Source organism: Rhinoderma darwinii, chromosome 2 (genome assembly GCF_050947455.1).
Source record: "Rhinoderma darwinii isolate aRhiDar2 chromosome 2, aRhiDar2.hap1, whole genome shotgun sequence".
Taxonomy (NCBI): domain Eukaryota; kingdom Metazoa; phylum Chordata; class Amphibia; order Anura; family Rhinodermatidae; genus Rhinoderma; species Rhinoderma darwinii.
This window is the reverse complement of record NC_134688.1, coordinates 379,922,734-380,211,091: the sequence shown is the minus strand read 5'-3', so window position 1 is coordinate 380,211,091 and position 288,358 is coordinate 379,922,734. Positions and strand designations below refer to the sequence as shown.

Sequence of the window (288,358 nt, the reverse complement as noted above, 5' to 3'; positions counted from 1 at the left end):
ACTGTATGGGGCAGCTTTGGGGATATTATACTGTGTGGGGGCAGCTATGGGGCATTATTCTGTGTGGGGGCACTATGGGCATTATACTGTGTGGGGCAGCTATTAGGCATTATCCTGTATAAGGGCAGCTGTGGGGGCATTATCTTGTGTGGAGGAAACTATGGGGCATTATACTGTGTGCGGGGCAGCTATAGGGGCATTTTACTGTGTGGGGTCCACTAAGGGGTCATTATACTGTGTGGGGTCCAGTATAGAAGCATTATACAGTTTGGGGGCCACTATGGAAACATTTTACTGTGTAGAGGGCACTATAGGGAATTTTTCTATGTGGGGGCCACTATGGAAGCATTATACTGTGTGGGAAGGCACTATATGGGGCATTATTCTGCGTGGGGGGCACTATGGGGGCATTATACTGTGGGGTAGGCCCTATAGTATAGCTCACTATGCTATGCTGTTTCCGTTACACCTATTCCCTATTCACTTCTACGGAAGCTGTTAAAGGAGAATATTGTTCCCATTCAGACACTCTGTCTTATAACCACATAAAATATATCTGGTAAATAGATATAGTATATACTGATATTATTCAGTGGTGTTTACCCATTGAGGTGTGAGTATGCTCAGAAGCCATTTGGTCATAGATTCTTATCTACTGCCTAATTAGCATTACAATGGACCTCAGTACAGGAAGGAGCCATTGTAAACTGGATGTAGAAACAGCTGGCAACAGATTTACCTATAATGTACAGATGCACCTTGGAAAGTATATTGGTGGTCTTAAAGCGGCTCTGTCACCAGATTTTGCAACCCCTATCTGCTATTGCAGCAGATCGGCGCTGCAATGTAGAGAACAGTAACATTTTTATTTTTAAAAAATGAGCATTTTTGGCCAAGTTATGACCATTTTTGTATTTATGCAAATGAGGTTTGCAAAAGTACAACTGGGCGTGTTTAAAAGTAAAAGTCCAAGTGGGCGTGTATTATGTGCGTACATCGGGGCGTTTTTACTACTTTTACTAGCTGGGCGTTCTGACGAGAAGTATCATCCACTTCTCTTCAGAACGCCCAGCTTCTGGCAGTGCACAGACACACAGCGTGTTCTCGAGAGATCACGCTGTGACATCACTTACAGGTCCTGCATCGTGTCAGACGAGCGAGGACACATCGGCACCAGAGGCTACAGTTGATTCTGCAGCAGCATCAGCGTTTGCAGGTAAGTAGCTACATCGACTTACCTGCAAATGCCGATGCTGCTGCAGAATCAAATGTAGCCTCTGGTGCCGATGTGTCCTCGCTCGTCTGACACGATGCAGGACCTGTGAGTGACGTCACAGCGTGATCTCTCGAGAACACGGCTGTGTCTGCACTGCCAGAAGCTGGGCGTTCTGAAGAGAAGTGGATGATACTTCTCGTCAGAACGCCCAGCTAGTAAAAGTAGTAAAAACGCCCCGATGTACGCACATAATACACGCCCAGTTGTACTTTTACTTTTAAACACGCCCAGTTGTACTTTTGCAAGCCTCATTTGCATAAATACAAAAATGGTCATTGGGTCTCGCTCTCTTTTCCTGCCAGCCCTGGATCATCAGCACTTAACATCAGGATCAGGCTAAGTTATATTATAAGTTTGCTTTCTGTGTACTGTATGTATATCAATATAAGTTTAACCCCTTAATGACCTGCCTATTTTAGACCTTCGTGACCAAGCCTTTGTTACGTTTTTCCATCGTCTCATTCAAAGAGCTATAGCTTTTTATTTTTGCATCAACATAGCTGTGTAAGGTCTTGTTTTTTGCGGGACAAGTTGTCATTTTTAATAGCACCATTTTGGGGTACATAGAATTTATTGATTAACTTTTATTAACTTTTTTTGGGGAGGAATAGAAAAAAAACAGCAATTTCGCACACTTTTTTGCGTCCTAAATTTACACCATTTACCGTGTGGTATAAATAAAACAATAACTTTATTCAGTGGGTTGTTGTGATTGCAACGATACCAAATTTGTATAGTTTTTGTATGTTTTACTACTTTTACACAGTGAAAACACTTTTTTTTCAAAATTATTTGTTTTTGTGTCTCCATATTTGAAGAGCCGTAACGTTTTTATTTTTTCGCCGATGCAATTGTAGGTGGGCTTTTTTTTTGCGGGACGACTTGTAGTTTTTATCGGTACCATTTTGGAGTAGATGCGACTTTTTAATCACTTTTTATCACATTTTTTTTAAGGCTGGATTCAAAGAAAACAGCAATTTTTGCATGTTTTTTTTTTTTATTTTTTAAGACGTTCACTGTGCAGGTCAAATGATGTAATAAGTTTATAGTTGGGGTCGTTACGGATGCGGCGATACCAAATATGTGTAACTTTTTTACTTTATTTTGTTTGTTAATAATAAAGCAGTTTGTAAGGGGAAAAAGTGGGTTTTTCATTTTTTTTTTCACTTTTTATTAAACTTTTTTTTTTACTTTTTTACTAGTCCCACTAGGGGACTTCACTATGCGATTATCCAATCGCATTTATAATACACTGCAATACTTCTGTATTGCAGTGTATTATGCCAGTCCATGTAAAACGGACAGGCATCTGCTAGGTCATGCCAGAGGTATGATCTAGCAGGCATTCACTACAGGCAGACCTGGGGGCCTTTATTAGCCCCCCGGCTGCCATCGGAGACACAGACACTCGGCGATCTTATTGCCGGGTGTCAGTGAGATGAGAGGGAGCTCCCTCCCTCTCTCCAAAACCACTCAGATGCGGTGCACGCTATTGAGCACCGCATCTGAAGGGTTAAACAGGTGAGATCGATACTAATATCGATCTCACACGTTCGAGCAGGGACGCCCCCAGCCCTCCGCTACCTCTGGCAGCTGAGAGCAGGGAGATTTGACAGCTCCTTGCTCTGTTTACTTATTCCGATGCAGCGACGTAAAAAGTCTATTGCATCGGAATAAGGCCGTTAGTGACCGAAGTAAAAACACTATGGGCTGGTCACTAACGGGATAATACCATTACAGCAGACTTTATATGTGTATATAGAGATATTCTAGGAATTTTATGTGGATTATAGATGAGTAGATTACATATGTGCTGTTTATGCATGAGTCTCTATATGTACATGTACTAAGACCGTATATGGTTGGGACCTGGATTTATATTATATATACATACAGATTACAAGTCACATGTGCAAAGTACCCAGAGAAGGTAGAAAAAGGATGCAGCTGCGTGTGGTTGTGTTGTCTATGTAATGTATTGTATCTTGATGTAATGTATATTGCTTTGTCACTTCTATGTAATGAGTAAAGTATTTTTATACATTTACGTTTCTGCGAGGGTTGTATGTGTCCTGTGGTGTGTGTGAAGGACTGGAGTGTGTGTATATTGCAGCAATACAAAGTAAGCTGGCTGTATAGGAAACAGAGGTAACAAACTAGGAACGGAGTAAAGGGAGATAATACAGATAGTCAAGTCTCCTATTTCAGAAGCTTACAGAAACAGAGTAGCACAGCAAACTAAGTTGTTTACATAAGCCTGACCCTGCCGGATGCGCCTCTGCAGTTGTAAAAATGCCTTGCGGGGCCCACTGTGTTGGGGCCCACTCAGATGTGTTTTTCCCCCTGTGCTAAACCCCTAGCTACGCCTCTGATGTGATCTTTAGATTGCTGATACCCTACACTGCACTACTTATGTCCCGCTAGAATGAATTTTTACGTCCATTTGCGGAAAGGGGTAAATAAATGCAGTAATAATTCTAAATAATTCAGTGTGACAAATATGCAATCATAAAATAACTGTTTTTCGCATTGAAATACAATTGTGACGAGATTATTTGGACAGGAAAATGCGCTCTGCCACGATGCCAAGATTTTGCAGGCACCGTGCCAGTAACAACTGTGACCTTATCTTAATGCAGTGGCCAGTCTAGGCACTTGATCACAAACCAGTATAACCAATGTCTCAGAATTCATGCATCTGAGACTTTGATAATAGAACCTAACATTCCTGTTGTCATTGTAAGACATTATTGTAGACTATAAGCCATTTTAAGTAATATTAATATATCTGTAATCGCTGTTGCTTGTCTTTATTTCATCAATCGGCATTTGTCCAAAAATGTATGTAGTGTAAGTCAATTTAGTTTTCCCTTATAAGCGAATGCATTTCATAGAGACAATATAAAAATGTTTATTGCGGTGTCAGCAGCTTACCACTTACACACCGCCTGTATAAAGTGCTTTCTTCACAATGTATGCCAAGACCTCTCTCTGCTCTCTTGCAGACAGACAATCAATAGACAATTCATGGAGAGAAGCAAATATCTCAAATCCTACAGAAAACCAATACGTATTAATAGAACTGATATCAAATGATGAAATTGATATTTTCCTTACTATCCACATAGTTTTCAAAACCTCTGCTTGCCGTCATTCAATAGAAACCTTTATTTTTTATTTCCAGGAGATAAAAATCTGTCCTGCTCATGTGATGGACACGAAGGTGCCGGACTGATTACAGTTACAGTATGTGTATCAGAGCTGTGTCTTGTAACAAGCCGTGCACCTGTGTGTCCATCACGTGACTAGAACAGTTTTTATTTAATTGGAAGTAAACAATGAAGAGTTCAATTGAATTACAGCAAGCAGAGATCTTAAAAACTGTGAGGAATTGATAAGACAGTAAATAGGAAAATTGAATAAATTTTCATTATACAGTGAATAACCTTTATTTGCTGAAACCGGAATGCCCCTTTAATGTTACACCACATAGAACAGACTTATTCAACACAACTATAAAACATGACCTACTATACCATTATTAAGGAGATTCCAGATTCTATCAACTATAACAAAACTATATTTTCGTCTGTACTTGAAACAAGTAATTTTTTGGAAGAGCAAACATTTTTTGTTAATTGCGTGATTGATAAGAAACTATTAGAAACTTCATCGATGTCTTACGGTTTATTGGCCAACAGCTAAGAGCTCACAGTGCCCAAAATGACAGGACCTGCAGTTAATTTCCGTTTTTTTAAATATTGCCACTTCTGCCATAGCGTAAAATCAAAATACCAACAATTGCCACATTCATTGAGTTGTCTGTGTGCCATGGTTTTGGAAAAAAGCTATAGCCCCTTTGTAAGACATCGGGGGTGTTCCACCGTTTGGCCACTCACTTTTTAGACATTGGTGGTATAGCTAATCAATATATCATCTATGCATATTATGGGAAAGCCCCTTTAATTGCAACCCCTGTCCATACACCCAGGGGCGTAGCTAAAGGCTCATGGGCACCGATGCACAAGTTCTTATTGGGCCCCCCCCCCCCCCCGCAAACTTCTCATGGCTGACACTTAAAATGTCAGGGGAAATAGCCCCCAATACATATGTGTCCGCCCCAAAAAAAATTATGTGTGTATAGGAGACAGCATATCTATAGCACTACGACCCTATCAACTATGGATAGGATTAGATACATTGGCTCAGCAGACAGTATCACACATGATAGGATTAGATATAAGGCCCAGCAGACAGTATCACACATGATGGGATTAGATACACAGCTCAGCAGACATTATCACACATGATAGGATTAGGTACAACGGCTCAGCAGTCAGTATCACACATGATAGGATTAGATATAAGGCCCAGCAGACAGTATCACACATGATAGGATTAAATACAGAGGCTCAGCAGACTGTAACACACATGATAGGATTAGATATAAGGCCCAGCAGACAGTTTCACACATGATGGGATTAGATACACAGCTCAGCAGACAGTATCACACATTATAGGATTAGATACAGTGGCTCAGCAGTCAGTATTACACATGATAGTATTAGAGATAGGGCCCAGCAGACAGTATCACACATGATGGGATTAGATACAGTAGCTCAGCAGACAGTATCACACATGATTGGATTAGATATAGGGTCCAGCAGACAGTATCACACATTATTGGATTAGATACATTGGCTCAGCAGACAGTATCACACATGATAGGATTAGATACGGTGGCTCAGCAGACAGTATCACACATGATTGGATAAGATATAGGGCCCAATTCACTGACATTGCGACTCCAGCGCTGGACCCAGGAAAAGTAAGAATAATAATTTTGCTTCTTTATGTGTTACTAATTATATTTGTGTGTCTGTGTTTTTTTACAAGTTCGGTTGTTGGACTACTTCAATGACAGCGTTTTTGTATTTTCAATAAAATGGTTAATGGGGGTTGTGTTTTTTTTATTTCAATAAAATATTTTTTCTATGTGCTAGTATTTTTTTAAACTTTGTTATTACCGCCTTAGTAATGGCCGCTGGCTGATTGACAACCTCCATTACTAAGGCGGGGCTTAATCTTAGAAGGTGCAGAGGCTATCACTAACCCCCATTATTACCCCGGTACCCACCGCCACCAGGGGTACTGGGAAGAGCCGGGTACGAACCATTACCCGACGATCTGTAGTGACGGTCAGGCACCGGGGCGGCCGCAGGCTGGTAGTATTAGGCTTGGGAAGGCCAAAAACAGTGGCCCTTCCCACCCTGGTAATGCTAGGCTACTGCTGCTGTGTTGTATCTGGCTGGTTATAAAAATTGGGGGGGACCCCACATCGTTCCTTCCAATTATTTTTTATTTTTTTTTTTTTAAATGACGTGGGGTCCCCCCCATTTTTCCTAACCAGCCAGATACAATAAAGCAGCAGCAGCCTAGCATCACCAGGGTGGGAAAGGCCACTGTTTCTGGCCTGTCCCTGCCTGATAATACCAGCCTGCGGCCGCCCCGGTGGCCGACAGTCACTACAGATGGTCAGGTACTGGATCGTACCCGGCTCTTCCCAGCACCACTGGTGGCGGTGGGTACCGTGGTAATAATGGGGGGTAGTGTTAGCCTCTGCACCGGCTAACACTAAGCCCCGCCTTAGCAATGGATGCTGTCAATCAGCCGGTGGCCATTACTAAGGCGGTAGTAATATAGTTTAAAAAAAAACACAAAGGCATAGAAAAAATATTTTATTGAAATTAAAAAAAAAACATACAACCCTCATTAACCATTTTATTGATAATAAAAAAAGCTGTCATCAAAGTAGTCCTCGAATCCGACGTAGTCCAACGACCGAACCTGTAAGAAAACACACAAAAAACGGTTAGTAACACATGTGTTAGGTTTAGATAAAGGGCTCATGTGTGATACTGTCTGTGGGACCCTGTATCAAAGCCTACCACAAGGTAGGCTTAGATACAGGGTCCTGCAGACAGTAATCTTATACAGTATAAGATTACTGTGTGCTGGGGCCTTGTATCTAAACCTTCCGTGTGGTAGGCTTATATACGGGGCCCATCAGACAGGATCACACATGGGCCATGTATCTAAGCCTACCATGTGATTGGCTTAGATACAGGGCCCAGCAGACAGCATCACACAATCTGTGATCCTGTCTCATGGGCCCTCTAAGCCTGCTACATCGTAGGCTTAAAGGGATTGTCCAGTCCCTAAACATTGATGGCCTATCCTCAGGATAGGCCATCAATAGCTGATGTGTAGGGGTCCGTCTCCCGGGAGCCGGCCAATCAGCTGTTTTGAAGGGGCCGCAGAACTCGTACGACAGCTGCTTCCCCTTCATTTCTCTTACTTGCTCACACTGTGAATCGCCGACACGGATTCACAGTGTGAGCAAGTGACCGGAATGGAGGGGAAGCAGCTCTCGTAAGAGTGCTGCGGCCCCTTCAAAACAGCTGATTGGCCGACTCCCGGGAGTCGGACCCCGCCAATCAGCTTCAGCAGACAGGGATATTAATCTTACCCTCCTCTTCTGCCGCGGCGGAAGTTCTGTCCTGACTATCTCGGATCACGTTGTTGTGCGCGGCGCATAGCGTCGGCCCGCGGTCCGAGTTACTATAGTAACTTTTTATTGATGTGGTGCGGGGGGCCGTGAGAGGGCAGATGCAACTACCCCTGGCAATAACAGCTGACCATCAGGGGTTAGAGTAGCCAAATTCACTTTCAAAAGGGGTTGTCTTGTGAGACACTGCCTTTAATGTTGTATTTAGTGATAACACTTAAAGGGTTATTCCCAAGTTGAGTAAATTTTTTTTTTTTTAGACATTCTAAGCAGGAAATAATTTTTAAAACATTTGCTGTTTACATTTTTTAAAAATTAATTTCCTAAGTACCTTTTTTTTACACTTCATAACTCAGCAAGTGCTGGTTATCTTTTCTAAAAAGGGGCGTGAGCGGCTAGATGTCAATCAAGCCGCTCCGCTCTGCAGTGTGCGCGCTCCCGACGTTGCTAGATACTGTAGTTCTAGCAACATCGGGAGAATGTTCGTCTCAAGCGGGCATGGTAAGCCCGGTTGAGACGAACTTACCGTGAATATAAACTACACTACACTACATTCACCCCGTTTCGGCAAGCCACTTTTCCATCACCCACCCTGTCACTACATGTAATGTTTGTATCCGCCGCACCGGTGCTGCATCAGCACCCGGCGAACAACTAAAAATATATTTAAAAAAAAGAAACTCACCTAAGACGTTCTAACGGCGCTCTGAACGGTCCCGTCACTTGCCATCTTCCTGGTACTTGGCGCCGCTCGCATTCATAGTAACAATGCGTTGTGGCGCAGATGACGTAATCATCGCTCTGTTATTGTGAATGGGAGCAGTAAGAAGAAAAGTGACGGGACCCTTTAAATCTTGGTGGGAACGTCTTAGGTGAGTTTATTTATGTATGTATGTTTGCATGTATGTATGTTGTCATGTATGTATGTTGTCATGTATGTATGTTGACATGTATGTATGTTGTCATGTATGTATGTGTATATGTGCATGTATGTTGGCATGTATGTATGTTGTCATGTATGTATGTTCTCATGTATGTATGTGTATATGTGCATGTATGTTTGCATGTATGTATTTTTGCATGTATGTTGTCATGTATGTATGTATGTATGTGTGTGTATATGTGCATGTATGTATGTTTGTATGTATGTATGTATGTATGTATGTATGTTGGCATGTATGTTTGCATGTATGTTGGCATGTATGTATATATGTGCATGTTTGTATGTATATTTGCATGTATATATTTGCATGTATGTATGTATGTTTGCATGTATGTATATATGTTTGCATTTATGTATGTTGGCATGTATGTATGTTTGCATTTATGTATGTTGGCATGTATGTATGTTGGAATGTATGTATGTATATATGTGCATGTATGTTTGCATGTATTTATTTTTGCATGTATATTTGCATGTATGTTTATATGTATGTGCATGTATGTAATTATGTTTGCATGTATTTATGTTTGCATGTATATATTTGTATGTTTGCATGTATGTATGTTTGCATGTATGTTTGTTTGCATGTATGTATGTTGCCATGTATGTATGTTGGCATGTATGTATGTTGGCATGCATGTATGTATATATGTGCATGTATGTATGTTTGTATGTATTTATTTTTGCATGTATGTTTGCATGTATATTTATATGTATGTGCATGTATGTAATTATGTTTGCATGTATTTATGATTGCATGTATATATTTGCATGTATGTATGTATGTATGTATGTATGTATGTATGTTTGCATGTATGTATGTTTGCATGTATGTATGTTGGCATGTATGTATGTTTGCATGTATGTATGTTGGCATGTATGTTTGCATGTATGTATGTAGGCATGTATGTATGTTGGCATGTATGTATGTATATATGTGCATGTATGTATGTATGTTTGCATGTTTTTATTTTTGCATGTATGTTTTCATGTATGTTTATATATATATGTGCATGTATGTAATTATGTTTGCATGTATTTATGTTTGCATGTATATTTGTGTATGTTTGTATATATGTATGTATGTTTGCATGTATGTTTGTTTGTATGTATGTCTGTATGGCCATGTATGATACTGTCTGCTGGCGCCCTGTATCTATGTCAACTTCGCGGCAGGCTTCTATACATGGTATAACAGTCAGTATCACACATTAAACTGAATCTAAGCCTACGACATGTTTTATTTAATTTTTTTTTTACAGGTTTGGTGTTTGGACTACGTCGATTTCGAGGACTACTTAGATGACGGTTTTTTTTTCTACAATAAAATGGTTAATGAGGGTTGTGTTGGGGGTGCTTTATTTCAATAAAATATTTTATCTATATCTTTGTCTTTTCTTTTCAAATTTTATTACTACCACTTTAGTAATGGCCGCTGTCTGAGTGACAACATCCATTACTAAGGCGAGGCTTAGTGTTAGCCGGTGCAGAGGCTAACACTAACCACCATTATTACCCCGGTACCCACCACCACCAGGGGTGCCGGGAAGAGCCAGGTACGATCCAGTACCCGACCTTCTGTTGTGATGGTCGGGCTCTGGGGTGGCCGCAGGCTGGTATTATGAGGCTGGGAAGGGCCAAAAACAGTGGACCTTCCCACCCTTGTAATGCTAGGCCTGCTGTGTTGTATCTGGCTGGTTATAAATGTGGGGGGGACCCCACGTCATTTTTTTTTATTATTTATTTTTTTTATTTTTTTTAAAAAGACATGGGGTTCCACCCAATTTATCATAACCAGCCACATACAACACAGTGTTATTAGCCTGGGAATGGACAAAACCAGTGGCCCTTCCCACCCATGTAATGCCAGACTGCTGCGGCCTTGTATATGGCTGGTTATTAAAAATGTGGGGGACCCGTCTATTGTTAATTTTTTTTTTTAAAAACACGTGGGGGTCCCCCCCATTTTTATAACCAGCCCGATACAACACAGCAGCAGCAGCCTAGCATTACAAGGCTGGGAAGGTCCATTGATTTTGGCCCTTCCCAGCCTCATAATACCAGCCTACGGCCGCCCCAGTACCCGACCATCACAACAGATGGTCGGGTACTGGATCGTACCAAGCTCTTCCCGGCACCCCTGGTGGTGGTGGGTTCCGTGGTAATAATGGCTGGTTAGTGCTAGCCTCTGCACCGGCTAACACTAAGTACCGCCTTAATAATGGACGCTGTCAATCAGCCAACTGCCATTATCTAGGCACTAATAAAGTTTAAAAAAAAACACAAAGACAATTCTTTTTTATTGAAATAAGAAATCCCCAACAAAACCCTCGTTAACCATTTTATTAAAATTTGAAAAAACGTAGATCTACGCAGTAGCCCAATGAATCGAAGATGTAGTCAAATCGGTACATCAAAATCTGCAACAACATAAAAAAACAGTTATCAATGTGAACAATACCAATACTTCTACTCACCTACACACATATATACACGCACACACAAACATATACACAAACACACACATATATACACAAACACAACAAGATATACACACACACACACACACACACATAAACAGACAAACACACATATACACAAACTCACACATATACTAACAAAAACACACATACCCAAACACACACATATACACGAACACACACATATACACAAACACACACACACATATACACAAACACACACACATATACACAGTTATACACAAACACAACAAGATATACACAAACACACACACATAAAGAGACAAACACACACATATACACGAACTAACACATATACACAAACACATATACAAACAAAAACACACATACCCAAACACACACACACACACACACTTATACACAAACACAACAAGATATACACAAACACACACACACACACACACACACACACATAAAGAGACAAACACACACATATACACGAACTAACACATATACACAAACACACATATACACAAAAACACACATATACACAAACACACACATATACACAAATACACACATATACACAAACACACACATACACACATATACACAAACACACATAAACACAAACACATGTACACAAACACGTAACACGGCTCCTGGTCGTATTAGCACTACACAAAAACGCAAAGTCAATTACAACAACTCAGTATATCCAAAAAGAAGGGTCAACAGAGGAATTGATTACAATCCTAGACAAGTGAATCCAAACTCCAATCCGGAACTCAATCTAGGTCATCAACATTTAAAGGTAATTAACCTATCTAAGCATTTACTTACTCCTAGCGACGTGTCTTTGTTGGCAAGGGGTTTGACTTTCTCCCCTGCTTCTTCCTTTGACCATTTCTTGGCAGTGAAGGATTTACAGTTGTTTGGGAGATCCCTGATTTTCAAGAGGTGGTATTTCAAAGAGGAAGATAATATCTTCACAACAGCACAAGAAAAAGAAACATTACGTGCGTTGGAAGATTTACATAATCAGGATGATTCCTTACCCAAAGGTAAGATACCCGAGTGCATAGTGAATAAATCCACTAAATTTCCCCCTCTCGCCATTTGTCCAGCAGTGGACTTGTTCATGAAACTTGTCTCGGACGAGTGGAGCACGATATCTCGCAAAATCAGTTATGATAATTTGAACCAACTAGAGAGGGATAGTCTTGCTAAAATTAAATCATGGAATGATGTTTTGGTGAAACCAGCTGACAAGGGGGGTAACGTAGTATTGTGGCCACGTCAGTCATATGTTAATGAGGCAAACCGTCAATTACGAAATTCGGTTTGCTATCAAAAACTTACTTTTAACCCCCTGTCATCTTTCAGACTAAAGTTCCACAAGATCTTGCAAGATGCTTTGGAAAATGGCACAATCACGAAACTGACTCTATGTACCAGAACTTACCATACCAACAATGTACCTGTTACCCAAGATCCACAAAGACGCTAAAAATCCGCCAGGTAGGCCTATTATTTCGGGTACCGGGGGTCTGACTGAAAAGGCATGCAAATGAATTGACTTCCATCTCAAACCCTTGGTAGAGTGTCTACCATCTTATCTGCGTGACTCGGCTGATCTATTGCTAAAGATCGAGGGGATCCATTTAGATCCGGACCATTTATTGGTCACTTGCGATGTTGAGTCCCTTTATACTAGTATTCAACATAGGGACGGCCTTCATGCAGTGGCAAACTTTTTATTGATGAGCGATACTGAGAAGGAAACTTCTCAACTCTTCTTTCTCTTCTTGATTTCACTCTTAATCACAACTTTTTTACCTTTAACGGTTCATTTTTCCTACAGCTCCAGGGCACGGCTATGGGGGCAGCCTGCGCACCCTCGTATGCCAATTTGTTCCTGGGGCTGTGGGAAAGGGACCTTTTTATGTCAGATCATGGGCCATCGATGAGCCGTGTCCTGTTTTGGGCACGGTTCATCGATGACATCTTCATGATCTGGCAGGGTACTCCAGATGATCTCTCTTCGTTTATCAATGCTTTGAATAGCAATTCTCTTAATATCAAACTTACTTACAAATGGAGCCACTCAAATATTGATTTTTTGGACATTTTGATTAAGAAGGATATTGATGGTCTTTTGCAGACGGACCTTTATCGTAAGGAGACATCGACCAACTCGCTATTGCATGCCACTTCCTCACACCCTCGACATACTATTGATGCGATCCCAGTAGGCCAATTCTTACGCGTTAAGAAGATTTGTTCCAGTGAAGATGACCTCAAGTCTCGTTTTGATGAATTGGGAGATAGGTTCACCCAGAGAGGTTATAGTCAACGTTGCATACGTAAAGCCCGTCATCGAGCATCAGAAGTGAGTCGACAACAACTACTTCAGGTCACCCCAAAGGACCGTAAACAATCAAAGGTGAGATTTGTTACCACCTTCAACTCACGCTGGGCTGAGATGCGTGACACTTTGAACAAATTTTGGCCTATTTTGATGACCGACTCTATTTTACAGAGGGTACTTCCACACTACCCTGCCATGGCGCCACGCAGAGCTCCCAATCTGCGTGATGCCATGGTACATAGCTATCTCTCACCCACCAAGCCTGGTAAGGTTTTTGGCACAAAGGGGCCCAAATGGGGCTGCAAACCGTGTGGTGACTGTATTAGTTGTCCTAATGTCGAGCGGTCAAACTTTTTTGTGGATTCTAGTGGTACCAATAACTTCAAAATCTGTTGGCACATATCTTGTAACACCAAAGGGGTCATCTATTACGCAACTTGTCCGTGTCCGATGATATACATTGGCATGACCACCCGTGAGTTGCGGTTGCGAGTTAGAGAGCATGTTAGGGATATTGAAAATGCGAAAAATGCAGACGACGTTGAACAACTCAAAACAATCCCCAGACACTTCCGCCTCCACCATGCCTGTAATTCTAGAATGTTGAAGGTGAGGGGTATTGACCATATTAATCTTGATATGCGTGGGGGTGACCTTAAAAAACGTTTACTACAGAGGGAGTGCAAGTGGATTTGGACGCTCCAAACCTTGCACCCCAAGGGTCTCAATGAGACCACGGGGTTCTCATCATTTCTCTGATTGCCAGTAATTTTAGTGGTGTTGGATTCTTTTATCAGTGTAATTCATATACATATACATTTTTTGTGTTTATGTGATTTTAACATTTTTTATTTGTATTCTACAGATTAGATTTTTAATTTGAGATTCCTCTCATTATATCTGGATTTCCTGCTTGTCCACTTTTCTTGGGGTCCTTTACCTTGAATCATCATTCGTCTGGCCTTTTTATTGTGTTCATCGATTACATTATTGTAACCACTTTGATGTTTTTTCAACATAATAAATATTAATATATTATGTTTCACAACATTCTATTCGCACCCATTTTTGTCATGATTATATATTTATATGCACTAACACTCCACTTTATTTCACTTTATTCATTTTACTTATACTTTAAGTATAATGTTTCACAATTATTTATTTATTTTTCACCCTTCACCATCATTTCATACATTCATATACATACTTGTTTATTTTTTATCATCACATTTATATCGCCCCATACGATGGTTTCTTTTTCTGTCGATGGAGCTGTCTGTCACTTTTATATATATATATATATGTCCCCTACACGTTTCTTTTTTATTACATCCAATACACTTTTTGTCTTCCACATGTCGCCATGGCACGCACATGTATATTGTTTCTTTTTGCGGAACTTTGATGTGCTCTACGTAAATTATTTTTATGCTTTGCACATATACATTTCTGTTCATAATTGTTCATAAATTCATATCACTATATCAAGTATGTGTTTTGCAAGGTCCCACAGATGATTCCGGCCAAAATACTAAATATCTTTTCATGTCTTTCATACCAGCCAATATATCCTTTTGCTGTATCCAGGGTCACCCCTTCCTCGCTGTGTCGCTCCTCTGATTGGTGGATGAGTGACGTGCCTCCGTTCCGTCGCTGGTGACGTGTCGGATCTCGGACTCACGTGACCGTGTCGGCTGACGCGGTGACGCGTTTCCGGTTCCGGCCCCTCATGAGCGGCGCTTCCGGCGGCGCGGCCATCTTGCTTCACCTCGAGGCAGCGACCTGTAATTATACAGTGAGGTATGTACACCTTTCATTCTCGGGACCCCTCATTTTGGATACTTTATCACTATTGGCTGGCTCCCCCTATTTAAAGTGGCATGCGCATTGTCCAGCACTACCCCCAGACGAAGGCATTAGCGCCGAAACGCGCGTTGGGGTGGACATACTGCTGTGCATCTAGTCCTGGACTTACTATGGGTATGTTTAACTATCGCAATTTGTTCTTATACTGTTTTATTCATTAGCAATGTGTACTTTCTGCCATCTTCACATATACCTGTTAATTCAATTATTTCATTTGGTATTTCTCCATTCTATGTTGATTTAAACTGTGTTGGGCAGGATTTAACTTGTTATTGCTTACAGTGATAGTGTCTACAACCAGGCATTTTTTCATGTATTTATATTTATACAATTTACTTACTTCATGAGCTGCATGGCTTGTATGTCCTTTTAACCTGTTGGTTTATGGATTCGTCTTTTATCTCAGTACGTCTACATGTTGTCCTCAATAAAGTATTTTTTCAATTTCTTATACTTCTAGTCTTCTGGCATCTTCTTTTTTAGGTTATATACACATAGCAATATCATTCAAAAGCAGAATGGTAAGAAATGCTATATACATTAACATTTACCAGGAATTGAAATAATAAAAACTCTTTATGACTATGATTTTGGAAGGTTGTATCTGGGTTTTACAGGATTTCTAGCTCTGTTGTAAAGATTTTCATAGGAAGTAGTGAAGGAATCTAACTTCCTTCTCTAGTGATGCTGAGATTCTAAAGAATAGAATAATTGATTTTCAGGAACTTGCATAAAGTTATGTTCCAAAGGCTAACAAAGAAATAATTAAAAAGAAATAAGCTATTTATTCTACGGAGGTTAGTACTTACCGAGTACAATGGACCTTGTATGGCGGCACACAGAGTCCCTACATGTGCCGCCTTACGGTGCCATAGTACAGCACCGTATTTTCCCCTAGAAGCAATGCTTCTTAGGGAGAATACCTCCATTATATGGAATCCGATGTAACATTTTTTTTCTCACTGCTTCATACAAAGACTCCATAAGATATTGGAGCCATACAGAGGTACAGTTGTACAGTATGTGCCCATAGATTTTATGGGTACCATATTGCGGATCTGTACAACACAGATTCGTAATATATTATATAAAGTAAAAAAGGAAATGAAGAGATGTGAATCCATGAGAAAAAGCATCCATGTGCCTATGTGTAAAATTGGATTCGTACGGAGATACAGTACCCAATGAATGGACTATGCTGATCCTATTGGGGTATATTCACATGGTACGGTTGTGGTGTGGTCGTAAAACATGTTTTGACTGCATAAAAAACACATTGGCAAACTGCATCTTATTTTGCAATGCGGTTTGTTTCCATTGCCCTAATTTAGTGAAGTTTTGTGGCTGCCATGTGGTCTTGAATGCAGTTATATGAACTTTTCAAGACTGTCCTGAGGTAGTTCCTTTAAACATGCAGGGTGCTAGAGGGCTGACCCAGAGTTTTTCAAAGCGGTTCCGCATCAGAAATTCCAACATGTGGTTTAGCCAGTGGTGTGACATAGCCAATGAAAAAATAGGAGGAAAATCACAGTTACCAATGCAAGTTTACCGCATTTAGTCTTTTACCTTAAAAGTAGAACCCCCTTCACCTCGCCATTCAAATACAAAATAAATAACCATTCGTTTACATGAGAAGTAAATCACAGCTGGCTTTACAGTTTCAAAACAACCCAAAAGACACTGTGTGGAAATCCTCTAAGGAATTGTTCACACAGTGCAGATTTGCTGCAAATTTTGCATGCATATTTTAAACCAAAACCAGAATTGGACCCAGGAGAGCAGACCTATAAGGCTTTCTTATTTATGTTTAGATTCCGTTCCTGGTTTTGGCTTTAAAAATACATTCAAAAGTTGCAGCAAATCTGCACTGCGTATCTGTGTAAACAAGGCCTAAGGGTGAATTCACACAGAGCAGATTTGTTGCAGAAATTTCTGCGACTAAAAATACGCTCCATTTATCTGAATGAGGCTTGCACAAGTCCATGCACCTGCTGCAGAAACAAGCCCATTCACATGAATGGGATGGATTTCTGCGACAAATCTGCCACTTGTGACTGCCCCCTAAGGGTATAATTCCACAGATCAGATACACTGCGAAAATGTTTGCAGTGTATCCGACCCAGAACCTGCAGGGAATTCCATCCGAATATTCCCACTTTATTTAGTGCGGATGTTCCGCTGGATTGTCTGCTGCGGAAAACGTCTGACCAAAAAAAAAATCCTATACTCACCTCATGTGGCGCTGCCATAGCAAAGCATCCCTGCTCTCCTCAATGCTTTCTGTTCAGCCCGGCCTTCTGTGATTGGCTACAGGGGTCAAATGTAAGAAACATCATCACAGGAGGCTTGGTTTACACAGCGCAGCCGGAAAAGCAGGGATGTGTTGCTATGGCAGCGCCAGGATGGATGAGTAAAGTCTTTTCTTTCTTTTTTTTAACCTGTGGATTTTGCTGTAAATACGCAGTGCAATTGCAGCAAATTCCGCAACTATTGTCATTTGTGAAGAGGGGAGGGGGGAGGAGGGAGCAGGAGCAGAGTAAGAACAGACACATAAGGGCTTATTCAGACGAACGTATAATAGGTCCGTGCAACGTGCGTGATTTTCAACGTTACGGCTCTTCAAATATGGAGACACAAAAACAAATAATTTTGAAAAAAAAGCGTTTTTACTGTGTAAAAGTAGTAAAACATACAAAATCTATACAAATTTGGTATCGTTGCAATCGTAACAACCTGCTGAATAAAGTTATTGTGTTATTTATACCACACGGTAAACGGCGTAGATTTAGGACGCAAAAAAGAGTGGAGAAATTTCAGATTTTTTTCTATTCCCCCCCAAAAAAAAGTTAATAAAAGTTAATCAATAAATAATATGTACCTAAAAATGGTGCTATTAAAAAATACACCTTGTCGCGCAAAAAACAAGACCTTATACAGCGCCGATTGGAATGCGACGATTGAAAAACGTAAAAAATAGCTTGGTCATTAAGGTCCAAAATAGGCTCGTCATTAAGGGGTTAAATGTAAATAGTATGACCGCATACCATACAGCGCATGTTTGTTTACACTAAACATCTCACCACATACTACATTAGCAGGATGTTTTGGAACTTTAAATATTTCTTTGTGTATATGAAAAAACTTTTATTTAACAGTTTTTTACTATTCCCCCTAGGGGACTTGAACCAGCGATCATTGGGTCGCTTGCACAATATACTGCAATACTAATGTATTGCATTATAATGTGTTTTTTACCTATTAAAGAGGATCTGTCACTACTTTATTAATTCCCTATGTCTTAACTAATCTAATAGGCGCTATGATGCTGATAACAACAGTGTGATAAAAAAAAAAATCAAAAACGTTTATTATTTGCAACGTTTTGAGCATTCTTCTAAATATGCTAATTTGGCTATACTTGCCAAATGGGAGGTTACTCTTTCTTTTCACTCTCTGCAGTGTAATGTTTTCATCTTTCATATGACACCAGAACTGTTCTAGGTGGTCTACAGCCGGAGATATGGCTATTTTAAGTGATCCCCCTTCCCACTAGCCTCAGTCTCTCACACTGTGTGAAGCAGCTTCATGCTGATAGGACAGTGTCAGAGGCTATGAGGTAGCTTTACCTCAGGAGAATCACTGGTGTTTACACCCACTTGTCTAGTATAGCCTCATTTGCATATTTAGAAAAAAGCTCATAACTTTTAAAATAATAAACGTTTTGGGAGACAATTTTCACTAGCATTATCAGTGTGACAGCGCCTATTAAATTAGGAGATAGATTAGGAGATAGTGCATTACTAAACTAGTGACAGATCCTCTTTAAACCCCCTAAAAAAAACAATATTTACTTAAACAAGCGTTGCCATAGCGATGCATCCCTGCTCCCCATTTCTGGTCTTGATGCAGTCCGGCCTCCTGTGATGACACTTATGTGATAGCTACAGCCTGTGATTGGCTGCAGAAGTCACATGGGTTGAAACGTCATACTAGGAGGCCAGCAGCACGTAGAACAGCCCGGGGAACTAGGAGCCGTTGCTATAACGCCAGGGAAGTAAGTATAGACACTTTTATTAAATTTAACCAAGAAAAAGGTGTTGGTTTTTTTTTCAGATTTAGTTTTTTGTGGCAGAATCGCACACAGAAATCGCATAATTTGCTATTTGTTGTGGCTTATACTTCCCCAATGAACTCAATGGGTAAAAATCGCAAAAAAAGTGCAACAATTTGCATGCTGCGGATTAAAAATCTGCACTACAGGTCAATTTATGCATTTTTTCTCATGAGTTTTGTTCAAATCTCATTCACTTTGCTCTACTGTAATAAGCTGCGGATTGCAGGAATATCCACAGCTAACCTGCTTAGTGTACAAATACCCATAATAGTTGCACAAAGATGGCAGACCTGGGGGCATTAACATGGCCCCCAGGCTGCCATGACAACCATCGGCACTTCGCGAGTGTATTGTGAGGGGCTATCAGAGAGGGCCAACCCTTCTTTCTAATGGCTTAGATGCCACGGTAACTATATACTAAATCCTGCCGTTTGCAGTGAAGTGTCGGCTGTAACAAACAGCTGACACTTACATCTTAAGGAGCGGGTTCAACCCGTGAGCCCGCTTTATAGTTCCCTGCAATCGGGAAGGGTTTGATGGGTTTTACCCATACTACTTTGACCAGCTCCCGCTGATCTCTGACCACTGTCTGACAAGTTGGTTGAGAGTATGGAAATAGCTGAGCTCGTTGAGCTACTTCCATATTCCTGACTACCTTGTCAGACAGTGGCCGGGGAGCAGCAGGAATGGGACACTGTAGGACCCAGAGGTGGGACCTGCATCTACCGGACATTTATAGCATACCCTGTGAATATGCCATAAATGTCCAAGATGTGAAAACCCCTTTAAAAGCTTCAACAGATATTGATGCAGTTCATAAGTTTAAAAGTGTATTCATATCTTAGACATTTATGGCATATCCAAGCTCTGGGATCGGCACCTGGAAAATGAGGGTCACCCAACCAGGCCATCAAATGGTTGTAATGTCTATGGGCGAGGGCCGTCGTTCATACTTACCCTCTGATGGCCCGGCCATGGACATCTGTGTTCTCTGCTACATCTTCCTCCAGGGAGACGCCGGCATTCACTTCCGGGTTCTGGGACTGTTTCTCGCAGGGCGCGCGCACCTGCGTATGCACGGCCTTAAAGGGTCAGTGCACGTCCAGCTGTCATTACTCAATAATTAGCCCAGAAGGCTGCTGGACTATAAAAAGGGCTCTGCCTACTTGATCCTTGCCTGAGCATTGTTGTATACCTAAAGTTTGTCTTGCAAATGGTCTCCGAGTGTTTTCCAGTTCCCAGTTTTACCCATTCCTGCTGCCTGTACCCTGTATCCCGTACTATCGTTTCTACAGTGAGAGTCAAGTTGTGTCTTCCGCTGCATCTACTGTGCCTTCTACAGTGAGAGTCAAGTCGTGTCTTCAGTTGCATCTACTGTGCCATCTACAGTGAAAGTCAAGTTGTGTCTCCGCTACTGTCTACATTGCCTCAGGTACCCGTTCTGGACTATAGACATTGTTTTGTACCTAGTTGGCCAGCTGCTATCCCGCTACGCGGTACGGCCCAGTGGGTCCACACCCCGTACCTTGACACTGGTGAGGCAGACGCATCCAGGCGAAAGCTCAGTGGCAAGGTGGCCAGGCTTATGGAAACAGCCGAGCTGGCTGTGCCACGTGGTTTCCGTAACTCCCATAGAATTTAATCAAAGTTACAGAAACATCGCAGCACCATGAGCTACGCTGCTTCTGTAACTCCCAAGTTACGAAAGTTGAGTAGCTTGCTGTGCTACCCTGTTTCTGTAGCTTCCATTCTCTTATATGGGAGTTACAGAAACAGCGTAGCTCATTGAGCTCGGCTGTTACGAAATCTCAGCCACCTTGATACTGAGTCTCCGCTTAGATGCCGCAGCAAGCTGCGTTCTCACCATGCGAGTTTGGGGTCATAGGACCCCTATTAACAAGACAAGTGCAGGTCTCAGTGCTATCAGACATTTATGTCATATCCTGTGTATATACTATTAACCCCTTCACAATGTATGACTTATACTTGCATCATAGTTGGGTAGGGGAAGTATGGACCGGGCTCACGTGTTGAGCCTGTTCCATACAACGCAGGTGTCGACTGTATGTTACAGCCAACACTTCACTGTAACAAGATGGACCACTTGTTCCGCAAAAAATAATCCCTCATACCACTCAATCGACGGACAAATAAAAAAGTAGTAAAATGTAAAGAAAAAACATACAAATATGGTATCGCCGTAATCATATTGACCCGCTGAATAAAGTTAACATGTCATTTTAATTGCATGGTGAACGCCATAAAAACAAAGCACAAAAAACAATGGACTAATCGCTGTTTTTTTTTTTTTTAAATATTCCGCCCCACGAATAATTTTTACCCTGTTTTCTTGTACATTATATGGTACAATAAATGAAAAACTACAACTCGTCCCGCAAAAATCTAGCCCTCTTATGGCTTTATCGACTGAAAAATAAAAAAGTTATGGCTTTTGGAAGGTGGGGAGGAAAAAATTTAATCAAATTCCGAAAAATGGCTGCGGCGGGATGGGGTTAATGTCTAAAATGTGAATACAATGCACAGTGCTCAAGCAAGAACAGTTTATAGGTAAGTGGCAAAATAATTTTTGGTGGATTTCATAAGAAATGAAGAATTAACTACATTTATCTCGGAGCCAGTATTCCAGCATCCTAGGGTTTAATACATTATAATGATTTTTAAAAATGTCTTCACGTAGAAGGCGCATAGGTATGCTACAGAAATTCAAAATAGAGGAGGCTGCATTTGCAGGAGCTCGTCAAAAATGTTAATGTGACTAACAACATGTCCAATGATGGCCAGCAGAATTGTGAATTTGGCTCAAGGCTGTGATTTAATATGTAAGGCAATGTAGCTACAAAGTTACTCAACTATTTATATAGAATATATCTGTATATGAATTCTAAAATTTGCTCAGAGATGGACATTCTAGCTTTATTTTAATAACTCTAGACAGTCGCTTAGAAGTAAGGACTTGACCATGAATTGTCGTTTTTGACGTCCGAGTTGCACTCATGCGGGTCCCGGTTCAACTACTTTTATTTTATATGTTAAATATTACACTGAATGTTAAATAAACAAATTGGGGCAGATTTTCTATTCAAAATGCTCCAGAATTCTTGCTCAAATTGTATTAGAATTCTGGTGTACATGCCATGGGCCACATTTAAGGCTAAATGGGGTTGTTCAGGTTTGGGGGCTGTTTTTTATACTGATGACCTATCCACAGTGAATAGGAGCAGAACTGCAGTAACCCAGAACGGCCGCTATACAGTGACTGGAGCCTTCTGCTTCCGACACGACCACTGCATAGCTTCAAGCACCCGAATGCAGTCGGAACAGCTGATTGGCGCGGGGTCTGGGTGTTGGACCCCCACCGATCATACACTACCGTTCAAAAGTTTAGGGTCACTTAGAGATTTCCTTATTTTTGCAAGAAAAGCACAGTTTTTTTCAATGAAGATAACATTAAATTAATCAGAAATACACTCTATACATTGTTAATGTGCTAAATGACTATTCTAGCTGCAAACGTCTGGTTTTTAATACAATATCTACATAGGTGTATAAAGGCCCATTTCCAGCAACCACCACTCCAGTGTTCTAATGGTACATTGTGTTTGCTAACTGTGTTAGAAGGCTAATGGATGATTAGAAAACACTTGAAAACCCTTGTGCAATTATGTTAGCTCCGCTGTAAACAGTTTTGCTGTTTAGAGGAGCTATAAAACTGACCTTCCGTTGAGCTAGTTGAGAATCTGGAGCATTACATTTGTGGGTTCGATTAAACTCTCAAAATGGCTAGAAAATGAGAGCTTTCTTGTGAAACTCGACAGTCTATTCTTGTTCTTAGAAATGAAGGCTATTCCATGCGAGAAATTGCCAAGAAACTGAAGATTTCCTACAACGGTGTGTACTACTCCCTTCAGAGGACAGCACAAACAGGTTCTAACCAGAGTAGAAAGAGAAGTGGGAGGCCCCGCTGCACAACTGAGCAACAAGACAAGTACATTAGAGTCTCTAGTTTGAGAAATAGACGCCTCACAGGTCCTCAACTGGCAGCTTCATTAAATAGTACCCGCAAAACGCCAGTGTCAATGTCTACAGTGAAGAAGCGACTCCGGGATGCTGGCCTTCAGGGCAGAGTGGCAAAGAAAGAGCCATATCTGAGACTGGCTAATAAAAGGAAAAGATTAATATGGGCAAATGCACACAGACATTGGACAGAGGAAGATTGGAAAAAAGTGTTATGGACAGACAAATCGAAGTTTGAGGTGTTTGGATCACACAGAAGAACATTTGTGAGACGCAGAACAACTGAAAAGATGCTGGAAGTGTGCCTGACGCCATCTGTCAAGCATGGTGGAGGTAATGTGATGGTCTGGGGTTGCTTTGGTGCTGGTAAAGTGGGAGATTTGTACAAGGTAAAAGGGATTTTGAATAAGGAAGGCTATCACTCCATTTTGCAACGCCATGCCATACCCTGTGGACAGTGCTTGATTGGAGCCAATTTCATCCTACAAAAGGACAATGACCCAAAGCACACCTTCAAATTATGCAAGAACTATTTAGGGAAGAAGCAGACAGCTGGTATTCTATCTGTAATGGAGTGGCCAGCGCAGTCACCAGATTTCAACCCTATAGAGCTGTTGTGGGAGCAGCTTGACCGTATGGTACGCAAGAAGTGCCCATCAAGCCAATCCAACTTGTGGGAGGGCCTTCTGGAAGCATGGGGTGAAATTTCTCCCGATTACCTCAGCAAATTAACAGCTAGAATGCCAAAGGTCTGCAATGCTGTAATTGCTGCAAATGGAGCATTCTTTGACGAAAGCAAAGTTTGAAGGAGAAAATTATTATTTGAAATAAAAATCATTATTTCTAACCTTGTCAATGTCTTGACTATATTTTCTAGTCATTTTGCAACTCATTTGATAAATATAAGTGTGAGTTTTCAGGGAAAACACAAAATTGTCTGGGTGACCCCAAACTTTTGAACGGTAGTGTACATATACCGATGACCTATCCTGTAGATAGGTCATCAGTATAAAAAACAGCCCAGAAGCTGGACAACCCCTTTAATGATAAATGGGCGTGATCTCTCAAAAGGAGTGTGGCTCAAAATGTGACACTGTGTGCCAGAAATGCGCCAAAATTTTGGCGCAAAAACTGACATATACAAAGCCAACTAATCGTGGTATAATGAAGAGAAAAGTTTTTTGCATGTCTTGGAAGATGCACTAAATTTATCACACAGGATGCGCCACTTTGATAAATTTGCCACATTTTCTGACTGTCTTGTCTAAGTCTACACTAAAACGTAGACAGTATTAGTAAATCTGCCCCATTGTTCTTAATATGACAGGTTATTATGATTAATATTCCAATTTGTACAATGACAGTCCCACATATCCCCTTCTAAACCCAGAACTAAACCTCTCAATAACATTACGTTTCCGTTTACAAATAAGTTTTTTTTTTTTTATATTTTCTTTGAAGGATTGACACTTAACATTTATTAACATAATGCAAAAGAGAACCAAGAATAGAAAATGTTTTGTGTGCCAATTTTCTCTGTGCTAATATCTTTATCTCTGTGCATCACACATACTGAATATAGAGCAGTGCGGATTCATATTGAGTATATTTTTATTCCATGGCTTCATAGAAAACTGTGTAAAGGGAAATTTAAATGAAAATTTGAATAAAGAAAACATAATTAAAATGACTTTCATTGCTACAATTATTTCATGTTTAAGAAAAAGCAGCATGTCTCTACCCGCCCCCCCCCCCCCCCCCAGCTTAATATATTAATTCCATTCCTCGGCCCTTAGGCTTCGTTCACATTTGTGCTAGGGTCCCGTTCAGACGTTCCGTTGGAGCTTACCGTCAGAACGGGACCCTGACTGACACAAATGGAAACCAAAGGTTTGCGTTTTCCATCACCATTGATTTCAATGGTGACGGATCCGGTGCCAATTGTTTCCCTTTGTCTCAGTTGTGCAGGGGGTCCTGTTCTGACGGAAAGCACCAACGGAACGTCAGAACAGGACCCTAGCGCAGATGTGAACGAAGCCTTATTGTTGCAAAAGTTGATTTGCACTTGGCTGTACTATAAACAACAAAAATTACAAAGCTCTGGAATGCAGATCATTGACATATGTATAGTAGATATTTCAATAAATCATAAAATTAACGGTATTGACGTGCACATCTTTTTCAATTACATTCATTTGTTGTATTTTAACCCTTTCAGGACCAAGGGCCATTGATGCCTCAATGACCAGGCCTAAATTTAAAGTTTTGGCATACATTCCTTTAAACTGTCTGAACTTTTAAACTACTTTGGATAACCATTTTTTTGCTGTTTTTTTTTTTTTTTTTTTTAGAACAAATCACACTTTCAAAAAATATATATTTTTACTACATATGCAACACATATTTTATATTACAAACTATTGATCAAAAAAGGGAAAAAAAATATTTTTTTTATTTTGGCTATTTTTTTTGCATTTTTAAATTTGTAGAAAATTTTAATCAAGGCCTAAAAAACAGTAAGCTACCTTTTCTAAGTTTCAGGATACCACAAAAATGCACGCAACCCTTTCTTTCGCCATGTTATAGCATCCAGAATCACAGATGCCCCTATTTACTTTCAGTTTGCGTTTTTTGAATGAACCATTGCCATGTCCGTGGCTGCGGGCCGTGAGCTCCAATCTCCTCCTGACAGCCGCAGCAAGCGCTGGCCCCAGCTTCCTCCTCAGGAGACACCAGCGCACGCTTCCACTCACCTCAGACTGATCCCGTACGGGCAGCACGCGCACCGAACTTTGATGAACATCAAGCCGTGAGTACCCTGGACTATAAGAGGGGTCCAGCCCTCTTCTTCGATGCCTGAGTGTTGTTGTTGTTTCCTAAGTTTGTCTATGTGATGGCCTCCTAGTGTGTTCCTGTTCCCTGCATTCCGTACTATCCTGGTCGAGTAATGTGCTGAGCCAAAGTCGTGCCATGCTGTATACCACGGCTGACCTGCTTCACCATGCCTGACGTCTGCCTGATGCCTAGTTCCAGCCGAGCCTGCCTTGCTACTATCCGAGCTGTCACAGGTACCCTATACGAACTATAGACATTGACCTGTGCCCTGTTGGCCAGCTGCCATACCGTCAAGGCGGTACGGCCCAGTGGGTCCACAGACCCTTTGTGACAACCATTTTATCACACCGCACTGCCTTTGCGATAAACCTGTGGTACCAAAACATCAAAAGTGGCCAGCACAGTACACCATTTAGTAAAGTAGACCACTTATGGTATTCAAAAAGAAAATTGGCACTTTTACATTTTTTTCTAATTTTGTTAGAGGATGAAATTTAAATGGGCACTGTTTTTTACTTTGGTGTCAACTCAGCGGCATTTTTCTTGTAGACACCACTCGCACGTCATGGTAAAAAAATCCCCATATTAACTACACGGCAACTTCTGTACATGTAACCCGCTTTTTGACCATGTTATGACGCCCGGAGGTAAACATGTAGCTTTTTTTTTTTAAATTCTTTATTTTGTTGATCAAAGAGATCCATTTTATAACATACAGGGTACATAAGACAAAGCATATTGCATATTTAAAGTACAGAATCCAACAGTAAGTGTAAACACAGCATATATACATTGTTATACACCGGTGGATATCACTATCATTCCCTCATAGGGAAGTTGTTCTGAGTGAAGAAAAAAAAGGGCAAGAAAGAGAGAACTCAAACCTCCAAAGTGGAGCTTGAACTGAGTGCCCAAACTGAAGGGCGAAGAAGGGAATGGTGGAGAAGAGGAGGCGGAGGGGACCCTCCACGACATCCCACAGGCAGAAGCGCTAATCCGGCTGGCTAGAGGAATGTGGCTCTCGTATAATGTCTTTATACAGTGAAGGAAATAAGTATTTGATCCCTTGCTGATTTTGTAAGTTTGCCCACTGTCAAAGACATGAACAGTCTAGAATTTTTAGGTTAGGTTAATTTTACCAGTGAGAGATAGATTAAAAAAAAAATAAAAAAATCACATAGTCAAAATTATATATATTTATTTGCATTGTGCACAGAGATATAAGTATTTGATCCCTTTGGCAAACAAGACTTAACACTTGGTGGCAAAACCCTTGTTGGCAAGCACAGCAGTCAGACATTTTTTGTAGTTGATGATGAGGTTTGCACACATGTTAGATGGAATTTTTGCCCACTCCTCTTTGCAGATCATCTTTAAATCATTAAGATTTCGAGGCTGTCGCTTGGCAACTCGGATCTTCAGGTCCCTCCATAAGTTTTCGATGGGATTAAGGTCTGGAGACTGGCTAGGCCACTCCATGACCTTAATGTGCTTCTTTTTGAGCCACTCCTTTGTTGCCTTGGCTGTATTTTTCGGGTCATTGTCGTGCTGGAAGACCCAGCCACGAGCCATTTTTAATGTCCTGGTGGAGGGAAGGAGGTTGTCACTCAGGATTTGACGGTACATGGCTCCATCCATTCTCCCATTGATGCGGTGAAGTAGTCCTGTGCCCTTAGCAGAGAAACACCCCCAAAACATAATGTTTCCACCTCCATGCTTGACAGTGGGGACGGTATTCTTTGGGTCATAGGCAGCATTTCTCTTCCTCCAAACACGGCGAGTTAATGCCAAAGAGCTCAATTTTAGTCTCATCTGACCACAGCACCTTCTCCCAATCACTCTCAGAATCATCCAGATGTTCATTTGTAAACTTCAGACGGGCCTGTACATGTGCCTTCTTGAGCAGGGGGACCTTGCGGGCACTGCAGGATTTTAATCCATTACGGCGTAATGTGTTACCAATGGTTTTCTTGGTGACTGTGGTCCCAGCTGCCTTGAGATCATTAACAAGTTCCCCCCGTGTAGTTTTCGGCTGAGCTCTCACCTTCCTCAGGATCAAGGATACCCCACGAGGTGAGATTTTGCATGAAGCCCCAGATCGATGTCGATTGACAGTCATTTTGTATGTCTTCCATTTTCTTACTATTGCACCAACAGTTGTCTCCTTCTCACCCAGCATCTTACTTATGGTTTTGTAGCCCATTCCAGCCTTGTGCAGGTCTATGATCTTGTCCCTGACATCCTTAAAAACTCTTTGGTCTTGCCCATGTTGTAGAGGTTAGAGTCAGACTGATTAATTGAGTCTGTGGACAGGAGTCTTTTATACAGGTGACCATTTAAGACAGCTGTCTTTAATGCAGGCACCAAGTTGATTTGGAGCGTGTAACTGGTCTGGAGGAGGCTGAACTCTTAATGGTTGGTAGGGGATCAAATACTTATTTCTCTGTGCACAATGCAAATAAATATATATAATTTTGACTATGTGATTTTCTGTTTTTTTTTTAAATATAATCTATCTCTCACTGGTAAAATTAACCTAGCCTAAAAATTCTAGACTGTTCATGTCTTTGACAGTGGGCAAACTTACAAAATCAGCAAGGGATCAAATACTTATTTCCTTCACTGTAGGAGTCTGAGTCCTGAAAAACTATCCATTGAGACCAAGTTTGGCAAAACCTGGAGCTTGAGTCGTGAATAACGGATGTCAAGTCCTCCATATGCATAATGTCGTTAAACTGTGAAGCCCAGAGGGATAGCGTGGGGGGAGAAGGATCCTTCCAACGTAGTGGGATGCAATGACGTGCTGCCATCACTAGAAAGTGAAGCAGAAAGCGTTTATATATGTTCGCTGGAATGTTGCAGTGATGAAGAAGGAAGAGGGCCGCATCCAATGTTATACCTGTATCTGTGACTTCAATTATCACCCGTTTTATGCCTTCCCAGAATGGGGTAAGAAGGGGACACGACCAGAAGGTGTGAAGGAGGGTACCAATGTCTTGCCCACATCTCCAGCACATAGGGGACGCTGTAGGGAAGATGCTATGTAGGCGGGCTGGGGTCCTATACCAGCGAGAGAGCAATTTGAAGCTTGCTTCTTGGTATCGTGAGCAGATTGAGGTCTTTTGGGCCATGAGGAGTATACGCTGGCCTTGTGTGGGAGAGAAGGAATTCTCCAGATCCGCCTCCCATTTAGAAATGTATGCAGGGGTGGGCAAATCGGGGGGATCCATAAGGAGTTTGTAAATTGCGGACAATGTATGTCTAGCCAACTCTGAGCCAGTACAGAGGTTCTCTAATGGGGTCTTGTCCACTTGGTAGGATGCAGGAGCTGAGATAGAGGCGAAAAAGTGTTGTAGTTGCAAAGATCGCCAATGTCCCAACGGGGGGAGATCAGGAACCTGGGCCAAATCCGCAATAGAGAGCCATTCATTGTCCGTCAGGAACCGATCTGCTCGAAACCATCCCGAGGTCTGCCATGTACGGAAAACTGGGTCCGTCATGAAAATGGGAAAGGATGGGTTGCCCAGTATCGGATACATTGAGGAGTGGAGTGGCAGGCAAGATGTCCTTACTGAAGGGAGAGAGCAGCACAATAGTGTTGGGCCTATAGTGGGATGATGGTGGAGGTGTTTGAGTCGGCTACGGTGTAGCCAAGGGAGAACCGATAATGAAATAGAGGAGAAACTCTGCTCCAGGACCACCCATGGTTTAAAGGCCGCATGTCTGCACCAATTAACTACCCGAGCAAGGTGAGATGCAATGTAATAAGTGCGGACGTCAGGGAGTGCTAGCCCTCCCGATGCCCAGGATCGACACAACAGTGTGCGGGAGAGTCACGGACTCTTACCATTCCAAACGAAGGCAATCTGAAGAGAATTGACCGTTTTAAAGAACTGCATCGGGATAGCTATGGGAAGGGTCTGAAATAGATATAGTAGCCTGGGAAGTGCATTCATTTTGAAGATGGTACAGCGACCCACCCATGTAAAGGTGCCTTTGGACCATCTGGCGCAGTCCGCCTTGAGTTCAGCAAGGAGTGGAGGAAAGTTCAGGTGAAAGAGATCTCTCAGATCTGATGATAAGGAACCCCAAGATATTTCAGAGCTGACAGAGTCCATTTAAAACTGAAAGATTGTTTCAGGGCCGCGATAAGGTGGGGCGGGAGGGAAACATTCAGAGCTTCTGATTTAGAAAAGTTAATCTTAAAGTTGGATAAGCTTGAAAAGCGATGAATTTCCCGCATGAGATTAGGAAGGGAGACGGTTGGATTGGTTAGGAAGAAAAGCAGATCGTCCGCGTAAGCAGCCACCTTGTTAGCTGAGATATTCGTTTATAGTCCCGTCACATCAGGATTTTCACGAATATGGTGGAGAAAGGGCTCCAGTGTCAGTACAAAGATCAAAGGTGATAGGGGACATCCCTGTCTGGTGCCATTGTGTATAGGGAACTCATCTGAAAGAAGTCCATTCACTCGAACTCGAGCGGATGGGTATGAGTACAGGGACATTATCCAACCCATCATATGGGATCCAAGACCAAGGCGTGAAAGGGTTTCTTCCATAAAGGTCCAGTTGACTCTATCGAACACTTTTTCCGCGTCCGTAGATAAAAGCATTAAGGGTACATTGGAGACTTTTGCCTTGTGAATAAGATTGATGGCTCTAGTTGTATTATCACGTGCCTCTCTACCTGCCATAAACCCCGCCTGGTCTGTGTGCACAAGATCCCCAAGCAGTGGCGCAAGCTGAACCGCCAAAATCTTGGCAAACAGTTTGATGTCCGTATTAAGGAGGGGTATTGGTCTGTAGCTAGCACATTGCGTGGGGTCTTTACCAGGCTTGGGAATCACCGCAATATGTGCCCTAAGAGCGTCGGGAGGGATGGGGGAGGAGGCGGAATAGGAATTGAAGGAGGCTAAGAAATGCGGTCCTAGTGAAATTTTTAATAATATTGGATTGTAAATCCATCTGGGCCAGGGGCTTTGCCTACACGGGAATGTTTTAGAGCGTATGAGAGTTCTTGCGTAGTAAGTGGTTCTTCCAGGCTAGTAATATTATCTTCCGATAGGGCGGGTAGACCAGAGTCTGCGATGTAGGTAGAGATATTAGACCTGAATTCACGGGATGCTACGGAAGGATTAGTGGAGTCCGTATCATAAAGAGCAGCATAGAAGTCCCGCAATGCAGAAGCTATATCCAACGGCAATCGGACCCGTGTTTGCGAGGGGGATACAATAGAGGGTATATAATTCTGGGTTTGTTGAATACGCAAGGCTCTAGCCAGCGATTTGCTACTTTTGATGCCGTATTAATAATAGTGACATTTACATTTAGAGAGCGTAGCTTTGGCTCGGGCCATCAGCAAGGTACGAAGTTCCTCTCTTTTGCGGAGGAGGGCAATCCTACATTCCGGGTCACGGGAACGTTTGTGTGAGATCTCAAGGAGCTCAATCTCGGACAACAAACGGACAGTGGCCACCGCCCGTTCCCTCTTCAGACGGGCTCCATGTTTGATAAACATACCCCTGATCACGCATTTATGAGCCTCCCAAATAATGCGAGGATTGGTGGTCTCTGTGACATTAGTCGCGAAATAGTCAGCTATGGAGCGCTGAATATCCGCAACAACGACTGAACCCGAAAGAAGAGCCGGGTTCAACTTCCACTGAGATTGGAGGTAAAGAGGGGATGGATGACTAGAGCGTGATCCGAAAAGGAGATCGAGTCGATGTCCGCAGAACGTATAGAGTGTAGCGAGTGATGTTTATCGAAAAAGAGGTCAATTCTGGAGTACTTGTCGTGCACTGCGGAATAGAAAGAAAAGTCCCTATCTGCTGGATGTAGGAGCCGCCATGTGTCCACTAATTGGTGTTCATGAAAGTATTTCAGCATGCGGCGAAGATGTGCCATCGAGAAGGATGATGACCCACCGGATGTGTCTAGAGTGGGATCTAGCGATACATTGAAGTCCCCTCCCAGAACAATGGTACCCTCCCCAAACTCCTCCAGAGCGTTCAAAAAGCCAATAAGGGCTGTGCCTTGACCGGAGTTGTGCAGGTAAAATGAAGCAAAGGTGTATACTTGAGAGTTAATAGCTCCTTTGATCAAGAGCATCCGTCCCAATTCATCACTGCAAGACCCCTTGAATTCCCATGGGAGAGATCTGGAGATCAAGATACTTGTCCCCCTGGATTTCATGTCAGGAGAAAAACTATGGTATGCATTGGGGAACCATGCGTCAGAGAGTTTGAAAGGTTTTTGCTGGCATAGGTGAGTCTCTTGAAGGAATGCCACCTGTATATGCTTGCCTTTCAGCAGATTGAAAAGTATGGATCGCTTTCCAGGGCTGTGTAAACCCTTGACATTCAGTGAGCCTATTCTCAGGTCCGTTTGTGTATGTTACACCATGTCCGCCCTGGGATGCGATGGAGGGGGGGAGGGAGGGAGCAAGGAAGGGGCGAGGAGAAGACAGGTAAGAACAAAAAAGAAAGAGACTGAGACGATATGCAAGAAAGAGGCCCAAAGGCCGATTCCTAGAAGGTACGAAAACCTGTAAAGGAAGGGTGTTAGATTCGTGGGGACCTGGAAAACCACGGGGGGGGGGGGCTCCGGACAGCAAACACAATCATCAAACAGTAAACCATTTCTTCCATTGCTTGTCTAGAGGAAAGCGACGGAGGCACAAACATTTATAGAACCGACGTCCACCTCTCAGTTTCTAATATACCAAGGCGGGTTATAGAAATCCTGCGCTAATAGCCATGACCGCTTATGATCAACATACAGAGTTGAAGCACCCGTCCGGGTAAGTATTAAAGGCTGCCATAACCGCATATCGGACAGAAATCCATCCTCATACCTGTTATGGGAGTCTGAAACATGGCAAGCAACAGGTGTATAACTGGCAGCAACAGTATCTTAAAAAAAATATGAGCTAGAGTAAGCATATAAGAATCCCCCTATACCATAGCGCATCAGCTGTCTAGTAGAACAATACAATGAAAGGGAGGGAATGAGGGAGGTAGCAGTGGGCTTGGTGCATCATAAGCTGCAGGTGATAACACGACCCGCAATCATCCTCGGACACTACCCATATTTATGTCGGTCTGTGTGAGACACTTAAACCAACTCGGTACGATCAGCCCGCAATCCCAGAGGGCTAGGTAGATAACTGCGGCAGCCACAATATTTGTACAGGAAACATGGGTGTCTTATGGAAAAGCTGAATAAAAACATTTAGCTGCAAGAAAACCTTGTTAGAAACAGAGAAAAGCATTAATAGGACAAAATAACTGAGTCCATTGGGCGACAATAATGCAGGTGGCCTTGCAAAAATAATAAGTAAAAGGATATCATCGTGTATGTCCTCTTTTAGGCCTCAGGTGGGACCCGGCGGGAGAGGTCAACTAGCGGAAGATGTGGTGCCCCCAGGATGGACCTGCTGAGAAAAGGCTGGCTGGATCTGCTGGAACGGCGGCGTTGAGGTTGTTCGACTCTTTCCAGTGCTAGCCAGTCCGGAACTGGGAAAGGATCGATCTGCAGAAATCGAAATAGGCCCTCAAGATCCGAGGAGTGGCGCAGGAGGTAGAAGCCAGAGTTGTTCTTGACGACAACATGGAACGGGTGTCCCCATCTATAAGTGGCGCCTGCAGACTTGATCTTTTCCAGCAGAGGATGTAGAAGCCTTCTCATATAGAGTGTTCGTGGTGAGACATCAGGGTATATAGTGACCGTACTCCCTTCCACTGATACCGGCCCATGTGACCAAGCACCCCGGATAATTGCATCTTTATCGGTATAGTAGTGCAGGCGAGGAGAAGACAAATCGAGCGGGCCTGGGCGCGCAACTCTGTGAATACGGTCCAAAAGGAAAGTCGCTTCTGGCGGCCGGTTAGTGAGTTTGTTGAATATGATAGAAACTCTAGCCGCTAGCTCGTCTCGTGGGCCCAGGTCTGGAAGGCCCTTCAGGCGCACGTTGTTTCTGCGTCCTCTGTTCTCCTGATCATCCAACTGAAGTGCCAAGGATTGCAAATGTGTTCTAGTGCCAGTGGCAGCCCTTTCCAGAGCAGTTACTCTGGAGTCAATAGCAGAAATAGTATGTTCAGTTGTAAGAGCCCTAGAGTCTATTCTGTCCACTTCCTGACGCAGGTCAGCTATATCTTGCTGGTGTGCCTGCTCAACCCTGGTCACCAGAGTGTCAAGGTCCTGCCGGGTGGGGAGGGCTTGTATCATCTCCCTCAGTAACTGTAGGTCAGCGTGTAAGCCCGATGGCCCAGCCTGTACTTCAGGGGCACGTGTGTGTAGTAAGATGGCAGGCGATTCCCTCACTGGGGACATGTTGAGGGGAGAAACAGAGCTTACCGCATCCTGGGCGCTGCTGCAAAGAGGCTCGGTATCGGCAATCGTGCCAGCATGTGCCGACTTCAGTAGAGGAGCAGGAGGAAGGAAAGCTGACTTTTCTGTGGCCGGATGTGGCGGCAATGCGTCCGCCATTACTGCTCGCGGGTCCGTGGCCGTTTGTGAGGAGGAGAGGAAGCGGTCCATGCTTTTGCAGCGGCCGGAGAAACGAGGTAAGGACCGGGAGGTTCCATGGCAAGTTCCCCTACGTTTTCCTGGCATCGCCTGCCGGGTTCACCCAAGATAAATTGCTGTTATTCAGCTGCTAGTGCGGAGCTCCCCCAGAACGCGTGCTCACGGCTCCATAGCTAAGCCACGCCCCCAAACATTTAGCTTTTAACATTCAAGTTGCATTTTTTGCATGAACCACGTTATACCTTAGTGTGGTAGATTCTATAGCATTCAATGAGACACAGGGGTGGCAGGGAAGGGCAATCAGGTCAATGATACCGATTATCGCTCCTTATGCCTCTTTTGGTGCAGACTGTAGCGTCCATGGCCGCGGGCCGTCGGGTTTACTCACCTCCCGACACCCGCAGCCATGGACACAGCCATGGAGCAGCTGTGTCCCGTAGGGTGTGCGCGCATGCTCGTGCCCGGTCTTAAAGGGCCAGCGCACACATGTGAAACAATCATCATCATCTACACATGATTTATGTACTATAAGAAGGTCCCTGCCTTTCTGATCCTTGCCTGAGCGTTGTTAGTGTATCCCAAGTCTGTCTTGCAAATGGTCCCTTAGTGTTTTCCCGTTCCAGTTGTTACCCATGCCCTGTTACCCGTATCCTGTATCCCGTACTGTGTTCTAGTTTCTGTGCTTCTTAGTGTTTGAGTCGTGTGCTACTGCACCTGCTGTCATTTGCCACCTCCAGTGTCTTCTGCCACGTCCAGTGTCTTCTGCCACGTCCAGTGTCGTCTGCCACATCAAGTACTGTCCGCCACATCTGGCGACTCCTACCGAAGGAACGTGAAGGAGGGCGTGCTGCACGTCCAAGCGGGAGCTGCTCCCCTTCCAGGCCGAGTAGGACTTCCAGGGAATGAGGCACCAGTCCCCTCATGCCGTCCTCCTGGAAGTCCCCGTCGGCCTCACTCGCCTCACCTTCTTAGAAATAACTTTGATATTTTTTTTCTAAAGTCCCAAGCTGACCAGCAGTTGCAGGAGCTCGGCCACCATGTCGACTCCTACCGAAGGAGGACGTGCTGCACGTCCAAGCGGGAGCTACTCCCATCTCAGGCAGAGAAGGACTTCCAGGCAGTCACCGTCGGCTTCGATCGCATGTTGGTCCTCATTGCCTGTTATGGAGAAAAAACCCTATGTTGTTTTTATTTTGGCCCTTAGCCGGGCTGCAGTTCAAAAAGCCCGGTTACTTTTGTGCCTCACCCCGGTGTATTTGGCCAGGTGACACTTTTAGGGGGGTGAATTTGGCCACACACTGTAAGTCTATGAGGGGGCAGACAAGCTCCAGGTCGAGATGAGGGCGAGAGGTGTTCCCAGCCCAGGCCGAATGTGGGTTCCAGGGTTTGAGCGGTACGTAGCGGCCCCCTCACGCCGCTTTCCTGGAAGTCCCCATCGGCCTCGCTCGCTGGTCGGTCCGCTGCGCCTTACCTTCTTAAAAGACTTTGATGTTTTTTTTTAAGTCCCAGGCCGAACAGCAGTTGCAGGAGCTTGGCCACCTCGGCGACTCCTACCGAAGGAACGTTGAAGGAGGACATGCTCCACGTCCAAGCGGGAGCTACTCCCTTCCCAGGCCGAGAAGGACTTCCAGGCAGCGAGCGGTAGGCACCGGCCCCCTCATGCCGCTCTCCCGGAATTCCCCATCGGCGTCGCTCGCTGGTCGGTCCGCTGCGCCTTACCTTCTTAAAGAAACACTCTGTGTTTTTTTGTAAAGTCCAAAGTCGACCAGCAGCTGCAGGAGCTCGGCCACCATGTCGACTCCTACCGAAGGAGGACGTGCTCCACGTCCTAGCAGGAGCTACTCCCTTCCCAGGCCGAGAGGGGCTTCCAGGCAGCAAGCGGTAGGCAGTGGCCCCCTCATGCCGGCCTCCTGGAAGTCCCCGTCGGCCACCTCCATCCGTGCTAAAGCCACAGCCACTGTCTGGACTAGTTCAGGTACTCGTGTATTACGAACTGCTATAGACTTTTGGATAGACTGTGAGTATGCCAGCTGCCTCTCCGCTATGGCGGAGCGGCCTAGTGGGTCCACATACCCTGTGATCGTGACAGTCATACCATGTGATCGTGACAGTACGTTCAGGCCATGGAACCCGCTGGCCAGCCCAAGACCGCAGTCCAGAAGATACACACGGAGATGCATGACCTAGGCACAAGTCAGGACCAACTCCTTGAGGCAGTATATACTATCATGGTCCGTCTGGATCAACTCACTGTTCCTCCTCCGGTTCTTCCTCCAGAGGCTGTTGCTGTACCACTGCCCGTTGCTCCCCCTGTATTTTCCGGATGCACAGTTCCTCAGCCTCTTCCTTCTCACTATGACAGTGATCCCAGAGCCTGTAGAGGATTTCTTAACCAATGCACAGTTCATTTTAGGCTACGGGCTCATCTCTTCCCCTCGAGGAGGCCAAAGTAGCGTTTATCATCTCCCTCCTCGCTCGCAAGGCCCTCGCATGGGCGAACCCAGTCTTGGAACAACAAGGACCTGTATCCTCAGACCTAGCCTTGTTCCTGCAGTCCTTTCGTGCCGTGTTCGAGGAGCCGGGCCGGACATCCTCTGCCGCAGCCACTCTGTTGACCCTTAAGCAAGAAGGTTCCACAGTAGGGGAGTATGCTATCACCTTCCGTACCCTAGCAGCAGAGCTGGCATGGAACAATGAGGCACTGGTGGCGACCTTCTGGCAGGGACTGTCCTCTCACATCAAGGACAAACAGACCTCCCTTCTACCTTGGATGCCCTCATCCTGTTAGCCTCTCGGGTTGAAATAAGAATCCGGGAGCGAACTCAAGACGTTAGAGCCGGTGTCATAGACCAGCATCCTCGGTCCAGAGACCACTATTGCCTTCCCCTCGTGCGCTACCTGAAGAACCCATGCAGGTAGAGTTGGGTTGTCCGAACAAGAGAGGCAGCGCAGACGCTCCTCTGGACTATGTATGTATTGTGGCCTTAAGGGTCATTTTGTGCGCCAATGCCCACAGAAACCGGGAAACTCCAGCACCTAGAGTTGGTTGGAGAGGCAACCCTAGGTGGGACATCTCCAAACGTTAAAACCTCTTCCAAATTATCGATTCCTGTAGCCATCATCTCCGGAGAGACGTCACATCCCTCCTCTGCCTGTCTTGACTCCAGAGCAGCTGCTAATTTCATCCAGCAGGATCTAGTAGATCGTTTACATCTACCCACAGTTCTTCTGGAGAGACCCCTGGCTGTTGCCTCTGTCAATGGTCTACCATTGCCCGATCCGATTATGTTCATCACAGAGCCATTAACACTACTGGTTGGAGCTCTTCACTCAGAGCAGATCGCCTTCCTTGTACTACCCAAGGCTATCAATCCTATCCTGCTGGGTCTGCCATGGCTTCTCCTACACACCCCAGTTCTAAACTGGAGTTCCGGAGAAATTCTTCAATGGGGTCCCAGCTGCCATAGCCATTGCCTGTCACAAGTTCATCCTGTTATGCCCCCTCTGCCTCAGTCACTCTCCGATTTACCATCTCAGTATGCCAGTTTTGTGGATGTCTTCAGCAAGCGATTGTTCCGATTTCTGGTGAACAACCTGGAAGATCTATTTGACTGCCCTTCCCCTGGTAGACACAAAAATCCAATGTATAGCCAGTGTTGCTTTTGCATAGCTTATAGAATTTGATTCAATAATCGTGGCAGGTGGGCTAACACTTTTTGATCAAAATGTGCACTAAGAACCTCCCTATTTGTAGGTAGATTTAGCTTTAGTGCATATCTATTTATATCTAGTGGTTTAGGTGGCATTAGTGTTGCAGGGTGCTGTCGCCATTTTTTTATATCTGCTGTATATCTGCAGTCATAGGTGTTCTTGCACCTGCGTATTTTGTATCATTTAGTTGGAATGTGCTGTTCAATTTTTGTTGTGTTTATGGTATCCATATATGTGGGGTTAGTGACTGCCTCCACTTGTTGTTCTTGCACTCCTCCCACTCTGCCCTGGGTGATTTTATTCAGTTCAATGCTGGATCCTACCATCCCCAGGTATATATGTAGGCTTAGTCCCAGTTCTGGGTGTATGTGCAGCGTAGGTTCCCACCTTACAGAGGTCGCCTTGTCGTGGCAGGTGGGCTAACACTTTTTGATCAAAATGTGCACTAAGAACCTCCCTATTTGTAGGTAGATTTAGCTTTTTTTTGCATATCTATTTATATTTAGTGGTTTAGGTGGCATTAGTGTTGCAGGGTGCTGTCGCCATTTTTTTTATATCTGCTGTATATCTGCAGTCATAGGTGTTCTTGCACCTGCGTATTTTGTATCATTTAGTTGGAATGTGCTGTTCAATTTTTGTTGTGTTTATGGTATCCATATATGTGGGGTTAGTGACTGCCTCCACTTGTTGTTCTTGCACTCCTCCCACTCTGCCCTGGGTGATTTTAATCAGTTCAATGCTGGATCCTACCATCCCCAGGTATATATGTAGGCTTAGTCCCAGTTCTGGGTGTATGTGCAGCGTAGGTTCCCACCTTACAGAGGTCGCCTTGTCGTGGCAGGTGGGCTAACACTTTTTGATCAAAATGTGCACTAAGAACCTCCCTATTTGTAGGTAGATTTAGCTTTAGTGCATATCTATTTATATTTAGTGGTTTAGGTGGCATAAGTGTTGCAGGGTGCTGTCGCCATTTTTTTATATCTGCTGTATATCTGCAGTCATAGGTGTTCTTGCACCTGCGTATTTTGTATCATTTAGTTGGAATGTGCTGTTCAATTTTTGTTGTGTTTATGGTATCCATATATGTGGGGTTAGTGACTGCCTCCACTTGTTGTTCTTGCACTCCTCCCACTCTGCCCTGGGTGATTTTAATCAGTTCAATGCTGGATCCTACCATCCCCAGGTATATATGTAGGCTTAGTCCCAGTTCTGGGTGTATGTGCAGCGTAGGTTCCCACCTTACAGAGGTCGCCTTGTCGTGGCAGGTGGGCTAACACTTTTTGATCAAAATGTGCACTAAGAACCTCCCTATTTGTAGGTAGGTTTAGCTTTAGTGCATATCTATATATATATATATATATATATATATATATATATATATATATATATATATATATATACAGTGAAGGAAATAAGTATTTGATCCCTTGCTGATTTTGTAAGTTTGCCCACTGTCAAAGTCATGAACAGTCTAGAATTTTTAGGCTAGGTTAATTTTACCAGTGAGAGATAGATTATATAAAAAAAAAAAAAGAGAATCACATAGTCAAAATGATATATATTTATTTGCATTGTGCACAGAGAAATAAGTATTTGATCCCCTACCAACCATTAAGAGTTCAGCCTCCTCCAGACCAGTTACACGCTCCAAATCAACTTGGTGCCTGCATTAAAGACAGCTATCTTAAATGGTCACCTGTATAAAAGACTCCTGTCCCCAGACTCAATTAATCAGTCTGACTCTAACCTCTATAACATGGGCAAGACCAAAGAGCTTTCTAAGGATGTCAGGGACAAGATCATAGACCTGCACAAGGCTGGAATGGGCTACAAAACCATAAGTAAGACGCTGGGTGAAAAGGAGACAACTGTTGGTGCAATAGTAAGAAAATGGTAGACAAACAAAATGACTGTCAATCGACATCGATCTGGAGCTCCATGCAAAATCTCACCTCGTGGGGTATCCTTGATCCTGAGGAAGGTGAGAGCTCAGCCGAAAACTACACGGGGGGAACTTGTTAACGATCTCAAGGCAGCTGGGACCACAGTCACCAAGAAAACCATTGGTAACACATTACGCCGTAATGGATTAAAATCCTGCAGTGCCCGCAAGGTCCCCCTGCTCAAGAAGGCACATGTACAGGCCCGTCTGAAGTTTACAAATGAACATCTGGATGATTCTGAGAGTGATTGGGAGAAGGTGCTGTGGTCAGATGAGACTAAAATTGAGCTCTTTGGCATTAACTCAACTCGCCGTGTTTGGAGGAAGAGAAATGCTGCCTATGACCCAAAGAACACCGTCCCCACCGTCAAGCATGGAGGTGGAAACATTATGTTTTGGGGGCGTTTCTCTGCTAAGGGCACAGGACTACTTCACCGCATCAATGGGAGAATGGATGGAGCCATGTATCGTCAAATCCTGAGTGACAACCTCCTTCCCTCCACCAGGACATTAAAAATGGCTCGTGGCTGGGTCTTCCAGCACGACAATGACCCGAAACATACAGCCAAGGCAACAAAGGAGTGGCTCAAAAAGAAGCACATTAAGGTCATGGAGTGGCCTAGCCAGTCTCCAGACCTTAATCCCATCGAAAACTTATGGAGGGAGCTGAAGATCCGAGTTGCCAAGCGACAGCCTCGAAATCTTAATGATTTACAGATGATCTGCAAAGAGGAGTGGGCCAAAATTCCATCTAACATGTGTGCAAACCTCATCATCAACTACAAAAAACGTTTGACTGCTGTGCTTGCCAACAATGGTTTTGCCACCAAGTATTAAGTCTTGTTTGCCAAAGGGATCAAATACTTATTTCTCTGTGCACAATGCAAATAAATATATATAATTTTGACAATGTGATTTTCTGTTTTTTTTTTTTTATATAATCTATCTCTCACTGGTAAAATTAACCTAGCCTAAAAATTCTAGACTGTTCATGTCTTTGACAGTGGGCAAACTTACAAAATCAGCAAGGGATCAAATACTTATTTCCTTCACTGTACATACTGGTAAGCTTGAGGATTCCTCCATCATTTATTTACTTTTCTACTAATCAGATGCCTGACAGTGCCCCACACTGTGTGTTGGAAGGCTCATAAACATGTAGCGCTCTTTACTACATATGGCTCCCGTCTTAAAAAGGAACACGCCCAAAAGAATGTGGCGCTTCTCCAACATATAACTACTCCAGAGTAAACTCACAAACATGTTGAAATCAGTTTGCCTCTCCCACTCCAAATCCACGTTATCTAAGTGTCGGCTTCACTTTTATAAATTTGTTTATAAGCCAAGTCGGACCCTAGCTAGATGCCTTCGCATCACAATAGGACTTATGTTCCCCAGATACTAGACTCCTCTAGAACTTGTCATAGACTTTACGTGGTATTGCTGATATGTTCCTATCCTTTTAGTCCAGGCTATACAACCTTTGCACCCCTCCAACGACTATGGGAATATTTAACCATCTTCGGCCTTCCTTAACCTCCCACGGAGGTGGTAGAGTCCTTAGAGTTCCTGATCACTGAGCTTGAGCTGCAGTTTGGTAAAGTGCAGGGCCCTGACGACCTCTCCCCCAATACCAATAAAACTCTTCCAATATTCATGGCCCTTTCCTAACCGACATTGTAAAACCACGGCATACGCAGATGATTTACTCTTCTTTCTCACTGAACCCGTTACTTCCCTACATAACCTAATGTCTGAACTGCATGACTTCTCTCCACAACTTCAAAGTGAACCTGAGGCTCTGAATATATCTCTCCTGACAGTCCTAGCGTTTCGATTGGCCTTGTCCTTCACTTTTTAAATGGTTTTCAGGCTCATTGAAATATCTCGCCACCCTCATTCCCAACAATCTTTCCTGCATTTTCTCACTGCTTAGGCAAGGGCTCCGTGAGATGCACACTCTCTCATTTAAATCTATGCTCTCTTGCTGTTCTTACTCGCCTCACTTACCTCTCATTGGGAGTTGGACTTGAGGATTACACTTACCCCTGAGCAATGTGATTGCCTGTTTCTCTAAACTCATGAATCCTCAAACTGCTCTTAGAAGACAGCCTTCAAATGACTGTCCAGTTGGTATAGAGTCTCGTCTCCAACACATTTTATCTTCAGTATACCTTTTGTGCTGGTGTTTCGGTCTGGAGACAGGAAACATCTTGCATGTCCATTGGGAGTGTACGGCTCTGTTTGGTTTTTGAGAGGATGTCTGGTACATTACCTCTAAATTCACTGACTTCTCTTTCCCCTGCTTTATTTCTGCTCAATCTCAGGGACATTCCGATAAAAACATTCTGCCACTTGTGTGACATTTCTTCAATGCCGCTCGGGCCTGTATTACAGCAATGTAGTGGCTTTAGAGTCTCCTTGATTATGATTGTGGGTTGCCAAAAATCAGACAGATTATGCTCATCTTTCAAATATGGCTTTTTATTTGCAACTTTGCCTGTAAGTCCAGCTTCCTTTAATAGTAGATGGAATAAGTCTACTATTCAAGGAAGCTGCCAACTCAGGAATGTTTAAAGGGAATGTGTTGCCAGCAAAACATGTTGTTTTTTTTTTAGTTAAACAATTAGTGTGTAGGTGATTAAACATTGTTCTAATTTTTTTTATTTTTTTCACGAGTCAGGAAATATTATAAATTGGATTCAATTTATAATATTTCCCAGCACTGGTCACTAGATGGAGCAATTCCCAAAATTGCAGCATTGCATGTGGTAAAGCAACCACATTGCTTTATGCTGCAAAATTGGGAAAAAATCCCTCGCTCTAGTGAGCTCTCAGAATACCCTCCTCCTTTATCCTGGCTAGTGCCGCGAGAAACGAGGAGTTTGAACGGTCTAACCTCCTACACTGTGTGTCGCCATTTTTTGAGCTAACACACAGTGTAGAAGGTTTACATACACTAGTAAACACACACTGAAACACGAACATACATATAAATCACTTACCTGCTCCAGTCGCCGCCGCTCCCTCCAGTCCGTCCGCTCCGTCTGCTGCCGCTGTTCCATGTGCACAAGTCCGGAAGCCGCGACCGGAAGTAGTAATCTTACTGTCCGGCCGCGACTTCCGGTCCACAGGAAAATGGCGCCGGACGGCGCGCATTTCAAATTGGACTGTGTGGGAGCGGTGCATGCGCCGTTCCCACACACACGGCGTACACCATAGTGGATGGAACGGGCCCCGTTCGCAGTCCCTATGGGACTGGAGCTGCCGTATTCCATGTCTGTATGTGTCGTTAATCGACACATACAGAAATGGAAAAAAAAATGGCAGCCCCCATAGGGAAGAAAAAGTGTAAAAATAGAAAAAAGTAACACACAAACACACAAATAAATATAAACGTTTTTAATAAAACCCTAAAAAAAATTTTGGTGACACTGTTCCTTTAAGGCAATTGTAGAAACTGATGTACATATCCTCTTGTGCAGGTGTGAATATGGACTTTAATTTCTTCTTTCATTGCTGTAGTAGACACCTTATGAATTTCTTGGCAATCTGACACATGGAATATCCTTAATTTTGCAAAATAACAACAGTAGACTAACATGTTCCATGAGAAAGTGGTTGTAATTGAATTTGAGATAAATTCACAAATGGGTCTTTGAAACAATCTGCATGTTGCAGCCATATGTAAATAAATTTTAGGATACCGTAAAGGAAAAAAAGGTGGAATAAATCTCCAGCAGAACAGTTGAAATCCTACAAGCCCAATCTGCCCCCTCCTCAATATCTTGGGTGACAGTCTGACAATGCCTTTGAATTTGGCAAGTTCAGCCAATTTTTATATAATGTTTATGGCCAGTTTAGAATTAAAGGGGTTTTCCCATGAAGGACATTTATGACATATCCACAGGATATGTCAAAGATGTCAGATAGATGCGGGTCCCACCTCTGGGACCCGAACCTGTCGCTAAAACTTTTTGCGCTCACGCTCCCTCCCGGCCACTTACTGATCGCATGGTCGGGTGTTACGGAAAGAGCATAACTCGCTGAGCTACGCTGTTTCCGTAACTCCCATAGAACTAAATAGAAGTTACCTAAACAGCGTAGCTCACATGCTATGCTGCTTCCGTAACTGCCATTCACTGTTATGGGAGTTACGGAAACAGCGTAGCTCAGCAAGTTACAATGTTTCCATAACTCCTGACCATGTCCCGACCATGTAATCAGGAAGTGGCCAGGAGTCAGCGTAAGTGTAGCGTACATGGCCGCGGGCCGTCGGGTTTACTCACCTCCCGACGCCCGCAGCCATGGATCCGTGAGCGCTGGTCCCCATCTCCTTCCTAAGAGACGCCAGCGCTCACTTCCGCTCCGTTCAGCTGTGTCCTGTAGGGTGCGCGCAATAGGAAGTCGTCATCATCATCAACTGCAGCGATTTCCGGGTCTATAAGAAGGCTCCTGGCCTTCTAATCATTGCCTGAGCGTTGTTAGTTTTCCCAGTCTGTCCTGCAAATGGTCCCTTAGTGTTTCCCGTTCCAGTTGTGACCCGTGCCTTGTTCCCCGTTCCTGTTTCCTGTGCTGTGCCTTAGTATCAAGTCGTGCCACGTCCTGTGTCATCTGACACGTCCGGAGGAATTCGCCACGTCCTGTGTCATCTGCCATGTCCGGAGGAATCCGCCACGTCCTGTGTCATCTGCCACGTGCGGAGGAATCTGCCACGTTCTGTGTCATCTGCCACGTCCGGAGGAATCCGCCACGTTCTGTGTCATCTGCCACGTCCGGAGGAATCCGCCACGTCTGGCGCAACTAGCTGCTCCTGTGTCATCCGCCACGTTTGGCGCTATCTGCTGCACCCATCTCCATCTGTGCCAGAGCTGCGGCCACCGTCTGGACTATGCAGGTACCCTTGTGCGGGATATTGTATATCTGGGGTGTCCTGTTGTTTGGCCAGCTGCCTCCCCGCTATGGCGGTACGGCCTAGTGGGTCCACTAACCCGCTTCGTGATAGTACGCTCAGGCCATGGACCCCGCTGGTCAACCTGAAACTTTGACGCACAAGCCATGCTGGCCAAGATGGAGGATCTCCAGTCACGACAAGACCAGCTCCTCCTGTCATTGAACGCCATAGCCCATCGATTGCTTGCTCCAACCACAGTCGTCACCGCACCCGTTCCTGCGGTTCCTCCTGCTACACTTCCTGTCTGTACCGGTACCAACCCCCTGTGTTTCTTGCCGCTACTCCCACGCTATGACGGAGATCCGAGGTCCTGCAGGGTATTTTTGAATCAGTGCCTGATCCATTTCAGAGTACATGCCAGGTCCTTCTGTTCGGATGACGTCAGGATCGCCTTCATCATCTCTCTCCTTACTGGCAAAGCCCTGGCATGGGCTAATCCTCTGTGGGAACATCAGGGACCAGAGACCCGGGACTTGCAGTGCTTCTTACAGACCTTCCGCTCGATCTTTGAGGAACCTGGGAGAGTTTCTTCGGCTGCTGCATCCTTGCTGACCCTACATCAGGGAGACCTCTCCGTGGGCGAGTAAGCCATCCAGTTCCGTATCCTGGCTGCTGAATTGACCTGGAACAACGAAGCTTTGGTGGCTACATTCTGGCAGGGACTGTCTTCAGGGATCAAGGACGAGCTGGCTGCTCGCGATCTGCCATCTACCCTGGACGATCTTATCCTACTCGCCTCCCGGGTTGACATGAGGATCCGGGAATGTTCCCAAGAGGTTCTCCGGGAGAGAAAACTTCCTAGGCTGGATTCTACTTTCCTGCAATCCCCCTCAGTCATCCCACCAGAGGATCTGATGCAGAGTAATTATGTCAAATTGTCTACCCAGGAGAAACAACGCAGACGCACTTCTGGACTTTGTTTGTATTGCGGCCGTGGAGGCCATATTGTGCATCTGTGTCCTCAGAGGCCAGAGAGACCCCATTGCCTAGGATTGGTTGGAGAGACAACCCTAGGTGGAACGGTATCTAACAGAGCATTCTGTTCCAAGTTGACTATTCCTGTGACCTTAGTATCCGGTGAGAGGACGCATCAAGTTTCTGCCTACCTTGACTCTGGCTCTGCTGCTAACTTCATCCAGAAAGAGCTAGTGGATCATCTTCAGTTGCCCACAGTTCCCCTAGAGACGTCTTTGGCTGTTGCCTCAGTTAATGGACTGCCTCTGCCTGATCCCATCATTTCTAAAACCAAGCCGTTGAAGCTCCAGGTTGGAGTCCTGCATTTTGAATTAATTTCTTTCCTTGTTTTGCCCAAGGCCATCAATCCTGTTCTGCTGGGCCTGCCTTGGCTTCGACTACATGCCCCAGTCCTGGACTGGAATTCTGGAGAGGTTCTCCAATGGGGCTTCAAGTGCCATGGTCGTTGTCTGTTGCAGATCCATCCTGTCAAGCCTCCTCTGCCTCAGTCATTGGCGGGACTGCCATCCCAAATTTGCTCAGTATGCAGATGTTTTCAGCAAAAGGGAGGCTGAGACGCTGCCTCCACATCGGACCTATAACTGCCACATTGAACTGGTTCCTAATGCCTCTCTCCCCTGTGGACGGGTATATCCTCTCTCCTTGCCAGAGTCTCTATCCATGTCGGCCTATATCAAGGAGAATCTGGAGAGGGTTTTCATACGAAAGTCTTCCTCCCCGGCCGGGGCTGGATTCTTCTTCGTTAAAAAGGACGGATCCCTTCGTCCCTGCATTGACTACCAGGGTCTCAACCTGATCACAGTCAAGAACAAATACCCGTTGCCACTTATTTCTGAGCTGTTTGATCGCATACGAGGAGCCAACATTTTTTCTAAGCTAGACCCGCGGGGGGCTTACAATCTAGTCCGAATTCGCCGGGGTGATGAATGGAAGACGGCATTTAACACTCGGGACGGGCACTACGAATACCTAGTGATGCTCTTTGGACTGTGTAACGCTCCCGCAGTGTTTCAGGAGTTCGTTAACTATATCTTCCGGGATCTACTCTATGTCTGTGTTGTTGTTTATCTCGATGATATTTTGATTTTCTCCCCAGATGCGACGACTCATCGGAGGCATGTCCGTCAGGTTCTACTACGATTAAGGGAGAATCATTTATACGCCAAGCTGGAGAAGTGCGTCTTTGAGAGGAATTCTCTGCCCTTCCTGGGCTACATCATCTCGGATCAAGGCCTCAAAATGGATCCTGAGAAAGTGAAAGCTGTCCTGGAGTGGCCACGTCCTCAAGGCTTAAGGGCCATACAGCGGTTCCTGGGATTCGCCAATTTCTACCGGCAGTTTATTTGTAACTTCTCTTCTCTGACGGCTTCCATCTCGACCCTTACCAAGAAGGGTGTGAATGCCAAAGTGTGCACTCCAGAGGCAGGGTCCGCATTTATTAGCCTCAAGAAAGTCTTCACTTCAGCCTCGATCCTACACCATCCTGACGTATCTCGGCAGTTCTCTCTGGAAGTGGACGCTTCCTCTGTTGGTGCAGGTGCACTTCTGTTCCAGAGGAGCTCCAAAGGAAAGGCAGTAGTATGTGGCTACTACTCAAGACTGTTTTCTTCTGCTGAGAACAATTACTCCATTGGAGATCGAGAGCTACTGGCCATCAAATTGGCCCTGGAGGAGTAGAGACATCTTCTAGAGGGCGCTGGTCACCCCATCCTGATCTTCACCGACCACAAGAATCTTACCTACCTTCAGTCTGCACAACGACTGAATCCCCGTCAAGCCAGGTGGTCGCTGTTCTTCACCCGTTTCCAGTTTGTGCTCCACTACCGTCCCGCGGACAAGAATGTGAGGGCCGATGCCCTGTCCAGATCGTTTGAGACGGAAGACACGGTGGAGTCCCTACAGACTATCATAGACCCGTCCTGCATTGTCACTGCTAATCCTCTGCAGGTTAGAGACATCCCTCCTGGGAGGACTATTGTTCGGTTGGCAGACAGGAGAAGAATTCTCCGCTGAGGACACAGTTCTAAACTGGCTGGGCACGCTGGTGTCCGTAAAACCCGAGACCTGATTGCTCGTCACTTCTGGTGGCCCACGCTACCTAAAGATGTTCTGGACTTTGTCTCTTCTTGCACGGTGTATGCCTCTAACAAAGTGACTCACTCCAAGCCTGCCGGCCTGCTTCAACCTCTGCCTGTACCCAATGCCCCCTGGCAGCACATTGCGATGGACTTTGTCACAGACCTTCCCCCCTCAGCAGGATGCAACACTGTCTGGGTGGTGGTGGACCGGTTCTCTAAGATGGCACATTTTATCCCGCTGACCGGCCTACACGTCTCTTCATTCTACACATCTTTCACTTGCATGGCTTGCCTCTTCACATCGTGTCAGATCGGGGTGTAGAGTTTACCTCAAAGTTCTGTAGAGCCCTCTGTAAACTCCTGGATGTGAGTTTGGACTTTTCCTCAGCCTATCACCCCCAGTCCAATGGGCAAGTTGAAAGGATCAACCAGATCATGGAGAATTATCTCCGCCACTTCATCTCTTCACAGCACGATAACTGGGTACAGCTTCTTCCATGGGCCGAGTTTTCATACAACAACCACACAAGTGAGTCCACCACTTCCACTCCGTTTCACATCGTGTACAGTCAACATCCTAGAGTCCCTCTTCCTGTGTCGACTTCATCTCAGGTACCCGCTGCTGACTCTGCATATGGGGACTTCCTGCAAATCTAGCAACAGACCCGGTCCTCTATTTTGCTGGCGGTAGATCGCATGAAGCGAGAAGCAGATACTAGGAGAAGAGAGCCGCTTCAGTATTTTCCGGGGACTAAAGTCTGGCTGTCCTCTCGGGACATTCGCTTGAGGGTGCCTTCATACAAGTTTGATCCCAGGTTCCTTGGTCCTTTTGAGATCCTTCAACAAATCAGCCCTGTCTCCTATAAGCTGCGGCTGCCTCCTACCCTCAGAATCCCTAACTCCTTCCATGTGTCCCTCCTGAAACCAGTGGTCCTGAACCGCTACAGCAAGACTTCTAGTTCCACAGTTGCTCCCAGCAGTCCTTCTGATGTATTCGAGGTAAAAGAGATCCTGGGTAGGAGGAAGGACTTTCTATTTGGTGGACTGGAGAAGGTTTGGTCCTGAGGAGAGGTCCTGGGAGCCAGAAGAGAACCTCAGCGCTCCTGCTCTTATTAAAAAATTCCTCTCTCGCTCTGGCCCCAAGAAGAGGGGGTGTAAGAGGGGGGGATACTGTAGCATCCATGGCCGCGGGCCATCGGGTTTGCTCACCTCCCGACGCTCGCAGCCATGGATCCGTGAGCGCTGGTCCCTATCGCCTTCCTAGGAGACGCCAGTGCTCACTTCCGCTCCATTCAGCTGTGTCCCATAGGGTGCGCGCACACGCTCGTTCCCGGCCTTAGGAATAGGCCCGCAATAGGAAGTCGTCATCATCATCAACTGCCACGATTTCCTGGTCTATAAGAAGGCTCCTGGTCTTCTAATCCTTGCCTGAGCGTTGTTAGTTTTCCCAGTCTGTCCTGCAAATGGTCCCTTAGTGTTTCCCGTTCCAGTTGTGACCCGTGCCTTGTTCCCTGTTCCTGTTTCCTGTGCTGTGCCTCAGTATCAAGTCGTGCCACGTCCTGTGTCATCTGCCACGTCTGGAAGAATACGCCACGTCCTGTGTCATCTGCCACGTCCGGAGGAATCCGCCACATCATGTGTCATCTGCCACGTCCGGAGAAATCCGCCACGTCCTGTGTCATCTGCCACGTCCGGAGGAATCCGCCACGTTCTGTGTCATCTGCCACGTCCGGAGGAATCCGCCACGTCTGGCGCAACTTGCAGCTCCTGTGTCATCTGCCACGTTTGGCGCTATCTGCTGCACCCATCTCCATCTGTGCCAGAGCTGCAGCCACCGTCTGGACTATCCAGGTACCCTTGTGCGGGACATTGTATTTCTGGGGTGTCCTGTTGTTTGCCCAGCTGCCTCCCCGCTACGGCGGTACGGCCTAGTGGGTCCACTAACCCGCTTCGTGACAGTGAGCACAAAAAGCTAGAACGGGGATTAAGGGGCCCCGATCTAGAGATAGGTGCGGTTCCCAGAGGTGGGACCCGCATCTATCTGACATTTATGTGGATATCTCATAAATGTCCTTCATGGGAAAACCCATTTAGTACACTGGAAAGACAAATTGAATGAAATACATATATAACGTCACTGTACACATATTTCAAAATAACACCATAAACCAGGTTACAAGAATTAAGTTCCTTAAGGGAGTGTGAGAGTTATTCACCATTATATGCATACAGACCATATAATTCTTGTACATATTTTTTTCTAATTCTGCCGACTCTGGATCAGCCTAGGTGTTATCTATTTTATGATCCTCCCTGTTTTTGGCTGTGCTAACAGAAAGTAGGTAAATAAATGATAGTTCATCTAACAACTATCATGACAAACCTTAGGGGTTGAGGGTGGTGGGGAGCATTCTGAAAACCCTTGCCTTGGGCACAAAGAGAACTTGTCCTGCCCCTGTCTGCCAATGAATCCTCTGCGCGGAAATTGAACTGAGGCAAACTAAACTTGAGTGCTGAGTGCTCAGATATCCAAGGTAGGAAGGAGTTTTGGTCAGTGTCCCTATAGAAGTCTCCAATTGACATCACATGCCAGCATATGTCAAACTGGAAGGTTGGTGATATAGGAGTCGGACAGAAACATATAGATAGCAGGTCTGTAGACATAAACCTTCATGCTCTACAGATGCAGACCTCCTAGCAGCAGCTGGTGGGAAGAATGCACTGTACCTACTAGCAGTGAAAGAAACTGAAAAAAGGAGCTGTTATCCTCATTATCTGTGGTAGCAATAAGAGCGGGTCCATGGAAACCGTTATGCCTAAGTATACCCTCTGGCCCACAATCTTTGAGAGAAAGATGGGTTACCTTGGTTTGGAAGGGCATACTGAGTACACTACCACTATGACCTGACCGTATCTTATTCTGTGAAGTACCTGAGCTTGCAAGGAAACAGAGGAAAATAAATAAGGCTGCCTCAGGTTTGTATAAATTATAGAGTAAACATCTACCATTCAAGCATTCTTAGGGTCCGATTACATGGGCCGTGAAAACGAGTGCCAATCAACGAGCTAGGTTATTTAACTGCGCTCATTTGCGCCTTTCACTAGGAGCAATGATTAGTTATGTTTGGGGACGAGCGCTCGTTACTCCAATCATTCGTCCCCATACATTTCTATCATGTCAGCAGCACATCTCCCTGTTTACACAGGGAGATGTACTGCCGACAACCAGGGCTACCATCAGGAATTTCTGGGCCCCTTACAGCCAAGATGTCTGGGCCCCCCCCCCCCCTCCATTACCGGGGGAGGGCAACGGAAATTGTGGCACTCACGTTTGTACGTTATACGCATTAACTGATTTTGGTGCTGATGTCAATTACAGTGAAGGAAACCATGGAGCCGGCAGTGACCGGTTAATGCTCCGGATTTTGATCTATTTAGCTAAAACATATCCGACAGTATGGCATACAGTGGGATACGTCGCCCGGGGAATGGCCCAGGGGAAACTCCTGAAGTCACTGTCCATGAACAGGGCTGGTGCCTTCTACTAGCGCTCTGCCCAGGGACTCTGGCGCTTTTCCTGATGTCCATATATGTAAAGTGACGTCCGAAGCTTTGCAAAGCATGAGTACACGGCCGGAGCGTCGGCAACACTCTGGCCAGGGATTCCAGCCCTGGAGAATCCCCTGATGTGACTTTACATATCTGGACAGTGACGTCAGGAGCTTTCCCAGGGACAAAGTCCACGGGTAGAGAACTCATGATGCTGCCTGGGGACTCCGGAATAACAAAGTCTACTACGCCATTTCATCCTTCAAAAATAAGGTAAACCGACGTCCACCAGCCCGACGGAGGCTAAAAGGACATAATGGAGCCCTGTGAATTATCATCTACGTTGTTTATACTGTAAGGTAGGAGATTTCCTGACGTTCACGATAAACTTAGGGCAACAGCATGATGTGAAGGGGGAAGGGAGGGGGCAGCGCTTGTGAGGATGCGGAGAACTAATGCTCCACTCTTACGTTGCCATTAAAGTTCAATATGTTTTTCAACAGCAAAAATCTGAGACTTTCCCTTTGATTCCTGGCGCACATGCTATAAGCTTGTAGCAGATCTGCACGAGAATAAGGCCCTGTTCACAGAGAGTCCGAAATTGCCTCCTATTGATTTCAGCGGGAGGCAAAGGCATTTTTTTCCCTGCGAGCGGAAAAAACGCTCGCGAGAGAAAGAAGCGACATGCCCTTTCTTCAGGCATTTCCGTCTCTGACCTCCCATTGACATCAATGGGAGGCAGAGAAAGCCTGAAGGAATTTCAAGGCAGATTTTTCTGCCTGCAAAATACTGTGTGAACAAGGCCTAAGTCCCAGTGTCATTCAAAGTTGCTCATCCTCGACTTTTCCATGGAATACAAGTCGCATGCTACTTATTGCTGTGCTGGATTTCTTTTCATGGTGCAGACAAAAATACTCATGGAAAATTTTTCACAGCATGTGAACTGGGTTGCGGAAACCTCATATGCATGTGATGCAGAATCATTGACATGTCATCGGAATCCGTATCAAATCCAACATGTGTGAACAGTTGGGAGTTAGGGGGGAGTTAAAAAAAAACCTCTGTTAGGCCAAATTCACACGATACTTATTACGTGCAAATTTGTCGCAGGTATTTTCGTGCGGCAAATCCGCAGTGTAATACAGGACCAGCGAAGTAAATGAGATCAAGAAAGCTCATCTACATGTCGCATTTTCTGCATAAAAATTGACCTGCGGTGCATATTTGAAAATATGCGACATGTCACTATATCTTGCGTTTCCGCTTGCGAATTGTTTCTGACTACTTTAAAATATAATAAAAAAATCTGCATCAAAATGTAAAAACCGCACCTAAAAACGTATCAAAAAACACACTTTTAGGTGCAGATTTTACCTGCGGAATTACCTGCGGTTTTGATGCGGAATTTGTGCACCGGATTCCTCAATTTGTGCGTTACAGAATTTGCTGGGGATTTACAGCAAATTAACCCTTTACATTGTAAAGGATGAAATAAGTTACAATTCTGCCACACTAGGGTATGTTCACACAGCTTCCGAAATATCAGAAGCAGAACGCCTCCAAACAGCTGCCCATTGATTTCAATGAGAAAAATACGGCGTTGTGTTCCGACGGGCCGTTCTGTTTTTTTACAACGGCCGCGTAAAAAGCGGCCGCGAAAAAGAAGTGCAGGTCACTTCTTCAGACGTTTCCGGAGCCGTTTTTCATTGACTCTATAGAAAAACAGCTCCAAAAACGGCCGTAAAAAACACCGCGAAAAACACAAGTTTGCTTTAAAAACTTCTGAAAATCAGGAGCAGTTTTCCCTTGAATATCTCCGTATTTTCAGACTGTTTTTGCTAATTGTGTGAACATACCCTAATAGGCATGCAGCTGATTTAACCCCTTCCCTCCTCAGCCATTTTTTGGATTTTAACTTTTGTTTTTTCCTCTCCACCTTCCAAAAGCTATAATTTTTTTTACTTGAGGGCTTATTTTTTGCGGTGCAAGTTGTAGTTTTTAATGGCACCATTTATTGTACCGCATAATGTACTGGGAAGCTGAAAAAAAAAATATTTGTGGGGTGAAATGCTGCACGTGCATGAGGTTTTAACAAACCCCATTCACATGAGTTATGGCTTATTCAGACTAACGTGTTAATCGTCCGTGTGAAGGACGTTTTTTTAATGGCCGTCACACGGCTGCATGTATTTCTATGGGGTTATTCACATGGTCGTTGTTCTAACGGACCGTGTGAAGGGCCTGTAAAAAAATAGGACATGTCCTATTTTTGTGCGTTTTCACGGATCCCTCAATAGACTCAAGTCTATGAGGGATGTCTGAAAACGGGTCCCGCACGGCTGCAAATCGGCCACAAAAAACGGCCGTTCTTCACGTCTAATTTCACACACGTTGGTCTGAATATCGCCTTAGGCCTTATTCACACGAACGTGTCCGTTTTGCACGTGCAAAAAACGCTGCGTTTTGCGCACAAAAGTTCTGTGTGGCATCTGTATATGGTGCATAGCTGCGTGATTTTCGTGCAGCCGGCATCATTATGACACTCTGTTTTGATGTTACAACACAGTAAAGAAGGAGGGGCTTTACCTACTGTAGCGCGAATCACGCGCGTCACCGGGAAGTGCTTCCGTGTGCCGTGCTCGATTTATACGCACCCAATTACTTCAATGGGTGCGTGCTGCGCGAAACACGGGCAAGTATAGGACATGTAGTGAGTTTTACGCAGCGCACAGACGCTGCGTGAAATTCACTGACAGTCTGAACAGCCCCATTCACTAACACAAGTCTTTGCGACGTAATAAGTATCACGGACGTATAACACGTTCGTGTGAATAAGGCCTTATATTGTAATTTGTAGTGAATTTTCAGTGCGCAATCCGCACCAAAAATAGGAGGCAAGTAAGTTGCCTCATCCAGACGTCCATGTTCGGTTTGTAATATACGGACCGTGTATCGGCCATATTTCCCGGACCGACCACAGTTCAGGGAGCCGAGTTTCTAGCATCACAGTTATCTATGATCATAGTCCCTCCCTTCCCGTGGGAATACTGTCCCCGGTCCCGTACTGAAAGCATCATTACAGTATGGGACAGTATTCCCGCGGAGAGGCAGGGACTCCCAGCAACACTGATAACTATGATGCTAGGAGTCCGGCTCCATGAATTGTGGTCGGCCAGGGAAATACGGCCGATACACGCTACGTATGTCACGGACCGAACGCGGCCGTCTGAATAAGGCCTTAGTCTAGTTGCACAGTGTGGTGAAATCCCATTTTTTTGCCACAATATTTGCAAAATCGCATCAAAAACGTGATTTGACCGCACTGTGAGAATATAGCCTAACAGCACTTTTCATGTTTTGTATCCTTTTTTTATGCAATTTTCGTAATTGCGGCACAAATCACGCGGTTTTGCTGCGATTTTTACATAATCGCGGCAAAACGGTGCCATTTCTGCCGCGATTACGAAAATCGCTGCAAAAAACGCTAGAAAAACGAAAAAAATACCAAAAAACATTTTAACATACTTTATACATACTACAAATGGGGTCAGCGGGAATTGGAAGCAGGATAGATAGGGGAAAATACTCACCAGCCTGCAGGTCCGGTCAGCAGTGTAGAGGAGTTGGCTGGGGGGCGGGATCTCCACACAGAGCTTCAGCACATGCTGCATCTTCCCCGTCCAGTGAAGCTACAACAGGTATGCAGGGGGTGCCGCGAGCGTTGCTAGGAGGGTGCCGCGGGCGTTGCTAGGGGGGTGCCGCGGGCGTTGGGGCCGTGAGAGTTACGAGGGGGGGCCCGTGAGCGTTACGAGGGGGGGCGGCGGGAGCCCGGCGGGGCCCCTTTTCTTCATCCATGTGGCCGGGCCCCTGACGGGAGTACCGGTAGTACCTGCCTGATGGCGGCCCTGCCGACAACGATAATATTTAGTGCTTAATGAACGATGCGATCAGCCAATGAATGAACGTTTCCTGGTTCATAAGCTGATTGTTGGTCAGTTTACAAAGGGCAATGATCAGGAACGAGTGTTCATATGAACATTCGTTTGCCCGATCATTGGCCCATGTATAATGGTCTTTAGAAAATGTCCTTGCTGTAAACATTGGAACCTGGGTATTCCAGGGTCTAAGATGTCTCACAGAAAAATTTATGTTGTAAGAAGACTAACATTAAAGCGGATCTGTCACCTGAATATGCTGTTCTGTTTCGTATTACAGGCAGGGGCGTAGCTAAAGGCGCAAGAATTCAGCTTGGGCCCCCCTACCCCTCCCCAACAACACCATCATCATCAGACCCCTGTGCGTGCCTATGCCCAGACGCCTTGCCCAACAGCCCCCATAGTATAATGCCCCCACACAGTATAAGGCTCCCATAGCTGCCCCCACACAGTATAATGACCCATTCCTGCCACATACAGTATAATGCCCCCATAACAGCCCCATACCGTATAATGCTCCCCATATCAGCCCCCACAGTATATTGCCCCACATAGCTGCCCCATACAGTATAGTGCCCCCATAATGTATAATGCCCCTCGTATCAGCTCCCCATACAGTATAATGCCTCCATATCAGCTCCTCATACAGTATAATGCCCCTCTATATCAGCTTCCCATACAGTATAATGCCCCCCATATCAGCCCCCATACAGTATAATTCCCCTCCATATCAGCTCCCATACAGTATAATGCCCCCATATGAGCTTCCCATACAGTATAATGACCCCATGAGCTCCGCATACAGTATAATGCCCCCATATGAGCTCCCCATACAGTATAATGCCCCTCCATATCAACTCCTCATACAGTATAATGTCCCCCATATCAGCCCCCATACAGTATAATGCCCCCATATCAGCCCCCATACAGTATACTGCCCCTCCATATCAGCTCCCATACAGTATAATGCCCCCCATATCAGTTCCTCATACAGTATAATGCCCCTCCATATCAGCCCCCCATACAGTATAATGCCCCCAATTTCAGCTCTCCATACAGTATAATGCCCCGCATATGAGCTACCCATACAGTATAATGCCCCCCATATCAGCCCCCATGCAGTATAATGCCCCCCATCTTATTAGCCCCCATGCCATATCAGCCCCCCATGCTGTATAATGCCCCCATATGTGCATAATAGAAAAATAGCATAATTACTTACCTATCTCCGTTCCCACGCCGGACAGAGGATACTTCCTCTCCTCCGGTTTGTGCTATGAGTGACTCGGCGCAAACAGGCACGATGATGTCGCAACATCCCGCCTGCCTGCGTCGAGCCGCTCAGGGCACAGTGAATGCTGGATCAAGGAGACGTCAGCTCCTTGCTCCAGCATTGAATGGAACCGGGACCTCGGTGAGTGACTCGCGACTCCCAGGAGGTCTTGACACGAACACCCAGGGGGACGCGGCCCATAGTGTGTAATGTATTGTGTTGTATTGTGCAGTTTGCGGTGGAGAGAGGAGGGGGCTGTAATTTAACAGGCCCCCCTCTCCTCCGCAAACAGCACAATACAACACAATACTTTACAAGGCAACACAATACATTACAATACATTACAAGCCAACACAATACAACACAACACAAAACATTACAATACAATACAGACTCTGCAGCTCACCTGGAGTTCTCCGCACCGGCTCTTCCACTGCACTGGCTGGGAGACGTGTCATGTGACAACACGGTCACATGGTACACTAAGTGTACCATGAGACCGTAACCAGGAAGTGCCGGCTTCACGGCAAAGAAAATTTATTTAACAAGCATGCTGTATGGCAACGGGGGGCCCGTGGGCCCCCCAGGCTTAGGGGCCCGTCGCAATTGTGACCGCTGCGACCCCTATAGCTACGCCACTGATTACAGGGACAGGTCTGCTGTACTATTAGATGAAACTGCACAAAAAATATTGTGCATTTTGGCTAATAGAGCCTAACAAACAGTGGCGTAGCTAAAGGCTCATGGGCCCTGGTGCAAGAATTCAGCTTGGGCCCCCCTACCCCTCCCCAACACCAAAAGATCCCTGCCCGCGCCTATGCCCTGCCGCCTTGCCCAACAGCTCCCATGGATGCCCACACAGTATAATGCCCCCCATAGCCGCCCCCACAGAGTATTATGCTCCCCATACAGTATAATGCTCCCATAGCTGAACTCATACCGTATAATGCTCCCATAGCTGCCCCCATACAGTATAATACCCCCATAGCTGCCCTCATACAGTATAATGCTTCCATAGCTGACCCCCACACAGTATAATGCCCACCATAGCTGCCCCCACACAGTATAATGCCCCCCACACAGTATAATGCCCCCATAGCTGACCCCCACACAGTATAATGGCCCCATAGCTGACCCCCACACAGTATAATGCTCCCCATAGTTGCCCCCATACAGTATAATGCCCCCAATCGCTGCCCCAGAGTATAATACCCCCAAAGCAGACCGCATACAGTATAATGCCCCTCATAACTGCCCAACACAGTATGATACCCCATACAGTATAATGCCCCATAGCAGCTCCCATACAGTATAATGCCCCTCATAGCTGCCCCATACAGTATAATGCCCTTCATAGCTGCCCCCACACAGTATACTGCCCCACAGAATGCCTCCCTTAGCTGCCCCCACACAGTATAATGCCCCATATAGGCGCCACCATACAGTATAATGCCCCCACACAGTATAATGCCCCCATGGATGCCCCACAGTATAATGCCACCATATCAGTCCCCCATACAGTATAATAGCTGTCCCTCCACAATGTAATGCCCCATAGCTGCCACCATATCAGCCCCCCCCCCATACAGTATAATGTCCCCATAGCTGCCACCATATCAGCCCCCTATGCAGTATGATGCCTCCATATGTGCAAAATAGAAAAATAATAAAATTACTTACCTATCCCCGTTTCCACGACGGGTGGAGGAAATCCTTCTCCTCCTTTGCCCTGTGCTATGAGTGACTCGGCGCAGACAGGTGCGATGACATCACTAAATCGTGCCTGTCTGCATCGAGCCGCTAATGGCTCACGGCACAGTGAATGTTGGAGCAAGGAGCCGTCAGTTTCTTGTTCCAGCATTAAACCAGGACCTAGAAGAGCGGCTTGCGGCCCCCAGGAGGTCGCGACCCACAGTTTGTAATGTATTGTATCGTGCAGTTTGTGTTTGCGGTGGAGAGAGGGCGGGGGGCTGTAATTTAAAGCCTCGCTTCTCCTCTCTCCACCGCAAACACAGACAGCACAATACAACACACATACATTACGGGCCCCCTCTGCAGCTCAACTGGAGTCTTCCATGCTCTTCCGCACTGGCTCTTCCACACTAGCTGGAACGTTGCTCCCGTGACGTCACGGTCACATGGTACACTGAGTGTACCATGTGACCCTGACATCTAAAGGTGCCCTACTCGTAACCAGAAAGCGCCAGCGTCATGGCACATAAAGAATTAGCATTAGCGCGCTGTGTGGCAACGGGAGCCCTGTGGGCCCCCCAGGCTTAGGTGCCCGGTTGCAAGTGCAACCGCTGCGACTCCCATAGCTACGCCACTGCTAACAAAGAATACAGCGGACTCACAGTTATGAGTCCACTGAATTCGTTAGGAGAGAGCGCTCCACCAGTCCCCATCCCCAGTGACTGACAACTGCCATGTATACACGGCGGCCGTCAGTCATAGGTGAGAGGAGGCGCTCCCTCATGAATACAGGAGATTCATAACTATGAGTCTGATCTACTCTGTTAGGCTCTATAAGACAAACGGCAAAATATTTTGTTGTGGTGTTTGGGCTAATAATCCTTAATCATACTTCCCAAATCAAACATTTAGTGTCTACCACTAGCATGTTACCTCCTCCGCTTGTTAGCATCCCTCAAGGCTCTGTCCTGGGGCCCCTCCCCTCCTATCTATACCTTTAGCCTGTCCAAGTCATAACTCACACCTATCAATACATTTTTGCTAATGACAACCAAATTTACCTCTCCAGCCCTGATGTTACCTTTCTGCTATGCAGAGTTTATCAGTTATCTCCTCCTTTTTCTACTCCCGCTTACAAAAATTTTATATGGAAAAAAGACAAATTTATGATCTTGCCACCATCCCATTCTACCCTTCTACTAAAATGATCAGTCAAAGTCAGTGCTTAAAGAGGCTCTGTCACCAGATTTTGCAACCCCTATCTGCTATTGCAGCAGATAGGCGCTGCAATGTAGATTACAGTAACGTTTTTATTTTTAAAAAACGAGCATTTTTGGCCAAGTTATGACCATTTTCGTATTTATGCAAATGAGGCTTGCAAAAGTACAAGTGGGCGTGTTGAAAAGTAAAAGTACAACTGGGCGTGTATTATGTGCGTACATCGGGGCGTGTTTACTACTTTTACTAGCTGGGCGTTCTGATGAGAAGTATCATCCACTTCTCTTCAGAACGCCCAGCTTCTGGCAGTGCAGATCTGTGACGTCACTCACAGGTCCTGCATCGTGTCGGCACCAGAGGCTACAGTTGATTCTGCAGCAGCATCAGCATTTGCAGGTAAGTAGCTACATCGACTTACCTGCAAACGCCGATGCAGAATCATCTGTAGCCTCTGGTGCCGATGTGTCCTCGCTCGTCTGACACGATGCAGGACCTGTGAGTGACGACACAGCGTGATCTCTGGAGAACACGGCTGTGTCTGCACTGCCAGAAGCTGGGCGTTCTGAAGAGAAGTGGATGATACTTCTATACACAACGCCCAGCTAGTAAAAGTAGTAAACACGCCCCGATGTACGCACATAATACACGCCCAGTTGTACTTTTACTTTTCAACACGCCCAGTTGTACTTTTGCAAGCCTCATTTGCATAAATACGAAAATGGTCATAACTTGGCCAAAAATGCTCGTTTTTAAAAAATAAAAACGTTACTCTTATCTACATTGCAGCGCCTATCTGCTGCAATAGCAGATAGGGGTTGCAAAATCTGGTGACAGAGCCTCTTTAACACTTATACAAGAATGCTGCCTCAATTCCATCCAGTCTTTCAGACCACATTTAACCACCTCCACCTCAAAAACATTTTTGAATCTTTCTTTTGTGGGTATGTGGACCCACTAGGCCGCACCGCCGTAGCGGGGAGGCAGCTGGCCAAACAACAGAGCACCCCAGTAATACAAAGTCCCTAGGGTACCTGGATAGTCCAGACAGTGGCCGCAGCTCTGGCATGGATGGAGGTCGGTGCAGCAGGTTACGCCAGACGTGACGGATGACAGCAGGTGCCGTAGGTTGTGCCAGACGTGGCGAATCACACTGGACGTGGAAGATGACACCGGACGTGGCGGATGACACCGGACGTGGCAGATGACACCGGACGTGGCAAACAACAGCATGTGCAGTAGACACGACTCCAACACTAGTAGGCACAGGAACAAGAACACAGCACGGGATACAGGAACAGGTAACAGGGCACGGGTAACAACTGGAAAGGGAAAACACTAAGGGACCATTTGCAAGACAGACTTGGGAAACACTAACAATGCTCAGGCAAGGATCAGAAGGGCAGAGACCTTCATATAGTCCAGGAAACCATGTGAGTTGATGATGATGATGATGATTGTTTTCATGTGCGCGCACTGGCCCTTTAAGACCAGGCACGAGCGTGTGTACGGGACACAGCAGATCGGCGCGGAAGTGAGTGCTGGCGTCTCCTAGGAAGGAGATGGGGACCAGCGCTCACTGATCCATGGCTGCGGGCGTCGGGAGGTGAGTAAACCCAACGGCCCGCGGCCATGGACGCTACAATATCCCATGACTGCATCTTCCTCCTCTGTGGCCGCCCCTCTAATATTCTTGCACCCCTCCAATTCCATTATAAACTTTACTGCTTGGTTAATCCTTCTCTCCTCTTGTCCTTTACTGCCTCTCCTCTGACAGTCCGTTTACTGGCTACCCATCGCCCAGAGAATACATTTCAAAATACGGACAATGATATACAAGTCAGTTAACAACCTGTCCCCTCCATACATCTCTGACCTTATCTCCTGATACCTCCCAACATTGACTCTCCAATGATTGCAAGACGACCTCTCTACTCTCGTCTGCCTGTTCAATCATCCTCTCTAAAATTTCGCCTACACATCCACCTACTCTGGAACTTGCTTCCCCACATAGGCTTTATCCCACCCTTTAAACTTTCAAAAACAAACTGAAAGCCCACCTCTTCAGAAAAGCTTACAACATGCAATAATCCTGTCTCCAATACACAACTTTACACTAAATGACCCTTAATAATCACACCCATATGAACTTGAATATTCCATTCCAAAACCATAATCATATAGAGTTGGGCCCCCTTTTGCGGCTATAACCCTATATTCTGGCAAGCTTATCCACAAGTTTTTGGAGTGTGTCTTTATGACTTTGTGCCCATTCAGCCAAAAGAGCATTTGTGAGGTCAGGCACTGATGTTGGATGAGAAGGTCTGGCTCGCAATCGGCGTTCCAATTCATCCCAAAGGTGTTCAATGGGGTTGAGGTCTGGGTTCTGTGCAGGCCACTCAAGTTACATAGTTAGTACGGTTGAAAAAAAGGCACATGTCCATCAAGTTCAACCAAGGGATGGGAAAAGAGAAGGGATGAAACAAAATCTCTACATATTGACATAGGGGCTGATATTTTTTCGTTGTAGGAAATTAGCCTTTTTTTAAAGCCATCTACTGTAGCTACTGTGACCAGCTCCTGCTGTATGCTATTCCATAGATTCACAGTCCGCACAGTAAAGAAGACTTGTCGCCTCTGGAGAGTGTACCTTTTTTTCTCCAGACGGAGGGAGTGCCCCCTGGTTTTTGGGGAGTTTTACATGGAACAGGATTTCACCATATTTTTTGCATGTGCCATTTATATATTTATACAAGTTAATCATGTCCCCCCCTTAGTCGTCTCTTTTCAAGGCTAAATAGGTTTAATTCTTTTAATCTTTCCTCATAACTTAGATTATTCCCGTTATTAGCTTAATTGCTCTCCTTTGTATTTTTTTCAACTCCAGGGCATCCTTTCTATGCACTGGAGCCCAGAACTGAACTGCATATTCTAGATGAGGCCGCACTAAAGCTTTGTGCAGTGGTAATATTATATCCCTGTCCCGCGAGTCCATGCCTCTTTTAATACACTACAATATCTTGCTGGCCTTAGAAGCAGCTGATTGACATTGCATGTTGTTGTTTAGTTTATGATCTACAAGTACACCCAGATCCTTCTCAACAAGTGAATCCCCGAGTGTAGCTCCCCCTAGGTCATATAATACATGCAGATTGTTGGTACACAGATGCATAACTTTACATTTATCTACATTAAACCTCATTTGCCAAGTGGATGCACAAACACTTTAGTGTGTCCAAATCAGCTGGAAATTTACAAACATCTTCCATAGACTGAACAATACTACAAAGCTTGGCGTCATCTGCAAAAATAGAAATAGTGCTATTAATGCCATCCTCTATATCAATAAGTTGAATAACAGTGGTCCAAGCACGGAACCCTGGGGTACACCACTTATAATCGGGGATCATTCAGAGTATGAATCATTGACCACAACTCTCTGGATACGGACATTGAGCCAATTCTCAATCCAATTACAAACTATACTTTCTAAACCGATAGTCCTTAATTTACCCATTAGACGTCTATGAGAGACAGTGTCAAATGCCGTTACAAAGTCCATAAACACTATATCCCCTCTGTCTGGGCTTCTGTTCACCTCTTCATAAAAACAAATCAGGTTGGTTTGACAACTTCTGTCTTTAGTAAAACCGTGCTGGCTGTCACTTGTAATACTATTTTTTGTAACATACGCCTGTATATAGTCCCTCAATAGCCCCTCAAACATTTTTCCGACAATGGATGTAAAGCTAACTGGTCTATAATTACCGGGGAAGACCTAGAGACGTTTTTGAAAATAGGCACCACATTTGCCCTGCGCCAGTCCCTTAGCACTATACGAGTCACTAAAGAATCTCTAAATATTATGAAGAGGGGGACAGAATTAACTGAACTAAGCTCTCTAGGAACACTTGGGTGTATCGCATCTGGTCCCGGGTCCTTGTGCACATTTGTTTTATTTAACTTAGCTTGGACCATATCTTCATTCAGCCAATTTAGTATATTAATTGATGTATTAACAGAACTGGCTACATCAGCTGCTCCTTCTTCTGTTGTACATACAGAGCTAAAGAACCCATTTAGTAGCTCTGCCTTCTCTTGATCCCCTGTGATCAACTCCCTTATACCACTATTTAGGGGTCCTACATGTTCAGACCTTGGCTTTTTTGGATTTACAAGTCACTATTATATCACCTTTCAGTGATGGAATGTTTCTCAATTAGTGGAAAGGAGGAATATGTGCTATGCATAAGTGTCAATAAATCATGGGGTTCCACTAACGCCGATTCCAATTTATAATTGGAATAATTGTCAGAGGAATGGATCCAGTCAATGATATGTCTGCTTAGACACGCTACATTATAGCCTCTAATATTCTGTATATTTAGTCCCCCTTGTCTCCTGCTTAAAGACAATTTGACTAGTGATATCCTGGATCGTTTTCCAACCCAAAGAAATTTAGTAAACACTTTATTTAAGTTAGTGATGTCTGTATGCTTTAAAAGGAGCGGTATGGTTTGTAATGGATATAGAAGTTTAGTACAGGCTGGACCCGGCAGAATGCCATAGGGGGAGGCCACCATGATCAGGGATGTTAGGAAGGGAAGGAGTTAAGGAGTTAGGGGTGTGGTTAGGAGGGGGCGGATGTGAGGGGGGCGAGGTCAGTTTACTTAAGGGTAGGAGAGGGAAAGGCGTCGCCATCTTTAGTAACAGCACAGGGAAGCTTGTAGCAGCACAGGGAAGCTTGTCCAGGACTTGACAATGGATGCACTACTTACCCAGCTCCGGGCAGCAGTAGCAGAACGAGGCATGGCCTGGCTAGCGGAGGGGCTGGGGCTTTCCGGCCCGCTGTCTGGGGCTCCGAGCTCGGCGGTGAGCGGACGAGGAGAGGAAGATGGGGAGCCCCCTGGTTCAGGGGCGAGTACAGAGGACGCGGCCGTGTTTGGATCTGGGGCGCAGGCGGTGCCGTCCTCTCCTCCCCGGCGGCGGTCACGTCGCACGAGACCTCCGGAGAGGTTGAGCCCGGAAGTGATGCCACGAGCCAGGCGCAGGGTAAGGAGCCCCACGAGGGACCCTCCAGGCCGGGCCCCTCGCTCGGCTGCCGTGAGCAGGACGGCCTGGTCTGAGAGGAATCCTGGAAGCCGGCCTGGCTCAGCGGAGGTGGTAGGGCAGGCGCCCATGCATCCGGGACCTCCCTCTGCCTCCAGACGACGGGACCCAGGACTTGCGGTGGGCCGTGCTGGCGATGCTCCAGTCGGGCGGCCCACCTGTACCCAGGATGATGCAACCAATTCCAGGCGTGTGCCACGGTCGGTGGTGACACGGCGGGCAGGAGGGCGGCTACCTGCGGGCCGCGGGGTGGTCGAGCCCCCAACAGACGGGCGGAGAGGCCCAGTTCATCGGCGCAGTTACGGAGCGCTCCATCAGAAGGTCGGGGATGTCATGCGTGCGGCGCTTGTCCTGGCCCGTCTGGGCAGGATGAAGTGGACGACCGTGAGTTCGGTGACCAAGAGGGACGTCTGGATGGATCCTTCGCCCCGGCTGGTGGGGACACAGCACCTGCGCAGCCCGGTGAGTCGCTGTCTCCTACTTTTTCATTGCCTGCTGTATTTCGGTCCCCAGGGGTAGGGGGTGGGGGTTCACTTTTGCCTACGGGATTGCCGGGGTGTAGCGGGGGGATTACAGGAAGTACGGGTGGTGGGGGTGAGATTCAGGAATTGTTGTGTTGTGTGCGTGACCTTTTGGCGCGATGCGGAGGGGGGGCGATAGGTTCTCCATCCCCGGTTGCAGCTTGGGTGGGGCCGTCAGGGCCTGCAGTGGTGGATAGCACGCTATGGGGAGCTGGGGTACTGTCTAGGGAATCGGGCGTGGCAGTGTCGGTGCAGACAGAAATGGATGTGGCAGTGGATGAGGTGCGGTTGGATGATAAGGCGAAGGGCGAGGTCTATGTTTGTTTTGAGGGCCCATTGGGGGCGCATCTGAAACCGGAAGTAAGGGAAAAGATATGGAGGGATGAATATGTGGAAATTTTTTCATTGTTGCCGTTGGAGAAGTTCAATTTAGATAAAGGGAAGTGGTTGGAAAGCAAGAAGGAGAAGGAGGAAAAACGTCGGTATCGATTGATTCCCCAAACTTTTGTTAATTGGTTGCAGGCTTTTGCTATTTTGGCAAGCGTCATTGGACAGAAGACGCCGGAACATTGTTCCGGCCTCCTCTGTTATATGGATGCTATCGGAGAGGCTCATCGAGTTTACGGCGGGCAGACGTGGCTGCGCTATGATGAGCAGTTCCGGCAGCGGAAGGCAGTGAGACCTGACATTAGGTGGGATAACAAAGACATAGGGTTATGGTTGCGGGTCATGGCTCCAGTGCGTTTTGGCCAGTCCTTTCAAGGGGGTGGGGCCGGGGTGGCCGGCCCCTCATTGCCTTCGGGGGGGGGAGCAGGGGGGGCAGGAGGAAAATCCGGGTTCTGCTGGCAGTTTAATGAGGGCCAGTGTAAGTTCGGATCGGGTTGTAAGTTCAAACATAGCTGCTCCTCCTGCGGGGGGATCTCTCACGGAGCGGTTAAATGTTTTCGGAAGGGAAAAGGACGAGGGGCCGGGGGCGCTAGTCAAGGGCCGGACACCGGTGAGGTGGGAAGACATGGAGCCCTTTCTAAATAGGTACCCTGATAGGTCCAGGGCAAGTTTGTTGTTGGATGGTTTTCGGGTTGGTTTCCGGATCCCTGCCCCTGCTCACAAGGTGCCGTTTACCTTGCGTAGTTTGCGTTCAGCGTTGCAGTATCCAGGGGTAGTAGGGGATAAGTTGCGGAAGGAGGTGGAGTTGGGGCGCATGGCAGGTCCGTTTGAGAGTTGCCCTTTACCAGAGCTGGTGGTGTCACCACTGGGGGTGGTGCCTAAGAAGGAGCCGAATAAGTTTAGGCTCATACATCATTTATCTTACCCGAGGGGGCGATCGGTTAATGATGGGATTTCTCCGGAACTTTGCTCGGTGGCTTACACGTCGTTTGATGCGGCAGTTGCGTGGGTGCGCCGCTATGGTGTGGGTGCATTAATGGCAAAAACGGATATTGAGTCGGCCTTTCGCCTCCTCCCTGTGCATCCTGACAGCATACGGCTGTTAGGATGTTATTGGGACGGGGCTTATTTTGTGGATCGCTGCCTCCCTATGGGGTGTTCTATTTCCTGTGCCTATTTTGAGGCTTTTAGTTCTTTCCTGGAGTGGGTGGTTTGTGAGGTTGCGGGGGTCTCATCGGTCATACATTACTTGGATGATTTCCTGTGTGTTGGTCCAGGCGGGTCTTCGGTTTGTGCTACGTTGTTGAACACGATAGAGTGGGTGGCAAAGAGGTTCGGTGTGCCTTTGGCCCAGGACAAAACGGAAGGACCTAGCTCCTGTCTGGTCTTTTTAGGAATCACCATTGATTCTTTGAGGATGGAGTGTCGGCTCCCGGAAGATAAATTGGTAGCGTTACGGGCGGAGGTGGACCGGGCTAGACATTTGCGTAAGATCACGTTACGTGCATTACAGTCATTATTGGGTAAGCTTAACTTTGCTTGCAGGATTATGCCCATGGGCCGGATTTTCAGCAGGCGGCTGTCGGGAGCGACGGCTGGGGTGACAGCCCCTCATCATTTCATTCGTCTGACACAGACGCTGAGGGCAGATTTGGCAGTTTGGTTTGAGTTTTTGCATCGTTATAATGGGAGGTCCTTGATCATGGCCCCGGTGGTTGACAGCGTGGATTGGGAGCTGTTTACAGATGCTGCGGGGGGCGTGGGATTTGGGGCTTACTGCAAGGGTCAGTGGTGCGCGGCGCGGTGGCCTGAGGAATGGGCGGAGTTGGGTTTGGTGAAGAACCTGGCATTCCTAGAGCTGTTTCCCATAGTAGTGGCGGTGGATATTTGGAGTGAGAGGTTTCGGGACAGCAAGGTACGGTTCCATTGTGACAACTTGGGCGTGGTGGGGGCTATTAACAACGTGTCAGCGTCATCCCCCCCGGTCGTCCGGCTTTTGAGGCACCTTGTTTTACGTTGCTTGTCTTTGTACGCTTGGGTTGTGGCGGTTCATGTGCCAGGGATCAAAAATGACATCGCAGATTCTCTTTCTCGCTTGCAGTGGGAGCGGTTCAGGATGGTGGCTCCGGACGCGGAGGAGGACGGGATCGCTTGCCCGGAATGGTTGTGGGGGCTGGGTTACGAGCCGCAGGAGGTTTGATTCAGGCTTCGCTTGCGCAGGGTACTTGGGCTGCTTATGATTCGGCGTGGCGGGAGTGGGAGAGTTGGTTGGCAGTTCTGGAGGGTGTAGTGACGGATGAGGATCGGGTGGTGGCGTTGTTAGTTTTTCTGGGGCAAGTCTCTATCGCGGGCTGGTCAGTGTCCAAGGTGAATCGTTTTGTGGCAGCCCTGGCTTTTGGTTTTAAGGTCCGGGGGTACACGGATGTTACAAAAAGTTTTTTGGTTGGCCAGGCCCTGAGGGGGTACAGGAGAGGGAGGATGTTGCCGGATCGGCGGCGCCCTGTGTCGTTTATGTTGTTGGAACAGTTGTGGGGGGTGTTGTGTGACATTTGTTTTTCCAGCTACGAGGTGACCCTGTATAGGTTGGCATTCTCGTGGGCATTTTTTGGGGCCCTGAGGGTCGGGGAGCTGGTGGCTCCCAGCACAAGGAGACCTGGGGGGTTGAGAATGGAAGATGTGTTGGTAACGGATCGGAGTGTGGAATTCTGGATCCGGCGGTCTAAGACGGATCAAGGGGGTCGGGGTAAGAGAGTGGTGTTGGGGGTGGCCAAGGGGGTCAGGATGTGCCCGGTCGCCTGCTTTGCGGGGTTCAGAGAGGTCTCAACGGTGCGTAGGGGACAGTTGTTGTGTCATGAGGATGGGTCCTTTATGTCCCGGTATCAGTTTACGTGGGTTTTTCGTAGGTGTTTGCGGAAGTTGGGACTGGAGGAGGCGTTGTTTTCCCCCCATTCTTTTCGGATTGGGGCAGCGACGGAGGCGGTGGCATGGGGGTTGGGTGAGGAAGTGGTAAAGCAGATAGGTCGATGGGATTCCCGCCGCTTCCAGCTGTATGTGCGCCCTCAGTTTATATGATAGTCCAGTCGTAATCCCTCCTTCTCTACACTCCCTCCGGCTCCCCTCATCGTTTTTCTCTCCTCCTCCATGTTTCGCTTGCATCCTTACTCGTTTTGTTAATCAGTGGTTTTATTTTTCAGGACCCGCGGGCCGATTGGTGTGGATCGTCGGGCATTCCTACGTTCATTGGGGGGCGGAGCGGGCGGATGTTCGTCCAGACGGGCGGCAGTTGGGTTTTCGGCGGGAGGATGTAGTCGTGCGGTGGCTGGGGAGTAGGGGGATGCTGTGGAGTCGGGTGTTGCCGGACGTGCATCGGTTTGCGCTGATGGACAGGGCCCCGGATGTCTTGGTGTTACATGTCGGGGGTAACGATTTGGGTAGTCGTCCTTTTCGGGAATTGATCAGGGATATAAAATACGATCTACTCAGGTTATGGTCCGTTTTCCCGGCTATTAAGGTGGTGTGGTCAGAGATTGTCCCGCGGAAGGTTTGGCGGCATGCTAGATCGGTGCAGCGGTTGAATAAAGCCAGGGTTAAGGTTAATCGGGCAGTTTCGGGTTTCGTGGTGAGAAACGGGGGGGTCTTCGTGCGTCATTATGACTTCGAGGATGGCCAGGGTAATTATTGGCTAGGTGATGGTGTGCACCTGACGGCCGTGGGGATCGACCTGTGGACTCTGCGCCTGCAGGAAGGTATCGAAAGGGCCCTCTCGTTGGGTGGGGGCTCGCATACTTAAAGGTGTCTAAGTATGTTCGTGTGGCGGATTGGGGGTCCTTGGAGTTGGTGGTAAATTACTGTGGGGGGGGGGGATTCATAGGGGGTATGGTCCCTCCCCAATTTATTATGGTTGGTAGTCTGCTCAATTTGGGCTCCTGCTGGGTGGTGTCCCGAGGAGTGGTCAATTTGGGCTCCCGCTGGGTGGTGTCCCGGGGAGTGGTTGCGGTTGAGGTCAGCCAACTGCAGGTATAACGGTGCCCCTGAGCCAGTAGGGTGACGGCTGGGAGAAAAATACTATGCAGGTGGGCTGTTTCGTGACAGACTTTTGTAGCTCCAAGGACTCCCCTTCCATTGTTATTATTATTTGTAAATTGTTGTTCTTGATGTTTGTTTGTAAATAAAATGGCTGCTGTGGCCAAATTTATCCAACCCAAGTGTCTGAGTCTTATTAGAGGGACAGGGGGTTTGGGAAAAGGTATGGCCATTAATGGGGAAGGTGAGTAGGTGAAGCCACTTCCCCCCCCCCCCGGTAGGAGTGTACGCACTCTACAGTCCCCTGATCAAGTACAGGCTGGACCCGGCAGAATGCCATAGGGGGAGGCCACCATGATCAGGGATGTTAGGAAGGGAAGGAGTTAAGGAGTTAGGGGTGTGGTTAGGAGGGGGCGGATGTGAGGGGGGCGAGGTCAGTTTACTTAAGGGTAGGAGAGGGAAAGGCGTCGCCATCTTTAGTAACAGTACAGGGAAGCTTGTAGCAGCACAGGGAAGCTTGTCCCACCCTCCCTCCCAAAATGATGTGTTCATCTGTGTGACTATTTTGGTATTTCGCTTTGTTGCTCGTTGTTTTTGTTTTTCCGCAGGTACCGGAGGATGCTGTGGAACAGTTTTGCAATGTCGCAGCAGTTGTATGGCGGATTGGGGGTCCTTGGAGTTGGTGGTAAATTACTGTGGGGGGGGGGGGGGATTCATAGGGGGTATGGTCCCTCCCCAATTTATTATGGTTGGTAGTCTGCTCAATTTGGGCTCCTGCTGGGTGGTGTCCCGAGGAGTGGTCAATTTGGGCTCCCGCTGGGTGGTGTCCCGGGGAGTGGTTGCGGTTGAGGTCAGCCAACTGCAGGTATAACGGTGCCCCTGAGCCAGTAGGGTGACGGCTGAGAGAAAAATACTATGCAGGTGGGCTGTTTCGTGACAGACTTTTGTAGCTCCAAGGACTCCCCTTCCATTGTTATTATTATTTGTAAATTGTTGTTCTTGATGTTTGTTTGTAAATAAAATGGCTGCTGTGGCCAAATTTATCCAACCCAAGTGTCTGAGTCTTATTAGAGGGACAGGGGGTTTGGGAAAAGGTATGGCCATTAATGGGGAAGGTGAGTAGGTGAAGCCACTCCCCCCCCCCCCCCGGTAGGAGTGTACGCACTCTACAGTCCCCTGATCAAGAGAGGTGTCCTTCCCATTAGGTTTATTAGAAGAGCTTCGCAGCGGTGGAGTTCGGAATGTATTTTGTGTAGCAAAGGCGGATAGTTAAGGGCATACATAGATTCCAGGGTTTTTCCCGATCTTCACTCCTATATAAGTGGTGTGAGTGGAAGCAGTTTTCAGGCCTACTGAGTCTATAGTAAGTTGGTCTGCATTGGAAGGTTTGTGTAAATGGAGTATCTCACATTTTTCAGGATTAATTTTGAACCCCGATGGTTGTCAGAATTTGTCGATATGCTGGAACACTGTTGCCAAGTGGGTGGCTGGGTTCGACATAAATAGGAGGACATCGTCAGCGAATAAAGCAGTGCGCGTCATGTGTGATCCTATCTGAATGCCTTGAAATAGAAGGTTCTGTTCTAAATTATAAACCAAAAGTTCAAGAGTCAGATTGAACAACAGTGGAGACAAGGGGCACCCCTGTCTACTATCTTTCTTCAATGGGAATAGGGACGATCGGCATCCTGGAGAGTATATTGCCGCTCATGGAGTGCTATATAGGGCCGATATGAGGGTCCTGAAATTACCTGTTATTCCAAATTTATCAAGTACTATATTCAGCCATTTCCATCTAACATTATCAAAGGCCTTTTCAGCATCTAGCACTACCAAAGCATATCGACCTGACTTATGCTGTTGTTTTTTTTAGGCATCCAGGACCCCATGACTCTTCTAATGTTAGAAACGGCTGCTCTGCCTTGCACAAAGCCCTCCTGAGTTGGATATATAATATCAGGCAAGATTTGAGAGAGGCGTTCAGCAAATATCTTGGCAACCAGCTTTAGATCTTGGTTGATTAGCGATATTGGGCGGTATGATGAGGGCAACAGGGGGTCTTTACCCGGTTTGGGAAGTACCCTTATATACACTAAGTTCGCAGCCGGGGGTATGGCTGTGCCATGTAAAATGAAATTAAAGTAGGCTACCAAAACCAGCGAGATCTGATAACTGAGAGCTTTGTAGAATTTCGCCAGGTATCCATCTGGTCCTGGAGATTTATTATTTTTAATCTCTGTTATGTCTTGGTTTAGTGAGTCAAGCTGTGAGGAGGATGTAGTAGGCAAGTACTGTTGGCAAATGTCTACACTGAACGGGGCATTATCCTCATATAAACGACCATAGAATTGCTCAAATGTATGCATTGTATCTGTTGGGTTCGTATGAACAGTGCCATTGTCATCTCTGAGTTTAGTTATATGCGTGTAAGCCCTAAAGCCCTTGGCTAAGTTGGCAAGTAACCTGCCTGATGTATTGACGTATTGGAACAATTCTGCTTCTAGTATGAAGCGATGGAATAGTTCCCTGCGATCTAACCATGTCTCAAACCTCGCTCTAGTGGCTTTCCACTCCTGCAGAGTGTGAGGGGACGGCTGAAGAACATGCCAGTGTAGGCGTCCCTAAGGGCATCGCTACTGTTTTGGTAATGTTGATGCGTGTCCTTTTTAAACTTGTAAACATAAGTGCTCAGCTGTCCCCTCAACACGGCTTTTGCTGCCTCCCAATATAAGGGGGGGGGGTTGTCGATATGACCTCCATACCTCCATTAAACAAGTCATATTCCAGCCAACAGCCCCTTAATAGTTATACAAAGGTATCATCTCTTATGAAAAATGAGGGAAAGCGCCAGACATAATCAGAGCCCCGTATATGGATGTCCGCTAGATCTAGGCAGAATGGTGCATGGTATGAAATTAACAGTTGTTCTATTATTAGAAATGCGAGGTAACTGCGAGACCCCCGTCAGGATATAATTTATTCTGGACGAAGACCCATGAGCATGTGAATAACACGTGTACTCTTGGCTATCTAGATTGAAAGCTCCCCAAGTATCTACTGGATTGTAGCACTTTATCAGATGACCAGACTAGTTGTGTGCAATTTCTAGGTCACTTCCTATCCTCTGTGGGTGGCATCACCGTGTTGAGATCTCCCGCCACAATCTTGGTTGAGGCAATGTCGATCGCTATCTGAGCTTTCAGGGACGTAAAGAATTGCCTATTGTCTTCGTTTGGTCCATACATATTGTATATACTTAATTCTCCCGCTGGAGTATCTAGGACAACATGAAGGAGTCTACCTTCAGTGTCCGATTCTTGAGATTTTATTTGATAAGATAAAGATTTGTTTAAAGAGGCTCTGTCACCAGATTTTGCAACCCCTATCTGCTATTGCAGCAGATCGGCGCTGCAATGTAGATTACAGTAACGTTTTGATTTTTTAAAAACGAGCATTTTTGGCCAAGTTATGACCATTTTCGTATTTATGCAAATGAGGCTTGCAAAAGTACAACTGGGCGTGTTGAAAAGTAAACGTACAACTGGGCGTGTATTATGTGCGTACATCGGGGCGTGTTTACTACTTTTACTAGCTGGGCGCTCTGATGAGAAGTATCATCCACTTCTCTTCAGAACGCCCAGCTTCTGGCAGTGCAGACAGCGTGTTCTCGAGAGATCACGCTGTGTCGTCACTCACAGGTCCTGCATCGTGTCAGACGAGCGAGGACACATCGGCACCAGAGGCTACAGATGATTCTGCAGCAGCATCAGCGTTTGCAGGTAAGTCGATGTAGCTACTTACCTGCAAATGCTGATGCTGCTGCAGAATCAACTGTAGCCTCTGGTGCCGACACGATGCAGGACCTGTGAGTGACGTCACAGATCAGCACTGCCAGAAGCTGGGCGTTGTGAAGAGAAGTGGATGATACTTCTCATCAGAGCGCCCAGCTAGTAAAAGTAGTAAACACGCCCCGATGTACGCACATAATACACGCCCAGTTGTACTTTTACTTTTCAACACGCCCAGTTGTACTTTTGCAAGCCTCATTTGCATAAATACGAAAATGGTCATAACTTGGCCAAAAATGCTCGTTTTTTAAAAATAAAAACGTTACTGTAATCTACATTGCAGCGCCTATCTGCTGCAATAGCAGATAGGGGTTGCAAAATCTGGTGACAGAGCCTCTTTAATAGCACAAGGACTCCCCCTTTTCTATCGTCTGATGCTGAGCCCAATACCTCTCCTACCCAGAATTTTTTCATTCTATAGAAGTCTCGTTTCCGCAGGTGTGTTTCCTGGAGGAGAGCAATATCAGCTTTTAAGCGCTTTAGGTGTTTTAGCACCAGAGAACGCTTGTGAGGGGGACAGTAAACCTTTGACATTCCATGTTACTATCTTCATGTGGAGAACGTATCAGTACATGATTCACTGCTCATGGGTCTCGTCCATTCTCGGACTGTCATCATAAAACAAAAATATATTACAGACATCTTGCAAGTCAGATATAAGCGCATATAACATAAGTAACAAAAAGTATAAACAAAACATTGGGATCAACCTTCAATCTGCATATCTCCTGTAGGAGAAATCGTCCCATAAATTAATGTAATGGCAGGAAGGAGGTGAAGGGAAAGTGAGCCCTAATCTACCCACCGCCCTGTCCCTGCCTACTTGCAACGACCCGCCCTAGGCGACGGGGTACAACTGGGCGGCGGTCCCTACGCTGTGCACGGGAAAACAAACAGGGAACACGCAAGGGAAGGGGCAGTAGCCCACGGAACGCCGCGAGGAAACGGAGCGGTGAATGAGTAGTCAGGACCAGGATAAGGTGGAGTATACCCAAGTGAGCACGGAGGAGGAAGCAAGCCGGAGGCAAAGCAAAGCAGGTTAAGCAGAACAGCAGCAAGGCAGAAGCACGGCAGAAGCAGGCTGGAGCAAGCAGCAGTGTGGCCAGGAATCCAAAAGAATTACAAGCACTGAGGAGGAAAACACAGCAGGTAATAAAGGACAGGGGGCGGAGCTAACTCTGACTGACCAGGCCGCGATAGGCTCTCCCACTCCTGAGCCTGCCACCCTGGTTGGTGGGAGATGGTGTCAGTCGAACAGGTCTGGCCTCAGGTGTGGATTGATTAATCCCAGGAGTATACATAGACGTAGTACCTGGCAGATCCCTAACAATTAACTTCACTTTTTTCCGATATGTGAAGTGTCCGTATGACAATCCCGATCAGAGGATAGTCAGCTCCGACTAGTATATGACATCAATTTGAGAAACCGCCGGTATGAGTAGCGAACAGGGCTTCGTCATGTAAGAAGGTAAGTGAGCATAGATAAAGATTAACAAGACCCTCATTGAAATTTTCAAGGGTTTAAGGCCACCATATGAGCTTAGTAGGGAGGCTATAAGTACTCAGTCATCTGGTATCAAAGGAGAAAAATAAATTAAATGTCAGTCTATCACAATTATCACCAGAAGTCTGAAGAAGTCCCTGCAGTAAACAGGGTAAACTTCAAGTAACATGGTAGTCCCATCTACAGGCCTAACGGTTTTTCAGCGCTGTCTTCGTCGCAGCATTGTTAGCAGTTGCAGATCTAGTATGACTTGTAGCAGCAGTCGCTTGGTTTCCAATGGTTGATGGTGTTAATAAATTTTCAGCTTCTTTAGGATCTGAATAGGACTGAGTGGCGCCATCAGGTCGAGTAACTTGCAAAATTGCGGGGTATTGGCGTTTAAAGCGCCATTTGTTGTGGTGAAGTGCTGTGCATATCTTACTGAAAACCTAACGCTTACGGGTAAGCTTAATTTGACGATGACCCGGCGAGGTCTATCTGGTTGTTTGTGGTGTATTCCGTTGTACATTTTCTGGGCTTAAGCGGTGTGCTCATTCGACTTTAAATGGACCCTCCTGATTAAGAAGTATAGGGATTTGAACAGTACATATGTGGAATAATGCACTGCTAGGTATCGATTCAGTGAGACCCGCCAACCTTAAATTGCTTTGTCTGGACCTATTTTCTAGGTCATTGATCTTTTCCAAGATTCTGTTCTTTTCACGAAGGAGGTCTCTAATGTGCGTGTGAACTTTCGCCATATCATCCTCTGCTGCCGGGATGTGCTGCTCTGCCTCATCAAGCCTGGCAGAGTGAGACACCACCTCTGTTTGTAGTGCCTGGAGAGATTTGGTGACCATAGTTGCCAGTGTTGTCTACAGATCAGGGGATATCCGCCTGGCTACTTTTATGGCCAACTTCTTATAATCAATGTGACATGACTGTGAGCCCAGTTTAGAATCTTCAGAGTCTGCATCTGAGAGATCTTCTATATCCTCTCTGCTAGGGGAGGAACGGCTTGCCGCCACCTTGTTGGTGCGCGTGGTCGGTGATATAACTACCTTCCAACGTGCCATTTTGGCATCCCCTGCTTTCTGTGGAGTCCTCTGTACCTTCAAGGGTAAGTGATCACCCTGTGAGGTAGTTATTGCATTGTTATGCAGGGCAGTCGCTGTGGATGTGGAAAGCTGTCACGGAGCACTCGTCTCCTGCTTCTTCACATACCGGCGCCGGAACCGGAAACGTGCTTCTGAATCCTTCTTCGTAATTCTTGTGATGTCTGTCACACATATACTTTTCTGCACGGGCACACAATTCCGTAAATAACCATTCTGGTTTTACAATTAATGTATCCCTTCAGTTTAAATTCCTCACCATTTCTGGAATTCTTGAAAATGATCATGGATTGAAGAAATTGGCAGGTTGTGCAACCACCACATGGGTGAGAGCCCACATGTTGAATGCCTCTTCCCAGTTTAACAGTAGGTCTAGTAAAATTGGTTCTCATCAAATTATTACATAGATTTGGGGCACGTTTTGCTGTAATCAAAGGAGTCCCAGGAATGATATTCCTCATTGGGGGGTTTAACTGTAGGATAAGCCAGTGATTTGTAAACAGTGCCCGCATTTTATTCCACTGGTTGTTATATGGTGTGTGATGAACCGAATTTTGTTATCCGGAGTCTAAGTTTTGGTCCTCAACAGATCAGACCTGTTGCTATGTCTTGTACGCTGATAAGCACCCGACAGAACTTGCCATGGGTAAGCACGTTCCTTGAAACGTAGTGTCAATTGTTGGGCCTGCACCTGAAAATCCTCAAACTGTGAACAATTTCGTCTCACTCGTAAAAACTGCCCAATCGGTATACCATTTGTAAGGTAATTCGGGTGAAGGCTGGTAAAATGCAAGAGGCTATTCGTAGCTGTTTAAAAAAGACGGAAGTAGACAACTGATTATTCAAGATCTGTAGGCGCAAGTCAAGGAAATCAGTCGTAGTTTGTGAAATGGATTATATGAGATGTATAGTAAAGGGGTTTTCCCATCAGTGACATTTATGACATATCCACAGGATATGCCATAAATGTCAGAGAAATGCGGGTCCTACCTCTGGGACCTGAACTTATCTCTATTCTCTGTTCCCGCTGCGATTGTAATTATAATTTCCGACCATGTAAGTAAAAAAACAGTGTAGCTCGCGAAGCTACACTGTTTCCGCAACTCCCATAGAAGTAAATGGCAGTAATGAAAACAGCGTAGCAGGCGAGCTACGCTGCTTTCTACTTAGATGATCGGAAATGACAAAAGGCATCAGGAACGGAGATAGAACGGGGGCCTCGTTCTAGAAATAGGTGCGGGTCCCAGAGGTGGGACCCGCATCTATCTATCTATCCTGTGGATATACCATAAATGTCCCTGATTGGAAAACCCCTTTAAGTGAGCTCCTCAGTACAACTCCTACTACTAGCAATGTTTGTCTATGGAGATTGCATGGCTGTGTGCCTAATTTTATGCACCTATTTGCACTGGGTGTGGCAGAAACACCTGAACTCAATCATTTGGCGGGGTGTCCACATACTTTTTTCAGGTTCTACCCTCGTCTACGGTCTCTTTCGTCGATTGCAAACCTCTCACACGCAGGGCCCTCTCTCCTTCTGTGCCAGTCTATTACTCTGTAACTTCCATAAACGGCAGCTGAGACAAGTCTGGGGAACATTCGTCAAGCGAAATGTGCATTGGAAAAAAAATTGCATCAAAGGGGCTCAGCTAAACAACTTGTTACAGTTCTGCCTAAAATTTAGGTCTGACTTGTGACATTTTTGGGTTGCAAACTAGTGGCGTAAACGTATTTACGCCAGTTTTCTGTCATAAATGCATTGGAAAAAATTTGTGACAGACGTATCAGAAAACGTGGTTATTTGAGCCAAATTATACATCTACTTTCCTCTGTAAAGTGTCATTCTTGCAACACTATTAACAAATGTGGCCCAGGCCTATAGAAAATAAATCTTTCCACATTTCAGGATATACAGCACACTCGGTCTGTATATAACAACAACGTTGCTTTATCAACCCCCTCCGTGCTTTCCTGCGTATTCCGTCCGTTATTTCTAAAGTAAACTTTTCTGAAATGCCGTAAATGAATATGCCGGCTTCGCTGCCCCGGCTTGTAATGTGACAGTATGTATGTCCGGGCACGAGAAGGAAGAGGAGGTGGTTGCTGTCGATGATGGTTGGAGAGGAGGAGGTGCTCAGCTGAAGCTGCTGCTAGTGCTCATGACGCAGGAAAAACGCACCGCCGGCCAAAAAGAGAGACACTGCGAGACTGAAAAAGCCAGGAATAAAATAAATATATAAGAGGAAGGAGAAAGAACAGCACACGGAGCACCCTGCAGGGATCAGCCGCTGACAGGCCGTACAAACCGACGACTTGACGAACCGGCTCTGAGCCTCCGAAGGAGAAGAAAAACCGGCGCGGGAGGCAACGCGAAGAAGTTTTAATGCACCCTAAGTTGTGGGGGAGGATATAAAGGAAGCGAGAGGAATACAGCCGCCCGCACTGCTATATTAACCTCCTGTACGTTATTGTGTATGAATATAGCGCTGAGGCGGCCGCGCTCACACATGTGTGTCTTCTGGCTCGCTGCGCCCGTGTTATGAGCAGCAGACCGGCTCTAAAATATCTCCAGCAGGGGAGGAAGGCTGACTAGTCGGCGGTGAGTAAATGGCCGTCTGCGGCTCTAGAGAAGCCCGTTTGTGTTGTGTACAGCAGGGTTGTCGTGTTGGCTTGCTCTTTCTTTATCTGAGGCCGCATTATACCTGGTGGCCCCTGAACAAGGAAGCCCTAGGTACCCGAGAGCCTCTCACTGTAATAATGGCAGGACTGGTGCGGGGCCCTACCTAATAGGTGTAGCCATACATGTAAGAAGAACGTTATATGTTCTGTACACCGCCTCCACCCTGCTCGCTTTCTCCTCCCTTTTTTTTTTTTATAACATGATGAAGTGTAAAGGAAAATGGCTGACGTCTCTGCTCTCCCCCATCCTGTCTGGGGCTGACTGAGGATGATCTAGCACTCCACCTCCTCCTCCTCCTCTTCCTCTCTCCTCCTCCAGAAGCCATTGCTGCCCTGTATCTCCCCCTCCCCTTTACCTCTCTCTCGAGTCCCCATATATTTTATTTATTTCCACTTAACCCCTTGCTGCCCGGCGCCCTCCTCAGAAAGGGAGGAGGGTCTTACCGGCGCCGCTCTATTACCCCTTGACTCGTTCAGTGTCTACGCACAAGCTGTCTGTGCCCTGGCAGGCCGGCATTTCCTCTATCTGCCTCCCTCCCTCTGCCCTCTCGTTCTCTCCTCCCCCTTCCCTCTTCGCTTCTGCTTTCTGCCAAACGCCATTACTGAGGTGGAGTGATTTGGAGGGGGTGGGTGGGGGAAAATAAGCGAGAGACATGTAGGCCCTGCCTGCAATTACAGGCCTCTGACTAATTTATTTAAATGGCAGCCTCGTCTCCCCTCGCTGAAGCCCTCTAACAGGAGCTAGCTGCCCCCTGGGCCTCTGCCATTGCTTGTCCTGCAGCTCAGAGCAGTCCTTCCTATAAAATAAAGACGGAAACTGCCGGACATGTAAGTAGATACGAGCCGGGCCTAGTGCACTACAGTCTCGTCTGGATCCAGTCCTGGATTTGGTGGCTGTCATTCTGACGTTGTTTGCCGGTGTCATTGTAACCTCTAATGTATTCCACACACTAGTACAGCGCTGAATAATCTATTTCCCTGTACGTTTCTATGTATACCCTGTGTTTCCTCACTGAGGGGGCATTATTGTCTGTCAAAATGTCTCACATGCACAAATAGTCTCCTGATGAAAGAGGAATGTGTAGAATGAGACTTCTTATAGCAGCCATTTACGGTTGGACATCTGACACTATTTGCGCTGCTTTTATACTATGACTAAAGGATCTGCAGTATTTTCCTCTCCTAGTCCCATTCAGATGTCAACCATATGTGAATATCTGTTATAACCAGCGTTACCTACGATCGCTCATAGCATATTACATAGCCGAGGTGTTTCATAGTTCTGTTATAATTAGATTATGTACTGTTGTTGTTTCCTTGTTTCTCCATTTTTCATCTTCCAGCTGCTCCTGGGGATTTAGAAGAAATAGTAATATTCAGAGGATTATGTGCATCACTTCTATTGAGGGCTCTACTTGTAACCTCCTTTTACAATCCACATCACAAATATCAAGGCGCTGGATGGACGTTTATTGCACAAATTAAATCCGAAGGAATAAAGTATAGACAGATGATGTTTCTGGTCTCTGCAAGGCTGAAACATCACACTTTCCTATGCTCTAAAGCAGTGTTCTATCCAACTATTGTAAAATGACAACTCTCATCATGTCCAGTCAGTCACATGCTGGGAGTGTTAGGCTGCATGTACACGCTGCGTAATTTGGTGCAGAAAATCTGTGTCAAAGCTGCAGGTACAATCCGCGCCTAATGCAGATTTTGGTTTTTCTAAACTTGTCATATACAATTCGCAGGCGGAAATGCAAAATAAATTGACATGCTGCGGCTTTTAAAAAAAAACGTACCACAGGTCAATTTACGCGCGATAAAATTCTGCAATGTGTAGATGAGATTGCTTGAGACCTCATTTACTTTGCTGGTACTGTGTTACGTTGCGGATTTTCCGCAGGAAATACGTGCCTCAAATCTGCACGTAATACGCATAGTGTTCATTTGGCCGAAGTTCTTCAACAGTTGGAGAGCCACAGGTTTGAGAGCACTTCGTGACAAATTTCTCCCCGCTGCTTTGGTATTTGCAATGTAGTTTTAGAGAAGTATTTACTATTTTGCGCATCCTGAAAATTGGCAGTTGGTAAACGGGCTGTATACGGGAAGAGAGTTTTTGTCCATACCATGTAAACATTGATGGCGCTGTCCACGGTCTCCGGCACGTACGTGCCCTGAAGTCTCATTCGGAATCACCCAGCCTTTGCGAGCTGATTGAACTGCTGGGTAAGACAACAGTGTATGCGGGCTGGGTCCCGTCCGTGATCCGTGGAAAGATAGGACATGTTCTATCTTTCCACGGATTGGAAAGTCGAGGCCGTTTTCACCGACCCGGTTCACCCGCTGAAGTGAATGGATCCCTGAAAACTATCGGGTGCCATTCGGATGCCGTGAAAAATCAGCCCAGGGTACTAGAACTACTTCACACCTGGAGGCAGTGGATAATGAGGTCATCTAACATAACAAATGATTGTGTATTCTATAAATGGTCATGCCTTTCATATACAGTCTAACATGTGGCCGTAATTATATGTGAATAATGTAGAAACTTATTTCTCATGCACATGGCTGTGCCTATAAGCGCTGCCCGTAATTGTGGGCATGGCCGGCCGCATTTTCGGCCCGTGTTACCATACAAAGTATGGGCGCACGGACCATAAAAAGCAAGATAGGACATGTCCTAACTTTTGCGGAGGCTTTCTACAGCCCGGAAGCCTTCTCGTAAATATACGGGAAGGTGTCCGCGGTCAATGGAAGCGCTTGGTCCGTAATAGTGGACCGCAATTACGAACAAATTCTACGGTCGTGTGCATGAGTGAGGCCTTACACCTTTTATTGTTTAATGCCCCAGGCTGCCTCTAAGTATGATTACATCTTCTTATTACGGTATGTCATCTTTATGATCACACCGCAGTTATCTGCTTACTTTAATTGCATTTAGTGACGTTTGGATACTGGTTTTTATTTCCGGAAGCAATTGTTGAACAGGTGGCATTGTTGAAATACTGTATGGGTTATATTAAGAGTAGAAAAATTACAGGTACCTAAGGTTTTAGGCCGTGCTTTCATAGCTGATCTTCGGTTTTTATACCACTTGGAAGATTCTGTGAGAATTGCAAAACACTTCCATGATGTTGGAATTTTCTTAACAGTTTTGTCCTGATCACTTTACGATTGCTTTATTCTTGCTCCTCCAAAGTACTACTGGTGATGGCTACGGCTGCAAGCAAAAGTAAGTGAATTCTTTGAAATCTCCTACATTTCTACTATAATTGCTAATAAAATGTGGTCTGGTTGTTATCGAAGTCACAATTCTTGACAAACACAATCCAACTGAACTAATAACACACATACACTTGAACGGTTCTTGTCATTTATTGAGCACATTGAGTAAACATCCACGTGCAGTGTGAAGAATTGAACCCTGGAATTTAATAACCTCTAGATCCTCCTCCAGCAGCAATCACCTCCACCGAACGTTTCCTGAAATTTCGGACCTTTAATCACTGCAGATGTGTTTTAGTTCATCAATATTTCTGGGATGCCTTGCGTGCACATCCCTCGTCAGGTCATGCCACAGCATCTCAATAGCGTTAAAGGGACTCTGTCAGCGTTTTTGAGGGCTCAAAACTGCTCACAGAGCAATAGTGAAGAGGGCAGTGTAAATATATATTGTCTCGGTCATTCAAGTTGTAAGTCCGATACAATAATGTTTCTTTGACTTATTCACCCAGCGGTGTGATTGCCACTGAGGCGGGCACTTGATGTGGAAGTGCTCCTTGCTTCTCCTCACTGCAAGCTGCCATCCCTGCCTCTGTGCTTTGAGTGACGTCTTAAACGGTATCCTGATTGGCACTTACCGCCACGCTGGGGGAATCAAAGGTTAGTTTCTCTGTCATGTAACATGTCCAAGAATAAAGGTATTTTTACAATGCCCTATATTTCTCTGTCAGCAGTTTTAAGGCCTCAAAACTGCTGATAGATTCCCTTTAAGGCCAGGGCCGTGACTAGGCCATTCCAAAACACAAGCTTACTGTATCAACCGATTTTTAGTTAATTTCCTTGTGTGCTTTGAATCATTGTCTTACTGCATCACTAAGGCTTCGTTTACATCTGCGTCGGGGTCCCGTTCTGACGTTCCGTCTGAGCTTTCCTTCCGAACGGGACGGAAACCATATGTTTCCATTTGCATCACCATTCATTTCAATGGTGTCTGATCCGGTGCCAATGATTTCCGTTTGTCTCAGTTGTGCAAGGGTTCTGTCGTTTTGACCGAATCAATACCATAGTTGACTATGGTATTGATTCCATCAAAATGACGCAGCCCTTGCACAACTGAGACAAATGGAAACCATTGGCACCGGATCCATCGCCATTGAAATCAAAGGTAATGGAAACCTATGGTTTCTGTTTGTTTCAGTCAGGGCTCCATTCTAACGGAAAGCGCAGACGGAAGGTCAGAATAGATATATATGTGAACGAAGCCTTAAAGGGGTTATCCGGGGACCCAAAACTGCTTTGCATTCATATTTTTATGTAAAAAGAAGTCACTTAATATACTTTAATTAAAAATTCGGTTCTAAATGGTGCTGTTCAAGCCCGGTGAACTGTTCCTGGAAGTCCTGGCGATTGACTGAGGGCTCGCTTCCTATGCTGTTCGTGTCGGCGTGTTATCAATGGCATGACCGCAAGGGGCTGTCACACTGCCTATTGCTGGAGTCCCCGAGCAGAGCATTAGCTAGCGCTTTGCTCAGGACTCCAGCACTGCTCCCGACATTTGGTCAGTGACTTCAGGGGTTTCCTATAGCTGGAGTTCCCGAGCAGAGCATCAGCTGATGCTCTGCCCGGGGACTCCAGCACTTCTGCCAGCGTCCTTGTCTATATATGGACAGTGACGTCGGGAGCTGTACCTGAGTCCCCAGGCAGAGCATCAGCTGATGCTCTGTTCAGGGACTTCAGCGATTTGGAGACCCCTGAAGTCACTGTCCATATATGGACAGTGATGTCAGCAGCAGTAGTAGTGGAGTCCCCGGCTTATACTCTGCTCGGGGACTCCAGCAATATGCAGTGTGACAGCCCCTTGCGGTCATGCCATTGAGAACACGCCGATATGAACAGTAAGCAAGCCCTCAGTCACGTGAGACCGTGTCGGCGCGTCATCAATATTAGAAAAGCTCCAGGACTTTCGGGAACAGTTCAACAGGTTTGAACGGCAGTTTAGTACTGAATTTTTAATTAAAGTAGATTAGTAAGTGACTTCTTTTTACATAAAAATATGAATGCAAAGCAATTTTAGGTATCCGGATAACCCCTTTAATGTCTCTTCAGCTTGAGGTCATGGACTACTGCCCTTATATTCTCCTGTAAAATGTTTTCATGCACCTTTTGAATTGTTCCCTCAATGATAGCAATGCATCCAGTCCATGAGGCAGCAAAGCAGCCCCAAACCATGATGCTCCCTCCACTATGCTTCACAGTTGGGATAAGATTTTGGTGTACAGATTTGTTTTTTTTACTTTATTTTTTTAAACCTCCAAGCATAGTGTTGTGCATTTGCGCTAAAAATACAAACTTTTGGATCTGTCTATCTGTCGATAGAACGTTTTCCCAGAAGCATTGTGAAACATCCAGGTAGGCTCAGGCAACCTTGAGACAGAGCACATTGTTGTTTTTTTTTTGGACAGCAGCGACTTCCTATGTGTTCTTCCATGAACACCGTTTTTTTTTTTTTAAATTGGACACGTGAACAGAGTTTATGGAGTTTTCAAAAGGTCTTTTGCTATTATGCTTGGGTTCTTTTTTACCTCTTTCAGAATTGCCCATTGTTATATTAACAGGGTGCCAACTCATAGGAGTATCAACCGCACTGAATTTTCTCTGTTTGCTAAACAATTGGGAGGATTTTTTTTTTTTTTCTACTGCTGTATTTATACACCAATTTTAATCTCTAAGGATCGCTGGAGCGAGTGGGACGTGGTCTCAGAGCTGCCTGGAGGGATTGGCTAGTTGATATGACTTTGCAGTTCACAGGAAGTCAGGCACAGGAGAAACTGACCTCCTGTCTACACATGGTCTATTCTGGTGTTCAGACTGAGATCACATGGCACAGCTGCCTTTAATGAAATGGTTCAAAATGTATAGATATGCAACAGAGCTGGGAAGAAACAGATGACACTGCTAGAAAATTGCTGGTGAGTTAGCATTATACGTGCAAAAACGTTTTTGGGGCCAGAGTTCTTCTAGAGGATCACTTTTTTTTTTTTTTTTGTCCCCCCCCCCCCCCATGACTGTGGATGTTTACCCATTGTGCTCAATAAAAGACATGAACAGTTCAACTACTTGTGTGTTATTAGTTCAGTTAGATTGTTATCTAGGTCGCAATTACAGACCAACACAATCGGATCACGTTTTATTAGTAATGAATGCAGAAATCCAGGTTGTTCCATAGGGTTCACTTTTTTTCTTGCAACGGTAGGACTGGTCTGCATGAAAAACCACCCAAAATTGTTACACTCGTGCACGTTTTAAATCTTAAAGGTTTTTTATTTATTTTTATTTTATGAAGGTACTAGAAATAAACGTTACAATATACTTACCTTAACAGTTAGGTCATGTGACTTGTCATAATTATGGACGACACGTCTTGATGCTGCTGGGGACTGAGGAGACCAGTGGCATGGAAACTGGTGAAAATCAGTAAGTAAGGCCGCGTTCACTCCGTTAGGGGCCTCCGTCGCAGATCCGGCCAATAATGCCGGAAACAATAGCATGGCGTGCTGCGCTAATGTTTACAGTAAAACCAGACCCCACTACAGAAACCTGACAGAACCCGTTAAAGTCAATGAGCTCTGTCAGCCGCCGGTGGTGTCAGTTGTGCAATATAAGGCTGGATTCACACGAGCACATTACGTCAGTAATGGACGGAACGTATTTCGGCCGCGAGTCCCGGACCGAACACACTGCATGGAGCCGGGCTCCTAGCATCATAGTTATGTACGACGCTAGGAGTCTCTGCCTCGCTGCAGGACAACTGTCCCGTACTGTAATCATGTTTTCAGTACGGGACAGTAGTTCCACGGAGAGGCAGGGACTCCTAGCATCGTACATAACTATGATGCTAGGAGCCCGGCTCCCTGCAGCGTGTTCGGTCCAGGACTTGCGGCCGAAATACGTTCCGTCCATTACGGACGTAATGTGCTCGTGTGAAGCCGGCCTTACTGTTGCTCCCGTTATTCCATTGTTTTTCTCCTTTGACGGAGCAGAACAATGGAATGCAGACTGCTTGTGTAAACCCAGCCTTAAAGAGAACCTTTCACCTCCCCAAATATGTGCAGCATGTTATAGGAAAGGCTTCACAAACCCTCTCACGTAAATTTAGTATTTCTAACTTCCTTAGTTATTTACATATCAGTGCCGTTATATTTGGCGCCCGATATGTAAATAAGTCCCTGAACAGTCAATGAGGCGTTTCTAACTAACTAAAAGGCAAGGGGTCGTGATGTCTTCACTCTGACACTGTCCATTCAGCTGCGGACAGCGTCAGGGCGGCTTGCGCTGTGTTCTCTCCCGCACACACAGACTTGGTGATTGTACTGCAGATAGCACATCGACGGATGTAAGTAGGTCTCGTCTCCTTCTCCTCGTCTCCTACCCGTGGTGGGAGTGGTGATGTTGATGTTCGAGCTAACGGTCATGCGCACATGCGTGAGGGCGCGCACACGCTATCTGCAGCACGAACACCAAGTCTGTGTGTGTTTTCGCGGGAGGGAACACAACGCAATCCACCTTGACACTGTCTGCAGCTGATTGGACAGTGTCAGAGCGGAAAAATCAAGACCCCTTGACCTTTTAGTTAGTTAGAAAAGCCCCATTGACTGTTCATGGGCTTATTTACATATCGGGCACCAAATATAACGGCACCGATATGTAAATAACGGAGGAAGTTAGAATTTTTTTTTTACGTCAGACAGGGTTTGTGAAGCATTTCCTATAACATGCTGCACATGTTTGAGGAGGTGAAAGGTTCTCTTTAAGGCTGGGTTTACACAAGCGGTCTGCATTCCGAGTACGCTATTGATTCTGTCAAAACGACACAACCCTTGCACAACTGAGACAAATCTAAACCATTGGCAGCGGATCCGTCACCGTTGAAATCAGTAGTTATTCAAACGGAAACCTATGGTTTCCGTTTGTGTCAGTCGGCTCCATTTTGATGGAAAGCTCAGACGGAACGTCAGATTAGAGCCCTAACGGATATGTCAACGAAGCCTTACCTTCTATTACATTCAGTCTGGCATCCTTCAGTCTGTCTGTTTTTATTTTAACGGATCTGCTAAAATTTGGATGACACAATGCATATGTATACAAAGCCTTATATGTCAGAAAATTGTATTGCTTGGAAGGGCCGCTGATCACTACAATGAATGAGCTGACCCTTTGTCCTCACTTGACTTCATCTGGGAGTGACATTGTCTGGTCACTTTCTTCACTAATTCACTTATGTATACTAATTGTTGAAATTGCTCCCTTTTTAGAAGTGGGATTGACTTCTATAATCTGAAATCGAACAGCTGGTTCCCTCAGGTGTCTTTTTTTTTTTTTTTTGGTCTAGAAGCAGTGTGCCGCCTTATACGGCTCCCAAACCTAACCACAGGACATCCCTTAACGCAAAATCACGTAACTGTATGTGATGAGGGTTAAGGGGGAAGTATGGAACAAGCTCACAGGCTGAGCTCGCTCCGTACACAGCGGGTGACGGCTGTTACACGCAGCCGACACCTCACTGCAACGGGTAGAATCAAAGTTCACTTTGATTCCGCCCGTTTAACACCTTAAATGCCGCGATCAGTTGCGACCACGGCAAAAGTGTTAGAATCAGGGGGGCGCCCCCTCAAACACCTTTGAATCACGATAAATTAGTATTGCAATATATCATGCAAGCGATCCAACGATCGCTGCTTCAGTTAAATAAAGTTTTTTGTTTATGTTCCAAAAAAAGAAAATATTAAAAGTTCAAAAAACCCCCCTTTTCACATTTTTCCCCTAAATCCTTGTTAAAAATTTTTTAAATAATAAGTTAACATAACTGGTATCGTCGCGTTCGTAAAAGTCAGAACTATCACAATATAGCATTGTTTAACCCTGCTCGGTGAATGCTGCAAAAAAAAAAAATATATATAAAACATGCAAATTGCTGGGTTTTTGGTCACCTTGAAATAGAAAATGATCAAAAAGTCACATATACCCCAAAATGGTATCCGTGAAAACGACAGATCGCCCCGCAAAATTTAAGCACTCACATTGCTAAATTGATGGAAAAATAAAAAAGTTATGGCTCTCAGAATATGGCGACACAAGAATTTTTTAATTTAGCAAATGGTTTGATTTTTTTAAAAGTCGTAAAACATAAAACGAAACATATAAATTTGGTATCGCCATAATCGTATCAACCTGTAGAATAAGGTGAATATGTATTTTTTTTTTACCGCCTGATCGCAGTTTTTTGCCCATTTAACCTCACAAATAATTTTTTTTACAGCTTCCCAGTACATTATGCGGTAGAATAAAGGTGCCATGAAAAACTACAACTTGTCCCGCAAAAAACAAGCCTTCGTATGGCTATAAAGACGGAAAATACTATGCTTGCTGTCAGTGAGTAGCTGACAGCTCTAATACACTGCACTACGCATGTAGTGCAGTGTATTAGAATAACGATCAAGGCCTCCTGCCCTCAAGTACACTAGTGAGACAAAGTAAAAAAAAGTTGTGTAAAAATAAGAAAATAAAAGTTTTAAAAGTTAAAATCGCCCCTTTTTCCCTTATCAGTCTTTGTTTATTTATTTAAATAATAAATAAACTATACAGAATTGGTATCGCCGCGTCCGTAACGGCCTGAACTACAAAATTATTTTGTTATTTATCCCGCACGGTGAACGCCATAAAAGAAAATAATAATAAACCGTACCACAATCACAATTTTTTTGGTCACTTCACCTCCTAAAAAATGGAAAAAAAAGAGATCAAAAAGTCGCATGTACCTAAAAATGGTACTGATCGAAACTACAGTAAGTCCTCGCACGGCTTTCTTAGATGAAAAAATAAAAAAGTTCTAGCTCTTAAAATAAGGCAACACAAAAAGTGATTTATTACAAAATGCATTTTATTGTGCAAACACCATAAGACATAAAAAAAACTATAAACATATGGTATCGCCGTAATCGTATCGCCCCGCAGAATAAAGTGTCATTTATAGCGCACAGTGAACGCTGTGAAAAAAAATAGAATAAAAAACAATAGTAGAATTGCTGTTTTTTTAGTCACCACGCCTGTTAAAAATAGAAAAACTGATCAAAAGTCGCATGCACCCCATGAAAAGTACAATGAATTCCTCAAGGGGTCTAGTTTCCAAAATAGGATCACTTTTGGGGGGGTTGCCACTGTTTTGGCACCACAAGACCTCTTCAGATCGGACATGGTGCCTAACAAAAAGGAGGCCTCAAAATCCACTAGGTGCTCCTTTGCTTCGGAGGCCGGTGCTTCAGTCCATTACCGCACTAGGGCCATGTGGGATATTTCTAAAAACTGCAGAATCTGGGCAATAAGTATTATGTTGCGATTCAATAAATAAAAAATGTAAATTTCACCTCTAATTTGCTCTAAATTCCTCAAAACTCCTAAAGGGTTAATAAACTTTCTAAATGCTGTTGTGAATACTTTGAGGGGTCTAGTTTCTGAAATGGGGTGTTTGATAGGGGTTTCTAATATATGGGCTCCTCAAAGCAACTTCAGAACTGAACTGGAACCTAAAAAAAAATAAAAAATGAGGCAATTCTTCGCTTCTTACATTATACTGACAATGAGCAGTGCCCACCCCGAGATGACCTCAGTTTTAACCGTTAGTATAAACTGAGACCCCTATTCGACTGTTTCAGTGCCCGGTTTTCCCAAGCATTCACCCACGAGAATTGTATTTCTGTTGATGAGTCCTTGGTACATTTTAAGGCTTCAATTTCGCCAGTATCTGAAGAGTAAGAGGGCAAGGTATGGTGTGAAGATGTATAAGCTGTGCGAGAGGGCATCAGGGTATACCTACAAATTTAGGATATATAAAGGGAAGGACAGCAGTATTCAGCCCCCAGAATGCCCCCCCACTTACTGGGAGTTAATGCAAAAATTGTGTGGGATTTGGTGCACCCACTGCTGGACCAGGGTTACCACCTCTACCTGGATACATTTTTATACCGTCTAACCACTCCAACTGCCTCACTTCCAGTCCTGCGGTATGCGGCACTGCTAGAAGAAATCTGCGAGGCCTCCCTAAGACACTGCTTGGGCAAACACTCAGAAGGGGTGAGAGCTGGGCACAATCCAGCAGAAATATATTGTCTGTCAAGTACAAGACAAGGGAGATGCCACACCAGTTCCCATGTACCAGTACAGAGACCCCCAAACCAGACTGCATCCTGGACTACAATAGGTACATGGGAGGGGTGGACTTGTCATCAAGTCCTGAAGCCCGACAGCGCCATACGGTGTGGTATAAGAAGCTGGCCGTGCACATCATACAGATGGCATTGTGCAATGCGTACGTGCTATGTCTGTGCAGGCCAGACGGGAACTTTCCTGGAATTTCAAGAGGTGGATATCAAGAACCTAATCTTTAGGGACCAAGAAGGGGGCACCCAGCACTTCTGGAAGCGAGGCCACACGCATCGTACCAGGGCAACACTTCCAAGGAGAAGTTCCCCAAACTGGCAAGAAGGTAAAAAGTCAAGAGGTGCAAAGTCTGCTATAAGAGGGGGATAAGGGAGGACACAATATATCAATGTGACACGTGTCCTGAAAAACTAAGGCTCTGTATGAAAGTGTTTTAAAATGTATCACACACCCCTTGATTTTTAATCTACCCCAGTTTTACTTACCCTGATCCCCTCCGCACAGCTTATCCCCCATCGTCTTTCCCTTCTGAGCTCTGCTGTGTGCCCAGGCAGCTGTTCACAGCCACATGGAGGGTATTGCCATACCCGTCAGAACCCACATTACAGTTTATGGGGTGTATGTCTCTGGTCAAAATGCTCACGACACCTCTAGATGAATTCCTTAAGGAGTGTAGTTTTTAAAATGGGGTCACTTCTCGGAGGATTCCTACTGTTTTGGCACCTCAACACCTCTCCAAACCTGGCATGGTGCCTAAAATATATTTTAATAAGAGGCCTCAAAATGCACTAGGTGCTTCTGGGGTTTGTGTTTTAGTCCACGAGCACACTAGAGCCACATTTGGGACATTTCTAAAAACTGCAGAATCTGGACAATACATATTTAGTAGTGTTTCTCTGGTAAAACCTTCTGTGTTACAGAAAAAAATGGAATAAAATTGAAATTCAGCAAGAAAAATGAATAAAGGGTTAAAAAAAACTTCTAAATGCTGTTATGAATACTTTGAGGGGTCTAGTTTTTAAAATGGGGTGTTTTATGGGGGTTTCTAATACAGAGGCCCCTCAAAGCTACTTCAGAACTGAACAGGTGCCTTAAAAGAGAAGGCTTTTGAAATTTTCTTAAAAATATGAGAAATTGTTTGTTCTAAACCTTGTAACGTCCAAGAAAAATAATGTTCAAAAAACGCTGCCAATCTGAAGTAGACATATGGGAAATGTGAACTAGTGACTATTTTTGGTGGTATAACCATCTGTTTTACAAGCAGATGCATTTAAATTCAGAAAAATGCTATTTTTTTCTAAATTTTGCTATTTTTCACAAACGCTGAATATATCGACCAAATTTTACCACTAACATGAAGCCCAATGTCTCACGAGAAAACTATCTCAGAATCGCTTGGATAGGTTTAAGCATTCCCAAGTTATTCCCACATAAAGTGAATTATGTCAAATTTGAAAAATGGGCTCTGAGCCTTAAAGAGGCTCTGTCACCAGATTATAAGTGCCCTATCTCCTACATAATGTGATCGGCGCTGTAATGTAGATAACAGCAGTGGTTTTTATTTTGAAAAACGATCATTTTTGAGCAAGTTATGAGCAATTTTAGATTTATGCTAATTACTTTCTTAATGACCAACTGGGCGTGTTTTTACTTTTTACCAAGTGGGCGTTGTGAAGGGAAGTGCAGGACGCTGACCAATCAGCGTCATACACTTCTCATTGTTCCAGACCAGCTTCTTTCACTGCACAATCACGCTGGAACAATGAGAAGTGTATGACGCTGATTGGTCAGCGTCCTGCATTCTACTTTTTGGCCTGGTTAAAGAGACCCTCTGACTGGTGGACCGCTTTAATTTTTAATTACATAAAAGTTAACCGAAAAGGTTATTTTTTTTCATACCCTGGGCAGAGCTTAATGCTGGAAAGCCCATCAAAACAATGTGAAAATAATTCAAGCCAAAGAGAAACCTCTACATAAACAAGAGTTTTAACTGTCAAAAACGCTGAAACGGGCCATGCAACATTTGCCCTTTATCCACAAATGTGAAAAAAATATAAGACCAAAATCTAATTTAACCCCTAGGCGCACCACGACGCAACTGTATGTCCGGGTGGCCATTGTCTTAGCGCACGGGGACGTACAGTTACTGCGCAGTTCCCGGTGCACGCTGTCGGCGATTGTGTGCACCGGGAGGCCAGCTGTCCCTGACAGCTGACACTTCACTGTATGCCGATCAGCGGCTTATTTCGGCAATTAACCCCTTAATTTCGGTTATCGATTGCAATCGCTGCAATTTAGGGGTTTCTAGCACATCAGCAGCCCCCATGCAATTGGGGCTGCTGATGCTTGTGATGGCACCTGGGGGCCAGACAACGGTCTCCGGGTCTGCCATGTATGGAAGCCTATGGGGACCAGCCTCTGCTGGTCCTCGTAGACTAACTGTCAGAGTGACTGTGACGTCACACTGACAGTTGGAATATGTTACACTACCTAGGTAGTGTATTGTATTCTAGCAGCGATCAGAGCTGCATGTAAAAAAAGTGAAAAAAGTTAATGTTTTACAAAAGTGTAAAAAATTTTTTTTCCCTATAATAAGCTACACAGCTTTTTTTGACTGAAAAATGTAAAAGTTACGGCTCTCAGAATATGGTGACACAGAAAATAAATTATTTTCTGAAGAAGAGATTTTATTGTGCAAACGCTGCAAAACATAAAAAAAAACTATATACATATGGTATTGCCGTAATCGTACCGACCCGCAGAATAAAGTAAAATTGTCATTTATAGCGCATTATGAACACCGTAAGAAATAAAGAATTTAAAACGCCAAAATCAGTTTTTTTTCTGTCACCAAAGCTCTAAATAAAATGTAATAGAACGTGATCAAAAAGTTGTATGTAGCAAAAAATTGTACCAATAAAAACTACAGCTTGTCCTGCCAAAAATAAGCCCTCACACCGCTCAATTCATGGAAAAATAAAAAAGTTATGGCGTTTGGAAGGCATGGAGTGAAAAGCTAAAATGGAAAAGCAAAAAAAAGATAAGTCCTGCAAAGGTTAATTAATTTCTATTAAAAAAATAAATTATTACCACCTGGGGTATTGTCATACTCGGGAGAGATTGCGTTACAAATTTAGGGCGACTTTTTCTCCTTTATCCCTTGTGAAAATGAGAATTCAACATTTTAGTGGACAATAATGTTTATATTAATTTTCACGGCCTAATTATACTAAATTCTGCAAAAAACTTGTGTGGTATAAATGCTTACTATACCCCTAGAAAAATTCCTTAAGGGGTGTAGTTTCCCAAATGGGGTCACTTTTGGGGTATTTCTATTGTTTTGTTACCTCCAGGGCATTGCAATAGCGACATGGCACTAAAAACCAATCGAGCAAAATCTGCGCTCCAAGATCCAAATGGCGCTCCCTCTCCTCTGAGCCCTGCTGTGTGTCCAAACATCAGTTTATTACCATATATGGGGTATTTCCGTAATCTGGAGAAGATGCTTTAAGAATGTTGGGGTGCATTTTCTTCCCTGTAAATATTAAAAATTTCTATGTTTTTTCAGGAAAAAAAGTAGATTTTCATTTTCACAGACTAACTCCAATAAATATAGCAAATTACCTGTGGGGTCAAAGTGCTAACTATACCCCTAGATAAATTCCTTGAGGGGTCTAGTTTCCAAAATGGGGTCACTTTTGGGGAGTTTCCACTGTTTTGGCACCACAAGACCTCTTCAAAGCCGACATGGTGCCTAAAATGTAATAAAAAATAAGCAGGCCCCAAAATACACTAGGTGCTCTTTTGCTTCTGAGGCCGGTGTTTCGGTCCATTAGCATGCTAGGGCCACATGTGGGATATTCCTAAAAACTGCAGAATCTGGGCAATAAATATTGAGTTGCGTTTCTCTGGTAACCTGTGTTCCAGAATTTTTTTTTTATTACAAATTAATTTCGTCAAAGAAATTTGTAAATTTCCCCTCTACTTTGTTTTATTTCCTGTGAAATGCCTAAAGGGTTAAGAAACTTTCTGAATTCTGTTTTTGAATACTTTGAGGGGTGCAGTTTTTAAAATGGAGTGATTTATTGGGGGATCCTAATATATAAGGCCCTCAAAGCCACTTCACAACTGAACTGGTCCCAGTAAAAATAGCCTTTTGAGATTTTCTTGAAAATGTGAGAAATTGTTGCTAAAGTTCTAAGCCTTGTAACGTAGCAAATATAAAGTAGACATATGGGAAATGGTAACTAGTGACTATTTTGTGTGGTATAACTGCCTGTCTTACAAGCAGATAAACTTAAATTTAGAAAAATGCAAATTTTTGCAATTCTCAATTTTGGTGTTTTTCACGAATAAATATTGAATTTATCGATTACATTTTTCCACTATCATAAAGTACAATATGTCACGAGAAAACAATCTCCGAATCGCTTGGATAGCTAAAAGCATTCCGGAGTTATTACCACATAAAGTGACACATGTCAGATTTGAAAAAATCGGCTGTGCCACAAGGCCAAAACAGGCTGCGTACTAAAGGGGTTAAAACCTGCGTTATTGTCTCCGGTAAAATCACAGACACCCCGTCAAAAAGTCGATGGAACTTATTAAAGTCAATGGGTACTGTTGGCCACTGGTGGTGTCTGTTGTGCAATGGAACCATTGCTTCCATTATTCCCTTGTTCTGCTCCTCTGACAGAGGTGTGAACATAGCCTTAAGGGGGTTTTACAATGGGCAATTATCGGGCAAATGATCGTTCATAGAACGCTTGTTGCCGATAATTGCCCTGTGTAAACAGGGCAGCGATCAGCAGATGTAAGCGCAAACGCTCGTTCATCTGCTGATCTTATAGTCTTAAAGTAAAATATTATCATCGTCTACACAGAGACGTGCTGCCAACAGGGAGTATTTTGTATTTTGATGTCTCAATAAAAACTATTTAATGGCATCAAAAATGGATTAAAATAGAAGTCCTCACAGTAAAGAAAATACTCAGTGGGCTACTGGCCATAACATCTATACCATACAAAAGTAGATTGTAAATAAACAGCCATGGTGAGTCACATAACCAAAAGAAACATCTGTGAAATAGACCATCAGAATCTATAGACCGAACTGGCAAGGTAGCCAAAAAAATAATAGAATAGAAGTTAACAGACCATGCAGATATACAATGGGGTAAAGAGTAGCGATGTTCCAGGAGCCCACTTACACCCAACGCGTTTCGCCACCAGGCTTCGTCAGGGAGAAAAGGATCATCTGTCTATAGATTCTGATGGTCTATTTCACAGTTGTTTATTTTTGTTATGTGACTCACCATGGCTGGTTATTTACAATCTACTTCTGTATGGTATAGATGTTATGGCCAGTAGTCCACTCAGTATTTTTTTTCCTGATCGCACCACAACCTGGGGTGGTTGTGGTGCGATGTACAAGGGGGGTGCTGCGATCTGCAACGGGGTGCTATTTACAGGGCAGTGTGGCTATATAGCTTCCTACTGCAGCATGGTGCGACGACGCCACTAAAGAATCTATTCCACAATTCTGTTAAAGTCCTTGAGGGCAAATGAATCAAATTTATTTGATTAATTGCCCAGCCCTGATGTTGGTAGTTAAGTACGGACATTTAATGAGTGTCCGTCGATTTGACCGGAAACAAAAGCGCAGCACTCTAATGCAGGTCTTTGTCAGTGTAATAGTACGTTTTAATTAGTCAGGCTGGGTTTTGGTTGTTCTACTACATCGAAAGAGCAGAACAATTAAAAACCGGAAGGGATAGTTCTGTTACACCACGGACACCACTGGAGGCCGATGGCACCCATTGTGCTGTTGTCTCCGGCAATCTCGGCTGCATCTGTGACGGAGGCCCCTAACAGAGCCTCCAACGCAGATATGAACAAAACCTTAAGTGTCATAAGATAAAAAAAATTTAGTGTACGTCTATTATTTTAAGTAAAAAAGAAAAAAAAAAGTTAGATTCTATTTCTTTCTGTTCCGAGGTTCTGTCTGAGGTTTTCATCGGGTGAACCCCGCAACGGAAAGTCAAACTGAAGCAACAGCTTCTGTTTCAGTCACCATTGATCTCAATGGTGATGGAAACATTGCTAATGGTTTCCGTTCGTCACCATTAAAACGGAAACTTGCTGAAAAATAAAGCCCAGAGAGGGAAAAAATAGGGGATTATTGGGAAATGTATTGTCAAAATACTACAAAGATGTATGGATTAATGTATACTTGGTGTGTATCCTGGTTTCCCTACCCTCCCCGGTTGCTTTTCCCTTCTGTATTCCCCCCCCCCCTTCCACAGGTCACTTCTCAAATGTTGATTTGCATCGTATAGGTACTTCCTTGCAAGGATAATATGTACCATGGTATAATCTGTAACCTGTGGTTTCTTTGATATACTAATAAAAAACTAATGTTTTAAAAAAAAAAAAAAAAAACGGAAACCTGCCGGAATGGTGACTAACTGAAACCATTAGCAATGTTTCCGTCACCATTGATATCAATGGTGACTGAAACGGAAGCTGTGGTTTCAGCTTGACTTTCCGTTGTGAGGTTCACCCAACGGAAACCTCCGACGGAACCCCGGAACGGAAAGCCAACGCTGATGTGAACAGGCCCTTACTGTCCTATAAATGAGCCATTTGTGAATAAATTTAAAACGTGGGGTCAAAAAAGTGATCACAACCATAGATAAATTATTTGAGGGATGTAGTTTTCAAAATGGTGTAATTTCTTGGAGTTTTCTATCGTTCTGGGGGTTCAGTCTCCTCAAAGATCAAATTGGGCTGTTGAACCAATCATTTAGAATGTGGGCCTGAAAGTCTAAGGCCTCATGCACACGACTGCATGTTTCGCGGCCGCATACGATCCGCAATTGTGGGTGGTATAGAACATGTGCTATCCTTTGGGCCAATGCACACAACTGTGGTTTCCGCGGTCCATGCGTTGGCCAGATCCTGGACCTCATACTGTCTGCAATTGCGGTCTGGGCTCATTGAAGTCAGTGCACATCTGGTGTGTGCACGGTCCATGACTGACACTCTGGCTCGTCCATGCCGTAGTCTCGGACCGTGTACTCCTCTATGTAGTGTGCATGAGGCCTTAGGCGGCTCCTTTACTGCCTTGTGTCCAGACAAACTATTTGTACCACTTTGGGGGCATCTCTGACCTCTGAAGAAATAGCCACACAAATGTTGAGGTGCTTTTCTTCCATTACATGCTCTGTCCTATAAATAAAGCATTTGTGAAAAATCTAAAATGGTATTTTTTATGCCAGATTACCGCAAGATTGCAGAAAAACTGTAGGGTTAAGAGTGATCACCCCCTAGATAAATTCTTTTGAGGGGTTTAGTTTTCAAAATGGGGTAATTTCTGGGGGTTAACAAACATTCCTGCACTTCCAGAGAAGAAGGGGGGTGGGAGAAATGCAATAAGAGCTATTGCCTTACATATTACTCTGCTCATTATTGAGATTGCTGTGGTGCGGTCATTCCTGTATACCATGTGATCACTGCGGCCTATCATATTCAAATTTCAAACCAACGCAAGGATTGCATTCAAAAGGAATGGTAAGTGTAAAGGAATAACTTCTACTTCTCCTTCCTCCCGAATCCACTTCTGGCTTTGGCTCAAAAAACGACATAAATATCTGCACCAAAACCTGCAACAAAAACTTGGTGTGCTTCCAGCCTAAAGGGGTTGTCCACTTCTGATAATCTTTAAGTTAGTAGGGTCCACAATAATGAGGTGATCAAAAGATGTCCTGCTGCTGGGAGCCTAAGGCGGGATTCACACGAACGGGTCGCGCCCGAGTGCCGGCCGGTAAAATCGGCCATTCTGCCCGGCCGGTTTGCATAAAGTTTTGCATCCGTGCCGGGCCGGGCAGATCCGGGCAGTGACATCAGCGGCAACTCCTGAAGGGGAATGTGTTCGGGGATTCCGCTTCAGGAGTTTCCCCTGATGTCACTGCCCAGATATGGACAGAGACATCAAGCGCTCTGTCCAGGAGCGGAATCCCCGAAAACACGGGGATTCCGCTCCTTCAAGGAGCTAAAGTGCGGCTAGCACATAGCAGAGCGGGGAAATACCTCCCCGCTCTGCTATAGTGGCGTCGCTGCAGTAGTAGCAGCTGCTGCTACTAGCGGCGCCATCGAAGGTGTCGCCGGGCCAGGAAAACAAGCAGGGGACGGGAGCCAACGCAGCGCTCCCTTCCACCTGCTGTACACCCCGGCCCTTCCACACCGTGTACAGCGATGCCATTCGTCAGAATGGCATCAACTCCTCCTCACATGCACTCTGCGCTGTGAGGAGGAGGAGATAGAGGGCAAGCGCCGGGAAACCCGGCCATCACTCGGAACACATTCCGGTGATGGCCGTGTAATACCCGGCCCCATAGACTTCTATGGGGGCCGGGTACCCGGGCGAAGATAGAGCATGTCCTATTTTTTGACGGCCGGATTTTCCGCCCGTCAAAAAATCGGTCGTGTGAATAGCCCCATTAGGGGTCTATTATTCCTAATGCAGCCGGGTGCCGGCCGATTTATTTCGATACTAAGCGATGGCGGCCAGAACATGGCGCGCACTGTAGTCTTTCCACAATTTTCTATGGAAAAATTAATGTGCTCTTTATTGATTTTTTTTCCCCTGTTTAAGTCCATGGGCAAAAACCGCAGCAAGCTCTGAATAAGGTAGTGTCTTGAAAAATCCTGTTTACAACCTAGAATAACGGTGGGGGTAAAACAGGCAGTTTTATGCAAAGTGTGAATTAGCCTGAAGTTTTCTGAACATTTTACATTACATGGTAAGGGGAACAACAGACCACAGGAAGCTGAGGAAGATGGCACTTTCTTCTAATAATCTGTATTATAAAGTTACCTATATTCACGTATACTACATGATTTATGCCAAAAATTAAGGGTACACAGCCGTTTTTGCCAAACAGAAAAAAAAAATTACTTCAGAATTTTTTACGTAGATCTTGAAAGTGTTTTTTTTTTTCTTTTTTTTTCTTTTCTAGTTATGCTTTGTGACATTCAGTTCATCTGTGTCAAAACGCTGTAGTGGTGATACATGAGTTATTTCTACTTGATACACATTTGAATGACCACAAACTTGATATCTCCTGGAGCTGCGATCTTGTCTCCTGTGTGATTACATCCGCACGTTCCCTGGGCTCTCCTCACCTTATATGCCTGTCAGTCGCCCTCTGCTTCCTATTTATGAAGACCTGTATACAGCTTGTTCAGAAGCAAATCTTTACGGCAGCTTGTAGAATTTGAGACCACAATATAGAAACTTGAAATACGGTTTTACCATAGACCAATCCGTAGTGGATTTAGCCAGCGTATCTGCGCGCGGATTAGGCACATTAAAAAAACGCTACGGATAAGCTCCTTTGAATATCAGAGCGGGTATTTCTGCCAGCGTGCATTGCCGACCGAACTTGGGCAGATTCTATAAAGATTTAGGTGCGGTTTTGCTGTTTATTTTTAGGGCCATTCACCCCTTTTCTTGACAAAACCCTTATATTAGCCAGACATATGCTCAGAGCAGTTGTCATATCCCTTCCTCCTTTCATCTTGGCACAGCATGTTACCCAGCAGACAGTGAGCACAGGAAATGGCACTGCTGCCGTCCATTTCAAGGCATGAGCAGTAAATAAATATACTTCTCTCAAACCCCTTTTTATTCAGAATTTCACCAGTTTATTTTCTCCTACGCTTACTCCCATTCATAATTGACCAGATTGAGAGGTTTCTAAATTAGTATAGAGATGCTGTTCCAAGTAATTTTGGCAAATGAAACCCCACCCACGGAACAAGACAAAGGAAGCAGGCAACATCGCTGAGAAGAAAAATGCATTCATATGTGTTCTCCATAAACATAATGGAAAATTTTGTTGTTCTTCATGTCTGTGTCTGCCTATACAAATCCTCTTAGGGTATGTTCACACGCTTAACAAAAACCGCCTCTGATTTTCAGGTGTTTTTGAAGCTGAAAATGAATTTTGGAGCTTCTTTTGAGGCTTTTCAGGCGTTTTTTTGAGGCGTTTGTTCATAGCGTTCAATGGAAAATCGGCTCCAAAAAACGCCTCAAGAAGTGACATACTACTTTTTACGGAGCGCCTTTTTTATGCTCTGTTTTTTTTAAACAGAGGCGTAAAAAGATACCCTGTATGAACTAAATGCTTTTTTTTTTTCCCATTGATTTCAATGGGCAGATGTTTGCAGGCGTTCAGCTTCCGTTTTTTCAGGCGTTTATCGAGGCGTAAATGCCTCGAAATACGTCTGGAAACACTGCGTGTAGACATACCCTAAAAGAGGACTTGTCAATAGGTCATATAAGTTGAAATGGTTTACTGACCTAAAGAGCACCGTCTCCCTTATTCCAACGCTGCTTACTTCCCTGCCCCCTGCTGACAATCAGCACGAGATAATGTGAAGGTAGTTCACACCCTGTTGGCTAACTACAGCAAATTAGCATATAGGGAGCCAACACGACCGCATTGGTTCACGATATTACAGCCTACTCCCATTCAAGTGTACTATGCCGGTCACTGTAGAACTGACATTCTATTAAGCTCCATGCACACGACCGTGCTTGTAATTACGGGCACAGACAGCTGCGAACAGCTGGCCGTTTTAACGTACCGCGCTGCCGATATCCAGTATTGGAGCACGGTCCGTAAAGTTAAAAAAAAATCAGACATGGAAACAGGAGGGTGTCCGTCGGCCATAGAAACGAATGAGCTTGTATTTACGGGCGATTTTACGGTCGTGTGCATGGGGCCTTAGGCTCTAGCAGGCATAGACTGTTGGCAGTCCTGGGGGCCCTTGTTAGGACCCTGGTTGCTATCAAAACAATAACCACTGTGAAAAGGCATTTTGGCAGTCCTTAAGGGGTTGTACCAGAATAGACCGTTATCTCCTATCTAAAAGGATAGTAATAATTGTCTGATTCGCTTCGCCCCCACAGATCGCTAGAATGGGGGTCCTGAACCACCCGTTCCTCCTCACTGCTTGACTACAGTGAGAAGGACATTGAATGAAGTGGCAGTTGAGAATGTGCGCTACCGCACCATTCAGTCTATGGAAATAGACGGAAACAGCCGAGTACATTGCTTGGCTCATTGAGACAGTCCCATAGACATTGAATGGAGTGGCTGGCACATGCTTGGCCGCCACTCCATTCCAGCGCTTCCTCACGGCAGAGGGTGGGGCTGTAAGAAGGAATAGAGGGTTTGTGCCTCCTATTTTATTTAGTGTTCTTTGGTACATGCGTTTTATAATGGAGTTCTATAGAGAAGCTTATTAAAAAAGAAACAAAAAAAAACCAAACATACCGAGCATGCTGTTTGTAGGCATTGTCATATTTCACTATAGACTTCAAACTAACGTCTGACTGAAAAATAGCCAAACAAAAAGGCTACTAAAAATGCATCAAAATGCTGTGGGAAACCAGTCAAAAGAAGAATAAATATTCAAAAAAAACAAAACCCAAAAAAACAACAAATTTGATTTACTAATTCTAAGATTTAATTTAGACAGTGTAAACTTAGACCATGCTGTCAGAAGATGTACCAAATTTATCAGTGATTTATACTGTGTGATAAATTTGCCACGTTTTGCTAGACATGTTAGATAAGTACAGGCGTACTGGCTCCAACAATGTTAATGTCCCGTGTAACGTAGTCCATATAACCAATAAATACACAAAGTATAAATAGGACAAAGTAAAAATAGGACAAAGTAGTGTATAAATAGTAGAAAACTTGCTTTATTGTACAAATACATCAACATACGAACTTAATAAAAATTGTAGAAGGAAACAGCCCTAAGGAAAGGTGGTAGGGCTGGGGTGATATACGAGTAATGCAAACATATTAGGGAATGAGACTTTTCCCATGTGTTCAAAAGCTTTGGGCGAGACGTACGTTGGGGCCTAGTGGTAGGCTGTGGTTGGTATTCTTATTGTCCTTATGCTGTATTATCCCTAGCTCTGATATGTACCTGTGTTCACTATGCATATGTTATGCAGCTGTATACCTGCTGTCAGTGGGGTGATTGGCATTTGAACACATGGGAAAATTGTAATTCCCTAATATGTCTGCATTACTTGCATATCACCCAAATCCTACCACCATTTCTTAGGGCTATTTCCTTCTACATTTTCTATCAAATTTGTATGTTTTTATTGATGTATTTGTACAATGAAGCAAGTTCCCTACGATTTATATACTACCCCTCAACTCTACTTTAACATGTCTATATAACCGATAAATACACAGGTTAGACACTTTATTACCTCTTAATTAGCTTAGTTAGCACCAGGTTTTATGTGGGGTTTTTTTTTGTGCCAAAATTTTGGCGCATGTTGTCACATTTAAGCCGTTCCCTCTCTCCACTAGAACATGCCCCCTTTCGCCTAAGTGGGGCACAAAAAATGTCAAACAGTTAAAGAAGTTGTACATTTTGGATAGTCCCTACTTTTTAAAGGTTGACAAACTTATAAGAAAGTAAGTGTCCCTCTGCTGGGACACCCAGCGATCAGCTGTACTCTGTGGGGGAACCTTACAGTGAACTTTCAATATTCATGCAAGCGCCACAACAGGAAAAATGTAAGCATTCGTGTTCATTGCACTCCACCTCCCCCCCCCCCCCCCCAGCCCTTTTTCTAACAGAACCAGCCAGAAATCTCTTCCTTTTGAATGACCAAATAATGATCTTTACCTTTTGTGAATGAGTTTCTTTTTCTCTGCTTTTTGTTTTGTGTAGCTGGAAAAGTTTGGTGACGTTACAAATAACTTCGTCCACATTTATGAGTCGAATGAAAATTAACGGTGTACCGTCAAAATATATTGTGGAAGGAATTAATTCATATATACGTAGGATAAAAAAAAGCAAAGCACTGAGCTGCTCCTGTGACACGGTCTTGTTAGAATTGTATGCCGTATTACAGCACACAAACTGTATAACTAATTAATGGGTAATACCTTCCACTTAATCGGTAGATTTGTCCCCGATTTTGTCCTATTATGTCAAGTCTTTCTTGGCTAGATCTGTTTTTGACAAGTTTGTGGACTAACAATATGGCAGCCGTTACAGCACCCACAGGGGGTCGTCATTTGGCTCTACGTGCTGGACAACTCTAGGTGGTTATGCAGGTATTTATGCATGCACTGCATAATTCTGGCGCAGCTTCCGCGTAGATAAAATGCAGATAATCACCTGAATGTGGGCATAGTCTAACTGGAATCATTTTGTCTATGGTTCGCTTTTCCTTAGACTTCACACAGCACCAGTTTTGGCATGAAGAAGAAGCGGTACTGTTTGGGGTGCGGCTTTTGGTTTGCCTCATGTCCTGATAATGTCCCCAAACTACCCAATAGCCTCGTCTGCTTGCATTACATATGTTTAGATGCCCATAGTTTATATGGACCTGTCTGGAAAAGGCCTTCCTTTTTAAAGGACTACAGTGATTTTGCAATACTGTATATTGCGTTTTTCTGTCAAAGTTAGGCCTGATTCACACGAGCGTGTTCAGTCCGTAATATATAAGGTCCGCAGGTCGGCTGCATTTCCAGGACTGAACACACTGCAGGGAGCTGGGCTCCTAGCATCATCGTTATCTCTGCGGAACCACTGTCCCATACTGAAAACATGTTTTCAGTACGGGACAGTTTTCCCGCAGCGAGGCAGGGACTCCTAGCGTCATCGATAACGATGATGCTAGGAGCCCAGCTCCCTGCAGTGTGTTCAGTCCTGGAAATGCAGCCGACCTGCGGACCTTATATCACGGACTGAACGCGCTCATGTGAATCCGGCCTAAGGGTGTAAAGCATTGCTTGCATACTAGGTTCGTAGATTTCTGTATTACAATTCCATAGGGTACCAGGGAAGAATACCTTCACAATACGACCTGCAATGGAGTGTGCCACAATTTTTGCTGCCCTTCTCTGACTGGAGTTTGTTTTAGTAGGTGTACTGACTTTTAGGAATTTAAAAGGGCCAATGCACCATTGCAGTGCCACTTACTATAAGAGCATAAATTAGAGAAATGTGTTTTCCCAGGATGATTTTTGATTAAGGGGGGGGTCCCTTGGGAACCATCCAATGAGCAGAAAGAAGGGCCACAGCCGCTTCACTGCAATACCCTACACAGCGCTGTTCTTGTTCATGGGGCTGTGTCGTGTAGTTCAGCTCGCTTTTCAGATACATGTTGAAGGTGTGGAGTATAATGTAAGAAAAGCATTGCCATAGGTTTGAAACAGATACTTGCTTTTGTCTGAGCCTATTACCCTTTATTGTGACCTTGTGTGTATCGAGTTCAGAGACAAAAGAAGTGATATGGGAAGTAAAGGCCCTATGGCCGATGCAACGAGCCACATTATTATCATGTCGGCAGTGCGTCTCCCTGTTTACACAGGGAGATGTGCTGCCGACAACCATAACAATTCGTTTTTTTTTTAAACGATACGAGCATTCTATGAACGCTTGTCTGCCCGATAATTGGCCAGTGTAAAAAGGCATTAATTAGCTTTTTTGTTATTTAATGCTGTATGCTCAGTGAAAAATGGGTTGGTGCTAAAAATATATGTACTGTACATTAAAGCACTCCTAACATTTCAGGTGACACTTCAGAATAGGTTCTCACATGTGTGTACATGAGGAATAATACCTGTTCTGGCCATTATGACTTGTATATGGCATTTTTTTTTTTTCCCCTAGCAGTTTTCCCCCTCTGCCGGCTATATCTGAAATTCTTTTGTTTTCCCTAAACTAGTGGGCCAAGCCAAAGGCCCAGTTCACACAGGTTTTTGGCGCGGAAGATGCTTTGGAATCCGTGCCAAAAATTGGCCGAAATTGGCTCCCATTGATTACAATGGGAGGCTGAGGGTATTTTTCCCCAGGCAGCTTTTAGCCACTTGTGGGGAAAAAAAGCGGCATGTCCTTCCTTGCCGCGGTTCCGCCTCTGACCTCCCATTGAAATCAATGGGAGGCAGAGCGTTTTTCGCAAGAATTTTTTTTGCCTGCGATCCTTAAAGGACGTAGGTAAAAAAAAGTGCCAAAAAGCGCAGGCAGGTCAAAAGCAGATTTTTTTTTTTATTTTTTTTTCTCTGCTTGCAAAACACCAGGTCTAAGGCTGGATTCACACGAGCACATTACGTCCGTAATGGACGGACGTATTTCGGCCGCAAGTCCCGGACCGAACACACTGCAGAGAGCCGGGCTCCTAGCATCATACTTATGTACGATGCTAGGAGTCCCTGCCTCGCTGCCGGACAACTGTCCCGTACTGTAATCATGTTTTCAGTACGGGACAGTAGTTCCACGGAGAGGCAGGGACTCCTAGCATCGTACATAAATATGATGCTAGGAGCCCGGCTCTCTGCAGTGTGTTCGGTCCGGGACTTGCGGCAGAAATACGTCCGTCCGTTACGGACGTAATGTGCTTGTGTGAATCCAGCCTAACGGTTCTGTCTTCCATACAAAGCACATCTAGAGAAGAGCACATCCTGCTCCCAAATCTTTTTGTAGCACAACCTCAGAAACCGCAACATGGAGGACTTAATATAGCAGAAATGAGCAGTGTAGCTATGGATCCACCATTGGGACGAGATGAAACACTTAAGGCTTATTCACACGAATGGGATAATCGGCTGTGTGACAGACGGGGTTGCTTTTTTTTAACGGCTTCATTAACCCCTTAAGGACACAGCCTGTTTTCACCTAATGGACCAGGCTATTTTTTTCAAATCTGACATGTCACCTTATGTGATAATAACTTTGGAATGTTTTTATTTTTTTCAAGTGATTGTCAGGTTGTTTTCTCGTGACACATTGTACTTTAAGTTAGTGGTAAAATTTGGTCGATACATTCAGTGTTTGTGAAAAATACCAAAATTTAGAGAATTTGCAAAAGTGAGCATTTTTCTAGATTTTAAATGTATGTACTTGTAAAACAGATAGTAATAACACACAAAATAGTTACTAGTTAACATTTCCCATATGTCTACTTTGTTTGCATTATTTTTTGAACATTCTTTTATTTTTCCAAGATGTTACAAGGCTTAGAACTCTAGCAGCAATTTCTCACATTTTCAAGAAAAATTCAAAAGGCTATTTTTTTTCAGGGACCAGTTCAGTTATGATGTGGCTTTGAGGGCCTTATATACTAGTCCTTCTCAATGAATTAGAATATCAAAAAGTAAATTTTGTTTCAGTAACTCAATTCAAAAAGTGAAACTCGTATATTATATAGATTCATTACACACACACTGATCTATTTTCAGCATTTTTTTTCTTTTAATGTTGATTATGGCTTACAATTAATAAAACCCCAAAATTTAGTGTCTCAGAAAATTAGATTAAGGCCAATTTCGAAAATTATTTTTAATATTGAAATGTAGGCCTACTGAAAAGTATGTACAGTATAAGCATTCAATACTTGATCGGGGCTCCTTTTGCATGAATTACTGCATCAATGTGGCGTGGCATGGAGGCGATCAGAATGTGGCACTGCTGAGGTGTTATGGAAGGCAAGGTTGCTTTGATTGCAGCCTTCAGCTCATCTGCATTATTGGGTCTGATGTGTCATCTTTCTCTTGACAGTACTCCATAGATTCTCCTAGGGGTTTAGGTCAGGCGAGTTTGCTGGCCAATCAAGCACAGTGATACTATGGTTGTTAAAGAGGCTCTGTCACCACATTATAAGTGCCCTATCTCCTATATAAGGAGATCGGCGCTGTAATGTAGGTGACAGTAATGCTTTTTATTTAGAAAAACTATCTATTTTAAACAACGTTATTAGCGATTTTTAGCTTTATGCTAATGAGTTTCTTAATGCCCAAATGGGCGTGTTTTTACTTTCGACCAAGTGGGCGTTGTATATAGTGTATGACACTGATCAATCAGTGACCAGTCAGCATCATGCACTCCTCTCCATTCATTTACACAGCAGCATCGTGTTCTTACTAGAACGCGATGTGCAGCCACATACACAGACATTAACGTTAATCAAGTGTCCTGATAATGAATGTACATGACCTCCAGCCCGGACGTCATGTGTATTCAGAATCCTGACACTTCTGAATCTTTTCTGTGAGATTCCAGCAAGCCGCGTGTAATCTCGTGAGATTACGAGGTAAACGAGATTTTGTTTCCATTGCTGGAAATCTCACAGAAAAGATTCGGAAGTGTCAGGATTCTGAATACACATGACGTCCAGGCTAGAGGTAATGTATATTACTTATCAGGACACTTGATTAACGTTAATGTCTGTGTAAGAACGCGATGCTGTGTAAATGAATGGAGAGGAGTGCATGACGCTGATTGGTCATCGTCATACACTCCTCTGTACAATGCCCACTTGGTCGACCGTAAAAACACGCCCACTTGGGCATTAAGAAACTCATTAGAATAAACCAAAATCGCTAATAAAGTGGTAAAAATAGATTTGTTTTTTTTTTTAAATAAAAAGCACTCCTGTCACCTACATTATAGCGCCGATCTCCTTATGTAGGAGACAGGGCACTTATAATGTGGTGACAGAGCCTCTTTAAACCAGGTATTGGTACTTTTGGCAGTGTGGGAAGGTGCCAAGTCCTGCTGGAAAATGAAATCCGCATCTCCATAAAGCTTGTCTACAGAGGGAAGCATGAAGTGCTCTAAAATTTCCTGCAAGACGGCTCCGTTGACTCTGGACTTGATATAACACAGTGGACCAACATCAGCAGATGGCACGGTCCCGTCCCCCCAAACCATCACCGACAGTGGAAGCTTCACACTGGACCGCAAGCAACTTGGATTGATGCCTCTCCACTCTTACTCCAGACTCTGGGTCCTTGATTTCCAAATGAAATGCTAAATTTACTTTCATCTGAAAACAGGACTTTGGACCACTGAACAACAGCGTTGGTCCACTGTGTTAGATCAAGTAGGAAACAACTATTTGTTTTTGAGCGCTGCAGCTAAGGGGTTAATCGGCCGGATCGGAGGCGATCTCTGGTCCTGGCCATGCAGCAGGGTGTCAGCTGTAATATACACCTGACACCCGCTGGTGATGGTGTGAGCTGAGCTTCTGAAGTCCGCATCAGCAACACAACGTATCAGTACGTTGCGTTAAGTCCTTAACCCCTTAATGACCGGGCCATTTTGCACGTTAATGACCAAGGATTATTTTTCGTTTTTTCACGGTAGCATTCCAAGAGTCGTAACTTTTTTTTTTATTCCGTCGACATAGCCGTATAAGGGCTTGTTTTTTGCGGGACGAGTTGTATTTTGTAATTGTACCATTTTTAGATGCTTATAATATATTGATTAACTTTTATTAACTTTATTTTAGGAGAGTATTGAAAATAAGCAGCTATTCCAGCATTGATTTTCACGGTATAAATTTACGCCGTTTACTATGCAGCGTAAATAACATGTTAACTTTATTTTATGGGTCGGCACGATTACGGGGATACCAAACATGTAAAGGTTTTATATGTTTTCCTACGTTTGCACAATAAAAAGCCTTTTAGAAAAAAATTACTTGTTTTTGCATCGCCGCATTCCAAGAGCCGTAACTTTTTTATTTTTCCGTCAATGTGGCCGTATGTGGGCTTGATTTTTGCGGGCCAATGTGTAGTTTTCAGTAGTACTATTTTGGGGTACATAGGACTTATAGATTCATTTTTATTTAATTTTTTATGGGGGGAATGGGAGAAAAGAGAATTTTGCCGTTGTTTTTTTTTTTTGGACGCCGTTCATCCGGCGGTTTAATTAATGTGTTCATTTTATTGGTCAAGTTGTTACGATCGCGAGGATACCATATATGTGTATGTGTGATTTGTTTTGACACTTTTACTAAATAATGTGTATGTGTGATTTGTTTTGACACTTTTACTAAATAAAACCACTTTTTGGGCAAAAAAAGTAGTTTTTATTTGATTTTCACTGTAATTAAATTTTTTTTTTTTTCAGAAACTTTATTTAAAGAGGCTCTGTCACCAGATTTTGCAACCCCTATCTGCTATTGCAGCAGATAGGCGCTGCAATGTAGATTACAGTAACGTTTTTATTTTTAAAAAACGAGCATTTTTGGCCAAGTTATGACCATTTTTGTAATTATGCAAATGAGGCTTGCAAAAGTCCAAGTGGGTGTGTTTAAAAGTAAAAGTCCAAGTGGGTGTGTATTATGTGCGTACATCGGGGCGTTTTTAATACTTTTACTAGCTGGGCGCTGTGAAGAGAAGTAACATCCTCTTCTCTTCAGAACGCCCAGCTTCTGACAGTGCAGATCTGTGACGTCACTCACAGGTCCTGCATCGTGACGGCCACATCGGCACCAGAGGCTACAGTTGATTCTGCAGCAGCATCAGCGTTTGCAGGTAAGATCGACTTACCTGCAAACGCTGATGCTGCTGCAGAATCAACTGTAGCCTCTGGTGCCGATGTGGCCGTCACGATGCAGGACCTGTGAGTGACGTCACAGATCTGCACTGTCACAAGCTGGGCGTTCTGAAGAGAAGAGGATGTTACTTCTCTTCACAGCGCCCAGCTAGTAAAAGTATTAAAAACTCCCCGATGTACGCACATAATACACACCCACTTGGACTTTTACTTTTAAACACACCCACTTGGACTTTTGCAAGCCTCATTTGCATAACTACAAAAATGGTCATAACTTGGCCAAAAATGCTCGTTTTTTTAAAATAAAAACGTTACTGTAATCTACATTGCAGCGCCTATCTGCTGCAATAGCAGATAGGGGTTGCAAAATCTGGTGACAGAGCCTCTTTAACTGATTGACATATTTTTTTTTTTAGTCCCACCAGGGGACTTCACTATGCGATGTGCTGATCGCATATATAATGCTTTGGTATACTTCGTATACCAAAGCATTATTGCCTGTCAGTGTAAAACTGACAGGCAACCTGTTAGGTCATGCCTCCGGCATCGCCTAACAGGCAGTTGCGGAAGACAGACCTGGGGGTCTTTGTTAGACCCCCGGCTGTCATGGAAACCCGACGGCGACCCGCGATTTGTTTGCGGGGGCGCCGATGGGGTGACAGAGGGAGCTCCCTCCCTCTGTCAAACACATTAGATGCCGCTGTCACTATTGACAGCAGCATTTAATGGGTTAAACTGCCGGAATCGGAGCGCGCTTCGATTCCGGCAGTTGCAGCAGGAGCCAGGCTGTGTATAACAGCCGTGCTCCTGCCGCTGATCGCGTGGGTACAGTGACAGTACCCGCGCCATCACAGGACGGATATATCCGCCGTCCTGCGCGAACTAGCAGCTGCTGAGGACGGATATATCCGTCCTTCGGCGTTAAGAGGTTAATGACAACCACGTACTATTACGTTGGCTGTCGTTAAGGGGTTAAAATCAATGCACTTCTATGGGGCTATTTACACGTTATTTTTTTAACAGTCCGTGTGAACGGCCTATGAAATAATAGAACATATCCTATTGTCTGTTTTCATGGATCCTTCAATAGACTCGTCTTTGAGGGATCTGTGAACTCGGGTCTTGCACGGGTGCAAATTGTCTGTTTTTCACGGCCGATTTGACACCAGTTCATGTGAATAAGTCCTTACTAGAAGCTAAAGCAGCATCTGCTCCCTCCTCTCTCCATAGAATTCTATGGGTAGCATGTGAGCTGCGAATTAGTCTTGTCTAAAGATGGATTTATGTTGAGTTTGCACTACCATCAGAGCTTCCGTCGGCAGGTTCGTGATATTTGACGAGTAGCAGAGCATGCCGTCTGTGTCTGTTATGTGAGGGGTCTGGCACCACCGTCATGGTTTCAGTTAACGGAAACTGTGCCGGCAGTATGAACAGAGCCTTAGCAGTAAATTCAAAGTGAGTGATATGTTAGGAGGGATGGGGAAGATGAAAAGCAGCCTGATAAGGGGAGAGAGGCATTTTTCTCCTAGATATAGGATATATTACAAAGGTTTCTTATAGTCTCTTGTACTATTGATTTATTCAGTTTGACAGGTTAGTGAGCATTTCAATTCTCGTGTTTAGGTCTCATCTAGCATATGAACATGAACCATAAGCTAAAAAATACACCCAAATATACGCATAAGATATTGGTTGCTAGTATTTTGCCTTTGTGCTTAATTTCCATTAACCTTCACTATTTGCTTGTTAGTATGTGCTTTGCTATATTTATTTTTATAAAGGTGATTTAACCGGCGACAAAAAAAGACAGCAATTTTTTTTCGTTTTCTTGCAACGGTGACAGTCGAATAATACAATCATTAGCTGCAACAATTTTCTGCTTTTGGGACACGTTCCCGTGTATCCCTGTTATTGTTCGGACGACTGGTTTCAATCTTTATTTCTTTATAGTTAGGGGCATATATAAAAACACAAGTTTTTTTTATTTTTTCTCCCTTCTGCTTTTAAAATGTGGAGACTGTTTTTTTTTTTTTCCTTGTATAATTCTCCTTTTGCAATAAAAATTCAGCATGATAAATGGTATGAATATTTATTTTATATTAGTGGGTCAGAAGTTTTCTCTGTAATCTATAGGTTTGTTGCGAATTCTGTTTTATTACCATAAAGAGTACAATTTTTTTTTTTTTTTTAATGCAGTTGTAACAACCATTTCAATGGACAACCATCTCCCCCCATAAACATGCATGCATGGCCTAGATCTAGCATGCACTTTCATTCAGAAGGGAAGAGGGAGACCTTGGCAGTGGCACATCTCATGGCAGAACAAAGATTCAAGCTTGTGGAAATCCAACATGCAGATGTCGAGGGGTTGTCCGTATGCTACCATACTTAGATTATTGTGTCCAGCCCATATGTATCCAATGTATATGGGCAGCTTAACTGCTGAGAGTCTAGGTAACTCCAGTGTGGCAAGAATGTTAAGGGTCTGTTCCCCCACACAGGAATCTAAAAAAATAATTGCGGATTAACACTTTCCCGTCACTAATATGCTTATTAACGTCGGGAAAGGGTTTTTAAAAATGGCGCCCGCTCAGGAGCTCGAGCAGGCGCAATAGCCGCCGGGTCTCTGCTGTGTTGCACAGCAGGGACCAGTGGCAATGCTTGTGATCAGAAAAATTTCTGATCACAAGCACTTGACCACCGGTATCTGAGGTGTTATTTTTACTGCCCCTCTCACTTCAGGGCCGATCACCAGCTCCTGCGTGGCGAGAATCAAGGGAGCCAGTGTATTCCTATAGCAGCTGGGAGCCTTGTGAGCACTCCCAGCCCTGCTATATAGAAAGATTGCTATTGAGACCTGTCTGTGGCAGGTCCTAATAGCAATGCAGTAATTTTGCCATAGACTGCAATATTGTGATATTGCAGACTATGGCATAAGTGATCTAATGATCGCAGGCTCAAGCCCCCTAGGGGGGGGGATAAAAAAAAAATTCAAGTGTTTCAAAGTATAAAAAGAATGAATTCAACCCCTTTCCCTAGATCACATATATAAAAATAAATAAACATATTGGGTATCCCTGCGTCCAAAAATCGTTCTATACATTTTTTTTTTCCAATACGGTGAATGCCGTAGCGGGAAAAGGTCAAAATTTCAGAATCGCTGTTCTTTTTGCCACTTTGACCCCCCCCCCCCCAAAGAAATTGAACAAAAAGTAATCGAAATGCCAAATTTCCCAAAATGGTTTTAACCCCTTAATGACATGACGTTGTTATTGTTTGGTACTTAACGCAACACAACGTACTGGTACGTTGTGTTGCTGATGCGGCCTCGTAAGCGGAGCCCGCACCATCGCCAGCTGTTGTCAGCTGTATATTACAGCTGAAACCCTGCTGCATGGCCAGGACCGGAGCTAGCCTCGGATCTGGCCGATTAAGCCCTTAGATGCAGCGCTCAAAAGCGAGCGCTGCATCTATGATGTTTACTAGGAGATCGGAACCTCAAAATGCAATCACGGGGTTCCGATGACTCTTCTGGCAGACCGGAGGCCTGAGGGTACGAACACACAACGTAAACAATGCAGATTTTACGGAACAGATTAATTGTGGAAAATCCACAGCGTATTACAGTAGCCGCAGCGTGGGTGAGATTTCAACAAATCTCGTCCCCACACTGGAAAAATGCTGCCGAAAAAAACTCCCATAAATTGAACTGCGGTGCGGTTTCTTCCACCATAGCATTTCAATTAATGCTGTGGAATCGCAGCTCTTGTGTTGTGGGTTTTCCAATTGAATTCAATTGGGTGCTTAAACCTGCAACAAAGTGGTGTTTCGATACTTGCATCAGAATTACAGCGATTCCGCTGCAAAAATCGCAAGTAAGAAAAATAAATGAATAGTTATGCTTACCCAGAGTTCCCGAATTCTTCTCCAGTCCGGTCTCCCTAGTTGACGTTGCAGGCTATGTGGAAGTCCTTTATTATAGGGAAAAAATAAAAATGTTAAAAAAAAAAAAAAGTACACATATTTGGTATCTCTGCGTCCGCAACAACCCAATCTATAAAACGATAATGTTTTTCCCGCACGGTGAACACCGAAAAAAACAATGCTAGAATCCGTTTTTCTTGTCACCACCCCTCTCAAAACATGGAATAAAAAGTGATCAAAAAGTCACGTGTACTCAAACCGTACCAATAAAAACTACACCCTGTCCCACAAAAAACAAGTCCTTACAAAGCTTTTTGACTGAAAAATAAAAAAGTTATGGCTCTGAATATAGTTTTTAAAAACGTGATTTTATTGTGCAAACGATGCAAAACTTAAACTATATACATATGGTATCGCCATAATCATATCGACCGTGCAGAATAAAGTAAAATTGTAATTTATAGCCCACGGTGAAAAAAAAAGAGAATAAAACACTCGGAATTACTGTTTTTTGGTCACCTTGCTTGCCAAAAAATTGCATAAAAAGTGCTAAAAAAAAATCACGTGTACCCCAAAATGGTGCCAATGAAAACTACAGATTGTCCCGCAAAAAATAAGCCCTCACACCGCTCTGGTGGATTCAAAATAAAGTTCTGGCCGCATTATTAGACCCTCTTATTATGCCCTACTGTACTCCGCACAGCATACCTGTGCCCCCACATTATAAACTGAAATACCAGTAAACCCCAAACAGAACTCCCACCAAGCTAAATCTGCGCTCCAAAAGCCAAATGGTGCTCCCTCCCTTCTGAAACCTACAGCGTGCCTAAACTGCAGTTTATGTCCACATATATGGCCATACCTGGGAGAACCCAATTAACGTTTTATGAGGTATTTGTCTTCAGTGGCACAAACTGGGCACAACATATTGTGCACTAAAATGACATCAGTGGAAAATTGCAATTTTCACTTTGCACCATCCGCTGCGCATTCTTTTCTAATGAAAAAACACCTGTGGGGTCAAAATGTTCACTACACCCCTTAAAATGCCTTAAGGGGTGTAGTTTCCAATATATTGGTCACTACTTTGCGGTTTGTTTTACTATTTTAACTCAAAGCCCTGTAATTGTGGGTCAATTATGTGAAAAATCACCAAAATAGACCTCCAATGCGTATGGTGCCCTTTACTTCTGAGCCTTTTCATATGTCCAGGCAAATAACTGCCTTAAAGGGTGTAATTTCTAAAATGGGGTCACTTCTTGGGGGCTTCCACTGTACTCTGGTACCTCCAGGGTTTTGCAAATGCGACATGGTGCCCAAAAACCAAGCCAGCAAAATCTGCATGCCTAATAGCAGTCCTGCCTTTCTGAGCCCTGCCATGTGTCTAACCAGCAGTTGATGACATGTGGCGTATTGCTGTAATTTGGAGAAAATGCTTTTCAAATGTTGGGGTGATTTTTCTCGTTTTATTCCTTCTAAAAATGGAAAATGTCCATGTTTTGTCAGAATTTTTATTATTTTTTTCAATTTTACAGCATAATTCCACTTAATTCACAAAAAAACTGTGGCGGTCAAAATGCTCACTGTACACTTCTATAAATTCCTTCAGGGGTTTAGTTTTTCCAAATGGGGTCCCTTGGTTTCCACTGATTTGGTCTCGCAGGTCTCGCTCTGGAAATGTGACATGGCACCGCAAAACCATTCCAGCAAAATTTGAGCTCCAATAGCCAAATGGTGTTCCTTCCCTTCTGAGTTCTGCCGTGTGTCCATATGGGGTAATGCCATAATCGGAAGAAATTGTTTTTCAAATGTTGGGGTGTTTTTTTTGTTTTTTTTTTTTTCTCCTTTTTATATTGAAGGTTTCTACATTTTATTGGAAACCATTTTAATTTTTACATCCTAATTCCACTAAAATACAGCAAAAAAACAATGTGGGGTTTAAATGCTCACTATACCCTTTGATAAATCCCTTGAGGGGTGTAGTTTGCCAAATGGTGTCCTTTTCACCCCACTTTGCTTTAATTCCTTTTTAACCCCTTAAGGACGCAGCTTAGTTTGGACCTTAAGGCTCAGAGCACATTTTTCAAATCTGACATATTACACTTTATGTGGTAATAACTTAGGAATGCTTAAACCTACCCAAGCGATTCTGAGATTGTTTTCTCGTAACACATTGGGCTTTGTTAGTGACAAAATTTGGACAATTCAGTGTTTTATTTGTGAAAAATTGCAAAATTGTGAAAAAATAGGATTTTTCTGAATTTAAATGCATCTGCATGTAAAACAGACGGTTATACCACCCAAAATAGTTACTAGTTCACATTTCCCCATATGTCTACTTTAGATTGGCATCGTTTTTTGAACATTCTTTTATTTTTCTTGCACGTTACAAGGCTTAGAACATAAACAGCAATTTCTCATTTTTAAGAATTTCAAAAGCCTTTTTTTTTTTTTTTTTAACCCCTTCCCGCACCTGGACGTAACTGTACGTCCAGATAAGCAGTAACTTCGCGCACCTGGGCGTACAGTTACGTCCGCGCTTTAAAAGTTAACCGCCGCGCGGCGCTACACCGCAGCGGCGGTTAACTGTGCAGGGTGTCAGCCCTGCTCTCCCTGTTGCCGATCAGCGGCCTGCCGCCGCTGAAATCGGCAATTAACCCCTTCGATGCGGTGGTTGATTGCGATCACCACATCGAAGAGGTTTACAGCGGATCGCCAGCCTCCCACATGTATTTGCGCGGGCTGGCGATCCTTATCATGGCAACCAGAGGCCTGACAATGACCTCCGGGTTGCCATGTACGGAAGCCTCGGAGGATCAGCCTCCGGCCGTTCCTCCTCTGCTTCCTGTCAGTGTGACAGTTACGTCACAATGACAGTTAGAACACATTACACTACGTGTGTAGTGTAATGTGTTCCAGCAGCGATCAGAGCTGCCAGTCTAAGTGTCCCCTAGTGGGACAAGTAAAAAAAGATAATAAAAATGTTTTGAAAGTGTAAAAATCAAAGTTAGAAGTGACATAAACAAAGAATGCTTTTTTTCCTATAATAAGACTTTTATTATAGGAAAAAAATTAACACGTTAAAAAAAGTACACATATTTGGTATCGCCGCGTTCGTAACGACCCCAACTATAAAACTATAATATTATTTTTCCCGCACGGTGAACACGGTGAAAAGTCGCATGTACGCCAAAATGGTACCAATACAAACTACATCCCGTCCCGCAAAAAACAAGCCCTTACACCGCTTTTTTGACTGAAAAATAAAAACGTTATGGCTCTCAGAATATGGTGACACAAAAATTAATTTATTTTATAAATAAGTGATTTTATTGCACAAACGCTGCAAAACATAAAAAAATTATATACATCTGGTATCGCCGTAATCGTATCAACTCGCAGAATAAAGTATAATGGTCATTTATAGCCCAGGGTGAAGGCCATAAAAAAAACAAATAAAAAACATTGTCAGAATTGATGGTTTTTGGTCACCTTGCTTGCCAAAAAATGGAATAAAACGTGATCAAAAAAATTTCTGGTACCCCAAAATGATACCAATGAAAACTACAGATTGTCCCGCAAAGAATAAACCCTCACACAGCTCCGGTGGAGAAAAAATAAAACTGTTCTGGCTCCCAGAATATGGCGATGCAAAATGTGCAGAGTGTTCCAAAAGCAGATAAGATCGGGCACCATTTATAAGTGCGACACCGGCCACATATCTGCGGATTATTATTTATTTACTACATTATTATACCCTCTTATTATACCCTGATGTACCCCGCACAGATAACATGTACCCTGATGTACCCCGCACAGCTTACATATGCCCCCACATTATAAACTGAAACACCAGTAAAACCCCAAACAGAACAACTACCAAGCAAACTCTGCGCCCCAAAAGCCAAATGGCGCCCCTCCCTTCTGAGCCCTGCAGCGTGCCTAAACACCAATTTACGTCCACAGATATGGCATCGCCATACCCGGGAGAACCCGGTTATTATTTTGAGTTATTTGTCTTCAGTGGCACAAACTGGGCATAACATGTAGTGCACTAAAATGGCATATGAGTGGAAAATTGTAATTTTCACTCCGCACCATGCGCTGCGCATTAACCCCTGCGCGCACCATGACATAGCATGTCGTAGTGTGGGGGGTGATGTATGGAGCGTCTCACGTAAAAAATAAAGAATTTAGAACGGCAAAATCGCTGTTTTTTTGGTCACCTTGGCTCTACCTAAAAATTTAATAAAAAGTGCCCAAAAAGTTGTATGTATCAAAAAATTGCACCAATAAAAACGACCGCTCGTCCCTCAATAAATAAGCCCTCATACCGCTCTATTGACTGAAAAATAAAAAAGTTGTGGCTCTTGGAACGCGGGGAGGAAAAAACTAAGAAGGAAAAGAAAAAAATGGATCACTCCAGAAAGGGTTAATTACTTTCTAATGAAAAACCATTTATGACCACACGTGGGGTATTGCCGTACTCGGGAGAAATTGCTTTACAAATGTTGGGGTGCTTTTACCCCCTTTATCCTTTGTGAAATTGAAAAAAATGCAACATTTTAGTGGAAGAAATGTCGATATTCATTTTCACGGCCTAATTCTAATAAATGCTGCAAAAGACTTGTGGGGTCTAAATGCCCACTATATCCCTAGATAGATTCTTTAAGTGGTGTAATTTCCACTTTTGGGGGGTTTCGCCTGTTTTGGCCTCTCAGGGGCTTTGCAAATTCGACATGGCACCCAAAAACCATTTCAGCTAAATTTGAGCTCCAAAAGCCAAATAGTGCTCCTTCCCTTCTAAGCCTTGCTGTGGGTCCAAACAGCAGTTTATTACTACATATGGCATATTTCCGTAATCGGGAGAAATTGTTTTACAAATGTTGGGGTGCTTTTTCTCCTTTATTCCTTGTAAAAATAAAAAACTTTACCCCTAGAAAAATTCCTTGAGGGGTGTAGTTTCCAAAATGGGGTCACTTTCCGGGGGTTTCCACTATTTTGTTCCCTCCAGTGCATTTCAAACGCGACATGGCACTGAAAACCATTCCAGCAAAATCAGAATTTCAAAATCCAAATGGTGCTCCTTTCCTTCTGAGTCCTGCTGTGGGTCCAAACAGCAGTTTATTACCACATATGGGGTATTGCTATAATCAGGAGAAATTGCTTTACATATGTTGGGGTGTTTTTTCTCTTTTATACCTTGAAAAAATTAAAAATTTCTACGTTTTTTCAGAAAAAAGTAGATTTTCATCTTCACAAACTAATTCAAATAAATTTAGCAAAAAAACTGGGTTCAAAATGCTAACTATACCCCTAGATAAATTCCCTGAGGGGTGTAGTTTCCAAAATGAGGTCACTTTTGGGGGTCTTTATTGTTTTGGCCCCACAAGACCTCTTCAAACCTGACATGGTACCTAAAATATATGCTAAAAAAAGAAGGCCCCAAAATCCACTAGGTGCTCCTTTGCTTCTGAGGCCTGTGTTTTCAGTCCATGACCGAACTAGGGCCACATGTGGGGTATTTCTAAAAACTGCAGAATCTGGGCAATAAATAATAAGTTACATTTTTTGGGAAAAACCTTCTGTGGTATAGAAAAAAATGTATTACAAATGAATTTTGTATAAAAAAAATGAAATTTGTAACTTTCACCTCTACTTTGCTTTAATTCCTGTGAAACGCCTAAAGGGTTAATACACTTTCTGAATGCTGTTTTGAATACTTTGAGGGGTGCAGTTTTCAAAATGGGGTGATTTATGGGGACTTTCTAATATATAAGACTCTCAAAGCCACTTCAGAACTGAACTTGTCCTTGTAAAAATCGCCTTTTGAAATTTCCTTGAAAATATGAGAAATCGCTGCTAAAGTTCTAAGCCTTGTAACGTCCTAGAAAAATAAAATAATGTTCAAAAAACGATGCCAAACTAAAGTAGACATGTGGGGGATGGTAACTAGTAACTTTTTTGTGTGGTATTACTATCGGTTTTACAAGCAGATACATTTAAATTTAGAAAAATGCTAATTTTTGCAATTTTTCGCTAAATTTTTGTGTTTTTCACAATTAAATACTGAATCTATCGGGCAAATTTTGCCAGTAACATAAAGTCCAATGTGTCACGAGAAAACAATCTCAGAATCGCTTGGATAGGTAAAAGCATTCCGGAGTTATTACCACATAAAGTGACACATGTCAGATTTTAAAAATCGGCTTCGTCCTGAAGGCCAAAACAGGCTCAGTCCTGAAGGGGTTAAGGTCCCTTTTCAGTTCTGAAGGGGCTTTGAAGGGCCTATGTATTAGAAACCCCCATAAAACACCCCATTTTAAAAACTAGACCCCTCAAAGTATTCACAACTTCATTTATAAAGTTTTTTTTTTAACCATTTAGGCATTGCACAGGAATTGAAGCAAAGTGGAGGTGACCTTTGCAAATTTCATTTTTCTTACAGAAAAAAATTGAATAATATTGAAGTTCCGCAACACAGAAGGTTTTATTAGAGAAACACTACTAAATATGTATTGTATTTATTAGAATATCTTTTAGGCAGCATGCCAGGTTTGGAGAGGTGTTGAGGTGCCAAAACAGTAGGAATCCCCCAAAAGTGACCCCATTTTGGAAACTAGACCCCTCAAGGAATTAATTTATGGTTGTTACCATTTTGACCCCCCAGTTTTTTCACAGCACGTATTTGAATTGGGCTGTGAAATTAAAAAAAAAAATGACATTTATTCCAATAAGATGTCATTTTTGATCAAAATTTCTTATTTTCACAAGGAACAAAATACCCCATTTTGTTGCCCAATTTCTCCAGAGTGCAGTAGTAACCGATTTGTGGCGATAAACTGCCATTTGGGCCCATGGGTGGCCTCAGAAGGGAAGGAGCGCTGTGTGTTCTTTGGAGTGCAAATTTTGCTGGATTGGTTTTCAGGTGCCATGTCACATTTGCAGAGCCCCAGAGGTATGAAAGCAATGGAAATCCACCAGAAGTGACCCTATTTTGGAAACTACACCCTTCAAGGAATTCATTTATGGCTGTTGTTACCATTTAGACCCCACAGTTTTTTCACAGAACTTATTTGAACTTATTTTAATTGGGCTGTGAATGAAAAAAATATATTTATTTTTTCTAATAATATGTAGTTTTGGCTCAAAATGTCTTATTTTCACAAGAGCTAAAATACCCCATTTTGTTGGCCAATTTGTCCTGAGTGGGGCAGTACCCCATTTGTGGTAATAAACTGCGGTTTGGGCCCATGGGAGTTCTCAGAAGGAAAGGAGCGCTATTTGTTCTTTGGAGTCTCCTGGGTACGGCAATACCCTACATTTGGCTGTTATCAGTTGCCTGGGCGCACAGCAGGGCTCAGAAGGGAAAGAGGAGGGGGATGAGCTGTGCGGAGGGGATCAGGGTAAGTAAAACTGGGATAGATTAAAAATCAAGGGATGTACTATAAATTTTAAAACACTTCCATACAGAGCCCTGGTTTTTCGGGACACGTGTCACATTAATACATTGTGTCCTTCCTTATCCCCCTCTTATAGCAGATTTTGCACCTCTTTGGACTTTTTCCCTTCTTGCCAGTTTGGGGAACTTCTCCTGGAAAGTGTTGTTCTGCTATGATGCGTGTGGCCTCGCTTCCAGAAGTACTGGGTGCCCCCCTTCTTGGTCCCTAAAGATTAGGTTTGTGATGACCACCTCTTGAAATTCCAGGAATGTTCCCGTCTGGCCTGCACACCGACGTAGCACGTACACATTGTACAATGCCCATCTGTATGATGTGCACGGCATGGCGCTGTAGGGCTTCAGGACTTGATCTGACAAGTCCACCCCTCCCATGTACGTATTGTAGTCCAGGATGCAGTCTGGTTTGGGGGTCTCTGTACTGGTACGTCGTACAGGTACATGGGTACTGGTGTGGGCATGTATTGTCAATACAAGGACATCTGTCTTATACTTGTACTTGACACACAATATGTTGCTGCTAGAATGTGCCCTGCTTTCACCCATTCCGAGTGTTTGCCCAAGCAGTGTCTTAGGGAGGCCTCTCAGATTTCTTCTAGCAGTGCCGCATGCCGCAGGACTTCTGGAAGCGAGGCAGTTGAAGAGTGGGACGCTGGTATAAAAATGTATCCATGTAGAGGTGGCAACCCTGGTCCAGCAGTGGGTGCACCAAATTCCACATAATTTTTGCATTCACTCCCAGTAAGGGGGGGGGGGCATTCTGGGGGCTGAATACTGGTGTCCTTCCCTTCATATATCCTAAATTTGTCGATATACTATGCACTCGCGCACAGCTTATACATCTTCACGCCATACCTTGCCCTCTTACTCGGCAGGTACTGGCGGAATTGAAGCCTCCCCTAAAATGTACCATGGACTCAATAGAAATACACTTCTCGGGGGGTGTAAGCTTGGGCAAACCGGGCACTGAAATAGTCTCTAATAGGGGTCTCCGTTTATACAAACTGTCAAAACTGGTGTCATCTCGGGGTGGGCACTGCTCATCAGTATAATGTACGAAGCAAAGTATTGCCGCCTTTATTTTTTTAGGTTCTAGTTCAGTTCTGAAGTTGCTTTGGAGGGGCCTATATATTAGAAACCCCTATCAAACACCCCATTTTAGAAACTAGACCCCTTAAAGTATTCACAACAGCATTTAGAAAGTTTATTAACCCTTTAGGTCTTTCACAGGAATTTAGAGCAAAGTAGAGGTGAAATTGACATTTATTTTTATTTTTTTGGGGTCAGAAAATCCTCTTATTCAAAAAATTTTTCTGTAAAACAAAAGGTTTTACCAGAGAAACACCACTCAATACTTATTGCCCAGATCCTGCCGTTTTGAGAAATATCCCACATGTGGCCCTAGTGCGGTAATGGACAGAAGCACCGTCCTCCGAAGCAAAGGAGCACCTAGTGAATTTGGATTAGGCACCATGTCCGGTTTGAAGAGGTCTTGTGGTGCCAAAACAGTGGAAACCCCCCAAAAGTGGTCCTATTTTGGAAACTAGATCCCTTGAGGAATTAATTGTAGTTTTCATGGGGTGCATGCGACTTTTGATCAGTTTTTATTCTTTTTTTAGGAGGTGTGGTGACTAAAAAACCGCAATTCTACTATTGTTTTTTTAGTCTAACTTTTTTTTTTACAGCGTTCACCGTGCGCTATAAATGACATTCACTTTATTTTGCATAGCAATACAATTACGGTGATACCAAATGTTTATCGGTTTTTTTTTATGTCTTATGGCGTTTGCACAATAAAATACTTTTTGTAAAAAATCATTTTACTTTTGGCATTACCTTATTCTAAGAGCCATAACTTTTTTTTATTTTTCCATCAAGAAAGCCGTGTGAGGACTTGTTTTTTGCGTAACGAACTGTAGTTTCGATCAGTACCATTTTTAGGTACATGCGACTTTTTGATCTCTTTTTATTCCATTTTTTTTGGAGGTGAAGTGACCAAAACAATTGTGATTCTGGTATGTTTTATTAATTTCTTTTATAGCGTTCACCACGCGGGATAAATACTGAAATAATTTTGTAGTACAGGCCGTTACGGACGCAGCGATACCAATTATGTATAGTTTATTTGTTTTTGTTAAATAATAAATGACTGATAAGGGAAAAAAGGTGACCTTTTTTTTTTTTTTTTTATTACTTTTATTTTCTTATTTTTTGACAACTTTTTTTATTTTTTTTATTTTTTACTTTATTACTTTTGTCCCACTAGGGGACTTGAGGGCAGGAGGCCCTGATCGCAATTCTAGTACATTGCACTACATGCGTATTAGAGCGTATTAGAGCTGTCAGCTACTCACTGAGTTTGTCAGGACCCACTAGGCTTCCGTAGATGGCATAGCCGGACGCCATTGTTACGTGTCCGGTTGCCACATTAACCATCGCTGCCCGCTATCATGTAGCGGGCCGTCGATGGTGGTTTAACCCCTAAAAAGCCACGATCGCTATTGAACGCAGCTTTTAATGGGTCAATCAGCAGGGACACAGTGATTGATCCCCGCTATAGGAGCTGCGGCAACTGCTGTACGAGACAGCAGCTGTCACAGCTCCTGTATGTGTCTGGAGGATGGCCGTTCCTCCCGTGACGTACTATTAGGTCATGGAGCGCGAACGATACAGTTACCATGACCTAATAGTACGTCCAGAAGCGGGAAGGGGTTAAACACCAGAACTGTTAAACTTTCTTAATGCTGTTTTGGATACTTCGAGGGGTGCAGTTTTTAAAATGGGGTGGTTTATAAGGGGTTTCTAATATATAAGGCCTTCAAAGCCACTTCAGAACTGAACTGGTCCCTGAAAAAACAGCCTTTTGAAATTTTCTTGAAAGCCTTGAAAAAAAATCCTAGAAAAATAAAAGGATGCATTTAAATTTAGAAAAGTGCTAATTTTGGCAAATTCCTCTTTTTAAATTTTGGTATTTTTCACAAATAAACACAATGTATCGACCAAATTTTACCACTAACTCAAAATACAATGTGTCACCAGAAACTCTCTCAATCGCTTGAAAAAAATAAAGGCATTCCAAAGCATCACAAAGTGACACGTCAGATTTGAGAAAAAAATAAAAATGCCAGGTCCGTTAGGCGAAAACCTGCATTTTGTTGTGGAAATTCCGCAGTGTTTACGCTATTTGGGAACCCGGCTTAAAAGAAAAAGTTCAGTTATCACAGGATTAGCGATCAGGAAATTTAGTAGCCTAGGTGTTTCTGTGTCAATGCTTAAAGGGAATGTGTCGCTAGAAATTATTTTATTTTTTTATCAGTTAAACAATTAGTATTTAAGTGATTACACATTGTTTTAATTTTTTCACAAGTCAGGAAGTATAGCTTAGAATCTAATTTATAATAACATTTCCATGTGCTGGCCACTAGAGGGAGCAGTTCCCAGAATTGCAGCATGGTCACTGTGGTAAAGCAACCTCATTGATTTATGCTGCAAATTTCGGGTGGACACACTCTCCTCTAGTGTCCTCACACAATCCCCCCTCCCTTCTTCTGGCTGGTGCCAGGAGAAGGAGGGGTTTGAATCTTCAAACCTCCTACACTGTGTGCCTCCATTTTCTGAGCGACTGCACAGTGTAGGAGGATTAGATACAGAGCTCAGCAGACCGTATAACACTAACCTAATACACACATCACATACACGAACATAAATTACCTTCTCCTGCCGCCTCCACTCCTATGCCTTGCGCCTTTGCTTCCTTGAACATATGACCAGAAGCCGCGGCCGGAAATAGTCATCTTACTGTCCGGCAGTGGCTTCCGGTCCACATGAAAATGGAGCCGGATTTCGCTCTGCGAACGAGCTTCGTTTTGGTCTGTGTGGGAGCGACGCATGCACCGTTCCCACACAGACTGCGTACGCTTCAGAGAATGTAACGGCTCCCATTCGCATTCTCTATGGGGATGTATGTGCCGTATGGCGTCTCTGTATGTGTCGTTAATCGACACATACAGAGATGAAAAAAAGGCAGTAGGAAGTAAAAAGTAGAACATGAGAACACAAATAAAATTTATGTTAATATCATATTAAAAGCAATATTATAATAATTAATAAAAATAATCATGACACCTTCCCTTTTAAAGAGGCTTCCTCACCAGATTCTCAAATCCCTATCTCCTATTGCATGTGATCGGCGCTGCAATGTAGAGAACAGTAACGTTATTTATTTTTTTTACAAACCATTAATTTTTGGCCAAGTTATGAGCTATTTTATATATATATATGCAAATGAGCTTTGAAATGGACAATTGGGTGTTTTTTTGTCGTTCTGTCCAACTGGGCGTGTATTGTGTTTTAACTGGGCGTGTATTGTGATTTAACTGGGCGTGTTTACGTGTATGACGCTGACCAATCAGTGACCAGTCAGCGTCATACACTCCTCTCCATTCATTTACACAGCAGCGATGTGCAGCCACATACACAGAGATTAACGTTAATCAAGTGTCCTGATAATGAATACACATGATCATCCTGCCTGGACGTCATGTGTATTCAGAATCCTGACGCTTCTGAATCTTTTCTGTGAGATTCCAGCAAGCCACGCGTAATCTCGCGAGATTACGGAGGTAAACGAGATTTCGCTTCCCTTGCCGGAGTCTCACAGAAAAGATTCAGAAGTGTCAGGATTCTGAATACACATGACGTCCAGGCAGGATTTCATGTGTATTCATTATCAGGACACTCGATTAACGTTAATCTCTGTGTATGCGGCTGCACATCGCTGCTGTGTAAATGAATGGAGAGGAGTGTATGACGCTGACTGGTCACTGATTGGTCAGCGTCGTACACTTAAACACGCCCAGTTAAAAACACAATACACGCCCAGTTGGACATAACGGAAAAAAAACCGCCCAATTGTAGCTCATAACTTGGCCAAAAATGAATGGTTTTAATAATAATAAAAAAAAAACTTTACTGTTATCTACATTGCAGCGCCGATCACATGCAATAGGAGATAGGTATTTGAGAATCTGATGACAGAGCCTCTTTAAAGTTTTTCCTTAGTCCAGATGTCCCGGTCACAATGTTTTTCCTTGTTCTCGGCTCTCATAGGGACACTAAAGCTTCAGTCATCGGGTCTAGAATTAATATTTATAATTAAAGTGGTTATGTGGGGACAAAGTTATTAGCAGTGTACTCACTTCAGTATGTGAGTACGCTCTCTAATATACATTTCTGTCCCCCATCGCACTCATTCGAAACTTTTTATAGTGGAGATTGCCCCCGCTATTTACAAGCAGTAGTAGCGACTTCTGTATATATATATATATATATAGATAGAATATATATGCATATGCGCAGTTATTGTTGAGTAGTCTTCTGCAGTTCTCTAAACCAGTTATGTGAAATGCATTTTTTTTTCTAATCACGGTACTAATATAATTTTTTTCTTTTTTTTTTTTCCACGAACAGGTAATGCAATGGTCTCTGCAAAACGTTCTGTGTTTGAGGTGGAGCTTCGTAAGACAGACGTATGCCGGCTTGTCATCTTTGTTAAAGGGACTATAATTTCTTCTCTTACAACTGCTACATAAACAGACAAAATTGCAAAGATCTGCCCTGTGTCGAGTATGACAGCCACGACCCGTGGCTCTCCAGTTGGAGGGAATGAAAGCCAGGGCCAGGCTCCTGATGGACAGTCCCAGCCTCCACTCCAACAGAATCAGGTTTGAAACTCTCAAATCTATCTGCTCAGACTCCTAAATTGTTGTACTACTGTAAATCCCCCTTTTGTGCCTTACAAGTTTGGTTAAAAATTACTTAATTTTTTTGTCACTCCAGTCCATACATGCTGTTTGGGAGGTTGTATGGGGTATTGACTCACTCAAATATCCAGTGAAATCATGTGCTTCAATCTGAGTGAAGATTCTACTTCACTACGGTCTCAGTTGTCTCCTCCAGCTTATTTTCACATCCTCCCCATCCTTAACCCATATATTCTTATCCTTACGTTTTGTAAAACAAAACATTAAATGTTATTTTATATGAAGCCGATATCAAACCTTTTCTTTTAGGCTGCTTACTGAAATTGTGTATTAAAGGTCTTTGTTACATATTTAGTTTTTGTTTTAAAAAATGTTATTTTTTTTTAAATGTGAAAAAAATTTGTGTACTGTTTGTATGCTGGAAGAGAATCTTCTCTTTGCAGCAGTTCAAAAGACTTTAAATTCCTATTTACAAAAAGATGCTTTGGTTCTGCCCGTGTAACCCCTTAGATATCGCGGTCAACCCCGACATCTAATGCATTAGAATGAGGTGGGCAGCCCCCACTGATGTGCCATCGCGCAGCCCCCCTCATTTGAGTAGCTCTGGCCTATCCGAGAACAGTGGGAGTTTCTTAGACTCTTAGATCTTTTTGGACTGCACAGAGGGGACCCTAAAATGGCGGCTCCATGGCAGAGGCGCACAACTGAAGGGCTTCAGATATTATTATTCCATATACACCATTATATTTAAAATGTTGTCGATTTTTAAAAGTTAAAAAGACAAGCAAAAAATCTTTTCCCCTTTTTTTTTTCCTGTTAAAATTTTTTTTTTTAAATAAATGTCAACATAACTGGTATTGCTGCGTCCGTAGAAGTGTGAACTACTACAATATAATTTTTAACCCGCACGCGGAAAAGGTAAAAAAAATTAAAAGCTCCCAAATTACTGGTTTTTTTTTTGGGTCCCCTTAGCTCCCCAAAAAAATGGAATAAAAAGTGATCAAGTCTAATTTACTACAAAATGGTACCAATAAAAACTTCAGCTCGCCCACCCAAAAATAAGCCATCACACCACTAAATCGACAAATTAAAAAGTTATTGCTCAGAATAGGGCAACCACAACGATATATATAATTTTTTTAAATTTTTTATGAAAGTGTTAAAACATAGAAAAATAACCGATAAGTTTGCCATTGCCATAAACTTATCAACCTGTAGAATATAGTGATCATGTTTAACGCACGATGAATGACAAAAATGGCGCGTTTGCGTTTTTCTGCCCATCCCAGTACGTTAAATGGTGTCATGAAAAACTAAATCTTGTCCCACAAAAAAACAAGCCCTTTACGGCTTTGTCGATGGACAGAGTTGGGCCTCTTGGAATGCAAAGATTGAAAAACAAAATTGTCAGTGTCTCCAAGGTGTTAAATTGTAACTCCGATTCTAAAATATCTTTGAATAAATGAGTAGTAAAAGCTAATTTTGGCAATGTTATTATATATTTTATTAGAGAAAAATGCATATTTTTCGACTTCTCAAACACCCTTCCCCCTTTAAACTCAAAATCGATCTGAACGGAGTTCTACAAACCAAGGGAAGACAAATGTGTAAATATAAAATATACCTTTTATTAAATATGTGAAATAAAAATGAACAGAGAAAAATATTAAAATAAACAACATAAAGCTGGTAAACATAAGATATATAAATTTTACCATACAGCTAGTACGTTAATATATACCTATGCCTAGAATTTTAATGATCTATAATGCATGAACACCATATAAGTGATTATAATGCATGTGATATACTATGTGGTTCATGTGTGGGTACTAACAGATGGACACGTTTGCACACTGTAGGGTAGTAACAACTAAGAAGGATCCCAAAAGAACAAGGGGCTCAACTAGCTGTAAGTCTTTTGGGAATGTTACCAGCCGCCTCTGGTAACATTCTCAAAAGACTAATACCTCATGCACACCAATGTGTACGCCGGCCGAGTCCCGTCAGTGATCCGAGGGAAGATATAACATGTCCTATCTTTCCTCGGATTGGAGACTCGGATCATTTTTTACTGACCCAATTCATCCATTAAAGTGAATTGCCTCGTGAAGACTATCGGATGCCGTCAAAAGCGGCCCGAGTGGCACAACGGTCGTGTGCATGAGGCGTTACATCTAGGTGAGCCCCTTTAGCTTCCTAAACACGATTGTTTTTTACCTTGTTCTTTTGGTATCCTTGTTGGTTGTTACTACACTATAGTGTGCAAACGAAGGTGTCCATCTGTTAGGAACCATGTACATATGAATTACATAGTATATCACATGCATTATAATCACTTATATGGTATAGCGTGTTCATGCATTATATATCCTTAAAATTCTAGACACATCTACATTCATGTGCTAGATGTATGGCAGAATTAATATCATGTTTACCAGCTTTGTTACTATTTTTATACTTTTACGCTGCATTTTTATTTCACATATAAGGTATATTTACACATTTGTATTCCCTTGGTTTGTATAACTCCGTTCAGGTCAATTTTGAGTTTAAAGTCTTTATATGCAGTATTGAACTATGTTCAATTGTTGTTGTTTTAGACTTTATATAACAATATCCCTTCCCCCTTTTCCTGTTTTTAAAAAGTGTTTGGGGCTGTTTTTCATACTTATGACTTATCCACAGGATAGGTCATCAGTATATGATCGGTGGGAGTCAGACACCCGGACCCCACACCGATCAGCTGCTCTGGCTGCCTCCAGGCATCAGATGTTATGCGGTGTTCGGTGCCAGAAGCATAAGACTACGGTCTCCGTGTAGGAGCAGAGCTGCAGTAACCAGCACGGTCGCTATACAGTGTACGGTGCCATCTGCTTGCTGCACCAACTACTGCATAACATTTGATGCCTGGAATACTGATGACCTATCCTGCATAGGTCATCAGTATGAAAAACCACCCAATGCCTGGGCAACCCCTTTAACCTTTTACTCATTCAGAATTCACTCAGAATCCTTAGAGAAGAGATGGAATAGGTAACAGCTGCCCATAGAGGTCTATGGTGAGGGGAGGGTGAATAAAAAGCAGAAGCAGGTGACTATCGAACAGCCCCCTTTTTTGCTTTACTTCATGAAGCGGATTGGGAGAATGGCAAGAGTGCGCAAAGCTGTTTTTAGTCACCTGAAATTGTTTGCCAACAGTCTTGAAGCAGTTCCCATAGATGCTGAGCGCCTGTTGGCTGTTTTTCCTTAAAGGGGTTTTCCCATGAAGGACATCTGACACATCCACTGGATATGTCCTTAATTTTAGATAGATGCGTGTCTCCCTTATCTCTAGAACTGGGTCCCCTAAACCCCGTTCTAGCTTTTTGTGCTCACGCTGACTCCCGGCCACTTATTACATGGTCTGGAGTTACGGAAACAGCGTAACTCACTGAGCTACGCGGTTTCTGTAAATCCATAGTGAATGGAAGTTACGGAATGGAATGCGAGCTACGCTGTTTCAGTAACTACTATTCATTTCTATTGGAGTTACAGAAAGAGCGCAGCTCAGCGATTTACGCTGTTTCTGTAACTCCCAACCATGTAATCCGTAAGTGGCATAAAAAGCAAGAACGGGGTTTAGGGGACCCAGTTCTAGAGATAAGCGAGACCCGCATCTATCTGAAATTTATGACACATCCTGTGGATATGTCAAATGTACTTCATGGGAAAACCCCTTTAACTCTGCGGTAGGGATGTCACGATACCAGAATTTGGACTTCGATACCGATACTTTGTGTAGTATTGCGATACTCTATACCAAAACGATACTTTTGCCAACAATAAAAAAAAAAAAAAAGTTCTTCTATTATCTGATGTGAAGCATGAGGTGTGATGAATTTAGAACCTCCATGTGCCTGACCTTAACAGTAATGAACCCCATCGTGTTCCTCAGTCATAATGTACAATATTGGGTTAATGTGTGAGATACATGATGGGGTTAATTACTATTAATGTGAGGCACATGGAGGTTCAAAATTGATACCTTGTGCCTCATTAATAAGTGAAAAAAAGCCATTTTTATTTTATACCATGAATAAGTGTGTGTGTGTGTGTGTGTTTCTATTTAACATTACATTTATTTTTTTTATTTTTAAACTTTAATGTACTGGCATATATCTATATGCCAATACATTAGCCTGTGTACATATAGTACACAGGCAGTTGTTAGGGCATACTTGGGTATGTCCTAACTGGAAATATGGTCAGGCAGCCCTGGGGTCTTTCAATGGAACCTGGGCTGTCAGCCCATATATACCATATGTGTGATGCGATCCAAAGGGCATCTCCCCTTCTCATTTTCCCCTTGTATGCTGCGGTCCGCTTTGATCTCAGCGTGTAGGGGAATAACGGTGGAAATGAGAGGTTTCTCTCATCTCCGCCGTTCGCAGCGTGGCAATGGCTGTATTGCATAGCCGCAGCCCCGCTTTAACAAGTGCACGTGCGGTCAGCATGAGGTGATGCGGCCGGCGCTGCACTAATGAGCGTCTGGGTAGGCACGGAAGACAGAACATGGGGGTGTTTGGCAGTGCGCCCGCCATGTTTGTTCGGTCTTTAGCGCCACCGCTCATTAGTGCTGCGCTGGTTACATCACATCATGCTGACCGCGCGTGAACTTGTCAGGAGCGCGGCAATGGCTGTATCACACAGCCGCAGCCCCGCTCTCATACATTCATGTATTACTATACTAAGCTGTGCGGCCGCACTGCTTAGTATCTAAATACATGAAATAACGGTATAGAATCGTTTGAGGGTGCACGATATGAAAACCGTATCGAAGTTTCGATGCATCGTGCATCCCTACTCTTCGGTCCAACTCCTCCCACAAACCATCTCAATTGGGTTTGTCAGGTGATTGTGGAGGCCATGTCATCTGTGTTAGCACTCATCACGCTCATTCTTTGTCAAATAGCTCTTATATAGCCTGAATGTTTGTTTGGGGTCATTGTCCTGTTGAAAAACAAATGCTGGTCCCACTAAGCGCAAAAAAGATGAGATGGCATGTCTTTGCAGAATGCTGTGATAGTCACGCTGGTTATGTTTCTTGAATTTTGAATAAATCGCCAACAGTGTCACCAGGAAGCACCATCACGCCTCCTCCATTCTTCTTTCCCTTGAAAACCGCTCCGTATTTTCAGACTTTTTTTTTTAGTAAGCGTGTGCACATACCCTAATGTCCATTCCATGTGTTTCATGGCCCAAGCAATTCTCTACTTGTTCCTCGGTAGTGGTTTCTTTGGAGCAGTTGGACCATAAAATCCTTATTCTCGCAGTCTCCTCTGAAGAGTCGATGTTGAGATGTGTCTGGTACTTGGATTGACTGACCTTCATGTCTTAAAGTAATAGTGAAATGTCATTTCTCTTTAGGGCCTGTTCACATTAGTGTTGTTTCCATTGAGGGGTTCCGTTGGGGGAACCTCTCAACGCAAAGGCAAGCGGAAACCTTAACTAGCTAATTAAATGCTAATGGTTTCCGTTTGTCACCATTGTGAAAGGGTTCCGTTGTTTTGACTGAAGCAATACCGTAGGTTGCTGTACTACTCATTCCGGCTAAACTATAAAACCCTTTCCACAGCGGAGACAAACGGACACAGTTTGCACTGGATCAGTCACCATTGAAATCAATGGAAACGGAAACCTGTGGTTTTAGTTTTTCAGTAAGGGCTCCGTTCTGATGGAATGCCAGAACGGAGCCCTGATGCAGATGTGAACTGCACTATTCCGTCAAAACAACCACCCTTTCACAACGGTGACAAACGAAAACCATTAGCAAAGTTTCCGTCACCATTGAGATCAATAGTGATGCAAAGGGGAAGCTAAGGTTTCCGGTTGCCTTTGCTTTGAGGGGTTCCCCCGACGGAACCCCTCAATGGAAATACAAAGCCAATGTAAACACAGCCTTACTTAGGCCTTATGCACACGGACATGCCCGTGATTGCAGGCATTGACGCCCGCGCGCCGCATTTTTCGAGCGGTGCTCTCATACAAAGTATGGGAGCACGGAACGTAAAAGCTGAAAAGTAGGACATGCTCCATATTTCCCGGCACGGACACCTTTACGTAGCGCTACGGAAAGGTGTCCGCGGCCAATAGAACCGGGCGGGTCCGTAATAATAGTGGACCGTATTGCGGTCCTTAATTACGGAGTTATTTTTACGGGCTTGTGCATGGGGCCTTAGTTGAATGTTTCTTGCCATAATGTGGAATAGTGCAGTACTTGAATAGGGCTAAAAATTGTATAGCAGTGTGTACCAATCCTGCCTCTGCACAACACAACTGTTTCTCTCAAACACATTGTGAGGCCGGATTTACACGAGCGTGTGTGTTTTTGCGACAATCTCCTACATAATGAGGTCGGTGCTGTAATGTAGATTACAGCAGTGTTTTTTATTTAGAAAAACTATCTATTTTCACCAAGTTATGAGCGATTTTAGCTTTCTGCTACTTACTTTTCTTAATGCCCAACTGGGCGTGTTTTTACTTTTGACCAAGTGGGCATTGTAAAGAAGTGTATGGCGCTGACCAATCTGTGTCGTACACTTCTCTATATTCAAGTAATCGGCACACAGTGATCCTGCGTTGTTCACTATGTGCTGTCACATACTCACACATTAACGTTACTGAAGTGTCTTGACAGTGAATAGACATCGCGCCCAACCAGGACAGGATGTCTATTCACAATCCACAAAACGAAAAGATTCCACAGCACTGGACTGCAAGTGGGTGCACGCCTCACTCAATAAGACCTGGTCCGCGGTCCTGGATATCAAGCAGACAAAGAATGGACAGAGGCAGCACTTCCAAAAAGAGCAAGAGCTATTTATTCACCCATGCGACGTTTCAGTCCAACTGGACTTTTTTCAAGCATAAAAACACACATCAAGTCATAAGTATATAAAGGCTTGCAAAGCCCAATTGAAATTAAACAGTGATTAAGACAAAATCCAATATAAAATTGATAATACAAAAACAGAATACAGTATTAAAGATAAATATGAATGCCAGTGTACATGTGAATATACAAAGTGATAAATAAGGGACTAGTACAGAAAAAAGACAGTCCTAGGTACATTAAAGTGTTAATGACATAATGACTCACCCAGATGTATATAATAAAAACATTCAAAGTTGTCAATAGCAGAAAACCGAAAAAAGGGGGCTCGTTCCTCTAGGTCTCAGCTGTCCAGTGTGTGTACAAATGTATTGCGCACCTGTGTAATGAGACTATCATTACTGCTTGCAATGCATAGCGAGATATCGCGGGTGGCTATTCCCGCGCATGCGCATTCGATAGCATGGTGGCCATCTTGGCCAGAATTTGCTATCTTAATTTCGCGCATGCGCAGTATGAATTCCAGTACGCGGCGGCCATTTTACAACCTGGAAGAACATATCACGTCCAGGAACGTAACTAGAATGGAACAGGTCAGAAAATGTTTCAAACAGAGGATTTTATCAGCAATAAACATTTAGTATGGGATTAATAATATGGCCATATATTGTTAGTTATATATATTTAATAGGTATGCATCCGGATAAATAGTCCGAAAATGTTAGAATAGGGGAGTTAATCAGCAGCAACACACATTGTATAAAATAAGTGCTTATACTGTATAATGTTATTATATATATGCAATAAATATGTATCCATCTAAATGTATAAGTATTAGAGGCATAACGCCTCAAAATATGAAATAAACAATGTAATAATGTCACAATGTGTGTACACATGTAGATACTCCCCTAAATATACTATAAGCCCACTACCGTAGTAGCTATCCCTGGAAGGGTGTCAAAAAATGTCATATTATACTGCCCCCTTTGTTGAAACAAAAAAATGGACCAAGTTGACCAAATGTAAATGGCCGCATATGGACGATGAAAACGGTTCTATAAGGACTCCAGAACCCAGAGGAAAGAATCCAGCCCAATGTCGGAATCTGAAAAAATGACAAAAATTTAGAAAATTTATGGATATATTAATAAAAACAAAATTTATTATTTTATATTGCAATGACAATGTCATCATATTGAATGTGTTAACAGATACATATATAGTAGTAGACGACCGTGAAAGACCATGCATGGCACAACAGAGAGAAAACACAATCACAGTACCCATTTAGTTGAGAACCACCCCAACTTTAAAATCAACATTCAACCCCCTTGGATGTAAAGAATCTAATCTATGAATCCACTCCAGTTCTTTACGTTTTAATTTGGCAATTCTATCGCCGCCCCTCCTATGTAGGGATATTTCTAGTGGAATTAGGCCATGAAAATGAAAATCTAAATTTTTTTTTTCTAATGAAACATAGAAATAAATTTTTTACAAGGTGTAAAGGAGAAAAAGCAGACCAATAGCTGAAAAGTAAACTCTTCTGAGTACGGCAATACCCCATATGTGGTAATAAACTGCTGTTTGGACACATGGCAGGACTCAAAGGCAGGAGCGCTATTTAGCATGCAGATTTTGCTGATTTGATTTATGGGCGCCATGTCGCATTTGCAAAACCCTGATGTACCAGAGTACAGTGGATGCCCCCAAGAAGTGACCCCATTTTAGAAATTACACCCCGCAAGGCATTTATCCTTTGCCTGAACGTATGACTGCTCAGAATTGAAGAGCACCATGCGCATTTGAGGCCTATTTTGATGATTTTCACAGCATTGGCCCACAATTGCGGGGCTCTGACATTAAATGGTAAAACAAACCCCCAAGTAGTGACACCTATTTTGGAAACTACACCCCATAAGGCATATTAAGGGGTGTATTGAGCATTTTGACCCCACAGGTGTTTTTTCATTCGAAATGGATGTGTAGCGGATGATGCAAAGAAAAAATTGCAATTTTCCACTGATATGCCATTTTAGTGAACAATGTTGTGCCCAGTTTGTGCCACTGAAGACAAATACCTCAAACTGTTAAGCGGGTTCTCCTGGGCATGGCGATGCCATATATGTGGATGTAAACTGCTGTTTGGGCACGCTGTGGGGCTCAGAAGGGAGGGAGTGCTATTTGGCTTTTGGAGCGCAGATTTTACTTGGTGGTAGTTATGTCTGTGGTATTGCTGGTATTTCGGTTTACAATGTGGGGGCATATGTAATATGTGCGGAGTACATCAGAGTATAATAAGAGGGTATAATAATGCAGTAAATAAATTATCTGCAGATGTGTGGCACTGATCAATGGTGCCCGATCTTATCCGCTTTTGGAACACTTCACAATTTGTGTCGCTATATACTGAGAGCCAGAATGTCTTTATTTTTTTTCCAATGAAGATGTGTGGGTACATACATACATACATACATACATACATACATACATAGTTCACCGTTGGCTATAAATAGCATTTTACTTTATTCTTCGGGTCGATACGATTCCGGCAATACCATATGTATATGGCTTTTGTTTTTTTATGTTTCACAGCGTTTGCACTATTGTTACAATTTTTGCGGTACATTCGACTTTTTATTTTTTTTATTTTTTTTTAATTCGGTTTTGGAAGGAGTGTCCAAAAAACAGCAAATTTGGCATCGTTTTTTTTCAGTGTGGCAAAATAACGTGATATTTTTATAGTTTGGGTTATTATGGACACGGCGATACCAAATCTGCAATATATTTTTTTTACGATTTTCAATTTTTTTCCTATAATAAAATACTTAGTATGGGGAAAACATGCAGTTGTTTGTTTTTAACAATATTTTTATTAACTTTCTTTTTTGAAACTTCGTGGTTTTTTTTCCCCCACTAGGGGACTTGAAGGCATGAAGCCCTGATCGCTATTCTAATACACTGCACTACCTACATATTGTATTAGAGATGTCTGTTATTTACTTGCAGCAAGCCTATTAGGCTTAGTCTCCGTGAGGGGCCATATAGGCTTCCATACTAGGCAGCACAGGAGGTCATTGTTAGGCCTCCGGTTTCCATAGCAACCATCCACAACCCTGCGGGTGGCGATCGTTGCCATCACAACCTCGCGGGTGTGATTTAACCATCGCTGCATCTATGGGGTTAATCGGCCGGATCAGAGGCTAGCTCCGGTCCTTGCCGTTACATCGGGGTCTCAGCTGTAATAAACCCCGCTGCTAATGGCGCTCGCTCATCCTCTGAGCCAACACCATCACATACAGTTGCTAATACACTAGTGCTTACGACGTAATTGTACGTGATTGAGCGGGAAGGGGTTAACATGTTTTTGTTCACTAAACTTTGAAGGAACATATATGGAATTATCATGTCTTCATGAATCTACAATGCAGAAAAATACAAAAAAAATAAACTGGAATTAAAAGGTGTCCAAACTTTTGACTGGTACTGTATGTACCTCTACTCAAGCAAGCTAACCCTGACTTGACCTTCATGTGGTTTAGTGCTAAAACTACTTTTAATTTTAACTGTACTTAAAAAAACAAAAAACAAAAACAAATACCTCGCAGAAGTGCCTTCAAGCAATACCAGACGCTTAGGAATAGAAAAGTTCCAAAAAGTCTCATTATCAATATCTGAATTTGTATTAAAGAAACTTTCACTACCCAAGACCTGTGCAGCTGAGTGCACCATGTTATAGGCGCTGTTGCGCAGACCTTGGGGAATTTGAATCAGCTGTGTAGTCTAAGCCGATCTGGAGATCTCTATGCCGTTATAATTAGTGCCCGACATGTAAATTAGCCCCTGTACGGTCAGAGGGGCGTTTCTGGACATGGAAAGGCAGGGGGGAGTGATGGTCAGCTGCGGACAGTGTCAGAATGTTTTCTACTGTGTGATCTCCTCTGCGTGTTTGTTACGAACTGTTCCTAAAACGCCCGTTTTTGATGTGAGCAGCTTCGGAATACAGAATCTTATGCATAATTGCATGCTGGCATTTAGTGGCTCCAAACCTAGTGACCGGATCCCTATAAAGAGATAAACTGACAAACGTGTTTAGTGAGTCTCTAGGAGGCAAATGATTGCCGGGACGCAATTGTGAACTCGACTAAATAGAATGGCAATTCTTTATCTATCACCAGCCTTTCTTACATTTATATTCCAGGAAATTATTCTCCTTAAATCCCAAAGGAAGAATAATAAAAATGGAACATATTCTCTACACCCCCAATAAACTCCATATAACCCTATCCCCATGTGACCCCCCCCCCCCCCCCCCCGGGTCAAGTCTATCAATTCAGCATCACTATTCCCCCGTACTCCGCACCCAGTCCCCTAACCAAAAATAACAAAGTGCACCTATGCTACTGCCAGTCTGATTGCTGAGCTTGTATTAATTTTTTTTTTCAAATTCCCTTGATCATTAACCATGACACTATTACTTAAGAATACTCAAATAAGGCAGTCCTCCCCTTATAAATTACTTTCAACTTTGTAAATATACAATTTTTCCTGCTGACTTCAACTACTTAAAGGATTGACAATTTAGTAGTCTTTAGAGAATAGTCCGGAAGTAGATTTTTGCTCAATTTATATAGGAAATTGTAGGTATCAGGAGCCCCTCTAAGTATTGTGTCCTTGTAGAGAGCAGTCAAAGCGTAATCAAGATAGGGCGTGTTGCACTGCCTAGTGGTCTTTGGTTCAACGGGACCCCATGTGCTCTACCTAATGGAAATTATTTTGCACATTTGCCCTATCCAAAAGAGCCCATCAACTGGTTCCCGGTAGCCCATGGTAATTCTTTGGCGAGCAGTCAAGGTCCTTAACCCCTTAGTGACCAACAGTACGCCTTTTTACGTTCCTCACTAATGGGGTTTAGGCTAATGCGACGCCTTTTAACGTGATAGCATTAGCCTAAAGTAGCGCCGAAATTAATGATCGGGGCTCCGTTCTCTCAGCTACCGGAGGTAGCTGGGAATTCGGGGCAACGACCAGAGACCATAACGAGTGGTCTCTGGTCACGTGATCGCCGTGAATCGCTATTTCACGGCGTTCACGCTAAACCGGCGGATAATCGCCATTTCTCTCTCCTCTCATGGAATAACTCCTTAGAGAGGAGAGAGAACGGGTAAATAGTGCGCCCCCCCCCGTCCGATTCCCCTTCATGTCCGATCCCCCCCCCGGTCCGATCCCCCCCCCCCCGGTCCGATCCCCCCCCCCACGGTCCGATTTCCCCCCCCCCCCCAAAATGGCGCCCGAGTGCGCTTTGCATAACTTACCTGTGTCGTCATCTGGCACAGCAACAATCAGGGACCGTTGTGACTGGTCCCTGATCAGGTGATCTCTGTGATAAAACCTATCACAGAGATCACTGACAGTTATTTTCAAAACACAGCCAGGACATGGGCTGTGTTTCTCTCTCCTCCCATTGTAGTTGTTCTGAGAGGAGAGAGAAATCAGTCTAAGTCCTGTGCTGTGAAGAAAGAAAAAAAGTGATAAAAAATCATCGTTACATATACATACATATATATATATATATAATATATCAAATCTATATTAGCGTCAGCGCTAGATTAGCGTCAGCGCTAGTTTAGCGTTAGTGCTAGTTTAGCGTTAGTTCTAGTTTAGCGTTAGTGCTAGTTTACCGTTAGTTTAGCGTTACTTTAGGGTTAGGGCTAGTTTAGCGTTCGTGTTTAGGGCCGTTTAGAATTAATTTTACGTCTGTTATATAAAAATAAAATAAAAATATAAAAAAAAAATATATATAAAAAAAATAAAAAATTTGTGTCGTTTTTAGGATTTTAGGTTTACTTTAGGGTTAGGACTTATAGGGCATATATATATATATATATATATATATATATATACATACACATCTATAAATATGTCTCAGCGTATGTACAGCGCGGAGCAAGCCTACGCCTTGCTATGTTCCGACACTTCTGAAAGCGAAACAGACACCGCTTCAGAATTTGTTCCCGACAGTGACAGTGACGATTCTAATTCCACCGCTGAACCCCATAGTCCTATGGTGGTGGATACGTCAGTCGCTGTAGAGGTGTCAAGTGCAGGGCCGAGTGTTGCAGTCCCTCCCGTGATGTGGGATCCTGCACTATCATTTTCCCCCCAAGTACCCCAATTTGAAGCGACCCCAGGAATTAGTGTCGACGTCCAAAATTTTACCCCCTATAATTTTTTTAATTTATTTATATGTGATACGGTCCTAGACTTGATAGTCCAGCAGACTAATCTGTATGCTAGGCAGTTTGTTCTACAAAAGCCTGCATCTATGTACTCCAGAATGTGGAGCCCCACAAGTGTCCCAGAAATAAAAAAATTTTTAGGCATTACCCTCAATATGGGTTTGGTTAAAAAACCCTCTGTCCGGTCCTACTGGACTTGTAGTTCTGTCCACGCTACCCCTGTATTTGCAGCAGTGATGTCCAGAAACCGCTATGAGGCCCTAATGCGATTCATGCATTTTACTGATAATTCCCAAGTCCCCCCAAGAAGTGACCCAGCTTATGATCGGCTTAATAAATTAAGGCCATTAATCACCCTTCTAAATGATTTATTTTTAAAGTTGTACACCCCTGACAAAAATTTGTCAGTAGATGAATCGCTCATGAGCTTCAAAGGGCGTCTTTCCTTTCGTCAATTCATCCCTTCCAAACGAGCCAGATATGGGGTGAAATTGTACAAAGTTTGCGAGAGCACAACGGGTTACACCTGCGGTTTCAAAATCTATGAAGGCAGGGACTGCCAAATTTATACCCCAGGCTGCCCAGAAACTATTGGCACCTCTGGCAAAATTGTGTGGAACCTAATGGAGCCATTTCTGCACAAGGGGTACCACGTCTATACAGACAATTTTTATACCAGCGTTGCCCTTTATAAAGCCCTCCATGCTGCAAATACAGGGGCCTGTGGGACAGTACGGAAGAACAGAGTGGGACTCCCACAACAGTTGGTGTCCAGGCGTTTGGGAAAGGGAACATCCATGGCCCTTGCAAGTCAGGAATTGCTTGCAGTGAAGTGGGCCGACAAGAAGGATGTCTACATGCTGTCCACCGTACACACGGACACCACTGTGGCAATTACGGAGAGGGGGGCTACCACTGCAAAGCAGAAACCGGTCTGTGTAACAGACTACAACAAATTTATGGGGGGTGTAGACCTTTCCGACCAGGTGCTTCAGCCTTACCTGGTGAAGCGCAAAAATAAGGCCTGGTACAAAAAGGTAGCAATCTACCTCATCCAGGTTGCTACCTATAACAGTTTTGTTATTTTCAAAAAAGCCCAAGGAACGCTCACTTTCCTTCAATTTCAGGAGAAGGTCATTGAGCATCTCCTTTTTGAGTCCACTATACCGGCACAATCCTGCGAATCTGAGGATGTGCGCAGGCTTTCAGAGCGCCACTTTTTACACCCTATTCCCTCCACTGAGACCCAAAAATATCCCCAAAAAAGGTGTCGGGTATGTAGCAGGCATGGCAGGAGGAGGGATACCCGCTTTTATTGCCCCATGTGTCCATCAAAACCAGCCCTTTGTAACTATCCCTGTTTCGAAACCTTTCACACGGTTGCAAATTACTAGAATTTAACACAAAAAAAAATAATGGGTTGGGGGCCTTTTTAGGGAGTCAATTTCTTTATATTTTCTTTTTAGTTCGTGGGCTTTCCAAGTAGGGATTATTTCTTGTGGGAGAGGTTGTAGAGCACATTTTTTTCAGACCGTGAAACTAATTTTACCCCTTATGATTTTTTTTATTTATTTGTGGGTGATCAAGTGCTGGAATTAATTGTCCAGTACAAAATCCCACATCCACAATTTTTTTATTTTGACTGTTCTTATGACTATGTCCTGCCACATACAGCTGTTACATTCCTAATTCTGTACCGTGATACGGGCATGATCTTTTTTTTTTATTTGGAGGATCTCTAATAATCGAGCTGTTCCTTATCAATACACCATGGGCTTTGTTACGGTTCTTCTGGAAATACTCATTTTGGGGATTAGTGATCCTTTACTGTTCCTATAGATGGTTTTGGACACTGTCCTTTTATATATTCTGTAGGTGATTGGTTGTTTTGTGCACATAGCGGTTCCTACCTTGCCGGGCAGGGGTCTGTTATGGTGTACCGCGTCACTTGGCACATTCGTCCCTCATAAGGATTGATGGAGCTAAAGAGACGTTGTACAACCAGTCACTGAAAAAAAAAATCCTTGTCATGACAGCCCTGCAGGTGTTCTTCTATCTAGTGAACAGACTCGAGTTTGCAACATAGTTGGATACATTTTCCTCCATTTGTTTGAAGATATTGCCCGTCACTCCAGTACAGTTTATTTTTTCCTCTCTGACTGATTTTATATTAGGACAGAATTCTGTCCACAATGACATCATAATGGCACCAACTGCTTCTTCAGCAAGACATAGTCATAAGTACAGGCAAATACGTCTATAGCAACATGTATCCGTTATGAATACACGGCTTCACTTCTATTCTGTGCCGCACAAATTTATTAATGTGGCATATTTCTAACAAAATAACCTTCTACCACGTCTCCTCTATTTCATGTGGAAACGTAATAAAAGCTTGAAGAAAACATTATATACCCATAGTGTCTGAAATGATACCCATTATTTCCTCCTTTAAAAAATTTTTGGTCCGCATGCCCACTACACCACTAGATGAATACCTTTAGGGGTTTAGTTTTTAAAATGGGGTCATTTCTGCGTGGTTTTTTTTTGTTCAGGCAGCTCAATGCCTCTAAATGCATGATATGGGGCCTAGAATTTATTCAATTGTGCCCTGAAAGCCAAAGGGTGCTCCCTCTCTTTTTGGCCCAGCCACACGTCTAATAAGCAGATTATGGCAACAATGAGAGTATTTTTGAAAACAGGAGAAACAGGGTGATAGATTTTGGGGTGTGTTTCTTCATTTTCATGTTCGCTTTACAAAGAAATCGGTCTTCAAAGTGATACTTTTATATAAAAAGTGTTTTTTTTATTTTTTTTCACCTGCTATGCATTAAATTTAGCAAAACACTGTGGGGTCAAAATACTCACTACACCCCTAGATAAATACCTTAAGGGGTCTAGTTTTCTAAATGGGGTCGTTTATGGGGAGTTTCTATCGTTCTGGTAGTTCAAAACCTCTCCAAATATACAGTGGGGCCTAAAACATTTTCAAGCAAAATATGAGTCCTGAAAGCCTCTGGGTGCTCCCTCCCTTTCGGGCCCTGTCGTGTGTCCAGGCAACGCATTAGGGTCACAATGGGGGCATTTTTAAAAACAGGAGAAACAGGGTGATAGATTTTGGCGTGTGTTTCTTCATTCTTATAGTCGCTTTACACAGAAATCGGTCTTCAAAGTGATACTTTTATTACAAAAGTGAATTTTTATTTTTTTTCACCTGCTATGCATTAAATTTAGCAAAAAACTGTGGGGTCAAAATACTCACTACACCCCTAGATAAATACCTTAAGGGGTCTAGTTTTCTAAATGGGGTCGTTTATGGGGAGTTTCTATCGTTCTGGTAGTTCAAAACCTCTCCAAATGTACAGTGGGGCCTAAAACATTTTCAAGCAAAATATGAGTCCTGAAAGCCTCCGGGTGCTCCCTCCCTTTCGGGCCCTGTCGTGTGTCCAGGCAACGCATTAGGGTCACAATGGGGGCATTTTTGAAAACAGGAGAAACAGGGTGATAGATTTTTGGGTGTGTTTCTTCATTCTCATGGTCGCTTTACAAAGAAATCGGTCTTCAAAGTGATACTTTTATGAAAAAAGTTAAATTATATTTTTTTATGCCTGCTTTGCATGAATTCTTACAAAAAAACTGTGGGGTCAAAATACTTACAACACCCCTTAATAAATACCTTAAGGGGTCTAGTTTTCAAAATGGGGTCACTTGTGGGGGTTTCCACCATTCTGACACCTATGAGCCTATGAAAACCTGGCTTGGTGCAGGAAAACAAAATGTACTACAAAATTTATACAATTATTACTTAACTTGTAAGTCCTCTAAATTGCTCAAAAATTATTTTTTTTTTTCAAAAGTGCTGCCAAAATAGAGTAAAGAGATGGAAATATATATTTAATAAAAAAAATTGTACAGTATGTGTGTACATATGTGACATATTGCAGTTAAATATAGGGAAAAATGATAATTTTTACAAAATTTCTTCAATTTTTCTATTTTTTAAGTTATTTCCGCAAATCGTATCAGTCTACTTTTACCACTAAAATAAAGTACAACATGTGACGAAAAAACAATGTCAGAATTACTTGGATATTCAAAACTTTCACAGAGTTATTCTCTGATAAAGTCACACATACCAGATTTGACAAATTTGGCTTGGTCATTAAGGTCCAAACAAGCTTGGTCACTAAGGGGTTAAAAATGTTACCTAAAATACCCACCCAAAAAAAAGTTCCCCACAACAATCATCGTCGTAACGCTAGCCCTGACACATTTACCCTAAATTTACGGTAGACAATGACTATCACAAATAAAATGTCTGTTTTAGAGTAATACTATATTACTACCAGAAAAAATTTAGGAAAATCATATGCGTCTTTACTTTTAAGCTATTTTCAAACGATAAGCCTTAAAATTCTAAAATGGCAGAAAAGAATGGGTATAAAAATGATAAAAAAAGAATCCTGCATTGTCTACGAAAAAGACAGCGCAAAAATCAACGTCACCAGACCAACAAATAAAGTTTTATAGCAGTTTAACACGTGCTAAAAATTGCTAAACTGTGTCTGGTCCTTAACCGGTAAACCAATCCATAATGGCCCTCTGTCTAGTTCGGTCTGTGTCCCTCTCTTTCTTCCTCTTGTACATCACTGCGATGTACCTGTGTTGTGTTTTTTTGTTTTTTTGTGTAGCGTTTAATTTACATGCATTTTATTATGTCATTTCCGTTCAGACCTCCTCACCTGATTCTTCCAATGAGAACTCTCCAGTCAGCCCTCCAGATGAGCAGGGACAAGGTGATGCACCACCCCCACTTGAAGATGAGGAGCCTGCCTTTCCTCACACTGACTTGGCCAAGCTGGATGACATGATCAACAGGTAATTTTATTTTACCCTTTTTTCAAAGTGGGTCCCTGCTTAATGTGGGTTTCCCAACCAAAAGCATTTATCACCTTCCCACAGGGGGATTGATGAGGGGTCAAACCACTGGGACTCATCCCCAGAGTTCGGACCCCACCAATCTAACGTTCAACACCTATCCTGTGCATAGGTTTTTAAAAGGAACGGTACTTTCCGAAAACGTTTTTTTTAATGTCAGACGTAACAGAAGTTTTGTCATTGGGTGTCCGGGTGCTGAGACCCCCCACCGTCGTTGAAACTAAGAGCTGCTCTTGCATTGGAGGGACCCAGCCCCCCCATGTATTACGTGTTTGGCCATTCATTTAGATATCTGCTTGTAAGAGTGGATTAACAGACAGATTTTGCTGCAGAAATCTCTGCAACTAAAAATCTGTTCCATTCATCTGAATGGAACTTGCAAAAACGACTCCATTCAGATGAATGCAACGGAAATTTCTGCAACAAAATATTCCCCTTGTGAATCCACCCTTTAGAGTACATCCACATACAGCGTATTTGTTCCAGATATTGCCATGCTGCCACTTGAGGCTAAGCACCTCCGGTTGTATTTTCTGTGGTTTTTTTTCTGCAGCGTGTGGAAGAGATTTGTTGGGAAAAAATGTCTGCAACAAGGTCTGCCGTGTGTGACTGCACCCTTATGCCATGATCACACACCGTTTTGACGGCAGTTTTTGGCTCTGTTTTTATTTAATTTTTTGAGCCAAAGATAGAAGCGGATCCAAATGGAAGGAAAGGTATAAAGCAAAGACTGATGCATATCCCTTTTTTTTGTCTGCACTTCTATGTCTGGTTAAAGAAAACTTCATCAAAATGGTGTGCGAGCTCCTGGCCTTGGGCCACTTTCACACAGAGATATTCTGGTCTTGCTTTTGGTTTACAAGTACTTGAGCAAAATACTGAGTGGGTCCAAAACACGGAATAGGTGCAAATCTTTCCATTATACACTTTCTCTGTCTGTTCCACTACTGGTTTTGGCTTGCAAATATTGATTTGAAAGTTTTAGTCTTAGGGTAAGTTCACACACAGCAGATTGTTGCAGAAATATCTGACAGAAAATCAGTTCCATACACCTGCTACAGAAACAACCCCATTCAGATGAATGTAATTTTGTTTTTTTTGTTTCAGAAATATCTGCAACAAAATCTTTGTGTGTCTGCCTGCCTGCCTGCCCCCTTAGGCCTTGTTCGCACACTGCACATTTTGCATGCATTTTTTAAGCCAAAACCAGAATTGGATCCAGGAGAGTGGACCTGTAAGTCCTTCCTTTTATAGATTCTGTTCCTGGTTTTGGCTTAAATATATGCAAAATCTGCAGCAAAGCTGTGCTGTGTGAACAAGTCCTTAGGAACTGAGGATTTAAAGGGTTTGTCCGGGCATGGGGCGGTTTCTCATACGGATGACCTATCCACTATAGATGGCATCGGTATATGATCAGTAGGGGTCCGACACCCGGACCGAATAGCTTTTCCTGTGGTTAGGTAATCGGTATGAAAAACCGCCCTTTGCCAGGACACCTTCTTTAAAGGGAACTTTAGGGACCTTAAAGAGAGCAGTGGTAAGTGATCACTAGAAATTCTAGTCATTCTAAGGACTTAAATATGCCCTTTTGTACTGTTATGGCCTCATTCATATCTGCGTTGGGACTCCGTTGATGGGTTCCGTCTGAGCTTTCAGTCAGGGGAGCCCATGATTTCAATGGTGACGGCTCCGATGCAAGTGGTTTCCGTTTTTCACCGTTATGTAAGTGTTCCGTTGTTTTGACGCAATCAATAGTGTAGTCGACTTGCAACGGATCCATCACCGTTGAAATTAATGGTGATGCAATCGAAAACCAATGGTTTCAGTTCATGGGTACCCATGAACGGAGATCCAACCCGACGCAGATGTGAACGAAGCCTAACCCATGAAAAGTAAAGCAAATAATACATTGTATATATTCTGTGAAAATTAAACTGTACATTGTATGTCAAAGAAATAAATAAATAGATATTTTTTAAAAAGGAAGAAAAGCGAAAACCAAAAAAAAATGCCTTTGGGTAAGTTCACACGCTGCAGATTTGTTACAGAAATGTGACTAAAATTCAGTCCCATACATTTGAATGGGGTTGTTTTTGCAGCAGGTGTACGGATTTCTGCATGCATTTCATTCAGATGAGTGGGATTTTCAGTCGCAGAAACTTCTGCAAAAAGAATCTGCTGCATGTGAACTTAGTTACTACCATTTGTAAAGCCAGCTGACTTGGGATTCATAATCGCAAAACATATGTATTTGTTTGCAATCTGTAAAGACCCAGTGTAGAATGAATATGATGGATAAACATTTGAAAGTTTTTTTTCTCAAACACCCAGATAAGGCCTCTTTCATGCGGCAGGATTTAGGTCAGTATTTTGTATCAGCATTTATAAAGCCAAAACCAGGAGTGGAACCTATAGAATAATGGAAAGATTTGTACCTCTTCTGTGTTTTGTAACCAATGCTGGTTTTGGCTGACAAATACTGACCACAATACTGCCGTGTGAGAGGCCAAATTTGTTTTGTTTGATTTTAGTAAATATAAAGTTCTTCTTTTCTAGACCTCGCTGGGTTGTTCCAGTCTTGCCGAAAGGTGAATTAGAAGTTCTTTTAGAAGCTGCTATTGATCTTAGTAAAAAAGGTAAGTTCGACAAGAAAAGAGGAAAAACCTACTTTGGTTTTTCACAAAGAGGTCTGCAATCCACAAGCTCCATGAAGAAGCTTTATTGTGCTTCCACGTCTTGTGTATGTACATCTGTAACGCACTTAGGCCCCATTCAGATTGCGTTTGTGTTATCCACTGGGCGTATATGTTTTTTTTTGTTTGTTTTTTAAGTGAACACTGATGGAAAAAAAAAACCTGATCGATTTACTTTATGTAAACGGATACAAACGTATACCATTACGTTTGCATACGTCGTCCATTGAGATCAATGCTAAGAAATGTTACGTCACGTATACGTTTTTTTTAAAGTACAGAATAGCGTAGCAGACTAACGCTTTTTCAGTACCTTTTTAAATGACCGTATCCCAACGTAAATCGTGACAAATGTAGACCAAACGGATGCTATTTTGGTCTTGACCCATTATAGTCTATTTATACGCCAAGCTATAAGTTTCAATACTTTTTTAGTGTTTAAAAACTTATACGCTTGGCGGATTGCAAAAACATGATGTGAATGGGGCCTTCGCCTGTGTTCACGTCACGTTTTGTGACGTGAGTTTGGTGTAAATGCCAATATGCCAGAGACTTCAATAACCAGATGTATGTTGAAAGTGTCTTTTTGACATTTGTTTGACCTAGTGGGCTATGCTTTTCAGTACAGTTAAAAATGTATACTGACATACACTATTTTACATACAGGGTATCCTACAAAAAAAGCCTCTATCTCATGTTATCTTTCAATTTATGGCTACGAAGTTTAGGGCTTTGCTCACACTTAGGGCGGATTTACACGAACGTGTAATACATCCGTGCAACGCGCGTGATTTTCACACGCCTCGCACGGACCTATGTTAGTCTATGGGGCCGTGCAGATAGTCCGTGATTTTCACGCAGCGTGTCCGATGTGTGAAACGCACGACATGTCCTATATTTCTGCGCTGTTCGCGTATCACGCACCCATTGAAGTCAATGGGTGCGTGAAAATCACGCGCACCACATGAAAGCACTTCCGTGGGACGCGCGTGATTCGCGCAACAGCAGTAAGAAGTATGATTGAAAACAAAAAAGCTTTTCTGTTTACAGAGTGTCAATGATGGCGGCTGCACGTAAATGACGCAGCCACGCATCATATGATGACACACGGAGATGCTAAGTGCCTTTTGCGCGCACAAAACGTACACGCTCGTGTAAATCCTCCCTTATGCTAGAGGAATCCATGACTGTATGAACAGAGTCTAAATTTTGAAACCACAATGTGTTTGAAGCTCTTACGTTTTTTTTTTTTCCCCCCGCTAATTTAGGCCTTGATGTGAAAAGTGAAGCATGCCAACGATTTTTTAGAGATGGTCTTACAATATCCTTTACCAAAATTCTCACTGATGAGGCAGTGAGTGGCTGGAAGTTTGAGATCCATGTAAGTGTCTAGTCCTTTGTGTTTCAAAATAAATTCTGATATGATTTCTAAAATGATTTCCCCCCCCCCCCCCCCAATACAGCTCCTCTTTTCTTTTTTTAAAATTTTGTTTGGTCATTGTTTTATCAGCAGTTTTTAACGTGTTTCTATTAGCTGCATTTTCTATTTGACTGGGAGTGATTGAGCAGCTGCTTAGAATACAAAACGCCTGGCAGCGGGTGCCATTTATCGCAGAATGACTGTTCTCTGAATGAAATGTGAGCATGGGGACATCACTGTATTGACTGCCTTATTAAAAGATGTGTTTAAGTAATTTAGGCGCTATAAAAAACATCAGTATTCTGCTGAACATGATTTTCCACGGAAGCGCTGTATTTGTTACTTAACTTGACCACTCTAAGGCTGGATTCACACGAGCATGTTCTGTCCGTAATGGACGGAACGTATTTCGGCTGCTAATCCCGGACCGAACACACTGCAGGGAGCCGGGCTCCTAGCATCATGGTTATGTACAATGCTGGGAGTCCCTGCCTCGCTGCAGGACAACTGTCCCGTACTGTAATCATGTTTTCAGTACGGGACAGTTGTCCTGCAGCGAGGCAGGGACTCCCAGCATCGTACATAACTATGATGCTAGGAGCCCGGCTCCCTGCCGTGTGTTCGGTCCGGGACTTGCGGCCGAAATACGTTCCGTCCATTACGGACGTAACATGGTCGTGTGAACCCAGCCTTAGGGTATGTTCACACGGCTTATTTTGAGCAGTTTTTCGGGCGGTAAACACCCCGAAAAACTGCTACAAAATACAAAGGCTGAACGCCTCCAAACATCTGCCCATTGATTTCAATGGGAAAAACTGCGTTTAGTTCCCACGGGGCGATTTTTTTATGTGGCCGTTTGTGAAAACGGCGCATAAAAAAAACGCCCCGTAAAAAAGAAGTGCATGTCACTTCTTGAGCAGTTTGTGGAGCCGTTTTTCATTGGGTCAATAGAAGAACAGCTCCAAAAACAGCCGTAAAAAAAGCAGCAAAAAACGCTTGATGCTTGAAAAAAGGCTAGAAATCGGGGGGCCGTTTTCCCTTGAAAACCGCTCCGTATTTTACGTCCGTTTTTAGTTTGCCGTGTGAACATACCCTTGAGCCTAGTTCACATGGAGTATTTTGCAGGCAGAAAAAAACCTCAAAAATGCTTTCAAGAAATTTAATACTTACCCAGAACGCTCTTTCTTCCTGCAGTCCAGCCTCCTGGGATGACGTTTAAGCCCATGTGAGCGCTGCAGCCAATCACAGGCTGCAGCGTGACATGGCCTGCAATGTCATTGGATGGAGGGTCTAAGTATGAGCGCTTCTTTACGTAGTGGAAATTCCGTCTGAATAACCTCACCACAATGTGGTGCGATTTTTCAGATTGAAGGTGCTTCTGGGTTCCAGGTCAGTTAAGCTGCATTATTTTTACGCAGCGAATCCGACCCGTGGGACCCAGGCCTTACTGTTTTTAGGTTTTTCTGTTTCTCGGATGGCTTCCGTGTGCAGTTTGTTTCAACGGACCAAATGAATGAAGAGGCCGGGACTGTTCCGACAACACGGACATAAGTAGGATCTGTACTATTTTTGTTGGAACAGTCACTGGTTCCGTTAAAACAATGGAAGTGTGCATGGCCCCATAGAAATGAATGTGTCGGTGTGTATCTGTTAAAAAAACGGATAGCACACCGAAGAAAATAACTGAAGTGGGCATGAGGCCTAACCCTTTGACTCCTGGAGAGGTTGTGTGTGTTGGGTTTTTATTGGCCAAGAATTTAATCGGTGGTTTAAGTGTAATTTATGCTTCGTTTGCAACCTGAGTTCAAGATTGAGTTGAGTGAAAACAGATTAACCCCTGACCGTCGAACCCACATGTGCTATAAAGAGGTGTGTGTGTGTGTGACACTGTTTAAAGTCAAAGTCTGGTCACTTATTTAGTTGAATATTTTTGTTTTTCGATGAACAGAGGTGTATTATTAACAACACTCATCGCCTTGTGGAGCTATGTGTGGCCAAGCTTTCCCAGGATTGGTTTCCTCTTCTTGAGCTTCTTGCTATGGCCTTAAATCCTCATTGTAAATTTCATGTCTACAATGGTACACGTCCATCAGAGACCGTTCCAGCTGGTGTCCAGCTGGCAGAAGATGAGCTGTTTGCCCGTCCTCCTGACCCACGATCTCCAAAGGTGAGTGACCTCTAGGATACGAGACATATTTCTGTAATGTGCTTTATTTATATATATATATATATATATATATATATATATATATATATACTTTTTTATTTTTCTAGTTTTTTCTGTTAAAAGTAAACGCTTACATATATTCTTTACAAATACTTTTGTTTCTGATTTAGACTATTTTCTTACATTCATAAAATTGTGCTGGATATAAAGCCACATGTGTGCTAGTACAGCGGGAGATTCTGACTGTCCCAATATGGTACCTGGCTATCTGCATATTTAGAGATCACAGATATTTGTAGACTTTCTGAACTACAGTTTTCATTGCTTGCCTTTATGCGTATAACTAAGCAAGAGAGATTTATATGTTTTGACTTGTGTAAATAACGTATTTCTCTCTTTTTTTATTTGAAGGGTTGGTTAGTAGACCTGATAAATAAGTTTGGCACGTTAAACGGGTTCCAGATACTGCATGATCGCTTTATAAATGGCTCTGCATTGAATGTTCAAATCATTGCAGCTCTCATAAAGTAAGTCAAAATGTCACACTATATAACTGTATCTAAGCTTTTCTGGGTTGTAGATTTAGGATGCATGTTAGGCAGGTAATAGAATAGTGAAGCAATGCTCTTTCTACTATGCAGAGATCGAAATAGGATGTAACTTAGAGAGACCTTCACGAGTATTTTTTTTTTCTGTATGTCTACATGTATTTCCCTTTATTTTTTATTTTTTTTCGTCATTCTTGATAAAATGAGTTTAAAAAAAGTGTCTTGGATGACCTGACCATTTTACATCACTCACAACCCTGCAACGGTGTTAACGAACCCTTTTAATTATGAAGAGGACCTTTCACCTCTCTTGACATCTCTTTTAGTAAATACCTGCATTCCCTCTCAAGTAACAAGTTCGCTATCCACTTTTCTTAACTTTGCCGTCTGACGTTAAGTGACAATTTGGTGTCCGCATTCTGTTCATCAATGAGGTTGTGTCCCCACAGCCTGATATGGTCCAATTATTGATGACCGCATCAGACTGTAGGAATACGCTCATTTGACAAGGTGAATGGTAACGCCCAGTTGTAAATTTGTAATAATTTCCAGGAGGAGTAAGGCCCTAATCACACAACGGGGTCCGAGTGTTGGCAGATAAAAATGGCCATTTTGGACCGTTTTTTTCCCCGGCCGTTTTGTATCCGTGCTGGGCCGTGTTGCTGTTTTTAACGGCCGATTTTGACCCATTTTGCATCCGTTTTTTTGCCTGTCCGTTTTAAAATCTGATTTAATTAGTACATTTTTTGGCACACCCTTCCCTCTGTAGATCCTGCACCGCCCCCCCCCCCCCGTAGGTAGTGCCACACAGCCCCCCCCCCCCCCCCCGTAGGTAGTGCCAGACAGCCCCCACTCCCTTACCTGTTGTATATGGACACAGTGACGTCAGACACTTCTGAAGCGGAATCCCCGACCCTGTTGCCGGTGCTTCTGCTCCAGGAGAAGTCCCTGAATTCACTGTGTCCATATATGGACACAATGACGTCAGGCACTTCTGAAGCGGAATCCCCAATCCCCGGCCACAGCGTTGCCGAAGCTGTGGCCGGGGATTGGGGATTCCGCTCCTACAGGGAGCAAAAAAATACCCTCCTCCTCACATGCACTTCGCACTGTGAGGAGAAGGAGAGAGAGCGAGCGACGGAAGACACAGCCGTCACTCTGGACACATTCCAGTGATGGCCGTATATTACCCGGCCCCATAGACTTCTATGGGGGCCGGGAGAACGGGCGAAAATAGGGCATATATGTCAAATAATCGGTCGTGTGAATAGCCCCATTTGGGGTCTATTGTTCCTACTGCAGCCGTGTGACGGCCATTTTTTGAACGGCCGTCACATGGCCAGGAAACCCTGTCGTGTGAATAGGGCCTAACCGGAATGACACAACAGAGTTCATGATCTAAACCTGGGGCATCTTTTTCATAGGTTTACAAAAATAGGCATGTGAGGAGAGTTGATGGGTCCTCCTTAATATAAAACAAATCGAATATTGGATATGCTTTTTTTCCCCTCAAGTAGTACACTAAAACTACTACATTGTTGAAAATTCTGTTTCAGAAAACAACCTATTGACTCCTATGGGAGATGTGTAGACGTGCTCTGTTATGTGCAGAGGTAACTGCACCGAATGGAAGTAGTTCAGCGGTGTCCATCACCTATTGTCAGTGGTGTGATCCGGTTATCAGCCTCCAGCTTTATAATAGAGGTGTTAACTTTCGTTGCAATTCTGCCTGTGATAATGAGATGACTGCTGAAAAGTGATCTCTTCAAAACAGAACATGTCAGCCTGTCGATGGCTCAGTGGCTAGTGTGAAAATGACTATTTCGTGATTTATTTTCATTTTTAATATAGATTTTGAAATGGAAAATTAAAAAAACAAAATACCACCAACAGTTGACTGATTTACTAGGGAGAACTGAGGGATTAGTTGAACATGAATGAAACCTGCAAGTGTAAATGTGGCTGACAGTAACTGTCACTTGAAGATAAGGGCAGGTAGTCAGGGGCATAAACAGCTGAGCTTGCAAGAGAGCCAGCACACCGTTATGAAAACGTGACTGGTCTGAATCCTTGTGTCATATTTTGTAGGAGGTACACATTATTTTAAAAGCAATATATTTCTTGGCTAGTAATTTCAGTTGTTTCTCTACAGATTAGGCTTTCACATATACTATATCGATAAAAGTATCGGGACCGAACTCTTAATCTAATTCAGGTGTTTGTCCCATTGCCACAAGTATATAAAATCAAACACCAATCCATGCAGTCTGCCTTTACAAAACATCTGTGAAAAAATGGGTCGTTTAAAAGAGCTCACAGAATTCCGGCGTAGTACTGTAATAGGTAGGGATGCACGATGTATCGAAACTTCAATACTGTTTCGATACCGTTATTTCAGCGAAGTATAGTAATACATGAATGTATGACATCGGGGCTACAGCTGTGTAATACAGCCATTGCCCCGCTCCGGAGTCCTGACAAGTGAGCGCCGTCAGGATGATGCGATGCGGCCAGCGCTGCACTAATGAGTGCCGGCACCGAACATGGCGGGTGCACTGCAAAACATGTTCTATGCTCCATGCCTGAACCGCCACTCATTAGTGCAGCGCTGGCCGCATCACGTCATCCTGACCATGCGTGCACTTAATGCCAGGAGCTGGGCATTGGCTGTATTACACAGCCACAGCCCTGCTCTATAACGGCAGAGATCAGAGAAATCTCTCATCTCTGCCGTTATTCCCCTAAATGCTGCGATCAAAGAGGACTGCAGCATTCAAGAGGAAGTGAGAAGGGGGGGATGCCCCTTGGATCTCATCACAGGAATCCCTGTGACGCAATTGAGGGACATGCCATATATGGGCAGACAGCCTAGGGTCCATTGAAGGACCCCAGGGCTGTCTTACCATATTTCCTGTTGTTAGGGCATACTTGGGTATGTCCTAACAACTGCCTGTGTACTATCTGTACACAGGGTAATGTACTGGCATATATCTGATATATGCCAGTACATTAAATTTTAAAAATAAAGTAAAAACCTAAAGTAATATTAAATAAAAATACACATACACCTTTTTTACAATATACATTAAAATAAGTCTCAATACTTAAAATATACACATATTCGGTATTGGCGCGGATGTAATAGCCTTCACAACAATTTTTTTTGCATCATTTATGATGTGTACGCTGTAAAAAATAAACTGCTTTCTTTCACTTATTGTGCATCACGAGGTGTGATGAATTTAACCTCCATGTGCCTCACATTAATAGTAATTAATCCCATCATTTACCTCACACATAACCCCATCATGTTTCTCAGTCATAATGGGGTTAATTACTATTAATGTGAGGCACATTCAAAATTCATCACACCATGCGCCTCACATCAGAAAATGGAACAACTTTTTTTTTTTTCTCATTACTGTTGGCGAAGTATCGGTATCGCAGTCCAAATTCTGGTATCGTGACATCCCTAGTAATAGGATGGAACCGTTGCAACAAGTCAGTCTGGGATATTTCTTACCTCCTAGATATTCTGTGAGTGGCATTATTGCAAAGTGGAAGTTCTTAGGAACCACAGCAGCTTAAAAGGAAGGTGTCATGAATTTTTATTTATTTTTTCATCATGTTGCTTTTAGTATATTAAAATAAATTTTATTTATTTGTTTTCTTGTGTTCTAATTTTTTCTTACTTTTACTTATCTATGGGGCTGCCATTTTTTTTCATTTCTGTATGTGTCGATTAACGACACATACAGAGATGGAATACGGCACATACATCCCCATAGAAAATGCGAACTTGAGCCGTTCCATTCACTGCAGCGTACGCCGTCTGTGTGGGAATGGCGCATGCGCCGCTCCCACACAGACCAAAACGAAGCTCGTTCGCAGAGCGAAATCCGGCGCCATTTTCATGTGGACTGGAAGCCGCTGCAAGTAAGATGACTACTCCGGCCGCAGCTTCCGGCCATATGTCCAAGGAAGCAAAGGCGCAAGGCATAGGAGCGGAGGTGGCAGGAGCAGGTAATTTATGTTCGTGTATGTGATGTGTGTATTATGTTCAGTGTTATACTGTCGTCTGAGCGCTGTATCTAATCCTCCTACACTGTGCAGTCGCTCAGACAATGGCGGCACACAGTGTAGGAGGTTTGAAGATTCAAACCCCTCCTTCTCCTGGCACTAGCCAGAAGAAGGGAGGGGGGATTGTGTGAAGACACTAGAGGAGAGTGCATCTAACCCAAATTTGCAGCATAAAGCAATAAGGTTGCTTTACCACAGTGACCATGCTGCAATTTTGGGAACTGCTCCCTCTAGTGCGCAGGACACATGGAAATTTTATAATTTAGAATCTAATTTTATAATATTTCCTGACGTGTGAAAAAATTTAAAAAAATTAAAACAATGTGTAATCACTCAAATAATAATTGTTTAACTAAAATAAGATAAAAAAACGATAAAAAAAATCTAGCGACACATTCCCTTTAACCACGAAGTGGTAGACTACGTAAAGTTAGAGCGGGGTCACCAAATGCTGAGGCACATAGTGTATAAAAGTCACCAACGCTCTGCTGACTCAATAACTGTAAAGTTCCAAACCACCTCCGACATTAACGTCAGCGTAAAAACTGTGCGCCGGGAGCTTAATGGCATGGGTTTTCATGGCCGACTAGCCGCATGCAAGTCTTAAATCTCTAAGCGCAATACCAAATGTTGGATGGAGTGGTGTAAAGCACACTGCCACTGGACTCTGGAGCAGTGGAAATGTGTTCTGTGGAGTGACGAATCACGCTTCTCTATCTGGCAGTCTGATGGATGAGTCTGGGTTTGGCAAATGCCAGGAGAATGTTACCTGCCTGACTCCATTGTGCCAACTAATGTTTGGCGGGGGATGGATAATTCTATGGCGGTGGCATTTTTCAGTGGTTGGCCTAGGCCCCTTAGTTCCAGTGAAAAGAAATCATAATGCTTAAAGAGAACCTTTCACCTGCCCATACATGTGCAGCATGTAATGGGCAGGGCTTCACTACACTGTCTCATTTGAAAGAATTGTTCTAACTTCCTCGGTTATTTACATATCAGTGCCGTTATATTTGACGCCCGATATGTAAATAAGCCCTTGAACTGTCAATGGGGCGTTTCTACCCAACTAAATGGCAAGGGGGTGTGATGTCTTCGTAGCTGATTGGACAGTGTCAGAGCGGACAGTGTCAGGGCGGCTTGCGCTATATTCCCTCCCGCGATAACACACACAGACTGGTGGTTCTGCAGGGAGCGCTCTCTGTGTGTGTTCTCGCAGGAGGGAACACCGTGTAAGCCGCCCTGACACGGTCTGTAGCTGATTGGACAGTGTCAGAGCAAAGACCTCACGCCCCCTTGCCATTTAGTTAGATAGAAACGCCCCGTTGACAGTTCAGTGGCTTATTTACATATCGAGTGCCAAATATAACGGCACCGATCTGTAAATAACGGGGGAAGATGGGAAATTTTTTTTTATAGTGAGACCGGGTTTGTGAAGCCCTGCCCATTACATGCTGCACTCAGCTGCACATGTATGGTCAGGCGAAATGTTATCTTTAACCCCTTATTGTCTAAGCCTGTTTTGGCCTTCAGGACCAGCCCCATTTTTGCAAATCTGACATGTCACTTTATGTGGTAATAACTCCAGAATGCTTTTACCTATCCAAGCGATTCTGGGGTTGTTTTCTCGTGACATGTTGTACTTTATGATACTGAAAAAATTTCGTCGTTAAATTCAATATTTATTTGTAAGAAACGTCAAGATTTTGAGAAAATTAGCAAAAATTAGCATTTTTCTAAATTTTAATGTATTTACTTGTAAAACAGATAGTAATACCACACAAAATACTTACTAGTTTATATTTCCCATATGTCTACTTTATGTTTGCGTCGTTTTTTGAACATTCTTTTATTTTTCTAGGACGTTACAAGGCTTAGAACTTTAGCTGCAATTTCTCATATTTTTAAGAAAATTTCAAAAGGCTATTTTTTCAGGGACCAGTTCAGTTCTCAAATGGCTTTGAGGGCCTTATATATTAGAAAGTCCCCAGAAGTCACCCCATTTTGAAAACTGCACCCATCAAAGTATTCAAAACCAGCATTCACAAAGTGTTTTAGCCCTTTAGGCGTTTCACAGGAATTAAAGCAAAGTAAAGTAGAGGGGAAATTTACAAATTTCATTTTGTTTTCTTCAAAAATTAATTTCTAATAAATTTTTTATGTACCACAGAAGGTTTTACCCATGAAATGCAACTCAATATTTATTGCCCAGATTCTGCAGTTTTTAGAAATATTCCACATGTGGCCCTAGTGCAGTCATGGACTGAAACACAGGCCTCAGAAGCAAAGGAGCACTTAGTGGATTTTGGGCCTCCTTTTTTTAGAATATATTTTAGGTACCATGTCAGGTTTGAGGAGGTCTTGTGCTGCCAAAACAGTGGAAACCCCCCAAAAGTGACCCCATTCTGGAAACTATACCCCTCAATGAATTTATCTATGGGTATAGTTAGCATTTTGAACCCACAGTTTTTTTGCTAAGTTTATTTGAATTAGTATGTGAAGATGAAAATCTACTTTTTTGGTGAAAAAAGGTAGCCATTTTTAATTTTTACAAGGAATAAAGGAGAAAAAGCACCCGGGGCTTAGAAGGGAAGGAGCGCTATTTTGGCTTTTGGAGCTCAAATTTAGCTGGAATAGTTTTTGGGTGTCATGTCGAATTTGCAAAGCCCCTGAGAGACCGAAACAGTGGAAGCCCCCCAAAAGTAACCCCATTTGGGAAACTACACCACTTAAGGTATCTAGGGGTATAGTGAGCATTTAGGCCCCACACGTCTTTTGCGGAATTTATTAGAATTAGGGCGTGAAAATGAATATCAACATTATTTCCACTAAAATGTTGATTTATTTCAATTTCACAAAGGATAAAGGAGAAAATGCACCCCAACATTTGTAAAGCAATTTCTCCCAAGTACGGCTATACCCCACCTGTGGTCATAAATGTTTTTTCATTCGAAAGTAATTAACCCTTTACGAACTGATTCAGGTTTTGCTTTTTCGTTTTTCCTCCCCGCTTTCCGAGAGCCACTACTTTTTTATTTTTCTGTCAATAGAGTGGTGTGAGGGCATATTTTTTGCGGGACGAGCTGTAGTTTTTATTGGTACCATTTTTTGGTACATAAGACTTTTTGAGCACTTTTTATTACATTTTTTGGTAGAGCCAAAGTGACCAAAAAAACGCGAATTTGCCGTTTAAAATTCTTTATTTTTCACGGCGTTTACCGTGTGAGTTAAATAATGGTGTATTCTAATAGCTTGGACTTTTACGGACGCAGTAATACCAATTTTGTGTATTTTTTTACATTACTTTAGAGAAAAAATATGAAAAGGGTTTCTTTTTGGACTTTAAATATTTATTTAATTTTTTCCACTGATAATAACTATTTACTTTTTGTTTTTACATATTTTATTAGTCCCCCTGGGAGACTTGAACCAGCTATCGTTAGATCACTGGTAGAATACACTGCAATACTAATGTATTGCAGTATATTGTCATTTTTACAGGCTCCTGTAACAGCGTGATCACTGTTTCTGTCCGTTAGTCCCGGGTATCAGATGTAATACACAGCTGACACCCGCAGCGTATGGCGCGGGCTCAGCGCGTGAGATGCTCCATATATCACCCCCCACACCACGACATGCTATTAAGTCATGGTGCGCGAAGGGTTTAATGCGCAGCGGATGGGACAGAGTGAAAATTAAAATTTTCCACTGATGTGTCATTTTAGTGCACTATATGTTGTGGCCAGTTTGTGCCACAAATACCACATAAAATATTAACAGGGTTCTCCCGGGTATGGCGATGCCATATCGGTGGACGTAAACGGCTGTTTGGGCACGCTGTAGGGCTCAGAAGGGAGGGACGCCATTTGGCTTTTGGAGCGCATATTTTGCTTTGTAGTAGCTCTGGCATTTTGCTGGTATTTCAGTTTATAATGTGGGGGCACATGTAGGCTGGGCAGAGTACATCAGGGGCATAATAAGAGGGTATAATAATGGGGTAAATAAATAATAATCCACAGATCTGTGGTCAGTGTCGCACTTATAAATGGTGATCTTATCCGCTTTTGGAACACTCTGCACATTTTGCATCGCCATAATCTGGGAGCCGGAACTTTTTTTATTTTTTCACCACCGGAGCCGTGTGAGGGCTTATTTGTTGCAGGACAATCTGTAATTTTCATTGGTACCATTTTGGGGTACATGCGATTTTGTTGATCACTTTTTATTCAATTTTTCGGCAAGCAATGTGACCAAAAACCATCAATTCTGACAATGATTTTTATTTCTTTTTGACGGCGTTTACCCTAGGCTATAAATGACTATTATACTTTATTCTGCGGGTCGGTACGATTACGGCGATACCATATGTATATACGTTTGTTTATGTTTTGCAGCGTTTGCGCAATAAAATAACTTATTTAGAAAAGAATTTATTTTTTCTGTCACCATATTCTGAGAGCCGTAACTTTTTTATTTTTCAGTCAAAAAAGCTGTGTAAGGGCTTGTTTTTTGCGGGACGGGTTTTAGTTTTGTATCGGTACTATTTTGGCGTACATGCGACTTTTTGATCACTTTTTGATCACTTTTTATTGTATATTTTGGGAGGGGTGGTGACCAAAAAAATAGTGATTCTGGCATTGTTTTTCGTTTATTTTTTATGCGGCGTTCACCGTGCGGGAAAAATAATATTATAGTTTTATAGTTGGGGTCGTTACGAACGCGGTGATACCAAATATGTGTAATTTTTTTTTACGTATTCATTTTTTTTTCCTATAATAAAAGACTTATAATAGGAAAAAAAAGCAGTTCTTGTTTATATCACTTATAACTTTTATTTGTACACTTTTTTTTTAAAACATTTGTATTCTTTTTTTTTTTTTTTTACTTTTTTCACTTGTCCCACTAGGGGACACTTAGACTTGCAGTTCTGATCGCTGCTGGAATACATTACACTACACACGTAGTGTAATGCATTCCAACTGTCATTGTGACGTGACAGTCACACTGACAGGAAGCCTACGACGACCACCCTCGGGGTGGTCGTCATAGGCTTCTGTACATGGCAACCCGGAAACCATTGTCTGGCGTCCGGTTGCCATGGGTACCATCGCCAGCCCCCGTGATTTCACATGGGGGCTGCCGATCGGCGCTAAAGACCTTAATTGTGGCGTTCAAAATCGAGCGCCGCAATTAAGGGGTTAACTGCCGATATCAGCGGCGACAGGCCGCTGATCGGCAACGGGGAGAGCAGGGCTGACACCCTGCGCAGTTAACCGCCGCTGCGGTGTAGCGCCGCGCGGCGGTTAACTGTCAAAGCACTGACGTTACTGTACGTCCAGGTGCGCGAACTTACTGCTCACCTTGATGTACAGTTACGTCATGGTGTGTTAACGGGTTAAGCATACCATGACATTTTGGACAATTGTATACTTCCAAATTTCTGGTAACAGTTTGGGGAAGACCCTTTTCTGTTTTAGCGTGACTGTGCCCCAGTGCACAAAGCAAGGGTCCATAAAGGCATGGTTGGGTGAGTTTGGTGTTGAAGAACCTGACTAGCCCGCACAGAGCTCTGAACTCTACCCCATCCAACTCCTCTGGGATGTACTAGAACAGAGATCGACGAGAGGGCCTGGCTTGCTAACATCAGTGACTGACCTCACAAATGCTCTTCTGGATGGATGGATGGATGGATGGATGGATGGATGGGAAAAAATTCCCCCAGTCACGCTCCAAAATCTTGTAGAAAGCCTTCCCAGGAGAGTGGAAGCTGTTCTAGCTGCAAAGGTGGTATTGTCTTCATATTAAATGCTTATAGATTTGGAATGGAAGGTCATAAAATATCCTGTAGGTGTAATATGTAGATGTCCTAATACTTTTGTCCATATAGTGTATGAAAAAACCCAAAAACTAGCATCACAAATCCACTTTAACCCCTTAGCGACCAGCCTATTTTAGGCATTTACTTTCAATATTTTACGTTTTTCCATAGTCTCATTCAGAAAGCTATAACATATTTTTCGACATAGCTGTATATGGATTTGTTTTCTTACATTTTTAATTTTATAGAGTTTTTTTATTTTTTTTCTGGGGAATAGAAAATAACCAACGATCATTTTTGAGCAAGTTATGAGCAATTTTAGATTTTTGCTAATTAGTTTCTTAATAGACAACTGGGCGTGTTTTTTTACTTTTTAGAAACTGGGAGTAGTACATAGACGTGCATGACGCTGACCAATCCGCGTCATACACTTCTCATTGTTCCAGCCCAGCGTGATCCACAGCACAGCGTGATTGTGCAGTGAAAGAAGCTGGGCTGGTATGATAAGTGTATGACGCTGATTGGTCACTAATTGGTCAGCGTCATACACTCCTCTTTACAACGCCCTGTTGGTAAAAATCAAAACACGCCCAGTTGTCTTAAAAAACTAATTAGCATAAATCCAAAATGGTTTATAACTTGCTCAAAAATGATCGTTTTTCTAAATAAAAAACACTGTTCTCTACATTACAGCGCCGATCAGATTATATAAGAGATGGGCACTTATAATCTGGTGACAGAGCCTCTTCAAATTCACGCCGTTTACCATGTGGTATAAAGAACATAATCATTTTATAACAGTGGGTCGTTACGATTCCAGTGATACTAAATTGATATTGTTTTTGTTTTTTTTTATGTTTTAACTACTTTTAAACACCGCACATAGCTGTATTGTGTTTTTTTTGCGGGACGACTTCTAGTTTTCATTTGTACCGTTTTGAAGTACATGCGACTTTTTAAACTATTTTAATCATTTTTTGGAAGGCAGGATTAAAAGAAAGCAGTAATTCTGTCTTTTTTTTTTTAATTTTATTTTTTACAGCGTTCACCGTGCGGGTTAAATAATTTAATGGTTCTATAGTTGGTCGTTCCGAACGTGACAATATCAAATATGTGTAATGTATTTTGTATAATGAATCATTTTCTAAGGCAAAAAAGTTTTTTTTATTTTTTTTGTAACTTTTATATATTTATTATGAATTTTCCGGAAGAGTGTTTTTTTAGTCCCATTTGGAGACTTTACTATGCGATGTTTGATTGCTTTTATAATACGCTGCAATACTTCTGTATTGCAGTGTATTATGCCTGTCAGTGCCTAACAGATGCCTGTCAGTTTTACACCAACAGGCACACACTAAAGGAAGACCTGGGGGCCTTTGTTAAGCCCCCGGCTGCTGTAAAAGCCATTGGCATCCCCGCGAAACCACTTAGATGTGGCAGTTGCTATTGAGCCCTGCATCTAAGGGGTTAAATGGCGGAAACCATGCCGGTTTTGATCCTGCCAACTCGAGCAGGTCTACTCCAAACCCTCAGCTACCTCCGGTAGCTGGGAGCTTTTACTCCTCCCGGCGACGCTGCTGTATGTGCAGTGCCGTACAAAATCAGAGGAAAGCATGTTAGTGACCGCCGTAAAAACACTTATGGGCGGTCACTAACTTGTTAAAGGGTTTGCTTCGGTTTTAATAAAGAATTCTATAGCACTAAATATCCTCTAAGCTGGTCATAAAAATTTTGTCAATTTGGTTCCTAAGCTTGGATCTTGGGGACAGCAGCTTCGGGACCATGCAGTCTATTTATACTAGCCATATCGATATGAATGTGTATTAGTTTTACGTGCTGCGTACACTGATTCGTGTCCCTTTAATTAGCTTTTTGACTGTCGGATCATTTGATACTGACATCATGTGATCATTCGTATACAGTTGAGTCAGGTTGCCTCTACCTGTGTTAGTGGCAGGATTATTTCCCTTCCAGTCCATGCATTATTAAGGCCCCCTGCGCACGGCCGTAGCTGTGTGTACGGGCCAGGATTATGTTACGAACGGGCCGCGGTGTGTCGTCCGTGGGCCGTCCGCACAGAATATGTGCATTGATTCCTATCAGTCTGGACCGCAAATGTAAACGTATAAAGACGTCCTTTTTTTATTTATTTTTTTGCGGTCTGGGCTCCAGGCAACGCACGGACCGTGGAAACCACGGTCGTGTGTATTGGCCCATAAGTAATCATGCATTTTATACTATCCGCAATCGCGGATATTATACTGCCGCAAAACTGCGGTCGTGTGCATGACTCCTTACCCTTGCTTTTCAATCAGTTAATGTAAACGTTCTTTGTGTCCTCTTTTTAGAAATGTTGATATTTTAGTTACTAGAACTGGTTAAAATGTTTGTTTAAATTTATTTTCTATAACCCCCAAATCTTGTGACCTGCTTTTTGGGTTTTAAAGTTTTCACTCTTTTTCTCCTGTAGGCCATTTGGACAGTGCTACGATTTTTTAACTCTTCACACTGTCAAGAAATACTTTCTTCCAATTATAGAAATGGTCCCTCAGTTTCTAGAAAATTTAACGGATGATGAATTGAAAAAAGAAGCAAAGAATGAAGCCAAAAATGATGCTCTCTCCATGATCATAAAATCCCTTAAAAACCTAGCTTCCCGTGTTCCAGGGCAGGAAGAAACTGTCAAAAATTTAGAAATTTTTAGGCTTAAAATGATACTTAGGTAAGTTGTAGATTACCAGATACCGGTTTTTGCTGTTTGCTGTTTTGTGTTTTCCTTTTCTACGTTTTAAATTATGGTATCGTTCCCGTTATTTTTCTTTATCTGTTTATTGTATACAAGGGACACTAATTATAAGTAGTATACATGACTTAAAAGGAGTTCTCCTAACTCCACAAACCCAATAAACAGCAGCTCACTCGAGCGTACTCAGTCAGCCTTGTTTTGCATGGTCATCCTTTCATTTTAAAAGCTGCCTTGTAATCCTACATTTCTGCATCTTTCACTGGCTGTAAGAGCTGATCAGTTGGGGAGGGAGAATGTCAGGAGCATGACCTGTGGCTTGCTTTAGAGAAGGGCTCTTTCCAATTTGGAAATGCCCCCTAAGGGTATGTGCACACGCTTTACTTAAAAGACGTCTGAAAATACAGAGCTGTTTTCAAGGGAAAACGGCTCATGATTTTTCATACTTTTTTTAGTTAATGAAAAACTGCTCCAAAAACGGCTCAAGAAGTGACTTGCACTACTTTTTCGCAGGCATTTTTTTACACGGCCACGTACTAAAAATGGCTCGTTGCTTCCGATTTTACGGCCCGAAAAACGGCCGAAAATAAGCAGTGTGCACATACCTTAATTCTCAAATTTAAAGAGGTTGTCCAGGTTGGGGACTGTTTTTTTTTTTTGTTTTGTTTAATTTTTCTTTATAGTGAAGCAGAAGGCTCTGCTCACAGTATAGCGGCCGTGCTGGGTTACTGCAGCTCTCCTCCTCTTCACTTGAGTAGGAGCGGAACTGCAGCACGGCCACTGTACTTTAACCATAGTCGCCTTCTTTCGGCACCGACCACTGCATAGCTGATCGGCGCGGGGTATAGATGTTTGTCTCGGACCACCACTAATCATATACAAATGACCTATCCTATGAGTAGGTCATCCGTATAAATGGCCCCCAACCTGGACAACTCCTTTAAGACTTGAAGGCAGGTGCCAGACCAATAATCGGAGTGACATCTAGCTGTCCTCAGCTCATAGTGTGTTTATAGTGGTCTCTAACTTTCAATTCTTTTATGGAGGTCATAACATAACTTAACGCTGAACACTCCCATTGTCTGATCAGGCCAACAATCCAGCCTACGTAGTCAATTTCACTTAAAATATCAGATGAAAGTATGCCAGTCTGAGGACCACCGTGCATTTGAAATAATGAACATCAAGGACTATAGACCTGCTCCATTTTAGAGGTTTGATATTTTGTGATGAATTTACTACTGTAATGTAAATTATTTCTAATTTGTAATTTGTTACAGGTTGTTACAAATTTCATCCTTTAATGGAAAAATGAATGCACTTAATGAAGTGAACAAAGTTATATCAAGTGTATCATACTACACGCACAGACATGGCAATCCAGAGGAGGAGGAGTGGTTGACTGCAGAGCGGATGGCAGTGAGTACAACGTATTGGAGTTTGTATAAGCCATAGTTAAAGCATATTGACTGAAGGCTATTGGTTAAATGGGCTTACGATATTTAATTTTCATGTGTGAAATTGAGCAATCAGAATTGGTAAAAAGGGTATGCTTCTTTTGCAGAAACAGCATCATTCTTGTCCAGGGGCTGTGTTGGTATTGCATCTTTTTTTCTAATCCTGAACAGCCCCTTTAACCCCTTCACGACCAGCCCACGTAGATTAACGAGCTGCCGAGCTGGGCTTTTGTCCTGCAGCCCGTTAATCCACGTGGTGTCAGAGCAGAGTGCACAGCGCTCTCCCTATTCCCTGAATCTCTCGGCACACGCTGCTACTAGCAGCCTAAGTGCTGAGAGAAGACATCAGGACCGGATTGATGCCGGTCCGATGACGTGAACACCATGATAAAGCTATCATGGTGTTCACAGCAAAGTTTGTTGCAGCAACAAACTTACGTGCTGTTTGTTACAATGTTTCTCCTCCCTCCCTGTCAGATCGTTCTGAGACAGTGGGGGAGAAGAAGCTGTGCCGAGCAGCTGCTGTGTGTCTCATATAAAGACAATGAATGTGAAACACACAAACACCTCCACATAGATAGTTTAGTGTAGGCAGCTAGTTATAGTTCAGGTAGTCTGTTAGGTAGATAGTACTCAGACTAGGACAATTAATTAGGGCTTATAATGTGTGTGTGTGTGTATATATATATATATATATATAATGTGTGTGTGTGTGTGTGTGTGTATATATATATATATATATATGTACATACACACACGTAATATATATTATATATAGACATTTGAAATTGGTTAATAATAAAAAATTAATAATTGGGGATGTTATATCTATATCATCATATAGATATATACGTACATGTAATATATACGTATACACACACATACTTATATAAATCTCTTCATATGTTTTACACATCTGTAAATTCTAAATACATTGATTCGTTGTTAGGCTGTGTTCACACAGAGTTTTTTGCAGGAGGAAAATTCCTCCTGCAAAAACTGCTCCAGTCGTTTTTTGCACAGTGGTTTGACAAACTCGTCAAAACACTGTTTTTTTTTTTTTACCCTTCTGACTGATTGAAATGGGGTTTTGGAGGCGGAAACCGCCTCAAGATAGGTCAGGTCGCTTCTTTTTACTGCGATGTGTTTTTTTTTGCTCACGGTAAAAAAGCTCGTCCAACTCCCATTGAAATCAATCGGAGACCTTTTCGGCCAGTTTTTGACGAGTTTTGCGGAGCGGTTTCCGCGCCGAAAAACTCGTAAAAAAAACTCTGTGTGAACAGGGCCTTAGGGTTGTTCATAAATTTATTGATCAATGGATTAGTGGAATTTTCTTTTGTTACTTTTATTAAAACTGTTACAAAAAATAAGTAAAAAAACAAATGGCACGCAAGTTATATACCACTGAAGAGGCATTTGCTCTCTTGGATTCTGATATTGAATGGGGTCACTTTTTGTGGGTTTTCGCTGTTTTGGTCCCTCCAGGGCGTTGCAAATGCGACATGGCATCGAAAACCATTATAGCAAAATTTGAGCTCCAAAACCCAAATGGCGCTCCTTCCCTTCTGAGGGCTGTAATGCGTTCAAATATAAGTTTATGACCACATATGGGGTATTGCCGTAATCAGGATAAATTTCTTTACAAATGTTGGGGCGCTTTTTCTCCTTTATTCCTTGCAAAAATTAAAAATGTCTATGTTTCTTCAGAAGAAATGTAGATTTTCATTTTCACAGACTAACGCCAATAAATTCAGCAAAAAACTGTGGGGTTAAAATGCTCACTATACAACTAGATACATTCCTTGAGGGGTGTAGTTTCCAAAATGGGGTCACTTTTTTGGGGTTTCCACTGTTTAGGTACCACAAGACCTCTTCAAACCAGACATGGAGTCTAAAATATATTGTAATAAAAAGGAGGCTTCAAAATCTCTAGGTGCTCCTTTGCTTTTGAGGCCGGTGTTTCAGTCCATTACCACACTAGAGCCACATGTGGGATATTTCTAAAAACTGCAGAATCTGGGCAATAAAATATTGAGTTGCGTTTCTCTGGTAAAACCTTCTGTGTTATAGAAATTTTTCTATTACAAATGAATTTCTGCAAAAAAAATTACATTTGTAAATTACACCTCTACTTTGCTTTAATTCCTGTGAAACGCCTAAAGGGTTAAGAAACTTTCTGAATGCTGTTTTGAATACTTTGAGGGGTGAAGTTTTTAAAATGGGGTGATTTATGGGGAGTTTCATATATATAAGGCCCTCAAAGCCACTTCAGAAATGAACTGGTCCATGAAAAAATAGGTTTTCGAAATTTCTTGAAAATGTGAGAAATTGTTGCTAAAGTTCTAAGCCTTGTAATGTCCTAGAAAAATAAAAGGACGTTCAAAAAACGATGCAAATATAAAGTAGACCTATGGGGGATGTCAACTAGTAACTATTGTGTGTGTGGTATTAATATCTGTTTTGCAAGCAGATACATTACAATTTAGAAAAATGCAATTTTTTGCAAATTTTCTCTACATTTTGGTGTTTTTCACAAATAAATACTGAATTTATCGACCAAATTTTTTCACAAACGTGAAGTACAATATGTCACGAGAAAGCAATCTCAGAATCGCTTGGATAGGTAAAAGCATTCCCAAGCTATTGCCACATAAATGCACACATGTCCGATTTGAATAAATCGCCTGCGTCCACAAGGCCGAAACAGGCTGTGTCCTGGAGGGGTTAAAGCACTAAAATGTTAATTACCAGTGTAAACATAGTTTATTTTCTGTGCCTTATCACAATTTTCACCGCTAATCACATTAGCTCTGATAACTTGATTTGTAGTTGGGGGTCAATAATTTCATCCACACTGCCTGTGTAATGACACGGCCCGACGCGCGCAGATCAACGAGAACGCGCTCGCTTGCTCCTTTCACAAGGAGCCGTGTATGGCGAAGAGCACTCGTTACTACGATCGTTGGTCCACGTACATTTCTATCATGTAGGCAGCACGTCTCTCTGTTTACACTGGGAGATGTGCTGCCAACAACGGTGGTAATTTCGGCTGCATAAACGATACATTCAACCGATGAATGAACGTTTGCTCGTTCATCGGCTGATCGTTGCCCTGTGTACACAGGGCAATGATATGTGAGCCCCGGTTTGCCTGATAATTGGGTCATGTAGAAGGGTCTTAAACCTGGTTCTAGACCTAGACTTTTTGTAGTGCTACTGATTAATTTTAAAGTGTAGCTAAATGCTTAACAAACTTCTGACATGTCATAGTGACTTGTCAGAAGTCTTGATGGGGGTCCAAGCGCTGAGACCCTCACCAATTGCTAAAACGAAGCAGCTGAAGCGCTCGTGTGAGAGCTTAGCTGCTTCGTTTCTGTTTGGCTTTTTCCGGAAATCAATATATCGGTGTACGAACTCTATAGCAAGTCTATGAGCCCATACTCTGATATATTGGCTTTCTGGAAAAAGCCGAACAGAAACTAAGCGGCTGAGCGCTCACACGAGCCCTTCAGCAGCTTCGTTATAGCGATTGGGGGGGTCTCAGTTCTCCGACCCCCACCAATCAAAACTTCTGACGTGTCACTGACATGTCACAAGTTTGTTAAATATTTAGCTATGCTTTAACTATTGCGTTACAGGGAATTGTATCAATTAGAGGGCATGCAAAAATGGGAGTTGGCAGGAGTTAGGCGACTACAGCACCTGTATGATGATAACGTGCTGAGATCATTTCAGCAGCTGAAAGACCTATTTCCACTGGAGCACAGTATGTTTTACCAATATTTGCAGATCCGTCATGCCCTGCAGGCGCATGTGGTGGACCTGACGGTTTGTGCTCTGGGGGTCCTAGGATATGTGGGATGGGCAGACACCACCAAAGGCCTGATCTCAATGGCATACAGGAGCTTGCTGTCCAAACACCTGGGAGACCCGATGGTGCTGGTAAAAGAGAAATGGGAACAGGATATCGATCCATTGACCGAAGAGGAGTGGGAGGAGATATTAGCGTCCACATGTCACTTATCACTCAGTCTGGCGCAGAGGAGATCCCAACTCTTCTTGATACATAGAGTGTACCGCACCCCGTGGGTATTAAAACAGATGGGTATTAGAGCGGATGCTAAATGTCCTAGGTGCACGGAGGAGAAGGCGGACATATATCATATGTTTTGGACATGTGAGGCCCTGAGGACCCTATGGGGGGAAATATTGGATCTGATAAAGCAGGTGTATGGTCGGGAATTGGCGGCAGACCCTAAAGTTATGTTGTTGGGAGCGGTGGGGGAATTGGAGAGTGACAGAATAGCAAGTCTGGCAATTGCAAAAAATATTATATCAGACGAGGAAATGCATTGCTAAACGCTGGCTGGATGCGGAACCACCAGGGATGAGGGAAATTGTAGGAATGTTGAATCATAATATCCTGATGGGGCATAAGATATTTTCGAAAAGGGGCACGGAAAAAAAATTTGATAAACAATGGAGCAGATGGTTGACTTGTCCTGAGGTGCTGTCACCTGAACCGAGTAGACTAGACTAAAGGCAAGAGTCATCTGAGGAATTGGAGGTGACCGAGTTTGGAGCAAAGAGGGGGTGGAGGGGAAACATGATAATAGAGCGGTTTTCTGGTCAGGATTGGTATTGTAAACAATTGGTGGAGATATGGTTGGGGGCTGTGCAGGGGGGGGAAAGAGGGTATGTTGGGGGTTTTCTGATATGCTGTAATTATTGTATACGATGTTGAAAAACTTGAAATGTGAATGTCAATGTGTTATCTTATTTTGGTGTTCGTATCAATAAAATTGGATTGATTTAAAAAAAAAAACTATTGCGCTACAGCTGGAGTCCACATGCGAGATTACGCTGTAAACTGTCATTTACATAGAGACTACGCCTGCTGTGCTGTAAATGAACCACAGACGTCAAGTGTCAGGATTCTGAATACACATCCCGTCCTGGCTGGAGGTATTGTCTATTCATTGTCAGGATACTTGAGTAACTGCACATGGTGAACAACGCAGGTTTACTATGTGCAGAATAAATGAATGGGGAGAAGTGTATGACGCTAATTGGTCACTGATTGTTCAGCGTCATACACTTCTCTCCACAACGCCCACTTGGTCAAAAAGTAAAACACGCCCAGTTGTCTATTAAGAAACTCATTAGCATAAAGCTAAAATAGGTCATAACTCTGCCAAAAAATGATTGTTTTTCAAAATAAAAAAACACTGCTGTAATCTACATTACAGCGCCGATCACATGATATACAAGATAGGCCACTTATAATGTGGTGACAGAGCTTCTTTAACAAATCTAATATGATAATGTGGCTCTAATAGCCAAATAGGAGGTGACTCTTTTTCTCACTCTGTCCAATCCGGATACAACTTCTCCCCCTTCCCTGCCCAGCAACTCAGTGTGATCATATGATCTACAGCTTCATGCTGATAGGACAGTGTAGGAGGCTGTGAGGGAGCTCCACCTCAGGAAATTCGCTGCCGTTACCTCCCAGTTTTCTAATAAAGTCTCATTTACATATTTAGAAAAATGCTCATAACTTTGCAAATACGTTTTTTAAAACAAATCACACTAATTTGCAGCATCAAAGCACCTATTAGATTAGTTAGGAGATAGGAAATTGATAAACTGGTGACAGTCCCTTTAAGTTAGTGGTAAAATTTGGTCAGTATTTAAATTTTGGTGTTTTTCACAAATGGAGAAAATGTGCACAAATTAGCATTTTTCTAAATTTAAATGGATCTACTTGTAATACCGAAATAGTTACTAGTTCACATTTCCCATATGTCTACTTTATGTTGGCATAGTTTTTTGAACATCCTTGTATTTTTCTAGCACATCACAAGGCTTAGAACTTTAGCAGCAATTTCTCACATTTTCAAGAAAATGTCAAGACTTCGTTTTTTTATTTTTTATGGACCAGTTCAGTTTGAAGTGGCTTTGAATGCCCTATATATTAGAAACCCCCCTATAAATCACCCCATTTTAAATACTGCACCCCAAATATTGAAAACCGCATTTAGAAAGTTTAACCCTTTAGGTGTTTCACAGTAATTAAAGCAATGTGGAGATAAAATGTACAAACTTTAATTTATTTTATTTTTTTTGCATAAAATCCGTTCTAATCAATTTTATTTTTTTTCTGAACGCAGCTCAATATTTATTGGCCAGATTTTTCAGTTTTTAGAATTATATCCCACATGTGGCTCTAGCGTGCTAATGGACAAACACAGGCCTCAGGAGCAAAGGAGCACCAAGTGCATTTTGGGGCCTTTTTTTTAATTAGAATATATTTTAGGCACCATGTCATGTTTGAAGAGGTCTTGTGGTGCCAAATCAGTGGAAGCACCTGCAAAAAGACACCATTTGGCAAACTACACCTCTCAAGGAATTTATCGAGGGGTATAGTGAGCATTTGGACCCCACATGTTTTTTGCTGAATTTAGTAAAATTAGGCTGTAAAAAGGAAATTCTACAGTTTTCCCAAAACAACGTAGATTTTTTTTTACAAGGCATAAAGGAGAAAACGCACCCCATCATTTGAAAAGCAATTTCTCGCGATTAAGGCAATACCCCACATGTTATAAACTGCTGTTTGAAAAAACGCCAGAGCTCAGAAAGGCTTGAGCACTATTTGGCATGCAGATTTTGCTGATTTGGTTTTTGGGCGCCATGTCGCATTTGCAAAATCCCTTAAAGGCATGGTGTTGCCAGAAAAACATGTTTTTTTTAAAAAAATTAAACATTTAGTGTGTGGGTGATTAAACATGGTTCAAATTTTTTTTATTTTTTTCACGAGTCAGGAAATAGTCAGGAAATATTATAAATTAATTCTAATTTATAATACTACCCATTTTTGGTCACTAGATGGAGCTAGTTCCCAAAATTGCAGCATTGCAACATTGGGTTAAAAGCCCTCGCTCTAGTGAGCTCTCAGCATCCCCCCCTCCTTTATCCTGGCTAGTGCCGGGATAAACGAGGGGTTTGAAAGGTTTAACCTCCTACACTGTGTGTCGCCATTTTTTGAGTTAACCCACAGTGTAGTAGGTTTACATACAGTAGTAAACACACACAAACACTAACATACATTGAAATGTCTTACCTGCTCCTGCCGCCGCGGCGGCTCCCTCCGGCCCGTCCGCTCCCTTTGCTGCCGCTGTTCCATGTGCACAAGTCCGGAAGCCGCGACCGGAAGTAGTAAGATTACAGTCCGGCCGCGACTTCCGGTCCACAGGAAAATGGCGCCGGACGGCGCCAATTTCGAATAGGACTGTGTGGGAGCGGCGCATGCGCAGTTCCCACACAGACGCCGTACACGGACGTGAATGGGACGGGAGCCGTTCACAGTCCCTATGGGACTGTGGCTGCCGTACTCCATGTCTGTGTGTGTCGTTAATCGACACACACAGAAATGGAACAAAAAATGGCAGCCCCCATAGGGAAGAAAAAGTGTAAAAATAAGAAAAAGTAAAACACAAACACACAAATGAATAAAAACGTTTTTATTAAAGCACTAACATCTTTAACATATAAAAAAAATTATTTGCCATGACACTGTTCCTTTAAGTGCCAGAGTATAGTGGAAGTCCCCTAAGAAGTGACCCTATTTTAGAAAATGCACCCCTCAAGGCATTTATCATTTGCCTGGACATATGACAGGGCCCAGAAATAAAGTGTAATATGGGGTGCAGATTTAGCTTGGTAGAAGTTCTGTTTGGGGTTTGAGTGCATCAGGGTATAATAAGAAAACATAATGCCGTAAATAATAATCCGCAGATGTATGGCCCGTTTCGCGCTGATAAATTATGCCAAATCTTATCCGCTTTTGGAACACTGCAGATTTTGTCGTCCTATTCTGAGAGCCAGAACTTTATTTTTATTTTTTCGGCTAGCTTTACTTATTATTTGTTGCGGGACAATCTGTTATTGATTGGTACAATTTTAGGGTACATTTGACTTTCTGACCACTTTGCATTCCAATTTTTGGCAAGCAAGGTGACCAAAAACCGCAATTTGTTTTTTTTTTTTTAGTTTTCACCGTGGGCTATAAATGAAAATTTTTATTTTATTCTGCGGGTTGATAACTATTACGGCAATACCATATGTATATAGGTTTTTGTTTTTTTTACGTTTTGCATCGTGTGCACAATAAAATCATTTTTTATTTAATTTTTTAATATTTTTTTGTGTCCCCGTATTCTGAGAGCCATAACTTTTTTTTTTTTAATCCAATTATGTGAAAGGGCTTGTTTTTTTTGTTGCTTTTTTGGGGTACATGCGACTTCTATATTTTGGGAGGGGTGGTGATTTTGACATTGTCTTTGTTTATTTTTTCCGTGTTCACTGTGTGCGAAAAATAACATTTTAGTGTGGGCCGTTACTGACGTGGCAATACCAAATATGTGTACTTTTTGAGCGTTTTAATTTTTACTATAATAAAAGACTTATAGGACTTTTTTTAATACTTATGTACAAAATTTTTATTAACTTATTTTAACCTGCACCTCTGATTTTTATTCTAATACATTGAGCTGCCCATGTAGTGTAATGTATTAGAGCTGTCCGTTATTCACTGACAACCTATTATGCTCCAGGTAGGGCCTAATGTGCTTCTGTACGTGGCAGACCTGGAGGCCATTGTTAGGCCTCCCGTAGCCATAGCAACCATCGGCACCCCTGTGGTCACAGTGATGCCAATTTACCACAAACCATTAAGATGCCGCAATCTTTTTATCACGGCTTCTTAGGGGTTAATGGCAGGGATCGGAGCTAGCTCCGTTCACTGCCATTACAGCATGGTGTCAGCTGTAACATACATCTGACATCTGCGGCTGATGGCTGCACATCTTCTTTTCTTGTCCGGAAGCCTTTTAGGTCCCGCCTCTGGGCGTGGCCTAACAGGCTTCCGTACTTGGCAGACAGAAGGCCATAGTTAGGCCTCCGTTTGGCAAAGCAGCCATTGGTAACCCCGCAATCGAATCGCGGTGTGCCAATCTGCTAGCAACACCATAGATGCAGCGCCCACTTTTGAGCGCTGCATCGAAGGGGTTAATTGGTCGGAACGGAGGATACCTCCGGTCCTGGCCTTGCAGCAGGGTCTCAACTGTAATATTCAGTTGACACCCGCTGATGATGGCGGCGCACCTTATGTCCTTAGCGACAATGACGTAATAGTACTTCTGATATCGTTAAGGGGTTAAGGCATTGAGGACTTGATTCATGATCTAGACTCAAAATCTGTATGATTATACACGAGATCGTAAGACAATTGTAAATTTTAGGCTAAGGATATACCCCAACAATTGGTCATTAGTTATGGCTAAATTCATGGGATTATGTTGCAAATAAGGTTTTGGGAGACTTCATTCACTGGATGAATTAGTTCGGTCACTCACAACTTTGTTTACCATGTGGGGCAATAATACGTTTTACAGATGTCGCCTCATAGCACCTGCCTAAATGCTGCTTGAAGTACTGATGCCTTCCAATTATTTTGTCTTTGTTTTGGGGAAAAAAAAATTCATGTTTTTTTTTTTATTTTGTTTGTTTTTTTGGTAAAATTTTGAAGGTTAAATAAAAAAAAAATTCAGTTTTTTATTTTTCTCAAAGTTGTAGCAAAAAAACATTAGCCTTGTGGTGTTCTGCTTTTGAAATTCTCAAAAGCTTATCGTAAAGTGTCACATATAGTGAAAACTTTCTTCTGAGTTGTTTAAGATTAGCTATAAGGTTTTAATATGTCCTAAAGTGCCCTATCTCCTACATAATCTGATCGGCGCTGTAATGTAGATAACAGTGGTTTTTGTTTTGATCATTTTTGAACAAGTTAGGAACAATTTTAGATTTATGATAATTACTTTCTTAATAGACAACAGGGCGTGTTTTTACTTTTGACCAACTGGGCGTTGTGAAGAGAAATGTATGACGCTGACCAATCAGTGACCAATCCGTGTCATACACTTCTCATTGTTCCAGCCCAGCTTCTTTCACTGCACAATCACGCTGTAACAATGGGCTGGAACAATGAGACGTGTATGACACGGATCGATCACTGATTGGTCAGCGTCATACACTTCTCTCCACAATGCCCAGTTGTCTATTAAGAAAGTAATTAGCATAAATCTAAAATTGCTCATAACTTGCTCAAAAATGATCGTTTTTCAAAATAAAAACCACTGCTGTTATCTACTTTACAGTGCCGATCAGATTATGTAGGAGATTGGGCACTTATAATGTGGTGACAGAGCCTCTTTAACCCCTTCAGGACTGAGCCTGTTTTGGGCTTTTTTTTTTTGAACGGAAATAAAAGTTCTACAGACTGCACTTATGTTTCCGTTCAAAAAAAAACGGAAACGTAGCGAACGGAGACAAACTGAAAGCAAATGAAACAAAATAATTACCATTGAAATCAATGGTAATCAACCCCTTCAGGACTGAGCCTGTTTGGCCTTCAGGACGAAGCCGATTTTTCAAATCGGACATGTCACTTTATGTGGTAATAACTCCGGAATGCTTTTACCTATCCAAGTGATTCTGAGATTGTTTTCTCGTGACATATTGTACTTTGTTAGTGAAAAAATTTGGTCGATAAATTCAATATTTATTTGTAAAAAACACCAAGATTTAGAAAAAATTAGCATTTTTCTAAATTTAAATGTATCTACTTGTAAAACAGATAGTAATACCACACAGAATACTTACTAGTTTACATTTCCCATATGTCTACTTTATGTTTGCATAGTTTTTTGAACATTTCTTTTATTTCTCTAGGACGTTACAAGGCTTAGAACTTTAGCAGCAATTTCTCATATTTTCAAGAAAATTTCAAAAGCTTGTTTTCAGGGACCAGTTCAGTTCTGAAGTGGCTTTGAGGGCCTTATATTTTAGAAAGTCCCCATAAATCACCCCATTTTGAAAACGGCACCCCTCAAAGTATTCAAAACGGCATTCAGAAAGTGTTTTAACCCTTTAGGCATTTCACAGGAATTAAAGCAAAGTAGAGGTGAAATTTGTAAATTTCACCTCAAATTTTTTTTTTGGGGGGGAAATTCATTTGTAATACATTTTTTCTGTACCACAGAAGGTTTTACCCAAGATTTTGGGGCCTCCTTTTTTTAGAATATATTTTAGGCACCATGTTAGGTTTGAATAGGTCTTGTGGTATCAAAACAGTAAACACCCCCCAAAAGTGACGCCATTTTGGAAACTACACCCCTCAAGGAATTTATCTATGGGTATAGTTAGCATTTTGAACCCACAGTTTTTTTTGCTAAATTTATTTGAATTCGTATGTGAAGATGAAAATCTACTTTTTTTTTCTGAAAAAAACATAGAAATTTAACATTTTTACAAGGAATAAAGTAGAAAAAACACCCCAACATATGTAAAGCAATTTCTCCCGATTACGTAAATACGCCATATGTGGTAATAAAGTGCTGTTTGGACCCACCGCGGGGCTTAGAAGGCAAGGAGCGCTATTTGGCTTTTGGAGCTCAAGTTTAGCTGAAATAGTTTTTGGGTGTCATGTTGAATTTGCAAAGCCCCCGAGGGACCAAATAGTGGACGCCCCCCAAAAGTAACCCCGTTTGGGAAACTACACCACTTAAGGAATCTATCTAGGGGTATAGTGAGCATTTAGACCCCACACGTCTTTTGCAGAATTTATTAGTATTAGGCCGTGAAAATTAATATCAACATTATTTCCACGAAAATGTAGAATTTTTTTTCATTTTCATAAAGGAGAAAAAGCACCCCAATATTTGTAAAGCAATTTCTCCCGAGTACGGCTATAGCCCACATGTGGTCATAAATGCTTTTTCATTAGAAAGTAATTAACCCTTTCCAGACTGATCCGGGTTTTGCTTTTTCATTTTAATGTTTCCCTCCCCTTTCCGAGAGCCATAACTTTTTTTATTTTTCTGTCAATAGAGCGGTACGAGTGTTTATTTTTTGGGGGACGAACTGTAGTTTTTATTGGTACATACAACTTTTTTCGCACTTTTTATTAAATTTTTTGGTAGAGCCAAGTTGACCAAAAAACAGCGGATTTGCCGTTTTAAATTCTTTACTTTTACGGCGTTCACCGTGCGAGTTAAATAATGGTATATTGTAATAGTTTGGACTTTTATGGATGCAGCGATACCAATTTTGTGTATTTTTTTACATTACTTTAGAGGAAAAATGTGAAAAGGTTGTTTATTTGGACTTTAAAGGAACAGTGTTACCACAAAAATTGTTTTAATATGTTAAAGATGTTAGTGCTTTATTAAAAACGTTTGGATTAATTTGTGTGTTTGTGTGTTACTTTTTCTTATTTTTACACTTTTTCTTCCCTATGGGGGCTGCCATTTTTTTTTCCATTTCTGTATGTGTTGATTAACGACACATACAGACATGGAATACGGCAGCCACAGTCCCATAGTGACTGCAAACGGGGCCCGTTCCATCCACTATCATGTACGCCGCTCCCACACAGTTCAATTTGAAATGCGCGCATACCGGCGCCATTTTCCTGTGGACCGGAAGTCGCGGCCGGACAGTAGTATTACTACTTCCGGTCGCGGCTTCCGGACTTGTGCACATGGAGCAGCGGCAGCAGACGGAGCGGATGGACCGGAGGGAGCGGCGGCGACTGGAGCAGGTAAGTTATTTCTATGTATGTTCGTGTTTTAGTGTGATTACTATTGTATGTAAACCTTCTACACTGTGTGTTAGCTCAAAAAATGGCGACACACAGTGTAGGAGGTTAGACCGTCAAACCCCTCGTTTCTCCCGGCACTAGCCAGGATAAAGGAGGGGGGGATGCTGAGAGCTCACTAGAGCGAGGGCTTTTTACCCAATTTTGCAGCATAAAGCAATGTGGTTGCTTTACCGCATGCAATGCTGCAATTTTGGGAATGGCTCCATCTAGTGACCAGCAATGGGAAATATTATAAATTAGAATCCAATTGAATCCAATTTATAATCACTGGTAGAATACACTGCAATACTAATGTATTGCAGTATATTGTCATTTTTACATGCTCCTGTGAGGCTGGGTTCACACGACCATGTTACGTCCGTAATGGACGGAACGTATTTCGGCCGGAAGACCCGGACCGAACACACTGCAGGGGGCCGGGCTCCTAGCATCATAGTTATGTACGATGCTAGGAGTCCCTGCCTCTCCGTGGAACTACTGTCCCGTACTGAAAACATGATTACAGTACAGGACAGTTGTCCTGCAGAGAGGCAGGGACTCCTAGCATCGTACATAACTATGATGCTAGGAGCCCGGCTACCTGCACTGAGTTCGGTCCGGGACTTCCGGCCAAAATACGTCCGTCCATTACGGACGTTAATATGGTCGTGTGAACCCAGCCTAACAGCGCGGTCGCTGTTTCTGTCCGTTAGTCCCGGGTGTCAGCTGTAATACACAGCTGACACCCGCAGCGTATGGCACGGGCTCAGTGAGTGAGACGCTCCTTACATCACCCCCCACACCACGACATGCTATTAAGTCAGGGTACGCGAAAGGTTTCATGCGCAGCAGATGGTGCAAAGTGAAAATTACAATTTTCGACTGATATGCCATCTTAGTGCACTATATGTTGTGCCCAGTTTGTGCCACAAATACCACAAATAAAATATTAACAGGGTTCTCCCGGGTATGGCGATGCCATATCGGTGGACGTAAACGGCTGTTTGGGCACGCTGTAGGGCTCAGAAGGGAGGGACGCCATTTGGCTTTTGGAGCGCAGATTTTGCTTGGTAGTAGCTCTGGCGTTTTGCTGGTATTTCAGTTTATAATGTGGGGGCATATGTAGGCTGGGCAGAGTACATCAGGGGCATAATAAGAGGGTATAATAATGCAGTAAATAAATAATCCGCAGATATGTGGCCTTTGTGGCACTTATAAATTGCACCCGATCTTATCCGCTTTTGGAACGCTCTGCACATTTTGCATCGCTATATTCTGGGAGCCAGAACTTTTTTTATTTTCTCACCACCGGAGCTGTGTGAGGGCTTATTCTTTGCTGGACAATCTGTAGTTTTCATTGGTACCATTTTGGGGTACATGCGATTTGTTATTTTTTTTTGGATCACTTTTTATTTCATTTTTCGTCAAGCAAGGTGACTAAAAAGCATCAATTCTGACAATGTGTTTTTTTTTTTTTTTTTACGGCTTTCACCCTGGGCTATAAATGACCATTATAGTTTATTCTGCGGGTCGATACGATTACGGCGATGTCATATGTATATCGTTATTTTTTACATTTTGCAGCGTTTGCGCAACAAAAGAACTTATTTATAAAATAAACAATTTTTTGTGTCGTCATATTCTGTGAGCCATAAGTTTTTTTTATTTTTCAGTCAAAAAAGCTGTGTAAGGGCTTTTTTTTTTTTGCGGGACGGGTTGTAGCTTGTATTGGTACCATTTTGGCGTACATGCGACTTTTTGATCACTTTTTATTGTATATTTTGGGAGGGGTGGTGACCAAAAAATAGTGATTCTGGCATTGTTTTTCGTTTATTTTATTTGCGGTGTTCACCGTGCGGGAAAAATAATATTTTAGTTTTATAGATGGGGTTGTTATGAACACGGTGATACCAAATATGTGTACTTTTTTTACGTGTTAATTTTTTTACTTTCTTTACTTGTCCCACTAGGGGACACTTAGGGTGGATTTACACGAACGTGATATACGTCCGTGCAACGTGCGTGATTTTCACGCGCCTCGCACGGACCTATGTTAGTCTATGGGGCCGTGCAGACGGTCAGTGATTTTTGCGCAGCGTGAGTCCGCTGCGTAAAACTCACGACATGTCCTATATTTCTGAGTTTTTCGCGCATCACGCACCCATTGAAGTCAATGGGTGCGTGAAAATCCCGCGCACCACACGGAAGCACTACCGTGGGGATGCGCGTGATTCGCGCAACAGCAGTCAAAAGTATGTTTGCACATAGAAAAGCACCACGTGCTTTTCTGTTTACAAACATCCAAACGGAGTGTCATAATGATGGACGAAAATCACGCAGCCGCACATCATATGTGATGACACACGGAGCTGTTAAGTGGCTTTTGCGCATGCAAAACGCCGCTTTTTTGCGTGCGCAAAAACGCACACGCTCGTGTAAATCCGCCCTTAGACTTGCAGCTCTGATTGCTGCTGGAATACATTACACTACCTACTTAGTGTAATGCATTCCAACTGTCATTGTGACGTGACAGTCACACTGACAGGAAGCCTACGACGACCACCCTCCGGCTGGTCCTCATAGGCTTCTGTACATGGCAGCCCGGAAGCCATTGTCTGGCGTCCGGTTGCCATGGGTACCATCGCCAGCCCCCGTGATTTCACGTGGGGGCTGCCGATCTCTGCTAAAATCCTTAGATGTGGCGATCGAAATCGACCGCCGCATCGAAGGAGTTAACTGCCAAAATCAGCGGCGATGGGCAGCTGATCGGCAACAGGGAATGCAGGGCAGACACCCTGCACAGTTAACCGCCGCTGCGGTTAACTGTCCGCGCACCTCGACGTGCAGTTACGGCTGTGCTTTAAGTTACTGCTCTCCTCGACCTGCATTAACGTCAAGGTGCGGGAAATGGGTAAACCCAAATTGCATCCATACTGTAAGCAATGACCAGTATGTATTGACAAATATACCTATAAACTAATATGGCTAAATAATGGTCTCAAATGATAGTTTCTTGTTATAATTAGGTGACAATGCACCATGGGTATATGCCCTCACTACCAGGAGGCGATCACTAGGTAGAAAAGTCTTGGCTCTGTCCAGGCAGGCACTTGCTGGAAATCTCACAGAAAGGATTCAGAAGTGTCAGGATTCTGAATACACATGACGTCCAGGCTGGAGGTCATGTGTATTCATTATCAGGACACTTGTGTATGTGGCTGCACATTGTTCTGGTAAGAACACTATGTGCTGTGTAAATTAATGGAGAGGAGTGCATGATGCTGATTGGTCACTGATTCGTCAGTGTCATACACTTCTATTCACAACGCCCAGTTAGTAAAACAAGTAAACACGCCCAGTTGGACACACGAAAAAAAAACACGCCCAGTTGTCCATTTAAAACCTCATTTGCATAAATATAAAATAGCTCATAACTTGGCCAAAAATGAACGTTTAAAAAAAATAAAAACCTTACTGTTATCTACATTGCAGCGCCGATCACATGCAATAGGAGATAGGGATTTGATAATCTGGTGACAGAACCTCTTTAACCCCTTCCCGACATGCGCCGTACATGTACGGCGCTGTCGGGAGGTGCTTCCCGCAAAGCGCCGTACATGTACGGCGCAGTGATTGTGTGGGCTCAGAAGCAGAGCCGGCACCATCACCGCGGGGTGACAGCTGTATTATACAGCTGGCACCCTCCTGTAACTGCCAGGACCGGAGCTACTCTCCGATCCGGCAGATTAACCCCTCAGATGCTGCGCTCAATAGAGCGCAGCATCTGATAGGTTTTCACCCGATCGGCAACCCAGTGATGCAATCGCTGGGTTGCTGTGGCAATCGGACGCCAGAAAATGGCGTCCGAGTCTGCCTTGTACGGGAGCCAATGAGGACCCGCCTTCGGCGTGTCCTCATAGGCTTGCTGTCAGTGAATAACTGACAGCGCTAATACACTGCACTACGTATGTAGTGCAGTGTATTAGAGTAGCGATCGGGGCATCAGGCCCTCATGTCCCCTAGTGGGACAAGTAAGAAAAGTAAAAAAAAGATAATAAAAATGTGGTAAAACAATAAAAACACACACATTTCAAATAAAAATAAAGCTAAACTGACTTTTTTCCCATAGTTAGTCTTTTATTATGGGAAAAACCGTAAAAATTAAAAAAAACTATACATAATTGGTATCGCCGCGTCCGTAACGACCCAAACTACAAAACTGTTATGTAATTTATCCCGCACGGTGAACGGCGTAAAAAAAAAACGTGAAAAACAACGCCAGAATCTTTGTTTTTAGGTCACATCTCCTTCCAAAAAATGCTATAAAAAGTGATCAAAAAGTCACATTTACTCCAAAATAGTACTAATAAAAACGGCAATCCGTCCCGCAAAAAATAATCCCTGACACCGCTTTGTGCACGCAAAAATAAAAAAGTTATGGGTCTTAGAATATGTCGACACAGAAAACAAATGATTTTATAAAAAAAGTGATTTTATTGTGCAAAAGCCGCAATACATAAAAAAAACTATATCAATTTGGTATCGCCGTAATCGTATCGACCCGCAGAATAAAGCTAACATGTAATTTAGGGCGCACTGTGGATGCCGAAAAAAAAACCAATAAAAAACTATTCCAGAATTGATTGTTTTTGGTAATTTCCTTTACCAAAAAATGAAATAAAAAGTGATCAAAAAGTCGTATGTGTTCTAAAATGGTACCAATAAAATCTACAGCCCGTCTCGCAAAAAACAAGCCCGCACACCGCTCAATCAACTGAAAAATAAAAAAGTTATGGCACTAGTAATGCGGTGATGAAAAACATCTCAATGCGCAGGCCGGAGGGGAACATTCCTTCAGTTTCAGGGCCCGAGTATTTAGGAACTAGGAAAGGGAAGGGACATAGCACATCCGCTGTAAGCGAGAGTGCCCGTATTATACCAGCGCAAAACTTTCCCAGTAATATTTCCCAAACTATGAAGGAGAAAAAGTCCCCAAAAGGTGCAGAGCGTTACAGAAGGGGGATAAGAAAGAAAACCGTTTATCAGTGTGACACCGGCCTGCGCATAACGGATTGCTTCACAGCGTAACACACCACATCTATGGATAATTGTATTATTTACCCCATTATTATACCCTCTTATTATGCCCTGATGTACTCCGCACAGATTACATATACCCTGATGTACTCCGCACAGATTACATATACCCTGATGTACTCCACACAGCTTACATATACCCTGATGTACTCCGCCCAGCTTACATATACCCTGATGTACTCCGCACAGCTTACATATACCCTGATATACTCCGCACAGCTTACATATACCCTGATATACTCCGCACAGCTTACATATACCCTGATGTACTCCGCACAGCTTACATATACCCTGATGTACTCCGCACAGCTTACATATACCCTGATATACTCCGCACAGCTTACATATACCCTGATGTACTCCGCACAGCTTACATATACCCTGATGTACTCCGCACAGCTTACATATACCCTGATGTACTCCGCACAGCTTACATATACCCTGATGTACTCCGCACAGCTTACATATACCCTGATGTACTCCGCACAGCTTTCATATACCCTGATGTACTCCGCACAGATGACATATACCCCTGATGTACTCCGCACAGATGACATATACCCCTGATGTACTCCTCACAGATTACATATACCCTGATGTACTCCGCACAGATTACATACGCCACCACATTATAAACTGAAATACCAGCAAAACCCCGAACAGAACTATTACCAAGCAAAATCCATGCTCAAAATGGCGGTCTATCCCTTCTTAGCCCTACAGCGTGCCCAAACGGCAATTTATGTTCACAAGTAAGGCATTACCATACCCGGGAGAAACGCTTAACAATTTATGGGGTAAGATTCTCTAGGGGCACAACATCTTGTGCGGTGAATGGGCAGATCAGTGGAAAAATTGCAATTTTCACTTTGCACCATCCACTGCGTATTCATTTCTGAAAAACACCTGTGATGTCTAAATTCTCACTACACCCCTTGATAAATGCCTTTAGGGGTGTAGTTTCTAAAACGGGGTCACTTTTGTTTGGTACATCAGGGGTTTTGCAAATGCAACATGGCGTCCGCAAACCATTCCAGCAAAATCTACGCTCCAAAAGATAAATACCGCTCCTTTTCTTCTGAATGCTCCCATATACGTAAATAGCCTATTATAACCACATATGGGATGTTACCGTACTCGGGAGAAATTACTTTACAAATGTTGGGGTGCTTTTTCTTCTCTATTCCTTGTAAAAATGAAAAATGTTGATCTAAAACTACATCTTGTTGGAAAAAAAAAATATTTTTCATTTTCATAGCTTAATTCTAATTAATTCAGCAAAAAACCTTTGGGATCAAAATTTTCACTATACCCCTAGATGATTCCTCAGGGGGTAGAGTTTCCCAAATGGAGTCACTTTTGGGGTGTTTCCACTGTACTAGTACTACAGGGGCTCAGCAAATGTGACATGGCGCCCAGACACTATCCAAAATCCAAATAGTGCTAGTTCCATTCTGAGCCCTACCGTGTGTCCAAACAGACGTTTATGACCACATGTGGGGTATTGTTTTACTCGGGAGAAGTTGCTTTACTAATTTTACGGTGATTTTTCTCCTTCAGTCCTTGTGGAAATGAAAAAAAAATACCTAAACCTACATTTTATTTGAAAAAATGTAGATTTTCATTTTTACGGCCTACTTCCAATAAGTTCTGTAAAACACCTGTGCAGTCAAACTGCTCACTATACTCCTAGATAATTTCCTCATGGGGTGTAGTTTCCAAAATGGCGTCACTTGTTGGGGGTTTCCACTGTTTTATCCCCTCAGGAGCTTTGCAAATGCGACATGGCCTCCGCAAACCATTCCTGCAAAATTTGAGCTCCAAGAGCCAAATGGCGCTCTTTCCCTTCTAAGCCCTGCCGTGTGTCCAAACAACCGTTTATTACCACATGTGGGGTATTTTTTTACTCGGGAGAAATTTCTTTACAAATTTTATAGTGCTTTTTCTCCTTTAGTCCTTGTGGAAATGAAAAAAAATTAGCTAAACCTACATTTTATTTGAAAAAAATGTAGATTTTCATTTTCATGGCCTAGTTCCAAAACTTTTTGCAAAAAAACTGGCCGGTCAAAATGCTTGCTACACCCCTAGATAAATTCCTCGAGGGGTATAGTTTCCAAAATGGGGTCACTTGTTGGGGGTTTCCACTGTTTTGTCCCCTAGGGGGCTTTGCAAATGCGACATGGCCTCCGCAAACCATTCCTGCTAAATTTGAGCTCCAAGAGCCAAATGGCGCTCTTTCCATTCTAAGCCCTGCCGTGTGTCTAAATAACCGTTTATTACCACATGTGGGGTATTGCTTTACTCGGGAGAAATTGCTCTACAAATGTTGTGGTGCTTTTTCTACTTTAGTTCTTTTGGAAATGAAAAAAAATTAGCTAAACCTACATTTTATTTGAAAAAATTTAGATTTTCATTTTCATGGCCTAGTTCCAAAAATTTTTGCAAAAAAACTGGCCTGTCAAAATGCTTGCTACACCCCTAGATAAATTCCTCGAGGGGTGTAGTTTCCCAAATGGGGTCACTTTTGGGGGGTTTCCACTGTTTTAGTTCCACAAGACCTGTTCAAAGCTGACATGGTGCCTAAAATATATTCTAATAAAAAGGAGACCCAAAATCCACTAGGTGCTCCTTTGCTTCTGAGGCCGGTGCTTCAGTCCAGTAGCACACTAGGGCCATATGTGGGATATTTCCTAAAACTGCAGAACCTGGGCAATAAATATTGATTTGCATTTCTTGGGTAAAACCTTCTGTGGTACAGAAAAAATGGATTCAAAATGAATTTCTGGAAAAAAATAATGAACTTTGTAAATTTCACCTCTACATTGCCTTAATTCCTGTGCAATGTCTAAAGGGTTAAGAAACTTTCTAAATGCTGTTTTGAATACTTTGAGGGGTGCAGTTTTTAAAATGGGGTGACTTATTGGGGGTTTCTAATATCTAAGGACCTCAAAGCCACTTCAGAACTGAACTGGTCCCTGAAAAAATAGCATTTTGAAATTTTCTTGAAAATGTGAGAAATTGCTGCTAAAGTTCTAAGCCTTGTAACGTCCTAGAAAAATAAAATGATGTTCAAAAAACGATGCCAATCTAAAGTAGACATATGGGGGATGTTAGTTAGCAACATTTTTGTGTGGTATAACTGCCTGTCTTACAAGCAGATACATTTAAATTGAGAAAAATGCAAATTTTTGCAATTTTTCGCTAAATTTTGGTGTTTTTCACAATTAAATACTGAATGTATCGGGCAAATTTTGCCAGTAACATAAAGTCCAATGTGTCACGAGAAAACAATCTCAGAATCACTTGGATAGGTAAAAGCATTCAGGAGTTATTACCATATAAAGTGAAACATGTCAGATTTGAAAAATGAGGCTCTGTCAGGAAGGTCAAAAGCGGCCAAAGAGGGAAGGGGTTAAAGGGGGTTTCCCATAATATTGATCATAGCGTTCCTATGGGGCTCCTAGGAATTGCAAGGTAAGCCCATTCTCTTAATCGGTGGGTGTCCCAGCGGTAGCATGGATAAGTGATAAATAATGATTATGGGAAAACGCTTTAACTTCACACTGTTGATAATTCACCCGAATCTCTTCAATGTGTCCAGAGTGTCTTCCTTCGTTCCAGTTCGGCACTTGGAGTTTCTGAGAGTGATTCTCCACACCAGGACAGCCAAATTCCTTTTCTCATTGAATTTATTGGAGGGACACAAATCCAGCCCTCGTTTTTGGTTTTCTAGGCCCAGTACATTTTGGTTTCTTCTTCTTTTTTTTGTTCGGGATCATGGACATGCTGTTTGTATTTTGTCTTCTCCTACTGCTTCAGTACAAACTGATTACGCCAGTGTCTGTGTGAAGGGTATGGCCTGCCTGGCCGGAGCCAAGACTCTTTTCATAAACCTAGTGGCAAGGGCCCATACCCATGGTGCTGTCACCCAATTCAACGAAAAAGAGATTTTACGGTGATGCAAAAATCCAATTATTTTGCAGACAACTTGTAATAGTATAGATGTCTGTATTTGAGTGTGTGATTCTATTGTAACCAGACTAATAGGACTGGTATGTAATCTTGATAGCTAAAAAGCCCTTTAACCGTGCTAGAAAATGCTCAGATTTTGGCAACTTAGATGAGTCACTTTTGTTCGTTTCTTTACAAATGTTGTGTTTTGAGGATAAGCATCGTGAATATTAGTTTATTATCTCTTGTATTTATTTGATAAATTTTGTCAATGTGCTTGTATTCTAGGAATGGATTCAACAGAACAATATTCTATCTATTGTTTTGCGGGATAGTCTTCATCAGCCACAGTATGTGGAGAAACTGGAGAAAATTCTTAGATTTGTCATCAAAGAAAAAGCCCTAACATTGCAAGATCTAGACAATATTTGGGCAGCACAGGTAAAACTATTACCTTTTTGATTATTTTAGCCTTTTTTTTTTTTCGTTTCACTCTAGTGCTTTTAAGGGCGATACTGTGATATACATCAATATCATAAAGTACTGGTGTGCATAAGAAATTGGTTTTACACCTCTTGACGTAACTGTACATCATGGTTGGTAAGGGGGAGTATGGAACAGGCTCAGCCCGCTTCATACTAAGCTGGCGTCAGCTGTATGTTACAGCCGAAACTTCTGTAATGGCAGGGATTGGTAAATGCCACAAAAAAACGCCAGAGTTTCTTTGTTTAGTCACTTTACCTCCCAAATTAAATTAATTTAAAAAGTGATTGATTAAAGGGTATGTAAACCTTTTGAAGGCAGGCTCCAGCTATTATCGGTTACCTCATTTCTGTGATCGATAACCGCTGGAACCTGTCACTAAAGCCGGCAGTTACGCTGACTGGTACAGCCTTCACCGCAAGATACGGCTTTGTGTATCCATGACACTTAGAAACTGTGTCCCAAAAAGTTAACTGGTTCCCGACCGCTGGCTGTATATTTACGGCCTGCGGTCAGGGTCCTTAAAACCCGAGCCATAGACTTTTTACGGCTCGGGTTTTAACTTGCTGCCCGCGCGATCGTGCAGCTGAATGTCGGGTCTCCGGCTGTCAGTGACTGCCGGGGACCCTGAGGAGAGGATAGAAGCAGCTTTCACTGCTTCTGTCTTCTCCGATGTGTTTTTACACAGCGTTCAATGAACGCTGTGTATAGGAATAGAGACAGCAGCAGCGGCGCTGTCTCTATTCCTCCCGGTGATCATGTGACAGGTCACATGATCGCCGGGTCCCGTTAGTGACAGACTGCTGCTGGGTCTTACAAGACCCAGCACAGCCCTATTAGTGACAATCGTCCCTATGAGAGGGCTGATTTCCCCTGTAACTGGGGCTGCTGTGCAGCTCCAGTTACAGTGGAAAAGATGGTGTAAAAGAAAGAAAAAATATATATAAAGTTCCCCAAAGGTCTTTTTTGACCTTTGGGGGACAGACCACAGTAATAAAAAAATAATAAAGTAAAGTGCAAAAAAAAATTAAATAATAAATACACATAAAATACCCACCCCAAAAAAACATGTTCCCCCCGCCAATCATTGTTGTAACGCTAGCGCTGGCCCAATTACCCTAATATAGACATGTAATATATTAAAATTTACGGTAGACAATGACGATCACAAATAAAAGGTCTATTTTAGGGTAAATCTATGTTATTACCCCAAAAAAATAGCTGAAACGTAAAAAAGCTTATTTTTTTACTATTATTTTCAAACTTTATGAATAAAAATTCTAAAATCGCAAAAAAGGTGTGTATAAAAACGATAAAAAATGAAACCTGCATTGTCTACGGAAAAAACGTCGCAAAAATCACGTCGTTAGCCCAACAAATAAAAACGTTATAGCCATTTAACTAACACGTGCTAAAAATGGCTAAACGGTGTCTGGTCCTGAAGGCGCAAAATAGCCCGGTCCTGAACTGGTTAAATATCTATCTCAAAAATAGGCAGCACTCCAAAACTTAGTGAAGAAAAGGAAGCTTTATTAGCCCTGGTGCTGTGTTTCGGCTCAAAACACTGGAGCCTTTCTCAAGCTTGAGGCTCTAGTGTTTTTAGCTGAAACGTAGCACAAGGGCTAGTAAAGCTCCCTTTTCTTCACTAAGTTTTGGAGTGTTGCCTATTTTTGGCTTTGAAATCCAGAAGGGATTTGAATCAGATATAACCCAATTCAAAATTAAAATAAAAAAAAACTGTGCAGGTCAATAGCTGCATTTAAGCTGTTATAAAGAGGGGGCGACCCCCTCTAACAGCCCATAACCCCACCTAGCGACGCGATTTGCAGGGTGCCGATGGTGGTTATGGCATTTTGGGGGCCTAATGAAAGGCATGGGGTCTTCCATCTTTGTGCTCCTATCAAACTCTGGCAATTGAGCATCACAACGAAAATTCCGGAAGCGGTGGTTCCGTTGTACGACAGACACCACCGGCGGCCGACAGAACCCATTGACTTTAATGGGTTCCGTTGAGTTTGTCGGGATGTCCGTTGTTTGACAGGGACCAGTAGTGCAGCATGCACTATTTTCAGCCAGGTCTGTGGCGGATGCCCCTAAAGGAGTCTCCAACGCAGATGTGAACAGGCCCTAAGCTATTTCCGTAGGTTTAAGGATTTGGCAGCATGAGAGAATCGTGGTAAATCTGTATCTAACTTCTGCTTCCTGATGTGACCACCCATGTGTAAGTAATAAAAACAGGATTATGTTTATCTTGTGTTTGTGGCCCAAAATGTTCTGGAAACTTTCATGTACTTATTTAAAGCCATTAGAAAATCTTTGTTTTGATGTGAAATACATGTCATTATTCACGCTTTTTTTTTTCCAGGCAGGAAAACATGAAGCCATTGTTAAAAATGTACATGACTTGCTTGCTAAGCTAGCGTGGGATTTTTCCCCAGAACAACTTGACCACCTCTTTGATTGTTTCAAGGTAAATGTTTTAAGATATTTGTTCATGTTGCAATCTGCAACAATTGCAGTTTCATTAGTTGAATGCATATTTGGAGTCCTCAATCGTTTTCCAACATACAAAAACTACACTTTTACTTTTCTGCGTTTCCCATGTGTTAAAAAGAAGGTACTATTGAATTTTCTTCTAGTGCCTTCCCTACACAGTAATTTTAAAGGGAATGTGTCAATAGAAACTGTTTTTATTTTTTAGTTAAACAATTATTATTTGAGTGATTACACGGTTTTAATTTTTTCACAAATCAGGAAATATTATAAATTAGATTCTAATTTATAACCTTTCCATGTGCTGGGCACTAGAGGGAGCAGTTCCCAAAATTGCAGCATGGTCACTGTGGTAAAGCAACCACATTGCTTTATTCTGCAAATTTGGGGTAGACACACCCGCTCTAGTTTCCTCACACAATCCCCACTCCCTTATTCTGGCTAGTGCCAGGAGAAGGAGGGGTTTGAATCTTCAAACCTCCTACACTGTGTGCCGCCATTTTCTGAGCGACTGCACAGTGTAGGAGGATTAGATACAGGGCTCAGCAGACCGTATCACACGAACATAATACACACATCACATACACGAACATAAATTACCTGCTCCTGCCACCTACGCTCCTATGCCTTGCGCCTTCGCTTCCTTGAACATATGGCCGGAAGCCGCGGCCGGAGTCGTCATCTTACTTGCAGCGGCTTCTGGTCCACATGAAAATGGCGCCGGATTTCGCTCTGCGAACGAGCTTCGTTTTGGTCTGTGTGGGAGCGGCTTATGCGCCGTTCCCACACAGACGGCGTACGCTATAGTGAATGGAACGGCTCCCGTTCGCATTCACTATGGGGTTGTATGTGCCGTATTCCATCTCTGTATGTGTCGTTAATCGACACATAGAGATGAAAAAAAATGGCCGCCCCCATAGAGAAGTAAAAAGTAAAACACAAGAACACAAATAAATAAAATTTATTTTAATATCCTACTAAAAGCAATATGATAAAAAAAAAATAATAATATTTCATGACCCCTTCCCTTTAAGCAGTGGATGTAATGTTCTGCATTGTATTGTGAAAGCATTGTCCTGGACTTTAGAAATGTATTGACTGATTGGCGCTGACACGATTGCACATTTTACTTTTAACTTCAAGGCTTGCTTTTTTGTTTCTAGGCTAGTTGGACGAATGCTAGTAAAAAACAGCGTGAAAAACTATTGGAACTAATAAGACGACTAGCAGAAGATGACAAAGATGGCGTAATGGCTCACAAAGTGTTAAATCTTTTATGGAATTTAGCTCACAGTGATGATGTACCGGTTGATATAATGGACCAAGCTCTCAGTGCCCACATTAAAATTTTGGATTACAGCTGCTCGCAGGTGCGTGAAGTGAGCGCTTATTTTGTATCTTGGGCATTTTGCTGGGTTGGTGATACTTATTATAAAACCGTTAACCAAAGCCAAACCGTTTCCTGTGGTGGTGTTGATGGAGAAAGCACTCCTGAAGTCCGCGTAACCAGGTTGTTCTCATCTGTGTGCATAGGAAGTGGCTGTGTGTTGAACCATTTTGGATTTTAACTGACAGTCTTACTGCTTGTACTATAGTCACACCACTACAGAACCCTACGTGGGAGGTATACTTCTCCTGGCGTATACCTCAGACAGGAGCCTGCAGCATATCCAAATGTAAAGGTGTACAGTTAGATACGTCGCAAGGTTTTACTTCTGTATACCTGTATAGAGTAGCGTAGTCTACTATTCTTTTCCATACCTGCCGGCATGTGCCAAGAGGATTCTCCTTCGGCATACACCTATTGAAAGAGGGCAACTTTGCATAAGTTGGGAACTTTCCCAGCTCATATTATATTGATTTGTTTAGAACCCCCTTGAGCTGTTTTGGCATTTCACTTATGCTAGGATCCACACTTGGGCTTATGGCTCAGTAATTTTATTCAGCTGTCCCGTCGACTGAGGGGAAACGTAAAGTGGTATTGTGGAAATGTAGCACTCTGATGTTTTTGTAAAATAAAGCAGGCTTTGTGGTTTCAAGGCTAGCATTAGTAAAAAGATTAAGTAGGTGAGCCACCGTTGCTTTGAAAATACGGACCTAATTTTTGTCTTTTCAGGATCGAGACACCCAAAAAATTCAATGGATAGATCGCTTTATAGAAGAACTGCGCACAAATGACAAGTGGGTCATTCCAGCACTTAAACAAATTAGAGAAATTTGCAGTTTATTTGGTGAAGCACCTCAAAACTTAAGGTAAGGTTTCAATGTAAATACTTTAGGCATACAGTCTATACATAAAGTGACACTCCGGCCAAAACTAAACTTTCCCATATGTACCATTATGGCTTCCATGTGTCAGTCTCTCACCTGTTATTTTTCTTGCTGCTTCGATCCCTATATATCAGATTGGGATGGTTGCTTAGCAGCAGTGTGAATCAGGCCCGGTCACACGCTTTCTCTACTTGAGTCTATGGAGATCTATGTGTCACCCATCACAGGCTTCAGCAGTTCCTGTACCACACTAGTTTTCCACATGGGGGATACAGAAACTTCTATCATCAGCTACCATTGATATTTAGACAGTTCCTGTCCTATAGTGCAGCCTCCCTGTCTGTACACTTATGGTTTTTCAGCTTATTTAGAATATAGAGCCAATGATAATCTGTGTCCACCAGCTTTCAGAAGTGGTATGGTGTTTAGCTGGTCATGTGATTCTGTGCTGAATCATTATGGAATTGATGGCAAAATAGAGAGGAAGAGAAAGCTGGGGAAAACTAAGAATTAAGATGGAGGCTTTTTTAAAGCACAGACGAGGCAGCAGTTCATAAAGTAAGTACAATATACATAAAAGAAGTTTGTGGTATACACTCAGGTGGGAAATGCAGACATGAGAAAGTTGTTTCCACTGGAGGTGTTTTTTAAGATCAATACACGCCTCAACATTGAAATTTCAACGCCAAGAAGGAAAAGTTTTGGAATTGTGGAAATCACAGGATCGATAGACGTGTTAATGATATGCAAATGATGAGATAAAGTTTGAGCGCCTCGCGCAAAAATACACACACTTACGCTGCCTTGGCACACTATCAATGAGGCTATTAATGGATGTCTGAGGAATGTTATGCCACGCTGAATGCACTTGGGCACGCAAATCATCTTGATTGGCTGCTGACAGCTCCCTTTGGAATTGCCGACCAATGACGTCCCAGATGTACATGATGGGAGATAAGTCCGGAGACGCTGCAGGCCATGGTAGCATGTTTAGGCCACGCAGGCTGCTCACAGTAGTACGAGCAACATGGGGCCTGCCGTTGTCCTCTTGAAAAACGGCTTCTGGGACACTTTGGCGGAATGACCGTACCACTGTTTCCACGACCAAATCCATGGAGCGCCGAGCTGTTAGTGTACCTGAAATGAAGACTAGAGGGATCCGGCCACCATAAATCATGCCACCCAACACCAAAATCCCGCGAGTAGGACTAGTGTGGCGTTCCCTTATGAAGGCCTCTTCATGGCATTGCCCATGTAATCTCCAGACCAATCTCCGGCTATCATTGCATCTGAGACAAAAGCGGGACTCATCGCTAAAGAGGCCAGACCTCCTTTCCAGCCTCCATTGCCGTTGTTCTGTGCACCATGATAGCCTTTGATAGTGGTGGCGTGTGGTTAATGGAATACTTGTAGCTGGACGCCTGGCTCGTAGCCCAATGTCGTGCGAATGCCTTCTGATGGTTTGTGTCGACACCGATACCCGCCCTAGGCTTGGGATGTGATGTCCAATTTCACTTGAAGTAAAGAGTACATCACTACGCGCCATTCTTCCAATCAGACAATCCATCCGTGCAGAGGTTCGTCCTTGCACCTCTTGCTGTCATTCCTGTGCTATTCAACGTTGAACTGTTCTGACATCTCGGCCAAGGCGTGTAGCGATCTGCCAGAGTGATAAACCAAGGTCTCTCCGATCAATAACTGGCACATCAACTAACAGGAGGCATCGTACAATCCTATAGCATAACTGGAATTAATCCAATTAACTATCTCCGTTAATGTAAATAATTTTACACGGTGCTGTCCAGATAATAGTATAAGATTTAAAAAGAAAACAAAAAAAGGTGTACGATTGTCCGGTAAATCATCCCACACCACTTGATCTGATTTTTTTTGATGTTTCACGTGGCTAAAAAAATCTTTTGCTTTCAATCTGGCTTTAATGCCTCTCCCACATGTCACAGATTGTAGCTAGGTGCTTAAAAATTGTATAATTTGCAGATCTTACTAACACCTGCTACTTCCTAGATTTGCGTAACCTTACGGTTTACCCTTCTTGGTGTTGCAATTTCAATGTTGATCAGTATATGAGCTGATGGCCATTCAAAATACAATTTGACCAAATTCTAATTTCTTTTATACATTTCCATTTCAGTCAGACACAGCGCAGTCCTCATGTGTTCTACCGTCATGATTTAATTAACCAGCTCCAGCATAACCATGCCCTCGTCACTTTAGTTGCTGAAAATCTATCTTCTTACATGGACAGTATGCGGTTGTACTCAAAAGGTAACTCAAATCATGATGGCATAGTTTTTGATCAAATTTCTAGTTAAATCTAATCTTGTGAAAAATATAATCCACTATGAATGTGAACGGTTTCATTGGATACCTTGCTAAAACTAAAATTATATGCGATATGTGCTTTTGAATATTAAATGATATCTCTGAGTAATACTTGCTCGCGACCCTATTTGTGTGGGGTTTTTTTTTTCGTATTTGGAGTTTGACCAAATGTAAGAACATTTAACAAAGGTGTCTGTTTTCCTCAGGCAAAAAAAAATTGTAATTCAATATAAAATACCTAGTTTTTCAAAACTAATTTGATTCATCTTCGCCCATTGTACTCCCATTATTTAAAAAACCAATAACAAAAAAATATTATGACTGAAACATTAGGCATAAAATTTGTGTTTCAAACTACTTTTAAAGGTGCATTTACTATCCATATCTATGGGACTCATACTGATGCCAATGTGGTTCTGGTATAGCAATGATAAAGATTTACAGTAGCTGATTTAATTTATTCTCTCTTCAAGATCATGGGGAGTACGATCCACAGACTGTGAGGCCAGGAAGTCGCTATAGCCATGTGCAGGAAGTCCAGGAAAGGCTGAATTTTTTAAGGTAATTAATACAGAACGGTCTTCTAAGGTTGTATAATTTTCCATTACTGTGGCAGACCTTCTTAGTGCTACTTCTACCACAAGTGTATAAGGACACCTTCTTTTTATTTTATATATATATATATATATATATATATATATATATATATCCCCAAATTTAGTCTCTCAGAAAATTTTAATATTGGGTAAAAGTTGAAGATTGTAGACTCATGGTGTGACACTCTAATCAGCGAATCAATACAAAACACCTGCAAAGGTTTCCTAAGCCTTTAAATGGACTGGTCTGTTGCTCAGTGTCCAAAGTCCTGTTTTCAGATGAAAGTACGTTTTGCATTTCATTGGGAAATCTCGGTCCCAGAGTCTGGAGGAAGAGTGGAGAGGCATCAATCCAAGTGTCTTGTAGTCCAGTGTAAAGTTTCCACAGTCAGTGATGGTTTGGGGAGCCATGTCATCTGCTGGTGTTGGTCCACTGTGTTATATCAAGCCCAGAGTCAATTGAGCAGTCTACCAGGAAATGTTAGAGCACTTCATCCTTCCCTCTGCTGACCAGCTTTATGGAGATGCTGATTTCATTTTCCAGCAGGACTTGGCACCTGCCCACACTGCCAAAAGTACCAATACCTGGTTTAACAACCATAGTATCATTGTGCTTGATTGGCCAGCAAACTCGCCCGAGTTTGGGGTATTGTCGAGAGGAAGATGCGACACCAGACCCAACAATGCAGATGAGCTGATGGCAGCTATCCAAGCAACCTGGGCTTCCATAACACCTCAGCAGCGCCACAGGCTGATCACCTCCATGCCACGCTGCATTGATGCAGTAATTCATGCAAAAGGAGCCCCGACCAAGTATTGAGGGCATATACTGTACATACTTTTCAGTAGGACAACATTTTGTTATTAAAAATCATATTTGAAATTGGGCTTCTCTAATAATCTAATTTTCTGAGACTACATTTTAGGTTTTCATTAACGGTTAGCCAAAATCATAAACATTAAAAGAAAAAAATGCTGGAAATAGATCACTCTGTGTGTAATGAATCTATAAAATGAGTTTCACTTTTTTAATTAAATTGCTGAAATTAACTTTTTTTGATCATATTCTAATTAATTGAGAAGTGTGTATTTACTTCTCCCAAAGCGATTTAAGTTTACCCTGTTACAATACGTTTACCTCTCTTCAGTCAAAGGAAGAGAGGATCGATACATTAAACGGAAAGCAACGGTTCCGTTACAATTACCATTGATTTCAATGGTAATTCTTTTGTTTCATTTGCTTTCAGTTTGTCTCCGTTCGCAAGGATTCCTTTTTTTTTTTTTTTTTTTGAACGGAGACAAAAGTTCTACAGACTGCACTTATGTTTCCGTTCAAAAAAACGGAAACGTAGCGAACGGAGACAAACTGTAAGCAAATGAAACAAAGGAATTACCATTGAAATCAATGGTAATTAAACTGAAAGCAACGTTCCGTTACAATGTATCCTCTCTTCCTCTGACAGAAGATGTAACGCTAGTGTGAAAGAAGCCTTAAAAGACTTCAAGAGACTCTGTCACCACATTATAAGTGCCATATCTTCTACATAATGTGATCGGCGCTGTAATGTCGATTACCGCAGTGTTTATTTAGAAAAACGATCATTTTTGACAGTTATGACCTATTTTAGCTTTATGCTAGAGTTTCTTAATAGACAATTGGGCGTGTTTTACTTTTTGGCCAAGTGGGCATTGTGGAGAGAAGTGTATGAAGCTGACCAATCAGTGACCAATCGGCGTCATACATTTCTCTCCATTCATTTACTTTACATTAACCGTTGCTTTCCGTTTAATGTATCGATCCTCTCTTCCTCTGACTGAAGAGAGGTAAACGTATAGTAACAGGGTAAACTTAGCCTAAGCTTAAATAAATATATATATAATATATATATATTTTTTTATTAATATTCGTGCATATATATATATAATATATATATACACGCACAAACATATATGTGTATGTATGTATATATGTATAATATATATTGCATGCATGCATGCGCACACACCACACACACATATTCCACATATTCCCAGGGACCGATTGCGGGTGCTGCAGTCGGTTGCATGGCAAAACTGGAGGCCATACAACAGCTTCCGGGTCTGCCATTCATGGCAACCTATGAGTACCAGCCGGAGTCTGGTCCTCATAGGCTTCCTGTCAGTGTGACTCTCAGCGTCACACTGACAGTTTATAATACATTACACTACCTAGGTAGTGTAATGTATTATAGCAGCGATCAGTGCTGCAGGTCTTCAAGTAAAACAAAAAAAAAGTTAAAAAAATAAGTCATAAAAATGTTTTATAAAAGTGTAAAAATAAAAGTTTTTGTTTTCCTATAATAAGTCTTTTATTCTAGGAAAAAAATGAAAATGTTAAAAAAGTACACCTATTTGGTATCACCACGTTCGTAACGACCCAAACTATAAAACTATAATATTATTTTTCCTGCACGGTGAACACCGCAAAAAAAATAATTAGTTAAAAAACAATGTCAGAATCACTATTATTTTTTGGTCATCACCCCGCCCAAAATATAGAATAGAAAGTGATCAAAAAGTCGCATGTACCCCAAATTAGTACTAATAAAACTATAACCCGTCCCGCAAAAAACAAGCCCTTACACTCCTTTTTTTGACTGAAAAATAAAGTTATGGCTCTCAGAATATGGTGACACAAAAAATAAATAATTTTATCTAAAATTATTGCGCAAACGCCACAAAACATAAAGAAAACTGTATACATCTGGTATCGCCGTAATCTTATCGCCCCGCAAAATAAAGTAAAATGTAATTTATAGCGCACGGTGAACACTGTCAGAATTTGTGTTTTTTTTGCCACTTTGCTTGCCAAAAAAGATTGAATAAAAAGTGATAAAAAAAATCACATCTACCCAATAAAAACGACAGATTGTCACGCAACAAATAAGCCCTCACACAGCGTGAAGAAAAAATAAAAAAGTTCTGGCTCTCAGAATATAGCGACAGAAATTGTGCAGTGTCCAAAACATGATAAGATCGGGCGCCATTTATCAGTGCGACACCGGCCACATATCTATGAATTATTATTTATTTACCGCATGATTATACCCTCTTATTATACCCTGATGTACCCTGCACAGCTTACATGTACCCCCATATTATAAACTGAAATACCAGCAAAACCCCAAACAAAAAAAACTACCAAGCAAAATATGCGCTCCAAAATCCAAATGACGCTCCGTCCCTTCTGAGCTCTGCTGTGAGTCCAAACAGCAGATTAGTATCACATATGGGGTATTGCCGTAATCGGGAGAAGTAGCTTTACAAGTTTTGGGGTGCTTTTATATTCTTTATTCCTTGCAAATATTACATTTTTTTTAAAATATTTTTTCAGACAAACTCCAATAAATATAGCAAAACACATGTGGGGTCAAGATGCTAACTGTACCCCTAGATAAATTCCTTGAGGGGTGTAGTTTCCAAAACCGTGTCACTTTTGGGGATTTCCACTGGTTCGGCACCGCAAAACCTCTTCAAACCTGACATGGTGCCTAAAATATATTCTAAAACAAGGAGGCCCCAAAATCCACTAGGTGCTCCTTTGCTTCGGATGCCAGTGTTTCAGTCCATTACCGCACTAGCGCCACGTGGGATATTTCTAAAAACTGCAGATTTTGAGCAATAAATATTGAGTTGCGTTTCTCTGGTAAAATCTTCTGTATTCCAGAAAAAAAATGTATTTACATATGAATTTCAGCAAAAAAAATAAAATTTGTAAATTTCACCTCTACTTTGCTTTAATTCCTGTGAAACGCCTAAAGGGTTAAGAAACTTTCTTAATGCGGTTTTGAATACTTTGAGGGGTGCAGTTTTTAAAATGGGGTGATTTATGGGGTCTATCTAGTTTATCAGGCCCTCAAAGCCACTTCACAACTGAACTGGCCCCTGTAAAAATAGCCTTCTGAAATTTTCTTGAAAATATGAGAAATTGCTGCTAAAGTTCTAAGCCTTGTAACGTCCTAGAAAGATAAAGTAATGATCAAAAAACGATGCAAATATAAAGTAGACATATGGAATATATGAAATAGTAACTATTTTGTGTGGTATTACTATCTGTTTTACAAGCAGATACATTCAAAATTGGAAAAATCATAATTTTTTATTTTTTTTTGTTAAATGGTGTTTTTCACAAATAAGCAATGAATTTATTGACCAAATTTTTCCCACTAACAAAGTACAATATGTCACGAGAAAACAATCTCAGAATCGCTTGGATAGGCAAAAGCATTCCGGAGTTATTACCACATAAAATGACGTCAGATTTGAAAAAAATGGGACTGGTCCTGAAGGCCAAAATGAGCTTGGTCCTGAAAGGGTTAATTGAGTAGAAGAATTTTGTGGAATAATAGAACTTATGCATTATAAATGTAGTTACTTTTGTCTTAACTGAGTTATTACATATCTCCCATTGTTTCCTAGTTATTTTCCCCAATTCTGTGATCCATTTATTTTTTTTAAATAAGGTAAAGTAACTAAAATTATCAAATTGATAGAAACCACCTGAAGGTTTAAGTTCTCACAAAAGCATGCTTTGCTTTTATCAAGATTATACACCACACTGTCCTAAAGATCACAACTCCAAAAAACAGTATTATTCTAATGTGTTATTTGTGGTCTTCTCTTTCAACTTTTTTTTATTTCTTTTTTTTATATATATAACGCAGGTTTCTATTGAAGGATGGTCAGCTCTGGCTTTGTGCTCCTCAGGCTAAACAAATTTGGAAGTGTTTAGCTGAAAATGCAGTGTACCTTTGTGACCGTGAAGCTTGTTTTAAGTGGTATTCCAAGCTAATGGGTGATGAGCCGGACCTTGATCCAGATATTAATAAAGACTTCTTTGAAAACAATGTGCTACAGCTAGATCCCTCCCTTTTAACAGAAAATGGCATGAAATGCTTTGAGCGATTTTTCAAAGCTGTTAACTGTCGAGAAGGAAAGCTTGTAGCAAAGCGGCGCGCTTACATGATGGATGACTTAGAGCTTATAGGACTTGACTATCTTTGGAGGGTGAGTGTACTCTTATTTTAACTTGTTACTGTTCTCTACTATAAACACATCAAAACTAAGGCCCCCGGATGTAACTATACAAGATGAATCTGAAATGTTTGTATATGATATGACATCGAAATTCTTAATAAAGACAAATTTAAAGAAAAAAAAACTAAGGCCCCCTGCAAGCGGCCGCAGCCCACTATAAGTTATGGGAACACTGTCCGTAAAATATAGGACATGTCCTATTTTTATTTTATTGATGCTTTCTACGGCTCGGACACCTTCCTGTAAATATACCGAAAGGTGTCCGTTGGCCATAGAAATGAATGGTTCAGTATTTTGATTCGCAATTGCAGTTCTGAACCTTAAAGTGAATGTCCGTCTTATAGGACCTACATTATGCAGCAATTTATTTCTTACGATCTCTTTATATAGAGCTCGAAGCTCCTTGTTCTTGATACAGAACTACAAGTCCCCGGCATAAACATTGATTAAACTATAGAATTCTGGCTGATCCTTAGAAAGCAGATCCTAATTTGTTTTTCATTTCATCTTTTTTGTTTTTTCCTTGAAATTCAGCAGCACTGCAGGCATCAAATGAATCAATTCCATCCTTTTTAAATACAATATGAGCTAATCCGTTATGTTTGCTATTATATATTGTTACTATTTAATTGTCTATTATGCTATTGTAGGTTGTAATTCAGGGCAGTGATGACATTGCAAACCGAGCAATAGATCTTCTCAAGGAAATTTATACTAACCTTGGACCAAGGTTACAAGTAAATCAGGTGAGATTGTCATAGGTTCTTTAGCCTGTGTGTATGTATGTTCTTTGAGATTATAGGATTTCAATGCATTCCTTGGCACATTAATGGTTTCATGATGAAAAAAAAATTGTTATTGGTAGAAATGAATCCTGTAATAGATCAGTGGTTCTTAAACTGCTGTACACGTGACACTGGATACTTTGGGACTAAAAAAATATCTTCAGTTGCTAGGGCATTGATGTACGAGCCGTTGTGCCTACAGAGTAAGCACGTCCACTCTTAAACCTAACTCCTCAGTACCTCCTGCGCTGCTTCTTCCGCATCAGCGGCTCATGTTCCACCACTGGAAGCGAGTATTACCGGCTTCTCGGTCCCTGGCTATGAACTGAAAGTCTGTAATGGTCCAATGCCTCCTGTCGCCAGGTGAGGCGTTCGTGTCAGTAGTGCATGTGTTTTGGTTGCTGGACATGTGAGAGACCCACTGGAAAGAGGCAGATAAAGCTGGCACAGGTGTTGAGTCATGTGACCTGATATGTGACTACTTTACCCAGAAACCATGGTGATGCCAGCCAGAATGATCCTAAGCTAATAATAATCTTCTCTGTTATAGTTTTCTTATGACCATTATCCATCGTTCCACTTGTCACCATTGTCTTAAGACTATAGTAAAGTGGAATATTAGCTTAGTACTGTTCTGTCTGGCATCATGGTTACCGGTTATAGGTAGTCGTATATACTGGATTGTACACCTGTCCCAGCTTTCACAGTATTCACTTCACAGGCAGTGTGCCTCATTCATTGGGCTCTATAGTAGAAGTTCCATACTTATTGTGCCTCATTCACCATATCTCATAATCTAGGCCTCACATTGAATGTGCCTAATTCATTGTGCCATAGTACAGTAGAAGACTCCCAGAAGAGATGGCAAATCTCCTGGGCGCAGCATATATAGACACCTCTCCCTGCGCTCCTCTGCCATGTCGTTGACAATGTCTTGATACCAAGTTGCGGCCCGGAGCGGAGGGAAGCGACGGAACGGGTAGAGGTTGAGTAACTGAACGTCTGGTCTGGGGTCGGTGGAAAGTCTGGTGTTGGGTCTGTGCTCAGGGGTGTACAGGTATGGGGTCTGTATACAGGAGGTTCTTGTATGGGGGGGGGTCTACAATTATGTTTTTTTGTGTACAATCAGTCATTCAAATGCTGTTGGTGTGTGCTATAAAAATGTGTCACTTTTACTTCCCATAAACCATGACACATTGCAGGATCCGTCACAACGTCTAATAGGGTCCACTGGGTTCCAGCGTTGTATTTAGTTGTTTTGACTGGAAAATATTGCTGTATTCTGTGCTGTTATTTCTGATGAAAGTACCGAAGGGCGCCTCTGACAGCAGTGGGCATATCCTTATTTTGTTAACAGTTATAACTGATCCTTGGGTGCACTTCTTGTCACTAGGGGGTTGAGAAACACTGTTGTAGATGTCTGTTTCTTACCTTAAGTTTTAATGCATTTGTTGTATTTACTGTGGTTGTGCAGTTATGCTAATTAATCTACCATATGAAGCAGAGGAGCATATCTTTTACTGTTCTGATTTCGTTCTAGGTGGAGATACATGAAGACTTTATTCAGTCTTGCTTTGATCGTTTGAAGGCCTCATATGACACATTGTGTGTGTTAGATGGTGACAAAGACAGTATTAATTGTGCAAGGCAAGAAGCCATACGAATGGTCAGGGTTTTGACGGTCCTGAAAGAATATATAAATGAATGTGACAGCGACTACCATGAAGAGAGAACTATTCTTCCAATGTCCAGGTACTGATGAGTTGTAATATTCTGCTGGTTATGTATTGGAGAGCATGTTCTTTTAATATTTTGGCTGACTACAAAAAAAATATGCTAGATTCAGATGTGCTCACATCATCATTTCATTTTCTGGTTTGGGAACCACACTCAACCCCTTTCTGCCGCAACAATTCTTACATTTTTTAATTTTTTTCGTCTATATAGCCGACTGAGGGCATGTTTTTTGCAGGACAACTTGTGGTTTTTAATGGTACAATATAATGTACTGGGGAACTGGCAAAAAAAAAATTTTTGGGGTGGGAAAAAATATATATATTCTGCCATTGTCCTGTTAATGTTGTTCTTTGGGTTAATACGATCACCGCGCTATCTATATATATCTAATGTATTGCAGTATATCATCTTTCTGACAGGCTTCACAAAGATGGCAGACCTGGGGGCCTTCATTAGGCCCCCAGGCTGCCACAGCAACCATCGCCACCCCGCGATTGCATTGCGGGCAGCGCGATGAGCTGCTAGACGGCGTCACCCTCTCTAAAGATTTAAATACTGTGGTTGCTATTGACCGTCGCATTTAATGGGTTTAACGAGCGGGATCCCGCTCTTTACTGTGAAGTGTCGGCTGTAACATACAGTCGAAACCCGCATCATATGGAGTGGGTTCACCTCGTGATCCCGTTTCACCTACCCGGCTATGACTTATGGATACATCAAATGTTGGGAAAGGGTTAAAAAACCCTAAACCTATGTACTTGTTTTATTATTCTTGATCACTTGCACAACATACGGCAATATTTATGTATTGCAGTATATTGGGTTTTTGTACCATTTATTAAGCTTAAAAGCATGCGAAGGGCTGTCTGAGGCGGCAGTCCCAGTCTTTCTACTAGCTTAGATGCAGCGGACCATGGCATCTGTGGTTAAACGGCAAAGATCTGTGTTCGTTACGATCCCGGCCATTGCGATGACGTGTCGGCTGTAACACACAGTATGGTGCAGGCTCAGCCCGTGAGCCTGCTCCATACTTCCAATTGCCGGCTATGATGTAGCACTACGTGAAATGTCAGCAAGCAGTTAAAGGGTTATTCCTATCTCAGACATTTATGGCATATCTGATGTGCCATAAATATTTGTTAGATGCAGGTCCTAGCTCTAAGACCTGCACCTATCCTGAGAACAGAGTCACCCAACCCTCGTTCTGCCCGGTGAGGCAGCCGCCAATTCCAGACGGGGATTATATGGAGATGTGGCATCGCATGTGCCCGGCTCTCCCCATTATGGTCTATGGGAGTTACCGTAACAGCCAAGCAAATGCTGATCAGCCGTTTCCGTAACTCCCATAGAATATAATCGGATTCGTGTGCGTGGCCCCCTCTCCACTTAGCTGGCGCCTCACCATGAGGGACAGTGTTCAAGTGATCCCCGTTCTCTATATAGGTACGGCTCCCAGAACTGGCAGCCGCATCTCTTAAGACTTTTATGGCATATTCTGTGGATGTTTCCAAAAAATTTCTAAGATGGGAATAACCCTTTTGAAGGCTATGGTAACCTTTTGACATGGGGAAAAAATTGTATTTTTACATATGTTAGTTGTGACCTGGTGTATATAAAAAAATTGCACTAAGCATTCAGCTGCGAACTCTATTCCTACATTCATTTTCACACCTTCTGATATGCAGTTTACAACTTGCTCCTAGTTTCAGACTTATCTCCTGTGGGTGTGACCCCCCCCCCAGTAATACATGGTGGATGTGAGGTCTACGTGTCCAGGAGGATGCTGCTTTCACTAGCTCTCAAACATCAGCACAGCTTTATTCCTGAACTGCTTTCTCCTTTTACAGCCCCTGAGGGATCATTTCTCCCTTGTCCTGACAGACCTTGATCCTGGGAAGCTTGATTCTCCCCGCTCCCTCCTGCAGAGTGTCGTTGTGTTCTCTCCTCCCTCTGTATGCAGATTTCTCCCCTCCCTCCTGTGCTTTTCTCCCTGTATATACTCTGATACTACCTGGATGTGTGAACTGCCCTAATTGAACACTCAGATCTGCTGTGTACAACCTCCTCTTCCACCCTCCTGTGATCACTTAGGGCAGTGTTCCCCAAACTGTGGCTCTGGAGCTGTAGCAAAACCACAATTCCCAGCATGCCCTGACAGCCATCGGTTGTCAGGGCATGCTGGGAGTTGTAGCTTTGCAAAAGCTGGAGAGCCACAGGTTGGAGAACACGGTCTTAGAGATACAGGAATCGACATATTCCCCCCTTATGACAATAGCAATATATCTCATAACTACTTTGAATGTTTTTAGTTTTGCAATTTTATTTTTTCCCCCCTCTGCTTTTAGGGCGTTCCGTGGCAAGCACATAACCTTGGTTGTGCGATTTCCAAATCAGGGCCGCCAGGTGGAGGATTTGGATATATGGTCTCACACGAATGACACGATAGGTTCTGTTCGCCGTTGTATACTTAATCGTATCAAGGCCAATAGTGCACATACAAAAGTTGAACTCTTTATTGGTGGAGAGCTGGTTGATCCTTCAGAAGATAGAAAGTTAATTGGCCAGTTGAACCTAAAAGATAAAACTGTAAGTATTATTTTTTTTTAACTATAATTTGCACATATACTACTTAAACAATATTAAAGTGAATGTATCAGAAAATTGCTTTAGATTTTAAATTTGATTATACAATTATTATTTTTTATTGAAGTTTTTTTTGTGACTATTGATCTGAGTGCAGTTTTATTCACTAGCTACGGGAGCATACACAGTAGTCTGACTTTTCCTGTTTTCTATGGATCGCTTAGGGTCAGCAGTGCTATTTTAATGTGATTTAGAGGTAGACCAGTGATGGTTCTGTTGTGCTATTGGAGGCCTAGTTAAAACTGGTTAGCAACGCTTTGCACACATATATGGCTCTTTAATGCATCTTTCCTGTGTGAGGAAGGGGCAGTTCGCCATCCTTTCCAAACAACTATTAGTTTATGGACACTTAAAATTACGGCACTTTTGGCTAAAATGACGGCACTTTTTTATGCCAGGTCTTGTGTGAAGTAGAGATGCAACTTTTTGTTTTTTTCTGATTTGCACCTATTTGTATAACTTTTTAAAACCGTTGCATTTTATAAATGTCTAAATCCTGTCCAAGCAGTAAGCCATGCCCACTTTTCATTCCTTTTTTAGGGTACACTCACACATGGCGTATTTGCCTGGTCTTTCTGCAGCATAAAAATACGTTACCGAAAACGACAACGTACACTATGGCTATGGGAAAAATATTCCCATAGGCATACATTGGAACGTTTTGTGCAACACGTGTTTACGCCGCGATAATACAAAGCAAGTTCCCCAGGTGTAACTGAATCCTTAGGTTATATTCACACATGGCAGATTTGTTGCAGAAATTTCTGCAATTGTCCAACTCTTGAATGGAGTTTGAAGAGATCCATGCACATTCTGTGAAAATAACCCCATTCAGTTGTATTAAAGAATGAATTAATCTGCCACAGAAAATTCTGCAACAAATCCGCCGAGTGTTAATCTACGCTTACAAACTGACGTGCATGGCGCAAATGGCAGTTAATTCAGTTCCAAATTGTAAATATGTCAAAGCAGGTTAGACACTATTTTGGCGTAAAATGCCAAAAATGTTATAAATGAAACTAAAATTCAATACATGAGATAAAAATGGGCATATATGGTTTCCTAATGCTAGAAATATTGACTAATATATAAAATATATATTACACTGATAAGAAATAAGAATTGTATAATGTTTTACAGCTGATTACAGCCAAGCTAACACAGATAAGTTCAAATATGCCTTCAAGTCCTGATAGTTCTTCAGACTCCTCAACTGGATCTCCCGGCAATCATGGAAACCACTTCAGTGATGGCCCCAACCCAGAAGTTGAAAGCTGCCTGCCTGGAGTGGTTTGTATATTTATTACTACTCAAGATCTTATAAACGTTGTCTGTTCTCACTACTGGCATAGCTTTCGTTCTTAATGGAGCCATGACTGGTATGATGTATCCGTTAGTGGATCCTGATGGACCCCATTTACTGATAATTGAGCCCATCAAAGTTCTAGTGTTTTTGACGGAAAGAATTTCACTGCAGACTACGCTATTCAAATGGGAAAAACGGATAATGTGAATATCAATACAAAATGTCTTTTGGCATGAACATTTCTTTAGGTGTCACTCTGATTTCAGTGGCACTGTTATATATCTCGATCTATCGACACTAAAGTTAATACTATGGAGATGTATTTTTTTTTTCTGTTTTGTAGTCTGTGGGACAGGTAATATTGCAAAGTTGGTTGTCTGCCATCTCTACTAAGTTTGTCAAATAATTACTGCACACCTCTTATAATGGCGCATATTTTTTTTTTCTGGACCTAGATAATGTCGTTGCACCACCGTTATATCTCTTTTCTTTGGCAAGTTGCAGATTTGGGCAGCAGCCTAAATATGCCACCCCTACGTGATGGTGCACGTGTACTGATGAAACTCATGCCACCAGGTAAATACAGACATAGTAACATTTTTTATGAGTCGCTTGCATGTGTTTTTCAGAATTATTCATGATCACACTTCTTCACAATGTGACTATTCATAATTACGAATCTAAAGTAATCAAGCACTTTTTAAAGGGAACCTGTCACCAGCATTTCACCCTTAAACTCTACTCGCCCCTCGCTGGCCGCTGCTGGCAAAAGTTCAATGCCATTATCCCCTCTCCTAAACTCCTCCTCCGACCGTAAATAACAGTCTGCAAACATTTTGCGCCCTTTATGCTAATAATCCGGCACACTTGTTCGTTCCTCTTCTTATGCACTCCCACCACAGAAATCTGGCCCGCCCTGAATGTCGAAATCTCGTCTGAGATGACGCACATGCGCCCGTCATGTATGGTCCGACACCCTTGCCTGCTTTGTCCGGGTCTCAAATCTAGTTACTGTCCCGTTGTGCACATGCACCAAAACAGGACTGCGATGCGCAAGCCCAGGATTTCGTGTGTGCTGGGGGGGAAGTGAGGAGCTGTCAATCAAAAGTAAGGAGGCGAGGTTAACTCTGAAAGGCTTGAAGAATGAAGATCTGACACTTCGAACGAAGATATGACTCTTATGCTCATTAGCATACGGAGCGGGAACACTAAAACACTAAATACTAAAGGTACAGAGCCGACTAAGAAGACAATTATAGGTTACATAAAAAAAAATGGCACCCACTTCCACCAGGTATTGCTGGTTTAATAGGTCAAATGCTGGTGACAGGTTCCCTTTTAAACTGAATCTACAATGTAAAAAAATTGTATGTAGATTTCCTGCATGCCTGGATGCTGCTTAGGCAAGCCGGATACAGGCATAATATAGCCTAATGTGTTAAAGCAGCATCGGGTACTGTAGTACTTTGAAATTTGTATTCACTTGTGTGCAGTGAAAAATGTAATCCGCAATACTACATGTGGAAGTATTCTGGAATTTGGTCAGGGGAGAGCATTTTTGTTTTTCTTTTCTTTTTTATATTCTAAGCAAGGCAACCGTTTTAATGTTTATTTTCTGTATACATATGTTACATTGTTTAACACCTGCAAAGTGTTTTGCTTTTTAGTTTCTAATTCTTAAAGAGGCTCTGTCACCAGGTTATAAATGCCCTATCTCCTACGTAATCTGATCGGCGCTGTAATGTAGATAACAGTGGTTTTTATTTTGAAAAACGATCAATTTTGAGCAAGTTATAAACCATTTTAGATTTATGCTAATTTGTTTTTTAATAGACAACTGGGCGTTTTTTTTTACACTTTTTACCAACTGGGCGTTTCAAGAGAAGTGTATGACGCTGACCAATCTGCGTCATACACTTCTCATTGTTTCAGCCCATCTTGTTTCCCTGCACACACCGTGTGATCTCGTGAGATCATGATGTGCTGTCAATCACAGCGAGATCACGCTGTGCTGTGAGTTAAGTCCCACAGAAACTTTACCGAAATGTCGGGAGTGTGAATAGACGTCGCGTCCTGGCTGGAGGCAATACCTATTCACTCTCAAGACACTTCGGTAAAGTTAATGTGTGAGTAAGTGACAGCACAGCGTGATCACGCTGTGTGTGCAGTGAAAGAAGCTGGGCTGGAACGATGAAGTGTATGAGTCTGATTGGTCAGCGTCATAAACTTCTCTTAGCAACGCCCAGTTGGTAAAAAGTTAAACGCCCAGTTGTCTATTAAGAAATGAATTGGCATAAATCTAAAATTGTTCATGACTTGCTCAAAATTTATCGTTTTTCAAAATAAAAACCACTGTTGTTATCTACATTACAGCGCCGATCAGATTATGTAGGAGATGGGGCATTTCTAATCTGGTGACAGAGCCGCTTTAATACCAGTAGCCTATAGTACTCTGCAATAGCGGTTTTTAAATGATCATGTGCGTTTTCGACTTGCCACAGTTCTTAATGTCAAACTCTTTTTATTGATTATTTCAGACAATACTATAGTGGAGAAACTCCGATCAATTTGTTTAGACCATGCTAAACTTGGAGAAAGCACCCTAAGTTCATCTTTAGATTCACTCTTCTTTGGCCAGTCAGCTTCACAAGTTCTATATCTGACAGAGGTGTGTGATTTGTAAATTTTTGTTTTGTGAAAGGAGTACACGTGGTATAGTGCTTAACCCCTTTAATACCGAAGGTATTTTAAGCTTTAATGACCAAGCAATTTTTGAAAGTTTTTTTTTTCCATTCAAAGAGCTAAAACTTTTTTTTTTTTTTTTTCGTTGACCTAGCTGTATAAGGATTTATTTTTATTTTTTTAAGAATTTTTTGCCGGACAAGTTGTATTTTTTTAATAACACCATTTTGGGGTACATGTAATTGATAAAAAAAAAATTTTATTAACTTTTTTGGGTGGGGTAATGGGGAAAAAAACTAAGAATATTTGTCTTAACTTTACAACGTTTACCATGTTGTTTAAAGAGGCTCTGTCACCAGATTTTGCAACCCCTATCTGCTATTGCAGCAGATAGGCGCTGCAATGTAGATTACAGTAACGTTTTTATTTTAAAAAAAACGAGCATTTTTGGCCAAGTTATGACCATTTTTGTAGTTATGCAAATGAGGCTTGCAAAAGTCCAAGTGGGTGTGTTTAAAAGTCCAAGTGGGTGTGTATTATGTGCGTACATCGGGGCGTTTTTAATACTTTTACTAGCTGGGCGCTGTGAAGAGAAGTAACATCCTCTTCTCTTCAGAACGCCCAGCTTGTGACAGTGCAGATCTGTGACGTCACTCACAGGTCCTGCATCGTGACGGCCACATCGGCACCAGAGGCTACAGTTGATTCTGCAGCAGCATCAGCGTTTGCAGGTAAGTCGATCTTACCTGCAAACGCTGATGCTGCTGCAGAATCAACTGTAGCCTCTGCTGCCGATGTGGCCGTCACGATGCAGGACCTGTGAGTGACGTCACAGATCTGCACTGTCAGATGCTGGGCGTTCTGAAGAGAAGAGGATGTTACTTCTCTTCACAGCGCCCAGCTAGTAAAAGTATTAAAAACGCCCCGATGTACGCACCTAATACACGCCCACTTGGACTTTTACTTTTAAACACACCCACTTGGACTTTTGCAAGCCTCATTTGCATAATTACAAAAATGGTCATAACTTGGCCAAAAATGCTCGTTTTTTAAAAATAAAAACGTTACTGTAATCTACATTGCAGCGCCTATCTGCTGCAATAGCAGATAGGGGTTGCAAAATCTGGTGACAGAGCCTCTTTAAGTAACCTAACTTTATTTAGCAGGTTGTTACAATTGCGGCGATACCATATTTACATATTTTTTTTTAGTTATGTTTTATTACTACTACACAGTAAACACTTTATTTATTTATTTTTTATAATTATTTGTTTTTGTGTAGCCGTATACTAACCCCTTGCTGAAATTTTTTGTATGGATATGTCATGGAAAGCTAGTTCTTCCCGCATTTTGCCGTGTCCATACGACAAATGGATGACAGGGGCCCAGAAGCGGCGTCCGTGTCATCATCCCCGGATGTCAGCTGTATGTTACAGCTGACACCCTGGGGTAATGGCAGGGACCGAAGTTTGCTCCGGTTCCCGCCACTAACCCCTTAAATGTAGTGTTCAAAAGTGATCGCTGAATTTAAGGGGTTTGCAGCTCATCTTCACCCCAGCAATGAAATTGCCGGGGTGCCGGTGGCTGCAAAGGCAACCGGAGGCTTAACACTAGCCTCCCGGTATGCCTAGTACGGAAGTCTTTCAGGCCCCGCCTGAAGGGCTTCTGTAGCCGCGGAAAAAATGGCTCAGGAGCGGAGTTGGCGTCGTCATGGATGACAGCTCTATGTTACAGCTGGCATCCACCTGTAATGGCAGGAACTGGAGCTAGCTCCGATTTCTGCCATTAACCCCTTAAATGCATCGATCGAAAGCGAACGCTGCATCTTAGAGGTTGGTATCAGATCGGCAGCTATACCATACAATCGCAGGGCTGCCAACTGTTACTATGGCAACAGGAGGCCTAACAATGGCCTCCTGCTTTGCCATCACGGAAACCGATTAGGCCCCGCCCGGAGGCAAAACCTAATCTGCTTGCTGTCCGTGAATGACTGCCAGATCTAATACATTGCACTACATAGGTAGTGCAATGTATTAGAAAACAAAATCTAACAGTTGGACCTTCAAGTCCCCTAGTGGGACTATTTTACAACTTTTTTTTTTTACACTTTTCTTTAAAGTTTCAAGCAATAAGATAAAACACAATCAGCCTTTTTCCCTTCTCAAGTCCTTTATTACTGAAAAAAAAAATACATGCATATTTGGTATCGCCGTGTCCATAACAGCCTGAACTATAAAAACATTGTTATTTATTCCACGCGGTAAAAGGCGTAAGAAAAAAACGTAAAAAAACAATGCCAGAATTTCTGTTTTTGGTCATCTTGCCTCCCAAAAAATAGGATAAGAAGTGATCAAAAAGTTGCCCTACAAAAATTTGAATAAAAAGTGATAAAGTCGCATGTATCCAAAAATGATACCTATAAAAACTATAGCTCATCTTGCAAAAAACAATCCCTCGTACAGCTCAGTCAACGAAAAAAAATTAAAAGTTATGGTTCTCACAACATGGCGATAGAAAAAATACATTCCTTTTACAAAAGTAATTTTATTGTTCAAAAAGTTGTAAAACATAAAAAAGTGCTATAAATTATCGCCGGAATCGTACTGACAAGCAGAATAAAGTTAACCTGTCATTTACAACGTATGGTGAACGCTGTATAAAAAAACCTATTCTAGAATTTGTTTTTTGGTCATCTTGCCTCCCAAAAAATAGGATAAGAAGTGATCAAAAAGTTGCTTGTACCACAAAATAAGACCAATAATAACTACAGCTCTTCACGCAAAAAACAGCCCTCATGCCACTACGGTTATGAAATAATAAAATTAGTTATGGCTCAAATAAGTCGGGAAATAAAAAATATGCAGTTGTGTGGGCCCAAGGGGGACATTTCTTCTGCTTCAAGAGGCGATTTATTAAAGAGGCTCTGTCACCAGATTATAAGTGCCCTGTCTCCTACATAATCTGATCGGCGCTGGAATGTAGATAACAGCAGTGGTTTTTATTTTGAAAAACTATCATTTTTTAGCAAGTTATGAGCAATTTTAGATTTAGTTTCTTAATGCCCAACTGGGCGTGTTTTTACTTTTGACCAAGTGGGTGTTGTAAAGAAGTGTATGAGGCTGACCAATCAGCTTCATATACTTCTCATTGTTCCAGCCCAGCTTCTTTCACTGCACAATCTCACTGTGCTGTGGATCATGCTGGGCTGGAACAATGAGAAGTGTATGAAGCTGATTGGTCACTGATTGGTCAGCCTCATACACTCCTCTTTACAACACCCACTTGGTCAAAAGTAAAAACACGCCCAGTTGGGCATTAAGAAACTAAATCTAAAATTGCTCATAACTTGCTCAAAAATGATCGTTTTTCAAAATAAAAACCACTGCTGTTATCTACATTCAGTGCCAATCAGATTATGTAGGAGATAGGGCACTTATAATCTGGTGACAGAGCCTCATTAAGGCCCTAAAATTTGGGAACCAGGAATGCTAGCGCCCAAACATATCTGCTGGAAGCAAGGGTGCCCGTATTCTACCCGGACAACACTTTTCCAGCAAAATTCCCCAAACTGCAAAGGTGCGGAGTGTGGACCAAAAGGGGGATAAGGAAGGACATTTATCAGTACGACACTGGCCTGTGCATAAAGGATTGCTTCACAGCATAACCAATAACTATGGATTATTGTTGTTTTTTATTTTACGCCATTATTGTACCACCTGACGTACTCTGCACAGATTACACCACATTATAAACTAAAATACCAGTAAAACTACTACCAAGCAAAATCCACGTTCCAAATGGCGCTCCCTCCCTTCTGAATCCTACAGCGTGCCAAAACAGTTGTTTACTTCTACATATATGGCATCGCTATACCCAAGAGAACACTTAACAATTTTTGGGGTGTGTCTCTAAAGTGGGTTTCCACTGTTTTGTCCCCTCAGGGGCTTCGCAAACCATTCCTTCTAAATTTGAGCTCCAAAAGCCAAATGGCGCTCTTTCCCTTCTCAGCCCTGCCGTGTGTCCTAACAGCCGTTTATGACCACATCTGGGGTATTGTTTTACTCTGAAGAAATTGCTCTGCAAATGTTGCGGTGGTTTTTCTCCTTCAGTCCTTCAGGAAATGAGAAAAAATTAGCTAAACCTACATTTTCTTTGAAAAAATGTAGATTTTTATTTTCATGGCCTACTGCAATAACCCTGTGGGGTCAAAATGCTTACTATACCCCTAGATAATTTTCTTGAGGGGTGTAGTTTCCCAAATTGGGTCACTTTTGCTGGACTTCTACTGTTTTGGCACTGCATGAGCCCTTCAAACCTGACATGGTGCCTAAAATATATTCTAATAAAAAGGAGGCCCAAAATCCATTAGGTACTCCTTTGCTTCTAAGGCCTGTGCTTCAGTCCATAAGCACACTAGGGCCACATGTGGGATGTTTCCTAAAACTGCAGAACCTGGGCAATAAATATTGAGTTGCGTTTCTCTGGTAAAACTTTGTTAAAAAAAAAAAAAAATGGGTTAAAAATGATTTTCTGCAAAAACAAAATAAAAAATTAGAAAATTTCACCTCCACTTTGCTTTAATTCCTGTGAAACGTCTGAAGGGTTAAGAAACTTTCTAAATGCTGTTTTGAATACTTTGAGGGGTGAAGTTTTTAAAATGGGGTGACTTACTGGGGGTTTCGATATGTAAGGCCCTCAAAGCCACTTCACAACTGAACTGGCCTCTGTAAAAATAGCCTTTTGAAATTTTCTTAAAGATGTGAGAAATAGCTGCTAAAGTTCGAAGCCTTGTAACATCTAAAAAAATAAGAGGATGTTCAAAAAACGATGCCAATCTAAAGCAGACATATAAGGAATGTTCATTAGCAACAATTTTGTGTGGTATAATTGCCTGTCTTACAAGCGGATACATTTAAATTTAGAAAAATTCAAGTTTTTGCAAAATTTTTGTGTTTTTCACAATTAAATACTGTATGTTACTGCCAAAATTTGCTCGATACATTAAGTCCATTGTGTCACAAGAAAACAATCTCCGAATCACTTGAATAGGTAAAAGCATTCCGAAGTTATTACCACATAAAGTGAAACATGCCAGATTTGAAAAAATGAGGCTCTGAGGTCAAAAGTGGCCATAGCGGGAGGGGTTAAAAGCCATAACCTTGTGTTTTTTTATTCTGCCGATGTAGCTGTATGAGGGGTTATTTTTTGTGGGACGACTTGTAGTTTTTATTGCTACATTTTGGAGTATATGCGACTTTTTGATCACTTTCTATCAAATTTTATTTGAAGGCAGAATGAACAGAAAATCGTAATTCTGGCATTGTTTTTTGTTTTTTTTTATGGCGTTCACCATGCGTGTTAAATAATGTAATAGTTGTTTTGTTGGGGTCGTTATGGATTTTTTTTTTTTGGCTTTACTTTTCATAATAAGGCATTATGTAGGGGGTAGTGGGATTTTCAAATTATTTTTTTTCAAATTTAATTTTCTTGTGGTTTTTTATTTATTTATTGTACATTTTATTAAACTTTTTCTTAGTCCCACTAGGGGACATTACACTATGCGATATTTGATCGCTTTTATAATACACTGCAATACTTCTGTATTTCTGCCTGTCAATGTAAATCTGACAGGCATCTGTTAGGCCTTGTCTCTGGCATGGCCTAACAGGCATATACTAAAGGCAGACCTGGACGCCTAACAGCCATAAAAACCTTCGGCACCCTGCATCGCGCGGTTCCGATAGGGTGAGAGAGGGAGCCCTCTCCCTCTATAACCATTCAGATGCAGCAGTCGCTATGGTCCGACGCATCTGAAAAGTTCAAAGCTGTTTATAGTTTGTCTCATTAGGGAACACAGGCCATGGGTACATGTTGCCACTAGGAAGCGTGACACTAAAACTAAGTGTTGGCCCCTCCTACAGGCACTGAGCTAATTCATTCTTTGCCTACCATGGACACTAAGCTGACACCCTTGTTAGGTTCAGCAGGCTGTCTTTGCTTTTTTTATGTTTTATTCTTTTAGTACTTCGCTCTTCTAGCTGCCATTTGAGGAAGGTGCTTAGTGTCTATCTCACTGCAACATTCTACCCTGCCAAAATTAAGACTATCGCAAGCTCCTCTTTTGCCAACCAACTTAAAGGCCGCTCCCCAGCTGTGTGCCACTTCATCTGTAGCTGGTACATGGATGGTACTCAGCTGGCGCAAAGACCAACTTGGCCTGAAGCTGTACAGGCTTCCTGCGTTTCAAGGATGTCTGGCTCTCACATGGACGCCCGGATGCGAGGAAGTAAGCCTACCACCAACACATTTTAAGTCCTCACCACCTCCATCCCCTACCTATGCAGATTCCTTTTTTTTTTTCAGGCAATAGACTCACTCTTAAAGGGAATGTTTTGGTAGCAAAAAATGTTTTGTTTTTTTTTTAGTTAAACAATTAGTGTGTGGGTGATTAAACATTGTTCTAATGTTTTTTATTTTTTTCATGAGTCAGGAAATATTATAAATTGGATTCAATTTATAATATTTCCCATTGCTGGTCACTAGATGGAGCAATTCCCAAAATTGCAGCATTGCATGTGGTAAAGCAACCACATTGCTTTATGCTGCAAAATTGGGAAAAAATCCCTCGCTCTAGTGAGCTCTCAGAATCCCCCCCTCCTTTTTTCTGGCTAGTGCCGGGAGAAACGAGGGGATTGAACGGTCTAACCTCCTACACTGTGTCGCCATTTTTTGAGCTAACACACAGTGTAGTAGGTTAACATACAGTAGTAAACACACAGTAAAACACGAACATACATAGAAATCACTTACCTGCTCCAGTCACCGCCGCTCCCACCGGACCGTCTGCTGCCGCTGCTCCATGTGCACAAGTCCGGAAGTAGTAATCTTACTGTCCGGCCGTGACTTCCGGTCCACAGGAAAATGGCGCCGGACAGCGCGCATTTCAAATTGGACTGTGTGGGAGCGGCGCATGCGCCGTTCCCACACAGACGGCGTACACCATCGTGGATGGAACGGGCCCCGTTCGCAGTCCCTATGGGACTGGAGCTGCCGTATTCCATGTCTGTATGTGTCGTTAATCAACACATACAGAAATGGAAAAAAAAATGGCAGCCCCCATAGGGAAGAAAAAGTGTAAAAATAAAAAAAAGTAACACACAAATAAATACAAACGTTTTTAATAAAACACTAACATCAAACTGATATAAAAAAAAAATTGTGGCGACACTGTTCCTTTAATTCAGGGAGTCATGATGCCTGTTTCTCACAATCGGGAAAATCGGCTCTGGTGTTACTTCCTCCAGAGAAGTTCTCCACCCTTTAACAGGGAGTACAATCTCTGTGGATGCGAGCCCTCACCTCTCTCCTCGGGGTTCTGGGCTTCATGGTGGCTTTCATCTAGGCCATTCCGTTTGCGATCCTTTCCCGGCGGAACTGGTCGTCTGATACCCTGTACCGCAGAATCTAAATTCCCCTGATCATACAACTGGTGGCTCACCTCCCAGCTATCCCTCGGCACTGGTCTTTTTGCCCACTCCACTGGCATGTCCTCTCCAGGGACATGAGTATCTGGAGTTGCTGAGACACGTGGCCTGTGGTCCCACCAGGAACCCAGTCTTTTAATTAACATCTTGGAATTGAGAGTCATATTCCTTTGTCTCATTCATTGGAAGACTTTTCAGATCTGGCTGCCTGGTCCGGGTCAAGACGGATGATGTTACTACAGTGGCCTATCTCAATCACCAAGGAGCGACGCAGAGTTTATCAGCAATGGCAGAGGCAACAGAGATTCTGAAGTGGGCGGAACTCCATGTTCCTGCTCTCTGCAGTGCACATATTGGAGTCGACGATTGGGTTTCAGATTTCCTCAGTCGCAAACGGGTCGACCCATGGGAGCGGTCTCTTTATCAGAAGGAGTTCTACCAGATTTGTTCCCGGTGGGGTCGCCGAACGTGGACTTGATTGCAGTTGTACCTGGATATCATGTTCCCCAATTCATTAATTGGGCTTGGGATCCCAAAACATGTGCGGTCAATACTGTAGTGTTTCTGTAGGACCAATTCAACCTAATTTTATATTTTACCCCGCTCCTGCTTTGATCCTCTTCCTGAAGGTCTTTAGAAGCCAAGCAGAGGGGGCTCCTGCCATCCACGTGGCTCCGGCTGGCCGCACCGTTTTTGCTATTTCAGGGTTCTTTCTTCAGCCCAAATTTATTGTCTCTTTGTTGAATGCGATGGCTATTGAAGCCGCAATGCTAAAAGCATGGGGCTTGTCGGAGCAGGTGATCCACGCCATGTTCAATGCCTGAATTTACCACTGCAAAGGCCTATACAGAATTCTGTTGTTCCTCCTGGCAGGGTTGGATCGTGGACTTCCCCCTACATTGTCTTAAAAGTCAGGTGTCTGCATTGTCCATACTCTTCGACAGACCAGTTCCATCCAAAACTTATATTTAACCTTTCGTGCAGGTCATCTCTCACGCTTCCACACTCCTATTGGTCACCAACTCATATTTGGGATCTGAACTTTGTTCTCTTCACGCTGCAGTTAGGTACGTTTGAACCTCTACAAAAGATCTCATTACATTTCCTTATCAGGAAGGTGGTGGTTTTTTTTGCATCAGTGGCCCCTATACAGAGTGTTTCTGAGCTGACGGCTATGTCCTGCCATATTTAACTCTCCATCTTTTTCCCCCAAGGTGGTCTCCTTTCACCTTAAAGAGGCTCTGTCACCAGATTATCAAATCCCTATCTCCTATTGCATGTACTTTCCGTGGTTGCAAGTTCTTGCAAACATCTGTGGGTGGAGTAGATAATCGCATCCTTTTATTCCTTTCCCACATATGAGGACTGCTTTGGGACTTCCCAGGGTCTGTGCCTCCCGATAAGATGAACGAGAAATGGGGATTTTTTTGATTACTCACTTTAAATCCCTTTTTTCTTCTAGCCCATTGGGGGACACAGCTAAGTTGATAAGGTTGTCCGTTAGACATGGTTTCTTTTCTGGTTCTAACATTGATTTTCTCTTTACGTTGTGTCTGCTTCTCCTACCGCTTCTGTACAGACAGAATTAGTTCAGTGCCTGTAGGAGGGATATGTCCTGAAGCAGGAGCATATCCTGTATGAGGATTGTTGTTTTTCTATTCTTTCCGTCACGCCTCCTAGTGGCAACAGTCGTGGTCTGTGTCTCCCAATGGACTACTAGAAAAGGGTTTTATGGTTCGTACTCAAAGAATCCCTTATCCGTTAATCCCATAGAATGAAGAGTGCTGTGCACATGCGGCTGCCTCACCGGGCGTGACTGAGATTGGATGACCACGTTCTGCAGATCGGTGCGGGTTCCAAAGCTGGGACCCACGCCTATCAGACATTTATGGCATATCACGTGGCTATGCTAGAAATGTCTAAGATGGGAATTAACCACTCTAAGGCTACATTCACACGAGCGTATCAGATTCACGTGCGTGAAAAGCGTGAGTGAATCTGGTCCGCTATGCATCAGTGTTCTTTGCGAGGGCATGCGTTATTCATGTACTCGCAAAGCACATCTATTCTTCTTTTTTCATTTTATCTCTTCATTCATGTCCAGCTTAACCCACAGCACAGCGTGATCTCGCGAGATCACGCTGTGCTGTCACTCCCGTAGTTTCTTCACACAAGCGACGGGAGTATGATCAAACATCGCCACCAGACTCATAACTTTTTCAAAATTAAATATATATTTAAAAAACAAAAACACATTACTTATCTACATTAAAGCGTTCCTAAACTACTTAAAGAGGAATTGAGGTGTTAGTGGTATATTTTGAAGCCTTCCACCGCAGGACTTGATATTTTCTATACTCTACAAGAATTTGTAATTAATCACTGGAGTAGGACTAGAGTTTCGTTTAAAATGTAACCTTTACTCGTAACATATTTAAAAAAAGTGTGCAAAACAAATGACACACCAGGACTAGACTGTTTACAAAAAAAATCTTCCTTATCATAATGGAGATGTAATGCTCCATGCAATAAATGTCAATTTTATATTGGTGATATTAACATTTCTTTGCAGTGTGTAAAAGATGCTCCAAATTATTTCAATGCATGTGAGTAGTCTATTTCCCAGAAGGATAAATGTTAATTTCTGTGGGGTAATGACCCCTCCTACCCGTTCCGTAGTTTGTTAGAGTCCTGTTCCGTTCCTATGGCTGGGGACTGGGAAACCTCACTTGTTTCTTTTTTATAATTCGGCAATCAATCCATGTAAGATTACTATGTGCTGTGTAAATAAATGGGGAGAAGTGTATGATGCTGATTGGTCAGCGTCATACACTTCTCTCCACAACGCCCACTTGGTCAAAAAGTAAAACACGCCCAGTTGTCCATTAAGAAAGTGATTAGCATAAAGCTAATATAGGTCATAACTCAGTCAAAAATTATCGTTTTTCTAAATAAAAAACACTGCTGTAATCTACATTACAGCGCCAATCACATAATGTACAAGTTAGGGCACTTATAATGTGGTGACAGAGCCTCTTTAACATTAATAAGTGACAGTACACTGAAATCGGCATGTCTGTCACTTCTTTATGCTGTTGTCAGACAGAGCAGGATAGATATCTAAATGATCCGCTTTAAGGCCAAAATTGGCTGCGTACTTAATGGGTCTAAACTGTGGCAGTCTATTTAAGATGCCCTTGCAAATTAACCCTATGGTTGTTTGTTTCTGATTTCTAGGTTGTTTATGCCTTGTTGATGCCTGCCAATGCACCCTTGGGAGAAGATGCTAGCGACTTTCAGTTTAACTTCCTGAAAAGTGGTGGTTTGCCGCTTGTGTTGAGCATGCTTACTCGTAATAACTTCCTGCCAAATGCTGACATGGAAACAAGGAGAAGTGCTTATCTTAATGCTCTAAAAGTCGCCAAATTGTTGCTTACTGCGATTGGTTATGGACATGTCCGAGCTGTTGCTGAAGCTTGCCAGCCTGTCGAAGGATCAAATCCTGTGTCACCGGTAGGTTAATGATAATTTGAGTAGATTTAAATGGGTTGTCTGTTTTAGACCACCCTTTTTAATGTATCAGTTTTGGTTTTTTTTCTCTCTAATTTGCTAAATGTTTTCCCACATATCATATTAGACTGAAGCATCTTCCCTATGTTAAAGAAGATAATAAAAAAAAAAATTATCTTTGCTGCAATACCTGCATAAGGGCTGGAGCTTTTTATATTTTCAGTACAGGTCCTTTTTTATATTTGACAAATTTGGTTATAGGATTCAGGCTAGTTTATAGGCTATAGACACCTTTTGCACTGCATTTTACCAAGTGCAAAGTTAAGCAACTTCTAGATAGTCTTCATTTAAAAAACGTTCTACAATTTTGCTGCTGTGGAGTCTGTGCAGCTTGGCTGTGTTGCTGAATTTAACTGAAATCCATCAGTAAGTCTTTTTAGTGTTCAGGGAAAGCAGATAACCCAGGCTGTCCGTATCAGAGTGGAGCTAGGAAGGAGAGCAGAGGTGGAATCGCACAGGTTAGTGTAGAGAGAAATCTGTTATAGCATGAGAGCTAGTGAAGACAGCAGCATCCTGTACACAGACCTCACATTCAGCGTGTATTACTAGGAGGGACAAGCCCACAGAAGAAACGTCTGAACTAGGAGCATCTTGCAAACTGAATATCAAGGGGTCTCAAAATAAATGAAGGAAAGGAGATTGAAACCTAAAACTTAGTGACTTTTTTTTTAACTCTAGGTAACCACTAACATGTAAAATTAAAGTTTTTTTCTAGTCTTTTGGGGAGATCACCTGTCGAGTTCCTTTGTCTATTTTAGATTTAAATTGATGCAACACTGATACTTGATTTATACTTTTTTATACTTAGGCTACCCATGATCAAGCAGTGGTGCTACAAAATGCCCTACAGAACATTCCAAATCCAACTTCAGAATGTATGTTGAGAAACGTAGCAATACGTCTGGCACAACAAATTTCCGATGAAGTAAGCTTTCAGGAGTTATCATTTTGGAGACCTGATTCACAATCTTAACCTTTTAATTAACTGTATGAATTTAACTTTTGCTCTAGGCTTCTAAGTATATCCCTGATATTTGTGTAATTCGAGCAATACAAAAAGTAATCTGGGCATCTGGCTGTGGATCTGTTCAGTTGGTGTTTTCAGCCAATGAGGAACTAAGCACAATTTATGAGAAGGTAAGAGAAATGCATGCAGTACCGAATAAATGTTTATTTTCATAGCCTACACCTTGCAGCAGTAAGGTTCTAGGTTTGAAACCAACCAAAGACACCTGCATGGAGTTTGTATGTTTTCCAAAAACCTACTCCTAAGTTAATTAGTTTCCTATGCACTTAGCCCTTGTGTCTGGAATAGAAAAATTTGATTGTGAGCCCCACTGGGGACAGGTACTGATGTAAGTGATGACTGTACATCACTGCAGATTATTTTGGTGCTTTATAAGAAACTTAAATTATTAAAAAATTATATTGCGCGTTCCCGCCGAGTTTGTTTTGTCTTGTAATTGGTTATCTAGTGATAAGAATTTCTCTTTTTGGGATGCAAGTTTAAAGGGATTACTTTGTGCTACATTATAGGTGCGTATGTACATATATTTAATTCGCATTGGATATTTACATTATAACATCCCTCTTTAACAGACCAATGCTGGCAATGAACCCGACCCAGAAGACGAACAAGTTTGTTGTGAGGCTCTTGAGGCGATGACCTTGTGTTTTGCTTTAATACCAACCGCACTGGAAGCCCTCAGCAAAGAGAAAGCATGGCAGACTTTTATTATTGACTTGTTGCTTCATTGTCAAAGCAAGTGAGTTCTAACTTATTCCTAATTGTGTTTTAAAAAGACTTTTATCTATTGAGCAGGTAGAATTCTTAATAAGGTTCGTAAAAGTGTTTTACAAATGCTTTTAGACACAACCAATATATGGCCGGGTTCACGCGTAGAGCAAATACAGCTGATTTTCCACAATATATTTGAATACATAATACAGTAGTAGCAGAGTGGATGAGATTTGAATAAATCTCATCCACGCGCTGTGTAAAAAAAAACCCGCCGAAAAAATGTTTCCAAACTGACCTGCGGTGGTTTTTTTTTCCTTTTTTTTTTCCGCAGCATGTCAATTTATGCTCCGGCATTCCTGCTTTTCTGTTGCGGGTTTTCCCCCATTGAATTCAATGGGAGGTAAACCCTGCAACATAAAGCAGAGGTTGCGGTTTTTGTGGTGGAAAAGCTGAGATTCCACCGCAAAAATCGCAACTCAGAAAAAAAGATTATACTTACCCAAAAATCTCTGCGTGCAGCCTGGCCTCCAGGGTTGTGACTGCTGCAGTCAATCACAGGCTGAAGAGGACACATGGGATGAAACGTCCTCCCAGGAGGCCGGGCTGCGGGACGTCAGAAGGACGTGTAAGTATGGACTTTTTCAAAATATGCTGTTTTATTCAGCGGACGTTCCTGCCGAAAAATTGCACCACAATTTGGTGCGGTTCTTCGGCCGGAATTTCCTGTGTGTACTTTTACGCACCCTTGTAATTGCCCTGTGTAAACGTGCCCTATAACCCTTCTATTATTCACATTTTCTACTTTGTCACTTTTAACCTTCGGGGCAAAGCCATTTTTTGATTTTTCGTTTTTTACTCCCTGCGTTCCAAGAGCCATAACTTTTTTCTTTTTCCGTCACCTGAGTGGTGTGAGGGATTCTTTTTTGTGGGAGGAATTGTAATTTCTTTTGGTACCATTTATAGTTCCATCTAATGTACTGGGAAATTGAAAAATAATTATTTGCGGGCTGAAGCTGGGAAAAACTGCGATTTCCTTAATTTTGTTTTTTTGGGTTTCTTTTTTTGGGTTTCGTTTTTACGGCTTTCACCGTGCAGTAAAAATGACAACTTATCTTTATTCTGTGGCTCAATACGATTACGGTGATGCCAAATTTATATATATATATATATATATATATATATATATATATATATATATATATATATATTACAACTTTTATTGATAAACTTTTTGTTAAAAAAAAAACCTTTTTGTGTCGCCACATTCGGAGAGCCTTAACCTTCCGTTTTTATTTTTTCACCGATTTTAAGCCGTGTGAGGGCTTATTTTTTTTTTTGCGGGATGAGCTGTAGTTTTTATCCGTACCATTTTTTTTGTACGTAGAGCTTTTTGATCACTTTTTATGAAAAAAATTTTGAGCGCTAAAATTACCATAAAACAACGGTTTTTTGGCGGTTTTTATTTTTTATGGCATTCACCGTGCGCATTAAAGAACGCTATATTGTAGTAGTTCAGACTTTTACGGACGTAGCGATACCAACTTAGTTTACTTTTTATTTTTTACATTATTTTTTTCACTCAAACTTTGTTTTTCACTTTTTTACACACACTATTAGCCCCCTAAGGAACTTGAATCAGCGATCGTTAGATCGCTGGTACAATATACGTCAATACTAACGTATTGCAGTATATTGTTATTTTTACAGGCAGGGCTTAACAGAGGCCTGGGGGCCTTCATTAGGCCCATGGGCTGCCATAACATTTGTTGTCACCCCCCGATCTCACAGCGGGGGGAGGGGTGATGAGCTGTCCCCCTCTTTTCAATGACTCAGATGCTGAGGTTGCGATTGACCGCAACTTTTGAGGGGTTAAACAGCCAAGAATAGCACAATCGCTGCTCCCGGCTGTTAGTCCCGGGTGACGGCTGTAAAATACATCCGACACCCGCAGCATATGGAGCGCGCTCCAAACATCACTCCCGCACGTAATGGCCCATCTTGGTGCGTGAAGGGGTTAAATGTGACACTTTTTTTTTTTTTTCCCAGACACCAATTTAAAATGCATATATTAATTATTGGTCCATCCTTGAGAGAGTTAGTTTATTTTACTTGTAAAATACTTTATCATTTTAAATTAGAAATCTTTCAGGGTACATGATAGTTGATGGTACAGGAGTACAGTAGTCCCTTAAATTACAATGGCTTTCATGAGACAATAGTCTTTCCTGGGTCATCGTAACCATAATAAACTTACAATGCCACAGACCGTTCCAATCTGCAGCACGTATGATTGACTGGAAGATGCAGCAATTCAATGTGTGCATTTCACTGGTTATACGCCTGTGAAGAGGCGCATCACTGGGGGCAAGTAAAGTCATTTAGTGGACACGGCATAACTGAACTTATTGTCTGTCTAGTGGAGCTACTCAGCAGTACAGTTCTACATACTATACTGCGTACGAGGACAAGCTGCTTCTGTGGCCACTGGGTAACCTGGGTGTACTCTACAGGATCCTGAAATAGTTCCTGTCCTTAACCCCTTTCTACGAAGTCACGTACATCTAGGGGGACTCTTCCCACACCCCGACGTACTTGAATGTGATCGTGTGGGTTACAGAAGTTGTGCCCACACGATCACCTGTTGGAGGATGGCTATGATTGATGGACGCCCTCTAGCACTAACAGCCCTGAAGTGGAAAAAGCTGATCCTGGCTGTTTTAACCCTTTCTGGCACCCGATCATCATTACGGGTGTTTAATTGAATAGAAATTGTGAAATTTAAAAAAAAAAAAATACATACTTATCGTACATACTCTTAATGAGATGTACGGTTTTGCCAAATAGAGGCTATGGACACCTGTGCACTGAAATTTTATTCATGTTAATTTGTTCCTAAATGCAAAATGAACACTGCTCCTATTAGGGCTGTCATCTGCTCTCTTCTCCAGCTTCTGTCTCTGATCGTAGTTAGGAGTGTAGGAAGTTGTACACTCAGCGTGGAGAGGGAGAAGCATCCAAGTCTTAAGGGAGATCCGATAATACAGACTGAACTGTTCAGCGCTATATTTCAGTACAGGATTTATGATCAGCACATAAGTGATGGGGTGCTGTTTTTTTCTTTGATATTACTAGGACATTTTTGTGCTGTCTGTATCCACTTCAAAGGTGATGCAAAGCTCTGATCGTTCCTATAATCCATAGTGCAGTTCATCCAGGACTGCAATAAAAAATCCTGGCTTTTCTGGCTAATTTCATGAATCTATTCTCCCTGCACAAAAACATAACCATGTTGATACTACGTACATACAGATGTATTTACACATTTCATTTAAATACCACGTCTGTTCTCAGCACTAAAGTCTGTGCTGCTTACACACAGGGGTATATGCAGCGCCTAGAATCATGCAGGTAGACACTCAACACCCCCCCCCCCTTCAAATTATTATGCTGACCCCTACATTAATTGGTTAAAAAGGTGAGAGAAAAAAAAAGCTTGCCTATGATTAGCTGTCCAGTGCTGGAGGTTAATAACCATCTTCTAGATCAAATGTGCACAAGAGCATTCTAGTGGTACTCTCTGGCGTTCTCCTGAATGACTATTCCATGAATGTAAATTTTGATGTCTGTGGTTTGTTCATTTATTCAAACTCTTATTTTATGTTTTGCAGACTTGTGAGGCAAATGGCACAGGAGCAGTTCTTTCTTATGGCTACTAGGTGCTGCATGGGGCACAGGCCCCTTATTTTCTTCATCACATTGCTCTTTACAGTACTGGGGGTAAGCCATTTTACATATTTTTAAGATTTTATATTCAACCGTGTTGTCTTGGAGATATTTTGTGTTGGTCTAAGCTTCAAGGGAATGTGTCGCTAGAAATTTTTATTTTTTTATTTTAGATAAACAGTTAGTATATACATGATTACACATTGTTCGAATTTTTTTTAATTTTTTCACAAGTCAGGAAATATTATAAATAGTCCTTGCTTCTGAACACATGTCCGGAAGCCGTGACCGGAAGTCGTCATCTTACTGTCCGGCCACGGCTTCCGGTCCACATGAAAATGGCGCCGGATGTCGCTCGGCCGAAGACCTTCCTTTTGGACTGTGTGGGAGCGGCGCATGCGCCGTTCCCACACAGACGGCGTACACTATAGTGAATGGAACGGCTCCCGTTCGCATTCTCTATGGGGTTGTATGTGCCGTATTCCATCTCTGTATATGTCGTTAATCGACACATACAGAGATGGAAAAAAAAATGGCAGCCCCCATAGTGAAGTAAAAGTAAGAAAAAAGTAAAACACAAATAAATAAAATTTATTTTAATAACACACTAAAAGCAAATTTATATAAAAAAAAAATTTCCCGCGATACCTGTCCTTTCAGCTTTCAAAAAAAACATTGCCCAAATAGGAGCTTAGCTAAGCAAAGTATTGTCTATTAACAAAAAAGCTTGTTGACTGTTTCTAGGGACAACAGCAGAATTGTGTATGCAGCTTTCAACTAAAATATAAGCTTTAACGGAGGATCCATACTAAAAAAAAAATGCAATTTATTGAAAAAAATTAAATTTTATATAGATCATATCAATGATAAATGAAAAATTGTGTTCAAACGTGGGAGCTGGAATATGCTAGGTTATTTTATTCTAGAATTTTCTGTGCCCATCATGAATATATTATCAGTGTAGCATTTTGATTACAATGATATTAAGCCGTCTTAAAGAGAACCTTTCACCTCCCCATACATGTGCAGCATGTAATGGGCAGGGCTGCACAAACCCTGGGGCACTTTACATTTTTTTTTTCTACCTCCCTCCGTTATTTAGATATCGGTGCCGTTATATTTGGTGCCCGATATTTAAATAACCCCCTGAACTGTCAACGGGGCGTGTACTGGCAACGGGGCGTGTTACTATGGCTGTGACACTGTCCAATCAGATATGGACAGTGTTACAGCAAAAGCGAGGAGAGAGAACACTCACTCTTCAGCTTTCAAGATAAGTCTTCTGCCGAATTGGCGAGGGCGCGTGTCAATGCTACGGACAGTGGAAGAGCTGTGGAGAGAAGCTCTCATCTGTTCAGCTCTTGCGAGAGATCAATGTTGTACATTGTCTGCCCAACTGGCAAGGGGGCGTGTCTCTGCTACGGACAGTGCAAGCGCTCCCCATCTCTTCCACTGTCCGTAGCTTGAAAGCTGAAGAGTGAGAGCGTTCACTCTCTCCTCGCTCTTGCTGTAACACGCCCCGTTGCCAGTAAGCGCCCCGTTGACAATCCAGGGGGTTATTTAAATATCGGGCACCAAATATAACTGCACCGATATCTAAATAACGGAGGAAGGTAGAAAAAAAAACGTAAAGTGCCCCAGGGTTTGTGCAGCCCACCCCATTACATGCTGCACATGTATGGGGAGGTGAAAGATTGTCTTTAAAGGGAATGTGTTGCCAGCAAAACATGTTTGGTTTTTTTTTAGTTAAACAATTAGTGTATAGGTGATTAAACATTGTTCTAATTTTATTTTTTTTCACGAGTCAGGAAATATTATAAATTGGATTCAATTGGATTCTAATTTATAATATTTCTCATTGCTGGTCACTAGATAGAGCCATTCCCAAAATTGCAGCATTGCATGTGGTAAAGCAACCACATTGCTTTATGCTGCAAAATTGGGTAAAAAGCCCTCGCTCTAGTGAGCTCTCAGCATCCCCCCCTCCTTTATCCTGGCTAGTGCCGGGAGAAACTAGGGGTTTGAACGGTCTAACCTCCTACACTGTGTGTCGCCATTTTTTGAGCTAACACACAGTGTAGAAGGTTTACATACAGTAGTAAACATACATAGAAATCCCTTACCTGCTCCAGTCGCCGCCGCTCCCTCCGCTCCGTCAGCTCCGTCTGCTCCATGTGCACAAGTCCGGAAGCCGCGACCGGAAGTAGTAATCTTACTGTCCGGCCGCGACTTCCGGTCCACAGGAAAATGGCGCCGGACGGCGCGCATTTCAAATTGAACTGTGTGGGAGCGGCGCATGCGCCGTTCACACAGACGGCGTACACCATAGTGACTGCGAACGGGCCCCGTTCGCAGTCCCTATGGGACTGTGGCTGCCGTATTCCATGTCTGTATGTGTCGTTAATCGACACATACAGAAATGGGAAAAAAAATGGCAGCCCCCATAGGGAAGAAAAAGTGTAAAAATAAGAAAAAGTAAAACACAAACACACAAATTAATCCAAACGTTTTTAATAAAGCACTAACATCTTTAACATATTTAAAAAAAAATTGTGGTAACACTGTTCCTTTAAGGCCTTTTTAATACTGGGCTATTATCGTGCAGACGAGCGTTCATATAACGCTCCTTGCCGATAATTACCCTGTAAATGATCTGCTGGTTGTATCGGTTTAAAAAACTAAGATATTATCATTGTCGGCAGCACATCTCCCTGACCCGCTGCCGACATGTTAATGTATGGGGACGAGCGTTCGGAGTAACGACTGCTTGTCCCCATCCATAGCTCCGTGTGACAGGAGCAAAGGAGCGCCGATCAACTATGTCTCGTCGTTCTGCGCTCGCTGCACCGTTCTATTGTCGGCCGGTGTAAAAGGCCTTTGAGAGAAGAAGCTGGGAAGGATAAATGCTACTACTTCAATTTCCCTCCCAGTCAAGAAATGGAAATAATGGAAGATGGATAAAATCAGATTTGAAAACAGTTGGAGACCACAGGGGTTGCTGACCTAAATGTTCTGCACGGGGATGGTGTGACCCCAGGAGCTGTGCCTGTGCCATACACAGCGAATGACTGCTGTGTATTACAGCTGATGCTCTGCCACAACATCTGGGATTGGAGATACACTACATGATATGACTGTATAGTATTGGGACACTTACACGTTACATATATAGGAGCTTTTATGATGTCCCATTCGAAGTCCATAGTTATTAATATGGAGTTGGTTGTGCCCCCCCCCCCCCTCCCTTTGCAGCTGAAACAGCTTCCACTCTTTTGGGAATGTTTTCTGCAAGATTTTGGAGTGTCTGTGGGAATTTTTGCCCATTTATCTAAAACAGCATTTGTGAAGTCAGACACTGATCTAGAATGAGAGGGCCTGGTTCACAATCTCCGTTCTTGTTCATCCCAAAGGAGTTCGGTGTGAAAGAACTTCACTGTCCCTCAGAAAGCCCTGACCTAAGCCCCATCAAACTCACCAACCATGCCCTTATGGACCCTGCTTTGTGCAGTGGTGCACCGTCGTACTGTAACCGAAAAGGGCCTTCCCCAAACTGTTCCCACGAAGTTGGAAGCATACAATTGTCCAAAATGTCTTGGTATGCTGAAGCATTAAGATTTCCCTTCATTGGAACGAACGGGCCTAGGCCAGCCCCTGAGAAACCACCCCATAGCATTATCCCTCCTCCAACTAACTTTACAGTTGGGACAATGCAGTCAGGCAGGTAACTTTCTCTTGGCATTCGCCAAACCCAGACTCATGCATCAGTCTGCCTGATAGAGAAGCTTGATTAATAATAACTCCACAGAACACGTTTCCACTTCTCCAGAGTCCAGTGGCGGCGTGCTTTACACCACACCATCCGACGCTTGACATTGTGCTTGGCGATATAAGGCTTGCGTGCAGCTGGTCCGCCATGGAAACCCATTCATTGAAGCTCCCGGTATAGTTTTTGTGCCGATGTAAATGCCAGAGGAGGTTTGGAACTCTACAGTTATTGAGTAAGCATAGCGTTGACTACTTTTATGAACTATGAGCATTATTTTGTCCAAACAAAAGCAGGGAATAAATGCCAGGGAAAACTCCACTGCAAGCAGGGCTGGCCTTAATGGTGTGCGACTGCGCAGGATTCATCATTCCCCCACTGTGTAAGGGGCGCACAGCACATCAGCTGTAGGGTGCAGACTATCAGAGATAGTGATGGGCAGATGCCTGCTCTGATGCTCTGCACTGTCAAGCCCGTCTACACCTCCAGTAGCCACTTGATAATGACAACACTGCAACCGGGAGGTGTAGGACCTGTAGTGACATCACATGATCAAGGTCCTGTAGGCTGTACCAAAGCACTGCAGAGGAAGAGGCTCGTGTGTGTGTGTGTGTGTGTGTGTGTGTGTGTGTGGTGTGAACATAGTGTAATTCTATATAGTGTGTGTGTATGGTGTTTAGAGTGTATATAATGTAAGTCTATATCATGTGTGTTTGGTATATATAGTGTGTATAATGTAAGTCTGTATATACCAAACCCACACTATATAGACTTACATTATACACACTGTATATACCAAACACACACTATATAGTGTGTATAATGTAAGTCTATAGTGTGTTTGTGTGTATGTATAGTGTAAGTCTATATATAGTTTGTGTGGTATGTTTATATTGTGTAAAACTGTTTATTTAAGTTAAAATTAAAACAAGAAATTAAAAAATCCCGGGAGAGAGTGCCTACGTGTTTCGAACTTTTCAGTTCTTAATCATAGCGCTACTCTCTGGTGTATGGATCCGATATTGGGAGAAACAAGGAAGTGTGTTAAAAAAAGACACAACTTTTAATTTCGTAAACGCCAGAATCGTTCTTTTTTGGTCACCTCATCTCCCACAAAAAATGTTATAAAAAGTGATCAATACGTCACATGTACCCCAAAATGGTATCATTAAAAACTGCAGCTTATCCCGCAAAACATAAGCCCTCATACCACTTAATCGACGAAAAAAGTTATGGCTCTCAGAATTTGGCGACACAAAATAAATTTTATTTTTTACACTTCGGTTTTATATATATATTTGAATCGCCGTAAATCTTACTGACCCACAGAATAACATGTTTTAATTGCACAGTGAATTCCGTAAAAACAAAGCGCAAAAAAGCAATGGAGGAATCGCTGGTTTTTTTGTTTTTTTTTCATTTTCTACCCCACAAATTATTTTTTTTCAGTTTCCTAGTACATTATATGGTGCTAGGAAAAAACTACACCTTGTCCCGCAAAAATCAAGCCCTGATTTGACTATATCGACGGAAAAATAAAAAAGTTATGGCTTTTGGAAGGTGGGGAGGAAAAAATGAAAATCTGAAAAATGGCTGCGGGGTTAAAGCATCATTCTTTCAAAGTGTAAAAAAAAAAGTGGGGACAAGTCCTCTTTAACCCCTTCCCACTCCTGGACGTACTATTAGGTCATGGTAGCTGTAGCGTTCGCTCTCCATGACCTAATAGAACGTCATGGGAGGAACAGCCATTTCGGCCGTCTTTCCGACACATACGGGAGCTGTGACAGCTGCTGTCTTGTACAGGAGTTTCCGCAGCTCCTATAGCAGGGACCGATTGCTGTGTCTCCGCTGATTAACCCCTTAGAAGTCGTGTTCAATAGCGATCGCGGCTTCTTATGGGTTAAACCACCAATGATGGCACGCAGCGATGGCAACCTAACGCCTAATAATGGGGTCCGGCTATGCCATCTACGAAAGCCTAGTTTCTAATACATAGGCCCCTCAAAGCCACTTCAGAACTGAACAGGTACCTTTAAAAAAAAAAGGCTTGAAATTCTTAAAAATGAGAAATTGTTTATGTTCTAAGCCTTGTAACGTCCAAGAAAAATAAAAGAATGTTCAAAAAATGCTGCCAATCTAAAGTGGACATATGGGAAATGTGAACTAGTAACTATTTTGGGTGGTATAACCATCTGTTTTACAAGCAGATGCATTTAAATTCAGAAAAATTTTATTTTTTCTTAATTTTTACAAACACTGAATATATCGACCAAATTTTACCACTAACACAAAGCCCAATGTCTCATGAGAAAACAATCTCAGAATCGCTTGGATAAGTTTAAGCATTCTGAAGTTGTTACCACATAAAGTGAAATATGTCAGATTTAAAAAATCTGCTCTGAACATTAAAGAGGCTCTGTCACCAGATTGTGCAACCCCTATCTGCTATTGCAGCAGATAGGCGCTGCAATGTAGATTACAGTAACGTTTTTATTTTTAAAAAACGAGCGTTTTTGGCCAAGTTATGACCATTTTCGTATTTATGCAAATGAGGCTTGCAAAAGTACAACTGGGCGTGTTGAAAAGTAAAAGTCCAACTGGGCGTGTATTATGTGCGTACATCGGGGCGTGTTTACTACTTTTACTAGCTGGGCTTTCTGAAGAGAAGTATCATCCACTTCTCTTCAGAACGCCCAGCTTCTGGCAGTGCAGATCTGTGACGTCACTCACAGGTCCTGCATCGTGTCTGCACCAGAGGCTACAGTTGATTCTGCAGCAGCATCAGCGTTTGCAGGTAAGTAGCTACATCGACTTACCTGCAAACGCCGATGCTGCTGCAGAATCATCTGTAGCCTCTGGTGCCGACACGATGCAGGACCTGTGAGCGACGTCACAGATCTGCACTGCCAGAAGCTGGGCGTTCTGAAGAGAAGTGGATGATACTTCTCTTCAGAAAGCCCAGCTAGTAAAAGAAGTAAACACGCCCCGATGTACGCACATAATACACGCCCAGTTGGACTTTTACTTTTCAACACGCCCAGTTGTACTTTTGCAAGCCTCATTTGCATAAATACGAAAATGGTCATAACTTGGCCAAAAATGCTCGTTTTTTAAAAATAAAAACGTTACTGTAATCTATATTGCAGCGCCGATCTGCTGCAATAGCAGATGGGGGTTGCACAATGTGGTGACAGAGCCTCTTTAAGGCCCAAACAAGGCTGCGTCCTTAGGGGGTTAAGTAGATATAAATTTGAAATGTTAGGAAACAAAACCCGTAAATGCTACTTTTTGGTTTCATTTACAGAGTACAGCGAGAGAACGAGCCAAACACTCTGGGGATTATTTCACCCTACTGAGGCACCTTCTGAATTATGCTTACAACAGCAACATTAACATCCCTAATGCAGAAGTTCTTCTAAACAATGAAATTGATTGGCTTAAAAGGATAAGGGTAAGTTTATAGTCTCATGTCTGAAGTGTTTTCACGTTTGCAGAAAAAATATGTAGCTGTGGTTTGTGTGGAGTCCCAGCAGCGGTCCTGCTCATTGATTGACAGTCTTCCCTGTATACATACAAAGTTAATTGACAATCAATGAGTAGAACCCACCCACTGGACTCCTATCCCCAGAATGAGCAGGGATATCAATGATTTAAATACAATTTATACAGAATATTTTCCCACAAACCTATATATCAATACATGGTAATTGAAATGGCTACATATCGGTCAATTTTATTTTTCTTAGGATGATGTGAAGAGAACAGGCGAGACTGGTATTGAGGAAACTATTCTTGAAGGTCATCTGGGAGTAACAAAAGAATTACTAGCGTTTCAGACACCTGAAAAGAAATATCACATTGGCTGCGAGAAAGGGGGTGCTAATCTCATTAAGGTATTGTCTGTTTTTTTTTGTTAAACGTGGCCTTTGTTTACTGCTCACTCTAGTTTCATACAGCTTTGTCAGACCGTTACAAACTTGGTTTTCAGAACAAGGTAGTTGTCCCCTGGTAATAAGACTATTCTATGCTATGTCTTCCCAGAAAACTTTCTAGGGCTGGAATCGCACATGCCGTTTCGGTGGCAGTTCTTGATGTAGTTTCTTTGAGAGCCTATTAAGGACAAACCCGACCTTTTAGCATGACATTTTTTTTATTGAATAATATAATTAAAATTCTATGCGAGCATGTATAGGAATGCAATAAAAAGTACAATCTTCACAACAAGATGGAGAAAGAAGAGAAGTGGGATATGAATACAGACTGTGTCAAGGACCTACAAGAAGGCTTGTTATAATGCAGTAAATCAATATATTATAGTAGGTCCCAACATGAGTACACCAGGGTAAACGCACAATATAGATCGTAGATAAGACATGCTTCATAATTACAAATAACAGTATAGCAAGCACCAGTATGTGGCAGTGTTGTGTGGGTCTGGTCCTTTATTGGTGGTGTCACTTGTTCCAGCCTTGCATTTTGTATGTATTTTTCCATCAGGGGTAACTATATGCTTACTTGCTATGCTGTTATTTGTAATTATGAAGCATGTCATTTATCTACTATTTATATTGTGTGTGTTTACCCTGGTGTACTCATGTTGGGACCTACTACAATAGAATATATTGATTTAGTTAAAGAGGCTCTGTCACCAGATTCTCAAACCCCCATCTCCTATTGCATGTGATCGGCGCTGCTATGTAGATAACAGTAACGTTTTTTTTGGTTTTTTTTTAAGCGTTCATTTTTGGCCAAGTTATGAGCAATTTTATATATATGCAAATGAGCCTTTCTAATGGACAACTGGGCATGTTTTTTTTCGTATTTCCAACTGGGCGTGTTTTTTTTCGTATGTCCAACTGGGCGTGTATTGTGTTTTTAACTGGGCGTGTTTACTTGTTTTACTAACTGGGCATTGTGAATAGAAGTGTATGACGCTGACGAATCGGTGACCAATCAGCATCATGTACTCCTCTCCATTCATTTACACAGCAGCATCACGTTCTAACTAGAACGATGTGCAGCCACATACACAAGTGTCCTGATAATGAATACACATGACCTCCAGCCTGGACGTCATGTGTACTCAGAATCCTGACACTTCTGAATCTTTTCTGTGAGATTTCCAGCAAGGGAAACAATCTCGTAATCTCGCGAGATTTCGTTTCCCTTGCTGGAAATCTCACAGAAAAGATTCAGAAGTGTCAGGATTCTGAATACACATGACGTCCAGGCTGAATTTCATGTGTATTCATTATCAGGACACTTGTGTATGTGGCTGCACATCGTTCTAGTAAGAACTCTATGTGCTGTGTAAATGAATGGAGAGGAGTGTATGACGCTGACTGGTCACTGATTGGTCAGCGTCCTACACGTAAACACGCCCAGTTAAGAACACAATACACGCCCAGTTGGACATACGATAAAAAACACGCCCAGTTGTCCATTTCAAAGCTCATTTGCATATATATAAAATAGGTCATAACTTGGCCAAAAATGAACGTTTTAAAAAAACAAAAAAAACCGTTACTGTTATCTACATTGCATCACATGCAATAGGAGATAGGGATTTGAGAATCTGGTGACAGAGCCTCTTTAACTATAGCAAGCCGCCTTGTAGGACCTCGACACAGTCTGTACTCCTATCCCACTTACCTCATCTCTATCTTATTGTGAAGGTTGTACTTTTTATTGCATTTCTATACTTGCTTGTATATATTTTTAATTATGTTCAATAATAGTTTTCATGCTAAAAGTTTGTTTTTGTCCTTAAAGGGAATGTGTTGCCAGAAAAACATGTTTGTTTTTTTTAAATTAAACATTTAGTGTGGGTGATTAAACATTGTTCAAATTTTTTTTATTTTTTTCACGAGTCAGGAAATATTATAAATTATTTCTAATTTATAATACTACCCATTTTTGGTCACTAGATGGAGCTATCCCCAAAATTGCAGCTTTGCAAAATTGGGTAAAAAGCCCTCGCTCTAGTGAGCTCTCAGCATCCCCCCCCTCCTTTATCCTGGCTAGTGCCGGGATAAACGAGGGGTTTGAACGGTGTAACCTCCTACACTGTGTGTCGCCATTTTTTGAGCTAACACACAGTGTAGTAGGTTTACATACAGTAGTAAACACACACAAACACGAACATACATTGAAATCTCTTACCTGCTCCTGCCGCCGCGGCTCCCTCCGGCCCGTCCGCTCCGTTTGCAGCCGCTGGTCCAAGTGCACAAATCCGGAAGCCGCGACCGGAAGTAGTAATATTACTGTCCGGCCGCGACTTCCGGTCCACAGGAAAATGGCTCCGGACGGCGCCAATTTCGAATTGGACTGTGTGGGAGCGGCGCATGCGCAGTTCCCACACAGACGCCGTACACTGAAGTCAATGGGACGGGAGCCGTTCGCAGTCCCTATGGGACTGTGGCTGCCGTATTCCATGTCTGTATGTGTCGTTAATCGACACACACAGAAATGGAACAAAAAATGGCAGCCCCCATAGGGAAGAAAAAGTGTAAAAATAAGAAAAAGTAAAACACAAACACACAAATGAATATAAACGTTTTTAATAAAGCACTAACATCTTTAACATATAAAAAAATAATTTGTGATGACACTGTTCCTTTAATAGGCTTTCTAAATTAGTTTTACATGAACCACTTATATAGGGTATACACCATTAGGATATGTAGTGGATATGAAAAAGAAGTATCAGTCTTTCCTTTATACTTTTCCTTCTTTTTGGATCCACTCCTGGGTTTGGCACAAAAAAACTGCCACAAACTGCATGTGTAATTTCAACCTGAGGGTGGTTTCACATGTGTCGTTTTGATGCAATTTTTGGAGCCAATGCCAGGTGTTGATCAAGGGACACTCCAACCAAAACGAAGGTTTCCCATGTGTTGCATGAAGGTATTCTTTGTGTGTTTCTTCGTTTTTGTTTCTGCTTCTATCACTGTACATCACTGCTGCTTAACAACTGTCTGAATTAGGCTTTGGTGACAGTCTATGGGGATCTATCTGCCACTGAACCAGAATTTATTGTATGATAAAATTGCATGGACTATTACACACAAGTTCTCCACAGTGGAGGGTGCAAACTACTATCGCATTTACTGCTGATGGTTAGTCAGGGAGAAGATAATAGCTCAGCCTCCCTGACTGTATACTTATAATTTCTTAGATTATTTAGGACAAGACCAAAAGAAGGGTAATTAAAAAAAAGTTAATGATAAATAAATAAAAAGTAAAAAAAAATACACAAACACACATTTTTTTATAATAAATAAACTTTTTAAAATATGAGTCCCAAAACATGAAATAATATAGACATATTTGGTATCGCCCCGACCGTAACAACCTGTACAACAAATGTATAACATTATTTCTAATGATCGGTGTATGGTGTAAAAAAAAAAAAAATAATTAAAACTGCTGCGCAACTGCTTTTTTTTCTGCATTTTCGCCAAAATAAAAATTTTGAGAAATTAAACGATAATGTATTTGTACCAAAAAATGGTACCTACATAAAGTACAACTCGTCCCGCAAAAAACAGTCTCATACAACTACGTCGTACAAAAAAAAAAGAGTTATGAGCGTCGGGATGCAAAAGAGGGAAATGTAAAAAAAATTGCTCTGTCCTCAAGGCCAAAATTGGCCGTGTCATTTAGGGGTTAAAGGCTATGTAAAACTTTAAAGACTTTGTTTTAGTAAAAAAAAAAATGTTTGTGTTTAATGCAACTTTGTAATTGTTAAATAATGTTTTGACTTTTTGTGATACAGCTTCTATGTATACTGAAAACATAAACTGTATCTTGCGCTGAAACTAATCCGTCAGGTCAGCGGGACTGACTGCTTCGGTGACAACAGGTCCAGCTGTTATCGATCACATCTAAGTTCAATTCATACTTCTTTTTTTTTTTTCTTTTTTTAAATACACGACTGGTATTGGCTTAAAAGCTGCATCAAAACGGTACATGTGAAACCACCCTGATTTGCCCGTGGGTTCCGTGTCCGTATCCTCTTTAATAAAACTTTCTATGGTCAATGAGAAATGGCAGAAGTGGATACATTTCAAAGGAAGGAAAGGCATAAAGAAATGACTGATGCACCTTCTTTCTTTTGTGTCCATTTCTGATTTCGGCTAAATAAACAGCCAAACACTGCATCAAAACTGCATATGTGATCCTGGCCTAAGGGTGGTTTCTCTCACAGCGATGTTTGGAAAATGCCACTGCAAATTTTAATGCAGGTTTTTGAGCGAAAGCCGGAAATGGATCCAGCAAGAAAGAGGTAGAAGTGCTTGCAGTTATTTTGATCCAAAGCCACGAGTAGGTTCAATGCATCAAGAACTGCAGTAACATTTTTATTTTATTTTAAAGCAAGCGGTATGTGAAACCACCCTCAGGAGTTAGGATTATAAGGATAAACTGTTCTCTAGGTCTCTGATCTCTAGGTTTTTTTGGTGCTCATTGAGAACTTTTTATATTGAAAATGGGTTTCACCTTCGAACAATTATGTGAACTCAAACTGGATGATGTGTCTGCTAATGTAGGCTGTTTTTATTTTAGGAACTGATTGATGACTTCATATTCCCGGCATCCAACGTTTATTTGCAGTATATGAAAACTGGCGAGCTTCCAGCTGAACAAGCTATTCCAGTGTGCAGTTCACCAGCTACAATAAATGCAGGATTTGAATTGCTGGTTGCATTAGCTGTGGGATGTGTTCGTAATCTCAGACAGATTGTAGATACATTGAATGAAATGTATTACACAGGTGATGTACATGAACGTTTTCTGGTGGTGACATAAGCATTGGGTTTTGTTTTTAAAAAACCTATGTGTATTGGTTTTTGTATATAGTAAAAAAACAAAAATAAAGGAGAAACCGTACAAAATCATATAAAGTACACAAATTGAAGAGGCATTTCAAATTGTATACATTCCAGTGACAATATTCTGTATAAATGCTATATGACAAGTTAAGATATCTATACTGTACATATTGCCACATTTGCATCATATTATATGTAAGAAAATATGTCAAGTACCTATCAAGGCAAACATAATATAAACTATAACCAATGGCAGCAACATGGAGTCACCTATATATATATATATATATATATATATATATATATATATATATATATATATATATATATATGTGTGTGTGTCTACTATTGTGCACCATTGACAAGTGATTGCAGCAGTGGCGCTCCTAAATGGAGTCTTACTGTTTTTACTCTAGGTGACTTCACATGCTTCGATAATAACTTTCAACAGTCAAAATCAGATCTTCGGGTATACTAAAAATTTTGCTCGGAAGATCTATTCTAGCGATTTAACCACTTTGGTGCCCTTCCTTTGTACGATGTCACTACTATTAAAATTTCCTTACATTTTGGCCATTCCTTGATGCTTCAAACACTGGTTAGACTGTTTTTTCAAGAGCAGTAGCGAATAATCCCTTGATCCAGAATTTAACATATTATATGCATTATTGACGAGTGTAAAGGCACCCTATAACATTACACAAACATTCAAATGAAGACCATATATTTGGTAGACTTCTAATAAAACTTGTTTACATATGGTCACGTGATTAATAAGCTTTTCAAGAAACTAAAGTTTTGCTACATTTTAATTCCGTGGTGAAAAAGTAGAAATGTGTTTTGAAGTGTAAGGAGGGTATATTCACGCATTTGGAAGAGCCGTGGCAGATTCTTTCTAATTTCTGCGACTGTCCTATTCATGTGATTGGGGTTTGCAGAAATCGATGCACATTATGCAGAAGGAACCCCATTCACATGGCAGACTTGTTGCAGAAATTTCTGCAACTGAAAAATCTATTTAATGTGTGAACATACTCTATACAGGTGATAGAATAATAATATACATTGGAATTTTTTTTAATTTTTTTTTTTTAATGCTTGTTGATTGTTTTTCCCAATAGCAACCAACAGCCCTGTACTAGAACACATTCTGTAACTAAGGACTTAGTGAATGACACGTTTTACAGTTACACAGCTTTTTTGCTTTTTATTCTTGATTAAATCTGAGTTTTCTTTATTATTATAAATACTATGAATTGATCAAAAGTAAACAAACGCTTGAACACATTTTAACCACTACTTTACGTAATGCTAAATATTCCCGATTTATCTTTTCATTTGCGTGCTTGTAGTGCAGTCTAGCAAGAACCTGTCAGGTGGCAATAAAATGTAAAGTCTTGCTTTTAAAGGCTACGTAAAACTTTTTAAATAGATTTTTATTTAAAAAAAAAAAAGAAGGAAATCAGTGAGTTGTGCAACTTTATAATTAGTCTAAAATTTCTCTATTTTTGAGATACAGCTGCTCTGTATTCTGTATACAGAGTAGCTGTATCGTGCTCTAAGACCTGAATCCGTCGGCTCGAGCTGCTATCTATCACATCTTAGTTCATAACTTACAAAAAGGTTAAAGCAGCACAAGTTTCTTAATTCATAGGACAGTGTGCATTATTTCCGTTTGGACACGTGGCAAGTGCCACAGATACGTTGTCAAAATACGAGACAGCACTCCAAAAATAGTGAAAGAAAGTGGACTTATTCACCACATGCAACGTTTCAGCACTAGTCCTTGGGGCCTTTCTCAAGAAACGCCCCATAGAGTAGGGCTGAAACGTCACATGTGAATAAATCCACTTTCTTTCCTTACTTTTGGAGTGCTGTCTCGTGTTTTGACTTGGTTATTAACTTAAATGTGATCGATTTACAGGTGGATCCTGCGTGTCAGACACGCAGGACCCGATGACTCTTAATGGATTCAGGTCTTAGCGCAAGATACAGCTGCTCTGTATACAGAATACAGAGCAGCTCTATCTCAAAAAGTAAAGTTAATTTTTAATAGACTAATTATAAAGTTGCACAAAACACACTGACCTCCTACATCAAAAAAATTAAAATAAAATGCCTTTAAATATTGTTTTGTTTGTGGGTTTTTGTTTGTGTTTTTTTTAAATGTCAGTATTTTTATGTTCTTTGATCCTTTCTCCACCATATAGGTTGTGAAGCACTTACAGAGTGGGAATATCTTCCCCCAGTTGGACCACGACCCCCCAAGGGCTTTGTTGGGCTAAAAAATGCTGGTGCTACATGTTATATGAATTCTGTCATCCAGCAGTTGTATATGATACCTGCTATCAGAAATGGAATTCTTGCTATTGAAGGCACCGGCAGTGACGTAGATGATGACATGTCTGGGGATGAAAAACAAGACAATGAGGTATCACATTTAGCGATCAGTTTTCAACATCCATTTTATTTATTTATATTTTCCTTTTTAAACGGATCCGTTAATGGATACAAAGGTTTTCAATGGAGCTTCTGTCACTGTTAGGCCCTGTTCACATCTTTTTTTCGTCTTTACGTTCATCTGTTCCATCATAGGAACAGATGAACAGAAAGACAAACGGAAACGAGCGTTTCCATTTGCAATACCATTGATTGCAAGGGTATTTTTTTTTTCGTTCAGTTGGCGTCTGTTCCTCTAGGTTTCCGTTTTTTCCGACTGGAAGAATAGCATACTGTACTGCGCTATTGTTCTGAAAAACGAAACCCTAGCAAAAAAGACGCCAACAGGGACCAACTGAGCGGAAAAAAAAATACCATTGCAATCAATGGTATTGCAAACGGAAACTCTAGTTTCCGTTTGTCTTTCCGTTCTGTTCCGTCAGAGGAACAGAAAAACGAAATGTGATGTGAACAGAGCCTTAAGTGTCTAACAAGTTTCTGTCAAGATCTGCAGAAAAATAGACTCCTTATTCTGTTCTGAACAACAGGATCCTGACATAGCCTATCCTGTTGCCCATAGATGAGGCTGTGTTCACATCTGCGTCGGAGGCTTTGTTAGGATCCTCCATAGCAGATCTGGTACAGAATAGCCTAGTAAAGTTCAGATTCCTGGCTTTTTTCGCCTGATTTTACATTTCACTGATTCGTCACCTATCGGGATGCATTGGGGAATTTATCAGGTTTGAAAACCACTTTTGGCGAATTTATTATAAAACTAGGAGAATCAATTCTCCCATTGTGTTCTATAAAGCAGTGAAATTGGGGGAATTGATTCTCGCCCCGAATACTGGGCAGGACTGAGCAGAGGGCTGCACTTTGCCATTCTGATGCTGTATTTAATCAGCTGTTTCCACTCACCGCTGGTATCTTCCGGAGAAGAAGAGAATTTGGACCTCACTCTACAGAAATGAAAGTAAAAACTTACTTTCACGTAAGGCCACTTTCACACGGCCGTATTGTGGTCATTATTTTGATCAGTATTTGGAAACCAAAACTAGGAGTGGGTCCAAAACATGGAAGAAGTACATATCTTTCCATTATACTTTTTCAGTTTATGCTCCAATCCAGGTTTTGGCTTCGTAATCAGGTCAGTATTTTGCATCACCATTTTTGCCATGTGTAAGTGGCTTAAGGCCGTGTTCACATCTGCACTTCGATTTCCGATATTCTGCTCAGTCAGATTAATGGGAAAACAGAAGCGCCAGATGCATCGCATGACCGAAACAAACGGTGCCCAAAGAAACCTAATGACTTTAATGTTTTCTGCCATTTTGCCGGGCAAAATAGCTCTGTATGCCATGCTATTTTGTCCAGGATTCTGCGACAGAAGCTCCTAGCGGAGCCTCGGATGCAGATAAGAACAAGGTGTAATACTGAGATACATCCGCTGTTCTATTTGTGATATTTACAGTATTTGGGAAGTCTTAGGGCTAGTTCACACAGTTTATTTGAAGCTGAAACCGCGTCTGAAACCTCACCAAAAAGCGTCCGAAATCTCCTCCCATTGATTTCAATAGGAGGTGGAGGCGTTTTTCCCGCGAGCAAAAAAATGCGACTTTCTTTCTTCCCACGGTTCAGTCTCTGACCTCCCATTAAAATCAATGGGAAGCATAGAAAGTGTTTTTCGATGTGTTTTTTCCCCCGCGGCTGTTAATGGCCGGAACCGAAAAGCGTGGCAAAGAAAGTGCAGGCAGGGCAAAATCTGCCTTCAAATTCCTGAAGGAATGCCCTTATAATTTAATTTGTCACTTTTGTGTTTTCTTCCAAACGGTTTCTCTTTTACCATGATAAAATAGCAATTTAAAGTGTAACTTCAGTCTCACTGAGACTTACTGTATGCCGTTTTACATTTGTCTTCATAGTAAGAGACCATGTCAGGAATCTTTTAAAATTTGACAAATTGTTATGGATCAAATGTCAGCAAGGCTGAACACATTTTCTAAGAAGTCTTCAAGTTGATTTGTGCAAAATACAAAATAAATGCTGTAGTAATAGTATTAGATCTTGCGTAGAAGGGGTTTTCTGTTTATTTATTTTTTTGGAAGTAATGGAATACTCATTTACCACCTATCCACTGGGCAGTTTCTGTCCGTGTCATAGACTTTGACTGGAGTGTCAGAGCGCATGCTCGACCATTGCTCTATTTAACTCCACATGGCTGTGGCCTTGCTGCTGGGGGAAGCAGGACCCCGTTTTGGCCATCAGTGGGGGTCCCAGCGGTCGGATCCCACTGATCTATTTTTTATCACCAATAGTATAATATACTTTGTTTCAATTCCTTCACATTTTCAAGATTTGTTTGCTGTCAGTGAATGAGAATGCTCTCCTTTACATTCAGAGGCAGCAAACCAGTACATAGATAATCCTGCTCTCAACTGAGAAGTGGATACAATTGCATTTAGTCTAAACAATGCTCAGGGAACGTCTTTTTTTTAATTTATTTTTTATTTTATTTTTTTAAGCTGATGAACCACAAATCGATATCTTAACCCCTTCGCACACCCAGACATGCTATTACGTGTTCCGAGCGCGCTCCATATTCTGCGGGTGTTTCACAGCAGACACCCGATACGAATGCCGGATTTACACGAGCGTGTGCCTTTTGCGGGCGCAAAAGGTACTTAACAGCTCCGTGTGTCACCCTCGTATGATGCGTGGCTGCGTGATTTTCGCGCAGCCGCCATCATTATGACACTGTTAGTATGTTTGTAAACAGAAAAGCACTTGGTGCTTTTCTGTTTTCAATCATACTTTTTACTGCTGTTGCGCAAATCACGCGCGTCACACGGAAGTGCTTCCGTGTGCTGCGCGTGATTTTCACGCACCCATTGGGTGCGTGATGCACGAACAACGCACAAATATAGGACATGTCGTGCGTTTCACGCAGCGGACATACGCTGCGTGAAAATCACGGACTGTCTGAACGGCCCCATTGACGAACATAGGTCCGTGCGAGGCGCTTGAAAATCACGCGCGTTCCACAGACGTATTATACGTTCGTCTGAATAAGCCCGAACAGCCAGGAGCGACTATCGCGGTGCGGTGTTCCTGACTGTTTAACCCCTTAAATGCTGCGGTCAATCGCGACTGCGGCATGGGAAAGAAGGGGGTGGCCCCCTTTGACAGCTCATCGCCCACCCCTCCCCCCGGCAACGAGATCGAGGAGTGACGACGGTTGTCATGGCAGCCAAGGGCCGTAATGAAGGCCCCCAGGGCTAATAGTGTGTGAAAAAAAGTTTAGTAGTGGGGAAAAAATAAAAAATATTAAGTTAAAAAAAAACCTTTTCAGATTTTTCCCCTAAAGTAATGTAAAAAGTAAACAAAATCTGGTTTCAATGCATCCGTAAAAGTCTGAACTATTACAACATAGAGTTATTTAACGCGCACGGTGAACGCAGTAAAAAATAAAATTGTAAACTGCCAAAATAGCTTTTTTTTTTTTTTTGTCAACTTGGCTCTAAAAAAAATAATACGTTTTACGTACCAGAAAAATAATCCCAATAAAAACTGCAGCTAGTCCCGCTAAAAATAATCCCTCATACCGCTCAATTGGTGAAGAAATAAAACTGTAATGGCTCTCAGAATGTGGCGACACAACTTTTTTTCCAGTCTTTAGTAGTAAAATATAAAAAAAAACTATATAAATTTGGCATCACCGTAATTGTATTGAGCCACAGAATAAAGATGTTGTAGTTTTTTACCGCACGGTGAAAGCTGTAAAAACGAAACCCAAATAACAATTGAGAAATCTGTTTTTTCCAACTTCAGCCTGCAATTTTTTTTCAGTTTCCTAGTACATTATATGGAGCTATAAATGGTACCAAAAGAAGCTACAACTCCTCCCGCAAAAAATAAGCCCTCACACCACTCTGTTGACAGAAAAATAAAAAAGTTATGTCTCTTGGAATGCAGGGAGTGAAAAATGTAAAAATAAAAAAATGGCTCAGTCCCGAAGGGGTTAATAAGGGCTTATTCAGACGAACGGGATATACGTCCGTGCAATGTGCGTGGTTTTCACGCGCGTCGCACGGACCTATATTAGTCTATAGGGCTGTGCAGACAGTTGCGTGATTTTTAAGCTTTTTCCCCTTACAAACTGCTTTATTATTAACAAACAAAATAAAGTAAAAAAGTTACACATATTTGGTATCGCCGAGTCCGTAACGACCCAGACTATAAAGCTGTTACATTATTTAACCACACGGTAAATGTCGTAAAAAATACAATTGAAAAAATTGCTGTTTTCTTTGAATCCAACCTTAAAAAAAAAAAAGGGATAAAAAGTGATCAAAAAGTCGCATCTACTCCAAAATGGTACCGATAAAAACTACAAGTCGTCCCGCAAAAAAAAAGCCCTCCTACAATTGCATCGGCGAAAAAATAAAACCGTTACGGCTCTTCAAATATGGAAACACAAAAACAAATCATTTTGAAAAAAGTGTTTTCACTGTGTAGAAGTAGTAAAACAAACAAAAACTGCACAAATTTGGTATGGTTGCAATCGCAAGAATCCGCTGAATAAAGTTATTGTGTTATTTATACCACACGGTAAACGGCGTATACTTAGGACGCGAAAAAGATTGATTTCAATGGGAGGCAGAGGCGTTTTTTCGTAAAAACGGCTCGCGGGGAAAAGAAGCGACATGCTCTATCTTCGGCCGTTTTACGTCTCTGACCTCCTATTGACATCAATGGGAAGCAGAGAAAGCGTATTTCAAGGCGTTTTTTTGCCTGCGGCGCTCAATGGCCGCTGGCGAAAATCTGCGTGCGGGCAGAGCAAAATCTGAGGAATTTGAGTCCAATTTTCTGCCTGCAAAAAACTCTGTGTGAACCCAGCCTAAGGCCCCATGCACACGAACGTAAAAACGCCCGTAATTACGGCACGTTTTTATGGGCCCATAGACTTTTATTGGCCACGGGTATCTCCCCGTATGCATACGGGAAGGTGCCCGTGACGTTTGAAAAATATAGAACATGTCCTATTTCAGGCCGTAATTACGGCACGGGGAAGGCCATAGAAGTCTATGGGGCTCCCGTAATTACGGAAGCGTTGCTAGGCGGCGACAGTGAATAGTCACTGTCCAGGGTGCTGAAAGAGTTAATCGGCAGTAACTCTTTCAGCACCCGGGACAGAAACTACCGATCACAATATAGATCAACCTGTAAAAAAAAAAAAACGTTCATTCTTACCCAGAACACCCTTCTTCTTCCTCCAGTCCGGCCTCCTGGGATGACGTTACAGCCCATGTGACTGCTGCAGCCAATCACAGGCTGCAGCGGTCTCATGGACTGCCGCGTCATCCAGGGAGGTCGGGCTGGATGTCGAAAGAGGGACGCGTCACCAAGACAACGGCCGGGTAAGTATGAATTACTTTTACTTTTATACTTTTACTGCGGAAAGGGCTGTCCCTTCTCTGTATCCTGCACTGATAGAGAGAAGGACTGCCGATTAGTGCAGTGCAATTTTGCAGCGAGAACGTGCCCGTAAATACGGGTCGAATACTGGTGACACCGGACCCGTATTTACGGGCACGGGTCCGTAAATACTGGTGCAATACGGGTCGAATACGTGTGACCAAGGACCCGTATTTACGCCAGGACAAAAATACGTTCGTGTGAATGAGGCCTAAGTGAGAGGTTGTATGAAGTCTTTATACACTTTATTTAATTTAAATGTATTTTTAACTACAAAACAAGCATAAGAGCTGAATTTCAAATTAAAATGATTTTGTCTTGACAGAGTAATGTAGACTCACGAGGGGATGATGTATTTGGTTACCCTCACCAGTATGAAGACAAGCCCTCACTGAGCAAAACCGAAGACAGAAAAGAATACAATATTGGCGTGCTGAGACATCTGCAAGTTATATTTGGCCACTTGGCAGCATCTAGGTTACAGTACTATGTCCCAAGAGGATTCTGGAAACAGTTTAGGTTAGCTGAATTTTTCTGTGGTACACATATTGTAGACCTTGTATCTGCCTTTTTACTGATTGCCAGAAGGGCAAAGCTTTTTGTTCTTTACAATAGAAAGTCAAGTTTGACCATTTATGCAAAAAAAAAAAAAAAAAGTTTTATTAAAGGGGTAATTTCCTTTTGTAAGGTTATGGCATATCGCTAGGATATGCCAGAAGATTGGAATTGGCGAGGACCAGATCTCCGGATCCTCAACCCCTCTTCATCCTATTAAATTAAGAGATTCAAGGCTTTGTCTCAGCACAATGGCGTTTCTGTCCACCCTCTGTGCAGAGTACAGCAACACTGCTCTATTCAAGTGAATAAGGCTTTGATAAAGATCCCTGCACAGCAGGAAAATGACTTCTGTGCAGGGGAAATTTCTGAATGAGCCACAGTGCTTAAAGGGAATGTGTCGCTAGAAAAAAAAAATACATATTTTTTTTTTTTTAGTTAAACTGTTAGTATATATATGATTACACATTGTTCTAATTTTTTTAATTTTTTCACAAGTCAGGAAATATTATAAATTAGATTCTAATTTATAACATTTCCATGTGCTGGTCACTAGAGGGAGCAATTCCCAAAATTGCAGAATTGGCATGTGGTAAAGCAACCTCATTGCTTTATGCTGCAAAATTGGAGAATACACACTCGCTCTAGTGTGCTCAAACAATCCCCCCTCCTTTATCCTGACTAGTGCCAGGAGAAAGGAGGGGGTTGAATGTTCAAACCTCCTACAATGTGTGCCGCCATTTTTTGAGCGAATGCACAGTGTAAGAGGATTAGATACAGTGTTAATCACACAGTATAACACGAACATTCACAAACATAACTTACCTGCTTCTGCCTCCGCTCCTAGTCCTTGCTTCTCAACATATGGATGGAAGCCGCAACCGGAAGTAGTCATCTTACTGTCCGGCCGCGGCTTCCGGTCCACATGAAAATGTCGCCAGATGTCACTCGGCCGAAGACCTTCTTTTTGGACTGTGTGGGAGCGGCGCATGCGCTGTTCCCACACAGACGGCGTACGCTATAGTGAATGAAACGGCTCCCGTTCGCATTCACTATGGGGATGTATGTGCCGTATTCCATCTTTGTATGTGTCGTTAATCGACACATACCGAGATGAAAAAAAAAGCCCCCATAGAGAAGTAAAAGTTAGAAAAAAGTACAACACAAAAACACAAATAAATAAAATTTATTAACATACTAAAAGCAAAAACATATGAATTTTTTATTTTTTTTTCGTGACACCTTCCCTTTAAACTGTGCTGCAGCTTCTTCATTCTGGAGGACTCCTACTGATGAGGAAGGGATAGCATGTTCTAGCAATAGACCATCACTTACTATAGTAGAAAAGCTGGTTTTATCTTTGTCATTAAAAATGTTTTTTTATTTCTTATGTATACCAAGAATTGTCATAGGCACTCCAAAGTACTTTACAATTTAATATACAAGTATGTTCAAAGGTTGTCCTTTTGACCGGAACATCACATCCTCCACTGTATTGAAGAGCGCAGAAAAAAATTCAATACAAAGTCTACCATTGGCAGACATGCCAGTCTATAGGCATACAGTTGCATACGTCAGATGGTTGGTTGAAATGGTCCTCGATGTTGTGTGTTAAGCCTAATTTCAATGAAGTCACATCATAAATTTTAGGAAATTCTAAGTCCATTAATATAGTGTCTGTGATTTGCCCCATGATGACATTCATCCTTGCTCGGTTTTCTAATGACTGAAAATAAATCCATTCCCTAAGCTGTGCTGTGTGAGTGCTACTTGGGACCTGAGGGCACTTCATTCTAATGTATCATTCTGAAAAGTAATACGGCAATATTTTTATATTCACAAACATTTTTTTTTCTTCATCTTAGACTTTGGGGAGAACCAGTTAACCTTCGAGAGCAACATGATGCTTTAGAATTTTTTAATTCTCTTGTTGACAGTTTAGATGAAGCTTTAAAGGCATTAGGTCACACAACTATGTTAAGCAAAGTATTAGGAGGTTCCTTTGCTGATCAAAAAATTTGCCAAGGATGCCCGCATAGGTAAGTTTACGATTTCAAGTTCATTTTTAACACTTTAATACGTAGCCCTTATGATTCGTATGCATTTTATCATAAAGATCTTACTTTACTTTTCAGTTTCCACTGTCCATTATTCTATTACCCACACAATTTGTTTTTATGAGCCGGCTTCGAAACCTTGATCTTTTAACTTTTCAGGTACGAATGTGAAGAATCTTTTACAACCCTGAATGTAGATATTAGAAACCACCAAAACCTGCTTGACTCAATGGAACAATATGTTAAGGGAGACTTGCTGGAAGGTGCAAATGCTTATCACTGTGAAAAATGCAACAAAAAGGTGAGTTAATTTTCAACAAAAACGTAAGAAGTTATCGTGGTAAGCTGTAAAAACAAATGCAGTAAAAATTGTTTTATTACACGGTGCCCATTCAAATAAATGGCCAACCATGTTCTACTTCCAAGACCTCAAGAGTTGGCGTTCATATGCCCAAATGGGGCATACAGAAATACTCATTTATTTTACTCTGTCATACGTTTGCTGCAAGAAAAATGCTTGATCGTGTAAGGTGGTCTTCAAGCCAGCCGGGGGGGAGGGGGGAGGCTTAGTTACTGTAATTCTTTGGATGCACTGCGTATCTAGACCTTCATAGGAAACACATCTTTTGGTATGATCAGGGCATGTCACTGTACAAAAGACTCTCGAATCTGGATTTGCGGACCACCCTGCATGCTCAAACATTCTCTGTAAAGGACAACCCAGGTGTATAGTAACATAAGTACTGGTACTAAAGGTGTATTAGATCTCTAACAAATGTTTTTGTGTTTTCAGGTTGATACAGTGAAGCGTTTGCTAATAAAGAAGCTGCCTCCTGTTTTAGCCATCCAGCTGAAACGCTTTGACTATGATTGGGAAAGGGAATGTGCAATTAAATTCAATGACTATTTTGAGTTTCCACGAGAACTAGATATGGAGCCATACACAGTGGCTGGTGTAGCAAAATTGGAGGGGGACGATGTAAACCCTGAAAATCAGGTCATCCCCAATGAACAAACTGAAAACGAGCCTGCTGGAAGTACAAAATACAGGCTAGTAGGGGTGTTGGTGCACAGCGGACAGGCCAGTGGAGGTCATTACTATTCTTACATCATCCAAAGAAATGGCGGTGATGGCGAAAAGAACCGCTGGTATAAGTTTGACGATGGTGATGTGACAGAATGCAAAATGGATGATGATGAGGAAATGAAAAACCAGTGCTTTGGGGGCGAGTACATGGGGGAAGTGTTTGATCACATGATGAAAAGAATGTCATACCGACGTCAGAAGAGGTGGTGGAATGCTTACATTCTTTTTTATGAACGTATGGACACTCTAGACAAGGACAATGAACTGTTAAAATATATTAATGAACTAACAGTCACCTCAAAACCCCATCAGATCAAGATGCCATCCGCTATTGAACGGAGTGTACGCAAGCAAAATGTGCAATTCATGCACAACCGAATGCAGTTCAGCTTAGAATATTTCCAGTTCATAAAGAAATTACTAACTTGTAACAGTGTCTACCTGAACCCTCCCCCAGGTAAGTTGTTTTTTTTCTATAGTTTTACAAATAATCGTATTGCTTGTATAGAATATATACTTATGGCCCTGTATCTCTCACTTGGACATAATGCAGAGGCTAAAACAGCATTTGTGGTGCAGGAAATAAGAACGTCATACATTTTTTAGTGGATATTCTGCTAATGTAGTCATTTTTTAAATTTAATTTTTCCTTTGCAATGTTGCAAATACAGTAGTTTTCATGTTTGCATACAGAATTGTATCCACTGGAAGTAAACCATAAATGTTTCTACCGAGTAACAACAAGCAGAGATCTTGAAAACCGTGAAGAATTTATACAGAAAGTAACTGGAAAGTTTGTATAACTTTTTTTTAATCATACAAAAAAATATTTATTTGCAGAAACCCGGACAGCTCCTTTTTAGGTGCTTTTTTGTGTTTTATGGGATCTAGTGACTTAATTATTCCGTGCAGTTTTTGTTTAGGAATGTTTTTTATCATTCATATTACAGTATAAATAGTGAATAAAATTTGATCGGACGTTAAATAGAAGTCTCTTTATGCAATGAGTTTTAAAAGATGTGTAAAAACGTTAATTAAATAGTTTATCAGAATTTATTATTGATTGTAAATCATGTTCTTTGACATCGGTGTAAACGTTATAATCTATTCAGCGATGGCAGGGATGCCCAAGTGGTCGTTTCTAGTCTAGTGACCTGCAGATCTCGATTAACTTTGGCTCTCATTTAGCATCCTGCACTAGGTGCCAGTAACTCCAGGGCTATCTGTTAATCAGGCAGAGAAGTTGCATGGGCCTATTTGCAACTTAACGCTACATTGTAACTAAGGGCTGCTTATCCACAAAATGTATTAGTCACTGATGGCTCTTGAGTTATCAGTAAGGCCCCATGCACACGACCGTATTTTTGTTCACCTGTAAATACGGTTCCTTGGTCACTCGTATTCGACCCGTATTGCACCAGTATTTACGGACCCGTGCCCGTAAATATGGGTCCGGTGTCGCCAGTATTCCACCCGTATTTACGGGCACATTTTTGGCTGAAAAATTGCACTGCACTAATCGGCAGCCCTTCTCTCTATCAGTGCAGGATAGAGAGAAGGACAGCCCTTTCCGTAATAAAAGTAAAAAATTCATACTTACCCGGCCGTTGCCTTGGTGACGCGTCACTCTCTTGACATCCAGTCCGACCTCCCTGGATGACGCGGCAGTCCATGTGACCGCTGCAGCCTGTGATTGGCCTGTGATTGGCTGCAGCAGTCATATGGGCTGTAACGTCATCCCAGGAGGCCGGACTGAAGGAAGAAGCAGGGAGTTCTGGGTAAGTATGAACGTCTTATTTTGAATTTTTTTTAATTTTTTTTTTACAGCTTTATCTATATTGTGGCTACCGAGCCACTGTCCAGGGTGCTGAAACAGTTACTGCTGATCGTTTAACTCTTTCAGCACCCTGGACAGTGACTATTTACGGACGTCGCCTAGCAACGCTCCCGTAATTACGGGTGCACACACGTAGTCACCCGTAATTACGGGAGCCCCATAGACTTCTATGGGCTGCCCGTGCCGTAATTACGGCCTGAAATAGGACATGTTCTATCTTTTTCAACGGCACGGGCACCTTCCCGTAAGCATACGGCGAGGTACCCGTGGCCAATAGAAGTCTATGGGCCTGTAATTACGGGAGTTTTTACGGTCATGTGCATGGGGCCTAAGACTTTGTTCACATCTGCGTCAGGGCCCTGTTCAGGCGTTCTGCTGGAGCTTTCCGTCAGAACGGAACCCTAACGGAGACCATAGGTTTCAGTTTGCATCACCATTGAGATCGTTTTGTTGGAATGAATAGCGCAGTCGACTACAGTATTGATTCCGTCAAAACGACAGAACCGTTGCACAACGGAGACAAATGGAAACCATTTGCACAGGATCCGTCACTACTGAAATCAATGGTGATGCAAACGGAAACCTATGGATTCCCTTTGTTTGTCATGGTTCAGTTTTTATGAAAAGCTTAGACGGAACGCCTGAACGGAGCCCTGACGCAGATGTGAACGAAGCCTAAGCGTTGCTTTAAAATTCTGCTAGCTTCTGGTAAGCAGGCATTGGGCGGCAACACAGTTCTAAAGTCCTTAAGTTGACACACTATTTAGGGGGCACGTTTGACTGACATGCTTAATTTTAAGGGGGCATCTCTTGTTTGTTAGAAAAAAAACGATTATCTAGCTTTTGCTTTAGATCGCCCAACTTTACAAAAAGTAGCTCACTGTTTCTGATTGCCTCTGAGCTATTGTTTTATGTGCTAGCATATTGCTCCACAGATACCTAGCCAGATGTGTGTCTGAGATATGTCGTAATTTTTTAGATAGTCATTCACATGGCATGTATTTTGTATGGCCCCGTAGCCATGCAGAAAGGCGAGCATAGCTATTAGGGAGATGTTGTGTACGTCATTTAGGCTAGGCTCACACCATGATTTTTCCAAACAGTTGAGTTATTTTGCTGCATACTGCAAAAAAAGTGTGCTGCTACAACAGGGTGAAACTCAAGGCCTATACAGTTGGATCCTGTTGCCATTTGACTAAGGGATGCACAATGCATCGAAACTTCAATACTGTTTAGATACCGTGGACCCTCAAATGGTTCGATAGTTATTTAATGTATTTTGAAAAGAAGCTGTGCCGCCGCACAGCTTAGCATTGTAACACATCAATGTATGAGAGCAGGGCTGCGGCTGTGTAATACAGCCATTGCCCCGTTATTGAGTCCTTACAAGTGCGCGCAGTGAGTATGAGGTGATGCGACCAGCGTTGCACTAATGATTGCCAGCACTGAAGACAACATGGCGGGCGTACTGCCAAACATCCCCATGTCTTCCGTGCCTGCGCCACCGCTCATTAGTGCAGCGCCGGCCGAATCACCTCATGCTGACTGCGTGCGCACTTGTTGTCAGGAGCGGGGTAATGGTTGTATTACACAGCCTCAGCCTGGCTCTAACGGCAGAGATCAGAGAAACCTCTCATCTCCGCCGCTATTCCCCTGAAAGCTGCGATCAAAGCTGACAGCAGCATTCAAGGGGAAAATGAGAAGGGGCAGATGCTCCTCGGATCGCGTCGCAGGGTATCCCTGTGACGCGATTGAGGGACATACCTTATATGGGCAGACAGCCCAGGGTCCATTGAAGGACCCCAGGGCTGTCTGACTAGATTTCCTGATGTTAGGGCATGCTTAGGTATGTCCTAACAACTGCCTGTGTACTATCTGTAACAGGCTAGTGTACTGGCATATAGATATATGGAAGTACATTAACCCGTTAGTGACCGCCAATACGACTTTTCACGGCGGCCACTAACTGGCTTTATTCTGATGCATATGCCTTTTTTACGGCGCTGCATCAGGATAAAGTAAACAGCAGGGAGCTGTCAAATCTCCCTGCTCTTAGCTGCCAGAGGCAGCTGGGGGCGTCCCTGCTCTGCCGTGTGAGATCGATATAAGTATCGATCTCACCCGTTTTACCCCTCAGATGCGGTGCACAATAGCAAGCACAGCATCTGAATGGTTTTGGAGAGAGGGAGGGAGCTCCCTCTCATCCCACCGACACCCGGCGATAAGATCGCCGAGTGTCTGTGTCTCTAATGGCAGCCGGGGTCCTAATAAACAGACAAAGAATGGACAGAGGCAGCACTTCTAAAAAGAGCAAGAGCTATTTATTCACCCATGCAACGTTTCAGTCCAACTGGACTTTTCTCAAGCATGCTTGAGAAAAGTCCAGTTGGACTGAAATGTCGCATGGGTGAATAAATAGCTCTTGCTCTTTTTGGAAGTGCTGCCTCTGTCCATTCTTTGTCTGCTTGATATCCAGGACCGCGGACCAGGTCTTATCGAGGCGTGCACCCATTTGCAGTCCAGTGCTGTGTAACCTTTTCGTTTTGGGGTCCTAATAAAGGCCCCCAGGTCTGCCTGTAATGAATGCCTGCTAGATTATGCCGCAGGCATGACCTAGCAGATGCCTGTCCGTTTTAAACGGACAGGCAGTAATACACTGCAATACAAAAGCATTGCAGTGTATTATAATAGCGATCGGAGAATCGCATATTAAAGTCCCCTAGTGGGACTGGTAAAAAAGTTACAAAAAAGTTTTAATAAAGTTAATTTAAAAAAAATTAAAAACCCAGCTTTTCCCCTTACAAAATGCTTTACTATTAAAAAAACAAAATAAAGTAAAAAAGTTACACATATTTGGTATTGCCGCGTCCGTAACGACCCCGACTATAAATCGGGAAAATTGCTCTGTTTTCTGTGAATCCTGACTTTAAAAAAATGTGATAACAAGTGATCAAAAAGTCGCATCTACTCCAAAATGGTACCAATAAAAACTACAAGTCTTCCCGCAAAAAAAAAGCCCTCCTACAACCGCATCGGCGAAAAAATAAAAACGTTACGGCTCTTCAAATATGGAGACACAAAAACAAATAATTTTGAAAAAAAAGCGTTTTTACTGTGTAAACGTAGTAAAACATACAAAATCTATACAAATTTGGTATCGTTGCAATCGTAACAACCCGCTGAATAAAGTTATTGTGTTATTTATATCACATGGTAAACGGCGTAGATTTAAGACGCGAAAAAGAGTGGCAAAATCTCACGTTTTTTTCTATTCCCCCCCCAAAAAAAAGATAATAAAAGTTAATCAATAAATAATATGTCCCCCAAAATGGTGCTATTAAAAAATACAAAAAAGAAGACCTTATACAGCTATGTCGATGCAAAAATAAAAAGGTTATAGCTCTTGGAATGCGACGATGGTAAAACGTAAAAAATGGCTTGGTCATTAAGGTCTAAAATAGGCTGGTCATTAAGGGGTTAAAGTTTAAAAATAAAGTAAAAACATTGTAATGTTAATTTTAAAAAAAATACGCATACACATTTTTTGCAATAAACATGAAAATAATTCTCAATACATAAAATACACATTCAGTATTGCTGCGGCCGTAATAACCTGCACAACAATTTTTTGGCGTCATTTATGATGTGTGCGCTATAAAAAAAATAACATTTCTTTCACTTGTTAACGTAAGGCACGAGGTGTGATGAATTTAATCTCCATGTGCCTCACATTAATAGTAATTAACCCCATCATGTACCTTACATATTAACCCATTATGACTGAGAAACCTGATGGGGTTAATTACTATTCATGTGAGACCTCGTGTCTCATCAGAAAATGGAAGAACTTTTTTTTTATTACTGTTGGCAAATTATCATTTTGGTATCGAAATCGCAATACTACACAAAGTATCGGTATCGAAGTCCAAATTCTGGTATCGTGACATCCCTAATTTGACTAATGTTGTGGTAACTGACTGGTTCAGTGACAGCGGGTCTATGTTATGAACTTAGATGTGATCGGTAACTATTCGATCCTGCGTGTCAGACGCAGGAACCACTCTCGCTGAACCAGTCCTTGCCGTTCACCTGACTAATTCAGGTCTCTGCACAAGATACTACTGCTCTGTATACTGGATACACAGTGGCTATATCTCATAAAGTAAAACTATTTTTTAATAAAAACTACTCGTTTCACCAAACACACTGATGTATGTTTGTTTGTTTTTTTTTTGTAAAAACGTCTAGTTCAAAGCTGTGCATAGCCTTTAATCAGTATTGTGAAAACTGGATTTGTAATGTGGTTTTTTTTCTTCTTGTCCGTGAACGCCGCGCATGAACAGCATTGCTTGGAGGCCAGAGCTCTCCCTGTTACGAAGACGCACAGCCTCCACGTGCTGCTGATCTCTCTATCCCTGTACATACAGCATCAGTCTCCCCTCTAAGCAATGTTTTTAGGGGAGAATACTTATATATATATATATATATATATATATATATATATATATATACATACATGCATACATACATACATACATACATACAAAGGGGCATGCCATTATTTTGCCTGAAACTGACAAAAATAAAAAAACCTGTATACTTCCGTATGAAGTCAGAGCCCAAACACCTGTATATGCACCGTATTATGGCTCTTTACATCTCGGAGGTTGACGTGTGCATAAGCCCTTAGGGTATGTTCACATGGATGTTTTTGTCACGCAGAAAAAGTCTGCTTCAAAGTTCCTTTAGGGTATTTGAGACAGATTTTGGAATACCATCGTATTTTGACTTTTTTTTTTTTTTTTGTAAAAATTTATGTTTGAAGCGAATGCAAAAAACGCAGGCGGCTTATAGTTAAAAACCACAGTAAAAAAGGATTTGGATGAGTGTTTTTTTTTTTGCTTTCTCCCTTTTGGTTTCAATCGTGGTGTAGAGGCGGAAACCGCTCAAAGAAAGGGCATGCCACAACCGGTTAACAAGCCACCTGGGGAATAAAAAGCCTCTGCCTCCCATTGAAATTGATAGGGGGAGGTTTGGGGCGTTTTTTAGCGCTGATTCAGACATGGTCAAATTCAGCGCCGAAAAACTTTGTGAACGTGACCTTAGGCTGCAAATACTCTGAGAAAAACGTTGTAAATATTGTCTAAGAGCAGTTCCACTTCAAGTGAAAATTTAAGTTGTTGACCGAAATTGGTAATTTACAAAGCTTCACTTTAGTCCTGATTTAGGTTCAATTGTTTTATTATTTTTGGCATTTTTTTTATTTATTTTTTTATTAATTATTTGGAAACACATTCATGAAAGAGCAGCGATGAGAAAGGAGACCAGATCACAAGTTAAAAATAGATGTTCTATTTCAATGCTGTGTAGGTGTATGAAGTTTTGTTTTCTATGGGCAAAACAAGCAGTCTTTTTTTTTTTTTTTTTTTTTTTTTTTTGAGACGTTTATATAACTTGTATATTGTGTGTATATTTTCAGGGCAAGAACATTTGATGCCTGAGCCAGAAGAAATAACCATGATTAGTATACAGCTTGCTGCTAAATTCTTGTTCACAACAGGATTCCATACAAAGAAAGTCGTCCGTGGGCCTGCCAGTGATTGGTAAAAGGATGTTTTCTGTTAACTTTGCTGGACCTGTCAGATAATGTAACACATCTGAGGCTTTGGTAGATAAGACTTGCCATTCAATTGATATGTGGTAGAAAGAACCTGTCCTCTATAAATAAAACAACCCTCTAATATAATCATGCTAGAACTGCTGTCACAAGCCCGTGATCGGGCAAATGAGCGTTCATATAAATGCTCTTCACTGATCACAGCCCTGTGTAAACAGGGCAACCATCATTGGACGAACGAGCAAACGCTCGTTCATCGGTTGACCGTACTGTATGCACAGCACAAGATATCGTTGTTGGCAGTATATCTACCTGTGTAAACCGATGTCCTGCCGACAATGTAAATGCATGGGGACGAGCAATCATAGCTCCCTGCGAAAGGAGCAAATGAGCGTTGTTCAATGAGATGTCTTGTTGATCGGCACTCGTTTTTAAGTTGTTTTTTTTTGGCGGAATCAATAGCATAGTCTATCAATTCCGCCTAAAAAATAAAATAAACCTTACGGAATGGAGACGAACAAACTATTGGCAAACGAAGCGTTCCTATTGAAATCCATGGTAATACAAGCGGAAAGCTATTGTTTTTCATTTGTGCGTTCCTCTGACGGAACCCCGACGCAAATGTAAACGAAGCCTTACATTATTGTAACAAAGATACTCGAGATGCATTCTTTTTCTTTTTGAGGAGGTTTGTAGGCAAGTGATAAATGCGAGTCCATGGATTTATTCTTTCAAAATTGGTGTTACTACTTGCAAAAATTCTGTTTTTCTTTTATTTTTCACTTTGTTTGAATCTTCATGTATGAAACATTGGGGCAATACCTTTTGTTCATTAATAACCATTTTGTCAGAGTAAATCCATGACCCATACGCAGTGATATATTGTGGGATCAATGGCCATCTAAAACCAACTCTATACTGAATCTACTTTAGTCCCACAAGAACGCAGGTTCAGGCGCATTAGCAAAGCTATTGAAAGCGTCCCCGACTAATGCGGTACATGTGATTTGTCATCTTTGGTAGTTTGACAATTGGAGCAGACCGCAATTTCCAAAACAAATAAGGTGCCTGGTCTTGCAGCTTAGCTTTATTCAAGTATACTGTACATAGACCAGAGTCGCGTGGTGTGTGTGGACTTTCTAATCCTGGCAACCCCTTTGACAATTGCAGCCGACTGCTTTTCAAACCACCAAACATGGCAATCGAATGTATAATGTTAGCGTTGACATTTAATGCTTTCATATACTGTTTTGTTTTTTTTCATTCAGATTATAGATGTGTGTTAACTCTGTTTTAATGCTTGGTTTCAGGTATGATGCTTTGTGCATCTTGCTCCGCCATAGTAAGAATGTTCGCTATTGGTTTGCACATGGTGTTCTTTTTGCCTATCCAAATCGCTTTTCTGAATATCTTTTGGAGTGCCCCAGTGCTGAAGTAAGAGGTGCTTTTGCGAAACTTGTAGTATTTATTGCACATTTTTCTTTGCAAGATGGACCCTGTACTTTACCATTTGCCTCACCTGGACCATCAAGTCAGGTATATATAAATATATTTTTGCTTTGAGCAGAGCCGTTCTTTTATGCACTTCTCCCTACATTGTAAATAACAAACCTGGGTCCTTTATTATGATTTCTCCTTTTTTTTTTTTTTTCTTTTCTTTCTTAGGCTTATGATAATTTGAGCCTGAGTGATCAGTTGTTAAGGGCAGTCTTGAACCTTCTAAGAAGAGAAGTGTCCGAGCATGGACGTCATTTACAACAGTACTTCAACCTTTTCGTCATGTATGCTAATCTTGGTGAGAGAAAACATTCTTCGTGTTTGATTAAAGCAGCCATTGAAAGAGTTAATTTACTATAACCTGTACCTTTTTATCTTTAGGCATGCAGGAAAAGACCCAGCTCCTGAAACTCAATGTGCCTGCAACTTTTATGCTAGTAGCAATGGATGAAGGGCCAGGTCCTCCAATCAAATATCAGTATGCTGAATTGGGCAAATTGTACACTGTAGTGTCACAGCTAATCCGTTGTTGCGATGTATCATCGCGTATGCAGTCCTCTATAAATGGTAATGCACTGAAATATTTGAGACCAGAAGCTGTATTTCAGCAGTTTGTGAAAACCATGCAATATAAGTTTTACACCTAGTGGGGCTGAATGTGTCCATTAACCCCTTAGTGACCACCAATACGCTTTTTCACGGTGGTTACTAAGGGGCCTTAGGCTAGGCTGCCTCCTTTTCACAGCGGCCCAGTCTAAGTCCTGAATGGGTGTCCCGTGAAGGCTGGAGCGTGTGCTCCGCTGTCTGATGACAGCCGTGCTCCGCTGTCTGATGACAGCCGTGCTCCTGCTCCAACGGCCACGATCGAAGCTTACTTTGATTGCGGAAGTTAAACCCGTCAAATGCAGTCAATACCGACTGCGGCATTTAAATCATTTGCAGAGGGAGTGAGCTCCCTCTCTCACCCATCGGCGGCCCGCAAATGCAATCGCTGGCCTCCGATTGGGTGCCATGGCAGCCGGAGGCCTGGTAAAGGGCACCTGGTCTGCCCTGGACATAATGCCTGTTAGGATGTGCTGGAGGCATGTCCTAATAGATTGCCTGTCAGATTTACACTGACCGGCAATAATGCTCTGGTATACGAAGTATACCAAAGCATCATAGCAGCGATCTAAAGATCGCCTAGTGGGACTAATAAAATAAGTAATAAATGTGAAATAAAAATTATTAATAAAAATGACAGTAAAAAAATAAAAAAATTTCCCATTAAAAAATAGTTTTATTTAGTAAAAGTGTAAACAATAAATAAAACTACACATATATGGTATCGCCGCGACCGTAATGACCCAAACAAAGTTAATATGTAATTCAAAAGTGCAACGTGAACACCTTAAAAAAAAACAATGGCGAAATTGCTGTCTTTTTCCATTTCCCGCCAAAAATGTAATAATAAAAGTTAAACAATAAGTACCTCGTACCCCCAAAACACTACCGATCAAAGCTACATCTCGTGCCACAAAAAATAAGGCCTTCTATCACTACATTGACGGAAAAATAATAAAATTACGGCTCTTGGAATGCGACGATGCAAAAATAAATAATTTTAGTTCAAAAGAGTTTTTATTGTGTAAAAGTAGTAAAACGTAAAAAACCTCTACATGTGTAGTATCGCTGTAATCGTACCGACCCATAGAACATAGGTACTGTGTTATTTATGACGCTGCGCGAACAGCGTGAATTTAAAACGCACAGAACCATGGTGGAATTTATTTAATTTTTCTATTCCCCTCCTCCAAAAAAAAAGTTAATTCAAGTTAATCGGAAAATGAGATCTACCCCAAAATGGTGCCGTTAAAAAGTACAACTAATCCCGCAAAAAACAAGTCCTCATACAGCTAAGTCGACGGAAGAATAAAAAAGTTATAACTCTTTGAATGCAAATATAGAAAAATGAAAGAAATAGCTTGGTCATGAGGGCCTAAAATAGTCTGGTCACTAAGGGGTTAATGCAAATCTGCTTACATAAAATGCTGCACTATTTAACCCCTTTGCGCACCTGGGTGTGTCATTACATCCGGGTGTGGGGGGTGATGTTTGGCGCACACAATATCCTGTGGGTATTATTTACAGCTGACACCCGGGACTAACCGCCAGGAATTGCGACCACCGCATCTGAGGCGTTAGAGGGGGCCGGCCCCCTCCGACAGCTTTCTCTCTCCTCCCCCCCCCCTTGCAATGAGATAGGGGGGTGACAACAGTTGTCAAGGCCCCCAGGACTGCCTTGCCTCTGTTAAGCCCTGCCTGTAAAAATTACTGGTTCAAGTCCCTGATTCCTGGTTTAAGTCCCTTAGGGGGGGCTAAAGAAATGTGTAAAAAAAATAAAAATGGACATTTTAAGTTTTTAGTAGTGATAAAAAAATGTAACATTAAAAAAAACCTTTTCCCATTTTTCCTCTAAAGTAATGTGAAAAGTAAACAGAATTAGTATCGCTGCGTTTGTAGAAGTCTGAACTATTACAATATAGCTTTTTTTTTAACGCGCACGGTGAACGCCGTAAAAAAATGTAACTGCCAAAATCGCTGTTTTCTCGAACCAGTAGCGCGGAAGATTTATCAATAATTCTACACTAGTTTTCTGGCACAGAAAAAACGTGGTTTTTATTGGTACTATTTTGGGGTACTTATGACTTTTTAATCACTGTTTTCATTTTTTGGTGGGGAAGCAGGGTGACCAAAAAAAGGCAATTCTGGCATTGTGAATTTTTCCTCCAGCATTCTGTTTAAGTGACGTGATATTTTAATAGTTTAGACTTTTACTAATGCGGCAATACCAATTGTTTATTTTTTTATTGTTTACATTTATATGTAAAAATGTAAGTCTTTGTTGTAACTTTTTTAACTTTTTTTTTATCTTTTTAACTTTTTTTTTTTAACTTTAGCCCTGGGACTTTACCATGTGATCAGTGGATCGCTCATGCAATCCCCTCAATACTTGTGTATTGCCTTCTTCTGTGCTATCTTAAGTCTTGCCTCTGGCAGGAATTAATAGTAGGACACAGAAGGCAGACTTGGAGGCTTTAAAGAGGCTCTGTCACCAGATTTTGCAACCCCTATCTCCTATTGCAGCAGATCGGCGCTGCAATGTAGATTACAGTAACGTTTTGTTTTTTTAAAAACGAGCATTTTTGGCCAAGTTATGACCATTTTTATATTTATGCAAATGAGGCTTTCTAAAGTATAACTGGGCGTGTTTAAAGTAAAAGTACAAACGGGGCGTGTATTATGTGCGTACATCGGGGCGTTTTTACTTCTTTTACTAGCTGGGCGTTGTGTATAGAAGTGTATGATGCTGACGAATCAGCATCATCCACTTCTCTTCGTTAACACCCAGCTTCTGGCAGTGCAGACACAGCGTGTTCTCGAGAGATCACGCTGTGACGTCACTCACTTCCTGCCCCAGGTCCTGCATCGTGTCGGACGAGCGAGGACACATCGGCACCAGAGGCTACAGTTGATTCTGCAGCAGCATCAGCGTTTGCAGGTAAGTAGCTACATCGACTTACCTGCTAACGCCGATGCTGCTGCAGAATCAACTGAAGCCTCTGGTGCCGGTGTCCTCGCTCGTCCGACACGATGCAGGACCTGGGGCAGTAAGTGACGTCACAGCGTGATCTCTCGAGGACACGCTGTGTGTCTGTGCACTGCCAGAAGCTGGGCGTTGTGAAGAGAAGTGGATGATGCCGATTCGTCAGCATCATACACTTCTATACACAACGCCCAGCTAGTAAAAGAAGTAAAAACGCCCCGATGTACGCACATAATACACGCCCAGTTGTACTTTAGAAAGCCTAATTTGCATAAATATAAAAAATGGTCATAACTTGGCCAAAAATGCTCGTTTAAAAAAAAAAAAAAAACGTTACTCTTATCTACATTGCAGCGCCGATCTGCTGCAATAGGAGATGGGGGTTGCAAAATCTGGTGACAGAGCCTCTTTAACTTGGCCTCTGGCTGCTATGACATCCACTCAGCACCCTGCAAGACTCCTTCCTTTGTGGAACCGCTCAGATGCCACGGTTGTGATTGACCGCAGCATCTGCTGCCATGTTGGCCCAAGTGGCACAAAGAAATATCGTGCTATTTTGGCTAATCGCGGCTAGCAATGAGTATAGCAGTCTCTCTGAGTAGTTAGAAATTTGCTGTATTCATGAGGGAGGCACCCCTTGGGCTGCTGTTTATCTGGCTGTATACGGCACATCAGTCTGATACTAGCACTGGATGTCCAAGCTTGTTGGGGATATGTATTAAATGACCTTAATGCATCCATGAATGTTTAAAAGCGAATTTCAAGTTGCACTTTTTGTATTTTTTCTTGTATACTCCATTCCAGGTAACCCGCCACTTTCCAACCCCTATGGAGATCCCAATTTAACACAGCCTATAATGCCACTGCAACAGAATGTGGCAGAGTTGTTGTTTGTTAAAACCAGTTATGTAAAGAAAATAATTGAGGACTGCAGCAACTCTGAAGAGACCATCAAATTACTACGATTTTGTTGCTGGGAGAATCCCCAGTTCTCCTCTACGGTTCTCAGTGAATTGCTGTGGCAGGTGAGAAATTAAAGTACAAACCCAAATTACAGATCCCCGTCTGCTCATGTCTGTGCTGTGTAAACACTTGGATAACTTTTACACCTGCCAATTATCGGGCAAACGAGCGCTCATAGAACGTTTGTTCCAGATAATTGCCCTGTGTAAACAACGATCAGCAGATGAACAATTAATAATCGGCTGATTTCATTGTTTTAAATACATAAACTTTTATCGTTGTGTAAACAGGGAGACGCACTCCCGACATGATAGAACTGTATAGGGACGAGCTATCAGAATATCGAGCACTCCTCCCCATACTAGCACCTTGTGAATGGAGCAAACGAGTGCCACGGTCCATGTCGTGAGTGGACGACAGCACTTTTTGGCTCCATACAATTGGGCGTTCCTCAAACGAAAGGAAGGCTTGAAGTTGTATGGGGCCAAAATGCCGTCTGACTTTGTATGCACAGGTTTGGCATGAATAAATCTGGACTCAAGAAGGTGCGGTCGTCCACTCTGTAAGCTGTCTGTGTAATTGGGAGTGAGCCATCCCATGGGACGACTTTGTGTTGTAGCCTAGAGGAGGGGTTGCTCTTCCCACTTTTCATTTTGTTGGAATCTTGTGGATAAGTCACGTGACCGGTTCCTCGACTTTCCATACTTCTGCGCAGGTGCTAAACAGTAGCATTCACAGATACAGGAGATTCTGATCCCTTTATGCGCTGAATGTTCTCAAATACTGTTTAGTATCTATAAATACGGTTTGGTTTTTCTTGTCTAAAGGGGCCAACCCCATTGAAATGGTAAGAGAAGAGCAAGCATGCAACAATTAGGGCTTTTGGCCTGTCTTTGTTGATTTCAATTGTAATTCCAGTTTTGTGAAACGCCTGACATATGTTTGAGACAGCACGAATATGTTCATCGTGGGCGTCATTGAGTGTGACACACACACTCACACACAGCTAGAATAAAGTTTGTCACTTTTTCAAATGCCGTGACCCTTTGACTGCACTACTGGGACCCCCATCGTTTACTAGAACGGGGGTCCTGAGTGCATCTCTTGGCTGTTTCCGTTGGTCTCATAGACATTGAATGAAGCGGTAGCACACATACGCGACTGCCGCTTCGTTCAAGATCCTCTAGTGATCATGGGAGGGGTCTAGTGGTGGGGACCCCAGTGATCATACATTTATCACCTATAATGTGGATAGGTGCTAAATGTGTTTGGGGGAACACCCCTATAACGCTTATGGGAGTGTAATGTCTAACCTGTGGGTGAAGTTTTGTTTAATTTTTGTGTTTTTCTGTAGGTTGCATATTCTTACACCTACGAGCTTAGACCCTACTTGGATCTGTTACTTCAGATCCTGTTGATTGAGGACTCTTGGCAAACCCATAGGTAAATGCCTTATTTACACGTTTGTGACCATATCAAACTGATATATATATTTTTTTGTTTGTTTTTTTTGTGTACAGCATCAAGGAACACCTTAATAGTAAAGTTAATGCAAAGTTGTTTTTCCTCACTTTAGGATCCATAATGCACTTAAAGGAATACCAGATGACAGAGATGGTTTGTTTGATACCATCCAGCGCTCCAAGAACCACTATCAGAAGAGAGCTTATCAGTGCATTAAATGCATGGTGGCTCTCTTCAGCAACTGTTCTGTTGCGTACCAAATATTACAGGTAAGGGGGTCTCGTGTGTCACTATAACTACAAGACTGGTTAAGGAATATGTACCGTGTTACATGTTTTAAGAAGACCATGTTACCTTGGGCTATTTATACATGTGTCATAAACTATATAATCCAATGGATCTATTTACTAATGTTTTCATTGAAGTTTACAAATAGATGTTTACAAGGTTCTAGTAATAAGATGAACATCGTGTTTCTGAATACTTACATGTAATTTTAGGAAGGTAGAATATGACTTGATGAATTAACTATACTGGTACCACCTTAAAGAGGCTCTGTCACCACATTATAAGTGCTTTATCTCCTACATAAGGAGATTGGCGCTATAATGTAGGTGACAGCAGTGGTTTTTATTTTTAAAAAAACTATCTATTTTCACCACTTTATTAGCGATTTTAGATTTATGCTAATGAGTTGCTTAATGCCCAAGTGGGCGTATTTTTACTTTAGACCAAGTGGGCGTTACACAGGGGAGTGTATGACGCTGACCAATCAGCCTCATGCACTCCTCTCCATTCATTTAGGCAGCGCATAGGGATCCTTTTAGATCGCTATGTGCGGTCTAAGGCTGGGTTCACACACCCTATTTACGGACGTAATTCAGGCATTTTAGCCTCGTATTACGTCCGAAAATACGGCTCCAATTCATTTGAATGGGCTTTACGATGTTCTGTGCCAACGGTCATTTTTTTTACGCACCGCTGTCAAAAGACGGAGCGTAAAAGACGCCCGCGTCAAAGAAGTGCCTGTCACTTCTTGAGACGTAATTGGAGCCGTTTTCCATTGACTCCATGGAAAAACAGCTCCAATTACGTCCGTAATGGACGCAGCGAAAAGCGCCTGCACTTGCCATTACGTCTGAAATTCCGGAGCTGTTTTCTCCTGAAAACAGCTCCGTAATTTCAGCCGTAACGGAGGTTGCGGTGTGAACAAACCCTTATACTAACACATTAACGATACTGAAGTGTTTAGCCAGTGAGTAGACATTCCACGGGATGTCTATTCCCAATCTGTGCACTTAGTTAATGTTTCTGTGGTAGTTACAGCAGAGCAAAGCGTAATCTCGCGGGATTACGCTTTGCTCTGCTGTAACTACCACAGACAGAGTAACGAAGTGCAGAGATTGTGAATAGACATCCCATGGAATGTCTACTCACTGGCTAAACACTTCAGTATTGATTCTTGTGTTCGTATAAGACAGCACATAAGGATCCCTATGTGCTGAGGAAATGAATGGAGAGGAGTGCATGACGCTGATTGGTCAGCGTCATACACTCCCTTGTACAACGCCCACTTGGTCTAAAGTAAAAATACGCCCACTTGGGCATTAAGAAACTCATTGGCATAAATCTCAAATCGCGAATAAAGTGGTGAATATAGATCGCTTTTTTTAAAATAAAAAGCACTGCTGTCACCTACATTATAGCGCCGATCTCCTTATGTAGGAGATAGTGCACTTATAATGTGGTGACAGAGCCTCTTTAAGGCCTATTTCACACAGTTTTTTGGCGTGGAAACTGTCAGAAACGACACCAAAAAACGTCCGAAATTGCCTCCGATTGATTTTAATGGGAGGCGGAGGTGTTTTTCTCCGCTCACAGAAAAAAAACGCTTGTGGGAGAAAGAAGCAACATGCTCTTTATTCTCGCATTTCCATCTCTGACCTCCCATTGAAACCAGTGGGAGGCAGAAAAAGTGTTTTTCACTGCGTTTTATGCCCGCGACAGCTCAGTGGCCGATAAACGCGGCAAAGAAAGTGCAGGCAAGTCAAAATCTGCACTTCCAAAAAAAACTCTGTGTGAACATACCCTAAGCCTTATTTTACACTTTATATCATAATCCTCTTTATTTCCTCTTCTCTAGAGTAATGGAGATTTGAAAAGAAAATGGACTTGGGCAGTGGAATGGTTGGGTGATGAATTGGAACGCCGGCCTTATACTGGCAATCCTCAGTACACCTACAACAATTGGTCTCCACCAGTACAAAGCAATGAAACCTCAAATGGCTACTTTTTAGAGAGGTCACACAGTGCTAGGATGACTCTTGCAAAGGCTTGTGAGCTCTGCCCAGAAGAGGTAATGTTTGCGTACATAGAATTATGCACAATAGGTATTGTATGTTTTTCAAATCCGGTATGTTACATTTCTTCACTAGGTATTTTTGGGTAACCTAAACCTCATCCTTTATCTTCGTGCAACATGTTCCAATCCACCTCCTTTTGACCTTTTTAATGTGAATGTTCGCTTGTATAAATTTTTTGACAATTCCGAAGATGTTAACAGTGGATGTGTTTGACCTTGGACCACTTTTGATCGCTAGAATGGAGAAATCCGCAGTGCTCCTCTAGACGACGTACCATATCTAGTTCAGAGCTCTTCCAACAAATGGTATCTCAAAAGATGTATAAAAGTGAATCTGTACCTTTAAATCTTTTTTTTTTTCACATTTTTATTAGTTTTAACATAGAAAAAGTAAGGATACAGAAGAGAGAATTGAGGATTACGGGTACAATATATTCCTCATGTCAGAGCACACAAAGGACTGTTACCACAGTATAATGCAGTTCGTCAAATATAGCCGTCTCGTGTGAATACCATAAACCCGCAATGGAAATTGGGAGAGAGAAATATGAACACATACTTATTGGAATACATCCACATGTCCTATAACCCCACTAACGAAAGGTAAACTGCCGGGCCAGAAAAGAAAGGAGCAGACCAAAGAAAGATTTACAAAAAAAAAAAGAGATTCACCCCCCCCCCCCCCCCGCCCCCCACAGCGCCCCAAACCAGCAAGATCCTAAGCAACTTCAAATCCACCTGAATCTGCACCTTAAATCTAAGTCAAATTGCCATTTGACACAATGTAGAAGTCTACGATAACATGACAAAAGTTTACGGTGTACCTCCAATTGTCATCTAAAAATGTAATACTGACAAAAAGAATTATACACGTTGACATTGTTTAACCTGGTAGAATAGAGAGTTTCGGTCCGTCCGTCCCCACTGAGGTACGTCCGCAAGTGTTTTTCATACACCTTTCCGTACACACACCAAAGGGATGTTTATTTTCACAGGCTTAGTATATCAGCAGCTAAATTATGTGTGTGAGGCCCCATGCACACGGCCGTAATTTTGATGGGGAAGGTTTGACTTCAGTAATACTACTGTGAAGGTGTTTGCTTCATGTGAAAGACTAAACGCAATAATTGATTTATATTAGAATAGGGTACAAATGTGGTTGGAAATGATGCTGGAGCCACTCTTTAATTTTGCAGTTATGTTGTAGGCCTAGTTGGGGTATGTGCATGCACAAAATCAAAAACGTCTGAAAATACAGAGCTGTTCAATGGAAAACAGCTTGTGAATTTCAAACGTTTTTTAAGCCACTCGCGTTTTTTATGGTCGTTTTTGGAGCTGTGTTTCTATAGAGTCTATGAAAAACGTCTCCAAAAACGGCTCAAGAAGTGACATGCACTGCTTTTTCGCGGGCATCTTTATACGCGCTGTTTTTTTTTAAAATGAGGAATAAAAAAATGGGACAGAACGCTGTATTTCCCATTGAAATCAATCAATCAATTGTAGGAGTTCTGCTTCCATTTTTTTAAGGTGTTTTTCGAGGCGTAAACGCCCCGAAATACGCCTAAAACCACCAAGTGTGCACATACCCTTAGAATACCTTCATAACAAAGCACATAATAAACAAAATAATGCACACCATGGAAAATCACTTGTCTTCGCATGAAAGGTTTTACATAAATGTCTCTACTACTGAACCAAGCTAAGCTTTTTATGGTATAACACTGGTTTATATTAAGCGCTACTAATTATACTAATTTTTTACTAAAAACATTTGCCCATTCTAGTCTGTATCTCTTTAGTTTGAAAGGTATCTAAAGAATATTTTGATCAAAGGTTATTTTATAAATTTAGAACCTTTGGAATTGCTAAGACACACGGATAGTGTGTTCTGAAAAGTGGAAGCGATTTAGCCATGCTTGACTTAAAATACTTTTGTATGGCACCTGTCTTCAGAGGTCCATTCTGTGGGCTTATTTATGTGGCTACAATAAGCCACTGTACAATATTTTGGTGTAGTTATTCTGCAGAAAAACATTACTTCTGATTGTTTTCTTACATTTGGCTATATACGACACATTAAAATGTAATGTATAATAGGCTTTAGAATTGGATTCTAGGGCTGAAAACAATCTGAAGTGCTGTGTTATATATAGTAGCCAAGAATGGATTGCTCCGGCAGAGAAATATGTTGAGTCTCAGTTGTTGGTGAATTTGTATATGTAAAATTCGACTCTTGCAAACTTTATAGGAGCCAGATGATCAAGATGCTCCTGAGGAACATGAGTCCTCTCCTCCTGAAGATGCCCCATTGTATCCCCATTCACCTGGTTCTCAGTATCAGCAGGTATAAGATGCACTTCTATTTTGTATTTCTTTTTACTGCTGTTCTATCCCAGGTAAAATACATCCTGGTGTTTTGTTAATGCTATGGTTCAGTGAAACATCACACTTAACCATGTGATTCATTTACGTGTAAATGATCTACTGTAGCCTGACAAGAGTGATCTTTCTACATTATGTTCTTAAGGAAATCAATGTGCCATAAGGTGTCTATCCTCCACTCCTAGTTATGTTCAGTATTGGCAAATGGCTTTAGTTCTGCACCGGTTACATGTGTGTGAAGTTTGTTTGGTGTGTTTTCTTAGCTTCTCAAGCCACTTATGTTTTGTTTTTTTGTTTTTTTTAACTGGTCCTTAGCTGTTCTACATGAAATCAAAGTCTGATACGTTATCTGCTTTGGCAGTTAAATTGTTTTTATACTGTAAGGTCAGTGGTTTCAAGTTGGTAGGATTGTCACGTTATATAGATCTAAAGCAAGAGTATATAAAGTAGTAATGGTACCACGGGGAGCTGCGCTAAATAATGTGTCAAAATTGCATGGGAATACCTGCAGATATTAACCACAATTATGGTTTTAGAGAAACGGTCCTGGAAAATGTTCCTAGAACGGTTTCTGTGTAAAGTTAGCCATTGGCCCTTTATATGTTTTTTAGTTTTTTCATTTCATTGATCATGAACGGCTGTGCGACTAATAACCGTTTAACTGGTTGCTGTATTCATCTGGCTGGCTTTTACAAGTATTGTGTCCATCTCTGATAGGCAAGGGTAAGAAAGATGATTGTGGTACTATTTTAAGTGGACAATATATGGTGATATACATAAGGAGTATGGTTTATGTTCTTTTAAAACTTTAATTTGTGCATGTTTTTGATGCTTTAGCATGGATGTTTTACATTGTTGAGATTCTGCTGTGATGTTAACAAGCATCTGATTTACTATCCTTAACTCTTACTAAGGGTCTTCAAATTCTGAAGGTAGAGCTCACCCCCTTTTGCAGTGTTACTTTATTATGGGTGCAAAATTTGAGGTGTCTCAGTTAATAAAGTACATGCAGACATATAGTCAAATACCGGTTTAGAAGTGTAACATAAACACTACTGGCCGTAGTATTCAAACTAATGGTAGCTACAAGTCTAAAGATTTCAACAGAACTATTTCAGGAATTCCTGACACCGCCATACCTTAGCCCATCCGTGACCAGGAATTTTATTGCTGATATTTCAAATAAAAAAAATAATGCTTACCTTTTGGAAATCTTCCTCTGTCCCTGCCAACTGTTTGTCACACCTGTGTGCTGCCTCTGCTAAACTGATGTGGCCATGGAGGAAGATTTCTGAAGTAAAATATATTCTAAGGTCGTTTGTTGTTTTTTTTTTTTTTTTTTTTTAGAATTCCCAGCAGCTTGCCCCCTTTTTCAAAGGCTATGTACGCCTCTTTGTAAGCAATTATTATTTTTTTTTATTAAATCCTCTTTCAAATTGACTGACTTTAAAAAAAAAAAAAATTAAAATATTTTTTAAATAAAGATTGAAACCGCTACTATAAAAGCTGTATCGTAGAAAGTTTTGTCAGCCAATTCTGTATGTTCAGCCTGACTGACGGGGTCATAACTTAGATGTAATCGATATTAGCTGGATCCTGTGTATTGCAGGACCCACTCGCAGTTGAGCCGTCAGCTCAGCTGAACTGACAGAACAGGCGGACAGAGGAAGATACAGCTTAAATTTGATAGTTGCTTATAAACAACACATTGATTGAATTTTATAAAAAAAAAATGCTTCCAAAGTTGTACATAGCCTTTAAATAGTTAAGTGGGTATTGGTAAAATGTACATTTCTTTGTCATAGTCATCTAATGTATTTTTTTTAAAACATTTTTGTGAACGTAACATGTTACTCTTATCTTTACGGTTTTCTAGAATAACCATTTGCATGGACAACCATATACAGGCCCAGCAGCACATCACATGAACAATCCTCAGAGGACAGGCCAACGAGCACAAGAAGAATTTGAAGGCAGTGAAGAAGTCCCCTTAATTCAGACAAAAGATTAGTGAAACCTCTTAGTCATTTTACTTAACTCCTCCGAGACTGTGCACCCAGGCCTTACAGTCCAACCTTCCTTTGTGTCTGGCTAATATTTAAAACTAGAAAAAAAAAAAAAAAACTATTCCTAATCAACTTGGAGTGGAGAGTCTATTCACTGTCTTATCTGCAGAAACTTGCTGTCAATATATAACCCGCCTGCAGTGGAAAGTGTATAGTGTTTTGTAATAAACGGCCTGATGCTAATGTGTAAATGGCAAAGGTGTACATAGTATATTAATGTTTGACTGTTAATTCTTAAGCAAGACTTTTTTTTTTTTTTAATTTGGGGCTCGACAAGATACAGATTTACAAAAAAAAAAAAAAGAAAAAAAATGGAAAACACAAAATCTCTGGGAAAAAAAACAAACAAAAAACTTAGTTTCTTGAACTTTGTGCTCTGCTCAACAAGAATTTTTTTCTGCCTTGGGGCAGTTGGATTTTGACAGCAAATGAAAAGCAAAATCTTTCCACGCCAACAACAGAAATAGTTCAATGTTAACATCTCGCCACCAAGATGGTTTTCCTCTGAGCAACTTTGATGGATGGTAACCTTTTAATGTTTCTGGTTGATGTGGATAAGTGATATTTGTTTCTAGACTTCCTTCCATTGCCTTCTCCATACTCCATAATAGTTTAAATGTTTGAAGATTCTTATTATTGCTGTAACATATAGCATGGCTTCACATCAGGCTAGTGTAGCCAGACATAGGGGTTTTGGGAGGGGTAATGAGGACTATATGCCATGATCTACAAACAGTTGCACTCTTCAGGGCTTTTGTTTTTTTTTGTGTTAGACCTCGATTATAAAGTGGACAGAGAAATTAGAGGTAAATTGCACATGTGCCCATTTGTAATATTTCAGAATTGCCTGTGAATATGATACATGACACTTAAGTTTCAGTAGTTAACACAGGATGGGGTGGGGAGATCAAATATGCAAACAATCACTATGCCAGGACCTCCGAAGCATAGTAGAGATGGTATTTTGTGTGCTTATTTTGTTCCTTTTTGGTAAAGTTTATTTAAGACACTTGTCTGGCACTTTTCCCTTCTACTGCATCTCAATAAAGTGAAGGCCTGTGACATTCTATTATACACTTTTGAATACCACTGCCTGGGTAAAAATTGGTGGTATTTGCTCGGTGTACAACATTTCTACTTGAAATTAGAGTTTGTTTTGCAGTCCTTAATCGGCTCCGTGAGAAATATTTAACGTTTAGAAGCAGGGACTCAACATAAGAACTACTGGTTAGTCGTACACATTTTTTTGAGGTATCGCGAGTTCCAGGCTAAAATGTACTTTTACTAACTTCAAGCAGTAAATACTGTATTTAAGAGAAAATTGGTAACTTGAATGTGTGTATTTTTGGACCTGTCTAAAAACCAAATACTCCCTGCAAAACAGATACAGCCCATCCTATAATATTTAAATATTTTGCTGTTTTATTTTATAGAAATTATTTTGCTGAATTCACAAATAGAATTTGATTTAAGAAGAAATCCTTTTGTGTGTTTTTCTTATTGCACAAACATAATTGTATCATCGTTCAATCAGAATATTATGTTCGATATTTATTTATTTTTTCATAAAATCTCTCAGATATAATGACAAATTGGCAATAGATTTGTTTTATTTTATACATTTGCCTGTAGGGTTAGCATAGCAATAATATGATTGGCAAGGTGGGTAAGTGTGTTTGTTTTTTTGTTTTTTTTAATGGTGTATTTTTTTTCTGTATACATTTTTTAAAATGTTTTCCCATTCTGCTTTTCACTGTAGTTCATATCTGTATAAGTATTTTTCCATAACTCTGTTTCCAGCTGACAAGCACTTTTCATAGCCTGCCCTGCAGACCTGTTTTGACCTCCCCACTTCAATGGGTGCATACATGAAAATGGTCCATTGGAATCTGTACTTAATGTGTGCAGTAACCTTTAGCAATGTGCTCTTATTTAACATGAAGTAGAGAAATGTAAAGCAGATACATGAATACTTGACTACTGTCAAATGTTACCCCTGCGCCAGTTTTCATAGATGTTCTCCATTATATTTTATATGCAGGCATTGCGGAAGTCATTAACATTAGTTTTGTCTATACCCTGGTCAAGATGGGTTTGACAAAATTTCTGCTTTTAATTTGTTTGGTGCTGGGTTTTTGTGTTTTGTTTTTTTGATGTCCTAAATCTTCATAAAATTTTATTTTGGATTTATCCTGTAGACTAGCGTATCATATGTATGTATTGTATTTTTTGTGTATATACAAAGCATCAATGCTTTCTCCGTTGTGTTCAAGATGGCACCAACTGTCACCGTCACACTGCTGCTACGATACACGCAATACATGGGATCTTCATGGTTTGTGAAAGCTTTACATGTACAGTAGAAATGCGTATCTGGATGCTTGTCGTGCATTTAGAAATATTACACTGCAACATTATATTCCACAAAACTATATTCTGTTTATCTGAACGAAGTCCGTTGCTCCATCGTAAAAAAGAAAAAAAAAAGTTTATCCTAAGAAGAACTGTTATGTTGCTAAAATAACAAAATAAAAAGGAATTTGCTTTTGTTATAATTAAAGAAGTGCTTGATAAATTTATTTTTCTTGCAGAACATTTTGAAGAATAATCTATCAGGAATTGAAACTTCTTTTGAGATCTGGACATTGGTTACAGTCCACAAATACCTGTACCAATCGCAACCATTTAAAGTTAGCCTGTCATGTTTACATTTCTGTCCAATCCGTGGGCAACATATTATAGAGCAGGAGAAGCTGAGAAGATGGTTGTATAGTTCTGTGAGAAAATATTTTGTACTTATTTAAATCTCTGCTAGGAGCCTGCGTTGCAAATTGGCATTTCAATAAATAAATGACAAGCTAGGCCTCATTCACACAGTGCATATTTAATTTGTATTTTACATCTTAAGCCGAAATCCAAAGTGGATGTAAAAAAAACGTAGTAGTATTAGGGAACTGTCCGATTTATCTGAACGGAACATGCAGAAATTCATATGCGTGTTGCCAAAACCTTTAAGATTAATGGAACGGATTTTCTGCAACAAAATGTGCAGCGTGTAAATCTACCCTTCGCTTTTCCAGTCTATTTCCCCTTAAGTTTCGAGGCAGATTTTAAAATGCAAGCGTCTTTTGAGAAGTTTTTTTTTTGTTTGTTTTTTTAATTTAAATTCAGCAACTGCAAAAACGGCTCCAAGATAAGGCATGACGTTTTCTATTTTTTCTTTTTGTGAGTGGACGAGAACTGCTTGAAGCAAAAAAAGAAAAAAAAAATAGCCTTTCTCCCATTGAGGGAGATTTTGAGCATTTTTTGGCGCTGATTCTGGTGTGGCTTTCGCATAAAAATCCGTGCCCAAAAAAAAACACTGTGAGATGGACCTTTAAAAATCCAATCCTGATATTGGTTTTAAAAATATAGATACAAAGGCCATATACTGAATCTTTCGGAATTATACCCTCCATGACAGCACACAGAAGGTTGAATCTCCATCCCCTATCAGGGACAGGAACACACAAGGTTAAATAGCCCCTCCCCACCTCAGTGTTTTTCCTGTCCCTGTCCTTAGGGGCATACAAGAGGTTATTGCTCTTGTAGCAGTGGAAAACGTATATTTTTGTTTTTTAGTTCAGTTTCTGTTCCCTAGCACCTAGTGAAGACTTCCAGGTCTTATGCTGCCTTGCCTGCTCCGGGTAATGCTCAGGTGGCTGAATTGCAGGGTCTGGTCCTCCTGTTAGCTTCCCATCCCTGCTTCCGTTTGTGGGATCTTCTCCTCTGTCCTCAGTGCGTTCCACTTTGGAACGCACGATATAGAATGCTGGAGAGTTCCGGTGGTGCGCATGATGCACTTCCGGTGGTGTCTGAAGCACTTTTGGTCCAGAGGACGCGCACATGCAGAAGGTGTGGATATGTGGCCTTTTCACAGACATAGGGGAGTTGCACTACACTCTCCCTACTCACTCCTGGATCAGAGGGGAGGAGTTTGCACGCAGTAAGCGTGGTTGGTTTAAAACACTGCCAGACTTTAGCTGGATCTCCATCAGGTAAGACGCTGTCCCACTTGTTAAAATGATGGCAGGAGATGAGGCTTAAACCTATTAACTATGCTCTGAGCCTTGTCTGCTCCCAGCTCCAGTAAGTATTCTGGCTATGGGTTATTTTACCTATTTTGGTTTGTGGTCTCAATCCCCTTGCTTATGTTCTTTTGTAGGACACTCCTAGGGAGCTATCCTCTAAACCAAAAAGGGAGTCTCAATTGTGCAAATGTGCTACAGGTACAGAAAAAACTATCTTTTAGAAAAAAAAATCTTTGGCAGCATTGCACAGAGAAAATCATAAGGTTTTTCCAAAACCTTTGTTCCTTCTGTACCTGCACCAAAAAAGAGAGAGCTTGCTGTGGAAATTGAGTTGTTCCTATGTTCCCTCTAGCTTAAGAATATTTAGGAGAATTATCAACCCCCCAGATTGAGGTTAAGAAATACTACGCGTTTTCTGAATTTACTGATGAATTAATATCTGCTGTAAGATCCACTATGATCATTGAAGATGTTCTGAAGTCTCGCTCCATACATCATGAAATGTTTGCAGGACTTAGGCCAAGAAGAAAAGTTTTTCCCATCCATGAAAACCTAAAAGCTGTTATAGAGGAATGGACACGCCCTGAGAAAAGGCTATCCCTTCCACAGGAGATAAGAGGCAGGTTCCCTCTGGATAAGGAAGAAATAAAAGAATGGTAAGATGTAACCAAAATAGACATACAAGTGGGTTTCAAAGAAACACCATACCCTTTGAAGATTCCTCCTAGCTTAAGGATCCCTTGGATAGGAAGACTGACAGCTTGTTGAAAAAAAAACCTGGGAAGCCTCAGCAGCTCTTCAATAAATTAACGTCAGCACCACGTGTAGCAAGAGCAATGTATAGGTGGCAAAACCAACTAGAAGACCACTTAAAGAAAGGAACCCAAGAGAGGATAACATAGCCTCCTTACCACTCCTCGAGAAAGCTACTGGACTCCTGGCAGGTGCCTCTACGGAGTCTGTAAAAGTGGCAGCCAGAACTGGCATTTTATCCAATACCACAGACTCGCTGTGTGGAAAATGGATCACCGTTCCACATATTAAGCCAAACAAAATTTCTATGCCTTGCCCTTCCAAGGGGAATACGTCTTTGGTCCTGTTCTGGATACTATATTAGAAAAAGCTGCTGACAAAAAGAAAACCTTGCCAGTGCCAAGATCACCAAGAAAAAAAACTAATTTTTGTCACTACAGTCAGGACTATAGAGGAAAGGGACAGAGGTCGCTGGAGTTATGCAAAGGGGGAGTAGAGGAAAAAATATATTTTCTTTAACCCGAATTTACAACAAGACAGACAATGACTTCAAAAGAGTGGGGGGAGGCAGGTTATCAAGATTCCTTTCCCAGTGGAAACCGATCACTACAAACTAATGGAACCTGAAGACCATTGCACAGGGATACAAGATTGAGTTCTCCTCTTATCCCCCCAAAAAAATTGGTGATCACTTCTCTCCCCTCCAGGACATTACAACTAGCCCTAATAAAGGGAATCCAAAAACTGCAAGATGTGGAAGTAATAGGGGAAGGCCTCTATTCTCATCTGTTTTGTGAAAAACCCAGTGCCCTTTTTCGGATTATTATAAACTTGAAGCCATTAAATCAATTTGTGATGTATCATTGGTTCAAGATGGAAGTAATCAGATCATCCATTCCACTAATGGGTCAGGACAACTTCATGGCAACCATCGACCTACAGGACCCCCTACTACCATATCCCAGTGCATTCACAATATTGCAAATTCCTCAGATTTGCCATCCTACAAAATCACAGCATACTACACACAGTTAAATTCTCTTCCATTTTAAAATATCCTCTGCTCCCTGTATATTCACGAAAATAATGGTGGAGATATTAGCCCTCGGAAACCAGGTATGAACATACCTTAGTTTGACGACCTATTAGTACTTGCTCCTATGTCTCCTCTTCTTTCCATACATCTTTTATCAAATTTCTCAGACACTTTCAGGATTTAGAAGGGCTTATAAACCATGAAAAATCTGACTTAGCTCCTTCCTCCCGGAAAATCTTACTGGGAATTCTTCTGGACTCAGGTAAACCGATACCATTCCTCCCTCCAGACAAAAAAATCCATACTTATTGCACAGATATCTGCGTTTCAGAAAAAATCAAGGGTATCTATGAAAAGGAATGTCCATACTGGGTTTCATAACTTCTTGAATCCAGGCAATTCCATGGGCACAGGCACACCCAAAGACTGAAGGGGTGTTGTCTCATTTTCAAAGGACTAATGCCTCTAATCTTCAGACGAGAAAATAATTTTGTCCAACAAAGTGAAACACACTCTTTTATTGGTGGAGACTCCACAAAAATTTGCTTCAGGGAGTAGTTTGGCATCCCTTTCCTTTGACTGCCACAGATGCCAGCAAAAGGCTGGGTAGCAGGTTTCTCCCAAGTGTAGTTTCAGGGAGTTTGGTCTAAACACCTAAGAATTCATTCATCCAACTTCCTGGAACTAAGAGCGGTTCTGGAAATTTTGAGAGCGTCCGAACACCTCCCAAGGGGCTCAAACAAAAGTTTATTCAGACAACGTGACCACTGTAGCCCGCTTAAGTCATCAAGGAGAAAAAGCTTCCAACTATTGTCAGCTCAGATTTTCGGCTGGGCAGAACATATCATCTCTGCCCTTCACCTAAAAGGGTCCCTAAACATACAAACAGATTTTCTGAGTCTAATGGACTTCAGTCCAGGAGCATGGTGTCTGAACAACTAAGTATTTTATCAGATCATACAGCTGTGGGGCAGCCCAGAAGTGCACATATTTGCAAATCAACAAAACAGTTTTTCTTTCCTAAATCCATTAGATTCTTGTCCGGGAGTAGACTCCTTAGCCCACAACTGGCATTTCTCCATAGCTTATGCCTTCCCCCCCCCCCCCCCACCCCCATAGCTCTTGCAGATTTTCTGAAGAATTCTTGAAATGATATGTTCACAGTGATCCTTGTAGCTCCTCTATGGCCCAAAAGGGCTTGGTTGGGTCTGCTCCACAGCCTTAAGATGGCAGAACCATTGATCCTACCACCATTCCTGGATCTTCTGTACCAGGGCCCCGTTTATCACAGGGACCTTCAAATTCCAGCTAGCAGCCTGGCTTCTGACAGCAGAGTCCTAAAAGCTAGAGGTCGGTCTGATGCAGTGGTTTAAACTCTTCTGACAGGCAGGAAAGATGTTACCAACGCTATATACAGTAAGGTATGGAAAAGGTTCTTGTCCTGGTGTAAAGATGTTATCCCAGATATGTCATCCAAATATAGCTAAGATCTTGGACTTTCTGCAGATAGGGCTAGAAAAAGGGTTCAGACCTACTACACTCGAAGTCCAGATTTTTGCACTTGGTGTTAAGGATCTGCCAGGCACAGCTTCTGTATCCATGCCCATAGGTAATCAGTCTGCACCTGCTTCTATGTCTGTGAGACTGACTCCATCTTCCACCACTCAGGATGGCGGGCTTAGGAGTGGGAGAGCCTATCACAGCCTGGCCAGACGGAGCTAGCTCCCGCCCTCGGTCTATTTATACCTGCCTTTCCTGTTCCTCCTTGCTTGTGATTCTTCTCGTTTTGTTTCCTGGCCCTGCTGCAGCTTCTTGAACCATTTGACCCTGCTTCATATTGACCCTGGCTTACTGACTACTCTCCTGCTCTGCTTTTGGTACCTCGTACACTCCTGGTTTGACTCTGCTTGTTCACTACTCTCCTGCTCTGCGTTTGGTACCTCGTACACTCCTGGTTTGACTCGGCTCGTTCACCACTCTTGTTGCTCGCGGTGTTGCCGTGGGCAACTGCCCCTTTTCCCTTGCTTCTGTGTACCCTTGTCTGTCGTGCACTTATTGAGCGTAGGGACCGTCGCCCAGTTGTACCCCGTCGCCTAGGGCGGGTCGTTGCAAGTAGGCAGGGACTGAGTGGCGGGTAGATTAGGGCTCACTTGTCTGTTTCCTTACCCCCATCATTACACTTGGTTCTTGTTTTGATCAAGATCTAGCCAATCCTCAGATTAAAACATTTTTTTCTCAGGAGCGAATAGGTTATCCCTCAGTAAGCAAGTTTGTCAGTATTGTCTTTAAAGGTCTAAAAGCCACTCCTTTTTGAAGCCATAACAAAAATTGGAATTAATCTTTCCAGGAACGCTTTTCTTGTTCTATTCACTACCACTAAAAGGATAAGGGAAATTCAAGCTCCAACACGCCAGTCATATCTTAGAAATTTTGGATGATAAAATGATCCTGCCTTTTTACCTGAGGTGGTTTCAGAGTTTCATATGTCACAAGATAGCCTACTTCCATCCTTTTACCGAGAGTTTCCATACATTGAATGTTAGGAGAACCATACTTTTCTACTTGGCTATAAAGGACTGGAGGATAGGCCATGACATTCATCCAGTCTTTTGGAGCAAACAAAGGGAAAAAGGACTCCAAAAAAAGACCGTTTTCTTTATCCAGTTGGAAAGTGTCTATGAAGCCTACCTACGTCAAAATGTATTCCCTCCAGATAAACTGAAAGCTCCTTCATCTAGAGCCATGTCAACATTTTGGGCTAAAAAAATCTTAACTCCTCAATAGAGCAGATTTGTAAAGCGGCCAAGTGGTCCTCTATTAATGCCTTCGAGAGACATTAAAGACTGGATCTGTCTCGCAGTGGGGAGGGGCTATTTAACCTTTTGCGTGTTCCTCTCCCTGATGGGTGGTGGAGCTTTAACCTCCTGTGTGCTGTCATGGAGGACTTCCAAGTACTTATTGGTGATTTGGTTTCTAACACTATTTTTCTCACAATACTATATAGCATTCTTCCGATCTACTTCATAACCGGTTGGACTTATTGTTCAACATGACTGGTTTTCTTTTAAGATAAGCCCTATATTTTTTTTTTTTTTATTATTATTATTCTTATTTGTTCTAAAAAAAAAAATTTGCAATGTGTAATTTGGTCAATGTGTTGCATCGTTGTTTTGCACAATTCTCTGAAAGTCAATTCTGAAAGGAAACATTCCTGGATTTCCATTAATCAAGGCTTACTGATGCCTGTATATGTGTATTATGCTGAAGGTAAGGTAACTATAGAGATTTAAAAATAGACTTGTGGCCCTAGTACATTATTAATAATTTTATAGAAGCAATTTCTTTATGAATCTCCATTCTCCTCTTCCCGCTTTGGCCACTTTTGACCTTCCGGACAGAGCCTCATTTTTCAAATCTGACGTCACCTTGTGGTAATAACTTCCAGAATGCTTTCACCTATCCAAGCGATTGTGAGATTTGTTTTCTCGTGACACATTGGACTTACTGGCAAAATTTGTTCAGTATTTAATTGTGCAAATCACAAATTTTGTGCAAAATTTGGCATTTTTCGAAATTTAAATGTATCTGCTTGTAAGACAGATAGTAATACCATACAAAATTGTTGCTAATTAACATCCCCCATATGTCTACTTTAGATTGGCATCGTTTTTTGAATATCATCTTATTTTTCTAGGGAGTTACAAGGCTTAGAACTTTAGCTGCAATTTCTCCCGTTTTCAAGAAAATTTAAAAAGGCTATTTTTACAGGGGCCAGTTCAGTTGTGAAGTGGCTTTGAGGGCATATTATAAACCCCCAATAAGTCACCCCATTTTAAAAACGCCACCCCTCAAAGTATTCAAAACAGCATTTAATAAGTTTCTTAACCCTTTAGACGTTTCACAGGAATTCAAGCAAAGTAGAGGTGAAATTTACAAGTTTTATTTTTATTTTTGCAGAAATTCATTTTTAATCCATTTTTTATTTTTTTTTGTAACACACAAGGTTTTACAATGCAACTCAATATTGGTTGCCCAGAGTCTCCAGTTTTTAGAAATATCCCACATGTAGCCCCAGTGTGCTAATGGACTGAAGAACAGGCCTCAGAAGCAAAGGAGTACCTAGTGGATTTTGGAGCTTCCTTTTTATTAGAAAATATTTTAGGCACGATGTCCGGTTTGAAGGGCTCTTGCGGTGCCAAAACAGTGGAAATCCCCCAAAAGTGACTCCATTTGGGAAACTAGACCCCCTCAAGGAAATTATTCATCACAGGTTTAATGCAGGAATTATTGAAAGTAGGCCGTGAAAATGAAACTCTACATTCTTTCAAAGAAAATGTTTGTTCAGCTAATTTTTTTCTCATTTCCACAAGGATGAAAGGAGGAGAAAGCACCACCAAATTCTGTTAAGCAATTTCTCCCGATTTAAAACAATACCCCCCATGTGGTCATAAATGGTTGTTTGGACACACGGCAGGGCTTAGAAGGGAAAGAGCGCCATTTGGCTTTTGGAGCTCAAATTTAGCAGGAATAGTTTGCGGAGGCTATGTCGCATTTGCAAAGCCCCCGAAGGGACACAACCGTGGAAACCTCCCACAAGTGACCCCATTTTGGAAACGACACCCCTTGAATTCATCTACGTGTGTAGTGAGCATTTTGACCCCCACAGGGGTTTTATAGATTTTATTAGAATTGGGCATTGAAAATAAAAACAATCCTGTTTCTTCAATAAGACGAAGCTTTAGCTAAATTTTTCAGTTTCTCAACAAATAAAGGAAAAAAAGAACCACAACTTTTGTAAAGCAACTTCTCTGGAGTACGGCAATACCCCATATGTGGTCATAAACTGCTGTTTGGGCACACGGCAGGGCTCAGAAGGGAAGGAGCGCCATTTGTCTTTTGGAGTACAGATTTTACTGGATTGATTTCTTGGAACCATGTCGCATTTGCAAAGATCCTAAGGTACCAGTACAGTGGAAACTCCGCAAAAGTGACTCCCTTCACGAAACTACACCCCTTGAAGAATTCATGTAGGTGTGTGGTGAGCATTTTGACCCCACAGATGTTTCATAGATTTTATTAGGATTGGGCAGTGAAAACAAAAAAAAAAAATCCTTTTTCTTCAATAAGACGTAGTTTTAGCTCAAAATTTTTCATTTTCTCAATAAAAAAAGGAAAAAAAACCACCATAACTTTTGTAAGGCAATTCCCCATATGTGGGCACACAGTAGGGGAGGAATGCAATTTGTCTTTTGGAGTACAGATTTTGCTGGATTGGTTTCTGGGCACTGTCGCATTTGCAAAGCCCCTGTGGGACCAAAACAGTGGAAACCCCCCACTAGTGACCCCATTTTGGAAACTCCACCCCTCAAGGTATTCACCTAGGGGTGTAGCAAGCATGTTAACCCTGCAGGTATTTTGCAGAAATTAGTGTGCACTTTTTTATTTTTTCCATGGATATGCCAATATGCGGTGCCCAGCTTGTGCCACCATAAGACCGCTCTCTAATTATTATGCGGTTTCCCGGTTTTAGAAACATGTGGCCCTAATTTTTTGCCTGGACTATCGACAGGGCTCAGGAGTCAAAAAGTACCATGCGAAATTGAGGCCTAATTTGGCAATTTACACAGTATTCGTTCACAATTGCAGAGGCGCTGATGTGAAATAATAAAAGAAACCGCTGAGAAGTGACCCCATTTTGGAAACTACACCCCTCAAGGCATTTTATTAAGGGGCGTAGTGAGCATTTTCACCCCACAGATCTTTTTTTCATAATTGATTGTGCTGCCGGTGGTGGTGCAAAGTAAAAATTAAAACTTTTCCCTAGATGTGACATTTCAGTGGGAAATATGTCGTGCCCAGCTTGTGCCACTGGCGAGACACACCCCAAAAATTGTTAAAAAGGTTCTCCCGGGTATGGTGATGCCATATATGTGGAAGTAAACTGCTGTTTTGGCACGCTGTAGGGCTCAAAAGGGAAGGAGCGCCATTTTGGCTTTGGGAGCGTGGATTTTCCTTGGTAGTAGTATTGTTTGGAGTTTTACTGGTATTTCAGTTTATAATGTGGAGCATATGTGAGTTGGGCAGAGTACATCAGGGGCATAGTCAGGTGGTATAATAATGGGGTAAACCATTAAATCCATAAATATTTGTTATGCTGTGAAGCAATCCTTTATGCGCAGGCCAGTGTCGCACTGATTAATGTCCTTCCTTTTCCCCCTTTTGGTCCACACTCCGCACCTTTGCAGTATGGGGAATTTAGCTGGGTAAGTGTTGTCCTGGTATAATACGGGCGCCCTTAATAAATCGCCACTTGAAACAGAAGAAATGTTCCCCTCGGGCCTGCACATCTGCATATTTTTCCTTCCCTGACTTATTGGAGCCTTAACTCATTTTATTTTTTCATTGACGTAGTGGTATGAGTGCTTTTTGTTTGCGGGACGAGCTGTAGTTTTTATTGGTACCGTTTTGGGGTACATGTGACTTTTTGATCACTTGTCGTCCCTTTTTTTTTTTTACAGCGTTCACTGCGTGGGACAAATAACATATTTTTATAGTTCAGGATTACGTAACGTATTGCGTTACGGATGTGGCGATACCAAATATGTATGGTTTTATTTTTTTTTTCAATGACTTGATAAGGGAAAAAGGGTGATAGTGTTTTAATACCTTAAACTTTTATTTTATTGTTTACAACTTTTATTTTTACTTTGTTTACACTTTTCTTTAGTCCCTCTAGGGGACTTGAAGGTCCAACTGTTTTGATGTTCTAATACATTGCACTACCTATGTAGTGGAATGTATTAGAACTGTCCGTTTACTGACAGCAAGCCGATTAGGCCCCTATCGGAGCCGGCGCCTGATCAGCTTCCGTAATGGCAGACAAGAGGCCATTGTTAGGCCTCCTGTTGCCATAGTAGCAGTTGGCAGCCTTGCCATCGCATCGCAGGCTGCCGATTTGTTACTCCGGGGTGTCTGCTGTAACATAGAGCAGACGTTCACCGTTTATGACGCCGCCTCAGCTTCTGAGCCGGTGCCATCTTGCTGATGGTACCGGAAGCCTTTTAGACCATGCTGGCGAGCGGGGCATAAGAGGCTTCCGTTCCCATTGCAGCCGCCAGCAAACCATTGATCACGTTGCATGGGTGCCGGTGGCTAAAAACGTCTCACATGCTGCGATCTCTATTGACGCAGCATCTGAGGGGTTAATCAGCCGGATCGGATGCTATCTCCAGTCCTGGCCATTACATCAGGGTGCCAGCTGTAACATACAGCTGGCACCCGGCGGAGATGGTGCAGGCTTACCGCGACTTAATGGTACTGCGCTTTGCGGGAAGCCCTGCCCTACAGCGCCGTTTATATATACGGCAGATGTCGGGAAGGGGTTAAGACCTTAATTCTTTAGTCACCACCAGTACGCCTATTCACGGCGGTCACTAAGGGGCCTTAGTCTAGGCCACCGCCTTTTCACGGCGGCCCAGTTTAAGGCCCCATGCACACGACCGTAAAAACGCCCGTAATCACGGGCCGATAGACTTCTATTGGCCACGGGTACCTCCACGTATGCTTACGGAAAGGTGCCAGTGCCGTTGAAAAATATAGAACATGTCCTATTTCAGGCCGTAATTACGGCACGGGCAGGCCCATAGAAGTCTATGGGGCTCCCGTAATTACGGGTGACTACGTGTGTGCACCCGTAATTACGGGAGCGTTCCTAGGCGACGTCAGTGTATATACACTGTTCAGGGGGCTGAAAGAGTTAAACGATCGGCAGTAACTCAGCACCAGGGACAGTGACTGCCGATCACAATATAGATAAAGCTGTAAAATAAAAATAAAAAGACGTTCATACTTACCCAGAACTCCCTGCTTCTTCCTCCAGTCCTGCCTCCTGGGATGACGTTACAGCCCATGTGACCGCTGCAGCCAATCACTGGCTGCAGCGGTCACACGGACTGCGCGTCATCCAGGGAGGTCGGACTGGATGTCGAGAGGGACGTGTTGCCAAGACAACGGCCGGGTAAGTATGAATTTCTTTTACTTTTATTACGGAAAGGGCTGTCCCTTCTCTCTATCCTGCACTGATAGAGAGAAGGGCTGCCGATTACAGCAGTGTAATTTTGCAGAGAAAACGTGCCCGTAAATACGGGTGACAATACAGGTCAAATACGTGTGACCAAGGACCCGTATTTACGCCAGTATTTATGGGTGGACAAAAATATGGTCGTGTGCATGGGGCCTAAGCCCTGCACGGGTGTCCCATGCAGGCCGGGGCCGGGACTCGGGTGTCTAATGAAGTTTACATATGCCCTCACATTATATATTGAAATACCAGTATAACCCCAAACAGAACAACTACCAAGCTAAATCCGCGCTTCAAAAGCCAAATGGCACTCCCTCCCTTCTGAAGTCTACAGCGTGCCCAAACAGCCGTTTCCGTCCACATGTATACATCATCGCCATACCCGGGGAACCTTCTTAAGTTTGAGATATTTGTCTTCAATGGCACAAAGCTAGGCGCAACATATTGTGCACTAAAATGGCAATTTTCTCTCTGCACCATACGATGCGCATAAATGTCTAATGAAAAAGCATTTTGCCTGCTCAGGTTCACTACACCACCAAATGATAAATGTCATGAAGGGTGAAGTTTCAAAAAAAATGGGGTCACTTCTCGGGGGCTTCCACTGTACTCAGGGGTATTGCAAATGTGTCATGACACCCAAAAACCATTCCAGCAAAATATGCATGCCAAATAACGCTTCTGCCTTTTTGAGCCTTGCTGTGTGTCCAAACAGCAGTTTGACCACATATAGGGTATTGCCGTACTCTGTAGAAATAGCTTTACAAATGTTGGGGTGCCCTTCCTCCTTTATCCATTGTGAAAATTAAAAAAATTCAACATTTTAGTGGAAAAGTTTCTTTTTCTTGGCTTAATACCAATAAATTTTGCAAAAGACCTGTGGGGTCTAAATGCTCTTTATACCACTAGATACATTTCTTAAGTGGTGAAGTTTCTCAGATGGGGTCACTTTTGCAGGGGGGGGGGGTGCGGGTCTCTACTGGTTTTGGCCCTGCAAACCATTCCAGCTAAATTTCAGCTCCAAAAGCCAAATGGTGCTCCTTCACTTTTGAGCCCTGCCGTGTGGCAAAACGGCAATTTATGACCACATAATCGGGAGAAATTGCTTTTCAATTGTTGGGCTGCTTTAATTCCTTGTAAAAAGTGAAAATATCCACATTTTATCACAAAAAATTTAGCTTTTCAATTTCACAGCCTAATTCTACTAAATTCAGCAAAAAACCTGTAGGGTCAAAATGCTCACTATACCCCTTTATTAAATTCATTGAGGGGTGTAGTTTCCCAAATGGTGTCTTTTTGGGGGTTTTTTCCCACTGTTTTGGTCCCGCAGGG

At 42.3% G+C, this 288,358-nt stretch overlaps 1 protein-coding gene across 4 annotated transcripts; it reads left to right on the top strand.

Moving 5' to 3' along the window:
* Positions 1–78,879: 78,879 nt before the first annotated feature.
* On the top strand, positions 78,880–274,566 carry USP9X (ubiquitin specific peptidase 9 X-linked). Of its 4 annotated transcripts, none has more exons than XM_075853941.1 (45): positions 78,881–79,392; positions 127,162–127,415; positions 145,303–145,448; positions 148,065–148,144; positions 149,470–149,582; positions 151,570–151,788; positions 152,200–152,315; positions 164,702–164,953; positions 166,255–166,393; positions 188,462–188,614; positions 191,022–191,126; positions 192,313–192,519; positions 193,266–193,402; positions 195,573–195,706; positions 196,237–196,324; positions 201,063–201,405; positions 202,086–202,181; positions 203,761–203,972; positions 206,303–206,543; positions 207,741–207,890; positions 208,362–208,482; positions 210,444–210,574; positions 221,310–221,585; positions 222,451–222,567; positions 222,654–222,779; positions 223,242–223,408; positions 227,052–227,160; positions 234,174–234,320; positions 234,616–234,762; positions 239,435–239,642; positions 241,911–242,131; positions 247,940–248,133; positions 250,035–250,208; positions 250,386–250,527; positions 251,020–251,770; positions 258,630–258,753; positions 260,078–260,303; positions 260,433–260,562; positions 260,646–260,831; positions 264,655–264,875; positions 266,168–266,256; positions 266,390–266,546; positions 268,421–268,633; positions 270,888–270,983; positions 272,898–274,566. In XM_075853941.1, exons 2-45 carry the CDS (start codon positions 127,320–127,322, stop codon positions 273,030–273,032), a joined length of 7,635 nt encoding a protein of 2,544 aa, XP_075710056.1. In that variant the 5' UTR covers positions 78,881–79,392; positions 127,162–127,319; the 3' UTR covers positions 273,033–274,566. The 4 variants fall into 4 exon arrangements, with proteins under 4 accessions (XP_075710057.1, XP_075710056.1, XP_075710054.1 ...); XM_075853939.1 differs by having other exon boundaries at positions 264,643–264,875; XM_075853940.1 differs by lacking the exon at positions 78,881–79,392 and adding an exon at positions 79,798–80,300 and having other exon boundaries at positions 264,643–264,875.
* The last annotated feature ends 13,792 nt before the right edge of the window (positions 274,567–288,358 follow it).

What these genes read in the sequence shown, in the direction of transcription:
- USP9X (XM_075853939.1), top strand. Translation starts at nt 127,320, where the DNA reads ATGACAGCCACGACCCGTGGCTCTCCAGTTGGAGGGAATGAAAGCCAG. An exon ending in GCTGGAAGTTTGAGATCCAT is followed by an intron (nt 149,583 to 151,569) that starts GTAAGTGTCTAG and finishes TTCGATGAACAG; the next exon opens with AGGTGTATTATTAACAACAC. An exon ending in GGGGTGCTAATCTCATTAAG is followed by an intron (nt 234,763 to 239,434) that starts GTATTGTCTGTT and finishes TTTTTATTTTAG; the next exon opens with GAACTGATTGATGACTTCAT.